General features: G+C 42.8%; 1 protein-coding gene across 2 annotated transcripts; it reads right to left on the bottom strand.

Annotated features, from left to right (window-relative positions):
* Positions 1-1,392: 1,392 nt before the first annotated feature.
* On the bottom strand, positions 1,393-123,969 carry SNTB1 (syntrophin beta 1). 2 transcript variants are annotated; one of them, XM_075743413.1, is made up of 7 exons: positions 123,254-123,969; positions 59,355-59,571; positions 43,809-44,016; positions 14,925-15,064; positions 7,239-7,435; positions 5,248-5,438; positions 1,393-4,109 (listed from the first exon to the last, which is right to left on the bottom strand). In XM_075743413.1, exons 1-7 carry the CDS (start codon positions 123,768-123,770, stop codon positions 4,017-4,019), a joined length of 1,563 nt encoding a protein of 520 aa, XP_075599528.1. In that variant the 5' UTR covers positions 123,771-123,969; the 3' UTR covers positions 1,393-4,016. The 2 variants fall into 2 exon arrangements, with proteins under 2 accessions (XP_075599528.1, XP_075599527.1); XM_075743412.1 differs by having other exon boundaries at positions 3,868-4,106; positions 123,254-123,891.
* Positions 123,970-243,793: the final 119,824 nt, after the last annotated feature.

The following is a 243,793-nucleotide window of genomic DNA, read 5'->3' as shown; positions in this document are numbered from 1 at the left end:
CACTGAATTCAAAAATGTCCATTTTAGATACTTTACTAATGTTATATATAGTAATAGTGTGTGTATATATAGTAATATATATTATATATACTCTCTATAAAGTAAATAGCCCCAGTAAACAGGTAGTTATAAACCTGGCAGTTTGACTCTTTTATGAGAAGTAAGATAAACTTACAAATCAAAGAGTATAACAATCTGGAGCACATTGTTTGTTTAGGTTCTCATTCCACTTCCACTGAAATCAAAGAAGTTCCCATTAACTTTCCAAGGTGAGTAAGAGGACCTTGAGAAGTCTCTTTGCAGATGGAAATCAGATCAACCTCTACCTCAAACCAGCTGTGCTTCCAAAGGTGAAGAGCTGGATGGAGGGGGCTCCCATGTCCTGTGGGAAGAAGGAATACTTATCTGCCACACAAAAACCCCCCTTCTTTCTTTCTTTGGCAAAGACCAATTCTCAGGATGTTCATGGCAGTGATTTACTTGACAGTGCACAAAGAGTTGTGTTCTGATTTATAAAACGCCTTGAGAGATGCTAGTTCCACTTAAAGAGCAGGACTGTTAGGAAACACCAGTATGCTTCCCTGAACACAATCAGATTGGCTTTATTTTGTTTTATTTTTTTAACAAACACCTTGTATCACATTTTTCCAGTAACATATACGTTCCAATATGTATCCAAGTCTTTCTAACGGTGAAGCTGCTATACAGACTTTCTGATCAGACCATTCAATTTACAGTCAGTATTTTGTGAAGAGAGTGGAACTCCAGAATACCCCTGTTCAGGATTTCCGTGAGGCTGATCCGCCATACCTCGGGTAAGACTGAAAGAACAGACGTAAAATCCCATGGTTAGCTTTTCTATTTGGGCCACTAAGTTAAGAATTAGAGAGGCAGAAAACCATCCTTTTTTCCATAACTGTTTATAAGAACTAAGGCTGGCACGTGTTGGCCTCACTCCTTCAATGCGGAAGCTTGAGTAAAAGTTTCTGTTCTGGGGAGGTTTTTTGACTCCTGTAACTGCCCAGTTCACTGTAAGCAACAGAGAAAGCACTGTCACTTCAGCAGGTGAGTCTGAAAGACCTTGCCCAGACCCTCCCTGTGGCCTTTCAGAAAATGCCAGCAGCAGAAAAAATGCTGCATAGTTACACCTCAACAGTGCCACTATGACCTTAACACCACGCTTACTCGACAGAAAGCACCAATGTGCCATTGACAGTACGTTAATACTTTTAAATTTTTAAAAATCATTCCGTCGATATGAATAGTTCTCTCAAGTAACTGAATTCTTAACAGAATGACTGAGGTTTAAAATGTATTTTTCCCCAGCGCAAAGCCAAAGGACAGCCTTCCAAACAGCTTGTTTGGGTACAAAGTAAGCTCACCTCGCAAAAATCCAATAAATGACTTTATTAAATATATTCTTTTCCTCTAAAATATAAATATTCACTATACTCTTATAAATGTGGAGTAGGTCCATATTTCATTTGTCTATCCATCCAAATATGAATCAGTTCAAAATCTGAAAATGAAGAAATAGCATCTGTATTTATCATTATTTTTTCTATAAATATATATATAATATGAATTTTCTTTGCAAACTGTTTAGTTATTCACTTATACTTCATATAGTACTGAGCACCTTAGATAACATATTGTGTCATTTAATTGTTGGTACTAATATAGGAATTTGTAATATTTACAATGCAGGTACATGTTAAGTATAACATTCCAGTGATTTGTAAGTGTTAAAGGAATAAGGAAATAGTGCAGTATAGTTTACATACGTATTTAACCTACCCCACAGTACGCAAGTTTTCACTTGAACCTCTGGAAGTTTTACAGGAGCCTGTGTCCAGATTTTTCGGTTATACATTAGAACAGCAATAAAAGTGTCCTGAATCACTTTTTGGGAACTTCACACAAAGTTTTACATGAGGACGCGATGTGAGTTCATACTCAGAGTCGCCCAGCGTACCGACTGCTCTCGGCTTCTCCAAAGATGTTCTAGAAGCTTCCAAGCCAAAGGGGACCCAAGCAACTGCCACAGGAGGTTATGTGAGGTGGCTAAATGAGAAATCTCTGTTTGGAAATTATGGGTAAGTTATGTAACCCGCTCCCTCCTACCTTGTGAATTTACACGAGGAATTAATTTTTAAGTGCAAGTACTGTGACAGTAAAAACGAAGTTTGCAGCTAAGTACCCCTCCCAGGCCTGTTTTTGACTGCAGGAGGTGCTGGGAGCGGGGCTGCTCTTCCAAATGGCAATTTAGCTATTGTTCTTCAATGATCATTTTCAGTATTTGCGAATTCAGCCCGTCACCTTAATTTTTTAATTAGTTTCAATGATTAAGATATCTATGGTAACCACCACAAACTAATTCTGTGAATAAACAGCATGACTTACGCTTAACGCTCAAGACTTAGCTTAAAACCAACATGGAACTCAGTGGTGTTCTTAATTTTCCTCCTTGCCAGCTAAGTCACATTAAGTTGAAACTTGTGTGCTTTGTCAAGAATAAAAGAAGTGTTGTAGTATGACAAGTAAAGTTTTACAAACTTTGGATTTATTTCTTCCTGTACAGTTCCTGTCCTCCAAAGTGTGAATTCAGGGCAAAACTCTAAAAGCAAACAAACCCCCACCCCTATATGAAGCAGTTTTGTTTACAAACAGCAACATAAATGCCATCCCTGCTCTACTTCTTTCTGTTCCCACTCACCACATTCAGCCAATTTAGTAGTTCCAGGTGCCAGCTGTGTGTACAATCTCTGACAACGAAGGTCGGCGTTCCCGCCTGCTGCCCGTTTTCTGCCCCATGTAACCACGAACAAGGTGAAACTCCGAGTGTTTTGACTTTAAACAGTAAGCTGTGGTGCAAAACAGGAACTACTAAGTTATGGGTACAGAGGTGAACCTCTTATGTTTCACCAGCAAGGAGTAAACCTGGACTTGCCAAGTCATGCTCATTAGGAGCGGTTCCTTCCACATTAAGGCTTATCTGGCGGTGCAGCTCACGTTCTTGCCCCAGTGCATTTCCTCGCTGTTTTGGAGCTGCTTGAATAACTTTTCTGATCTAATCTAGAAAACTCAAGAAAAAAATTTTAAAAAAAATCAAGTCTTCCTCCTTCCTCACATCTGCTTTTCTATCAAGACCACACAACCAGCCTCGGCAGCGCTAAGGGGGTGACACACTTGGGGTAGGACAGGAAGCGCAGCACGGCTTTCTGTAGGAAAACTGCTGTGGAAACGTGCTGGCAGAAGCTTAGGGCGTGCTTCAACGTGGACCCAGGTAACTTGAGGATGCCCCTACCTATGCCCCACTGACAGCTGACTCTCAATACATCGCTGTGGCTGGTCTGGTTTTGGGTCCATCGCTGGGAATGTACGCAAGAGGTCTTTATCATTTAATTTGAAAGGGCCCCTTGGCAGGGACCCTCCAGCTGTTCACTGGCCACAGCTGTATTGCTTTAGAGCATCCTACTCAAAGGTGCATATTTGCTCTGCTGAGTATTCAAGCAACGGGTTCTGATAGTGCCCTGAAAGAAAAATCTCCTGTAAGTGGTGCACAGGTTAGCATGGAAAAAATATTTTACTTTTGGATGGTGGGACAATCTTGTTTGGAGAACTTCTACTCAAACAACCTCGAGCTTGCATCACAACCAATACCCACTCTTGTCTGCTTAGCCCTTTACTTATTCTGTAGAAACAAGTACATTGAATTAGGCACAATTTATGATTTTGAAACATTTACATGTATCGTACTAACACACTTTTACTGCCCGATACAGGATTTTAAAATCCCATTATTTACAATGAAATCCACCGTTTTCCTTGTCATGCCACTTCTTTAGCTGATCGAAATGAAACCTGGGCCTTGGAAGACTGCAGAAATGACCAAGGCCTGGTACTGAATCCCGAGCTGGTGTACGCTGCTGGCTGGTGCGGGTTTGCTGCTGTCCACTGTACTTCAGATTAGCGTGGTCGTTCTGTCTTTCTTCGAAGAAACAGATGTATCCCACTTAGGCCACCAAGCCAAGCCTTGTAATCTTTGCCGACAGGAAGGAATGAATGATGAACACAATTGGTTTTGGACAGGAATGAAGGTCCAGCTGCTGAAAGTACAGAAAGAAATCAAGTTGAGAATCATTAGATTAGATTACAGCTCAAATAAGCAATCCTTTACGGAGTACTTGATTAACTGCTGCATGGTACTTTCAACAGACTTCTATTAATAACAACCCTTTATTACAACATATTGTGTTTTCTTTGCAGACAGCTGCAAATATTTACATTACTAAAAGTAATAAGCATCTTGAGAGCAGATGAGATCCCGGTGCCTCTGGGCTTGCGTCCACCTGGGTAAGCAGCAGAAAACTGAGTCAGATGCTGCAAGTTTCCAAGAGGTTCAACCCCTCCGTCTTTTCAGGCTCTGTTTCTGACCATGGATGGTGGTGGGACTGCTGTGTCCAATACCCAACAGACTTGTCAGTGCGGACAGCAGAATCAACACCAGGTTCACATCGAAACAAACCAGATTTGCCCTTCCACCAATCATGCATCAACTGTATTAAGAGCTAGTAACAAATTCCCTTCTGAAAGCCCGACAATAAGCAGTTTGCAGAGTATATGTTGTCAAAGGTGATGTGAAGAATTAAGCACTCCATGTGCTCAGGAACTGCTGAAAAAAATTGGCAGGAAAGAGCATGTTTACATGCATAACTTATGGTATCTAAACTGCTCGTAGGAATACGCACCTTATTTTTAGGCATTGTGACAGGTAACTTAGAGGCCTAAGCAGACAGTTTGTGCTACATCTGTAAGTCTTCAATTTTTTTTTTCAGCAACTAGATGTTCAAAAATGTCTGAGGCACAGCTTGTTGTCATAACTTCAAGTCCCTATGTGTATGTTGGAATTAATAATATCTCATTCTTAAGTTCTTCCACCCACAATCATTTAAAAAGTGAAATGGATACATATAAAAATTCTAAAATCTGGCTATGTAGAGTACCACTTGTTCTTAATTGTAAGAAATCTTTCATCCCTCTTTATGGGGTTTTACTGTTTTATCTCTCTTTTTAGTTTATCTTGTTCTAAAGCCAGATTGTCACACTGTCCTAGAAAGCATGGCGTCTAAGTAGTGGCACTGGAACCTGTGTGGCCAGCTGTTATTAGGGCTTTTCCACCCCCACAGCCTGGAAGAGCACCAAAAAGATGGTAACGTGCGTCCCTCCACCAAACACAGGACTTACAATTTCTCCATCCTTTCCTCCAAAGTCTAAATAAAGCATCCTTATCCCATCATCTGAGGACATTTTCAGTTTTTCGTAGGGATATTGTGCAATTGTCTTAGAGAAGGCACCATCTTGCGGTTCGGTTGTAAGAGAGAATCCATGTTCGTAATGGATGGTCAAACGGCACTCCTGGCTTTTATATGTGCAAGCTGAAGACAGAAAGAAAATTTAGTCTTTAACATTCTTAAAAGCAACAAATTCCATTTGGCTGCAGATATTTGCATTTTACATTCCATCTCAACGCTATCTTGTGGAAACTACCCTTTCTAAAACTGGGCTAATCATGCTCTAACTGTAAACCTGCAGATTTGGGAAAACAACAGAAGTCTCTCCGTTGTGCCAGGTCCAAGGCAGGTTTGTTAGTTACGGTGTAAACACACAGACTGAAACTGTGCTTGGCAGTAGCAGTATTGCTCTCAGTCCTTTCAGTTATTCGCTGTGTTCTTCGTGTTGCAGCGTACCTGTGCGTGCTGACCCAAAAACAATCTACTCCAGTTTAAGAAGGCTTGAGCTGGCGTTTCCTCCTTCCAAACCTTGGCGAGATCACGGCTACTCTTACGTCTGACATACATAGCCAAATAAAGGCGGTGCACAGCGCACGACAAAATTAGAAGCTGTAAATGGTTTCCCTAAAGTATTTAGACGAAGATGAAGACACTCCTGACTCCTCATTAATGTTGTGAAAATTGTGGTAATTGAAAAAGGGGTCAGATAATTGTATATAATAGCTACTGCAGCAGAAAGTCTGCATCTTCCCCTCTGCTCAGAAACATAGGCCATGATCCAAATTAAAACATTAAGAGTTTAGCTGTTCACATCCCAAATTCTCTTTTCCCCCACTTTCCTGTGAACAACTCTGCCAAGAAGGGACCTTGGCACTGGGATAAAAAGCACTGCGACAGAAGTACGGGCTGATGCCCTCCTCCTGGTTTTGGGAGGAAAGTCATCAGCATCACGGGGCTGAGATGGCCGTGCGCCCCAGGAGGTTCCCACGGAACGCCCTGGTTGGTTCCACATCGGAGGCCCTCGCAAAGCAGCCGAGCTCCCCGGGAGGCACGGGGCTGGCAGCTGACGGGCAGGGGTCCTCGTGGGTGGCAGTGCGGGGCTTCACAAAATCAGAGCTGCCCTTCATTGTGGAGTGGATTTGTGCTTTGGCTCTTGCTCTCATGTTTTTAGGCAAGGAGCGGAGATAATGTTCAACTTGAACAGCCCTGTCAAGTGGAGAGCTGGTGGGGGAAGGACTCCCAAATCCTGGGAGCACTCAAAAGTGCAGCCTCAGAGCCATCCCAGGCTAGCAGCTACCCGGCCAAACAGGGCATCGTTCCAGACCATCTCCAGCCAATTACTTTTATTTCAGATGATTGCACATGTAGAGGAGCGCTGAGAAGTGACACCCTGATGTTCAGGGAGGGAAATGACGAGCTGTCAAAATGTGGCTATTGGACTAGTTTGGATTTTTTTTTTTTTTTTTTTTTTTTAATCTTCTGAAATGTGCAGAGCTGCGTGAATAAATCACCAATTCACACTTGTGAATGTGTTGGTCCTCCTCTGCCTCTTCCCTCTGCAAGAGAAACTCCTGCAGGGCTCTTGGGGGTCTCCCAAGTCTCAGAAAAATGCTTGTTTCTCTGAGTTTCTGGAAAAACTTCTGATGATCACTCCTCCATGACACACAGCCCTATATGGCTGATTACAGACTTGTGTCTGAAACAATGTGCCAAAAAGAAGACCAAAAGTCAGAAGGACAGTGACTGTGTCCTGGTTTTATGGTACTGGCCACAGGTACCACACCAGCTAGAGCTGGCTGGGAAAGCAAAGGGGCAGTATTGTATATACATAGAACCCTAAATACGTACATTTTTTTAAACGAATCACCTCTAGCAGAAGGAGCTTGAACTACCCATGAGTGTCACAAGGAGATGTGGAGATGTGGCGCCACAGATGTTACTCACATGTGGTGATTTCCGTGATGAGCTCCGCAGAATTGTGGCAGCCCTGCACTACACTCCTCGTCCACAGTGAGAGGTCTCGGCTAGTCTCTGTCCTGAACAGATGGGTTTCGATCCCTTGCCTTGTACCAGTACGGGTTGCAAAAGACAAATCCACACCGGACTGCGGTGAGCCTTTTCCTGGGCCAGAATGGACCAACCTGCAATTGGATTTGCAAACACATCAGGGAATTATAAAGCTGACAAAGCACACCGTGCCAAAATCCTCACCTGAGCACAGCTCTGCTCTGTACGTTCCTAAATGCACGTGGTTGGGAGCATGGGAACTCACATCTCCTCTGTATTTGAGCCTAAAGTGACTCAGGCAGAAGAGTGAGGTCCAAAGCGGTGAGTACTGCAGCCGCCGGACATGCAGGTGATGATGGGGATGTCCCAGGGGGCCCTAAATTCCTAACGCATTGTAGAAAACACCCCTCTGGATGAGGAACTGAGAGAAATCGCCAAATGGTCTGTGGTGATGGGGTTTGGTGCACAGATGCGAGTGCTCACTCAGATGAGGCAGCTGAATCTGACTTTCACTGTCAGGCTGCAGTTGCCATAAAGCTTAAATATGTGCAAACTCAACGATAAATGCTGTCAGATAAAGAAAGAAGTTCTGTATAATAAGCAGATGCCAAAGTACTTTTCCCATAAGGAACCTGCAAAGCACAAAATGCTGCAGCTATTTGTAATCTGAAATTCTCTCACATTTTGCTGCAATTAACATTTCTTTTGCCTGGCATCAACAGCTGATCTCCCATGACCAGGAAAGGTTTGTTCATCTGGGCAAACACTAATTGCAGGGAGTATTTTTGAGTGAGAAAATCAACACCTCATAATATTTAATTCTTCTTGAAGACTCCTTTTGTGGATTGGTTTTGTTGTTTTTGTTTTGGTTTTTTTTCCTGCAGAAGTGTGGATAGTCAATACAGAATTCCCTCAGGGACATGACAGTGATTCAGATGAAAATAATAATTGATTGATATTTGAGACCCAGCCATCAACCCTCCGAGGGAGTCACAAAATAAAACTAAGGAAATTCTTCTGAAAAACCTGTTTCTGTCTGGTGTCTCCTGTTTCCCTTTCTATAGGCAAACAATATGCTTCCTATGAGACTATAGAGTAAGTATGTACATGGTAGTAGAATACTTGTGTTGAAGCATAAAACATTAGACTATACTAATTATCTACTGAATGCTAATTCACCCTCAAATTATTGTTTTGCATCTGGAAGAATAGTTGCCTGTTAACTGACACTGTAGAAGTATGCCATCAAAGAGAGATGTTTTAATAGGGGAAAAAAACGCAGAAAGGAAAGAAAAAGCACAACTTTAGCTTTTCCATTATTGAAACACCAACCATAGGACATCTGAAATTTCCCCCAATTCCCTGGCAGTCCGTGCTGACGTTTGGGATGTGCATTGTGCCAAAGAGACGCCCTCCTCTTTCATACCTCACTAGAAGGTTTGCAAGATTTGTTCATGCTCAGGTTCATGGTAACTTTGGATTTTGAGCATCCGCCTTGATTTGACGTTCCCGGGAGGCAAAGGGCAGAGTATTCCGGGCAGAGCTGCCCTGCCCTGTATCTGGACAGAAAAGCCTCTTCCACAGAGGCACCACCACCCTCCCCAAATGCTTTTCTGCCCCCAGAAGGGCTGTGTTAATGCCCCGCTCAGCTTTGATACTCGAGGCCTCCTAACTGCACCCTGGGCAGATTTTGGAGTTGGGGAGTCAGCGGCAAACAAACAGCCCAAAAACTTTTATTCACTTTCATTTGGTGTGAAGAGGTGCAAACTGTGAGGGGAAGCTGCATCTTGATATCAAAGACCAGGAACTGAAATCTCCGGTGAGTTCTGCTGCTGCCTGTCCCCGGCTGGTTGCCTCGGCGCAGGCAGGGCCACTGCTCTCATGCTGCCTTCTGCTGCCGGCAGGGCTGTGGGAAAGCAGCCTGGAAAATCACTGCCTGAAAACTGTCCCGTCCTCTCCTTGGGTCATCCCTTCTCCTTTATACAGTGCACATCAGCTGTGCTAAAAATTATTTTGTAATACTCGTGATACCGAATATGGGACAGACAGATGGTTCCAATTGTTTTATTTCCTTTCAAATCCACCCCCCTCTACTTCTTCATGCTTTATCCATAGCACTGGCATTTTAGATTTTTCAGCATATGGATAGAATGAAGATGTACTTTACAAATTAAAGTATTTGTACACATCCAACATGAACCTTGTTTCTTACCTGCCTTCTCAAAATTCAGTCTTGGTATTTACAAATCCTATTTAAAAATACAACTCCAGACCATGCTTTGAAAAATCATGCAGTTAAACATGAACTACACAAATATGCAGGAGAACATTTGATAATATTTATGTACCAGCTGTTGGCACTGATGCATTTGGGTACGAGTCAAAGGATTCCCAAGCTTTAATAAAGTTGCATTCATACAAACTATTTCATTTACATAAAAGATGTTTTATCCTAAAGACCACAAATATACCTTAAAAGGCAAAAGAATAGCCTTAGAAACTTCACAGAAGGCTTCCTCTCGCCTCCACCTCCCACCACTCTGACTGCAGAGGAGGTTGTGTCCATGGTGCACCCTGCACCCCAGAGCTGAAATGGCACCCCAGGGCCAGCTCTGGAATATTCACCCACAGGCCCTGAAGGTTGCTCAGCTCCGTGGAGGTTTCTGAGACACCTGTGAGGGCGCAGGAGCCCGACGCTTCCCTGGAGCAGCCAAAGCCACAAGAGGGCAGGAGAAGGTTGGCCACGATCGAGTCCGTTTGCACAGTGTGCAGACGGCAAGCAGCGGCTGCAAAATGCAACTCTTGGCATGCTTCAGAAAGCCAGGGAGACACTTCTAATCTTCTGTAATTTCTCCCTTGTCTCTCTCTATGTTTTGGGTACCTCTTTGGCATTATTCTTTGCAAAGATGTGATAGCAAGATGGGTACGGTCCAATGTGAAGTGCTGGTGCCAGACGAGATGCACTGGGACCTGCTTCTCATCCTAATGCTATGAACAGAGTTTCAACCACTTACTGCAACAGCAAAATCTAATGGCTTCTTCAAAAAGGACAGCGAAACCAGCACTGACATTCAAAGCAAGTGCTCAGCTGCTCATTTGAGCTTTATCTCACAAGAGGCCGTGATACAAATACATCAACAGTCATGCAGCTCTGCCCAGTAGAAAGCCACTCTCATCTGACCTTTCTTATGTTGAAACCACTCCTTACCCTGACTTAACATTTGAAACCTGCTCTGGAATGGCTGCACTCTTTGGAAACCTACGCACATGCTCTCAATTCATCCAAGCCGTGCCCCACAGGGAGCCACAACCACCCTCGCTGCCCTGGGATGACGAACGGAGAACTTGCACAGCTTGCACACCACCTCATACACCTTCCCTGGGGTGCTTGGGGACCCCTGTGCTCCCCGCCTGCCTCGCTCTCCGCTTGTACAGACAAATAATCGGTGCCCAAACTCCTTCACCAACTTTCCACGGCATTAACTGCCAAACTGCTTTAATACTTTCTGCTTACAGAGCTCAGCTTCACACAAAAGCTACCTACCTGATCTTTAATCAGAGGCCGACATAGGCTGCTTTATTATATTTATTTTTTTCATTTCATATTTGCCTATGATAGATAATGTGTTTTGATTGCAAACATTTAAGATGTAATTACTTAAGCCCCATTCCCATGCTAGAGGGAGGCGCTGTTATTCAGGCATAAGGAAACACCAAAACAGAGATTATGACAAAAAGGTCTTTGGAGTCAGGGCTACGAGCCAGCTGCTGTGCCTCCCAGTGCAGGGATTTAAAGGAACAACTTAAATCTCCTGATCTCAGTTTTATTTTCAGCTATTACTTATATTCCGCACAAAGCTGGGAAAGACCGACTGGAAAATATTTTTAGGTCTTAATAGCATCCATAGGTTGAAGGCAAACTTATCAACAAACAGAAAGGGTACGTTGAAATTCTGCTGTTAAAATACTGTAAGAAGACTGTAATCCTTCTACCACCTTCCAATTTTCTCTGCTCATTATGTATTGGGTAGATTAAGCATGAATCTCTACAGTATCTGGCACTGAAGTTTTCCAGTTTCAGCAGCTTTTCAAATAAGCATTAGCTAAGCAAAAATGTTTTCCCAAGGACTCATAAAAATCTGAAAGATGGGAGCAGCCAAGATTACAACATGTGGTCTGCAAACTTTCCAGGTGAAAAGTTCTAAATTGCACTGATCGATGCGCAGAAGGGATTAAAAAAAACCCATCACGAGGAGGGTAATCACTGACCGAGCATGAACACAGCAGTCAAGACCAAGAGCAAACCCTCTGTATTTTTTTGGTATAACTGTACTCAGTGTGACAGATCATAAAAGCAGAATCCTGCAGAGTTTTAATCAAAATCATCCAAAACAGTAGGTGTAATGATTTAGGGAATCTGTCAATTTATGTAATCTGCTCACCTTGGGGATTTGTGTATTTAAATGTATTTATCAGATTGTGACTCCATTCTGAATGTAAAGTCCTGTATATCTGCTGTCTTTTTACCTGAGTGTTAAATTCACAGCGATACGAGTAAGAAATCACAGAGATGGGGCTGGAATGGTTCTCAGGAGGTCACCCGGCACGTCCCCCTTCCCAGAGCAGGGCCAACTCTGCCGACACACACCTGAGGGTTACAGTGTTACCCGTCCTTCAGAGCCCCAGTGATGAGGATTGTACACCTTTCCTAAAAAACCTAACCCAGTACCTCGCCTGCACACCAAGTTTTTCCCAGGACCTACCCCGAACCTCCCCTGCCACAAACGCAGCCAGCTATGTCCTGTGGTGTCCAACAGGGACCTGGAGAACATGCTCCCCTGTCCTCCTCCTGGTTTCTCATCTTCATACTTATTATAGAATCATAGAATCACAGAATGGTTTGGGTTGGAAGGGACCTTAAAGATCATCTAGTTTCACCACCCCCCCCCGCCATGGGCAGGGACACCCTCCACTAGACCACGTTGACCAAAGCCCCATCCAACCTGGCCTTGAACACTTCCAGGGATGGGGCATCCACAATCCCTCTGGGCAACCTGTTCCAGTACCTCGCCACCCTCACAGTGAAGAGTTTCTTCCTTGTATCTAATCTAAATCTACCTTCTTTTAGTTTAAACCCATTCCCCCTTGTCCTGTCACTACAATCCCTGATAAACAGTCCCTCACCAGCTTTTCTGTAGGTCCCTTCAGGTACTGGAAGGCTGCTATAAGGTCTCCCCAGAGCCTTCTCTTCTCCAGGCTGAACAACCCCAACTCTCTCAGCCTGTCTTCATAAGAGAGGTGCTCCAGCCCTCTGATCTTCTTCGTGGCCCTCCTCTGGACTCTCTGCAACAGTTCGATGTCTCTCCTGTACTGGGGCCCCCAGAGCTGGACACAGTACTCCAGGTGGGGTCTCATGAGAGTGGAGTAGGGCAGGATCACCTCCCTTGACCTGCTGGTGACGCCTCTTTTGATGCAGCCCAGGACATGGTTGGCTTTCTGGGCTGCAAGCGCACACTGCTGGCTCATGTTGAGCTTCTCATCAATCAATACCCCCAAGTCCTTCTCGTCAGGGCTGCTACTTGAAAACTATTGACATGTTTTCCATGGATTTCTATAGATTAAAAAAGCCAAGGTTTCTTAAGTATTCCCCTACTGATAGTGTTTTCTAACTCCTACATTAGCACTGCTCTCTTCTAGACCTTCCACAGTTGACTGGCATCTTTTTGGAAGTGCAGCACCTCACATGAAGGTGGGTATCACCTGAGGCTTCACTCATGCTCTGTAGTTAGGTTAGATTATTACATGTGCCCAACACGCAACACTTCTGCTATAACCCAAGATGATTGTTTTCTCAACAATGTTACACCATAGATTTAAGCAATTTCGCCCAGGTGCTTCCTGGCAGAGTAACTATTTTGCCAGTCGTTCTCGGCCCCAAACCAGTGCAGCTGATTAGTCACTTGTCCTTTCTGAACCGCATCCCGTCTTTCTCACAGACTATTTTCCCAGTCCGTGAAGACCCTTCAGGAACCTAATGCCTGTGTCAAGCAACTTCTCATTCCCCTCCAGCTTGAAGGCTGATACTTCTCCACTCACATGGGAGTCCCATCTGACAAGGAGATGAATGACTATTCCCACCCAAGGCAAGCCAGTCTGCTATCAAATCTGAACTCCTGAGAAGAAGTAATTAAGTAACAGGTCCTCCAAGACGAGGACTTACATTGTTTGATCCGGTGAATCGGCAGTCATTGATGACGGGGACTGGTGATGCCCACCGAAGGGCTGTCTTTGCATGTGACAATGTGTGGGCAGGAAGGGGCAGGGTGTGCTGCAGGATCACCAGTCGTTGTAAGGAGGAGGACTTGGGTCCATGTACAAATGACACCCTGAAGCACCAGGGAGGAGACGCATCACCTTCTGCTGCGGTGCTCTTGCTTCACAAACTCTAAGGCCTTAGCGACACACCTGGACGCAGCCTCCAGTTCCAACATTCTACCCGGTTTTCATTGGGAATTGCCACCTGGAATCGTCAACCTTCACCGCCACGACATGCAGCAGGCTGCAAGCTGCAAAGCATGGCGCTCTCGCCTCTTGTTACGATAACAAAGGGAGAGTCAGAAGCCAGCTTCCCAGGAAGTCTGAAAGCTCCATCACGGGTAGATAGACTGGGACAAAACAACCATCAGTGTAATTCACCAAGTTCAATTTTTTTTTGTTTTTTAATATAATGTAGCAGCAAAGCCTCAGTTCATTTGGGGAGAGAACGAAGAGACCAAGAACAAAAATTAACTAATGAGAGTGCAGTAAGAGACCCACTGCTTTTGGCCATGTGCTACCAGCCCTTTTGAATGAGAACTCATTGCAAATGGTATAATAGAGGCCTGTAGCAAGGCCAAAACAATGGAACAGCAGCTCTTTCTCAAGCCCTTTGACCATACTGGCAAAGAAATGTGATTAAGATTCACATCAAGAAGCACAGACAGTTTCCACTGCATAAAGACAACCATGGGAAAGCTCTCTCTGAATTAGTGTTGATGGATATCTTCGAAATAATGCAGATGGTTATTTCCAACCTAGATTCAAGAATGTGTCTTCTAAGCTCAACATTTTAAGCTAAATAAACCAGGAATTCATTTCCTGGACCAGGAATACAAACTGTGCTGAAATTAAGTGTCTCCATCACGTGTGCAGGCCCCCAGAAGCCCCAAACCAGTGGTACAGAACTGCCACACCAGCACAGCCAACTCTGGCAAGAATTTCTTGCTCTTCAGCCTAGGCTGGAAATCTGAGTGCTTCTGCAAGCCCTCAAGTCTGCACACTGAGATAGAGATCTCAGGAGATTGAGCCCTCGGTCTTTTCAGCACTCCTGCCTCTGGATCCAGGCCAAATGGCCACGTCCATAATCCTTCTGGTGTGCGTCCGGCCATCAGACTCGGCCAGAACTTTAAACAGAGGAGAACTGAGGAGTTGAGCTGAGCACATCGGCCCATTGAAGAAGAATCTGCTTCACAAACCACAACATTTCACGTGTGATATATAGCTGTGAACCAGCTATACCTGTTCCTGGCTGACTCAGTGGTTCCCACCGCTCTTGAAGCGGTTGTAATAAAAAAGGACAGGTACCTGGTGGCTAGCAGGGGGTAGGTATGCAGAGGGCTGAACCAAGCTTCCTTCATCCGCGGCATGCTCTCATATATTAAGAGGTCTTTCTCCGTCAAGACCACTAACACTGGCTTCCAGTGCTTCTCGTTGTCTCCTGGCACCTGAAAAAGAGCAAAGGCTGAGTGACACAACAAGAGACAAAGCTACCATCATGCAAAGCCTGATGATATGAACATGTCGAGTCCTGGGCGATACAATAGACAAAAGAGAGTTTTACTTCTTTGGCTTTTTGACATCTCCCACCTGAATTTATAACCAGCTGCAGCAGAAATGCAGTAAAGTGCAATGACATCTGCTGCTCTCATTAGCATTGCCATTTCCAGCGCTCCTTGCAGCCTTCCCTTCCCTTCCTACAGGCTACTCCATAAATGCAGCAGTGGAAGAACACCAAGACAGCGCTGGCTGCTGTTTAGCTGTGGTATGCATGGAAGGACCATAAATGTGTATTTATAATGTGCACCATTCATGTGTAGCTGGCACGTTAACCTGAGTGCTGGACACTGCTGCTGCTGTTTCTATTTTCGTGACTGAAAAAAGCTGCGACATCATGACTATTAAAGAGTGTCAGGTAGTAAAAATCATGATTTGGGAGCAGATGCTTTTTTCCTCAGTAGTTCACATCTTCTTTGCTTTTCCTTCCTTCCTACCGTCCTTCCAGTTTTACAAGTGCCAATTTGTAAAGAGCTCCAACCTAAACACGGGGTTGATCTGAAGCATTGACTTTGACTCGGTGATGGATCTGCATCCAGATTTCGAACCATCTGTAGAAGATGGCTGAATACTGGGGCATCAGAGCCCTTTACTGGCTGCAGAATCCAGATGTGGAATTCTACTTTGCAGGTTAGACATGTGGTGGTCTACATGACTACACAATTACCGTCATAGGGACCAAGTATGGATCCTGGTTTTTACTTCTACTCTGGCAGCAGAGAAGTGTCTTAAAATAGACAGGAATATGAAAAGGTCTTAATTTCAAGTAAGAATGAAGCTCTTGTCTTTCACAGACAAATTCATCATTTTCCTTTTGGTGCACATAAAGAAAAAGAAACCCTGTTCTGCAGTAACATTCACAGCCATGCTTTCAAACCTAAACATCTTGGCTGGGTACTAAAGGGAATGAAACAAATTCTGACATTCAGCAGAGGATCTGGTTGTCCACATGACTCCTCCATTAAATCTTTCTCTGCGAAAGAGAAGCAGTTGCTCTGTTGTTCTATGGTTTTTACGATGCCAGCCTACTTGCCATCGGCGTGTGTCACTGGGCACATCCCGGGGTGGAGAAAACTATAAAAGGGATCGATCAAAGGTTGGCCACGCTGGGAGTGTCACAGCCTGGAATGGTGATTCAGATCCGTAAGTACAACGTGCCTTAAGTGGTGGATTCAGATTGAGAACCACATTTGAAACACTTGTATTTTATATGAAGACAGGGTCCCACAAATTTCTGCACTTTTAGGGACTTTCAAGACAGTTTTAAGATAGTTTTGCACCAGAACACCAATGCCCAAAGCAGAACTTATACTAAGGTTTTTGGCTTGCGTAATTTTTAAGAGGTATTTTTCCTTCTGATTTAAGCTTTTCCAATAATTACATTCCTGTTTACAGCATTACTTGCTCATTGGTTGTTCATGTCTGTGTGTTAATCAACTTAAAGGCATAAACGGTTCATCCTTTTAATTCCTTCAGAAGTGTCAATACTTATTTACAACTTTTTTGCGGTGACAGTTTCTTGAAATGCAACCTTTCATTTTCAAACAGGGCTGAATACAGAAGCTGCATAATTAAGACACCTATTAATACACTTCAGCAAGAAACAAAATCTGAAGTTCTCACAGCCCATGTACCATGGAAATATTCACATGAGCAAAAAGCATCCTCAGCTTCTTAATACCACAGTTACTAACTGCAGCTAACACCCCAGTTCCTAGTGTGGGAATATAGAAATAAATGTTACAGTTAATGATAACATTTAATAAATGTTACGGTTAATGTTAACATTTAATTTCTGAGCACCTGCCTGTGTTCCTTCATTCAAAGATTTTAGTACATACTTTTGAACATTTCCAGAAAAGAAGAAGGAAGATAAATATGAAGTCTATCATAAGTGTGATGTTCAGATCTGGAGGAGCACGCAGGCAGCGTACTGGGCTGTTACTTCTTATTTTTCTATTCTGTGACAATCCAAAGGCTACAGGAAGCTGCTCACAGCTTTTCGGCAGAACCATCCTGCCTGTGCAGCATTTTCAATCACACACTTTGTTATTAGGTGGCTGGTCAGTCAACTGTGACTCCAGAAACTTTGAGAAACACTGTTCCCTGTAAAGCAACCACAACAAAGGAATAAAATTCATTTTGCCAACTGGTCCCACAACTATTTGCTGGACAGCTGTAAACATCAGGAGCCAGAATTTCCAGCGTGGATCCTGCGGTTACCACCTGCACAGCGGAGCCCACGGCTTTGTCTCAGTCTTTCCCAATAGCAGGGTGGCTATGGGGAAGATGTGGCTCGATCATAAGGTACTGAAAACTTTTTCTCAAGTATAAGTGACCTTAAACTACCTCTCCTTACAGGATGTATCCCCTGTTTGTAGGGTGTATACTGGGAAGGGGAGAGAGGAGAACGACGTTTGCCTCTGTCCTGCTGGGAAGCCTGCCCCAGTAAGAAGGGCCGTGCAATACACACACTTTTAATCACATTTTTCAAACCTTGCTGGGACCAAAGCTGTGTCACTGCTAAGGAATGCTGGTGTAAGCAATCCTGCTGCTATTTCAGACCTGAAGAAGGATTTGTGTGCCTGAAAGCTTGTCTGTTTTTTTTCCAACTGTAACAGCTGATCTAATAAAAGATATTGCCTTTCCTTAAAAACCTTGAATTGCATTACTGTTGCCTGATTTCGTTGAGGTTTGGATTAGGCTTTAACAGCTGATGCCGTGCTGTTCGACAGGCAGCTGGCACTTCTGGAAGGTGTCAAAGAGAACACGCTGTCCTGCAAACAGTAATAGCAAATTTTACAAAGGAAGAAGAGAGGCTGAAAATACACCGTTAGCCTACGGGGCACATTCAGAACAAATCAGCATGGGAAATGAATCCAGATCGAGCAAGTGTCATACCAAGCATGAGAATAATAGCAAATTACAAACCAAAAGCAAAAAAAATGCTGCTTATAGGAAGCTAAGTGAAGGATTTGTTCAAGTTTTAAAGGTTTTAAAATCTGACATATTATAAAGATAACATGAAATATTTCTGTAAGAGTAAATTTAAGTATCATTTGAGCTACATTTTAGAGGCACCACTTTAGAGGATGGTTAGGGCCAGCTTCTTAGCCAGAATTTTGCAGAATTCTGGCATTTGCACTACACTTTCTTCACTCCAGTTCCCACCTGCGCACGTACAATTCAAAGTGCATTGATCTGTGTTGCAGACAAGTAAAATCACCATCCACTCTAAAAAAACTTTTCAAACTCAACCCTTTTTCAAAGTCAAAAATGTTAGCTCATATCTAGATGAACTAGAGAAAAGACAAATCAGTACTCCTCAAACCTCCCACCGCAATAAAACGAATCAGCAAATTTTTTGCTGGGCTTCTCGCACTGTTCAGGTAACTCTGAGCAACAGGTACCAGTGCCCCCCTCCATGAGCTGCTCCTCTCAGCTGAGGTCACTGCTTATATTCCCAGGTGAAATTCCACTTCAAGTCAATGAAGCTGTAAATGTTTATACCAGAAGCAAAGTTGTTTTTCTTTTCTTTTCTTTTCTTTTCTTTTCTTTTCTTTTCTTTTCTTTTCTTTTCTTTTCTTTTCTTTTCTTTTCTTTTCTTTTCTTTTCTTTTCTTTTCTTTTCTTTTCTTTTCTTTTCTTTTCTTTTCTTTTCTTTTCTTTTCTTTTCTTTTCTTTTCTTTTCTTTTTTCTTTTCTTTTCTTTTTTCTCTTTTCTTTTCTTTTTTTTTCCTTTTCTTTCCTTTTCTCTTTTTTCTTTTCTTTGCTTTTCTTTTCTTTGCTTTTCTTTTCTTTTTCTTTTCTTTTCTTTCTTTTCTTTTCTTTTCTTTTCTTTTCTTTTCTTTTCTTTTCTTTTCTTTTCTTTTCTTTTCTTTTCTTTTCTTTTCTTTTCTTTTCTTTTCTTTTCTTTTCTTTTCTTTTCTTTTCTTTTCTTTTCTTTTCTTTTCTTTTCTTTGCTTTTCTTTTCTTCTTTCCTTTTCTTTTCTCTTTTTTCTTTTCTTTTCTTTTCTCTTCTCTTCTCTTTTCTTCTCTTTTATTTTCTTTTTTTTCTTTTCTTTTCTTTTCTTTTTTCTTTTTTCTTTTCTTTCCTTTTCTCTTTTTTCTTTTCTTTGCTTTTCTTTTCTTTGCTTTTCTTTTCTTTTTCTTTGCTTTTCTTCTTTTCTTTTCTTTTTTCTTTTCTTTTCTTTTTTCTTTTTCTTTTCCTTTTCTTCTTTTCTTTTTTCTTTTCTTTTCTTTTCTTTTCTTTTCTTTTCTTTTCTTTTCTTTTCTTTTCTTTTCTTTTCTTTTCTTCTTTTCTTTTCTTCTTTTCTTTTCTTCTCTTTTCTTTTCTCTTCTCTTTTCTTCTCTTTTTTCTTCTTTTTTTTATTCTCTTTTCTTTTCTTGTCTTTTTTCTTTCCTTTTCCTTTTCTTTCCTTTTCTTTCCTTTTCTCTTTTTTCTTTTTTCTTTTCTTTGCTCTTTTCTTTCCTTTCCTTTCCTTTCCTTTCCTTTCCTTTCCTTTCCTTTCCTTTCCTTTCCTTTCCTTTCCTTTCCTTTCCTTTCCTTTCCTTTCCTTTCCTTTCCTTTCCTTTCCTTTCCTTTCCTTTCCTTTCCTTTCCTTTCCTTTCCTTTCCTTTCCTTTCCTTTCCTTTCCTTTCCTTTCCTTTCCTTTCCTTCCCTTTTCGCTTTTCTTTTTTCTTTTCTTTTCTTTTTTTCTTTTTTCTTTGACACACTATGCCTCTAGATCAAAGTCTTCAAGTACAAACCCGAAAAGGGAGAACATCTTCTAACCAAAAAAACCCCCAAGTGCAGTGAAGCATCCTTTCTGCTACTCGCAAACGTGTTTGCTCCTCATACACTCACCTCATGAAGTGCAAACCCCACTTTTGCCCATATGCATCTCTCTGTTTTGTCTTTCCAAAGTCCGACAATATTTCATGTACAGCAGGGATGAAACCCAAGCTTGTTGTGTACATAATGTGATGGCTGGGCCTGGGATCACACCAGAGGAGACCTGTGCTCACGTCTTGCTCGGCCACAGGCTTCCTCTGCGTTTCTGTATGGACCCCGTGGTCTCTGCCGGGGTGACAAGTGCTGCTGTAACGCGCACAGTACAGAGTATAGATGTAAATGTGAAAGTGGACAAAATGTGCTGATATCGGCTGCTGTATTTCAGCAGCTATGTGGAGACTTGTCCATCATCCTTTGGTTGACACAAGAGCAAAAGTGCTTCGATACGGAAAGCAGACGGCTGACGCAGCGTTAGGAGACACCAGACCCCACCACTCCGAGGATGCGCCTGAGCTCTGGCTGCTCCTGGATGCCTTTGCAGTGGTGGGGCAGCATTGCGGCGGGCTTTGCTTTAGGGATGGGTCTGTGGTCTGAAGGACTGACTCTGCAAATAACGCCGTAGCAAGCTCAACGCTACCCCTACGACTGCTCCTGCTGGTTTTCTGACAGCTGCTCGGGTGCTCAAGGCCACTGCTTGCCATGTGCCCGTAAAGAGCAACGCCTCTGATACAGAGCAAACAATATTTCAAAGAGAAGCCAGCTTATTTTTCCTGCAGGCGACGGGGACCCCTTACCCCTTTAATGGGTATCACAGTTTCCAAATCTTTAATAGTTTTCACATATAATTAGTTGCTGTAAAGACAGCGGGCATCTCAGCAGAGATAAATCCTTTTACAAATGGTTTGGCCATTTGCTCTTTCATCTGCCAGGTCTCCTTTTCATAAGGTTTTTTTCTTTGAATTTCAGTTATTCATGTACTTCAGGCTGCCAGGAATGGATGAAAGAATACTTTTAATCTATGAGGCTCACAGATAATTAAATTAGAGGCCTTGGTCTACTCTGGAAAGCTGTTTTATATTTTCATTAACTCAAAAGGGACATTTCAATTACATTCCCTGTTTAGTAAACAAATTATATATTGCCAACAGACTCCACTGCAGCAAGGACCCAAAATGTGGCCTTTCAGAGCACTGCTGTGAAGGCAGCAAGTTTACACTTGCAGTAAAAGTGGTTTAACTCCCTTTTCCATCACCCCCTCCCAAATCCCAGAGTTACGCTATCCCCTCACACAGAGCACAGGAGGAGCAACCCAAAAAGAATTTTCAGAAACTTTTTTCTTGCTATTTTCCCTCCTCTCTCACTTAAAATCTCTCCATGCTGACAAGGGCCAGCTTCCACACAGGCTAGGATATGTTCTGCTACGTAGCTCTTGCCTTTTCAGCGTCTTTTGATGAAGAGCTACATCCATGTTCAGAACAAATTTGATTCATTTACAGAAACCTACTTGTCAGTTCCTGAAAATAACAGCTGGGACTGAGAAGGATTTTTGCAAGACGAACAGCAGAAATTACATCGTGCAAACCCCAGCATATGCAGCGACGCTGGTATTCCTGTGAGCTCACTTGACAGGAGGCAATTTGCAACGCAGGAATGGGTGTAAGTGACAGCCGTGGGCAGGGGATATCAACACCTCCCACGCCACGGGTGGATGAGATGTGTTTTGCTGCTAAACTTTGTAGTTTTAAACAGGAAATAATGTGCACATTGTTTAAGAAAAAAAAAAAAGCTAATGAAAATGTGTCTGGTTTTGTTCTTTTCTCTCTTTGACTTCAGTGATGGCTCAAAGGTGGCTTGTGCCATTATCAGATCTGGATTACAGTCAGTGCACACACAGAAATCCCCCAAAGGGCACAATATTGCTTCCTGGGAGCGAGCGAGTGATGCATGTGCTTGGCCGTGGTGCCGCTGTTGTGCGGGCAGCCAGAGCCCCGCAGGTCAGGTGGGAACCACAGCAGGGACCACGCTGACCCACCTCTCATCATGTCCTCAGCGGAGCTCGGGGGCACTGGCAGTTACAGTTACAGGCACTGCTAAGTGTGGACAGGACACCCGTTCTCAAGACAGATGTGTTCAAGTCTGAACTCCTTCTAAATATCCTTTAAAATGACAAGATAGAAGCCAACTTTTGTCAAAAGTAACAGTCAACCACGTCAGCACGGCAATATGCTCAAGCCAACGGCCTGACTCTCTGGACTAACAGGATTTTCTAACAGCTCTGGCTCATATCCAAATACCTCTAAATGTCAAGAGAAGCACCTCAGTCCTCTGTACTCACCCCCGCAAGAATGGCAGGTGACCTGAGACCTTTCCTACAGCCAAACAAGAATGCCCGATCCCAGTTCTGTAGTGGAGGTTTGCTCCAGAGCTCGGTGAAGTCAACTAGAATTTTTCCAATGACTCCTTAGGTTTTGGACTAGGCCCTTGGGAAACAAGCCTGGAGGGCTGCATGTCTCCCATGCTACAGAGAAGATGGAGCCAAATTCTTCTTGGAGGCGTACAGTGAGAGGATGGGATTCAACACACACAAGCTGAAACAAGGGAAATTCTGACTGGATACTCAGAGAAACTTTTTCAGTATGTTATGGTGGTCAAACACTGGAACAGACTGTGAAATGTCCACCCATTGAGATACTCAACGCATGACTGGGCAAGGCACTAAGCAAGCTGGTCTAGTTGGCTCTGCTTAGAGCAGGGGAGTTGAACCACAAGAGCTCCCTTCCAACTTATATTACCCTGTGTGTCTGTGAAACACTGGAAAAAATGAAAGCAGTCCAGATTTGGATCAGAAAGACATCATTTAGGGTGCCCCTGAGTTGGTTGCATCATTATTTGGTACATACACAGTTTTTCATGTGTATGTATTGCATGAATGTTGCATCAATATGAATGTGGTAGTCATATAAAATGTTTATCACAGCTTAAGGGTTTGCAGGATGATTTGTAGTTACCTTCTACCTTAAATCATTTAAAGCTGCATAAAATGTGTATTCTCGATCCTTCTGGCTCGGTAGAGTCTAACACTCTGGATTTCCTTTGCAGTAGATTCCTTGCAAAAGATAAGGAATGTAAGGGAGTGGAAAACCCAGCATCACATCAACTTCATTCACTGTATGACATAACTTAAGTAAAAATTTATTGCATGAGAAAAGTTTAAAAACCTGCTATGTTCTCTTTCTTCTCCTGATTCATGGGTCCACAGAAACTGGTTAACTAAATACACAGAAATCCAACTCCAGGGCACTCAAAAAGGAAAAAAAAAAAGATAATTAATCTATTTTAGATTCCTCTGCCATGAACCAGGATCATTTTGCTATGCATGAAGTTGAGATGTGAAGGTCCGTATGTAAGAGCTCTTTTGCAGTGAGACAGGAGACTCCAACTTTCTGACAATGTCAGGAATCTTTCCAGGGCAGAGGAAACAGGCAGAGAGCACAGGAGATGGTAAATGCTCCACACCATCTGTTAAAGACGCTGACTGCTTTTCATCTTAGATAAGGTGAAAGGAAATCTACTGTGTTTTAAGAAGTATTCTGATGCTTTCTGAGTAAAACACATTTTCTCCTATAGCAGCTTCTTCAGACCGTGACAGCACTGTCTGAAATTAAGTAGTGGTAATTTATGATAGCAAGGCTTTGCAAATAGCAAAAGTCCACTCCTGAAAAGATATAGTGTTGAGCTAAATGATTTCTGTAGAAAAACTTGAACTTTGCTATCTTTCTTTTTTTTTTTTTTTTCCCCTCCAATTTTATTGCTTCTCAGAAATTGCCAAGGAAGAGCAGGGAAGGGAAGAGGACATTTCATCACTCAAGGGCTGTGGCAAGGAAGACCTGCCCAACCTGTAAGTCGCAAGGACAGAGACAGAAAGCAAGTGAGACAAGTGGGAAGGTCAGCACAGCCCAGCCGGCACTGGCAACGGAGGCTGATCAAGAGATAGTGGACAGGCCAGCTGTAGTTCAACTGACCTTCAAAGCCAGTTTGAGTGGGAACAAACCTGTGCTGGAAGAGGTCACACTTTAAGTATTGCTTATAAAAGAGGCACAAGTGAAGGAGGAAAAAAGGGAAGGAAACACCATTAACCTCGGGCTTTTCTAATCAGTTATACTGATTGAACAAATGAATGGAAAGCCTGAAGAGTGGAAGTGAGCAGAAAGCTGCTATAGAAAAGAAAAAAACCTGTGCAAAAGTGGAGGCAATCACAGCAATCTCTCTCTTCCAGCACGTTCACACATATTCAGGATAAAAGTGAAGATGCTGTTAGCAGACACCTTTGCATCTCTTGTGGGTTCATGCATTTTGAGTACACGTGGCTTATCTTTGGGATGTCTGGGCTTATGTATGGGATGTCTGGGCTCTTCAGACTGCAAGGGAGGCTGGCTGTAAACTTGCTTTCTGAAACACGTCCCATGAACACATCACAGAAGATTGGTGATAGCAACTGCCTGAAGTTTAATAAATATTTAAATAAAAATGAGACACTTAAAATGTGGCATGAACTGTACTTCTAAGACACAACTCAGTTCTGGGAGAGATGACCAGCTGTGCTCTCTCCAAAATAAACACTGGACCTCGAAGCACAATAATCCTAGTACTGAGGGAAAACACTGAACTTCCCTTTAAAATGGAGCAGTCCCCTTCCTCCAGTAAGCCAAGCTTCCCCTAGGAAACACTAAGAAGGACCATGGCATGGTGATGTGTCTTCATGGAGCCATTTTGCGCATCAGGGTGAGCCCCAGAAGAAAAGGGATCATAGCTGTGAATGGCGCTGAGTTAGAGGCAAGAAAAGAGACGGGGAACTTGAGCAGCTCTACCACATCTCCTGTGCAACTGCTCAAGAATGGATACTGTTACTTAGTGGTGGGGAAAACCAATTTCCCCCAGGTATATTCCAGGATACCAAGAGCAACCACTATTCTCTGCTATGCCCTGAAGGTTTCTGTATGTCAGAGTTCTGCTGTGAGCAGAGTTTTCTGTTCAAGCCAAGGTGAAGCATTTTCTGAGGGAGTTCATCATCGCTAGTGGAGTATACTGGTAATTGTACAGGAGCAGAATCAATGTAAAGACACCATAGTTTCAACTCACTGTCTCTAAACAGTCTATAATTTACAATTGAATCTGACTTCAGCTGATCAAGTGGGTACCAGATTAGGATAAATGAGTAATAATACCCATTACCTCAAAAGATACATGCGTCTCATCTTTCAGTTCAGTAAAAGTGCATGGATTTCTAATCATCAGCTGAAGAACACTTGTCAACAGCACCCAATCAAACACGAATGCTGGAGATGGAGTTTTGATGTGAAAGCAGTTTGCTGTTTTTAATGATGGCTCAAACATGTAAAATGCCATTTGAAATTATTACGGTGTCTGTCTGGTGAAGGACAGGTAATTGTCAATGTCTACGTTAAAACTACAGTGACTGAAATCTGCCCCAAAAGATGTTCTGTGCCTTTCTCTATCACGCTGTCTTTCCAAATATTCAGTCTCAGAAATGATGGCCCATCATGACGGGTACCTTTTCAAGACTGACAGATGTGACTACTTTACTCAAGGGTCATTATAAATCACAAGTGCTGTAAGAAAAAATAGTCAGGGACCAATACAGTGAGAACAAGATGTTTCTTTGTCATTGTTATTATGTTGTCTCAAGGACAGTCCAGAATACTGTGTCGTTTCAGTCTATTGTGTCATTGATCAATATTCAGTGATACTGAGGGACTGCAATGCAACTAATGACCTCAAGCAAATGAGTGCATTCACTACGTGCCAGACACAAAAATGTATTATCTTCAGAAAACACTGATAAAATCTATATGTTGTGCTTCATCAACTGGAATTTTGAACATGCTGAGAAATACTTGGAAGCCTTACTGAAAAAGCAAAAATTCAATAATTTGGCTTGATTTTGAAAAAATGCAGAGCAGCCACAGGTTTCTGAAAAGTTTGGTGAAAATTAGCCACAGTTTGGAATCCAAACCTATTTATTTAGATGCCTAAGTAAAGATCTATCACAAAAAGTTCATATAATTTTTCTTATTTATTTACTTACTTGGTTGTCCTTTTCATGCCATTCAATTATTTGAGACCATATCTTTTTTTAAATGGATAGAAACAGAAAGTCTGTATCTCTGCCAGCACAATGACAGACTTCCACAAGCTATCTAAGACACTCAAGGAATATACCTGCTTTCTTGCTGGGGAAAAAAGGGAACTTAAACATGTAATTAAATTCATTAGAATTTGTTTATCAAATTCAAAATTTTATGGTGGGCAAGATTTTTTTTTTTTCCCCCAGATACCCAGCTGAGCACCAAGAGACCTCTGCCCACCAAACAGGCTTCTAGTTTGCTACACCTTGGCAGCCAGTATGGAGAGCTGGAAGATCATCCAGTAGGTCATCACAGTGGATGTAGGTATTGGTGGATCCTAGGGTGCCAGTGAAGGTAGAAAATTAACAGTTATTCCATTTAATATCCAATTCACTTTCTTTCTCTCCTTAACCAGGACAAAGTTGAATTTTAACATCTTTGCCCTTTCAGAGAGCTCTGTTGGATTTGGGATTTATTAGTTTTCTAAGGAACGGGTAAAGAAGACAAATAGGATCTAATCAAAAAGTGCCACCTGCCCCACTGAAAAGCTGAGGATATCCTTTTTCTGCCTTCCCAGAAGGCTTAAGCCAGTCACTGGGTCAGAAATGGGAATGCTTATTTGTAGAAAGAGGGCTGTAGATGACTTGAAAGATCAACTCATTCAGCCTCTGTTCAGGAAAGGACAGATTTTGCCCCCAAGATTTGTCTAGCCTCTTCTGTAAAACCTTCCCTGATAGAAATCCCCACCTACTCTATCACAGTCCTTGGAGAGTTTCACCATTAGGAAATTGTTTCCCGTGCTGGAGTACGTGCCACTGTGGTCCTGGGGATACTCTGAGGTCAGGCATCAATACATGCTTGGGAGACTAATAGAAAACTCGGATTTGTTTTTTTAGCTAAATGTTCTTTTTAAATGGTCATTATTCTAACCCTGCCAAAGTAATTTCAGGAGAGTGATGGTCACAGAGGAAATGGGTAAGTGGGAAGAATGCAGAAGAATAAGTTCAGAGCTGGAGGATAACTGCAGCTTGTCACTGATCCTGTGATTTGCTGGACAGCTGTCACCACTACCTAGCTGGTACATGAAGAAACGCATCCCTAACATTGTGAAAATAACTGACAAGGCAGCTTTAATAGGAAACCAATGTTACCAACTCTGGCCAGCCAAAGGTCCCTTGGGGATGTCAAGTGGGGCTTGAAAATCAGTCTGAGTTTTGCTTGGTATTTAAAATACATTTTTAATTCTTGCTGACCCATCAAGGCTTTTGCTGACATTCCATAGTTTCAAGCTTTTCTCTGTGGCTAGGAACCTACAATAAAATAGAGAGCTCAGCTTTCATAAAACCTCTTTATTTCAGAAGACAGTAGTAGAAGAAATATCTCTAAAGTAAAAGTATTTAAGCTATGAGGTTTGGACCTGTGGTCAGGATGTGAGCTGCCACTTCTCAAGAGGCACCACTTTCCCAGACCTGATAGTGCTTATATTACAAGATCTGACAAGATCACAGCCCCAGGCTTTACGGCAACAACTCTTTTAATTAATCTTCTCTCTATGACAAAAACATAGCAAATATTGAAGGGCATGTGTTAATAGAAACTATGAATATTCAACAGAGCCATATGAGGAAGACAAACATAAAGAACCTTCTGCTTGGCAGTTATCTATGCTGAGCTTTAAATTAGCCACACAGGACAAATGGATTTAGTGCTGTGCCATGTTATTTCATCTAGATTACTAAAAGATACACAATTAGGGCCATCAATATACAGACCCAAATCCTACAAATATCAGCAAATTACATGCTATAAGCTACACAATTTTGAAAGCTAATGCTCTTTATCTGTTTCTAATTCTCAGTGTTTCATACTTTTGCAATAATCACAGCATTTAACTACTCATAGGACAATTCTCCTAAGAACTGAACATTCCTCTAGAGGAAATACTTGGGAGGAATGAAGTTAATTTCCAAAGCTAGTATAAACAGATTGCATGCTACAGGTTATCTCCTTGGGGCCAGGATGGGAAACTAAGGTTTCAAATTTAAGAATTATCCTTGAAATACGGAATTTAATAAAATAAAGAACTTCCTGGTAATGGCATTAGACTTTTACATCTCTTAACAAACACATCACATATCCAAAGATAAATGATTTTTGGCACAAGAGCTATACGATCTCACGAACCAACTGATTTCATCAATGGAAGACTCTTTCCTGCTGCAGGTTAATAAATCACCCCAGTCAGCAAGTGCCAGCCACTTACAGTAAGAACTGGCCGAGGGCAACATGAACAGTGTAGAGCTGCTATTACTGCTGCAGCTACAAGAAAGTGAAAACCCCAAGAGGACAAACATGTATGAATATTATCAAAGTCACTACACCTAATTCTACCTTTGGTGTTAGAAATGTATTTGCACTGAAGTCACTGGGAAATTTTACAAATAATTTCTTCCGGTTTAGTTCCTACTATGAAGATAAATGTTTGTCTTTTCATTGAGTCTTTTTTGTAGTTTGTACTGGCCTAAACATCTTACATACACTGGTATAAAAAAATCTGAAGTAACTCAGTTGATTAATAGTGGTATAAAACTGCAAAAAGAAAACTGGAACCCATGTACTTCATTAATCACAGAATGGTTTGGGTTGGAAGGGACCTTAAAGATCATCTAGTTCCAACCCCCCTGCCATGGGCAGGGACACCCTCCACTAGACCAGGTTGCCCAAAGCCCCATCCAACCTGGCCTTGAACACTTCCAGGGATGGGGCATCCACAGCTTCTCTGGGCAACCTGCTCCAGTGCCTCACCACCCTCACAGGGAAGAATTTCTTCCTAACATCTAGTCTAAATCTACATTCTTTTAGTTTAAACCCATTAACATGGTCATATGCTAATATTCACATAACCTATTTTAGAAATATAGCAAATGCGATGGATTGGATATCATATCAGCAGTTTCATACCAAAATTTCTGGATTTTTAAATACCATGTCCTCACTGGCTTTTTTATTTCCTTAGCCATATGGAAAACAGTCAGGCACAATTAACTATTTGTCAGAAAACAATCTATTAATTAACACCATTCTGTGTGAATGAGCTGAAAATCATGTTCTTTGCTTGCCAAAAGGCTTCCATTTCTGCCTCATGTTTGTGCTCAGAACTAAACACAGCTACAGATACTCTGCTTGACACAACTGACCAAGGGAAAAAAGAACAACTGCTGCTGAGGTTTTTCAGAACCAGCAGCCAGCGAGATTTTCTAAAGATAGGTAAGGGGTCAGCAGGGCTTCACCTCTGCATCTCCTAAAATTCTTTACTGACAGATCTTTGATTAAACAGAGCAGAAATAGACTAAATCCCAATTAAGACATTCATATTTGTGGCAGGGCTTGAAAGAGAAAAGAAAGTTGGGGGGGGGGGGGGGAGAGCAAGTTACAGCATTTTCTAGGCTTAACCTTAAAAATATAAGACCTGACTTCAATTATATTTATATCCATTCAATTCCATTGACGTCAATGGATTTACTCCTAAATTATGCCAGATGGAAATCAGGCTAGCTATTACCACATTTTCATGCATATAACCAGCACCCCTCTAAAAGCACGGTTTATTCAAAATTACATCCTCAGACAACATGCATCCTCAGATAACCCAGCTAAAATCAGAGGAAGGGGCACTACGTGATAGAGAACTGCAGAGTGATAGAAGGGGAAGGGAAACAGGAGAGCTGGAGGAAACTTCCTTTGCTGTTATCTGCACATGCACAAAACCTTCATAACCTGCTGCTGAATCCTGGGCACTAAACAGATAACCTCTGGGGCTGACACAAGACAACATGGTGGCTATTCGCTTTCCTAGTAGAAAAGCAGTGTGTGATCTATGTTACTTCTGAGATCGGTATTCCTGTATTCCATTTTTCAGCAGAGCAGCTTGCCATGCTGTTGTTTCCAAAACTTTGCACCCCTTTGCAGGTCCACGCAGGGCTACAGGTGCATAACTGTTATCAGTTAGTGGTTGGCTCCTTGTAACTGTTTGACAGAATTGTTCACTCACTTGGATGCGATCCTGTAACCACAACCCACTCCTGCTTGTGCTTGCAAATATCCAAGCAGCTGTTTCAAGTTATATGAAGGGGCTAGAAACTGAGGTTTTACTTGACAGTGTCCAGGCTAATGGAAACTGATGATGTACATGACCTTTGATGAGTGCAAACAGCCCCTCTGTCCAATCTGAAGTGAAAGAAGACAAAGAAGCTAAAATTCCTCTTTGAGGTCTTGCAGCTGTGAGGAATTAATCTTATAGGGTTATGAAAGGTACAGAGAAGGCTGGTCGTATTCTTGCCAACAGGGGATATTTCAACACCTTCCAGCCCAACAATCTGTACACCTGTCTGCGCCCAACGGTCTCTGCAGCTCATCGGTGGGCTGCTCCTTCCACTGTCACCTTCCCGTAGGCTCCCGTAGCTCAGCTTCATCTCCCAGTCTCTTCCAGCGCTGTCCCACTCTTCCCTTCTCCCAGGCTCTATTCATCTTTCTGCACTCATCCATTTGGCTTACATCATACAGGAGCAAAAATCACATCAGAGACACAACATCTGATGTGTGGTTCCATGTTTCCTCCTTCCTCTGCCTTGGCTACTCAGATGGTTAGAGTTTGGAGCAGGGTCTGCTCCTATTGGTATTGTTTATGCTGCAAACTCACACCATGGCATTCTAGATTTGACTAGTCTCTAGGTCCTCTCATACCAACATCATTATTAATATTATGTTATTAACCACAACAATCACCACCAGAATCAGTGCTGCTCTCTTCCTCATTTCAAACTCTTGCAACAACAAAGCGCGAGCCCGACAGTAAGTCATCTCGTCCTCAATAACCGGCTCTCGCAATAAATACAAACCAGGGGCCTCAAGACAAAACATCACATAAAAGGTTCCCATGCTAGCCCGTGCAGCTGTGCAATCCCTCACCACGCTGCTCCTCTTTGCAACACCTCTGCTGCCAACAGCTTCCTCCATCTCTTCCAGTTGCCTTTGCCTTGTTGACATCTGACTGCAGTTTTGGGCATGCAAATTTAAACCTCCTTTTGAAATTTTGGGAGAACTTTAATGTGTTCTTTAACGCTATGATTCAGGGATCCAAGGGATATAGCAATAACAAGCATGTTTTAAGAGGAATGAACACATGTGTGTGTTTAAACTTAAAGTTTTATTGTATCCCCCCCTGAAGGGCCCTGCAGAAAGCCTCATGGGATGAGATGAGGTCAGAGACAACACCATAAAACACTTCTTTTCATAACAATGTACAAGCTTTTTATTCCATAAACAAATAGGTAAGCTTCTATTTCCATTGCAGGCTTCTCCTCAAAGTGAACTTTTTAGAGTCGTTTCCATAAACATCACTGACATTTCCAGTATAAAGCACACAAAAGCAGCTATATCCATACTACACATCAGCAGCCTACTCTGGCCAATGTCTGCAACTATTTTCAGCACAAGATCAACAAATGAATGTTTGCACTGCAGCATCTGCTCAGCAGAAATGTATAAATAAAAAAAGCCCCAATAATAACATGATGTGTTCACACAGTTTCAGAAATCTTCACTATGGCTAATAGTCGTTAGCGTCTAGTGATTAAAACCCAGGTGCTTCCTTCCAGTGGGGCTACTGTTACCGTACGAGCACCTGAAACCCAGGGAATCTAAATAACATCTGAAAAAACCTTCGGTAAGTCCATTTGTCTTCAACAACAATGTCACTACATTGGGAGCAGCAGGTCCAAAGCCCCCAGAGAGTCTCCTCCTGATGTACACCCAACGAAACAGCCACTTTAGATCCAGAGCCCCTTTTTGTACCCTATCGAACAGGTGCACTGTACACCGCCAATACACCCTTCCAAATCCCTGTACTTAAAAAAATCTTCCAGGGTATCCATCTAGATCTCCGAGATGGTCCTCAACAGTCTTGCAGTTGGAGCTGGTAAGAATGGGTGTGTTTTTGCTGAAGTTGCTGACAAGATGGCTCACTCGTCATAACAGTGTGCCATCTAAGTGCTACCACTTCCAGCAACTTCTGACTCTTCTGATCCCTATCTCAAATAAGTTTAGCTTCTATCACTTGTTATACCTGTGACTCCATTGCAGCTGTCTGACTTTTCTGAAAAAAGACTAAGCTGTTAGAAGAGAAAATACTTAATGTCACTATTAGACCAGAAAAATATGTGACTCCATGGGACTTTTCAGCAAGAGGACCTCTAATATGGACTGCAGAATTTTCCATGGATCCTATTGTATGGTTATTACTAAGGATGGTACACCACATCACTATTGAAATAGCATTATTTCTGCATGCTGTGCTAATGCTGGAAAAAAATCCGATGTCATTCCAATGGGTTCCACCATGAGGTCAGGTGTGATACAACAGTACCTAATTTCTCTACCCCTATAGCATGTCTGACAGGATAAGTTCCCAATGCTTCATGTGAGTATGAGACCATTTCACTTCTTCCACCTCCACCCTCTCCAGGCCTTGGTAATGCTGCATGTATGGGGAACTCTACCAGGACCGATGCAAGGGTGCGGCAGTTTCTCATACATCTAGAGAACTTTGCTCTTCCACAAGATCCTGTTTTGGATTCTCCTACCTACTGACCCTGCTTCCTCCCCTGTCCCTTTCAGGCTGTTTTTCCTATCTTGCATCCAAAGTCTAATGTGAACACCAAAGATCACATCTCTATGTACTTTGGGTTTTTCCATTTGATTTCATTATATTTTCTGTTTGGAGCAGTAACGGTCCTTCAGCCTTATTGATCAGTTTTCATTGCACAAAGAGGAAGACATAAAACTGTGTGTGACCTGGAGAAATCACATTTATTCTATCTCTATTTCTTTGTCTCCTGCAGCTGGTTGTTTAGGGCTTACATTAAAACTGGAAATGTGGCATTCTTATGAGTCGTTCTGCAACTCTTCCTTCCTTTCCTAATCCTTCAAGTGAGGAAAACAGCCAGGAGAAGGATATTGTGCATCTTGGGATTTTTGTCCATGTCTCCATGGGGATGATTAGCAAAATACTGTATTTCCCTAGATTTACAACTGTAAAATGAGATCAAAATCTGGCCCTTCAAGGGAAGTGTTACTTTTGGAAGTGAACAGAGACAGCTGCTTTCAAAACCAGTGATGCTAGTTGTTTGCGGTAATTCAACAATTGGTCTTAGGAATTTTGCTTGGGAGAACAGGAGAACTTTGCTGAAGCATTGCTAAATAAGGTATCTACTAATCCAAAAAATATAGCAATGTCCCAGATTCTTTGCAATGCCATGACAATCATTAGATGGTAATCCCTGACAAGGTTAAATTTAATGTTACTCAATGGCTGTTCCCCAAAGTAGATTCCCTTTTGGTAGTAAAATCATTATCTTACTGCTTAAACATTCAGGCTTTCCTCTCTATTTCACAGTTCATAAAGCACCTTTATGGTGTTGAGATTTTTTTTTTCTGAACAGACAGAAGATAGTTTGTTTCTCCTGCTTTGATTAAATCCTACATCCCACAAACAGTCAACCTGTGATACCGCTCTACCGTTTTTAATTGTCTCCTTCTATTAAGATGCCAGCACTGTATGTCTTTCCTGCAGCCCCAGAGCGATTTTGCTACGTGCCTGGCATTAGCGCTGTTGGGTCTGAGGTTAATGTGTACACCGTACAACTCATTAGCTGTGCATTACTATCAAAGCCAAAAATCAACATGATTGATCCAACAATATGTTTGGGCTTGGGACCGAGACTCAAATGAGGTCTCACCAAAAGCAAAGGTCAGCAACTTGGCACAAATTTTGCTGTGCACAGAGAAAGCTTTTCTTCCAAACTATTCATCAGGGAAGGTACAAATGACAACTAATATGGGCTTCATTAAAAACAAGAAGAGGAAACCCCTTGGAGAGGGCAAGGAGGCTCCCTATCAATTTTTTTTTTCCCCCAGTCCTTTCCCAAAGCTTTTATTTACGTTACAATAAAGACAATGTGGAGCTCAAAGGTAGCTGTGGGGCTTGGGGTTTAGGAGACTCGTTAGACTAATTATCTTGATGTGCACTATCAATTACTGTCCAGTTAAGCAGACAGGGTAACTCTGCAGGCAGAAACAAATCTTCAGAACTACAGGATCTGGCGGAAGGGAATAAAAGGATTTTTTTAATCAATCAGCACTATTATTTCTTTTAGTTAAAACTCCAGTGACAAAACATTTTCCATCTTAAAATAACTAAAATAAAACAGACCCTAGTTTAAGAGTGGGAGAGAGGAGAGGAAGGATACATGAAACCTTTTCAACCATGGATTTGTTTCAAGTACAGTTCTTAACAAGGATTTCACTCATAACTCAAGCACTCTTACCTCAGCCAGGCCCTGAAATCAGTACTTCAAAATATGCTATTTTACATATGGTATCATCATGTTCTTTCTTCCTCAGTAACCAGGGGTGTTGAAAATGCTATTGATACAACAATTAGGCCGTATGAGAAATACTTCCCTGCAGTCTCCAGAGTTGCTGTGTTGCAATATAACTGTCTAATGGCACATTTTTGTAAGGGCTGTCATCATGGTATTATGGGTATAATTTCATTTTTACAGGATATGATAATAAGGTAAAAGGCTGGCGTTAACAGCCTTAGGAACCTATTACATAAACAGAGGTTGAGGATTAAAATTGGACTGGATTTGTAGAGTCTGCACTCAGTAAATGTCCTGCCACACTGAAAATTATAACGCATATAACTTTTCCCTCTCCACTATTTTTTTTTAAACTCTCCTATTCTTCTAAAGGTCAATCCCTCTTTCCAACAGAGAACAGAGCTTCTTCTTAAGGTATTTTTAGAAAATCTGTTTATTTTCCTCTGTTAACAGTTGTTTGGCAAAACAGGATACCAGGCACACATTGCTTCTCTGCAACACCCCTCAAACATTAACCAGCTCATCTGCCCTAAAAGCACTTCTGGGTAGAGATAATGCACATCTGATTGCAAGCTGAGTGGGCGAGCGGGATGGGGCAACACTACGGAAAAAGGGGAAAAAAACAAATGTTTTCCTCTAAATTAGGGCATTTTTACTAGGAATGGCTCCGCTTTTCTCTAAGGGGATCAGCTGAGGTTCCTGGGGCGGGGAGAAGGGCAGTATGGCAGAGGGAACAGGGGGTTTTTACGGCCTATTCTGCTGCTTTCTAATCTATTTGTTCATGCCATTAATCAAAAAGCTAAAATGGGAGTATTGTTGTGCTAGAAAAAAAAAGAAAAAACCCAGTGACTGGGGTGAGAAGAATTCATATTGGCCAGAGCCTGAAGGTCAACGCGCCCCTAATGGGCCCCTCCATTCCCCTGAAGGTGATTTTTAACTTCAGGAGACAAAACCAGCAAATGAGAACAAGGTAACTTTGAACAGAGAAAACACAGCTTGACAGGAACTTAATGCTTGCAAAAGCTGGGATTTTCTAAGATAGACAATCCCTTTCCTTTCAAACTTCTTACATGCAGCCAGTAAGCAGAAAAATGCAAACGAGCAAACAGACACAGTGCAAGGGCATAGCTCTTGCAAAACACTGTCTTTTTCGGTGCCCAACATGTCGCAGCGATGTGTAATCGTGGTAGATCAGCCCTGGGGATGTAAGAATCAATCCGTTTGTCCCATACAACTCAAGTGGGATTCTAGGGGTTGGAGGACCAGCTGGGTGTCCACAGCGGTGCTCAAGCCAGTGCGGTTCATGGGGGAGATGCTCAGGGCTTTGCTATTCCTCAGCCTGCGTTTGCCTTACTCTTTGTTTCAGCTGAGTTTGCCCCAAAGCTTTGCCTTGATAGCAGCCTGGATAACCATTCCACAGCACCTCCAAATGCCCAGGAAAAGCTCCACACCTTCCCCAGCTGACGTGCTGGTCTGCTTTCTCCCACCCTGCATCCCACAGCCAGGCAAGCACAGGCGCTTCCCTTTCCCACCCCGCCACTGCTGAAACCCTACTTGTGCCAGCAGAAGGAGGCAGAAACACATCGGGGCAGAAGGAGACCAGTTTTTTCGATGCTTAAGTGCTTAAAATAATTGGGAAGGGCACCCTCCGCTCCTCACTGACAGCAGGGCTGGATATGGGTTCAGTAGAGGTCTCTACTTCCTTATGCAAAATGTGTTTTATTAAGGAGAGGCTCATGTCGCATTTAAATCACATTTGAAAACCAAAGAGCATCACTGTCTCCAATTCTTTCACTGTTTTTCTTGCAATATTTACTGTCAAAGGCTGAGAGAAAAAAGGAGGCCTTTCACCTGCTTCTGAAGGAAGGGGATCAAAGCCTTCCTTCACATCATACTTGTATCATCTTTCCTGCGTTTTTTTCCAGCTGAACTTGACTGCAAATATGTTCAAACATGGGCTTTCAAACTCATGAAGCCCCAAAAGGTGAGCTGAGCCGGCACGTGGGTGAGGGCAGGTGAACCCTTTTGGATAGATCCAACTGCAGCTGCCAAGGCAAAAGACGGAGTGACCCAACATCTTGAAAATTTAGTAAGATCTAGGAAGAAAATCCCTCATCTACCAAAATCTAGAAAGTTCCTTGCCCAGCAAAATCCAGCCCAGCCCAGGCAAGCAGCAGTTCAGGTTTGGGTTATGTAGAAGAAAGAGTTAAGCATCCATGCCGCGGCAGCCGTGCCGTGCAAAGCGGCTGGTGCTCAGGACCACAGCGGGACGTGCTCCCACAGCCACCACGTTGGAGGAACTGAGAGAAACAGCTCCCACACCCCGGGGAAGCAGCGAACCGCCCCCCGTTTCCTTTCGGCATCCTCTCCTCCTTCCAAGCTACAGCCCATCATTTCCCCTCTCAAACCCTGCCCCAGGTTTGTCGGTGGGACATCTGCAGAGGGCCCTCTCGCAGCAGAGCCACAGGCCACCACGTGGATCCCGCCTGTGTCCGTGTTCCCCCCTGCCCGCACAGGCACAGCTGCCAGAGCACGAGTCACATCTCCGGGCTCACAATTCCTCCTGATGCAGGAAGGGAGAAGTTAAATAAAACTCCACGGCGCAATGACATTAAAAAGGCACTTTCTTGTCATTCCTGGGGTGCATAGGAACAGCGATAGCAATATGCTGTATTTTATGGAAAAAGTTAAGTTTGTTTTTAGGACATTCAGATCAAAACTGAGGCAGAGGGAGAGTGGGCAGGATGTGATTACCTCTGCTGGGATCTGGCCAGAACTAACGTAGCCCTTGTGGGAAGGGACATGCAGGGCCCCAGTTTACACTTCAGCTCAACTTCTGCAAGAATTATTTAATACCTGAAGGTTACTGCTGGCACAATGGTGCTCACTCACTATTTAACTGTGCTCCAGAATTATCTGATAGAGGGGTTTCCTTCACTACAACAACCAAACTGTACTGTAGAAATACAGACTTTCCAGCTCAGGTCATTCATGCATTTACCATCATATTTCTACATTTTTTTCATGATTTATTTACACTTATTCTTCTTTCCAATCCCCTTGCACTGAGCACTTCTGCCTAAAGTCTATCATTTGCTCGGCTGTCATTGGCATGCGAAGAAATAGCATGCGTGTTACGGATAAAGACTGGCAAAGCCTTGAAAACAGCATGGTGAATGAAATGGCTGTTTTCAGCCTGAGTTTTCCTTAACATATCCACTTACTGAAGGCACCAAAAGCAAGAAGAGAATGATGTTATATATAAAAGCGTCCTGTGGAGGAACCTCGCTGAAGCTGGGAGAGGAAATTACTCTTCATGCTATTTCAGGTTTACGTCTTTCCTAAGAACAGGCTAATCGTTATCCCAGATAATGAAGACTGTTAATGTAATTAAACGCTCTGTTGTGGTGTTTTACAAAGCAAACAAATAAGTTCCGGAATTAATAAGCTGCAAGGTTAAGTGACACAGGGCAAAAGCAGCGCTCTTCATTTGGATGTAAAAGTGCTCCACTGCAAGTAATTAGCTGGGATTTAAATTTCTAATTTAGGACACACAGAAGATTTTCTGATTTGAGGTATGTGCAATCTCCAAAAGGTCAGATCAATTTTAAGATTATGACCAGCTATATATTATCAATATGATAAATCAGGCCCTTCTCTAACCACTCAAAACAGGAGGCCAGGACCAAATTGCCTTGATCTTCTTCCTGGGCATTATAGACAGGTAGTGTTTCCCAACGTGCCTAGGTAATTAGTAAAGGACACAGAGACTGAAAAAAAAAGAACAAAAAAACCACCCTGTAGAGACTAGAAATTGCAAAGGAGACCACACGACAAGAATGTAATTTCCTTGCAAAGAAATCAGGCATTTGAGTAATAGTTTTCTTAGCAAACGCCCATGTTTCTAGAAGGTTCTTCATCTGGTTAAACCATACGCGGATTTGCACTGGGGGTTAAGACACAGCACAACCCAAAATCTGCTGCAGTTTCAGCCTAAACACACGCAGGTACTTTCCAGGGCCAGAACACAGACCTGGGGATTTCTACAACCCAAATTTTATTCCTGAACGTGCCGCTGGTTCAGTCTGTGCAGCCTGACGAGGCAGCTAGCCCAGAGCAAGAGTTACACGGGGCAGCCCTGTTTGCCAGCCCCTGCCCCTCTGCCACAGGCTCTCACTGCTTCTCTGGCACCGGGATTTGCATTTGTCATAAAATCTGCACAAAACTAATGCTACCCCACGGCAAGTAATGAGTTTTCTACCAGTGTACCTATCTGATCTGGCTCAGGGTCAGATGAGCACTGCCACCACCGCGACGGAAGAGCTGGGGGAGCTGAGGGGGATGGTGGCAGCCCCAGCCACGGCCACGGCCATGCCAGGGTTTTGAAAAAGCTGCCTAGCATTTGCTGTGCTTTGCGGGAAGGTGGTTAAAATCACAATGTTAAACAAAAGTAAAATGTTTTAACTATGTGATGGGCTGGTGGTTTTCTTGTGCAAAGACATTTTAAGCTCACTTTTACAATTTGGAAATTATAAAAAATTTTAAGACTGAAGCTTCTCTCCCGTTCTTTGAAAACTCATTTATCTGTGATGAGAATAACGATGTAGCTCTGTTACTGTCTACTTGTTTTGCTAACCAGTGAACATACTTCCAAAGGAAATGGTAAAACAGAAACATTTTCATTTCATACTGGGGAAAAAAAAACCTCAAATACACTCTCATGTCATTTGCCTAAATCTTGTTTGGACAGCTTGCAGGGCTCACAATCTTGCTGTTATCACTCCCTCCTCTGAATTAGAGCGAGAGCAGGAAGATAAATATAATACTGCAATACACGGTGCGATACCGAAGAAGATCACTCTGCTGTGACATGCCTCGCGCTTCAGCTCTAACACAATGATACGGTTATCTAAGGTTTGAGGAGACTGAACAGCCCGTAATATATTAACACACTTTTCATTTTGGAGATAGTGTCAGGAGCTGAAAAACAACTCCAATTCACCGTGCTGCTTCAGTTATTTCCCCTCCAATATGGGGCGTTTTCTCCGCTCTGATCCCCACACCAGATTTGTGGAGCAGCGACTTGCCCTGCGCAGGCAGAGCAGCGTGAGCAGGAACCAAGCGCTGGGGTTAAGATCTAACGAGAAAAGCCCAGAAAGGCACTTTTTCTGCACCTTCAAATATTAACATTATAAAAGACAACTTGCAACAACTCCTATTTTTAAGTTTCTCAAAGGAGCTTTGAGATCATTTCGAGAAGCCCACTGCCTGTAAGACATTTGACATCCAGAAAGGAGAACAGTCTCCGTCTACAGAAGCACTTTTTCTTTCTTCCAAGCCTACATCGAAAGTATGACTGGCACAGCGAGCACAGGGAGAGACGCAGAGCTCGGGGTTTCATTTAGGTTGTTGTTTTTAACTGACAGAGCTACAAGGCTGGTGCCTGGCTACAGCCTCAGCTTCCCCTGAACCCAGTCATGCTTTTGCTTGCGTGGCCGACTGCTGAATTGGCAAAAGCTACCTTTGCAAAACCACTTTTGCCAGAACACCTTCTTGTGTTTGCACTAGAGGCAAAAATGTAGATAAAGCTTTTGCCAATGATATCTTGGTCTATTGGAACGGATGTTATGAAGTGATTATGAAGTTGACGGTTGGACTTGATGATCTTAGAGGTCTTTTCCAACCTTAATGATTCTATGATTCTATGATAAAATAAACTACCATTTCTTCAGTGTTTTAGCTCTCCAGTGCAAGAGCCAAATTTGTTCCTCACAAAGGAACTCAACGGTGGGTGGATAAGCGGGAGGAAGAAAGCAGCAATGCCTGTTTCAGTTCCTCTTTAAGGAGGAACAATAAAAAACTGAGGAAAAAGAGAGGTGGAAAAGACATTCCTACAAGGATTGAAAAGATTCCTGGAAAGAAGAGGGGCAATTAACACATACATGGAAAAGTTCCTCAGTTAGGATGACATTACTAACTTCTTTTTTTGTCTTTGGTCACTAAAACTATCTTTACAGGAAGCTTTAAAAATAGGAAAGATCTGGAAAGATTAAAACCCACATGTAGCTGTTCCCTCCTGCTTACCACGCTCATTAATCCCACAGGTCTTGCTGAAGTGAAAAGACAAATACAAGAAAGAAAAGGTGATGGAGAGCACACGCACGTACTTGACATTTCTCTTAGTTACGGAAAAGTTGTAGGACGCTGGTGACTAATAAAACTCCCTAATCCTTGGCCAGCTTCAGAAACCCTTGCCATAAGGCCAAGGTCAGGACAAGGTTAGTGCCTTAATAAAAGAGGGAATATGGCATCTCTAATGATTGCTTCTGGCTGTTTTTCTCCTTACCTATAATAATGCCACAGTGATTGTTTGCTTTCTTAAAGTGATGCAGAGCAAACTTCCTTAAAGTGATGCAGAGCTCTTTGCTTTGCCTGCTGACGGACCCTCACAGCCCACCCTGGGGCACAGCCAGGGACCTGATGGTGGACCTGCCAGATGGATGATTCATGCTGAAGACCACAAATCTAGGGCTGTCTTCACAGGGTAGTTCAGTGAAAGTGGAAGAATCCTGTTAGTGTGCAATTGCATAGTACCTTAGATAACCTACTATTTATTTTAATGTTACCCACCTGAGGGAGGCTCCGCTAATGAATCTATTTTTGTAGTACCATAAAGGTTGAAGTTTAGAGCTAAGTTTAGAGCAGAGACATATAAAAAATGTCAAACCAGGAAATAGCTTAATGAAAGCAGAGAGTAATCACAGCAAATTACAGTGAAATTTCTATGGGATTACATTTTGCATTTCCCAAACAAGGAGAGGAATTCATCTCACTTAGTGTTGTTCCCTTTTGCTGAGAATTCACTGTAAGGATATGCTATGTAAGTAACATAATGCAATCCCGTTAAAGCTGTCTTAAAAGTTACAGTCTAAGATGCTTTTCAAAATAGAGTTCAGATTTCTTCCTGTTGCAGTCCATGGAAAAATAGCAAAATATACCACAAAATATCACAGAGAAAAAAAAATAATGTTGATGTTAGGAGGAATATAAGGCACGTGTTTTATTTTGTGGCTACTAATAATGAGGTCCCTTTCTAAACTCCAACGTTTAGAAACCAACCAGCAGTGGATGTGGTAGGGCAGTTCACCCCAGGAGAAGAAAGCTGGTATTCCCAGTGTGCTTCCAAAAATCACTACAGAATTTAATCTCCACACAGGCAAACACAGGTTTTGTACAAGGAGCATCTAGGAAATCCCCCGTGGTCAGCACGTCTCCTGGCTGCCTTGAACACCTCCTCTGAAACACTGTATATTCAGTTTGCATATACATGTACAGTATGTATACCTTCCTCTCCCACGCTTCAGGTTATCTTTCTTTCACCCAGGCTTTACAGCCCACAGTCCAGTTAGTTACAAAATAAAAGTGATTTCACATCACTTTTTACCATATGTAGTGATTTTCTCTACTTTTCAACTGATCTCCAACATGAGAAGCTGGGAACTTTTGACCTCACTCCGTTACTATTGCACAGCTCTGGAGGGTTAGTTTAGTGAAAAAAATATGTTGACTTTTGGGTAACAATGTCACTGCAAATGTCTCAAGGCTAATTCTTGATGACAGCCACTGTAAATACACTGCAACGTGCACAGAGCCGCAGCCTGGCCCTATTAAAGGCAACCCAAGTTTCACCACTAAGTTCAGCAGGACCTTGAACCGGTCCATAATGAGTAACATGAAATAAGATCTCAGTCCATAAGGCAAAAAAAAAAAAAAAGAGGAGAAAGGAGCTTGTGAACGGGTTTTTGTTTATTACATGTAAGGAGAAGAATTTCATAAACCAGAAGCATGCCATGTGTCCACTTAAAATGACCTGTGAATGTTTTACATATACGGTCTATATGATCTGGTACAGAGCAGTTACCCTTTCAGAGGAGAGTATTTTGTAACAGCAAAAGCCTCTATATTCAGCTTTTCGTAAGTTTACAGAAGTGGATACAAGAGGGAAAACAAGATTACAGACCCCATGGCAGTACAGTTTAATACTGTTAAAATTTACTTACCAGTTCTTTGGTGTTTTAACCCCAAATTATTCCCCCAAATTTTTACATTTTCTACAGTACTAAGCCACAGAGTTGTGTTGTCCTCCCCACTGCAAGCTTGGAGGGAGGGACAGGAAAACACACAAATCTGCCTCAAAGGTTTTTTACAATCTTCGCTTTGCTTCAGGTGGTGTGGACAGACCCAGAAATATGGCACCTGCGCCTATGGCTCCCATATTTTCATCTACAAAAGCTAAAAAGCTAAAATGTACAGTATTTTTTTTTAGGGCAATCGCAGTCAGATTTCCACACTTGTGCTGGATGGATAGGTTGAAAGGGCAGTGTGTACACAGTGGCCCTTTTTCCATGCACCGCAGCTGGAGAGGCAGAGACGCTCTGAACAGCTGCCCAGGCAATAGCTGGATGGAAGGTATTTGCAGGCACAATCCTAATGCTGTTACTGTAGCAAATCCTCATTTATCAGTTGGTACAGTGCCTGAAACAAATTCTGAGACTACTGATTTAAAAACAGATCATGTCATACTGATACCATCCCTGTATACTCATGGGTTGGCTTTCCACAGGTCAAAAGATCCCAAACTACTTTCAAACTGAACACCAGCTTTCCCCTGTGGCATAAAATATTTTGAGACTCAAACTGTGCAAGACATGGGATTGAGTTGCAATTGCAAGCCTGGCCTTCTACAAAGATCAGCTCAAACACAGGGTTACAATGAAAGAACAAGCTCCAAGCTCCCTGGCGCAGCGGGGACACCACCTCGTGCTCCAGACCATGCCCAACTCCTGAGGCCAGGCACAGCGGAGGGGTGGGCCACGGACCAAGTAACCGGTTACTTCCTAGGCTGGGAGAAGGAAGGTGACATCTCATACAGGTGAACAGGAGACGTAACAGCAGGGGAGCTCGAGGCTGGTGTCAGTTTTTGTGACTCATGTCCCATGCCTGAACTTGACAGATCAGGAGACTTTTCATCTCCCAGGAAAGTCTTTGCTAATTGGCATACAGAAGCAAAGACTCGAGGGACCTTCTAGTTTTTTGGGGTTTTTTTTAAAAGCAAAAAAAATAGGCACGTTAAGAAAAGAAAGATCTTCATGGAAAGCTAAATGAAAACCCAGAACCTCATTTAGCCTCTCCACTTCCAGACAAGGCTGAATTCAGGAACAAAGAGCAAGTGAGAAAGAGAGAGCTTAGAAATGAGAATAAGAATGTTTTCATTACCTTTTCTGCAAGCCAGCCTAGATGCCTAATCTCTCGACTTCCAGCAATCCCTGTTTTACCCAGCTGGTCTCTGACCTCTGCAATCACCCTGGGGATGAGCTCATTGACACTGGAGTGGATGGCATTGAACCAGGCCTGGGCTGTAGCCGAATCCTTACTCCTGAGCACCACGGTGTGCTTGGCATCAGGTGAATGGACTTCAATAAGTCTAGAAAAATGGGGGGGGAAAAACATTATGTTCACTCAGATACTGTTAGGCTGCTAAATTTATTACCTCACTTAGTGTTACCAATTAGTTAAAAAGAAGGGTACTAATACCAAGACCTAACACTAAAAACTTACCTTTAAAACACCTGAATAGAGTAGGATCATCTTAACCAAAGCCAGGTCTGTACTGGCATTACAGGAAAACCCCTGAGAAGGGGATTTGCCAATGCTGATGCAACCCCACACTTAGCACGTCAACAGGAGTTTCAAACAGAAAGGCAAGAGGAGCATTCACCCACGAACATCCCCAACAGGACAACTACCCAGAACTGCCCGGGAGATGACTGCGGAGAAGCCAGGGATAAGCTGCTGCCTTCTTTAGCTGGATATCACAGCACGCCCAGAGTTTCTCAATGTGCTTATTTCACACGGACAGAGCTAAATGAAAACCACCCTCATCCCAAATGGAGGAGTTTTCTTAGGATTGTGCTGTGGTTTCAGTGACACCACTAAGCATAATCAGAAGCCCACCGCAACTGGCCTTCTCCAGGAGTTACCGGTGTCCTCAGTGCTCCATTTAGATCCTGCTGACAGCGGCAGCATAGCCGTGTCATTGCTACTAGCAGGCATATTTTACAGGTTTTTTTCCCCCAAAACACGCTTACTAGACCATCCTGTGGGCTTCCCCACCACCACTGTTGTTGAAACGCACAGGTGAACACAGTTTCCAGGAAAATGAATCCTGTCCATCGTGGTTAAGGGACCTGTGCCAACACCTTTGGTAACAACAACGACAAAAATGCTTGGAGAGGCAGCTGCAGCTATTTCAGCTCTGTTCTCAGTGAAGTTATTAGTTATTAGAGGGGCTTTGTGTGCTCTTTATAGCCTTGTGGGCCACTTTTACTTGAACATTTGTTAAATAACCCACTACGTAATAGTCTGGTTTATCCTTATGTAGTGATTATAAAACCAAGCCCTGGTCATTGCCTGTCACTCAACTCTGTATCACATTTGTGTTTTTTCATTATACACATACAGTTACTGTCCCTGAACATTACCCACACAAATTTGACCTGAGATCTGAGCCTAAGCACGTACTTCTGTCCTGCATATTGCTGCCCTATCTCTGGGGCACACAACGACTCCTTTCTGTAGAAGAAAAGTAATTAGTTCAGTGGAATTTATCCAGGTTGAGGTACAAGACAGTATTGTAATGCAAATATTTGTTATGCAATTACAAAATCCTGCAGTTTGGAGCTTAACTAACAATTAAGAGGTTTTAATTAATTGGTTAAACCAGATCAGAATCCAGAACAGAGGGTGATTTGATCTGTGCAGCTCTCTGGGGCTGAGAGAGCGAGAACCGCTGGTCTCATGTTTGTCCATTTTGAGAAGGGGAGGTCTCCATGTAGACACCGCTCTAAAGATAGAAAAGGTCATGATTTTCCAAACTCAGCAGCTGGACTGTTCAGCGTCCTAAATCACTGTTTGGATAGCTTAAAAAGTGGGTTGATTTTTCAGAAAGCGCTGAGCCAACAAAATAACGCATGTTTCCTCGGTAAAGCTGCTGGAGCTCAGTACTGGCTGAAAATAAAGGTTCTTATTTAGCCGCTCCAGGATGCACCAAGGATTCAATCTCAGCTATCGAAAGGAAAATTCCTTGTCAGATGATGCAGGTCTGGTGAATAAGAAAACTATGTTTGTAGATAGGCACATTCCTAATCACACTGATTTTTTCTGAACTGTCAGAAAAAGTTAGGATTTAGACATTTGTGTCTGATGATCATTATGATCACACCCTGGTCTGTCTTTCCATCAGAAACACTGCTCTCCCACTGCTGTGTGAACCTCAGTTTCAACTTGTTTTTGTAGGCAGCTATCAATGGAAACAAACTATACAGGCTTGGATTTTCAAAGTACATTCTGTTATCAGTGAAATGTGGCTAATTACTTACAGAGCACTTTTTGGCAGGAGATCTCATAGCATTTTATGAATGAGGTCAATGACAGCATCCTTGTTTCACCACCCAAAAACTGGAAAGGTGCATAGCCCAGATGAGGCAGGGAACAAGCCAGGAGCAGCACTCAATATTTTCTGTACTCTAACTCCCATTTTTATACCTTTTTTAAAGAGAAAACAAATATTTGGACAGCACAGCAGTATTGTGCTGGTTTTGAAAAATGTTAATGCACCATATGGGTTGTGTGAAACACTGCTCTTTACAAAGCCTGTGGTTTCTGTAAGGGAACTCCCACCACCAAAGTGACTGTGTATCATGTGGTAAACAAAGCACTGAACGAGGACTATAAAGACACAGAAGAACGTGCTGCTTTTTCAACTGCAAAGGAACAGCAGCAAACTTGTGTCATTTCTTTTTAAGTTAGAGTTGTAGCAGGCTTTGGTTTAAACGTAAATTATCTAGAACTGAAAGAGTTTCCCAATGGCAACTCTTTTCCCTCCAAATTAGAATATACTTAAATTCTTACTTAAAGCAAGTGGGTTAACATACAAACAGGTATTTTGCTACTTGGGCCTTCATCAAAGTGTATTTCTCTTGACAGTGACTATTTGAGTATTTCTACAAGAGTTTTGACTCCTAAAACAATGAACATTTAGTTACCTCTTAACAATTCTGTTTAAGGGGTTCTAAACTATGTATATTCTAATACATATATATTCTACTGCGATATTAATATATATATTCTAGTATACATATGGAAACACACATACTGAGCCCTGCTTGCAAAAATACTCTTAAAATATCATGCCTCAGTGACTTCTAATGAGGCTATTTTGGGGGCTGCTTGTCAGTCATCAAAGTTTGACGGTGATGCACTAACGACTGCAGAAAGTCTACCTCGTTCCCTGAGCTGAGTGACGGGAAGATTGGACAATACTGCTACACTTCTCAAAAGTGAGTTCAAAATGGGAATAAATGCTGCACTGACAGCCCTGAAACTGAATCCTTTTATCCACCGCGCTGGCCCAGCCCAAGGAATACATCTGCAAGCGTCGTTCCTGTGCCAGCTGCTAGGTAAGGTACCTTTTTTATTCATATTATAAGGACAAAAGTCTACATCTTTAGCTGCCTGAACTCTGCTACTGGCTATCATCTGCTGTAAGATCTGGGCACTAAACTGTCTTTAAGAAGCCAGGCTTACAGATTTCTGCTGAAGATCCAGGACTTCCATCTCTGCAGTCAATCGGGATTGAGATACTAACAGAAACTTACAGTCTTCACGGAAAACCCATGGGTTCCGACCGCAATCAGATGTGGAAAGTGCTGCATCCCTATAAACTCTTCCCTTTTCTGCCTTTCCGGCTACGCTGCTTTGATTCACCAGTCCATTTGGATGATGCTTTTTGTGTAACAGCTGACTGGTGGCACTTCCATATTTTTTGAAAAGCAAAAAAATACCAGTGACCTTAGTAAACTCCAACACTAAAGCACTTAAATGTTTCCAGCAGTTCAGCCATTGTAGCTTTGATTTGTTCCTTGGTTAAACTGACCACCGCTTTACTGACTTCTGTTTATCTGCAGTTCAGTGATAAAGTTCCCTTAATTCCCCACTGAATTGAAATATTTAGGGCAATGCCACAGCTGTGTTTATTCTCACACTCCACCACAGTTATGTAAATACTGCATATGGAGCTGTTTCTGATAAAGCCCATACCAACCCAAAGGAATTATATGTTAGCTCTAGATGGCTGCCAAGATGCACGGCATCTCTCCAGCTTGGCAATGCATATGAATGATATCACATTTTCTCAGAGATCATTTGGCAAACCTTATAATAAAAGACTAATTTTCTCTCTCCTTCTCAAAGAATCCCACTGAGCCGAGGAGTATTTCCAGCATCACCTTCTCCACCCACAGAACACGGGGGTGACACAAGACCTGGAGCCTCCAAATGCCGTAACCTTGCACGTAAGAGGCCCAAGCTCCCTCCCTCGCTGCATCATCCAGAGCTTTTACTTTACAGGGGATCAGAAGAAGGTGAAAGCAAATGTTTGATAGACCATACTCATTCCACATTTGATAAGGCCTCTTTCTGTAGGGGTGTTCATTTTCTAAGAAATATCTTTTATCAAACCTCTTGAAAGCACTTCTCCCACCAGCACTGGCTCAGGCCCAGATCAGGCACTGATTTACACTTGGTGCCTTTTCGCGGGTCAGATTATGTATTCGGTGACTGATTAAAGTGTGGAGTAAATCCCTTGAAGTTAATGATAAGCTGGAGCCAGAGTTATTTGAGTCCATCATGCTACTTTGATTTTGCACCGGCATAGCCAGGAACAAAACGCTCTGCCACTGACTCCGCAAACTTAAAAGAGGGCGAGGGTGAAACTTCTCACTCCATCTCTTCCATCATTGTCTGCACATCAAACTGGTAATTTTGTTGATTCCTGAGTGTACAAATATGGGAGGCTTTACAGCATAAGGGGGGATTTAGAGGAACACAATCAGAGATGATATTTAAATAGTTTTAAGTTTTGTCATAAAATTTAAATAAAAAAAAATTCTGTTAAGGTTCTTTTTCAATTCCACATACAGTATCAGGAGATGAACCAGGAATAAAATACATTAAAATTAAGCAATGGAAACTTTGGGTCTAGTCTGCAAGGAAAATATTCTATAGAGACACCATTAGGCTTGCAACAAATTCCCCAGCATACACTGAAGAAGCATCTTCATTTGATGCACCTAAATGGAGGAGAAAGCAATTTTACCAAGCGAGCGCTATTTGGTAATCAAGTGGAATTTTTCTGTGTGAAAGTCTCTCGGTCCCCTCGCCATCACAAGGGTACCTGCTGTATTAACAGTTACTTGCTGACTTTCAACTTACAGTGGTAAAAATGATGTAGTTACTAGTTTCTTGGGAACTGGACTAGACCCATGCCCAAACAGAGGGTGTATATATCACTAATGAGCTGTCACAGTTGATTTCATTTCTATTTGCCGCCAGCTGGGCTTTAATAAAAGGGGTATCAGCGGAGTTGTGCTGCATGCAAGTAAGAAAAGGATTTGGTTCTGCAACGGACTTGCTCACACCGCTCTGTGCTGATGCTTGAGCGATCAGCAGAGCACATCACATGCTGCCTTCTCTACCCAGAACAACTACAAAAGTCATTTAATAGTTTTTAAATGTCTGTGGATGCTAAGGGGCTGAACTCTTTCCCCACATTGCCCAAAAGACCTTTTATGTTTTTCCTTCTTGATTTTTTTCTTTCATATTCTGGTTGTAATAGTGCTGAATATTGGCAATGCAGGAATACACAGTCCAGCCTCCTTCATAGTGCATTCAGCACCAAACAATGGCAAAAGTGCTGTTTCAAGAAGCAGTGGGATCAGTTACTTGGGGTGGGGGGGAAATTATTTCACAGGCATGGTAGGAATTTGATTTAACCTTTAAAAGATGCTGCCTGAAACTTTAAGACCAGAAGATTTTGTGATTGGTGTGGTCAATACATTGACCACAGCTCCCTGAAGCAACTCTTTCACAGCAACAAGAAAAGTGTATTAATGCTAGGGGAAAACAATTGTTTCAGCCACAAAACTTGCACCTCTAGCAAAGCCACAGCCAACCTCAAAGCACCTTCTGTAGCAAAGCAAACCTTCTGCAGCTGGAGCTGCGTTCAGGCCAAGGAAAGAGCAGTGGACTGTAGCTGGTAACAGTGGTAAATGACCCCTTCAGATTGAGATGAGGGTGGAGAGTCTCATGCTGCTGCATAAATAAGAGATCATGGGCTTGGAGAAGAATTAGATGTCTTCCTAGAAAGACCACTGCTGTTCCTGTTGCTGGTGGGCAGTGCTGTAGTAGGACCCAGGGAAAAGAAGGGGACATGATCCATGAGCACGGATGAAAACTAATAGGGAATGGGACAAATGAGCAGGTCTGCTGATAGATCAGCTCTGTCTTGCTGATGAATTGTCACGGGAGAGAGTCTCACTGAAGAGGCAGACAGCAGGTCCACCTCATCTAGCAGGATGTGTCTCAATGTCTCATTATTTTATACACCTACTTTTTGGCTTCCATGATCAAGAAATCCCAGGGATCACTGATTAGTTGCCAAGTGAAGCAAAACAGAAGCCAGACTGTCAACAACCATGACAACAAACCCACAAATTCCCTCTGGATCAATTATTGGCCTCTGGGCACTGGGGAGAGGGCACCACCGGGGAGCCAGCCTCCCGGAGATACTGACGGCCTCTTCGGGGACAGTGGGTATTGGTCACCTCCTGGCACTTTCACTACTGGCAGTAAACTCATCTTCCCATTGAATAGACCTGGAGATCGATGGAAAAGCTCTATGTAAGTGATGAGAAGAAATACCAACTTCAGCGTAACTCTCCCTGAGTTTCTCTCTCCTTTCCCTGCAGGAAAACAGGAATTTCCATCAGCAGAAATGCATGTGAAAGCTGGAAGTGACAACAGGGTATTAAAATAGCAATATCTGTGCATACAACTTGAGCACTAAAGCCTAGCCTCAACACCCACCAGCACTGAGCTGGGGCACCTACACTGGCAGCCCATCACCCGAGGCTCCCGCTGTGGCTGTAATTCGCAATTTGCTGCGACACGAGTGACTACAGAAGGTGCAGGAGAGAGCAGCTTCGAATACACCAGCTGAAAATCCTGCTCGTTGATTAACAGCAGGTCAGGCCAGATCAGAGCTGTAAGACTGAAATCCAATTTGCGGACCCGCTGATAAGCGAGGGAAAGCCCAGCACGGAGCCCAGCACAACAACCAGGCAGGAAAAGGAGTCTTGAGGTTGTCACTGACTCCACGCCATAACACAAAGACTGCGGGGACGAGCAGCATGGCAGGAAACTGAAACCCTTGCATATCAACTTTCTTTGTTTGGCAGATCTCAGGGGTGTTAAAATTGCTCTCCAACATTATTCAGCAGCAGCTTAGATGTCAGCAGTTACATACCTTTACATACAGACATACATAATACATGATTAACTGTTTGCCCTCCTCTGTCCTGCCCTGCGGCACTCACACTGTTCTTCCTTTCCCTTTAATCTGAAACACATTTCTTGGAGCATTTCTCTTTCTCCATCTCTTCAGTCTTTTGATTTTTATCTTTTTTGCAAAAATGCTCACTGAGTAAAGTCTGCTGCGGTTTTCACTGTCTTGGTTCATCACTTGATGTTGTTGGTTGGCTTCTTTCTCCATTACATTTTCTTAATTTGTTCTCCTCCCTTCTCTCCATGCATTTCTCAAGGCAGTTTCTTCTTTTCCAGTTCCTTTGCTCTTATTTCTATTCCTCAGCTCAATCCCCTACAGCTAAAGCTGGCTGGAAAAATCAAAACTCTTTGACTTTTTCAAAACTCCCCTAATTGAAGCAGTGGCTGACAAAACCCCCAAATACAACACAAAAACCCACCAGCATATCTTCTTTTTTTCCATTAACTCAATATTTAAATATTTTCACAGAAAAGAAACACTTTGGTTAAAAGTTTGTTCATCAAAAATCCAGCTGAAAGCATTCTGCCAGCCTCTGTCACTGCCACCTCCACACCACACACATCCTTCCTCGCCACCCACTCACCGTGACACATTTCATCACATCAGGTCAGATTCGGTCCTGTTCACACACAGACACACACGCATACACAAAAATTGATTTACACTCACATACCTGCATGCACAGACACTTTTTTTGAGTAACGCGCACAGGAGCTTTGCCCATTCCTATTTGATTTGTGCTGGAGATGGGAGGGACACCCAGAGCTGATCTGTCCAGCCCGGAAGGACAGGGAGGGGAGAAAGCCCCATGTCACTATGTCAGGGGAAAAGCTGTGACTTGTTTTTCAAGAAAATGAGACATGACTCATCCCAGATTCACCAGGACCTGCACAGATTAAAGGTCAGTCACAACATGCCATAACTATACAGTTCTATATTAGTATCTCAAACACCCCGCAGGAAAACTCAGGGGTTTCCACTGTGTCCCGAAATCCTGGCACATTCCCCCAGCAATTCACTTCTCAAACTGTTGCCCAGAGACTACAGCAGGTCCTCAGGACATTAGAAAGCTATTTTAATGTGATTTAACAGGACAAAAATTAAACCTGAAGTGAATAAATGTAAATAAGCATCCAAAGTTCAACCTAGTTTGTTATGTTTGTGTAAGTGAATTCCCTTGAGGTTGCTCAGCAGAAAATGGTCGTTGGGTTGTTTGGTGGGGCTTTTTTTTCTTCCAAAAAGCTTAGCTGGACTCAAAAGAGCCCAAAATGCTCCTCTCTACAGAAGTGACAGTCCTACAGAGGTGTCTGATGTCAGTGGTCTTCCAAGAAGGCTGAGAAGAAACTGAGACTAAGACATAAGCTCATACAACCCAGAGCAAAACCGATGACCTGGTGGGGAGTTTCACAAATGATGGAAAATAATTATTCCTAATAATAACAAAAAAAAAAAATAAAAGATTCACCCTTTCTGCCTAAAGACTTCAGAGCTCCAGCTCCTACAGATTTGGAAAACTGCCTCTTATCAAGACAGATGACTGCAGCTTCCAAAATGCACCAGCAATTGCAGAGCTGCCCAAAGAACAGATGATGTGGATGACAGAGGGCTGTTAGACAGCTCAGCCTGAACCAATTATTAATTCTAGCAGTTAATGATTTGCCCCAAAATTCTGTTATAAGAGAAGAAATGCAATCTTATGGGTTTCTCATCTGACAACCCTAGCCTTGAATGCATTGACCCTGGCTACCAAGAGGGTCCCACAGCCATGCAACTCTCAGAGAGGACACGTTAATGTATCAAGGAGGAGGAGGAGGCGGAGGTGGCCTTCCCATCGCCCAGTCATTCATCCATCCCACCACTCCACCCATCTCCCTCACACTCCAACTTCTTCCCTCTCCTACCCTCAGGCTATTGAAGGAGATGCTGCAAATGTCTTTTCAGCTAAATCACCTAACTTCTCTCAGCTTGAAAAGACAGAACAGTAGAAAAATCTCAAGTATCACCTACTTGTTCATCCCTTCCAGTAAAGAGCAGATTTTGGGGGCAGATTAGCAGTTACAGTACTATAAACAAGCAAGTACACAACAAGAAATATCCAACTTTACACAAAAGGAGGATTTGGATCCATAACAGTAAAATAGTTGGGAGCTAAGGTTAAAAACCCACGTTCACCTCGATCTTAAATTCATGACCCTTTGTGGGCAAAGATGTAAAGGGCTTCACAGTGGTAGATCATCCTTCTACATCAGACCGTGCACAACGCAATAGCATAGCACAACAGGGTGGTTTAAGGATGAGGGCAGAGTCAACCAGAGTTTCACCCTGATTATTGTAATTTTTGTTCTTTTCTGGATTTGAATTGCATCCTTTCAAGTTGCTTTACTTTAATGTTGGATTGTTGATTTCTTCCCTAGTTTAACAGTAATCTAAACAGATAATAAACACAGCCCACCAGGAAAAAAGAAACCAGTAACAAAAATTCTTGATATAAATCAGGACTTTGACTCTAGCAGGCTCAATGACTTCTTCAAAGGACTTATTGATATTCAAATAGTAAAACATGTCTGTACCAATAATGATAATTAAGTGCTATATGCCTTTCATCCAAGGATCTCAAGCTGTAGCTCACAACAACACTGCGAATTAAGTACAGTCTCTCCATTTCACAGAGATTTTTGTCTACAGCCAGAGAGCAGCTCAATAACAGCACAAGGAGCAAGGCACAAATTCCCTGGGGAGGTGTGGAGGCGGATTTTTTTATACTGGTAACGCACCCATTATAGTACCTTTACCTTTGCTCTATCCCCCATGCATACATAAGTCCTTTCTCTTTCTCTTGCCCACCTACAACACATGGTAACAGAAAAAAGACCCAAGCTTCCTAAACCAGAGGCCAGTCCTGCTAAACCTGTACTGTCAATTAGGAAGGGAAGATTTCCACCTCCCCAGGAAGCCCCACAGAACGGCTGGTGTCCACCCAGGGCTGACACAGCTCCAGCATGCTGCAGCAGTGCCAGCACGGCGATGGAAACGGTCCGTCCTTAGTCCTGGATCGGGGGTTCAGCCTTTGCCCAACACCTCACTCCATTCTTGCTTTTACCAGTAGCCAGTGTCCTTGGCTGAGCCCACTGTTATCAAACTACTTCTTCAGAGGCAAAACCCACAATAAATGGGACCTATGCTCTACAAGAGCAGCCATTCTTGGTACCATAGTCACTGTCCACGGCAGTGCCCTGCCCTCTGTTAGCCTCACACCAGGTACATGACTCGGGGGATCCGCTCCCTCGTCAGTGGGGAAAAAACCCAGGCTGCAAAGCTGCACACCTAAGCCACGCTGCTTGTCGGGGAGTATCCAGCCTTTGCTTTGTATACCAGTGGCTGCTCATGCCTGGCAACATCAAAGTACGGTCCTGTTTACCAAGCAGGAAACAGGCTGGGTGGAGGCATGAGCCAGCCCACGCTTTCATCAACAAGATGTCCAGACTCTTCTCCGCTGCCTGATACTTAACTCCCCACCCCCTCAGTCACTCTTAAATCGTACCAGCATGAGCTTGAAGAGGTGCAGGAGCTAAATGTCTGTCTTTCTTTCCTTCATAGAATAGAATAGAATAGAATAGAATAGAATAGAATAGAATAGAATAGGACTATTTCAGCTGGAAAGGACGTACAATGATCATCTACTCCAACTGCCTGACCAGAAGTTAAAGCATGTTGTTAAGGACATTGTCCAAATGCCTCTTAAACACTGACAGGCTTGGGGCATCGACCACCTCTCAAGGAAGCCTGTTCCAGTGTTTGACCACCCTCTCAGTAAAGAAATGCTTCCTCATGGCCAGTCTGAACATGTCAAGTGTTTTAGTCCTTTTAAAGAAAAATAGTTGTTCTTTGGATCAGCAGTGAAACTGGGAGTGCTGGCAGGTCCCAAACTGCACGCGGTTGCGTTTCACAGAGTTTTACTGAAAAGGCAGGGAGTTTCTACTAGTACCGACATCACCTATATAAATAATCAATCAGCCTCACAGCTGAAAATGCCTCAGGAAAACATTCAGAAAGTCAATTTTTGGACAGTGCTGTCCTGTACTAGTGTCACAGATCCCTGACTTCTACGTAAAGATGTTTGTCTTTTTATTTCATCTTCATGCCTTTCTGTTAACTTCTTAGGTTTGTTATCTGCATTCATGGCTCAAGTTTTTTGGCACAAGGACTAGTTTTTACTATGTCATATTAAATCTGGTTGAAACTCAATTTTTATTTTAAAGAAGTTTCAACTTTTGTTTCCATGCTTTATTGTCACAAAAGTAAATACATCCAAATTCAGCAGAATTTGTTTTATATTTAAGATTTTGAAATGTAATTTCAGAATCACACAGGGATATTTCATGCTTACATAAATTACATGCTTATACACCAATTACAATTCAAAATGTTAAATCTCACTGACCCTGTAACTGTGCATTACTGGCATGTTCTTAAATAATGTAAGAATTTTTTTGAAAAAATGAATATGTGCAAAAGGAACCAGTTTGGGGAGTAAGAGCTTTGCAATAAATCTTGTAAATACTTCTTCCAGTGAATCAGTACTTCCCAATGCAAATTAAAAAAAAAAAAAAATCAAAGTAATGAAGCTGCTTAAGTCCATAGCTGCCTTTGGAGTAAACAGGTCTCAGTCTGTCCTGCACCTCTCTCTTGTCCCGGGAAGCTCAGGTAATTCCCAGATGCAGCTCAGTGCGCACAGATGCAGCTCAGTGCGCAGAGCCCAGAATGAACGGATACCAGCCAGTTCCTCTGCCAACTTTAAAACGCACCTGCTTAATTTTACCTTCTGATCATAATTCTCAGTCCAACCCTGAAATGAACAGATAAGGAAAGTTCCTGATCTGTTTCTCCGTGTGTCCTCAGTGTGAATTCTACAAACTGTACCCGTACTTGCTGCGGTGCTGCCACTGCGTGCAGCTGGCAGCTGGCACCACGCTGCTGGGAATCTGTCTTGGCTCATTCTTCCTGGCTTCAAAACCAAAGCAAACTTTTCCCATCAGAAGGCCGAATCCTGCCAATGAGTAACTCGATCCTTAAGATCCTTAAGACTGGATCTCTGCTGAAGTTCCCTGTAAGGATCACACTGCTCAGGACTCCTGCCACTGGAAAAATGTGATCTGTGCGCACCAAGTGCTGGCAGGATCAGGCCCACACCTCCTGGGTTTGGCTGAATGAAGTGCAAGCAGGATTTTAGGGTGATTTCAAAAGCAGATGAGAAAACCTTATGCCTCATTCCTCCAGGGAATGTCATGTCTCCTGTGCTGTGTACAGAAGTACCTTTGTATTATGTCCCAAGACTTTAAAAGCACCCGCAGAACAAATTGCACCTCAGAGAGCTATTTCCTTTATTTCCTTTTCTTTTTTTTCCCTCCTATTCCTTAATATCATCACCAGAAATTGATGAAAAGCTTTTTGTAATGCAGTAAGATTTACTGCTTAGTGGTATCACCAGCTTTGGCCATTCCCACACATCTCTTCATTGGGAGGGGATGCTCCTCTGTGAGTGCTTACATTAACCTTTACTGCTGCCACCAAGAAGGACACTTATCAGTGAAAACACAGGCAAACAACAGATTTCAGTAGTAATTATTTTCACCTAGTTTCTTCAAGCCTAAAGTAGAACCATGGCCCCTGTGTCTAGAGGAGAATGACATAAATGCCACTAAGATGCTCGGCATCTTTTCTCCTGTTGCCATGTTGGCACTATTAAAAAAAAATTCCTAAACATTGTTTGGCATTGGTTTGTATTAAAGATCTTCTTGGTATCTTACAGCTTTTTTAACCAGGTAACGGAGATGACAATTCCCTACCTCCTTCAGAGTGAACCCACAGGCAAGTTAGGTGAAGGAGACATCTGAGAACTGCTGGCTCTGAAAGCACCAAACTTCACTCCTGCTCTGAAATGACAGGCTCACCAAACCGTCTGAGAGTAGACACAGATTTAGGAATCTCTTAACTAGGTCCAGCCTTCAAGGAGAATCAGAAATCCTATGCAGGGCTAACAGCTTCAGTGGGAAAACCATATGTGTATCTTCCTCCATGCCCATTAAACCCACATTTCACTCCAGCTTTCTAAGAACTGGAGATGATTCAGTGCCAACAAGCAGGAATTTCCTCTGGGGTCCTTTAACGTAGGTATCTTCTCATGCTGAACATCAAACCAGTTCAACCTGGTCCCACAAGCCTGCTGTGACATGATCTCCAGCCTGCACTGGAGAAACATCTGCACTGGAAAACTCATGCCTTCTACGTCCATGCTTGGTCTCAGACGAAAATTAGCTCAGCTATGGTCCAAAGGAGCCCTTTTATGGCCAGCATGTGCTTTGGCAGCCTGCCAGCACGGCTCTTCGGAGGCCATCCAGCAAAGTGACACCATCAGTTATAAGATCTATATGTGTCAGGTCACTGGGTTATGAAACAGAAGTGTCATAAGCATGTAAGGACATGGTTTGGGCTCTGCTGTGAACAAAGATCAAATTATTTTTGTGGAATCAGATGACTATCTTGGGATATCTTCCAGTGGGAAAGGGTGGCTGCATTGTAATAGCATTTCTACTGGGAAATATCAGTTCCAGTATTTAGAATTGTTAAAAGCCCCTGAAACAGGTAAAGATGCGAGTCGATGGGATGCTACTGTTACACTGCAGCTAGCACGATGGTGAGGTACTGTGTGCTTGGATGGAAAAATCCAGCTTAGACTGTACAGTGCATTGTGTTGGACTACAGTAAAAAATCAGAAGTCACTGTTTCCACAGGAAATGACAGCAACACAAAATGAAAACTATGATAATAAGCAATATCACTCTCCCACGCGTTACTTCCTAGTAACACCTAAGAACACACACACTTGTAGCACACATCGAAAAACTCAGCTCCATTGCAGAGTATCACGAACAATGAGTGTGTGTCCCTCTGAATCAGTCCTCCTGGCTTTCAGACAAAACTGAGGACCAGGAGAGTGACAGAAGCCGAGAACTACAATATGGTCAAAAAAGAAAAAAAAAAAAAAAGGAAAAAATGGTGAAAGAACAAAACCAACATGTGTAAAGCATTGTTACATTGTGCTGATTCAAACAATGCAACCTGCATGGGTATTTTTAAAATACACTCCATGGCAGAGACAACAACAAACTCTCAGGCTAGTGATACAGCTGTCAAACCTCAGCATCTTAAACTACACAGATATATATGAAAAAAAGTGGCCAATATCAATAACCATTTTGATTTAAACTTGCGAAAGTCTGCTAGGGTAATTGCTGTTTCACAATTGCACTTCTGTAGTGGTCAGCTATCACTGACCGTGGTGGTAACTGCTTGGCGAGATGAAGAGCAGAAGCAAAGTAAAGCAATACTAAACTATAAAGTTCGGGGGGGGGGGGGGGGGGAAGGTTAAAAGAAGGCCAGACAAATATAAAAAAGAAAGAAGGAAAATTACACAGATACTTTTAAAGTTTCTGAATTACAGTGCAAGAGATTACAGGGGAACTCATCCTCCCTAAAGCCCCTTCTGCTCTCCCCTCTTCTCCTTATCCTTCTCTGCAAATGAAAGTGTAACTTTTATTTATGCCTATATGTAAGTGCTAAGAATCAAAGGCATTACACGCAGCTTCTGGGCAAGCCAGCACACTGCAGGAAAACAAAAAGGCCATTATTTGGATGGAAGAATCAGTCTGTATTACTGACTTGACTGGTCCCCTTTTTTATTAGCAGCTGTTAGAGCAGGGATCAGAGAATGTGCTGGTGTGGTGCAGCTGTTCCACATATGTTATAAATAAGGGCTGGTAAAAGCTCATCCTATTTTTAACGTTAGGGGAAAAAACCCAAGTAGTCACAGAAATTCCCCATTAATGCCTTGTAAGTGGAACTTTTCTCCTATTCTTGACTTTAATGTCCAGAGCTGCATGGACAAAACAGGCCATTCTTAAAATAATATTCATTAAAAAAAGAAAAGAAAACGCAATTTAGTGGAATTAGATTAAGTCAGCCCGGAAGATGTAACCAATTAGTGTGTACAGTGTCTTTTCCTTCAAAAGCAGACATTTAATCAGGATGAAAAAAACCTCCTGTGATTCCATTTCTAATAAAAATGTGGGATTACAGCACTGAAGAGTTTCTCTCGCACAACCTAAAGCTGAACTCAGCACCACGCGGCTTGGACGCCACCACCCGCCCTTCCCAAACTGGTCCTCACTTGCCCCTCGCTGGGTTGCTGTGTGTGGCCAGAGCCCATCACCAGCTCCTGCTCACCAACTCCAATGCTGAAAAGATCAACGACGATTCAAGGCCAAGGCAAAATCCCAGCCCCACGCAAAGCCCCCGCTCACCTGTTTTCGGGGTCTGACACCGTCATGTTGCGCGTCACGTAGCACATCTTGAGCGGTATTGTCTTCTTGTCTCTGTGGATGGAGAGCGAAAGCTGCGACAGGGGGTCAGCAGAGGCGCAACCCAAGCGGGGAGATTCGGGGGGAGGTGTCTCCCACCCAATTTCTGAAACAGGAGAGCCTTTCTTCACATAGGGCGTAGCTTCTCTCATGTATTTCACTATGAAAAAGAGAAAAAAAAAAAGGGAAAGCAATAAATAAATGGATATTCAGCAGTTGCATCCCATGGGAGTTCTTTGAACTAGCACCGACCCTCAGCGCTGTTTATTACTTCTTCTTGTCCAGCACCACGGCATTGGAAGCTGTGCAAATACAGATGGACATCCGACTGCAGCCCACGTCAGTACAGCGCAATGAGTAAAAGGGGGGAAAAGAACAGAATAGGTGAAATAAGAACACAGAGCTAATGTAAGGCCAGGAGAGCAATCCCACCTCTACTCGACAGGCTGTAAGTCCTGATGCAGCAATTCCTATGTACAGAAGCCGTGGGCTGGCTGAGGTATAGGGAAGTTTTTAAGACAGACATTCAGCCAAGTGACAGTGAATCTATTATTCCCCTATCTAAAATGTTGCAGTGATACTCCCAATGCTGCAAACTCCCATCTCGCTTCTGGTTCATGCTTGTCAAGCATCCCGCCACTGATCTCAACAGCTGTTTCTGCTTGCTGGGAAGCAGTTTTAGCTGATCTACTTGTACATATATATATGGAGTAAACAAAAACCAATTCACCTCTTAGCCTTCTCTTGGGGAAATAAAATTGAGTTCAAGCTTTTCGTGAGAGTGGAGGTGTCAGATTAGATCTCTTCTCAGCCTCTTCCAATGCTTTTTTGCAGTATGGATAGAAAAAGTGAATGTAGGATTCCCAAATGATCTTAATGTATGCAAAAATCAATACCTATATTACACTCATACTTCATATTCCCCTCTTTATGCAGGCAAATGCTGCAACATTTTCCCTGGTTTTGAATTCTTTTGGCAGTTCAAGATGACTTTTGCTTTTCATGTGCTCGGCAAATCTGCCAGCCACGGTCTCCTGCTCCTTCACAAACCTGATGGAGCTCAGCCAAGAAAAGACCTCACATTTAAGCACCCTGGTTAAACGTATATATCCAATGCACACAGCTGTGGCTGCCTAACTGGCTATCACCACTTGATTGTACCCATGACTCAAAGAGTGACGAGATGAACCGAAAGGGCAGGAGCACCGTGAACTTATTTGGGGAAGTTATTAAAATGTTATGAGAGATGATTTCAAGGAAACGGTGCAGATAATCATGTCAGCTCGGCTGAAGAGGCTGGGAATGATTGAATAACAAAAAGATGGGTAAATTACAAAAGGGCATTGTGGTGAAGGAGGTTAAATTAGGGAAAGCAGACTGAAGTTTTTAAGTTCAACGTGAAAGCAAGGGAAGTATTCAGACGAGTGGAGAACAACAACAGTGTTTCTGTCAAAGCTGCAGATAAGGTGGATAATTTCAGCAGCATTATTTTCAAGGCACTTCATAACAGCTTTACCAAGAGAGATACCTGTGCAGAGCTACAGTCCAGGCTCTGTGAGCATCTATTGCCGTCTTTCCTCTAAAACACCTTAGTGCACATATTGCCATTGCTTTCTCTCCTTTTTAAAAATCTATTAACCTCAATATTAAGGACTTCTGTGTTGAGGTATTTTACAGAATATTCCTCTGTGAGAAGGGTCATTTGTGATTTATCAGAAATGCTGTCCTACTCAACACTGCTGACTTGATTTCTTTGCCTCATATATTTCTTTGCCTCATATTCTGACTAATTTTTGAAATTCATTTCTTCCCTGCTCAGGGAAGGGCTGCACGAGATTCTACCAGGCTTACAGAAACTGTTTAAGGAAAAGGGTGTTGAGACTGATTTTTTTTATTTGTTTGTAGACATCTGGTTGGAGTTCATTATCTAAAAACCTGTGTCATTTAACTCTCAAAACCAGTGCCCATCCTCGGGCACTCCTTCAAATACCTGACTTTTCAAAGGTGATGACAATGAGCAGTTTTAGCCAGTGCCATACAGACATTGGTTTTAGCAGTCAGCATCTCAGTTTGGATGTACTCATGGCCTTTGGGAAACAGAGGCTAAACACATGTTTTAGATGTGGTAAATCTATTCCTGTTTACACTGAACAAATATGAATTTGTCATTCACTTAGATGGGAGGAACAGCTGAAGGTGTAAAAAGCATACCTGACTGCAAACAAAATTCTGTTCGCTTTAAAATTAGAGATTATCAATTAATCTGTTGAAAAAAAGTATTCCAGTTGGCTTTAGAACTCCGTTACAGTAACACATCAGCAAACGTGATACTAAATAAAGTCCAGGTCTCAACAGTGTAGCTATTTCATCTGTGCTATTTTCATCCTTTTTCAGCTGCAGCTATATGCATTCGACCTGAGCATCTTTTAATTAAAGGAAAGAGAGAGGGGCAGGAGGAGGAAGGAAGTTGAAGTGAGAAATTTGGCTCTAAACCTAAGCAGGAACACAAAATGTGAATTTAATTCCCCAGAGATGGGGACAGAAGAAAAGAGCCATCCCTTCCATGTGCCAAGAAGCAGGGCTTCCATGCAAAGCACCGGTGAATTCGTGTCAGACAGCTGCACTGTTTCAGAAACGCCTGGGAAAGAGGAAGCAGGAGCAGGAGAGAGCAGAAACAGAACCCTCTTTCCACAAACTGAGTCTTAAACACAGCAAAAGTCAAGAAAATTACCTTGAGGAAAAATGTCCTATGCAAACTCCTGCCAACTTCTGAACTCCCAGACATCTAGTTTCTACTAACTCTCAACAGGAGATGGTTGCTCAGCTCATGGAGACTTACATGAATAAAGACCCATTAATATACTGGTAAACTGCTGAACACCACCTTCCTACAAAATTCTACCAAAGAATTAAAAAAAGAAAGCGAATATAGGTTTTCTGTAAAAAAAAAAAAAAAAAAAAAAAAAAAAAAGGATTTAAGTAGTTTTCCATTAATTACTTCCTACTTCCCACTAAATACAAGCACAGCTCTCTAGATTCATCGCTGAACTCTGCTGGGTTTTACAAACCAGACTTTATGGCTCTTACATATTCAAATGTGTTTCGTATTTTAAAAGCCCACAAATGGATACATATAAATGCACAAATGGAATATGGGAGTGGAACAGGTGGCAGAGCTTGATCCATTTATATAATTTTTTGTATTACTTAAATTTCAGAGCCACTGTTTTCCATTTGCACCATCAACATCCATAATTACACGTCCATAACCAAAGTCCAGTTTATGAATTTAGCTGATGTAAGGCACACGCTGTTCAGATGACACATAAGTTTTATCAGCAATTATTTCCTATTTACCTCTAAACTCTGGATGCAAATACTGCAGTACACTCTGTTTTATACCAATACACTAATAACCCTACTACACACACAGCAATTTATGGTGACCCCACACGTGTCTACATTTTGCAGTCTTAACCAGTTCTTAATCCACCTAGCAGAAAACAAGTTGATACCAGTATGTGTTATGGGCATATTCCTATTCCACACTGCACTATCTGAGAATCTTGAATGCAGCAATGTTAATGTATAACTGAAGTTATATAATTCACTTCCATCATCAAGTTTTAAGACCAGAAAAAATATGATACAGACTGTTGGACATTAAAGTAATAAAGTGGATAGTATTCTGTTCTCAGATCATTACCCTCAAGAGCTAGATTTCCCTTTGGATACAGTAGCACAAATCCAAATACTGACTGAAAAAGAAAGCAGCTGTACAGAGCACTGTTTTTTTATATTGCCAATGAAACTATCTAATGGATTAACCCCCCAAAACATTTAATAAAATCAAATAAGGCATGCCATTGTATAACAACTCTGAGTTATGTATAACTATTCTACACGCACGTATATATATGTCTTCAGAATAAATACGTGTAATATTTATATAAATATTGAATATCTATTTATATAAAAATGCTACATTCTTTAAGACCACCCAAATGTACTCTGCAAACATAGAAACCAACATGCAAGGACTGAGAAAAAATTCTAATGGTTTCATTATTATAACTCAATTTACTGATAGCCTGCAATTTCAGTTGAGAGTTGTCTAAACTCATCCATTTGATGCTATAGCTCAACCTCAGAGACCCTTATATTCAGTACTAATTAATGATACATGCCCTTTTGGTGCACCACTAATTAGAAACTGTGGTCAAGCAATTAAAATTCCAATCTCCAGAGTGCCCCTCCCCACAAAGAGGAAGGGAAGTGGCAATCAAATGAATTAATCCACTGATACACATTGAAATACTTTGCATTTATTTTTTGATCTGCAAGACAGGCAATGTAGGTTCCAAAAAAACACTTCATTCACAGGCATTTCTGCCAAGTCCCAAGTCTCCACAATTAATCGTTTGTTACTGTTCACAGATGACTTTGGGTTTTTTGGGGGGGAAAGAAGCAGGCTTTTAATGAGAGAAATACTACAGACCAACTTGGTCAGGTTCTTGGCCAGACGCAGTTCTGAGGAACTGGGACTCTTCTAACACATTCAGACTGTTTCCTAGGAGGAAAGACAAAGACCACTGAAGAGAAGCCAGCACTCCCGAGCAAAGCTCTTTGGTTACTATAGGAATGAGGACAGGATGTGTAGGTTTACAATATGAAAGCAAAAGGAACAACATGCCCGAATCTGCTCGAAGAAAGATGATCAAGGAATTCCCCTTTGCAGGGGAAAAGCACAGAGTCTCCTCTTTATGCATTGATTCTCTCCTAAGCACTCAGAGACAACTACCAAAGGTAAGTAGAAACCATCACCCAGAAACCTCTTGAGGCTGTTTTCAAAGGATGCGCTAATGTTGTTGATACCTATAGCCAAAAAAGATAGGTTTTCCAAAGTTCCCATAAATCTGCCTTCATCTGGTCTGGTTTTTGCCATGGTAAAAGATGGCCCAGAAAAGAGTAGCTAGGCAAGTCCTCCACCAATGTTAAGACATTGTAAGACTGCATGGAGGGATCAACCTTTGGAGTCACTCAAGCCCACAAATTGAACATGATGAGATGAATTGCTTTCATCAGCTTACTCAGTACGGAGGGGCTTTTTAATTCATCTATGCTGAAGCAATTACACCAGGCCATCTGCAAGGGTATTGTGGGCAGCGTGGCATACAAAAACTTTTCTTGCAAAAATTATTCTTGGTTAGTTAGAGAAGAGCTGCTAATGCAGAACTAGAGGAGGCCCAACCTGCATGTACGCAGTTCCCACCTGGAATGGAGGAAACAAATGAAGACAAACGCTTCTGAGATTGTAGACAGCACCACTACAAGCCCAAGTTAACAGCTCAGAGCTATCTAACAGCTGCTGAAGTGATACTGTCCCAAGGGAAAAAAAGTGGACGGTAGCAAAATGTGTAAGTAATCACTGCAGTAACGTGGCCTTCAGAAGGGCAGATCAGCCAAGCAAGTCAATCAGCACGGTTGTGTCGTATTGCTTGATGAAACACTAAAACACAGAATTTGCAGTCTAGCAGTTTTGGTAAGGCACAAACCAAAATACCCCAACTCGTTTCAAAGCTAGTTATAACTGAAAAGAGAAGTCATGCCATAAAATTTATAAACTGTGCCCATGCAATGCCAACATTAATGCAGAGTATTTTACACTAATGTCAATGGAACTGAGATTAACAGAGCTGGAGGTCTACTGTATTAAAATTAATTATCATGATACCAGAATTGCCTGCTAGGTTTTATGTTAGAGATCAAATTTACACTAAACTCAAGCAAACCGCATGCCCTACAGTGAAGACACGTGTATAAAAATCAGATGAGAATCTGTCCATCTGCTGGTGTCATCGTTGAAACTAAAACCCAAATACTTGAACAAAAGAATTTATGAATTAGAGCATCTATGAAGATGTGTCACATGACCCTTTCAACAGCTTTAATGTGCACATAAACCAAAACCCAGTCAACAATCCCGCTTATGAGTGTTTCCACTCCATTTCCTACAGAAACATCTGTTACTACGTTCAGACAAGTTACATCCATTAACATCATCTGCTTTGCTCCACGCTGAAAGGGATTTGAAATAGTAAACCACTTGATCTGCCAAGAGCATCAGACCTCCACCTCTGGGAAATGATGCAAATTAGTTAAAATAAACACCTTGTGAGAATACAAATCCCCTTTACGCTTTGGCCATTTCTCACACTGTAGTGAGACTAAGTTGAATTTACCATTTTCTGCTGGTTTTAAATTAATGCAGCTGAATTCAGTGTAAGTTGCATCATCCCTTAAAGAGACAAGTTTGGATATAAATTGTAAGGTTTTTAAAATTCTTTTTAAAATAAATTCAATGTATGCACTTATTATATTTTTTATTTGGAAGAGATGAGTGAGTGTTTTGAAAGAGAAACTTCAGGAGACAAACATGCCTTTAAGATAAAGTTCACCTGCAGGGAAGGCAACTGGTGCCAAAAGGCTGCTGGTAAGTAACCAGGCTTCAAGTGGGCTACAAGCTTTCAGTGAGCTACAAACAGGCTGGGTGAAAAACATCATCAATTGCATTTTAAAAATATAAAGACTAATTCACTGTGTTCCTTGAAATTAGCAGTTGCTTCTACAAAAAAGGTAGAGCAATGTTAAGCAGAGCTGTAAGCACCATCACACGCTTGCACCCAAAAAAAATGAGGGCAGTTCCTGTTCAAAGCACCTTGCAATCAGCAATTTTGCGTGGTTAAGAGAATTTATTTGTCAATGAGGTAAAGAGACTTGCGATTCAGACAGCAAACTGAGGGATCAGCGTGCCCAGGCCCCCATCAAACAGGAGAAAAAGGGCTGCTCTCAGGAAGCCATGCAAGGGTGCAGCCTGTGAAACCTCATAGTTTTGATAACCTGAACAGGGCACAGTGACCAGCCACACTGTGTTATCCATAGCAGGTCTCAAAAAACAGAACTCACTACCAAAGATGTCTTAGAAGTCAAGAAAATATATGAGAAAACTCAGCAGCAAGTCTTGGCAGGAGCCACAGACAGCCTTCTCCTTCCCACCTGCACCTGGGACCCTCCTTTTCCGCTCTGATTTCAGCACTTGTGGAGCTGGAGATTCCATTCCCAGGCCATCCCCTGCGTCTGTGTAACACCAAAAAATCTTCAAAGAGTTACTTTTCCTTGGTTTCTTTTCCTGAGACTTTGCCTATGATGTGAGCTGATGCAAACACTGATTCCCTAGGCCTGATGTTCCCCTTCAGTAACACTTTCTTAACCCTTTCTCAGTTTCCTCAATGCAAATGTGTCTAGGGAGTGAAGGCTTTAAAGGTCTGCTTATCAGCATATCAGTTTTGTCAACTGCAAAACTTAGTAAATATTAATCACAGAATCACACAGAATCACAGAGCGGTAGGGTTGGCAGGGACCTCTGGAGATCATCTAGTCCAACCCCCCCTGCTAGAGCAGGATCACCTACAGCAGGTTGCACAGGATCACATCCAGGTGGGTTTTGAATCTCTCCAGAGAAGGAGACTCCACAACCTCTCTGGGCAGCCTGTTCCAGTGCTCTGTCACCCTCAGAGTGAAGAAGTTTTTCCTCATGTTCAGATGGAACTTCCTGTGTTCCAGTTTGTGCCCGTTGCCCCTTGTCCTGTCACTGAGCACAACAGAAAAGAGTCTGGCCCCACCCTCTTGATACCTGCCCTTTAGATATTTATAAATATTGATGAGATTCATTTTCATTCCTCCACAAAACCATGGTTTTATACGCCTCATAGAGCAAGCATGAGCAAACCATGCAACCTACTCCTCCCCACTCTTTATTAGAGAGCCTGAAAGCTTCGCTTGCAGTCAGCATTCCCCCCCCCGCTTCTCCCTGCTGTCACTTGGAGCTGGTCACTACTAACCATCCCCTTTCAGCTCCTTTGTGAGTTATATTACCGACTTCTAATATTATTATTCTAATATTAGCATTAGTCCATGTTTGAGGCTAAGAGCACACGTGGTCAAGAAAGCAGGACTAATTTCAATGCTGGAGTGAAATCTTTGTGTTTCTGTTAAAAATAGCTTAACGGAAACTAAACTAACACCAACTTCTGTCACACAGAAACACAGTGAAACCTGAGGCTGGATCACTGGTCTGGTTCAGAGCTCTAAGTATGTGACACTTGCTAGCACTTGAGCTGATGGAGTGACCAAACGCAGTCACAAGTTGCTGGTAATCTGGTACAGAAAATTTCAAGATTGCAAATTAATAGCAAACTACAGACAGACTCTTAACAGTTGATGTTGCTCAATATTTTCCATTACAATTTCCATTACTCATACCTATTATACTGAATGTGCTACGGTTTCCTTCAAGTTATTTAGCTTATTTTAAGTTCCGAAGTTTCTGTTTCAATAAATCGGATATATTCGGTTCAGGTTTTTGATATGTCACTAATGATAAACACATGAATTCTAGTGGCAAGGTCCCATAAGCTATTCATCTGTCTTCCAAAAACGTTATGGACTTCCCCAAAATAAATGCAGAGATCTCTTTCTCTCCATAATCTGAAAAACAAATTTTAGCTTCTAAATACTCTGTAATCCCCAAAAGTACAATATTTGGTTAAAAAGGAGATGCTTTGGCTTGATCTAGAAGGAGACACTGACAGTAACTTGAAGAGCTTGTACTCAAAAGAAGCACTACTCAGTGGAGAAGAGGGAGCAGCTACATTGCACAAGTATCCCTTATCAAATAAACTAAAAATTGAAAAACCCGCAAGCAGTAGCTATATAAATTACTACATTTTTATGTAAAATGTGACACAGCTCATTTGCTACATTGTTATGTGACATTATGAACTCTACAATTAGAACTCTGCAAATCTTCCATAATGGAAGTGGAAGACATCTGAAACAGGCAATTTGGGAGCTGAACATGGAAATTAGCAGTCACATTTTGAGCAAAACCATTGTGGGACCTGTGAGTCACTCATCGATAACCAAGCTTGTCTCCAAGGCAGAATGTTTCATAATTTAAAAAAATAAAAAAAGAAGTTTTAGTTACATGATATTAGGACTAGGTCATCGTACTCCTTGTAACACTTCTCAAAGTACAACAGAAAAATGTGGCTTCGTGTAAAGCAGGGAAATGAAGCAAAATACATTTCTTCAGTGGACTCGCAGTACTCTGATTCCTTAAGTCCATCTCCTACCCAATACTGACATACTGTATTTTTAAATCTTTTATATAAATCTCTGGAATAAGTTGATTCAGAACTTCTCATGTGCTGCTCATGCTTGTTGTTTCCCACTCTCTGTTAGTATTTATAGATCCCTCTCCAATCACCCACACGCTCAGATGGAATTCAAGGTGTCTGGCATCGCCAGCATGCTATAATTTTTCTATTTACATGAGTAATCTCAAGTGTCAGAACAAATATTTCAACCGCTAGTGATTATGTGAAAAATACATAAGGGCATTACGGTTTTAGAGCATGCTGTTATTTCAGCAGTCACACAAATCATTAAGTAGTACAGGATAGACTGAAAATGGCACTCACTGAGGGAAATTATTATGCCGTGTATGATTGTACCTGCTTTACAGATGGCTAAACTGACACAGGCAAGTTAAAATGCCTTCCTCAAAGTCATGCAGTAAGTCAGTGACAGAGTTCTCAGCATTAAACTTAATTTCTAGCCCTTTACAACTTTTCATTTTTAAACAACCCAAAGGGATCCCAGTGCCAGTGAAAACTGGATTCACAATGCTCACAGTCTTCTCCCTAGGGGAAGACCTTGAAGACCTTCCAAGATCCCCCAGATTTATTTTGAGGAGCAAGGCTGCAATCACTTCCAAATTTTCAAAGTTCAACATTTTCATTCTTCACTGGAGAACACCAAGAGCTTTGAAAATGAACAAACTCAGGGCACTCATTCACCTAACAATTTGACGTATCTCCTGTGGCTGGGCTATCCATCAGATCACCGTAAAACTCATAGAATCATAGAATCTTTAAGGTTGGAAAAGACCTTTAAGATCATCAAGTCCAACTGTCAACACAACACCACCATGTCTACTAAACCACATCCTGAAGTGCCACGTCTACACATTTTTTGAACACCTCCAGGGATGGTGACTCCACCACCTCTCTGGGCAGCCTGTTCCAATGCCTGAGCACTCTTTCAGTGAAGAATTTTTTTCTAACATCTAATCTAAACCTCCCCTGATGCAACTTCAGACCATTTCCTCTTGTCCTTTTGCTATTTACTTGGGAGAAGAGACCAACACCCACCTCACTGTAACCTCCTTTGAGGTAGTGTAGAGAGCAATAAGGTCTCCCCTCAGCCTCCTCTTCCGCAGGCTAAACAACCCCAGTTCCCTCTGACGCTCCTCATTAAGACCTGTGCTCCAGTCCCTTGACCAGCTTTATTGCCCTTCTTTGGACACGTTCCAGCACCTCAATGTCCTTCTTGTGCTGAGGGGCCCAAAATTGAACACAGTGCTCGTGCAGCCTCACCAGAGCCAAGTACAGGGGGTCAATCACTTCCCTAGTCCTGCTGGCCACACTATTCCTGATACAAGCCAGGATGCTGTTGGCCTTCTTGGCCACCTGAGCACACCTCATGTTCAGCTCATGTTCAGCCGGCTGTCAACCAGCACCTCCAGGTACTTTTCCACCAGGCAGCTTTCCAGCCACTCTTCCCCAAGCCTGTAGCATTGCATGGGGTTGTTGTGACCCAAGTGCAGGACCCAGCACTTGGTCTTGTAGAACCTCATACAGCTGGCCTTGGCCCAACAATCCAGCCTGTCCAGATCCCTCTGTAGAGCCTTCCTACCCTTGAGTAGATCGACACTCCCGCCCAATTTTGTGTCATCTCCAAACTTACTGAGGGTGCATTCGATCCCCTCATCCAGGTCATTGATAAAGATATTAAACAAAAGTGGCCCCAAGATTGAGCCCTAGGGAACACTGCTTGTGACTGGCCACCAGCTGGATTTAACTCTGTTCACCACAACTCTCTGGGCTCAGCCTTCCAGCCAGTTTTTTACCCATCAAAGAGTGTACCTGTCTAAGCCATGAGCCACCAGCTTCTCTAGGAGAATGCTGTGGGAGACCATGTCGAAGGCTTTACTAAAGTCCAGGTAGATAACATCCACAGCCTCGCCCTCATCCACTAGGCGGGTCACCTGGTCATAGAAGGAGATCAGGTTGGTCAAGCAGGACCTGCCTTTCATGAACCCATGCTGGCTGGGCCTGAACCCCTGGTTGTCCTGCACCTGCCTGCAGTGAGGGGGTGAGCACACTCAAGATGAGCCACTCTATAATCTTCCCCGGTACCAACATCAGGCTGACAGGTCTGTAGTTCCCCGGATTGTCCTTCCGGCCCTTCTTGTAGATGGGCGTCACATTGGCAAGCCTCCAGTCGTCTGGGACCGTTCCTGTTAACCAGGACTGTTGATAAATGATGGAGAGTGGCTTGGCAAGTTCTGCCAGCTCCCTCAGTAGTCTCGGGTGGATCCCATCTGGCCCCATAGACTTGTGAGTGTCCTGGTGGCGTAGCAGGTAGTTAACTGCTTACTCCTGGATTATGGGGGGTTTATTCTGCTCTCTGTCCCTGTCTTCCAGCTCAGGAGGCTGAATGCCCCAGGGGCAGCTGGCCTGACTATTAAAGACTGAGGCAAAGAAGGCATTAAATACCTCAGCCTTTTCCCCATCCTTGTTGGCCATGTTCCCCTCCGCATCCAATAAAGGATGGAGATTCTCCTTAGTGCTCTTTTTGTTGTTAATGTATTTGTAAAAACGCATTTTGTTATCCTTTACAACAGTGGCCAGATTGAGTTCTAGCTGGGCTTTTGCCTTTCTAATTTTATCTGTGCATGACCTAACAAGATCCCTATATCTTCCTGACCCTTCTTCCAAGAGTGGTGGACTCTCCTTTTTTTCCTGAGTTCCAGCCAAAGCTCCCTGTTCAGCCAGGCCGCTCGTCTTCCCCGCCAGTTCGTCTTACGGTACATGGGGACGGCCTGCTCTTGCGCCTTTAAGACTTCCTTCTTTAAGAATGCCCAATCTTCCTGGACCCCTTTGCCCTTTGGGACTGTCTCCCAAGGGACTCTCTCAACGAGTGTCCTGAGGAGGCCAAAGTCTGCCCTGCGGAAGTCCATGGTAGCGGTTTTGCTGACCCCCTCCTTGCTTCACCATGAATCGAAAACTCTATCATTTCATGGTCACTAAGCCCAAGACAGCTTCCTACCACCACATCTCCCACCAGTCCTTAATTTTGGGAAGAGACCAATGGTCATATCCAGTACACTCAAGTGCAAGTGATTATACTTATATCTATATGTATATATGTATGTAAATACAGACAGATACATAGATATATAGATATATACAATGTGAACACTACTGAAGTTGAGTGACTTGGACTGCAAAACCCTGTGAATGCCCATGTGCCTGCCTACCTTTCCCTCCCTTTCTCACACAAGCTAGGAATAACAGAGTTAGGTACATTTGGAGAAGCATCCAGTCAGTTCTACACTGCCAGCCCACAAGAATCACTTCTCTCCATTGAACACCACCATCGCCATGCTGCCACGCCATCACAGTTCAACAGGAGAAGCACAATGGCTTCTCTAACGAGACTTGAGAAAGTCTGTATAATAGTCTTAAGACTTCTATATAACTAAGAGAAAAAAAGGAAACACAATCTAAGGAGATCCCTAAATCTATCATTGGGAGCTGGGATGTGGTTTTGATCAGAGGTGGGCATAATGTAGAAACTATATTTTTATTTATTTCAATGTGGCATAACAATAGCTCAAGACCACCATTGCCTGGTTCTGACGTCTAAGCACAGACTCAAACTGCCTCTTCTCCACCTGAAGACATTTGCAAGATGACCCAGCAGGCAAGTGGCAGACCTGGAATGAGGTCTGGCTCCACATCTATCTCCTTGCTGGTCTACAGGCTAGGAGAAAACCACCTGAAGCAGAAAGGTTGCTTGCTGAGGCACTGGAAGGGAGACGAGACCCCACATCACACCACCCCTTGTATTTCAAGAAGAAAAGGAAGCAGGACTGTATGTCTAGCAGATGATAAAAAGAATTATAGAAACATAGAATGGTTTGGGTTGGAAGGGACCTCTAGTTCCAACACCCCTGCCATGGGCAGGGACACCCTCCACTAGACCAGGAGGACCAAAAGAGGGCAATGAAACACTAAGCCACATGCTTGTGGCTCCATGCTTGGGCTTCCCTTTGAATGGAGCCGTTTTCTCCAAGGGATTACAGGTTTTCTCTAGGAATAAATTACCAAAGCCCTGACAACAAACCACAACAATTAAAGAACAAGCACACTAGTCATTTGCACTGGTTAAAGGGTATTCAGAAAGCACTCAGCACCTCCAACACAGGAAATTCTCAGAATTGCAGCACCTAAAGGGACCATGACTGAAACCCAGCTGTGCTGCCATAGGACCATGGCATCATGTGCAGCTCTTTGCAGCTCAAAATTTCTTACCAAGATGATAGCTCTTCTATTCTCATCTCTGAGAAGCTGTAGTTACTGTGTCTTAAAAAAAAGCCAATGATCCCTGATGGAATATGGTCCTCCTGGAACTCCCATGCATAATGCTTTTTGGGGTAAAAAGATTTATTTTTTTAGCAGGTTTATTGTTTTTGAATAGCATCATTTAAAACTACTCTGCAGATGAGATCTCAGGAATGAATTAGTGAACACAGGGAACAAGGGAAGCAGTGAAAATCCTCATAAAAATCCTAAAGATCATAATACAGAAACTCAAATTTTTTCTATGAAATGGTTTTGTGCTCTGAAAAAGATGCTCTCACTCAAATTAATTTCTTTGCAAACAAAATAGTACTTTGAATTGACATTTTGATTTAAAATGGCCTTTTAAGATCAAACTCCTTTTCTAATAAATATTGCATGGAGTGTCCCCCAGCATCCATTTTGTCAGATGGAAAATTCACGCAGTTATGATTCCGTTAGGTTTCTTGCAGTGGACTGGGCATTTAATCAATGGGAGCAAAGAGCATCTAAATAGGGTTAGGCTTCAAATTCCTTTCAGTGAGAAGTTAAATCCCCATTAGCTTTGAGCCATAAGCCCCAGTGGGTTTAGCATGCAGCTTAAAAGATAACGCTGTGAGGGGTCACGGCTCTTTACTGTAGTACAGAAAGCCTATTTCACAGATGGCCCTGCAATAATAATGTAAATATAATCCTGTTTCAGTGGACACTTTATCCTTCCAGAAAACAAGCAATGTTTTCTGTCCCAGAAAAAATCACATTAATCTTCAATTTAAGGGCAAAGTAATTCCCTGCTTCATTCAGGCCCTATTACAGAGAATTACTGCAACTTGCCTGGTACCACGCTGATGCTGGGGCCAGCGTGGTCCCCCCACCTCTCCGTGGGATGAGACAGGCACAGGTTGCTCTCAGCAGCTGCTGAACAGCAAGTGCAGTTGACTCGGCACATCAAAACACATTTCCTCACTATGCCAAATGCTAGTTTTGACTGTTCCAGGTTAGGTCAAAGCCAGGTTAAAATAGTACAAACTATTGTTTTTCAGAGTCTGCAAACTGCCTGCCAAGTACTTTTTGGTCAACTAGTTGGGGAGGCTGATAACAGAGGTTGGAAAAGAAACTGGCAATTCCCAGCTGAGCTTCAAAGGGCTGTAATGAAATGCAACTCTCGATCAAATCATCACAGAGAAAACTGTTTGTTTAATCAGTGAGAAGAATGCTAATTTGTTTGCATCTCAAATTTATTTGCCATTTGTACTACTGGAGCACTTACCAGGATTAACGAAGAACCAGGGCATGACAGCTTCAGATGCTGTGCAAACACAGAACAAAAAGCTGGTCCCCTCCCAAGGAGCTTAGAAATCGAGTACAAGTTAAGAGACAATAGGGACATGACAAGGAAATAAGCAGGCAGAAGAGCCTACGTTAGAAATCGCGCATGTATCTCCCAGTGTTGTTACAGCTGTATTGTATTCCTCTGTAACAGAGACAGTGGTAGCAGGTGCTGTTTGTAAAAACACTGGAAAAACATGAGGAAGAAAAGGAAATATGAGTAGGGTGATATAGTTGCTAGGATGCGTTTGCAATTAATAGTGGCAAGAATTTTCCCTGTGTTGTTACCGCTGCTGTTTCCCATGCAAGGACTCCATCAAGACTTAAACTTTCAGCAGCATCTCAGGCACAAAAGGTTTTTGCACTGGAGTTGTTGCTTGAATTCTGCTGATAGATAGATGATATAGATATAGATTAGATACAGATATAGATATAGATATAGATATAGATATAGATACAGATATAGATAAAAGTGTTTGTCTGAAGCAAGGACAGCTCAAGCAACTGGGAGCACCTAACCAGAGGAGGATGCCCACCAGAGCAGTATCAACAGGGGGACTGGACTTGAGGCGCAAGCAATGCAAAGAGAAGTCCTCAATACACATGTGGATTAACTGTGGCTCTGCTGAACCTCACACGCCCTGGCTTGGCCTCACATGTTCAGGCCAATTCCCACAAAATGGAAAAACAAACCTCCCTATATGTCTGTCCTGTAAGTCCTGAGAATAATTCTATTGCAAAAGTAAACAAGCTTGCAAGGCGAAGGCAGACTGGAAGCAAAGGATGCTGTATGTGCATGCTGCCATTAGCATAACTGGTTTTCTTTATGCTCCAGTGTGGGAGTACATTTGAAAAGAGGAGCTGAAAGCACAGCTTTCCCATCCAGATCATCTGTGCTTTTACAGAGGCTTGGGGATACACAACAGGGATAACTATCTGCTTGAGGCTTGTTTGCTTTGTTTAGTTCAAGGACAGGTCTCTCTTGCTACTTGCAGAGAGCACAATCAGATGATATCAGTGCTGCTTCTGGGTTATTTTTTCTTTTTTTTTTTTTTTTTTAAGAGCAGCACTGATCGGCACAGGAAAAAAAAAATCAAAATCAAGAACAATTTCTGCCTCAAAGAGCTTCTGACTTCAGGATCACATACACGTTCTGCCAAAGTCACTGGGTTCATCTTCAGTGGGAATTAGCTCAGGTCCAACGGTCAAAGCTGAAGATGTGAATAGTCTATAAAGAAGGAAAGAATGGGAATTGGGAGGAAAATTAACCCTGGCAGGTAGCTGCATGAGTAGCTGTCGAACTCAAGTTCACCAAGAGATACCCCAAATGGAACCACTGGAAAAAATTTTTTACTTCAGCCGTACAGGACCGTGTCTCAGCACAAATGACAAACACCAACCTGTGTCCCCACAGTCAGGGTGACTCTTCTCTCATCTTGCACACCAAAGGCCATCAGAACATTATCGACGTATCTCTGAAGATATCACTCACGTAAGTAAGCTGACCTTTGGGCTCATTGCCATAGAAGGTTTGTGCTCCAGTTTTTAAAGGACAACTTTGAAACTCTAGATTTCACCAAATGTCAGAAACTGATAAACAATTCAATATTTATACTGTGCTCTTCTCCAACCCTTTACAGACCACTTCTGCAGTTGCTCCCCTTGCAGAGGCCATAAGAGGCTGAAGTAAAGCTGGTGGCAGAGTGAGAGCCTAAAGCAAAACCTCTGAGGAGCCCTAAGACTCATCTGCCTGGTTGGTTATTGCATTTAAGAAAGAAGGATGCGGAGCTGGGAGAGGATTTTAAGCTAGCTGATGGCAGAGGTATGCCTGTGATATTTACACCTTCTACCACAGGAAGTGTCATAAACTTATTCCCTGGGTGGGTAAATAACGGCCAACTAGTTACCGGAAGTTAGGAGCTGAGAATATTGAAGTGCTGTAGACACTCTTTGTTTAACCAAGGGTTATTCGGTAACTCTTTTATTAAATGCATGATAGATTACAGAGTGTACAAGTGTATTAACTGGAAATAAGGCAGACCCGTTCAGAAGTGTATGCCAGTAAATATAGTGCTTCTAGGTCACTTCCTAGGTCAGCTTCCTCAAGACTCTTTTTCACACCATTTATATTGCACTGGCTTGTCTCAGCCCACCAAAGGGCCAGATCATTGTGTCCTTCAGAGGCAAGACTAGAAGACTCATGGGATTCTTCCAGATTGACAGCACAATCCCCGCACCTCAGTTTAGCTTACAACTAGACTTGGCTCACGCTCTGCGGCTTACAGGGTTTGTGCTTAGCAAGCAGTGACATTAATGATCAATAACCAGAAAGCCCCTTCAATGAAAATTGTAAGGAGATACTTTAGTAGCAACAGAGCAACTATATATTCACAAGCCAATATAGTAATATATAGACCTTTGCAAATATATACACATATACATGTGTCTCCTCAACATATGCCATGTCCTAGGATGCTGTTATACAGCTAGAGATTTCTGGCTCCCCATTCCTCCAGAAGCTGTTACCTGATCACAGTGGTCCTACCCCCTCAACAACTGGGACCAAATCTGGATTCGTTCCTCTGCCAGGAACTGATCAGCAGCAGTCTCCCCTTCACAACAGCATCTGTCCCAGCTCCTTCCCTGCCTCCCTCCCAGGGCACACCCTGCACATCCCTCTCTCACTCACCCCAGCGAGTGCCAATCTCTCCCCTCCCTGCCCAAAACACCTCGCCTTCACTTTTACCCTTTCCCTTCCACAGCAGCAGCCTCTAAACTCTGTCGCAAAGGAGGGGAAGGAGGGAAAAGTGGAAGTAGAGAGATAACTGCTGCTGGGGCAGGCTGCCCTCGCCCGCTCCCCCTTCGCTCCGTGCACAAGCGTGCACACAGGGAGCAGCAGCTGCCGCTGGGACCCAGCACCTCTTCCACCCAGGCAGCACCCTGTGCTGGGGCAGGTGCTGTGAGAAGCTCCCGGGCTGCGTTTTGCAGCTTGCACAGCTGTCCCCAAGGGAAAGCACTGCAGCAAGGGCAGAAGCATCCCGTGAGCTATGTGCTGAACTACAGTGAATGACGCCAACATGTTCATGCCAGAAATTCTATCTACCATTACACAGAAATATTGCCTCCCTGACAAAATCTCTTCACAGCATTCAGAGCATTCGCTACATGTCAGTATTTTCAGATCACTTGACAGCAGCACAGCACCCACCACTGTCAGATCAAGTTGTGGCAGCAGGTCTGCGCCACTCCACGACCCCTCCATGCAAAGGGTAGCCACTGATAAAACGGCAATGAGGTGCCCATGGCCATGGCCCATCATCACCCCTCTGTCATGCATGGGGAGCTAGAAGAAAGTAAAATACAAAATTAGAATGAAATTTTTAGAAAGGGATTGTGCATTTAATGGAAAAGAAAACTTTATCAAATGAAGGACACAGTATCCTGAGAAAACCGCCCACAACCAAAAAAAGCCAAACACAGAACAAAGAACGGTTATTGGGGCTGTTACTGAGATGTTTCCTAACAGGATAAGCAAACTCATTACAGCCTGGCGGCCTCCTTTATACTCTCCACTTTCTTATAGTCTATAGTGCGCTTCCAGAGCGTTAGCTGCAATGGTGAATTCCAGCTATATTCAATACAGGCAGTAATTAAATGGCTATAAAAATGTGAAACTGGAATGCTGACAAGCTCTACAAGCGGCATTATCGGCAGTGACAGTCGGGGAGTCAATCTGTCGCACTTCTCCAACGGTTTAAATAATGTTTGCCAGGATCCCCCAGTTGACGCTTTCTCCCCCCATCTCTTTGCATCATGCCGCAGTAATCGCAAAGACGCCTGCTGTGCTCAGAAGATGGAAAGCTTGAGAGGTTCTTCAGCAGAAGGAAAAAAAACAACAGAAAACCGCACGTTTCACCTTCCGGCAAGACTAACCCAACGGGCCACCATGCTCCTATTCCAGCGGTGCATCCCCCACCCCAATCAGGAGTGTCAGGAGTGTGTGGCTGACACCTGCCCATTAAGCTTAAGAGTGAGCAGGTATATTTACTGCAAAATTGTGACCAGGGTCTTAGTAGATGAGATCCTCCTGAACAACAGGGCTAACAGGAAAATGGGCTGTGCCACCGCATCAGCCCTGCACTTCTAACTTTAAAGCCTTTTCCCAAATCTCCTAAAATGTTCTTGTAGCACCAGGGCCTCTTCTTCCCCCAGAGGAGAGGTGAGGAAGGAGGGCCCAAGCACACAGGGACTAGGTGTCCCCCTTCTGCTGTCTCCTTCCCCCCTCACCTCCATGCTGGAGTAAACCTCTGCTGTAATTACAGCTGTCTGAAGTCAAGCATCTGAAAATGCACTGTGATGAAAAGCAGGTTCCTTTGGCATGGGCTGTCACATTTAGAAGCGTCATTGTTTTTATTTACACTCAACAGTTGCTCCTCAAGCGGAGGAAATGGAGTCTGCACACATGCACACCCTCCTTCGCAGGTCCGCTCAGGCTTTCCTGCTCATGACCCCGGGCATGCACTGAGAAAAGCCCCGACTACTCACACAACAGCAACATGTTCATCAATGCTGCATATTCCAGTCATCTATCAGATACAGAAATATCAGATCAGAGACACAAACATTGATTTTTTTCCTGTTTATTCTCCTATGGTGTACTATTTACTACTCTACAATCATTCAGCAGCCTCAAACAACCATTTGATTTCAATGTTCTTTTCCTATTGTCCTCTGCTTATGATGCCCTGACTATATTCCTTTTTCAGGACACGCCTTTGTGCCTGTGCTCTGCTTCTACCCCAAAACCTACAGGGCTTTCCTAGCTGGTAACTGCTAAGAGGGGGAAGAGCAGAGATTAGCTCTGTTTTACTGTCTGATTTGCTTTCTATGATCAACCAGTTAGGTAGGTGTCCTAGTTTCGGCTGAGATGATAGAATTTTCTTCCTAGTAGCTGGTATAGTGCTGTGTTTTGGATTGTGTGGTGCTTGCTTACCGTCTGGGGTTAAACCACAACAGTAGGTCAGGGCTGTGTAATTCCACAAAACTAAGTCTATATAGTTGCTTGTTCATCATCTTCCACTATTATTCTCACCTTTCATCCCTATCTTATTCCCATCAACAGTTACACACACTTGTCAGACCTCGTCTTTAAATACTGCTCTCATCAAGCAAGGTGCATTCTTCTGCATTGCGCAGCACTGCAGGGATATGATCCCGATGTTTGCTGGGATGAAAGTAAGTCTGTCTTGCTTCTGGGTTGCAAGCACTACAGCCATCCAAGCAACCCTGCCTGGAGAGGCAGGAGGACGGAAAACACACCTCAAGCCTTGGACAATATACTGTACCTCCTTGGAAACAGTGATCAGGAGTCCTGATTCAACAGCAATGCACTGCACAGCAAACTCAGCAGAGCCTCCAAACATACTCCTCAGACCATGCTTTTCCTCCAGCATAAGTGCAGTACGGTCACCTGTTGCCAGGCAATGCCAGTACGGTATGGTCTGGTCCCTAACGCAGGTGATATCAAGACTCTCACTGTTATTCTCGGCCAGTTCCCTTCATGCTCTTCCTTGAGCATTTTCATGGGATACTATGTGTATCCCAGATAGCTAAGTAAAATAAAAATAAATGAGAACAAGCAGAAACTCGAATAGCATGACATTAAATTTCCATTTCTGCATCATAAAGTCAACTGCCACATGGCCCATCACAAAATTCAGACTATTAATTTTAGGCTACCCAGTCTTCCTGTGATAAATATCAGAGGATAAAGTTTGCTCCTGGTGAAGGGGTCCAATTCCCACCACAGTGAATGAAACCTGCTAAACAGAACAAAATCCAGCCTAAATCTAATGAAAGTAAATTTGGAGGGAGGAACGGGGGAGGTGAGGGACAGGAGGAGGGGACTTTTGTGAGTTTTTTATGTTCTCAGTTTTCAGCCAGTAAGGAAAGTCCAGATGTCTGAATTGAAATTCTTCACAATATTAATGACAAAACCTGTTTCTCTTAGAAAAGGCCAATAGGCACAAAGAGGCTCCAAATATTTTACAGCTTAGATGATTTTTACAGTTTAGATGGTTTATTCCCAGTGCGTTGGAGAAAGATTGCACTACCAAATTCAGCCAGCATATTCCCACATGTGTATTTCTACTCATCATCAAAATAAATAAATCAATATATCCATAATATTTAAAGACCTTAGACAAAGTTTATAAACCTGGAATCTCAGCCTTTGAAAACATGTTTTATCCTGAGACTAACCAGATCAAAAAATTGAAAAGTCTGTATAAAAATAATACTTTCTTACAAATGCACTCCATATTAGGAATAAGCTATTTCAAACTGTATCTTCTTAAAGATGAGAAAGTAGAGAATTGCAGTATCTACATGCCAGTGTGTGTGTGGTGGGTTGACCCAGGCTGGAGGCCAGGTGCCCACCACAGCCGCTCTGTCACTGTCCATCCTCAACTGGACAGGGGAGAGAAAATATAACAAAAGGCTCATGGGTCGGGATAAGGACAGGGAGAGATCACTCACCAATTGCTGTCACGGGCAAAACAGACTCAACTCAGGAAAATTAATTAATTACCAATGAAATCAGAGTAGAGTAATATGAAATAAACCCAAAACTTAAAACACCTCCCCTCACCCCTCCCTTCTTCCTGGGCTCAACTTCACTCCCCATTTCTCTCCCTCTTCCCCCCCCAGCAGCACAGGGGGACAGGGAATGAGGGTTGGGGTCAGTTCATCACACGTTGTCTCTGCCACTCCTTCCTCCTCATGGGGAGGACTCCTCACACTCTGCCCCTCCCACAGGAGACAGTCCTCTATCAACTGCTCCAACCTGAGTCTTTCCCACAGGCTGCAGTTCTTTACAAACTGCTCCAGCGTGGGTCTCTCCCATGGGGTGCAGACCTTCAGGAACAGACTGCTCCAGCGTGGGTCCCCCACGGGGTCACAAGTCCTGCCAGCAAACCTGCTCTGGTGTGGGCTCCTCTCTCCACGGATCCACAGGTCCTGCCAGGAGCCTGGTACAGAGTAGGCTTCCCATGGGGTCACAGCCTCCTTTGGGTGCATCCACCTGCTCTGGCATGGGGTCCTCCACGGGCTGCAGGTGGACTCTCTGCTCCACCATCATCCTCCATGGGCTGCAGGGGGACAGCCTGCCTCACCATGGTCTTCTCCAGGGGCTGCAGGGGAATCTCTGCTCTGGTGCCTGGAGCACCTCCTCCCCCTCCTTCTGCACCGACCTCGGTGTCTGCAGGGCTGTTCCTCTCACATCTTCTCACTCCTCTCTCTGGCTGCTGCTGCACAGCCATTTCCCCCCTTCTTAACTATGTAACCCCAGAGGCGCTACCACCACTGCTGATGGACTTGGCCTTGGCCAGCAGCGGGTCCATCTTGGAGCTGGCTGGCATTGGCTCTGTTGGACATGGAGAAAGCTTCTAGCGGCTTCTCACAGAAGCCACCCCTGTAGCCCCCCCTGCTACCAAAACTTTGCCATGTAAACCCCATGCAGTGTGCCTCCAACACACACTGCTGCAAAGCAAACATTAAATGAAGAAAGCTGCAGAACTGTGGCACACCTTGCGATGGTGTGGACAAGACTTCTATTCCTATCTCTAAAGGTGAGACCTTTATCTCCATCTGAAAAAATCACTGTCCAATTATGAGGTTAGAAATTAAGCATATTCTATATGGGGAATACTGATATATGCAACATTTCATTGCTGTGGAAAGTTAGGAATTTCCAGGTTTAGGAAATGCCTGGAGTCCTTCCCTTCCCACCAGTTCCCTATGCTATGTGTTTTGTTACCCCTACTTATCGAGCATCTCTGCTATCTGCACAAAGTGAAGCAGGAAACTGCCACCATGCTAAGGGAAGTGTTTTAATTCTTCTCACTCTCCATGTGTATAAAGTACTACATGCAGGTCAAAGAAGTATATATGTATTATTCAGACTACTTTGTCAAGGAAACAATCTGATACTCAAAAGAGTATTGACTCTCTTCTTACAATTCAGAGAGAGGTGTAGATTTTTAGGAATGGTTTGGGATTCATTCCTAAATTGCATTTGCATTCTCCATGCAAACACTTGGATTAAACAAAACCATTAAGTAATTTTTAAAAATATTTTTAAATATTTTAAAATAATTCTAAAATAACACACACATACCACAGGTTTAAAACAGAAAACAGTCTTTTAACTCGTTTATACTAAAAATAAAGATGCACAAACTTATATGGTCACCTAAAATATGATTTGTAGTAAAGGAGAAGTCACGGCATGCAGTGCAAAATCGAGTTAGAGCATAATGCCAGGGCTTGTTTTAAGCTTCGCTTCAACATCTTTCATCCCTTGCCCCCTCGGACAGAGCTCTTACTTCACCAATGGCAGCAGCGTAAATCCTGTGGGATGGTGGGAATCACAGCATGGAAATCAAATCCAGTCCACTTCGGCCAGCTAGTAGGAACAAAATTGCATACCGTGCACAAACAAGCACTAGCTTCTGCTCAGTTATACAGCTGCCACCTGATTTTTAAGAGTTAAAAATAAGACAGTTTGATGTGTCATCTGTGACAGTGACAGCAAAAGGGATACTGAAACACTGCATTATCTAAGGAAACTCAGGCCTGGCTCTAAAATTGCCCCTGAAATCAAGTCATGTCTCAGGTACTCAGCATGCTGAAAAGTCTGAAACTGTACGATCCAAAATCCAGAGACTTAATGCAAAAAAGAGACTTCTGTCAATGTAAAAGTCAAACTTTAAAAAATGTCCAAAAGAGATGTAAGGTGCTGCTGGCAAAGATTTCCAAGCCTGGGGAAAGACAGAGAAGCTGTAGTATTTTTTATGACATACATACTCTCTTGGGAGAGTGGAAAGATTGAATAAAACCCCTAAAACCACCTGCTCTCACAAGAAATCATGAGTTTTGTCTCACACGCAGAAAGTAGTTGAGATGCTAGGGCACCAATGACAGAGAAGCTGGAAACCTTCACAACCTGGCAGAGCACAACAGGCTCTTCCCTCATCGGCCACGGAGCAGCCACACACATGGCTATGCTGCGTGATGCTGAACTTGCCAAGGTCCTCTTCTGTCCCCTTTTGATTCTGAACCATGTTGTCCATACCCAGCAGGTCTACTCCCACAGCAGAGAGCAGCGATGGGGCACCACAGGGTGCCCCACTCCTCATTGAAGACAGCAAGCACTGCAGCCCCAAGGCAAGCAAAAGCTGTTGTTGCGTGGCCAGGACGGTCTATGGCAGGAAATTTGTGTTTATTTTAGCTGGTATTGCATGGAAGAAGGGTTTGTGCATTCACACTGTACTAGTCCCTCCTAATAACAGCATTCACTGATCAGTTTTGATCAAAGATGACAGAGACTGGCAAATATACTCTCAAACACAGCAGGTTGTAGAGACTTTATTAGTGGCCTGCTAAAGGAAATAACCGGAGGCAAACCCTCCTTAGACACCAGAAGATCTGCAGAAGGGAAATGGTATGAAATATTTTCTCCCCTGTGCAGATCCTTTGGTAAAGAGATATAAAAGCTCAGCAAAACTTTCCCTGTGTAAGCACATTACAAATGTCCCTCTCACTCCTGGACTCTTCAAAGTTTACAAGGCATGAGTTCCCACCACAGTCTTGTAATATTTCTGGCTGATTAATTAGATTAAGAAGTCCATCAACCACAAAACAGGATTCACTGGAAACCAGGCTCCATTAATTCTGGGGCTGTCAAACCTCGTTTCTCTTATAAATAACCAGGAAGCCCAGTTACAAGAATAACAAAAACCCAGAACATTGGAATTCTCAAGAATTAACAGAGAGAGCCCAAGCCCCAAATAACATTTTGTCTGAGTAGGAACCTGCTCCCTCGCAGTAGAAAGTGCCTGCCTTGTGCAAGGCATGTGGCTGCTTGCAGCCTGTGTCAAGTCCTAGCCAGAAATACCCATAAACAAAGCGTCATCCCCACTTAGCAATGCTCCAGGCTGGGCCAGATGGAGCCCTTGATGGAAGCTGAGTAGGTAACTGAGGCCTGAAGAGCCATAAAACCCCTTCTGTGTAGAAGTGCCCTTCAGTTCAGAGGCATGGCAATAGCCGGCCATCACAAGCACCCAGTGCAGCAGCTGGCCCTAACACGCTACAGGATTTGAGTCACCAACGTCATCAATTCCCACGCTTAACCAAGCATGGTGACGCTGGTCTTTTAAGATGAAAAACACAAGGAAGTCTTCTTGTAGAGCAGAACTCAGGCGCTGGCTGAGCTCCCAAGACTTCAGGAGATAATGTCTCTGCTGCCTTGGCACAGTTAGCTTTTGGTAGACACATGCTGCTGCTATTCCCTTGGTGATCATGTTGGCAAAATCAAATGACTAAAAAAGAGAAGTCTGGGGGGAGGAGGAGGCCTTTAATGTAATCTAACACAACTTAAAATCTAAAATGAAGAGAACAGCCAACAATGTGACACAAAGGGAGGCTTCCACTGAGTTTAAATTACTACCTTAGAAACTGGCAATCTCTATAGTTCACAGAGATAAACAGACCTCTCAAGAGGGCAATTCATGCAGCCGTTATTGTAAAGTGGGAAGAAATCCGCGTTCAGAACTGCCGGGTTTTTTCTTTTTCTCTGTTAACAACAGGGAAGAGTAAGTATCCCATTTCAGCTAGCTGTCAAGCACTTAGCTAAAGTTCAGAGGGATGAACTGCACCCAGAAGACCAAGAGACTCCACTTGAGCAACCTGCATTTAATTTTGTATCAAATCCAGTATTTTAAATCGAAGGTCATATCATCCAATTATAATTTGTAAATGCTGAAGTGGTACTGCAAAGACTTGGGAGACAGGAAAATAAGAGTAAATTAAATGCTCTGGAGTTTCCATGAGGTTTTTTTGATTACATTACCATACCCAAATTACATGCATATACATTATTCTTTTGACTGCAAACTATAATCAGAGATGGCAAGACAGTTCATTAAGTTTTGCAAGTTCCAACTAATGGATCTTAAAAAAAGGTAGCTCGAACCCATCCATCCCTCCTTTTCCCATCCCTCCCCAAACCTATTCCAAATCCAAGGTACGGATTACCCTGTTTCCAACATGGAGCTTGAATTGGCAGAGACAGGATAGAAACATTCAGGAATTCTTCTGGGCAGGTTTATTTTCATGGCATCTTGCACAGACAATGAGAGATGGATGACAAAAAAAATATAAAATACTTTTCTCAGCAGGTGTGAAATTGAATAATCTTTTAAAATAACTGTGTGAGGCAAAAATAAATAGAAAGATACATTTAAAAGATCAGGACCATCAAAGAATAAACTATGTATTCTCCTTTTTCATACTGAGTTACACAATGCTGTATCCCTATGACCAAGCATTACACTACACCACTCAACAGGCATCTAGATGGACCAGGAAGCACCATATCACATACAACCCCTACAGCAACGCTGTCTGCTCCTTGGAATCTCTCATGGAAGCCTGAGGGGTTTCAAACCTCCTGCTTTTATTTTCACAAATCAAAGATCGTTAAGTGAGGAGCCAGCAATGTGCTATTTACACCTGATAACCCAAGAGCTGAACAGGCAAAACACAACTGCTAAGCACTCTCACCAGTCCATGGGTGGGTGTCGGGTTTTCAGCCTCTGACTGCTTCCCAACAAAATTACCAAGAATTAAAACTAAAGGCTGAGCTGTCAAAACACAGTCTAGTCAAACACAGTTCTGCAGATTTAACTAACTTCTATTATTATTGCCACCAATATTTATTGCAAAGAGCTTTACTGTTGAAACTGGTGGGCTCATGCATTTGCACTGAACAGTAAGGATCCTCTTCAGGGAAGAATTAAACTCAGAATCTAATAGTATCAAAAAGACAAAAGGAAAAAAAAGCTTACAGGAATTAGATAATGTGCTGTCTGTTTTTTAATTGACATTTTCTTCTGTTTAAAAGAATAAAGAGATTTTACTTACACAACTAAAACTTGAACTGTACTCCAAACCCCCCTCCATCACTGAATCACCTACCACCTTATTCCATTTTTCACGGTAAAATGACAATAATTAGTCTTAACTGGACAGGAGATACTCAAAGCAGAGTCAACTCACTCACTTGAAAAACTCAAATCTCCACATGGGAACCTTGTTCTGAGCAGCCACATTAGACAACTGACACCTATGACAAGGTTTTCATCACAATAATTCCCCAGGCTCACATTACTGAATGTTTTCCATGCACAATTCCAAGGTACAAGTTAAAAGTTAAAGCTGTGTGTTGAGGTCTTTCAAGACCTGTTTTCTGCAGGCAAGGCACATTTATATGGACAAACAATAGTTATTTTGGGGGTCTTCATTTCCAAATGCTAAAAAGTGTATGTAGAAGGGGAGAGCACAGAACTTTCCTTTTCAAATGTCAGAGTTACATGGGTGTTTAACAAGTAAAAAATCCAAAGTTATGGGAAAAATACACCGAAAAATTAAGTTCAATAAATCCAAAAGAAAACCAAAATTTTCCAACTGTATACCCCAAAACATATAGAAGTCTAAGCTGACCAGAGCATGAAGGAGCATATTTTAGTTTGCACAGAAAACCTTTATTTCTTGGCAATAAAAACAGGGCACTGACCTCTCTGCCATAATCTCCGTCAAGGATGGCTGGTAAAAATAACGGTCAGAAACGTAGAGCTCCAAGGAATTTATTTAGTAGCTGCAGGGGAGAGACTCAGGGGACGAAAGTTGTTCCAACAATGAAGCAAATCTGCTCTGTGCCCAGACAGCCCCTCTATTGAGACAGTCTCTTGGTCACAATAGAAACAAGATCACAGTTAATCTCCAACAGAGAGCTACATGCCTTGGCTAAATCAAAATGTGTACCCCTTCCCGGTGCGCTCTCCAAAAGCCCTGCTGACGACAGCAGAGCTGACCAAGCGTTAGCTATGAGGATGCAGTAGGGCTGCTGAGGTTGAACCAAAATGACTTCATCCTCTCCTTTTTGGTTAGCCTTTTTGCTCACAGATGCAGTGTCATTTTGTAGGGACAAGTTTATTTTTGCAGCTCTTAGGAGTTGCTTATGCAGAGCCTCTGCTCTGCTCCTGGGTTCCCTTCCACCTTGTTCCAACTCCTACAGCCACCCAGAGTTACACAGCTAATTCGTGTGGTCATTTAAGCAGTCATTGATTATTGATTTGTCATTTGCTAACTGATCAGTCAGCAGATGACTGAATCTTGTCCACTCTTCAGTTTAAGGGATTTAAGAGAGAAGGAAAGGCCAAATTCAGTCTCAGAGTTAAAGAAGAAGACTTTATCACCTTTTCTAGGTGGAAGAAAGAAGGTACTAATAAACAGTATAGGTAGCTCTATAACTTCAATATGGTCTGCTTTTGAGTCCTTCCTTTAATATTTCAGTTAAGTCACCCTGAATCTATACAAAGGCAATAATATGAAACTGGTGTACACAGAGAGGAAAAAAAAACAACAAACTAATGCCAAAGAAGGTCACAAAATAGCCATATATGTTTCTAATATGAAGAACCTTGTCATAGCCAGAGCGGAAAGGAGAACTCAGCTGAGCTGCCACCAACAAAGCCTGCAGGGAAATGCTTCTGGTTTATGCAGGAATTCTTGGCCATGCATTTGTAAGCTACTTCCAAGATTAAAGACTTTGAATATCCTCTTGATACAGGCTTTGCTAGCACATACAATGGGCAGGCTGCCGCTAGGCATGGGTTTGCTTACCAAATGGGTTTGCTTACCAAATGAGAGATGTAAAGAATGGTCTGCACATACAGAGTCTAATTACAGAAACAAGAAAAGACTGAATAAAACCAGCAAACACAAGTTCCTCTAGGAAGATAACGAGTCTTTTTTCCTGGCTTTGCACTATTTGCAGTAATATTCTGTGGTTACCAGTAAATTATCTTCTACTGGTTTCTGCCTTCTTCATGTTTCAGTCATACTTCTCTGAAAACATGTTCACTGACTGGTAGTAAGATGCTCATTTTTTTATAAAAGTAATGATAAATGAATCCAAAGAATCTACATTTACCTTCCTTATCCTGGACTCATTTCACCAGCCTTCAGAAGTTTTTAATTAATTACTGAACAAAAATTTACAATGCTGTAGGTTGGAAAGGACCTCAAGAGGTCGCCTGGTCCAGCCCCTGCTCAGAGTAAGGCCAGCTTCAAAGTCAAGAGCCAGCTGCTCAGGGCCTTGCCCAGGCAAGTTTTGAATTCCTCTGGGGACGGCGATTACACAGACTCTCCGGGCAACTTGTCCCAGTCTTTGACCTCACATTCTGAAGATTTTCTGCCTTATATTGAATTGGAATTTCCCTTGTTTCAACTTGCAAAATTAAAAACTATCAACTATGGGCAATTTGAAGCCTTAAGAACTGCAAGTGTTGGCAAATCCCAACTCCTCAGCACAGAGACGGGAAAGTAGAACTGGGGAAAAAGAGGATTGGGTGAAGTCTACATCCATCAGCTACTAAGGTAAGTAGAGGAGACACACACATGGTCATTCCAACTTTTCCCACAGTTGATCCAGGTATTTCAGCCAAGGGCGCAGGGAGCTTTTGACCCATGGCTGGAGCCTGGGTCAGTGCCGTGAGGAGCGTCTGCTTTGTTTGCATTTGTATCCAATTCTACCACTAATCTACTCTTTAGGAAATTTTTAAGTTTCACACGCTGTGGATTTTGAAGATTAAAGGCTCAAAACATGTTGCCTGGATACCATTGGTTAGATAAGATTTCTGAAGAGAAGATTATGCAAAGAATTACCAGATGCAATGAAATATCTCAGGAAATGCTTTTGCATTGCTTGTGCCATTAAATTTGTCCCTGATGTTTCTCTTTTCATCTGCAGAACTATTTCTTTTTTTAAAAAGGCAAATTTAAAAGGAAAGCAAATAAAGTCTAGTCAACAGACAGAAAAAAAATGCTTGAGTTGGTCTGAACATCTTCAAAAGTTTTGTTGAATTATGCAGGCTGCAAGCCAAGTGTTTCCTGGATATCAGAAGGTATCAGGTCTACAGCTTGCTGGTAATTTCTAATGTAATATTAACCCAAGTGAAATATGCCAGTATATTTTTATCTCAAGATAATGTCAGTTGACAATTCTATTTCTTAAAAAAATTAGAAGATTTTGTCTTCACTGTAATAAGGACAAAATAAGCCAGAAAACATTAAAAGCTGTTTCCCAAAGCTGGAAGAACGTCAGATGTATAAACTGTATATACCAATTTGTAGAAATCAGCTGTAGAAAGTTTGTTCTTTTCCTCATTTCCATCAGGAAGGTCTAGTACAAGTCTTGTTATCATACATTTAGGTTGTATGTGATAGGCTTATTCTTTTTTCTTTCAGTTGTCTCTGTTGGAGATCAGTCAGACCAGACAGTCATTTTTAGAATGAACTTTAAATAGATCAGTCAGGTCAGTCACACTATTTGTTTACTGAAGCAAAAATTACAACTACATTCACCTACAAAACAAAAAAATCAAACCCAAAACCTTTCTATCCAGTATTTATTCGATTCAGTCTGGTCAGGTTATTCTGGCAGCTCAGTGGTGGCCACAGTCTCCATTTCATAACAGCATAAGGATGTTCCCCCTTCCACAGGAAAATCATTTGCTGGTTTCTGCAAGTTTTGCCATTTCTTTTATCAGGGGACTCCAATAATACCAGCACAACTAAGTTGTCTTTGGCCTGCGAAGGTATTACTGCCTAAGTCTAGATTTCTTATTCCAGTTGTGTCTGTAAACAACTGTGATTTTAAATGTTGACAAGTCAACAAGGTCACCCTTAAGATGAAACTAAAGTACAGAGGTGTGTACTTCTGTGCACGTGTATGTGCAGATGTACTGAAGACCTTCTTTGAAACTTTTGCAGCCAAGACATGAAAGTCTTCCAGAAAACTTCTCAAGTTTTTGATATAAGGCAAATATGTACAGCAAAACACATTCCTTAGGATGAAAAACATGCCAAATCTTGGCTTTTGGTGGTTTAACTCTTGACATCTCTTGGATTATTCTTCACAATATCAAACTTCATTACAGTCATCTTAATGAATCTTCATCTCAAGACAGACGGAAAAAATGGATTAAAAGGAGGCAAACTGAATAATTTGAGGTCACAAAACAAGACTTAAAGAACAGGAACCATGAATCCAGGACTTGCTTCTAATCCTTATGAAAAAATCACCTCAGGATATCAGATTATTGAGGTATTCAAGGTACAATAATTATATAGTAGATCTAGAGCAACCATTAGGTGGTGATACGACAAAAGTGCTAAATTTTATCAGCATTAAATGGCCAGAACATGCAATTAATCTATTCAGGTAAGGTTCTTCTCTCTGAACCTCCATCTCATTATCATGACCAAAAAAGCAGGAAAGAGGGAGAAACAAGCATGCCCAAGTAATACAGACAAAACACAACCTTCATGCAACACACGACTCCTGCATTTTTTTGTCCCTCAATCACAGGGCACAGCTGTGATTTTGAAAATCTATGGCCGCCACAGACATTTTGACTTCGTGAATACTGTAGTACATCATGCCCATCTGGCCTCGTACTGCTTACAAAATGAGGCCTGTAATGCAGCCTGTAGGAATCGGGCCATTTCAACAGATAGCTTGATACTCTCTTACTATTACTAGCTCATAGGAAAACCCTTAGGAATATATATGAAATAGCGATAGAAGACCCCAAAATCCAACACAGTTTAATTTGTAGCCAAAGTGTGAATAGAATCACCTGCTACGTGAGGAAGGAAAACTGTGCATAAGAAATTAATAAAACATTAAATACTTAGCAGGTAATCAAATTACTAAAGCAGTTTTGAAGGGATTATTATTATTATTATTGTTATTATTATTATTATTATTTATTAGTGCTGGTTTTGGCTGGGATAGGGTTAATGTTCTTCATAGTAGCTGGCATGGGGCTATGGTTTGGATTTGTACTGATGATAACAGTGCTGATGATAACACAGGGATGTTTTCGTTCCTGCTGAGCAGTGCTTACACAGAGCCAAGGCCTTTTCTGCTCCTCACCCCACCCCATCAGCAAGTAGGCTGGGGGTGCACAAGAAGTTGGGAGGGGACACAGCCGGGACAGCTGACCCCAACTGATCAAAGGGATATTCCATACCGTATGATGTCATGCTCAGCATATAAAGCTGGGGGAAGAAGAAGGAAGTGGGGGAGACATTCGGAGTGATGGCATTTGTGTTCCCAAGTCACCGTTATGCGTGATGGAGCCCTGCTTTCCTGGAGATGGCTGAGCACCTGCCTGCCTATGGGAAGTGGGGAATGAATTCCTTGTTCTGCTTCGCGTGTGTGCGCGGCTTTTGATTTCCCTATTAAAGTGTCTTTATCTCAACCCACATGTTTTCTCACTTTTACTCTTCTGATTCTCTGCCATCCTGCCATGGGGGGAGTGAGGGAGTGGCTGCGTGATGTTTAGCTGCTGGCTGGGGCAAAACCATGACATTATTATTATTTTTGGCAGGTGGTACTAAAGTAGTCTATCCGTTCCTAAACTTGTATCCCTCAGTTGGAAACACAACATGAAGTTCTTGTGCCGTGAGGTTGAATTAAACTACATTTTAAATTCTATAGCCAGGTAAAAAAAATCCTACTAAACTTTATGAGCAAAATAAAAGAATACTTACATCTTATTAAACTTCATATTTCCAGTTCTGTCTCAAAAAAGAAATGCTAAAAAAGCCTATGATCTGTCAACCCTTTCTAGATCTAAGTGGTTCATGTCCATGTTATCCAGCACCTGTAATAGGACTGATCTCTGGGTTTTTTATATGAAACCCCTGATCAGTGCAGCAGAAAATGCTTGGCACTCATCTTTCAGGAAGGCAGAACATAATGTTACCAGAGGTCTTACCTTTTTGTATATAAAAGGCCCTGGCAGGAAAACCCAGCAAGCCTGTAATTTTTATTATTTTTTTTTAAACACTTGAAAGACTTTAAATGCTAGAGGGTGTACTTTCAAAACCCTTACATAACGTGTTACACTTTGACAACAGGACTTTTCTGTGCTCTGAATAATCCAGCAAGAAGTCTCGGAGCAGGGAGCTGGTGCAGGCAGCAGACAGGCTGCAAACATGACTGGAAGAGGAACCGCACATCTGGTCACCTCCTAGGTTCAAAAAGTCAGGAAAAAAGCCGCACATCTGCAACTGATAGGAAAAAGGGCATCAGAATCAAATCCTCAGTGCGGTCGTACCCAAACAAAAAAAAAAAAAAAAGAAAGAAAATCAAAGAGCCCTCTCTGTCTGCCACAGCCTCTTAGCCAGCACGGCGTATTTGACCATAACTTTAATTAAACTCTCCTTAGCCTAAGACTTGGGTTTTGGTAGTCCCACACCCTTCCTGTGCTCAGCAGGATGATATTTTTGCTTTAGCTGTCACATCTTTAATGAACACCTGCTCCTCCCTACTAACGTAACCAGCACTTCAGCAAGACCGTGCTGTGGCTCAGCGCACATAGAGAGGCCATTCCTAAAATTGGATTCAGTGATAATTTCTCTCCAGAAGCACAAAACAGGTAAAATCCCTCAGGGAAGAGAAAGAAAACCAAATCACACACCCCAGCACCCCGAGCCAGATCGAAAACGTATCATAAATGAGCAGCTCCTGCAACATAGGTATTTATCCACCGAGAACTACAAGGAGACCAAATGAGCTATTAACTTGCGAAGGTCACTGAACAACCATCAGATAACAGGATTCAGTCACTACCGACATGGACTGAATTTCAAAAACCAGTGGAAGGCTTTATTTTTGTTGTCTTAATTTCATGATCAAACCACCAAATGCTCTCAAGATTGTCGGCGTGCCAAGGACAGACCAGAGGATACATTTTGGGTTAGGGGACATGAGGTCTACAGTATACCAATGGAAAAATCTAAAGCCTGTACGATAATAACATACCTTTTCTTGGGGTAAAAGTTTTCATCTTCTAGAGCTGCTAAATTAGACTATTTGCAAGCATAGATACTCAAGAACCCTTTAGTCCACGTCCTCTGCTCAACCAGGCTTTGAATTCACCCTCATGTGTCTTCTAGAAATGAGGTTGGGGCAATGCACAATCCTCATAACACCAAAATTTCTTTTTTTGACAGACTGTCTCAAAACAGTCATGGTCACCAGCATAGTAGGATTCATGTGAAGAAAAAACCTAATTGCTTGTTGTGAGTAAAAGCAAGATTAGATGGTTTAATAGAGAGAGAAATGTAAGTGGAATAGAGTTGTGAGTTTTACCTTTTTAAGTGCCTGAGAGTGCATCTGAAGAGTATATTTACCTGCTGCAATTGCAGACAGTCCTGTTTATTTCCAAGTTTCTCTCATTAGCATTTTTACAAGGAAAAGGTCTGTTTTCAGGAGATGCAATTTTCAAACTATTACTTAGTAATCACTAAGAAGGGAAAAGGGAGGAGGAAAAAACCAACCCAGAGATCATTCCACCACCAGCATCAGCCTGCCCAGTTAATGAGCCCTTGTTCCTTGAACAGAAAAGGGAAGCATCTGGTTCTTCTGCAAAGTTCCAGGCGCTGTAAGCGGAGATGTGCTGCCTGCATCAGCCAAAAGAGAAGGAGGACTCTGCCTCCTGCTTTGCAGGCACTGCACCACCTGTGGCCTTACCTGCTCCCATAAAAGCTGCAGCTGGAGCGCCGGCTGCTACGGCGGGCTCCTGCACGCTGCTACTTCAAGGTCAAAGCCATAAAATGAGGATTAAAAAAATAAAATAAAAGTTGTGGAGATAACACAGTGTTAGCACATACTGCTTCACTTGTGCACACGCATTATTCCTTCCTTCTCTCCCTCGCTGGTCTTGTTCATTCAGCCTATGGGTGCTTTGAAGAAGGGACGCTCCTCCTCCCTATATTTGGATGCCAACACTCCAACCTTCACCAGGTTTTTGGGCACGTACCATAACCCAACCAGGACAGGCCGTGCTGCCAAACAGGGTCAGAGTTAGGCAGCAGATAAGCTAGTGAGTCTCTCCAGAGGACTTACTTGTTAATTAAGGGATGTTACTAATAAACAAAAACAAACTAGTCCAAGCCAGTGAGAGCTTGCAAATAAATAAGTTGTACAGTTTGTTTACAAGCTTAAAGATTATTACACTCAACTGGCTGAGAAGATGGAAAGAGGTTTGCATAGGCGCTGGTGCAGTGAAGGCAGTGGGAAGCCTTCATTTAAATTAACATCACATTTTTATCCTATTTTGTATTTTTTTCTTTCAAGTTATAACTTACTTTCATAGAATTATCAAAAATATATTGACATGCAGCTACATACTGTGACATCACATTTGGTACATTTCTCCTTGTAAGAAGATACACAGATATAGGATAAATATTCTGATTATTAAAATCCATTATTTGTGTCACTTTTTGCTTGGGTGGCAATGAGGATCCAATGGCAAATGGAAAAGTAGGGCTTTGTATAGTGCAGCCACCCTAAACATTACATGCTCTCAGCATCTGATTAATGTATGGTTTCTAGGCCAGCAACCGCCACCACTTCAGCAGTTTGAATTTCCTTAAAACTTCTGCAGAAAGTACAGACCGCTGATTTTGGGCATTCCTATTTTAATTCTGCATTTTCAAAAGAAGCTCAATTAAAATAAGAAAAAAATCCCACTCCAATTAAACAAAGAGCAACTTCACACAACCAGCCTCTGCACACACCCGGCCTCCACAGCAGCCATCCTGCTCCTTCCCTTCAGCTCTGTATCTCCTCCTCCTCCCTCCAGTTAGATTAAGAGATTCATTAAAATCTTAAATTATAGGAGGTTTGAAGCAAACACCCTTAAAATCATTGAATTTAGGGTTGTACGGGAAATCAGCTGGGAAGTCAAAGCAGACAGCAGCCCTCACGGCCTGGCCCCCAACTCGGAGGGTTTCCATGTGTCTTCACCTCAGCTTAGATCCCTCTAACTCCCTCCATCCTTGTCCCCCAGGAAATTCAGACACAGAGGGTGAAATTATGCCATGCAATTCAATGAATTCATGAGTAGTTTCTTCTGGGTGTAATTTAGATGCTCTAATACAGCTGAAGGACAAATGTGCACCACATCACCAGCGAATGGGTCTGTGTCAGGGTTTGAGGATCTCGTCAGGGACAGGAAGCTGAGCTAGGGAATCACAGATAGAAGTACATCACTAAAATCTCCCCATGTGCCTTACGCTGTTGCCACCGAAGTTATTCCAGGGTTGAAGTGAAACAAAATGTATTATTTCCAGCATGTCTATCAATCAGAGCTGGCAGCAGTTCTTTGCAGGACAAACTCACTCATCGACTCTTAATCCCCCCTGCTTTCCGTCTGCCGGAGTCTCTGGTGTTTCAGCTTTTCATGGAGATGCTATCTGCCTCCCGGTCCTACGCCAGACAAAAAGTCTTTCAAGGTTATTTTAAACCAATCTAGACAGTCATCAAGATGGTCCTGTAAGGGATTACTGATGAGATTAACATTAGCTATTACAACTCAGTGAAGAAATCTAGACATGATAGTGGAAAAGACTCAGAGAACATCAGCTCAATGCTCAGGGACTGCAAGAGAGAGAAATACATTGATAGTACGCTCACATCTCCAACACTGCATTCTATCATGGTCACCCCCTCTCAAGGAGGATTTGGAAAAACAAGAAAAGGCACCGAGAAGGATAAAAAGGATGCCTGTAAATGTGTGCCAGCTTCCAGACATAACAGGAGACTAAATATACCAGGACATGTTGAAAAAATGTGTTTGATGATAGAAACAACAGAGAAAACAATAAGTATTCATCATTTTTCCTACCAGAGAACTAATGAACGTGCTGTGAAATTATCAGCCAGCCAGCTTAAAAGAGAAGTATTTTTTCCACATTTATTTGCTGCAAGATATTGCAGGTGTAGTTTTGGGTATTCCTGGGCTTAAAAAAAGACTTCAAACAAATCTGTGGGGGTTAGGTCAGTGGTGGCTATGACATGCAGTGGCTGGGGTACAATGCTGGCTCCAGAAGTCCTGAGCTGCTGACTGCCTGGAAACAGAAGGAGATACAAAGGGAAGGAGCACCTCAACTTCAGGCAGATTTTTATACTTTTCCCCCTAAATACCAATTTACTGGCCAGTGTAAGAGAGAGGATCCTGGCGTGGCAGACCTCCAGCCATATCTGTACGGATGTGTATGTCCACAAACAGGAGCAAACCTCTAACATGGTTTATCTATGGGTGATCCCAGCCTGGGGGAGCTGGAGGAGGACACGTTCACCACACCTTTGGAAAGCGGCTTTCTCATCATCATCAGTCCTACACGTTGCCAATACAAGTCCTTCGGAGAGTGTCCAGCAGCTGGAGGTGTGCTCACCACCCCATCCCAGGCCATGGGTGAAGCCCTCACTCACTGATACTTTCCAGGGATGCTCCCCAGTTCCTGTCCCCTCAGAAAGACATGATGCCAACAGCCAGCAAATCTGCAGGAGGAGGTCCCCGTTCTCACAAGGACCCAGCCACCATTTTCTGGATTCACACCACGCAAGGTCCCCAACCTCCATCCTGCAGCTCCATGCAGCACAGCAGCAAAAGCAGCCTGGCACACAGCAGTCAAGTCCTCCTCCTTCCTAGCCAAGGTAGGAATAAAAAGAGTTAAAGGCAGGAGGGCATGGTGAGAGGAGGGACTCAGGAAGCCAGGCGGGAAGAAGAGCGCAGACTTGCTGTGATAACTTAGGGAAACAGGATGTCGCAAGGAGGCCAAATGCCCACGCTGTTCCCACACCCTAACGCGATGCTGACCAGGCTCCCGCACCCCCCCTGGGGTTTGTCTTTATTTTTAACAAGTGCAAAAGAATCCCCAAGGCAACACTGTACTGACAAATATAAATGACTCAGCTGGAGATAGACTGGCTGAAAAAGCCCCAAGACTAATTTTCTCTCTCGCTTTCCCCCTCTCAGAGGTAATCTCATACCTTCACAATAACGAGATCAAAACAAAATACATTTCTGGTCTGTCTGCTGGGCTGGGTCAACAAAACACTTTGCGTCTCCCAGCAGCATCAAAAACTATTGCAAGGCATGACATTTTTCTCTTAGTCCACCTACAGCCTTAAATAAGCCTTTGTTACTTCAAGTAATGAAAAAGTACTGACAAAATCAATCAAATTGGTCCTGCAATTAGTATTGTCCTAGCCACCATAAAGATGACTGAAATATCAATAGCCTTAGTAGCCCCACATAAAGATGGGCTACTTCCCAAAAAAAGCTTTTCTTGAGTAAATAGAGGAAGTTTGCAAAAGCCCAACTGTTCAAAACTTCCTTCAATTTAAGAGCTGCACAAATAAGGAAGAGTCTCATGAGGTCTTTTGATTGGAAGTTCAGAGCACTCAACCTGCCAAGGAATTGGGGTGTCACGTTCCCAACAGCCCATGAGGAGACCACAAGAAAAAAAAATGTACAAAATCCTATTCACCAGCAAAGGTACCTACCTAAAGAGTGCACATGTTTTCGCACAATTAAAATCTTACTTATTTGTCTCCTAACCATCCAAATAAAACCAAGTAAGTTTAAAAATGTATATGGATAAATCCAAAGTCCATACATTACTTGTGTTTGCATTTTTGTAACAAGAATGGAATTGTCCGAATGTTTTTTCCTTCTGAAGACTCATTCAAATAACCCTGAAATCAATGAAAAGACTCCTTTCTACTTTATCAAATTAAGAAGGCTTTGGATTAGGTTCCAATACCTGATTGAGACTCAAGAAAACACATACATCCCCTTTTATTTTTAATATCCTACAGTCCTGATGCATCCAAAGGAATCTAACTGATCATCTGCTAAAGACGCAACAAAAAAATCATTCTCAGAGCAAATAAAGTACGTTAGCACTCACCATATTTAAAGATCCCATTGAACTGAACCATAATATTTGTTCCTTTGCAATTAAGAAATAATAATTTCATTATCAAAAACCCAGTGTACACAAGGCTTCGCCAGAACAACTTCTGCAGACTTCATTTATTGCTTCCATTTTCCACCAGAGAATCCCAATGTGCTTTACTGCCATTAAAACCAACATCTTTGAAAGTGACTGCTGATTTTAAAAGGGGGTAAATTTCTGTTGCTCAGCTTCAAAGATGTTAAACTGTGCACAGAAATGCACAAACACCTGTACGTGCAACTTTGGCCTTCAATTAATACTGCCTTTGTGATATACTGTTTGATAGAGACATTCTCCCCATTTTTTCAGCAACTGAGATACTAGGGGGAAGAGTAGAAAGTACCATTGCTCTGAATACAAGGACAGTTTTCTTAGCTAGCTTGTAACGGACCCGATCCTCAAACGCAGATAGAGTCCTTAAATTGCACTTTTTGTAGGTTTGTGAAAGACAGAGATGACTACGTATTTAGTGTGAAGCAAATATAGAACAGAAATAGCGGGAAGATTCATAACTTAAAGTGTAGGGCCAAAACAATAGGTGTTTTAAGCAGTTCAACTTCTAAGTAAAAAAAAAAAAAAAACCAACCACCAAACCAAAAACCAAAAACCAACAGCTCCAATACATTTGTGCAAGCAACTTGCCCAAACTCCAGAGGCTGCTAACCCAGGTCTGAGTGACAAAGAGGCGATGAGGGCTTGCTGCGATGAGGACGCTGCACCAGGCGACACGTAGGAGAGGGAACCAGAAAAAAAAAATACAACCAACGGTGACCCGGCAGACATGAAAGCAGAGAGAAAAGGAAGACAGAGAATTGTTGGGCTCCTCTTGCATGTGGATGAAGACTCACTTCACAGAGTGTTTCACAGATGCAGACAGATCAAATAAAGAAAACGGTGTGCTACCCTGATTGCATGACCTTGCCATCAAACTCTCCGGCCATCAGCCTCATATTTTGCAAAGATGCTTTGGCTCCTTTTTTATTTTTACTACACTGTTTCCTGTTCACCCTCTCTACTGCTTTGGTTTGTGAAGCCAAAACCTCTGATCAAGCACCAGATTAAGAGAACGCACATTAGAAAAGCCTTCTTTATTCCTGCATTTGAACAAAGCTGACTTTTCACATACATTCATAATACCGATCAGCTAAAAGGGTTTACAGGGCTGATATGCTCCCCCCTCAGGCTATCTGTATCCATAATGGATTCTTTACTAAATCTATACACCAGGACAGGATGGATTGTAGATATTTAAACAGCAAAACTAATTAACTAAGCATAACTACCTCGTTTGAAGCTTTAGTAGATGGCAAAAATTTCCATTTATCTATTTTTATGTGTGACTTGGAAACATTTGTGAAACTCGGTATTCTTCTGTCATGGAAATTAAGAACTGTCTTTTCAAGCATAAATCATCAGAAATCCTGAACTGAAGTGAGGGCGACTAGCTTCACTGCTCTGCTCTGGCAGGTCCCCTAGATTAGATGTCAGATGACTCCTCATCTCTAATTTCTATTGGTTTTGGAGAGATTTTTCTTTACTTTCTCAGCGATGCTTCTCTGTATAAAGAGTACATTTACCACCTCTCCACCTGCACTTTCATTTAAGGAGGAGATTTCTAGATTTGTTCAGCAGGAGTAAACATCAGTATTTACAACAGTTTCAATATTGGACACATTTATTAGCTTGCTCACCCCAAAATTGAAAGTTTCAAATTGCTACGGCACACAAAATCATACTTTCTGAAGTCCATGCTGCTCCTCCAGGAATATTAGTGGTGTACAGAGGACTGACACTTTCGCCAAAATAGCTTAAGGCAAACTAATGCCTTAATTCCTTTCCAGATTCAGCTTGCTTAATTTCAAGATGAATTAAAAAAAAATGGTTTGCATCTCAAACTCACATTTCGCACCTCCTGCTGCCTTCATTGTGGCAAGAAACATGTCAAATCCTCCCACCACCTCTGTCCTATGCAAAACTGATAGGCTCCGAAATACCTTTATCTTCTCCGAGGAGCTGAGAAAGGTGTAGCCGAGACCTGGGTTTGCCCCCACTAAAGCTGAGCCCTGCGTTTGCTCCACCACTAAAACTGGGTGAGGAGTTTTTGTAACTAATGCACAAAGTTCACAGGCCAAGAAAGGCTTTGCCAAAGAGCCACTCCTGCAAGGCCACCGACCCCGGTCAGCCCAAGTCACTTCTCAGGGAAGGTGCAATGTCAGGAAAGCAAAGAAACAAACATTTGTTTCAAAAAGTGCTCCCTTGGCACCAAGACCAGCGCTAGTTTAAAGAAGGGGGGGAAGAAAGAAAAAAACAAAGTTTAAGGGAGAAGCAGGGATAATGAATAAATGCTTGTGCGGTCTCGAGAAACTAGCCTGCAGACCCAGGTAAAAGAGCTTGGAAAAGCAAGAACAATTACAGAAGTGCATGTAGAGAAGCAGTGTGAAAGATTTGATGCTCACGCACAAAAGAAAAGGAAAGGAAAGGAAAGGAAAAAACTCCCTTCTTATGGGTGCGTCAAGTACAATTATATAGTCTGGTTCTCTGCCTTTGCCCTGTGCCACAGTCTCCGTGCCAGTGGCACCGGTGCCACCCCCCAGCATCTCTGAACAAAAGGGACGCTGGCAGCTCACACCAGCCACTGGGGATGGGGGAGAGAAGGAGAAGGCGAGTGAGAGAGGAGGGAAAACCAAGCTGATTTTACTCTATCAAGTGTTAAGATAAACTGTGACACAGTGCCACCATTCACCTGTTCTACACCCAAAGCTCCCCAAAGGTTTTCTGACTGCTGCCACCGTGTACTTTCTCGTGGGCGCTCAGCCGAACACTGTTTAGAGATACTGAAAAGGTAACCTGATGCCCAAGAATACACGTAGACATGGTGATCTCCAGGATTGCTGTCTTCATCATTGGCTGTGCTTTCACAGAAAACCTCAGAAAATGGCCAGTTCCTCACTGAGGCTGTCTCTGAAAAGGGCTGATGCAGTTCAGTCCTCTCCCAAAGGGGAAGCTTTTGTGCGTATTTCTCAAAAACCATGATAAAACATCACGGAAAGGGACACATGAGGTGTCACAGTCCGTCTGCCCGCACTGTGAGTTTGGAGAGATGCCATCCAGGCTGTTGGCAGAGTGGGGTTTCCATGGCCTCCCCATTCTAATGCGTTTTAGTCATCTCTATTAATTCAAATAACCCACAAAAAGGAGTTAGTCACTGTTTCAGACATAATGGTTCTCATTTCTCATACTTTCCCAGAATTTGAAAGTTTCAGATAAATTGATATCATGCTAAAAATATCAGTTAAGGGGAAAGAAAAAAACCCACCTAACCAGAACAATGTATTAGTACGTGAGGGTTGCTGCCGCCGAAAGCAAGGGGTTCAGTGGCTGCTCACAAGCGATGCTTTCCAGGCTGAAACTGGTTAACGTGTAATTGTGCTTTTTCCAGCAGGCTTAAGAAGCGTCAGGCCAACTTCTCGGTCCCATCCATGAATCACTGTTTACTGCTACCTCTGCTGTGCTGAGGGCACTATATTGGGGAAGAAACTATAAAAAGGATTATATGAACCAGCCCAAGCCTAGGTGATGCAGTCAGGTGCCGTTCAGTATCTCTGACCACAAAGCAAGCAGGGCCAGGGCCAGAGCCAGCAAAGGGATCAGAAGAGATGTTGGGGTAGGGAATCTTTTTCACCCTGTTGATGAAACAACATGAAAACACACTCCTTGTGTTCAGCTGGGTGAAGCAGCTCCCTGTCTGACTGCAAAAGCCCCAGTATTCATGTAAGGGACAGCTCAGGGCTGCGTGGCCAGTACAGCAGCCCCACTTTATTGCTGGTTTAATTCTCTGAAGCTGACCCCTAGAAACTCAGGTAAATGCCTCACCCACACAAAGAAGAGTCAGGTACACACAGCTGGGGTGTGAGGAGGTCAGTACCACAGCAGCAACCATTTAGAAAAGTGTGATGGGTTTTACCCAGCACCTTCGCTGGACACCAGGTGCCCACCAAGCCGCTCTGTCACTCCCGTCCTCAGCAGAACAGGAGGGGAGAAAATAAGACGGAAAAAACTCATGGGTCAAGATAAAGGCAGTTTAATAAAGCAAAAGCAAAACCTGTGTGTGGAGGAAATGGAAAACAAAAGATTTATTCTCTACTTCCCATCAGCAGGCAGTGTTCAACCACCTCCCGGGAAGCAGGGCTTCAGTATGTGTAATGGTTGCTCTGGAAGACAAATGTTCTAAGTAACGAATGCTTCCCCTGCCCCTCCCCTCCCTTCCTCCTCCTTTCTCTCAGCTTTTATTGCTGAGCTGGAATATCCCTTTGGTCAGTTTGGGTCAGCTGTCCTGGCTGCATCCCCTCCTGGGGTCTTGCCCACCCCCAGCCTACTGCTGAGGGGGGAGTGTTGGAGAGACAACCCTGATGCTGGGCCAGCGCTGCTCAGCAGCAACCACAACACTGCTGTGTTCTCAACACCTTGCTGGCTACCAGTACATGGCACAGCACTATGAGGGCTGCTATGGGGAAAGTCACTCCATCTCAGCCAGACTCAATACCAAAAGTTTTAGGCATAATGCAACTACACTCCAAGTTCTCCAATGTGCATTAACTCACCCCAGATCAATACACTAGAGTCTCTCTAGATCATGCAAAATTGCATTTCCATGCTGCCGCACTGAATCTCCTGGAAAAGTCAGAGCAAGGACCTGGAAAACAGCCTCATACTAAGAAATAAGTCCTGAATAAGAAAATATAAAGCCGTCCTGTGAGCATGAGGCAGTCAGTCTTGCAACCAAACCTAAGGCTCACTGCCCTTTTGCGCAATCTGAAAAAGGAGTCAAGTTCCCAAGATCCTTTCAGCGCTATCAGAGCCTGATAATTCCAAATTTTTCTAGTTTTTTTATTCATATCTTTGCAACACTTCACAATTTTTGAATTTAGCTAATGTACATAAGCTTCCTACAATTCTGAATTTTTTATTTTAAATAAAATATATTTTCCAGGAAAGGAAGCCTTTAAGTATTCAAACACCTGGTATTCTGAGAAGCACTGCGAGTTTAATTAATACATTGGAAGAACATGCAACAGAGCAAAATACTGGCAGAGGTGCAAAGAACCAGCACATTTAGGTTGGAGTCACCAAGACTCGGAAGGAAGAAGGCATAAATAACAGAAGTGATAAGTAACAGGTGAAAAATATTAAATAGGTTACTAATAGGACAGGGACTGAATACATAAAGGAACAGTGTATTTAAAAAAATCCATATATTTAATAGTGTATTAAAAATTTCATTAAATAAATAAACTAGAGCATTTGGAGAGGTTGCAGAGCTCAGAAAGCAACTCAGACTACTGTAGCTCTGTGAAATGGGTAGGAAAGTCAATGTAATTAAATGGCCTCAAGGCAGAGTAAATACAGTGTGGCTGGGTTTAGCACAGAACAAGTGATCTGGATCTGAGACCCATGCAAGCATTAAAAAGTCACAGGAGTCCCACACTTAATGTGTGATCAGCTGCATGGTATGGACCAATAATAGCATGCCCAGGAATATAATGAACTTGAAGCTTTTAAGACATGTCTATGCATGGCTAGTGAGAGCATGCACTAAGGGATTATCTGTACATAAATCCACTCACGAATAAGATGGATTTATTCCCTAAGCAAGGTGTGTACAAGTAAAGCTGCTGCACTTCAGATTCCCTTCCTGCCTTAATCCAAATCAACTGTTAAACATGCAGAATTCAGCTGAGTCCATGCTTTGCTCCTGTGCACCAAAGACCAGACTATCCCTCTTCTCACCCGTTGGAGATAGTGGGGGGTGTCTAATTTTCTGGCTCTTGTTCCTCACTTCAACTGTAAGATCATCCCTGCTGCTATGAAATCAACCCAGCCTTTGTTCAGGACAGGTACTTTTAACTTGTACAGAATTTCCCACTCCCACACACAATCCCAGAGACAGCCTGTATGAAAGATTTATATCAATCCTTTATGCAGCAACACAAGGTTATATAAAAGCTGGGATATGCAGAATACAAAGCAGGTAAGAAGCACACTTTTAGTTCTAGGTGACACAATTAACACTGGAAATTCAAAATTGTCACATAGGAGTCTAGCACTTTCCAAAAAAATGGTGGCATTTGTTTCTTTTTTCAACTGTGGCACAATTTGCAACACTAAGAGAGATCCTGGCCCTGCTCCATCAGTGAGTGTTTGAAGTTGGTTTCATTGGGGCCAGATTTCATCCACTGCATGTTGACAATAACAAGACAAGCCTCAGCATGATGGATGCAGTTTCACAACAGCTTTACATGGATCTTAAACATGAGCTGTCCCCCAAAAAGGGACATCAAATGACTCAAGCTTCCCCTGACCTTGCTGTCATCCAGGCAGCCGACCTAGGGACCTGGAGCACCCCAATGTGCAGCACGGCCACAAAGAAGCAGTTGTCAGAGCTCGGGCGGAGGGGCAGGAATGAGCCGCCGAGGCCAGGAGGAGGGCAGGAAAGTCCCACTCAGCTCAGGCTGCTGTTTCATAACACGTTGGCTTCAGCTACGAAACCACCTTAGAGATGACATATTTTCTGGAGCATACCTTTAGCCCATGCCATTTTAAAAAATCTGCTTCTGGCATGGCACTGCACGTAGTTAAATCAGTGCAACCACAAAGAGGTGCAGCACAGGGATGTGCTTTTCTTATGCAAGTTTCTTGCCAAGGCCAACATACATGCTAATATTCTCAAATAGTATATATACTTTTTTAATACTACTTGCAACAAAGCTATATGGCACTTTCTGCTCTTGGGATTGTATTCTGTTCTGCACAAATTCTCTGTTTCCCTCAAAATCCCAGTTGTGAAGAACCATGCAATTGAGTAAGAACTGGGAAATAAAGAACTGTCCTTCAGGTTGCAAAGAAAAAGCTGGAAAAACATTATGAGGAAGGGATCCATGTCACATAACTTTGATCAACTAAGAGATGCAACTGGAAGCCAAGCTAGTATCCCTGTAGTAAGTGAGGAAGGAGAGTAGCATCTCCCAAGGACCACTCAGCTCATTTCTCTCTCTGCCTGTCCTGAGAGAAGGGGTGCTCAGCCTAGCATAAATGCCTAACGTAAGAGAAATCCTCTCTAAATGTCTGAGTACCCCCAACAAAGGGGAAAACAAAAGCAAAATCACAAGAACTTTTCCTTCTAACTTTTCTCTACCTTCTAACACTCAGAATTAGAAATTAAGATTTTGGTACACAATCATTAAAAAAAGCACAGTATAAAACCGGAAAAGGAAGCACTTAAAGATACAAACAAGTCAATTTTATAAATAAATAAATATATATTTTTTTCTTTTTTAAAAAAAAGGCGGAAAAGGGAGAATGATTTATTCCTTCAACCAAAAGTCCAAACTACTTATATGATGTATCTTTAAGAGCAAAGACTGTATCCCACACATCACTCCTCAAAACCAAGCCAAATGCCTTTTACAGTTTGATGGAACCCTAGATAAAAATTTCACTCCATGTGACCTCTAGCTCTGAGTCCTTGTTAAAACACATTCTCTGTTAGCATATCTCACAATTACTCAAGAACATCAAAAATTTAGGAAGGGCTATTTTCTGCACTCTCTGAGTGCTAAACAAACGATATCCCCTTCATAACTCCCTAAAAAATAAAAAAAAACCCAAAACATTAATATGATAGTTCTTGATAGCAAATTAAAGTCTACCTAGAAGCCTGGGCTACAGTCTGGCTGCAGGATGCTCCTGGGAGCCCAAAAAGGTCTGAAACTACTGAGGAGACAGATTTCTCTGGCAGTTGGGGATGGTATCAGTGGGCATTTTCCCTCCTGCCCCACGGGATATAGCCTTCCAGTACCTAAATGTGGCCTAGAAGAAATCTGGAGAGGGACTGTTTACAAGGGCATGGAGTGACAGGACAAGGGGTAAGGGGCTTAAGCTGAAGGAGGATAGATTTAGACTAGATATTAGGAAGAAGTTCTTCCCTGTGAGGGTGGTGAGGCACTGGAACAGGTTGCTCAGAGAAGTTGTGGCTGCCCCCTCCCTGGAAGTGTTGAAGGCCAGGTTGGATGGGGCTTTGGGCAATGTGGTCTAGTGGAGGGTGTCCCTGCCCGTGGCAGGGGGGTTGGAACTAGATGATCTTTGAGGTCCCTTCCAACCCAAACCATTCTATGATTCTATGATACAATAAACATTAGTGGGTGATGATAGCATCCCAGCCACCATCCAGTCTCACGGTGTGCTGGCTCAATGCTCCCCCACCCCGGAGGGAAGACCATGTCGGGATCCTACACGCCAAGGCATTATGAGTGCATTTCCCCTCTGTTGTTACCTCTACATCACGAACATCAAAAACCATGACCCTGAAGCGAACGTGCCAGCTAACCAGGCCTGAAAAGACATGTTTCATTTGGCTTTATTTGCTGAAGCCGAGCCTAGCCCACAACCACACAGAAGCAGAGAAGGATCAGTCTTTAACAAGTGAGCTAGAGGAACAAAGAATGGACTTTGCCTCCAGCACAAAGCTTCTCATTGCTTGATTTCTAGACATCAACAATACTGCCTTTCCTGGCAGCCAGCCACTGGGCCCACCTCTCCCAGCCCATCACTGCTGCTGCAAATAAAAAGACTGAGACCATGTGGAGGTGATGTACACATGTCCTGCAGGCTCCAGCTTCATGGCTGCTCATGTCCCAAGCCCAGCTCCATGTCATTAACTGAGGTAGAAGGACCTGGAGCACAACTAGCAAACACAGAAATCAGACCACACTCCCTTCGTGGTGGGTAGGCTGTGAAAAGCATTGACCCTGGTGATGGAAACACTCCATGCTTTCCTACAGATAGGTTCAGTCCAATTTACCTCAGCAACCTGGTCTAGTGGAGGGTGTCCCTGCCCATGGCAGGGGGGTTGGAACTAGATGACCTTTGAGGTCCTTTCCAACCCAAACCATTCTAGGATTCTATGATTCTATGAACCTACAACATGCCAGGCTGAGCAGCCATGACATGCAGTGGGGATCCCAGCTGATGCAGCAGTTAAGCAGTGCCCTGGATAGCAACAGCTTTTAAGTGTCTTCCTCCTCCTCCTCGGAAGCATAATTGAGATAAAGCCGAAGGAGCCACATCAACAACAGTGACAAAGCCTGAAATTAGTCCCAGACATCTCACCTCTCTGCTGCTGAAGGTAAGAGGTGCTGCAAGCTACACCATGCTCTTAGGTCCTGGGAAGTAACATCAGTTGAACAGAGTTTACTTAGGACTAGTAAAAATACCAAGCACTTGAATAGTATCAGTGTAAGGCACGATACTCACGAAAAGAGCAGGATTAGACTCTTTACATCAACTCCAGCTCTCCTCCTAACTTTCACAAGGGCACACCTTCGGAAGTAACAAATAATGGCAGAGGTTATTACGGCTTTTGTCAGTGCTGACTTGTTCCCACAAGAGGTATTCCCACTAAACACTTGAAGACTTACGCTGCCAAAAAAAGAAACAACCAGCAGCGGCTTTGCTGGGCACCGCTGCACCTCTGCTCGCTCGCTGCTCCAAAGCCGCGAAGCAGCTCTGAGCCTCCGACCAGAGGAGAAAACCTCTGCACAGCAACTTGGGCAGTCTTGTGACACAGCTGAAATACCTTATGGCTGATGTTAAACTTTGGCTTATAAAGATTCAAACTGTTTAAGTGCTTGTTCGAGGGTTCGCTCTGCAGCAGCGTTTTAACGGGGACACAGAGGAGGCACTTGTCTCTCTCCTGCTGACGGACAAGCCGCAAACAGCCAGTCATACTGGGTCAGAACCCGTTTTGCCCATTCCCTCGGAAAGAAGAGGGACGTTTGTGCTGGGGACACAAAGGCCGATCTGTTCAGAGCTGGCTGCAGTCCTCCCGCCTGGCTCCCATCGCTGGCCCGACACAGGCTGGCGTCGAGGGGGGAAGGGTAAAAACCCAAGCGCTGTCCCATTTCCCCAAAGACTGTTCCTAGCAAATGTCATGATTTCAAAATGTTGCGCTTTGAGAATACTTGTGTGAAGTGCTCAAGAAAATCTCAACTGTGAAAATTGGAGTTTAATTTGTATATTCAACATTGCCACTCTAAAAAGAAGTTAAACATGGCTACATTTTTTCCAGCAGAAAAAGCTATGAGCTGCAAAGGGGTTCTTCTCTCCTTGGCAATCGCTACCATTTGCTTGTTTCTTTTGGTGCAGCATAGGTCGGGAGGGAGGAATGATAATAAAAACATGAACGCTTTTTCTTCTCACCTTGAACGGTGACAGACTCAACAGCAAGCAGCTTTATATAGTGCAAACAGCACGTATGCCCACAGGAGAGGAAAAAACAAAATCATGGGTCTTTGTCTTGCACAGCCTTACCCGAACTTCACTTCAATTAAATAGATTAAGACATCTGATGTATGCAGAGGACATCTGGATCTATACAGTTACAGGATCGGGGCATAGAGAGAGGAGCCTACACACACTAAACTTCAGCTTGTACACACACTGCAGGGAACTGGATAGAGCGTTCTGCCTGTCCTTGCTCCCTGGCCTACCCCACTTCAGCTTGCAAAGCAGGATATTTCCATATATTGTTATTTCCATATATTGTTATTATACAATATTTATTTAAAGGCTGAAGAGACGACGTGACCTAGTTTCGCTCTGCGAGCACTCTCAGGGAGTACCTGTGCATAGGAGCCGTGGATCCAGCCGTGAGGAAGGCTGTGCCCAGGGGGGCTGCCAGTGCCCCCCGCGACTCAGTCCCCTCTGCCACCTCCCATACTTAACAGGGACATGGTAGGAGGTGGTTCTGGGACACAAGCAAACCTCCCCCCAGAGCAAGCTGAGAATGCCAGGCCCTCTTCAGCCTCCTTGGCCACTGCAGCTCACACAAATCCTCAGCAGGACTATTCAGAGGGCTCAGGCTGCACCACGGGGACCTTCAGCCAGACCTGAACCCCAGAGGAGCCGATGCCAGGGGCACCGCAGCTGAATGGACTGTTGAATCAGACCCCCCCTTACTTTTTTTCCTAGCATTTATCAATGAAATATTGTTCAAAAAGCATGGAGTATCATTGCAGAGCTGTCTCACTTGACTTTTCTGAATGACTTACTATACTTTACCTGGTTACTCTTCGTGTAATACTGTAAGAGCTTTCTTTTCAACACTCTTCCAAAGCTATGAATACAGGTTTAAAATTAGGGGTTAGTTTCAACTCACTGTATTTTCTAATGATGCCTATTTTTAAAAGGAGAAAAACTAACAAGATAATTGGGTTGCATTCCAGGCGTGGAGACCTCAGGGCTCCTGAGCTAATCCAAATTCTCCCAAGACCTCAGACATAAAATACAGTACACGTGCAGTTTATGTACCATCTTATGATGATACCAATTCTGTTACTTTTCAATCACTCTTAAACTGTGGTTGCAACTTTGCACCTAGAGATAAAGAAAACCAGCGGGTTTGGCTGTTAGCCAGGTGGCCATCAGCAGCTGATGGAGCTTGCCCAGACACGGCGTTCATCCCCAGCAGGGATCTGCCAGTGTTCAGATACATGAAGCGGCCAGCCGGGATAAAGTCAGCAAGCTAACGTTTTGATTATGCAATTACTTGTTAAGCTACCACTGCCGGTTTTCCTGTATAATCAGCCTGATGATAAACATCAAACTGTTCCTGATGCTGCCTCTCATCCTAAATGATGCAGTTGGAAGCTAGAAAGGAGGCAAATGATATCCAGAAAAATCAGGGGGGAGAAGGCCATTGCGTTGTCAGGTCAGGGGAAGGCAGGCAGAGGCTTTGGGCTTGGTGTACTCTGCACAGCCAGAATATTTCTGATGACTGTCACAATGTGGCATTATACGGTGCAATGGCACCAAGGTAGCCACAAACTCCAATATCTCCTGGAGAACCATCTATGCATTGACAGTGCTACAAAGAGGGTGGGAGGACATTGCAACCCTCCTGTTCATCAGGACAGATGTCAAATTTCTGCTGGGCACAGCTTTTTGGACAAAAACATAACTCTACAAACCAGCCTTCACCTGAAACTACGTTTTTGTCGTCTCCAAAAACAATGACTGCTTCCTGCTCCCAGTTAAACATTATTTTCAGTGTGTGTCTGCTGTTGCAGAGGTCAGAGCTTCTAGCTCTGAACAAGAAAGAAAACCTGAAACATGCTTTGTAAAGCTGTTGATTCAGTATCTGTCACCCTGGAACTTAAGAGAAACCTTGGAAGTTTGCAGAAGTAACATTTTGATGTTTTTCTAATCTAAGACAAGACACAGATCCGACTGCGCTGAATTATTCAACCTTTGTGATTAGCGCTGAACAGTAGATTAAGAAATAATGATTGTTATTGCCCAAAAAGACTGAACTCAGAAACTGAAGGGCTGCCACATCTATTTTACAACACTTTTGCTCATCGGGCTTTGGGAGAGCGGGAAGAGAGGAGGGACAAGCCGAAAAGGTTGCAGAAGGGAATATGGAGTCAGGTTTGCTAAGCACAGTAAAGCAGCATGTTAACATGGAGCCTCAACTGAAAAGCTTGCGAGCATGTCTTTTTAGCCACCAGAAAGCCAATGAAGTGAGTCAACATCCAGTAAGGACCAAAGATCTGTCCATATTATTTTAAAGGAGGATTAATGCAGTAAGTATCAGAGACAGGATAAAGCTGCTTCAGCATTTTTTTTCCCCATCGGTGATTTATGTCAATGTTGCCTTATAAAAAATATCCTAATCCCACTGAAATCAATGGGAAAATTCATGCCAACTTGAACAGGAGGTGCCTTTCACTCTCCCACCTTCTCACTCCCCTTTCTCAGCACGCTCTAGCAGACAGCAATTCATCCCCCCAGCCTGGCCATCACCCGCTTGCTGCTGGCGCCTTGGCTGAAGACAGCTGAGCATGGACAGTGGGGTCCGGATGAAGAACACAGACCCTGAGAAAAACCAAAATTGCAGGTGCAGCCTCCTGTGAAGCAGTCCAGCAAATGAATCAACCCAGAGACTCATTCAGTGCAGGTATAATCAAGACTATTTATTTTCATTTTCATAGAACAATTAACTTAAACTACATAGCACCGACAACAAATTCTGTGCTGGATATGAGCAAATGCATGTACAACACACAAGCAAGCTGATGGTGTATGCTATATGTGTGTACCCACTGCACCTTGTGCCCATGTAATATTGCTGATAGACATTTATAGCTGCACCCTCTCTAGGGCTAGGCCAGCTGTGGTCGGCCTGGAGAAGAGAAGGCCCTGGGAAGACCTTCTAGCAGCCTTTCAGTACCTGAAGGGGCCTACAGGAAAGCTGGAGAGGGACTGTTTACAAGGGCATGGAGTGATAGGACAAAGGGTAATGGGTTTAAGCTGAAGGAGGGCAGATTTAGATTAGATGTTAGGAAGAAATTCTTCCCTGTGAGGGTGGTGAGGTGCTGGCACAGGTTGCCCAGAGAAGCTGTGGCTGCCCCCTCCCTGGAAGTGTTCAAGGCCAGGTTGGATGGGGCTTTGGGCAACGTGGTCTAGTGGAGGGTGTCCCTGCCCATGGCAGGGGGTTTGGGACTAGATGAGCTTTAAGGTCCTTTCCAACCCAAAACATTTTGTGATTCTATGAATTAAACAGCCACATTTAAAGGCATTCCTAAACCAACATCAGCCAACACAATAATGAACACAAAGAAAGCAAAGGGAAAATAAAGAAACAAAATAATGCATTGCATATTCCCCCATAGAAATAAGTTTCCACCCTTTATTGTTTCATGAACACTTCCTGATTCCTTCATATACATACAGTTCTACACCAAGTCTTTAATAGAGCAAAAGCTAAAAAGGGAGTGGGCCAATTTAATTTACAGCTGCATTGAGGAGATACTAAAATTACACCTAGAAAAGCTATTTTAGGCAAGTTTTAGAGACTTAAGAAGTTTCTTCCTCATTTCCTTCTGTATTCAGGCTTCTACTGTGAGTTTTACAGAAACAAGGAAGCATACCCCCAAAACTATGAGTAGCTGAAAAGATCAAACATAAATGCCTTACAGGAATTCATGTAATATATCACTTGTGACTTCTCCACTGGAAGTGTATCTGTCTTGGCTTGTAGTAAATATACATCCTTATCCACTTAATGCTATGTGCGTATTGATAGAAAAGTAACAGAACAAAGTAATTAAGGGGAACAGCATGTCTAAATTTTCCAAAGATCAGAATAAATATCTGCACTTACAGAAATGAACTACGTATTTTAACAAGATGGGAAAAAACTACTGCATTGAGTTGGTCAAAACTTTTTGGCCATGAAAATTTCCTGTTGATAAATGTGACATGATTGCAAAGATTTTCCATGAGGAGAAGGTACGTTGGGCAATTCTGATATTCCACACAGAAAATTCTACTTAGAAAAGTTTTTAAATGCAAGTTCAAATCAGCCTTTTGAAAGCAAACTGCTTTCTTTTTAAATATAAAATGCCATTTCAAATTAAAACATCATAAAGATTCCCATAGAAACTTGTGTGTTTTCAATTCAACTGTTCCCTTCCTCCCTCCAAAACCAAAAGGTATTTGTTCCTCAATATTTTGTTAAAAGAGTGAACCTTGAAACCTTTCTAAGGTCTTAATACTATTTATGCACACAGAAAGCAAGCTCTGGCAGTACTTTAATGAAAACTCAAGCATTAAATACTAACATTTCAAGGTACGCCTAGCAGAAAAGTTCAATATATATATAAAACAAGATCAACACAGAATGGCCCTAGCATAGAAGTCCATACACACGCAAAGCTCAGAATCAATTTAAGTTTATTTTTATTGGGTGAAATTTATAATATGCCCAGACTCACTACTTGTTTCCTCAAGGTTTCACAGACAAAATGCTGCTCTTATGATAGTCTACCCCATATGTTTATTAAAATAGATATAACACAGTGAAAGGAAAACATAAAACTGACAGAGGATCATTCTTAGTTTCAGGGATATTTTATACGCCATCTCTTAGAACTTCAATTTATGGCTTTCCTTAATGGCGTCTTTCAGGGTTGATTTTAATGTGTTAAGTGGAAATTCCACTAGTTTGTTACTGCAATGTTTTCTTTATGACCTGCCCTCATACATCACTTAGGTCTGCCTTATTTATACAGACAGCAGTTCACTGAATGGAGTGGGAACTTCTTAAAACTAGTTTCTTTCACTTGCATTCTTCCTGAATTTTCCTTTATTGCCTTTTTGGCCAGATACTTCTCCGGCGTTCCACAAACATGAAGAAGACTGAGGTTACTATGAGCTTGCTTTACCTTTTTTAAGGCACGAATACAGATTTCCTCCCCAGGACTAGACGAGAGCTGTGTCTTTAAGCATCTCAGCATCAGCCTGCAACCCAACCAGTACCCCTGCAAAGATGAGGGCAGCAAAAACATGAGAGCAACAGCAGCTTCAAGCAGATAAGCTGTAGCACGTGTAGCACCTTGAGGTTTGACGGCAAGTTTAAGTGTTGCTTGTGTCTCTCCCCGCCAGTTTACTCAGGACTTCCTCAGCTGTTTGAAGAATTTGAGTTATGTTAACAATTTGGCCTGCCATTTACCTGAGCATCTAAAATCTAGATGGGTTCAATTTAGGCAAAGCACAGTAATAACAACTGGAGGTCTAGACAAAGCATCTGCTGTCATCATCCAAGTCATTCCAGCTTGAGGCTCGCTCCCCTTCTCTAGCAGTAAGCACATCTTGACTTTATTTGACAGAGCTCACAACCAGGTCCATCCACTGCTCTGGAAGAAGCTTTCCAGGGGTGCAATACGTACAGCCTCTCCATGCAGCGCTGAGCCAGGAGAACCCACCATGCTGTGGGCTAGCACAGGCATCAGCTCAGCCTCTCCACACCTGGCAAAGCCCCAGCAGACTAAAGTTAGTACAACCACGTTGGCCTCAAGCACATTTGAAGGTCAAGCCCTAAACAAGGAATGCCTGTTGATGGGGCTGTTCATTACAGAAGTATGTATATAAATACATCTTACGGTGTGTGTCTCTGTGCCTAGGTACGTATTTATATGGTAGGTAATCCTACAGGAATCCTGCTGGTTCTCTGGAGACACCCCTCCATCCCAGCCACACAGTGCTGATGAAGAAGACTACGTACCAGGAGAGTGCCACTGCATGAGACAGGACAAGTAAATCAAAAGGGGCAGATAGTTACCAAGGATAATGTGTTCTTTGGGAAACAATGGTAATTTGGAAGCCTTTTTTCCTATACACAGTATCCGCAACAAGAAAAAACAAACACATACCCTCCCCAAAAAAATCCCACCAAAAAAAAAAAAAAACCAACCAACAAAATCAACCAGAAAAAAAAAAATACAAAGAATTCAAGCAGCAAGTTCTGAACGCAAATCCTGCTCATTTCATTCCTGGAAAATACTCCTGAACATCCACTACTTAAATCCCTCCTTTGGCTTCACATCAGCAAGAGAAGGATCCCGCTGGCTCCTGCCCGGCAAGAGTAAGACCAACAGGAAGCTGCCTGCTATGAGGGAAATCATGTCTGCCACTGCCGTCCTGCCAGCCCCACTACTGGCTCAGTCCTTCCAGGCTGCTTTGCACTGACTAAAGCACAAACTCCAGGATAAACAGATAAACTCTCGCTGTCTGAGTTAAAACTATTAGCTTAAAGCAGCCTCATAAGCTACATGCTGGATAACACTAAACCTCTCCAGCATCTTTACCTGCACACAGCTGCCTCTTTCTCCCCTTGCAGAATCAGAGCCTACGGCTGTTAAATCACACATTAGTATAGTAGATCATCCTGGCAACAGCTATTATTGAAATAACTCAGATAAGAGTGGAGATACATTATTTGCATGGTATAGCTTTCAATACTCTCTCATAACTACTTGATTATGTTAAAAGCCAAAACAGGTATTGCACCAGCAGAATATGCCTATGGCAAATGGAACATAAAGCTTAATTAATGGTCCTATTTCCCTGAAAGGGCACATGAGGCTGATATACCTCCCATGAGATCATGTTATCTGTTGGAGCAAATCAGTTATGTTGTGCCTCCTTTGCTAGAAGAGAATTTATATTCTGATACTGTCCTTTTTAAAAAAAAAAAGTTTTTAAATTTTATTTTTATGTTATGAGTTGTCTCTAACTTTCAGATACTGGGAAAAAGGATCCTGTTTCTCAGATACTTACACCATACCAGGAATTCACCATTTTTTAGCATGCTGTTAAAGTGAACAGAAGCTATTCACACAGATGCACACATACACACACAATTTACTCACCTGTGTGCTGCCTGAAGCAGACTCACTCCTCGAATACACGTCATCTTTAGATGGAAACATCCCTGAGCAGTGAGGAATAAACATAGCCACAGCCTTAGTTTCAATGACTTTTAGAGCTGTGCCAACAAGCACAACTTCCAACAGTTCAGCAAAAGCTGCACAACATTTTTAGGAGTGTGCTGTATGTTAATCATTTCTAATCAGAGACAGTTTCTTCACATCTACTGTTCTGGCTCATTTCCTTACAATTAAGAACTCCACTTTACCCAACTGCTACAATACAGATGTGCTGCTTTGGCAGTGACCTACTCTGTCATGCCCTTACTATATGAGCAGCGAAAGCCGTAACCAGTTCAGTAGTTCAAGTTCTAGACAGACAAAATTAAAGCCAGACCATAACAGAAGCATACAGTAGCACCAGTCAGAAATTCAAGTCTGCCAAAGAGTCATGCAGAAATTATGTTCCTTAATTTAATTTATGTGAAGGAGCAAACCTAACCCAACAGCGAGGCAGTATCTAGCAGTGAAGCAATCTGAAGGACTATTCACAGCTGATGAAGCTTTTTGTAAGCAAATTTGTTAACTTATGTTTTGGAGAAAAGTATGTTTTGATAGCTAAATGGATGATGGACAAACCAAATTTGTATTTTCCCAACTTCTCCGCAAGCAGATTAGGTAAAAAACTTTTGTGTCCTAGTTCATTACTCAGTGTTGCTGGACTCTGAGATGTTGCAAGATTTCAACGAATCCTGTCTCTTCCAGAAGTGCAAGGCATGTAGGGTAGGGCCATTAGCCATCTTTCAAAGCATGGAGACCAAGCCTCACAGAGCAGCTTTCTTGGGCCTGCAAAAGAGCAGCTGACAGCTGTTTATTTAAGAGCATGAAGGAGTCTCATAACACACCTTGCAACACGTAGCATGAGTGACAAGCAGCACTCCACACTTTTAACATACCTTGTAGTTTCTTGCAAACTGCTATAGCCCAAATCAGCCATGCCTCACCTCAAACATCCTCTAACTCCCATTTGCAGTGATTCTCCTTAAGGCATGTCCTGAATGCTGCCACTCGCCTGTCGTCCCTCCCCATCTCTACCTGTTGCCCCTGCCAAAACAGACTATTTATTCCTACTATTCAGAGTCCGCGCTCTTTCCCAATCCGCCACAACAGTACGATGCTCTCCCTGATTGCTCTAAGTACAGATGTCCTGGCAAAGGCCCTAAGCCCAGACACAGCTTATGCTGACAGTGGTATTTTTCTCTGCTCTCTGCATAGTTTAAGTTTTGGAGAGGTAGTGACATCAGTGGGGGGTCAGGAGGGGGTAAGAGAGATGAATCTCGCTCACCTCCACTCACCATGTCAAGGCCAGAAAAACTGTTATGTAGGCTACTTGCAAACCCTATATGATATATAGTTAAAAGATTTTTTGCATGTTCTAGATACTCACTGCTACCATCCTTTCTTCACCCACTATTTTTCTGAGATGCTTGAAGAATTTTTTCAGACTTGGAAAGCCAGTCTCCCATGCAGTACTGGGACAGCTTTCTTCCCATCATATTTTGCTCATTTACATATGCTATTGCTCTCTTGAACCACTGTTTCCTTCGATCTCCCTTCTCCTGAAGTAGCTGTACCAATTCTAACAAGTAGCCATGGCAACATAATCTTGCAGAATAAAGTACAAAATAATCCTATGATCAGAAATCTAAATTAGAAAAATGGAATGGAAATAACCTGTTCTTAAAGCCTGCAAGTAAGTGACCACTGGAACAGATTACAAATAGATATGGTAAACTCTCCAACACTTATGAGCTCTGAATGCACACAAATGGATGCTATACTTAAGTCAAACTTACAGACAAACTACCGCCAGAGAAGCTCCACAGCATGTGTTACGAAAACAGTGAGATTAAGAAAGTAAAAAACCAAACAGAAAAATCCTTCCCAATCTACACCTGAAACCATCAACCCAGTGGGATCAGCGGGTGTTACCAGGCTGCAAAGCACACTACGTGAACTTCTCAGGAGGAGCCTTGACTGGGCTGTCCTAAATCCAGACCCTGCTTTGAATTACGGAGACTCCTCACCAGCTCCCTCAGGATGGAAGCACAGCAAGTGTTTCAGACCCAAAGCCAGCGCGCAGCAGGGATAGGGATGGGACAGGGACATCCCAGTGCCATTTGTGATCACCCGTGTGAAAATGCCTTCCTGGGAGGGTGGTAAAAATGCTGAAATTTTGCTGCTGTGGCAAAATTAAGATACAAATACTGTTTTGTTAACTATAGCAAAAGCCTTCAGCTTTCAATTCCGCTCTAGTTGTTTAAAGATTCTTCAAAGAGTTATACCAAGTTTTCAATTTAATTTTCCACAAAGGAATTACTGCTGGGATTTTAAAAGATGGTGTTTTTTTCCTAATGATACTGAACATGTAGATTTTCTATATGCAATTGAATCCCAGATCCTTAAGACATATTTAATCTTCTAAGCACCCTTAAGGAGCTGGTAGTGATTCCTGTAGAAGAATGATTTCCAAGGTGGGGGGGATTGACGGGGAACCCTGCCCTTGATCCAAACAAATCCAGGAATGTGTTGCCCACAACTGCCTTATTTTCTTTACAGCAACTGAGAAAGAGGACTTGTACCAGATTTCCTGCAAAGAGGATACACTGATTCTTATCTGTGAAAGGTGATACAGACTGTCTGGACTTCTAAATTACCCTGTAATCTAATCTAATCAATGAAAGACACATCAAGTGTTCCCACTCAAGCTTCCTCATCAGCCACAGGCAGCTGAAACAATCAAAACAGAGATTCTTGGGGACTGCTTGGACCTGGTGTTCTTGAGAACAAGATTACCTGCTCCTTTCCCTTTCAATTTCACTTTCAAACTGATGTGTGCAAAGGCAGCTACACAGGCTGTGAAATGCGGTATAGCCCCTAAGCACAAAGCATTTCTCTGACTGCATATTTGCTGGCACCGAAAAAAAAAAAAAGGTAAAGTGTTTTCTCCATACATTTACTGCAAGTGTAAAGAATAAGTATGCATACAATTTGCAATCACTGAGATTTACAGCCCTGACTGTAGTAAGTAATTATGTCACGTAGGCACTTAAGTGCCCTGTGTCTCATTTTTTCCCTATACTTGAAAGGGACACAATTTCTTGGATAAATAATGTATTTTGTTAGCCCCCAGAAATCTCCTGTTGTTGGTACTTACTGAAAGAAACACATAGCATGAAAGAAAACATAGATAAGATAGAAAAATACAGCCAACAAGTAGCTCATTCCTATTTTCCACTATTAGCACGTGTAAGTCACACAGGCAGAATCATTTTACGTCATCCAAAGAAAATTTAAAAAAGGTAGGAAGGGGAAAATCCTTACATTTCTTACAGAAATATTGTTTGGAAAATAATACATGTTATTATGGTACAGACTGCACCATGCTTACTCTTACATTGCTTTAAAGCTGTGGATTAGTCCCAAGAGGGCTACAGAAGATGACTGTAGTCTACTGTCCATATGCTAAAATTCACGATGCAGGGGGTTGCCTCTCTGTGGGAAATTTCTGCAAACCCAGAGAGGCTGCAAGAGCCACTTCTCAAGGGAGCTGTAACCCTTACCTTGCAATTGTGTTAGCTTGAGAATCACTCAAACCCAGTAAGAAACTAGCAACACTAAGAAGGAGCTCCTTTTCCCGCTGCGCACATGTCACTGTCATCATGAAAAGCTCGTCTGCACACATTTAACAAGTTAGGAAGTGATGCAATCTAAAGAAAAATCCTGCACCCAGCTAGCAAAAAAGCCACACTATTGTGTTTTTTTTCCTCCACATTCAAATACAGCATCATGCAGAGGGGTCCTGTCTGACATGAGTGCAGGCTACTTCAATTTTTCATTTTTTCACCAAACACATAGAGAATGTGAGTAAAGCACAACCAGCTCCACTACAGAGCATGCCAAGGGACTGCTCTAGTCTAGGATGCTTCGATAAAAACAAACACCTTTTGTGTCTTGAGAGTCACTTGAATGCAATGTGCTTCACACAGCACAAGAGGGGCTGCTTGATTTTCCAAAGTGCTTATTTAAGAAGATCCAATTTAACAGAACTGCAGGGAAATTGTATGTACCAACAATAGCTGTCATGATAATTTTAGCTGCCTTCCATGCACTGTACAAGGAGGCTATCCCATCTCTCACAGATGGAAATTCTTTGCGCTCCTGAACGCTGGTGAGAAGCTCCATCCTGAGGTACTGAACACCTGAGAAGCCATCCAGGGCCGACAAGCCCAACTCTAGCGCTTCCCCTGCCCCTGCTCACTGGCTGCTTTGCTCCCATGTACCCATAGCCAAGCTGTGATGGAAGCTCACAGGAAATTAAACTCTGCAGGCAGAAGAGGTCCATCCCTGCAGAGGAGGAGACAGCAGGATTTCTTAGGGCTCAAGTCCTCCCTCACCATCACCTCCCTCTCGTCTTGAACCTTCTGCCTTACAGATCCTCCTATGGCAGTGTCGTCCATTGCCTTATTTCCCTTCCCTTTATCAAATCCTACCTGATTTCAAGGCACTCTGGCCAACCCCACAGATCAGACTTGTAAGAAGGAACTGATCTATACAACTTTAGCTTAGTAGCTGGACTATACAAGTGAGGACTGTGACAGAACAATGTCCTTCACGGATGGAAAATGAGAGGACAGAACAACCCAGCATGGCTATTAAACTTGTTAGAGTAGGACGTCTCCCACTGGGCTTTACAGCTGCGTGCCCTCACGCCAGCACAGCTACTGCAGCTACACCACCCCTAACCCTGCAGCAAATAATCTCTATTTCCACCAGCTCAGAGACAGCGATCAATGCAGCAAAAAGGGCAAGTGTAAAAACGACGTGTTGCCCCATCCCTTCCCCTCTTCACAGACCTTCCTCCTCCCGCCGCCCACCCCGGTGCCAGCCCTGCTACCCACATACGGTGCAGAGGGCTGGGGAGGGATTTTCCACTCCCTTCCTCCCCACATAGGAATGCAGGAGAGACTACAGTTTAGTGCTGAGCTGGTAAATGCCTCATTTCACTGAGCAAGCAGTTTTAGGAAGGACACTATATAACAGATGGGCTCCAGCACTCTGATGTTGGGTGTATTGAGCCATACTGACCACATCTTCGCTGCTGATAACCTCCAGGAAATACTCAACCATAAAACCCTTTCCAGGAACGCACAATGCATTGGGCAATACCCAGAGCCCTGTTGCACCATGAAATATGCCCCTCGTGCTTCACACCTTGCCGTGCCTTTGCAAATTTGGCTTTCCTGGTCTGGAAGTCACAAGTAAATCTCAGAATCTCCTTGAAAAATGTAAATGACCCTGGAAACACACGCTGGCATTGCTCTGTTAATTGGAGAAGGATCCTAGAGAAGAGCTGCGCTGGGGTCTTGCCCTGCCCCAGTGCAGAGTGCTTTTTGTAATACATAACTCTCTAAGAAGTCAGGAAATGGCAAATTCCTACTGTCTGGAAGGAAAGGAAAATCAAGGCTCTCCCTCCTATACTTTGAAGGGAAAAAAAAACTTTTGGATTTCCCTTCCTTTAATAATAAAAAGATTGTTTTAGACTGTGCTACTGAAGAAAGAGCTTCAAAGTGGGAAATTGAATCTCAGAGAATTGTTTCAAACCGCCTGTTTACACAAGCCATTCACGTAGAGAGGATCCCTGCTGAAGGGAGCAGCGCCTCCCGGGGCAATGCTGCGGCCAACTCTCATTTTGGTTTCTCTGCAGAAATAGCAAGAGAAAGGCAGGACAAAATACTGAGTTCAGTGTCAGAATATTTTAACTCTACATAGAGATGACTACTGAAGTATGCTCTCGATTTACAAATTACAAATTCAATCACAGAAACAAACCACTGAGACACATCAGCCTTCACAGAGCAAAGAAACACAAGAAAATAGTTGGGACGGCAAAAGGAGTGGAGAGAAGGAGGGTGCTAGGAGTCCACGTTGAAACAGCTTTATCTTCACTCCTACCAGGAAGAAAACTGAGGGGGTTTTTTAAAAGACTTGCACAGCAGCAGCGTGTTCAGGTGCTGCAACTGCAGGAGCTACAGAGGGAGGGAGGCTTTTGCAAGCGCTATATACATTACTCATTAGATCACACCAAAGGTCAGCCATTGCCTGGCCTGCACCCCAGGAAGCCCTTAAACTGCATAAACAAACCATTGACAGAATTTAGATGCAACAGCCTCAATTCAGACCTCAGGGAGAAGTTTATATTAAGACTTCACAGGTATGTCCATAAGTGGGACACAACACACTTCAGTCCCACAAGTAGCACGGGGCACGCAAGGAGGGGAAGCACAACTGCCCTCAGCTCCTTAAATCCTCACAGGCCACTAACTCCTTCGCAGTTTTCACTGTCAATGTGGACACCACCAAATAGTTTCTCGGTATGCACTGCTGCGGATGACATTTTCTCACCTGCCCTCCCCTCCAAGCTTTTCCCCTAACTTTATGCCATATTTGGTTGTTCATGGCTGATCCTCAGCTGCACCTCCTAACCAGCGGCAGCACCTCCCTCCGCTCATCGGAATAAGCATTGAAAAGACACACGTGAAAAAACGTGCGGTACCAAAAGGGCTACAGGAATGGCGAGGTGGGAGCGCCTGTGGCTCAGAGGAAGGTGATGGATGGCACAGGGGAAGAAGGCATAGCAGCATGCCTCAAATGCCACTGACCTCCGGTTAAATGAACTTCTGGGCAAATACGTAATCACTTTATCAAACACGCGCCAAGGGCATTTCTGAAGCTGTTCATTCTCTCAAGTGGAGCAAGTAAATTAATCCTTGTGAGAAGACAAGGATTGAATGCCTGTGAATGCCTCTCTCCTCATGAACTCGCTGTCCTGGAGAACCTGGGTCTGCATCTGCTCGCACGCTCCCCAACACCCGACCTGTTCTGGGGGGACACCGTCCCTCCACGCCTCCTCCATGCACACCACAGCTGCTCCTTACTCCGGGCTCGGTTTATAATGCTACTTCTTACAAAACTGTTTCAGTCACCCTCGAGAAAGGAAACGAAACCCAGTGCTTTGCAGGGATGGTTAGTGTTTCAGTGAGGCACCGCCAGCTTCATTCAAGCCTCATCCCTAGTCGGGAGTGGGGTGGTAGAAGGAGACAGGGAAGAACTGGACAGCGGGAGGTTTCGGGCATTTCGAGCTGGCTCAGGAGAAGTCCCCCAAGCCCTTTCCTCACGCCCCCAGGGGGCTCCTTTACTCCTTTAACCCCTCCTCTCCCGGCATCCAACATACACCCCCCCCCCCCTTTCTTGGGCTGAAAAGCCGCGAAAATTTCCAGGCGGCAGACCCTGAAGATCCGTCGCCCCGGCGGGGGTCGGCCAGGCTCCCACCGTGACCCCTCAGCCCGGGAGCCGACCCGCCGCCCAGACGAGACGGGGCTGCGGGGCTCCGGCGGCTGACGGCAGGACGGGAAGTTCAAGCCCAGCTCCCCGGCAGCCCCGCTCGTCCCTTCCCGAGGGGCTGCGTCCTCAACGCATGCCGTCGGGGGTGCCGCCGCGGCTCTGGGTGTGGGGGGGAATAAACTCTCCCCGCTGGAAAGACGCCCGGAGGAGCGGTACGGGAAGCACGGGGGCACCTCTGCACTCCCCGGCTCGGCTCCGTCGCCCCTTTGGCAGCCCAGCCGACTTGGCCCCAAAGCTTCCCGCACCGCACCGGCCCACCGTGCGGCCGGGCTGTCCCCAGTGCCCCGCTCCATCCCCCGGCCCCTACCTTCCAGCAGCACCTCCTTGCCGGCCCGCTTGAGCGCCTGCACCGCCTCGTCGTGGGTGGCATCCCGCAGGTCAGTGCCGTTGACGGCCAGGATGGCATCGCCCACGTAGAGGGCCTGGGTCTGGTCGGCCGCCAGCCCCTTGAAGATCTTGCTGATGAGGATGGGCATCTTGTTCTCCTTGCCCCCCTTGATGCTGATGCCCAGCCCGCCCAGCTCCTGCTTCAGCACCTTCACGCACCGCTTCTTGTTGGAGACGGCCTCGGGCACCTGCTCGGGGGGGTCGGTGAAGGCGGTGCGCCCCGCCGCCGCCCCCCCGCCGCCCTCGGCCCCGCGGCACGCCGCCCCATCGCCGCCCAGGCCGTTGTGGGCCGCGCCGTCGGGGCGCTCCTCGCCGCTCAGCACCAGCGCCTCGCCGCTCAAGTTGGCCAGCACTTTGTGCCAGCGCTCCCGCACCAAAACTTCCAGCCAGCCGCTGCGCTGCGCCCGGCCGCCCCCGCCCGCCGCCGCTACCGCCATCTTAGGAGCATGCTGGAAGCGCCGAGTGACAGCACCCCCGGCACGGCGCGGTACGGCGCGCCGGCACCGGACTTCAGCCGGGGGGCGGCGAGCTCCCGGCGCGGCGGGGTGGGGCGAGGAGCCGCGGCCGCCCCCCCGGGGCCGCGCCGGGGCGGGCGCACCTGGCGGCACCGCCCGCTGCTGCCGCCGCGCCTGTGTGCGAGTGTGTGCGCGCGTGTGTGTGAGTGTGTGCGTGTGCGTGCCCGGGGGTGTCCCGCCCCTCCCACGGCCACTTCGCGGGGACACGTCTCCTCGCTGAGCCGCGGCTGCCTTCGAGCCGTGGGTGTGATGGCATTTAGCGGTGAAGGGACCCGCGGGTGGCGGGGAGGTGAGGGAAATCAACGGCAGAGGAGCGTTAAGGAAAATGCAACTTTGTTCTCCCCGGACACTTTTTTATTAAGTAAGTGGGTTAAAACTAATTGGTGGCATAAAGGTAGATACATTTCAGCTGTATGAAAGTAGACTCCAAGTTGTTTCGTGGCTTTGTGGGATTAAGGTGGTAAGTGATTGTCATGGATACTTTTGCACATTTTGAAACTGTGTTCTTTGCCCTTTGCTTACAAATTTTTAAGGCCCATTTTGCAGTTCTTCCCATGCTTACTTTCCTCCTAGGAAGCAATTCCGTGCCTGATGTGGGGCTCGAGGCTCCAACTCAGGCACCCGAGAGGACAAAGCTTCCACATTGCCGGTTTGGAGATGCCACTAGCCAGCCTGGAGGTGCTGCCCCACAGCAAGGTGACTCTACAGACACCAAACACCTCCTGGACTGCCTTTGTTTCTGCCCCTTGCAGAGCAGCTCTGGCTCCTTCCTAAGCTGGGCTGAAAACTCCAGCAGTTCTGGACAGTTTGGTGCATGTGGGAACAATACTCTGGGGAGGTTGGGGTGGCCAGTGAGGTTATTAGTCCTATTCATTTTGGCTGTGTGAGTCATGTGGTTCCCTAAATGCGGCATCTTGCTCCTCTCTGAAGTGATGCCATTCATTTCTGACACCAGGGCTTTGCTCCCAGGTACGTGCAAGTGCCCCAGGTTAACTTGGGCTTGGCAACTTGGGACTCATCTCCCCAGCATGGGTGGGACCTACATAAGGGATCGTCCCTGGACAAGCCTGCCTTGGTTCAGCAGGGTCTCTCAGACCATGCCCCTTGCACTGGGCTGCAGAAAACACATCCCCTTCCCTCCAAAAAACTGCAGAAGGAGGCCTCAACCCTCCTTCATCTGCAGCCTTGCCCAGGCTGCGCATGTGTCCCTCCTCTTCGATAGGAATACAGCCCTGCGCCTAGGGAGAGCGGGAACACACAGGCAATGGGTTATTCAAGGATAATGGGTGGGTGGAGAAAAAGCAAACTGAAGAGAGGTCTCTTCATTTCTCATGTTAATTAATGCAAGGTGAAAAGCTATAATTAAGTTTTCAGGGCTGTGAATCCAGAGTGAAAAGCAGCATGTCCCGCTAAACCTGAACAAGGCACCTAAGCCCTAGAGAGGACTAGGCTGTAACACCCTTTTCTCCAGCATTTCTCACTGGCTAATTTAGGTAGCTCATGTACAACACTCTGAGTGTTTGGGTTGGTGGTTTGTTTTTTTTTAAATCCTATTCCTAGGTGCCAGTCAGAGTGAGTAAGTGTGCTTGTTTGGTTCCAGCTGGCTTCAGGTAGGTGAGAAGGATGCGAAGGAAAGGACAGGCATACAAAAATCAGGTGTTGCAATGCCGGCTGTGTAGCACTCACGTTCCTGTGTAGCTCTGAGCCCAAGTGACCAGGCCGAGCTGTAAAATCAGGCATCCCTGTTTCCCTAGGGTTCAACTGTTACCAATTATTTCATAGTTTTTCTTCATGAATTAGTAAAGAATCAGTGCTGCTACTAATGGAAATGTGTCTCTAAGTATGTTTTTAAAGTCATTTCAGAAAATTTACAAGGAAAAAACACTCAGATGGTTTCTGTCCTGTTGTGAAAAGGTAATAGAGAAGGGAAAGGAAACGCTTAATGCCTCACACTTCTCCTTCATCACACTGTGCACTCGGCCGTGTTTGCTGAGTGTGTCTGGTTCTCCGGTGGGGTTCCCATGGAACTGCCTTGTATAGACAATTGCACTGCGTGTATCTCAGAGCTGTGCTTGTTCCAGCTATTTTCCTTTCCCATTCCAGCAGAGGTAAATAATAAAGTTTCCCAGGGCCAGCATCCGATATATTAGTCCCTGGTATGAAAAAGTTTTTATAGTCATCTTCTTTGCCTCCTCCTCCCCCCTTCTCCCCTCCTTGGAGTGGTAAGAAAACAGAGGTGACATTTTAATATTGAAAATAAAAGTAAAAAGAAGATAGTGTAAGAGATGCTAAGGCACAGGCCCAAGGCAAATAGTCTCCCAGATTGTCTCCCCATCTGGAGACGACGTGATGGATACCTGATGTCTGTGCTTCCCTGTCCTAGGAGCGCAGGCTAGTAATTGTATTTGTGTACCCTGAGTCTTTGTGTACCCTGAGTCTTTGTGTACCCCACGAGCAACTTCTGGCTGCTGACCTACCCTTAGGTGAGAAAGAGAAGGTGCCTTGAGACTTCTCTGGTGGTACCCCTGCCAACATTACCGTCCTCGGCCCTGCCTCAGTTCTGCTAATCACACCTGCAAGGGAAGTTTCTGAAATATAGGTTCATGCAGCAGGAGCAGACACAAAAGATAAAAACAGATGTTAACTGGGTGTGCAGCTATTCAGTGCTCAGGTTTGCAAGAGAGAAAACTGTTACTCCAAAGTCAGGTGCTGGTCCCTAGTGGTTTCCAGGGCATGGCAGACTGCAGACTCCTAATTTCAGCTACAAGCTTCTCCTGACAGTGATGTTTCTGACATAATCTGTAAATACCCTGCAATATCCTGTCTTGTTACCCTGCAATTGCAGTGTTCAGTGTGAGTATTTGCGAGGAAGCTGGGATGTGCGGTGGGATGGGCAGAGCCGGTGGTAATTCCAAGCTCCGGTCTCTAAAGGCTTCCAGCACAGGCAAAGCTTAGCAAAAGTTTCTCTCCATCACTTGCCCTTCTGAAAGGGTCTGCTGTGAAAAGTGGACCCTTTCAAACAAGCCAAGTAATCATCTTTTATCATTTGTATTTTAGCAGCATGTAAAAGCCTGAACTAGATTAGGGCCCCTTTCACTCTCCTGTATAAACAAATTGTTAGGCAAGATAATGCTAATAGCTGCTGTTGAATCGGTCTTTGAACTGCAGGGGACTGTAGGCTCAGCTAAAGTCAAAGGGCTAAATGGAAAAAGCAATTCAGTGAACTGGAAGAAGTGAGGGGGTTGGAAAAGACAGAAACTGCCTCCCTGACAAGGAGCACCAAAGTACATCCAGGTCAGAAGCGCGGCAGTGATGTCTGAGAAATCATCTGTGTGCCCAGGCAAAGGGAACGGGCTTGTGGTCTGTACATGCACACGACAAAACACAGGAAAAGCAATGCAAAAAGGGTTGTGAGGGTGACGCTGAGGGGGTTCTTCAGGCTCAGCTTTACGAGAGGGGCTACTGGAGACAGAGTCCGGACACTGCCTGCTCTTGGTTTTTTTCCTCCTGTTTTCAGGCAAAGGGGCCAGCGTTCACGTCTTACGTAAATAAACTGGGCTTCTGACAGTAAAACCATTGCAAGGCCACATATGCAAGCTCGCCACTCAGACAGCAGTGCAGGGAACACAGATCCCACCCCACTTCCAGGTGGAGAAGGTAAGGACTCGAGAGACCCTTTCTATAGCTGTGGCTTCTTTACGACTGTGCTGTTCTATAGTAGAGATGTAATTTTTGAAGGACTTTTGGGAGACACTCAAACTCGTCTAGTGCTTGTTTTCTTCTCTTTTGCGTTATCAGCGTAGCAACGATAGCTCAAAGCCAGCTCATCTGAAATTCCTCTAAATTGGAAACAGGGTTGTGATCCTTGAACATGTTTCACAAGACGGAAGTTAGACAAAATCAGATCTGGATAATGACGTTCCTGTCTTGTTACCCTGACACCGACCAGCTCAGCAGACGGATCTAGACAGGAAGGAACTCCAGTTTTGGAAGCCCAGTGCTGGAAACGCAACAAGTAATGACAGAGCTGGAAGGGAGTCCAGTTCCTCCAGTGATCCCAAACACTGCAGCAGCCAAGTTTAAGTAAGTCTTTCTGAGGAACGTGCCTGAACTAACCCTACTTGTTCCCCCATGGCAGCCCCTCCTATGTCTATGCATGCTGGGATGCAGCAGGGCAGGCTCCAGCCCTGACGCAGATGTCCCTGTTACGCGGTGGTGGGATCTCTCACTTGACCAGCGTCACGCCTTGCAAAAGGCCTTGCTGGTGAGGAGCTGGCAACCAGCCGAATCCCCCCGAGCAATCCACCCCTTCCTCAGTGTTGAGGCAGCCTCTTGGCTTTAAAGTCAGCATTCAGCAATCATTACTCATTGGTGCTGGTGGGGTTATGAAGATGTCAAGAACGCCTGAAGATCTTCATAATCTGGAGGTTGCATTATGGCTTATTTTCAAAACTATGAAAACATTGTTTTTCTTTTCCTAGTTTGAAGCTATCCAGGTTTTTATACACAACACGGCATTTAAAAATAAAATTAATGCACAGTTGTTTGCCAGCAAACGCTTTATGCATTCAGTTTTTCAAAGCAGGAACCTACTTGTGTGTACACGAAAGAAGTATGTGTGTGAAATCTGTATGTGCACCTACCCGAGTCACACGTTAGCTAGGCAAACTGAGAAAATGTTCCCACAGCCGGGGAGTTATGGGCCAGGCTGCAAACGAACATTTCCCTTCTGCAAATACAACTCTGGCACAAGTGATGCAGAAGTGGGTGCCAGGAAACATTCAGGTTTCTTGTGTGCACAGATCTAAGGCTAGCTCCTGCTACTGTTAAAATCACTTTAAAATAGAGAGGATCCAGCTCAGAACCCTAGAAACTTTTGCCTAGGCTTCAAGCAATTTTATGAAAGAACTAAACCAAATAAACTCTGAACATAAAGGTTCATAATTACGGTGTTGACACTATAGCAAAGTAGAGTTTTTCCTGTCTTGGTGTCCTGAACACTGCTGCAGATCCCTTTCAGTGCTTTAGTTTCTTAACTTTTTCCTGTCGCTTTGCAGTTTCTTGAACTAATTTTTTCTCTCTTGCATACCTATTTCCCCCCACTCCCTAAGCTAAGCCCGAGATGTTTTAAATGCCAAGATCAGAGATTTGCGTTGCAGTTAATTCTCAAACATATAAGAAATAATGAGGAAAAAGGGTAGACCTCCAGATTTCATCCAACATATTTCAGTCCTGGTTTTCCTCTTCATCAGAAACAGGTTAATCTGGTTAGGTGTCAAAGCAACCAAAGCATTTTTACCGTCTTGTTCTTTTCTGGTCTTTTAACCTACTTTTTTAAAGGGGTGTGGTATGTCATGTGTTACAACCACGTGGTTCTGACCCCACAGCCCAGAGACTTCAGGCCCGTGTCCTCAACCTGTCAAATCCTGTGCATTACTGCAAGACTCGCTTGGAGGTGCCCTGCCTCTCGCCCCGCTCATGCTATGGCGCCTGTGAAGAAGCACAGGGTCCATGAGGTCTTTGGACTTTTCCTGCCCTGGGATCTCCTGCCGTATTCGCTGCTCATCTGTGCCCAGACATCTCTGCCAGCAACCTGCTGCCCCACACAGAGAGAGGCTGTGCTTCAGGTGCCAGAAGTGTTTGCTTGCCTTGTGCAAAGCAGTTTGGCTAGAAAAGCTAGTTTGCTCCGTCTGTAGCTTTGAGCTCCTGCTCTACCCTGGCACAGGTGAACTAAGGTCATCTTCCCCCTTTCCATGCCACTCCCAGGGCCATAAATCAACCTGTTAGAGTGGTGGGAAACAGGGATGGCCTGCTAGGACAGAAGGGAAATGAAGAGAGGAATTTATAATTTGGAAATGGGCACTTCTCCAAGATTGCTCCTGCAAAGATGATGCTGAGTTCATGCTATGACTTCAGCACAAGTTTGTCTCCCATGAGTAGCCCTCAGCCCAAGAGAAAGAAGAGAGGACCCAAGAGAGGTCCTGCTGCTCACCGGAGGAGAAGGAGTCCCTAGGAGTCCTCCAGGGCTCCTTTACCTGCCCATCCACATGGGAGTAGCAACTCCAAGCAGGAGGGATGTCCTGATTCTCTGTGCTTCAGAAGCACCTTGCTCCCTCATCGCCATCGCAAGAGAGGGCAAAGAGGTCAGGCAGCTCCTCTGAGCTCTGCACCATAGCCATGAACATGAGCCCCAAACCAGCAATTGGGATCTTACTCCCACTCATCACGTGGCAGAACTGCTTCAGAGGGGAAGTTGTGGATTTCCCAGGAAGCGTCTTGTGCTGCACAGGCGATGCGTGGACAGACAGAAAGCCTGCTCTACTGAGGAACGGGAGAGTACAAGGCTATCACTGAAACACTGGGGAAAATAATGTTCACCTTCAGGTCCTCTGAAATATTATTGTATTTTTTTCCATGTGTATGTGGCACTGTCATGTTCTCTTTGTTTCACTTTTGAGCTCTGCAAAGGCTCAGTCCCTCTTCTTGCTTCAGATGATATCTGCGCTAGTTCTCTTCTCACAGCATTGTAAATCAGCTGTAAGTCCAGGGAGGGCAATGGAAGACTGATCTCAGTGAAAAGAGCATCAGCTTCAGTATATTTGTTTCTCAGATGTTTCTCCTGTGCTCCAGAACTAAAAGACACAAAGTGCCTACAGTTAATTAAGATGGGAACTATCACATTTGGGGGAATTACGAGAATGTGCTTGTTTGCCCAGATCAAGTGATAAGGCAATTCTAGGAGGGAAACATTGAAAACATGTTTTTATTTTAGTGTAATTGGTCTGAGTTAGCTTTCTGTGGGCAGGAATCACTTGAAAGAAAAGTAGGGCCAGACCGAAGCAAGCCAGGGAAGGTACGTGAGGCAGGGCAGGAGCAGATCCTGTACACACAACAGGTCCGTTCACTGCTAAGATTGTGAAATGGACCCACAGTTCTTTGTTAAATCAGGTTTTATTGGAAGTAAAAACATCATATTTACAAATCACAGACAAAGGGGTTTTAAATGCCATTTTGAAAAACTGAAGGTATTTGACACTGAAATCTAAGTGACATTGGTTATGTGACTGAAGCATCCTTTGTAATCCCACCTGTTACATCATGGGTCCTGGGAGAGATGTTTTAGCACTTTTCCCATCTGCCTGAAAGATTCCTCAAGAAAATTTGCAAAATGGAATAGCTGTTGCTAGAGGTTTTTTTGGCCTTTTTTTGTTGTGGTTTGGGTTTTTTATGTTGGATTTTCTTCATGTCAGTGGTTTCTTGTGTATAAGCCCTGGCCTGCAGGCTCTGAAAGCCATCGTCCAACTGGGTGGCCATGGATAAATCCTCATTTTGTGTCTGAGTTCCCTATCCATTAATGGGCACAGCAACACTGACTTCATAAAGTACTTGGACTTTCTTTAATGGAAACTTTCACATGAGCTGGACAATGACATTGCACAATATTCAGAGTGGAATTAAAAAGTGAGAAAGTCGCAGACTGCAGGAACCTCTAGATATAATCTCTTCCTCACCACCTATCCTATCCTATCCTATCCTATCCTATCCTATCCTATCCTATCCTATCCATCCTAAGTATCCCTCGCTGCTGCCACTGTCACTGCTTCTGCCCAAAGGGTCTACCTAGATTTGAAGCTCTTGGTGGTAGGAGCTTCCTTGTACATGACTAATATATGTAACATACTAACCAGATGTATTTTTATATATTTAATCCCACCCCTCCCTCCCCCAAATTAAAAAAATATATTTAGCATAGAAGATATTGAATAATTTTCTGGGAAAACATTGTTTCAAAGGTTGGGTGGTTTCTAAAGTATTGGGGTTTTATTTAGTATTTATATAGTATAAATCAAAATTTGGTTGTTAAAATGGGAGTAGTATTAGAAACTGCACAATGTGTTAAACAACTGGTGGGATAGTCACCACAGTTATTTAGCCAAGTACACTTCCTCTGGGAATCTGGTTCTACCACATGTAATGAGACAAAACACATGGGGGAGAAGGGAGCAATTTTAGCAGAATGTGCTCCTTCATGCTAATGCAAATACAGAATAACTTTCGTACTAGATTTGAACTGAAACAAATAAGCATGAGCCTCTGAAATCCAGCACCACGAACACACAGGAGGGGAGCTCTGGACCACTTCCCAGTTGCCTACAGCAGTGTTTCTCATTTTTTTCTGGGTGGCAATCCATTATTAAAACATAAACAATAAAAGCACATTTTCTGTACATTTACTGTAATAGTAAAAACGCACTCATGATAGCAGTGATAAGCTTGTATAATTGGAGGGTATGCTTGGCCAGAGAATACAAATTCCTAAAGACAGTGCTGTTCTGAGCCTATGGGAATGAGGGGTTTTAGATCCAGACTCTTAAATGTTGTTTTAAGGCTGGGATAGAATGAAAGTAGGGAAGTGCAACCGGCAGAGCTGGGAGCAGTCCAGCAGCACAGCTCCGGCCCCATGGAGGGCCCCACATGGTGATTGGTACCACTGGTCCAAGGCAGTGGAGGGTGAGTCCTGGAGCAGTCTGAAGACCTGGAGAAGGTCTTGCATGGGCACATGCACTACACGCTGCCGAATGAAGATCCACTTGTTAGATAGCAGTCAAAAGTCTGACTCCTTCTAGTCTTTCACAGCTTTCCTCTGCCCTATCTGAGGGTACCAGCTACAGCTTACTGAAAAACAACATTATTTGGTGGCAGGATCTTTTTTTTTTTCTTTTTAGCATTTTGTTCATACAATACTGTATTGAAATTCCGTTCGCTGCCAGGAAGCTCTCTGGACGCACTGCTGGCAACAGTAGTGAAATCAGTGTGAACATTTATAGATCTGAACAGCTGTAAATGTTCACCAGGGTTTGTAACAATGAGACAACCCCAGTCCCAAAAGACCCAAGACTTGCAGACATCTGTATGCCCTTCTGCAGACAGTCTAGCGGCTCTGAGGGTTCATGCCCCACTGACATTTGCAGGGCTTCCATGATCCTTGGAGCAGTGCTGGACAAGGAGGTCTAGATGGAGATAACTGTAGAGTTCTAAGGCTTCAAGTCTTGCACATCTGCACAACAAATGTGCAACATCTGTTGTCTCATGGAGAGAGTTTGTTTCTTTAAGAAAATCCCTAATATCTTGGGGTCTTGGCATAGGATTATGTTTGCCTGGGAAATCACATCTCTTGGATGGGATGTTTGGCTCAGTATCCACATGGCAAATAGAGTCACTATTGTGAAGGTCCCTGCAACAGTGTCTTCCGCTGGATTGGGTGAAACTCCCTGAACCACCATCCTGCTCAGTTCCTGTACTCCAGCTGGGTCAGAGTCCTACACGACCTGCTATAGATTATTTTAAACTATGAGCAAAACATTACCTAACTATCTTTACTATGTGCAGAAGGCTGTGCTACATGACCATTTCTGTATCTGCAGGAACAATTTCTACTGAGCATTTAGAAGTAGCTCATCAATGTATAAGTTTGCCAGTTCTGCAGCCGGTACTGCCTGGGGCAGTCCCCAGCATGGCCAGATTCTCCATCCTAGACACCTACACATTGACACACCAAATAGTATCTATAAAATGATCTAAGCACAGCAGTAGCTGCCTGGGAGAATCTCTGGGACTGCCCAAAATTCCCATGTGGCCTACTGACTAATTCCTCCTGCAGGAATTAGGGAAAGGCTTTGTTGGAGGGTGTCTGGGAGCTCGGGCAATCTCTTGCTCAGATCAGTCCCTTTGTGTCACCTCTGCAGAGACTAGCTGGGAGCTCTGGGACCACCCCAGGAACTAATGCCTAAATACACAGGGAGTGCACCCAGGCACAGCCCTGATACCAGCTGCACCGTACCTGTAGCTACAGGACAAACTTGAATATCTATAACTTAAATTCCACAGCTCTTGCTACACAAAGTTTCTGGCTCCATTGCAGGAGGCCTGGAAGTCCTGGCATGGTAAACTATTTCAGAGTCCCAAATGAAGCCCTGGGATAAGACCCAAAGACCCTGGAAGCAAGACACCACCTCTGCGCTCTCTTTTAGATCAGTTTTAGTGGCAAACTTGAGACAAAATTTTCTGTTTACATCGTTTTGCTGCGGGAGTTCCTTGGGGATTGTTTTTAAGACAACCCATTCAGTGTGTTCAAAGGATGAGTTAGGGAAGGGAGGAAGACTATACATGCATCTGTTAATCTCACCTTTCTTCAGTGGGATAAGCCCTGCCTAGTTGTGCCTAGCAGGCCTATTTCCAGGTGCTTATCTGCCCTTGCAGCAATACTGTGAGGCAAGATGGCACAAGGACCTTCCTAGGAGGGCTCAAGTGTTGCCTGTCACAGACAGTAGACTTTTGTAGGTGTTCTGAGTTCAGGTTTCAAGCTTGTCTCAAGGCTGCAAAAATAATCCGTGTCCTGGTCACTGTATCACTTCTGATTCTGTTTGAAACCCAGCTTTGGATGTGGTGAACTGCCATTGCGTTTGGGCTCAGCGCATTGACATGTTTGGATAAAATGTGTCAGCTTTTGTTGAGACTCATTGATTGAGAAACACAGAGGATTCGTGCTTCTCTTCTGATCCTTGGACTTATTCTCAGAAGCTTTTCCCCAGTAGAAAAAGTAAAGTCAAGGTTCATACTAATTTTCTGGAAATACTATTCTGGCTTCCTAGGAAGCTTTGAAGGGAGCGTCACTGTCCAACAGATTGGTGTAGCAGAAGGGAATACAAGATCATAAATAAAGCAAATTTCCTTTCTGTGCTTCCCTAGACCATAACACTCATTGTCTTATCCCATATATATCTTTGCAGACAGCACGTTTCCCTGTGTTGCCCATGATCACCTTGTCACTAAAATCATCCATGTAGGGAGATACGGGCTGGATGAGTGGGTGACAAAGGGGGTGGGAAATTAGACTGTTAGTGATCCATGACCTGAAGTAACTGGTAGCCAGTTACTAGTGGTATATCTCAGGGATTGATATTGGGGGCCAATATTGCTTAATGTCTTTATTAATGGGATGATGGGATAAAGTACACTCTCAATGAATTTGTAGGTAAGCAGTTGATACCCTGGAGAGCAAGGGAGAAGCTTTGCAGAAAAGACTTGGGGGTGGAGTTGAACAGTGTGTCCTTGCAGCAATGAGCAGTCGTATTACCAAAAATGTAGCTCTCGAGGGAAGTAATTCTTCCCCCTTTGTTTAGTACCTCTAAGACTGCATTTGCAGCAGTGTGACTGGTTTTGGGCTCCCCAGTGTTAAGACATTAACAAATCAAAGCAAGTCCCATGGATGGTCACTGAGATGGTCGGGGGCTGGAGCACATGTTGTAGGAGGAGAGGCTGAGAAAGCCGAACTTCTTCAGCCTGGAGTAGGCTTAGGGGGATCTTAATGCTGTTTACAGCTACCTAATAGGAGGATGTAGAGAGGACAGAGCCAGGCTCTTCTCAAGGTGCTCAGAAAAGCAATGAACGCAATTTGAAACATAGGAAATTGACATAAGGATGCAAGAATTCCTTGATATAAAGGGGAAAAAATCCCACAAGGGTGGTCAAATATTAAAACAGGGGCCCAGAAAGGTTGTGGATCTCCATCTTTGTAGATACTGCAATATCAAGTGGACACAGCCTTGAGTAAGCTGTGCTAGCACTAACTCTGCTCTGAGAAGGAGATTGGACTAGAGATGTCCAGAGGTTCTGAGTTAGCCAAAGGGAAGATAGGGTCAGGAAAGATCTGTGCTTTCCTAGCCACATCCGTCAGCTTGTTCTTCGCAGACAGCAGGCCAGCAGAGCACACTCCACTGCACATACCAGTTGTGCCTTCCCTATTTTTAGCAAATGCTGGAAAATGAGTGGTAGATACAACCATGTTGACTGTCCATCACCACCATTTAGTAACCTGGATCTAATCCACCTCCCACTGAAGCCCGTTGTAAGATTCTCGTCCATATAATGGGATTTGATGCAGGTCCCATGAAAACAGGAGGATTAAAAGAAGCTGCAGCATTAGAGACAGAAGTCGTAGTAGCTCAGTACAGAATTATCCCCTGCTCTCTCCCAGCTCTCCATTACATACACATCCTCACACACATGCAACCTCCTTTGTGGTATCTGCAGTTCTGTACTGTAAATCTTACAGCATTACAATTAATTAAAAAGGAGATGCATGTTTACTGTCAATAAGAGAATGATACTCTGTTCGTTACAGATAAAACTGCTTTAAATCTGCAAGAACGCCATGGGAAAGCAGGAAGGTTGAGGCTATAAAAAAATTGAAGTGATCAAAGAATATTGGCTTCAGCAACTTATGTTGTTTCATGATACTCATAATTCAGGACACAGTGTAGCTAGTCAAGTGTGATTAACTTCTTCTGGGATCTGACATCTTATTCTCTTTTGTAGCAAGAACCGGAGTACACAATGTTCACAGGAGAAAACCGATCAATGGATGCGTGCCATTACCTGAAAGAATATGTTCTTTTGATTCTCCTCTGCTGCCGAACAAGTGTCTTTTGTTCCTTAAGTAGAAGAGCAATATAAAGGGCTTTGCACGGAATAACATAAAGAAGAAATAGGCCTTATATAACGTTCTCGGCAGGAAAACGACAATTCAGGGAGGGGTTTCGTTAATGCCCAAATCCCTGCTAGAACTCAGCGGGGAGGAGGGGAAGAGCAGTGAATTCAGACAATCAGACATTTGTTAGGTGATACGGGACCTATGAGCATATGAGAGGCTGCGCTTTCATTCAGTAAAATAAACAGAGTGTGACAGTGAAAGATGAATGGGAAGTTAATTCTATTCACATTTACAATATTTCAATGGCAATATTTTCTGAACAATGGTCCCTATTGATGCTACAAGTGCTTGCACATTGTGCCCGCTTCTTGATGAACAGACATGAGACTATTCGAGCAGCTGTATTCCCTAATTGAAAAAGTGAAGTTTCCAAAAATTATGAAAGGCTATATCTCATCTGTGTCGAAACTGTTTGGAACCTAACTCATTTTGGTGCCTGATTCCTCCCTGCCCCTTCCCTTTTTTTCTCCTTCCTAATTGGGATCTCTGGGAAGATTTGCTGTCTCAAGTGGCAGACCAACTAGAGGCTAAACCTTAATAGCTTCAAGTCTAATACTTCAGTATTTTATCACAGGCTAGTGCTTATCAGAATAACAAAATAAACAGTAGTTTTGTCTACATTAGAAGGAGTTTGCTATTATGAGCAGGCCATTTAGATATACATCTCCTTTGCCTTTATAAACTGTGTCTCTACTAAGAGGATTTGCATGTCTACATGGTTTAACTCCACTGGCAAACTTCCCCTGATGCATACGAGGTTCCTGTACACTTTCTTATTCTAAGGAAGCAATTGTCCATGATAAAATACTTGGGAATTAAGAGAGGGAGAAAAAGGAAAGAAAAAAAATCCAATTTCTAGTGAAATAAGTTATTGATCCCGTCATTAAAGCACTTTCTATACACAGATGTGCTGTTTAAGGGTACGAATTCTTCATACTCTCAAACGACGTAGCTCTGCCAGCAAAAACTTTAACCGTAGACAAGACAAACCTCTGTCCTGGACTCTGAGCCAAGTTTAACACCATCTGTCTGGCTTAAAGGCCAATTTTTACACCATTTGGCTACAAAACCAAATTTACATTAATGCTGCAGATCCTGCACGTTTTCTTGCTAGCTGTCTGTACACCAAGCTGCCTGTTTTTCTCAACATCTTGTGCTAAAACTGGTCCCCTCCCTGGCTGCAGGGACAGCTGGCTGCCTTAAGCAGGCCCAGGTGCCAGCTGACATCTGGAGAAAGTCTAGGTCATTTCTACTTTGGGATCTAAAAGTCACCGATCAGAGCTCCAACCTCTCCCCTCATCCCTTCCTTTCCATGCAGACCAGCCCTCCTTGATTTTGAAACCCTTGCCTCTAATTTCTCAGGTCCCCAGGGGCTTACACAAGCTCCCTGGAATTCGGTCCCATGGCAGGAGAGCTGAGCTGGCGGTTTAACCCTTGAGGGACACAGCAGGGAAGGGCAGGGAAGCTTAGAAAGGATTTTCTTAACTTGGAAACATTCCTCTTGAATTATGTCAAAGCAATAGAAATCCTCCCACCATCCCTTCCACTTGATCATTATTGCACTGTAGCAATAACAGAATGGGGGTAAGGCTCCAGGAGGCATGTCATGTTGCTACAGATGAAAACCTGAAAATTAAGAGGAATAACTGTCATTTCCAACCTTCACTGTGACTTTGTCATCATCTTTAATCAGTAATACATTTTATACTCCTTTGGATTTTCAACACAATGAACGGCAGATTCCCACAACAACCATAGGGATTAGTTACAGAGATCTTATTATCTCTGAGCTTGATGGAAAGAAATGATTTTGTAGCGAGCGGACACCTCTACAAAACAAAAAGATATTGCTTTGATTCAGAGAGGTCTGGACTGTGGGCTAGTAATTTAAATTCCATGCTTCAATTTCTCCATCTTATTGAAATAGGAACACCGATATTCATCTGCTGTGGAAGGGCATTCTGATGAGGGTGACCAGGATAGCGTAGGACTTTTCCAGCAGGAAGTGCAAGCACAAAATAAAATTAAAATTTAAGAGATGAAGAAAAATGGCAGGTGCAGAAAGGCTGAGCAGCCTCACTGAGGTCTGTGCAGGGAACCATCTGTGGAGGCAGGATCAGAAAGCAAGAGCTGCCAGCTGCCGCTCCTATGGCAAGCAATTTCTGGATGAAAACACGGGCTTCACAGAGCCTCCAGAGAATAAAAGTACAGGTTTTCTTCTCTGAGTTTGTTATTTTCTGGTTATTATTACAGATCGTGCCCTACCTAGGAGCACAATGCTGAGCCGTGTGGCTGGTGACATTTTGCAGTGGTGGATGCCACGGTTAGCAAAATGCCTTTTAGTGAAGTGAAAGGAATATCGCTGTTTGACCTTTTGGTTGAGACATCTGTCCCAGACTACTGCATACGTTAGTCAAGACAGTCACATGCTTCTTTTCCCCTTTTTCATACTTTTATAGGCTAGAAAATCGTGCAACCTCTGAGCGATTAAAAACATTTAATTAAATACTTTGAAAGTGTTATTTCTTGCATTATTAAACTAAAACCAGGAAAGGCTTTAACTTTCACAAGGAGTTGAAGAGAGGGGAAAGACAAACTGAAAGACGGGACAGAGCAGGTTATTAGTGGCCTCCCACAAGCAGATGTCCCAAGGGATTACAGAGGCGCTGGGCTGGAGTCAGCTGCTGTGCCTCCACAAACTCCACTTGCAACCCTAGCACTTGGGCTTGGTTTTGCAGCTGGTGCTCTGGGTTCAGTGTTAAGTCTGGTCAGGGCCAACCATGTCCACTGATCCCGAAAGCAGCAGCTTCTGCTTCTGCTGCTAGCAATAGATGAAACCTTTTGGTGAAAGTTCTCTTTTCTTTCTTTTTTTTTCTCTTTCCTTTGTTTTGGCTCCCATTTCAGATCAGCATTCACCCTTTGATTCAGCCATGCATCCTTTTCTCTCTCTTTAAAAAAATAAAGGCATTGGGCATATATATTTTCTATAATCACAGAATTATTGGTAGGGGTTGGAAGGGACCTCTGGAGACGATCTAGTCCAACCCCCCTGCTAGAGCAGGATCACCTACAGCAGGTTGCACAGGATCACATCCAGGTGGGTTTTGAATATCTCCAGAGAAGGAGACTCCACAACCTCTCTGGGCAGCCTGTTCCAGTGCTCAGTCACTCTCAAAGTAAAGAAGTTTTTCCTCATATTCAGGTGGAACTTTCTGTGTTCCAGTTTGCTTGTCCTGTCACTGGGCACCATGGAGAAGAGTCTGGCCCCTTCCTCTAGACATCCACCCTTTAGATATTTATAAGCATTGATGAGATCCGCTCTCAACCTTCTCTTCTCCAGGCTAAACAGCCCCAGCTCTCTCAGCCTTTCCTCATACGAGAGATGCTCCAGTCCCCTCATCATCCTTGTAGCCCTCCGTTGGACTGTCTGTAGTAGTTCCCTGTCTTTCTTGAACTGGGGAGCCCAGAACTGGACACAGTACTCCAGATGTGTCCTCACCAGTGGGTTGAAAGATATTGGCTCATCTGAAGTTTTGTTTAGAGTTTTGTACTGCAGTTTGTGCTGTGACAACCTCAAACTGCTCCAGTGTCTGCATTTGGTATATTCTCATTTTTTGCTCAGAAATCCAAGTCAGCACTGAGATGAACCCATGCGTGTAAAAGGCAGGTACGTAAGTGTCATCCTGATTTCACGTCCGAGTTGTCTGTAGAGGGATACAAGTTTAATCACTGGCATTTCGGTCACTTCTAAGTAGGCTTTTGGAAGCCTGTCTTAGGCCAGGGTTAATTGGGAGGTTCCAGGTGGCTGCTATCGCTCCGACTGTGCACTTTTCATGGCTGTTTCTGAAAAGAGACTTTGTGTGTGGACATGTTCGTGAGAAAGACTGCAGCCTGAGCTCACAGGCAGGACTTGTTTAATCATGGCTCTAACTCACATTGGTGACAAAATCAAATTTGATTGAATAGAAATAGTAAAACTTTGCTGACGTTAAGTTTTCCAACTGGGAAGGAATCAATATCAGGTATCTCAGGTGACGAAGGGCAGCACTTGAATACCAGAAATAAATGTTAAGTCTGCAAGCAGCTCATAGGCTTGAATGTGCTCAAACAAATTTTCTGACACAAGATATTTAAATAGCCTTTGGTAGACAACAAATATAAACACTGATGCCTGTTTGCGGAAAAGAAATGTGTCTAAACTTCCTTGCTTATTTTTTTACTGTGAGATGTTCACCAGGAGATATTCTTCGTTTGTTTTTTTAATGAAAAATATATGCTCTGTGTGGTCACTTCAAATGTTCATCAGACCAGAGATCATTCAAATGATCTTTTAATGCTTTTAGATGATACTCTGAAGGTATAATAGAACAGCTAAGGAAGCTCATGTGTTCTGTGAAATATGGGAAAGAAATTCATTTTTCTCCCAAAGGCCTCCACACAACTGATACCGATTTTTCAAAGGTTTGCTCTGAACTTGTTTGAACTGGGTTTTTTTTTCAGACTGAAGAGTAGAAAGACAGTAATAGGAATGAAGTGACACTAATAATGCAACGTCAGTTCTTTTCTTCTTTCTCCTTCCCCTCAATATGCAAAATCTGATAGTTGCTGAAATGTATTCAGTCCTGAAGGACAAAATGGGGAGCTGGAAAAAAACTGGGCTGCCGAGTGGCTGAATAGGAATATTGACAGTGGTTGTGAATTTTCTGAACTGTTTCACATCTCAGAGTTTTCACTTCCAAAGTGAAGACAAATTATTCACTGCTCCACAGGTATTTCAATAGATCACTTCATTGATGAATGGATATGCAATTAAGCTCATGCTAAAGCACTCATTAGCCATAACACCTATAGCTCTTTAATTACGGGGATGGAAGACGGCAATCAACTATATGAGTTAATCATTGAAAACTGCCTGTCATTAATTCCTCACTGTTCGGGAGCTAAAGCTTGCGGGGTGAGTCTTTGCTCAGCCAAAACCCTTAGTGAGGACAACGTGGACTGTGCCAGACAGGGTCAAGTGGAAGTGAACGGGTGCTTTGCCTGAGTTAAGAAATAAATGCATTTTGTTGTGGTTCAAACTTTTAATTTCCCCTCAACACTGTACAAAATCCCATCAGTCAGACCTTGCTGCTGCGGCAAGTTTTTGCAGTGTGGCCATTGAAATTATCTGAACGAGCGCTAGATTGCAAGCCTACAGTGTGCAGCAATTTCCACGGGCAACGTGTCCCTTCTCTCATACAGCCAGCAGCATGCCTTCCTGCTTTTTCCCCCTCCTTGGTGAAGATCCCCTCTGCACAGGAGACCCCAGCTTTGGAAAAGGGGGGTGCCTTTCAGCTGCCCCGTTCTGTTCTGAGGTTGGGGAAGTCGTCTGCTTCCAGCGAAGATGTTGCTGCTGCTGCTTAACTGCTCCTGGCTCTTATGAAGAGAATGGCCACTTGCTGCCCAGATGCTTGATTAATAAATATGTATGAATTTAGTAAAAATTCAAGGTTTTGTTTCTGAAATGGCTAAGCATAGCATCAGTCAGTATTTAAACGGCTTTTCTTTACCACATGCTCCTCACACTTTCTTTTTTCCACATGCAGTCCTGCCTGACAGCTTTGTCAAAATGTGAGCTGGTTTTGTGCCATGGGCAAATGTTCATGAAGAACAGGACTGGCAATTGAAATTATTTTTTTGCATTTATCTAAACTAGTTTTTGAATCTTACATTGCCAGGAATACAAAGAAGCTTGTGCAAACAAAGAAAAACAAAAACCAGGATAAAACTAGTAGATTAAAACAGCAATTATTACCCTACAGTACTAAAAAAAAAACCAAACCACCCCCCCCACACACTATAAAAACCCTTTAAGCTTGGATGTTTTTTCATTAGCATTACTCACCAATGCTTTATTCATTGCTGACATTATTTGAATTTGTATTCCGTAATGCAAGCAGATTTTGTGTAGTTTTGTTTCTTTCTTGGTGCCGTCTCAGCAGAACTGAACATTTCTAAAAGCAAACCTGGGGATAAACGATATCCCAACACACAGCCACAGCCTGCTAAGAAGAAGGGAACAGCTTTCTCTGAAAAAAGCCCAAAGAAGCAAGTTCCTGAGGTGAAAAGCAAAGTGGTGGTGTACATGAGAGAGCTCACAATTGTGAGATGATGACTGAACTGGCCCTGGCCCAGCAAAAGAGTCCAGCACGTGTTGGGCTGTCAGCACTGGAGGAGCTCTGACGCCACTTGGGTTGGTTGTCTGCTGCAGGCTGAACTGAGCTTGGATACGTATTGTGGCGGAGTGGACAAAGGCAGGAAACTGGACCTGTCAACTGAGTCACTGCATCACTTGCAGTTTTTATATTTTAGGACTTTGTTGTCATGCCTCCTTTCACATAAAATCAGCCCCACCACTGTCCTGTCCAGCCTGTTGGGCTGGAGCTGGAACATCCCATCCTAGGGAAAATGAGACCTTTTCTCCTCCTCTGATACCACATGGGCTTGTTATTTTGCATGTTGGACTTGCTCAGGAGGTTAGGGTAATTCCAGCTGAGCTACTGCACATGCCAAACCGCAGGTTTAGGAGTTAAAATGATTGCCTGACTTGACATGGCTCTGGGTCAAAGCTGCAAGGGCTGCAATTAAAGCACAAGTGGACATTCAGCTTCAGCCTCATGCTTCCTTCATTTGGTCCCCACCAGTCATGCGTCATCTTCATCAGTGGGGCTGTCTGGTTATTATCTCCACACCATGAATATGTAACAGCACCAGCAGCCAAAGTGGGGTTCCCTAAGGTGAGGGTGGTAAACCAAGACAGAACGCCAAGGAAGAAAGAGCGGAGGCAGGGCTGGAGCTGGTGCAGAGCAAGGGACCTGGACAAGGGCTGGAGCAGCAGCATGGAGCTGACCTACAAGAAGGTCTGGAGAAGAGGACAGAAATGGAAGCCAAGCTAGAGCTGATGGCTGCTCTGGCTCAGAAGGATGAATCCTGAACAGGCACCTTACTGTGGTCAGGGCTGTGCATAGCAAGCCTGCAACCCAGCCTGGTTCCTGACCGTGCCTGACCATGGACCATCCTTGGTGGCCTTGGTGACAACACGATTGTCACCAGCTGAGAGGGTGGAGGGTGGTGGAGAGAGCTGGTAGGGCTGCTTCCACAGTTCAGCCACCTTGAAAAGACTACCCAAATTAATAGTAGGTTTTTCATAATTTCAGCAGGAGTGTAGTAAGACTAATATTTTCTAGCTCCTCAGAAGGCAGGGAAGCTGCTGAGAAAACATGACGTGGGGACACACAGTAGTATTGCTGTCGGATAAGGGTAGTGTGGTTATTCATTCCTTTCTCACTAACACAGGACAAGGCCACAATTATCTATTTTAAGGCAATGGCAGATGCTGTTATTATCATATCAGCAGATTGTTTGGTTATTATTGTTTGCATTGCAGGAGTGCCCAGAGGCCCAAAGTCTGTTGAAACACCTATTTGCTATGCACAGGACATATTTTTGGGAGACTGTCCCTGCCTGGAAGAGCTTCTTCTGCACCCACAAAGCTGATCATACTGCAGTGGAACAAAGAGAAAATGCATGGTTTACCCAAAGTTGTAACTCGGGAAGGTCTTGATGGACCTGTGAATTGCTCTACGGACAGACTTGTTACTCAAGCAAGGTCGAGACACAACAGATCTGACCAGCTGATGTTTTGGTTTTGAGTCTAGGAAGAAAATGTGGTATATACTCAGAAAAATCTATGTTAAATGGGGTGGTGCAAGTGTCAATTCCACTTGTTAAGAAAGCAGACTGATCATGGGAGGCTTAAGGATTTTTGAATACTTCTTTGCTAATGATCCCTTTAATTACTCTCTGTAAGTCATCTGGAATGAAAATATCAGCATACTCATTTAAAGAAGAAAGGTTTTGTAATGCTGTGTAATATGTATGGATTTAGGGCTCTATGGATTAAATTTGGCAATTTCAAGCATGCAAAGTTACTAATCCACACTTTGTCTACAAAAAATGAAGAGAAAAAGTGAGGCAGGCTGATGCCCTGAGGACGGCTGGGGAATTCCACACATGCCTGTCTTCTGCAACTCCCATCCAGGGAGCAAACATTAACATCGGTGTTGCAATAGTTACAGGCACACCAAAGGGACACACTTGCAGCAAAGCATAGGTGGTTTCATCAGGTAGTTCTCTATGTTTTCACCTCACGGTTATTTTTTTGACATTTTTGTTCTTCCAGTTTCCTGGTGTTTTAAAGTATGTATTTGTCACATTTAATTCTATTTTCCTGTAATAGCTTCATCCACAGAGACTTCTCTTGGAGAACCGCCCAGAGATTTTTCTGTTTCTTCTTATGCCTATATTTTCCCTGCATCTGCTATTACATCATTTATATGGTTACATCCATATAATTTTAGCTTTTGTGTCAGACTTATAATGCCATAGTCAGGCTGTCAAAATGGCTAAGTCCTGAGGATTTTATTCAGGCAGAATTTGCACTGAATTATCTGTGATTGCTTCAATAAGTTGAATGTTGTAATATTTCTAGTAGGCAGGACAAAATAATGTAGCTATAAGAATAGGGCATCAGTAAAAAAGCATTTTAGAGGCCGGTAAAGTGAATCACATTCTGCAGCTTTCACAAGATGAATGATGAACTAGTAGAACTTAAGGAATCTTGATTTTGGGTTCAATTTTAAACCCTTGACCACACTTTTTGATCTATAATTATAATGTTTATTGTTAAATTTCATTTAATACTGAATTTAATAATTTCTGTAATTTTTTCCTGCATGTCGATGATAGATCCTAGAATCTTGTATCAAATATTTAATGGCTTTAAGTTTCCTGTTCATACTCCAGTTGCCTTTTAAAGATCACTGGTCTCCACCCATCTGTACCTTTTCTGTCTTTCTGTCCCCATCCATCTATCCATCTACCTGTGGCTTAGATAGCCCTAAATCTCACCTGGGACTCAGTGCTTGAAATCTGGTAAGTTTGTGTAGCATAACACAAGAAAGAGGCAGGAGGATCATCCTCGATTTACAGGACCCTTGTAACAACTGTTGCATATTTGAAGATCCCACCACTGAGTAGGAGCTGCTTGAGGGCAAGATCCTGCAGTGCCTACAGGTAACAAGTCACAGTTTCTGAAAACTGTGGGTTTCTTTTCTCTACCCTTCCCCTGTCTTTCTCCCCCTCCTTCCTCTTTCCGAATCTCTCTCTGGGTGGGCATTATTTGTTTAACTTAATTCAGCAAGTTGAGCAAAGATTATACTCATACCCCTACACCCCAAAAGTAATTAAGCAGAATAAAGGCAATTACAGATTTAATTTTTCTTGCTCAATCTCTGCCCATCTTCCTGTTTTCATGTGTGATTAACCTATCAAACATTTCAATTTCTTTCTCAGCCTCCTCTCCACTGACTTAACTGGAGTTATTAGTAGCAAAGCGTGATAGTTTGTCAGAGGATGAGTTACATCGGCCTCACTGCCAGACTGTTCACAGGACCTTTATTCAGAAGTCACACTTCATAAAATAAGTGAGGTATGTATCTGAAAAGCGAGCCATGGGTAGGTTTTATGGGTAACATGACTGTTGTGTGACATCCTGTTTATCTGGTGAGTCCTCTGACCACACAGGGGACACCATCTCCTCCGATGTCTGTCTTCTTTTAAAGGAGAGTGGTGACTGTCATGCTATATGCGTGCAGCCTGAGATATTGGAGAGCAACACCCAGTGGAGCTTTTTAGGACAAATGCCTGGTTGATGGACGAGGCTGTGAGCAGGCTCTGGTCTGCCCAAGATGTGGAGGATCCTACCCATGTGCAGACTTAGGAGGATGTATCAGCTGGGCCTTTGGGATTAGTGCTGTGGATCCCACCTCTGAATTTCTCCCCACGTGTCATTCCTGTAGCCTCAGTCAGTTATTGAACTTGGTCCTAGCAGGTTCCTGAGAAGATGGGTTATTTGTAAAAGCAGTTGCAAATTACAAGAGATTAGAAAAGCTTTACGAACTCTGCTGGGCAGGTGCATCACACAAATGGTGTTTGGACTGATGAAGAAATGAACACAGGCCCTCTGCGTTGACTGGTTCCTTTTTAATATCACTACACAAGTAGGTGTTAGTGACAACATTAAAAGAGCCTGACTGGGTCACAGATTTGATGGTATAGCAAAACCTTTAAGATTTAAGGTCAAATGCAGTTCAGATGATTGGTACACCAGTTGATTCCACTCCATGTCAATGATATGAAATAATAGCTGGATTTCATCCTTAATGTATCTCAGCATTGTTTGCTGCTGAGGTATATGTCCTGTGAAATAACTTCTGGGAGGCACTCATCCTCTCAGAGAGAGGATCTGAGGAGGGCTCCAAATTACAGATTTGCCCACCACTAGCAATATCTCTTTAAACACGTATCCCACCGTAAGCAAATCTCCCGCCGCTGGGGTGTGCAGTTCTAGTGGCTCCTTGGATAGAGCAAAGAAAAGGAACAGAAAAGGAGAAAGAAGAATAACACAAAAAGGCAGAAGTGATACACCTTTCCCTGTCCTTTTTGGAGAGGAGTTGTGAGCTGATTGATAGACAAGATTCGAAAGGAAAAGATGGCTGTTGCCAGCAGCGTCACTGCTCTTGGGACATAGGCGTGTGATCCCTTGCAGCTAGATACCACTTCCCCGCTGGGCAGGGAAGTTGCAGAAGTGCTGCAAAGAGCTTGTCTGTCTGGCACTGCAATTAGTTGTGTAATTTGTGGCTGTTTGCACAGGCACACTCTACCCACTGCTCTCTGCAGGCTCATTTGTTAATAGGGGTCATCGGGCAGGGTTATTTCCCATTACGTGTCATCTTTGCTATCTCTCTGACTCATATTTCTTCTGCTGTGTCTGCATCCCCTGTATGACACTACAACACCAAGGGTAGTTGCTTCCTTTGGTACAAGAGGAATCCATTCCAGCCAGCAGCCAGGCTGAGTTATCAGTCTGAAGGGCTTCAAACGTATCATAATCAAGTCTTCAAAGTCCAGGGGCCTCATTTCTCAGACAGTTAGACTATTTTGATGCTCATTCAGATGGTCATTTCAGAGGGACACCTCTGACCATTTGAGTGAGAACAAGATTGTTACGTCCATTTTACGCCAGTATATAAAGTCCTCCATCAGTAGGTGGTATCAGAAGGATACGATTAAATGTATGCCATTCACATCTATATATGAAATGGAGACTTTGATGTTTAAAATTATGACCCATTTAAATACTTTGGTGATTTGAGGTCTAGGCTTTTGGGGTATATTATTTGGCAGGGTGTGAGGCAAAATGGGGGCCAGGGTACTGTAAGTAGGGATAGGGCCTGTCAGGGGCTTGGGTTTAAATGCTGCTCCATGCTAACATACACAAAACCCTGATTCTGTGCTTCTTAAAGGTTTGTGCTTATGATTCCTGCCACATTCATTGGTGATAAGTTATAACAAAAATAGCCTATGAGTTTATATTTAGGTGCTTCCATAAGGATCTGCTAGGCTGCATTTCTCTGTGGCAAGTAACTTTATTTGGCCATGGCAGTCCCCGTGAGGCACATCCCTCATGTTTTGCCAGCAACTATATTTTCTTGGTTCTTACAGGAAAGGAAAGAGTTCAAATCTCCTCCGTATAGAACAGGACATAAAGGGAAGTAATTTGAATATTGGCCTCAGTTTTCCTGGAAAGGAACAGAAAAGAGTAACAAGTTCTCTTTTAGCTGTAAGTGGTTTGTTGCCCTTGCTAATACTTTCAGGCAAGATATCTTAAAGGCGCTTTGTAACCAGGAACAGAAAGTGCTGCCAGTGGATACGGAACTTTTTTGCACCCAGGCAAACTGAAGCAGAGCTGGGACAGGAGAAGAGGACCAGCACCAAGGTTTCTGACTCCTTCCTCATTAGCATTTTTATTGTGAAAACTGAATATATTCTCCATTTAAGGCACATTTGAGGATAAAGAATTCTATAGTTGTAAAGGGTCATCTAGGTGAAAAATGAAAGGACATTTAAAAATGCAGATTGATATTAAGTAATATTAAAAAAAAAAATCCATACAAGTTCTTTCTCATTTTGAAGATTTGATATCTTTGCGCACATTACTAGAATGTTCACAAAAGCAAGTTTGAAATTAGTGGGCACAGGCTCCTTGAAAAAGTCTTCTACTCCTGAAGTTTAGGAGGAAAAACGTCCTGCAGTATCCCTGCTGAGTGTAACAGTTGCCTGCTGCACAGCTGAGAAGAGATCGGTGCTGACAGCACAGAAGCAACAGCATGTGAGTACCTGCTCCAGATGCTCTTCCTTCATCATTCAACCCCCCGAGTCTTAGGTACAGTGTCATACTCATTGGAGTCGTCCTAAAACAGAGCGAACAACTGACATAACCAGCTGGATAAGCGCAGTAAAGACACTGGTGCACTCAAAGTTAAATTTGTGATGTTTAAGTTGAATGTTGGTCTTAGACCCGTGTTTCAAATAGGTTGAGCTGCTCTTCCTCCTGTGGAAGTCGGTTGTGGAAGTGACTCTTGATGGGCTGGGTAAATTTATGGCAAGGAGCGTCCTCAAGGTGCTTTGGGAAGGTCAGCTCTCATGGCTTGGGTATGCTGGGCTAGTTTTTCATCCCTGTAAATCAATGGGCTGGCACTGCCCACTGTGGTTATAGAGAAGGAGCATTGGATCCTGATTTGATTTCCTTTGCTGTCAGAGCCTTTCCTGGCTGCCTCAGCAAATGCCTATGATACAGCCAACAAGTGGGGCTTTACAGCGAAAGGGTGCTGCTTCCCTGTCTCTGAGATCACCGAGATTCAAATGGCTGATTGCCCCTAGCAGATCATTTGTCCCTGCAAGAGGTTTAATTTATTGGAATTAATTTCATACAGCTGCTGGAATACATCAAAGTTCAGTGAGAGCGAGTTGAGGAACCTCAGCCCCCACGGTGCCTGTCAGGAGGGAAGCTGCCATCTGTCTCCCTGATGAGCTGCGTTAAGTTTTTTTTCCTGAGAAATCTGTGCATTTTGTTTCGGTCTCAGACACTGTTCCTCAAAGATGGTCACTTTAAGCAGCTGATGTCCGATGACAGTGGGCCCTGGGGTAATCACTGCGGGTAAAAATACAGTAAAGCTGCAGCTCAGATTTAAAGCTCACCTCTGTAGTAAGGTGGGAGGAAACCTGCTGATGGCAGATAGCAGGTGGGATTATGTGGCTGCTTTAAAGGCTTCATGCATGCTCTCCTGCACCATATCATTTTGGGGTCAGATCTCTGCTGAACCTTATGCAGTCATTTTCTCCAGGGCAAAGTGGTATATAACAGTGCCTGATGGGAGAAACACATCCTCCACCTGAGGCACTCTGTGGGATACAAGGCAAAAGAGAATCTTACTTCCAGTGGTACCTTTACCCTGTTCTCTCAGCATTTGAGTATTTGTGGATGATTTTATCTTTTTTTGATCTAACCAGAAATTAAAGTTGTGCTAGTTCAGCTCAAATCAGTGCAAACATATGTAATTGCAGAGGTGGGAGCCCTGTGTGTGCACTGAGCTCCCAGGTACATGGTGCCTTAGCTCAGGAAGCTCAAAGAAGGCTCAAGACTCTTCCCACATTGCTCAGATGGTGAGATTTGGAAACGTGGTGGTCCTGCCTCCAAGCTGTGCTCCACTGACAACGTGACATTGCTAAGCCACTGCAGGACAAAGCGTCTTTGCTTCAGCTCTGCTGAAGGCTTTGCTCGGAACCAGCAGCTTCGAGGGTGGGAAACACGAGTTGTTCAGCACTTTACCGTAGAAGCAGAAGTGACTGCTTGGCCATACCGCAATGAAATAGAAATATATATATTTCTGGTTTTAAATCTGTAGAGTTGTTTGCATGGATTGGGCTTTAACTGGTACTATGTTATGGATGGAAAATCCTATAGGCTTTAGACATTTTGGGAGGAGAGGGAAAGAATTGTCACTCATGCATTTGTGTAGAGCTCAGCACATGGAGTCTTGACATAATGGGGACAGCTAGATATCACTGCAATACAAATGGTAAGTAATAGAAATGCAATGTCCTACTAAGATTAATAGTAATGAGGTAGAAGGAAAATGACTGCTTCAATGATATGATAATAGTATTTCATGGCATACATACAGGCATTATAATTCAACAAATAGGTAGTCAGTTGTAAAACAGAGTCATCAGGAATCATAGTGCTCATTTTAGGATGCTTTTACAGATGTCTCTGATAACTACAATGTGCACTGTGCTCCAGCCAGTGGGAGCAAGAGGTCCAGCACATCCTTAGACTTTAACAGCACTTCTCTATGTTTCTCCCCTTTCCCTGTTGAGAGGTAAGTCCCTGTTTGTGTGTTTGAGGGCATATGGTTAGCACTGAGATAAGAAAGAAGTTAGGAGCATATGTGTTTAGTTTTTCCCTTCAAACTGGCATCAAGACCATAGGAGCATAGGAAGAGGAGGGACCTTGTGTGCTTCTGGGTCCAGTCCTCTCCAGCTGCAGGCTATCATTTTAGGTAATCCCCTTCTAAATGCATCAAGTCCTGCCTTGGGATTTTTATGTCTGTCATCCCTTTTCGGGGTTGTTTTGGATCCCCACTTCCTTAATGAGCAGAATCCTTCATCTAATTTCCAGCCTAACTTAATTCATGGACAGATAGTTCATAACCATTTGCTCTTCTGCCAACATATTTTTTTCATTAAATAGCTCTTTCCCTCCACTGGTGATTAACCTCCTGATGTATTTATACAGAGCAATCATGTAACCTCTGTCTCTATTTGGCCAAGCTTTACTAGGTCCCATAGTACTGTTAACCTTCAGTACCAAATATGTGAAATAGCTGAAGGTCCTACAGGGAAGACGTCACCCAGATCTCTGAGAGCCATGGGGACACCTGATGAGCTGGGACATGGGAAGGAATATACAGCTCACAAACTCTTCTACTGAGCCTGCATGGGGACACAAAAATGAGCCCCAACCTTGGGATATGGGTTTGGAGACCAAAATCCATATTTATCTGATATCAGTGACTGAAAAGAAACTTCCACCCACCAGAGAAACAAGCACTTTGCAAAGCTCTCCCAGAGAGGGTAAATTTCCAGTAGGATTATGGAATCACAGAATGGTTTGGGTTGGAAGGGACCTTGAAGATCATCTAGTTCCAACCCCCCCTGCCATGGGCAGGGACACCCTCCACTAGACCACGTTGCCCAAAGCCCCATCCAACCTGGCCTTGAACACTTCCAGGGATGGGGCGGCCACAACTTCTCTGAGCAACCTGTTCCAGTGCCTCACCACCCTCACAGGGAAGGATTTCTTCCTTGTATCTAATCTAAATATATTCTCTTTTAGTTTAAAGTCATTACTCCTTGTCCTACCACTACTTGCCCTCGTAAGTAAGATGTTCCCTTCCTGGAAATTTTGTTTACCTCCTATTTGCAGGTTTGTATTTGTCACTGTGGAGCCTGTCTGAAGGAGGATATTCTTGCACAGCATCCTGCCTGCACATGGGTCTGCATTCAATATGCCAGGACTTATTAAATGGGTATTTCTTGGATGGTGTCTTTTCCTGGATTGTGTGGTTGGCTGGTATGCATAGATAAGGTAATCGCTGCTGCCGTTGCAAGGAAAAACAAAACTGCTACAAAGCAGGAAGCCTGGAAATCTACTTTCTATTCTCGGTCATTTTTGTTGGTGTAGCAGCTGATTCACTTTCTGCTGGCTGCCTTTGGGAGACAGCTCAGTGCTGGAACCGCTCGCTCCAAATCCCTTGAAGTTACTGGACTGACCATATGATGGGCCCAAATGCTGTAGCCAAACTAAACTCTGGCAAAAAAAAGAGCAAAAATAATACTCAGCTGAGCAGCTTTTGCACAAGTAAATCCATCCACCTTTCCTTTTTCACAATCCTTTCCCTACCCATAATCCATTATTTTTCAGAAATGAAACTGGTTGGTTGCTTGCTGCGGACAGTGCTTTGTGGAGGAAGGTCAGCTGAGCTGAGAAGGTGGTGCTACATGCTGAATTTTGCACTTGGAAGTGTGCAGAACATGTCCCACTGTCCTGAAACACAGGCACAAAATTTTCCTGGTGCCACAGGGGGTTCCCAGTTGCACAGATGGGAAAGTAATGAGCATTGCAGGACAGTGAAGCAATAAGAAGGTGCCTCTCTTCTGAAGTTTTCTCTGTCCTTAAGGCTGCAGCTTCAAACAAATCAGCGTATTTTGGTCATGATGTTTGTCTCTGTTGCTCTGCTGAGTCACAGCAACCCTTCGGTTTCCTTCCCAAAGGCTCCCATATACAAAGTCCTTCTGTGCCTCACCCACAAGGCATGACTTTTTCTGGCTAAGATGAGCTGTTGCTTTCTTACACTAAATGCTTTGTACAGTCATCTGTGAAAAGAAATGTTGAAAACTCTGTGACCCTCGTGAATTTCCATTTGTAGCTGGCTCTCTTTGAACCTTTTCTTTTGTGCCTCACCATTGCACGTGAAGCATCTGAGAAAATAGCGGGAGCACTGGAGAGTTGTTCAGCAGCCTTGATACCAGTACCCAGTGCTTCTGGCTGTGGAGGAGGAGGCAGATGGTTTGCATGTGGTGTTTACAGCTTTCCTTTGGGAATGCATCCACTGCACACTGCGGAAGATGTGTTTTGGGATGCTCCGTAAGAAAGCCAGGCATGGCAATGAGCACACCGAGGCATCATTTAGTCAAAATACAGGCCATATCCTCATGTGAGCAGGTATTGCCACATTATTGCTAAATTCTCCTTTGAAATACTTTGCTTGGCTGCTAGTGGGATTGCACCCAGGACCAGTTCAGTCTTCAGCAAAGGACGCCCTGCCAAGAGGGACGCTGGCAGGCATGCCACAATGAATGTGGGAAGGAGCGGCCGTGCCACCACCCCCCCGCTACGCAGCAGCAGCAAAGGAGGCCAGGTTTGCTGGGAGCCATGTGGGCAGTGGGGGTCGGCTCCTGATGGAGGGGCTGGATCCAGGAAGAGCTGGTTGGGGAGCGGGGAAGGATGGACTCATCCCAGTGGGCACCCGAAACATCCCCAGCTCTGCAATACCCAGCAGATCTACCTTCTCCACAGCCTCCCTTTCCCTTCACAGTCTGGGAAGCAGCTCTGCTGTCACTAATAAAATAAATTTGGGGGCTCTCTTGAGGATAAGGACTGCATATATTTATTGTTATGGCTGGGAAAAATCAACTATTACTACATGGCTGGAAAGTCTTTAGACAGCCCTGATTGTCCCAGCACAGCCAGCAGAAGGATTTTTCATGGGATCTTCTTTGAGAAAGGGTAAGACCCCTGGGAGAGAAGGTAAAATGACATACCTTTGCAATGAATGTGACATGGCTTTTCTGTTCTTTCACTTTTGTGAGCCAAATCATCCAAATATCAACATTCGCACGGCCTGATTGTCCAAAGAGCAGCAGAACTAACAGCAAATCATTTTCTAAGGGTTTGTGTTTTGAGGCTGAACTTCTGTGGGAATTGCTCAGTTTCTGAAAGGAGCTGAGGTCACAGTATTGTCCATCTCTCGATGGGGGTACTAATGAGGTCTCTCCCCTCTCCCTGATTACTTAGTGCTTCTACAGAACTTGCCAGAAGCTTAATAATGTTGAGACCTTTATCCCTCTATTAAATTTGGCTGCTGTGAGCCAAAAGATTAAAAAAATATTTGGGAGGAGCTGACTGTTCAACAAACACAAATTAATGACATAATTCAGCTGGAAATTGGGCCAAAAAAGCACTGAGGAATGATGAGGGGTTTAGCCAACTCACTAATGATGTTCATGATCACAGTTGGTCCCAGGTGGGAAAACACAGGTGGGATCTTTTACATGCAAATTGTCCCAACAAGGCAGAAAAATCTTGAAAACCCTTTCCCTAAGTGTAAAAATGGTGCTTTCTGTTCAAGCACGGTTCCTGCCTCTGCTGCAGAACAAACTTCTTTCCCTCCCTGTGCCAATTTGCCTTTCCCAGCATGTGCCTGTTTTTTCCGCTCAGATCAGGAGCTCTCTGGGCAGGAGCTGTCTGTTGCTGTATGCTCGTACAACACCTCTGATAATGAGAACTCCTTCTTGGTTCAAGCTGTTAAGCATTCCTATAACCCCAGTAAAATATACTAATAAATAATGAAAGCAGGAGCAGAGAAACTATCAAGAAAGCTGAAGCTTGTTTAGCTGGATAAATGGCATTTGACTGCACTTCTAAACACGTTTTGAAAGCGAACTAAAATTTTCATTACTTGTCAAGATCTGTGTCGTGCCCATCACTAACACCTGAAGCAGTGCAGAGCTCTCTTCCAGAGCCTGCGTAGCTACCTCAGCCACTCTAACGAAGATATCATCTACTCCCATAGATAGCCTTAGGTCCGATCTCTGATCATGACAGATAAGCAAAGGAAGAAGTGATCTAAAATAAGTTATTTTAAAAATATATTTATTCCTGCTGGGGTTTACTAGTCTCTGCATGCCGTGTAGGATCAGAGAAGTTAGCCTGACTTCTCCTTGCTTGTGAAGATGACTTCCTCAATTTTCCTTCACCTTTTTTTTTTGACTACTTTAGCTCCATTACCTCAGGTTACAAATGGTCCCACCACTCCTTTGTGGAAAATACTTTTCCATGCAGCCATCTGCCTGTCTCTGTTTTGTGTGCGTGTGTTCACTGTTGTAAGCTTTCCCTTTTTTTCTGAGCACAAGCTCTGTAGGCTCCTGCCGTTAACGGAAGTTCTGTAACGCAAGAGGGGTAAGGACTGCATGTATGTGCGTATGGTGGGAGGAATATATGGCATGGCACAAAGCCAGGTTCCTTGGACTGAAGCACGTAAGTGCTATAGGAAGGGCAGGGAGTGTTTGTGCTACGCTGAACTTCACGTCCCTGATGGCAGCAACAGGAGCTCGAACTGCTTCGCCTCTCAGCTGGTCCGTGGCACAAACTGGCCCCTGACGTGGGCTCTCTCTGGCAAAAGGGGTTAAACTGCAAGTGCTGCAAAGAAGCATTATTAACAGTGTTTGGAAAAAACCCCACTCATCTAAGGAGGGGCCCACGCTCCAAGGCTGGGCAACGCTGGGTCAGCAGCTCACTCCGACGGGGAACAGCTCTGAGGCTTGAATAATTACAGCAGAAACTGGGCAGCTTTGAGATGTCATTTTATCTCTCTACAGATTTTCTGTGCCTGGTAACATCTGATGTCCTGTGTTTTTGCATGGGTACTTGAAATAACTGTATGGACTATTTAATAAACAACCTTTAAATATACCATATAATAAAGTAAAATGTCTTTATTTTTTTCCTTAGTAGCTTTAAACATTTTCTTGCCGCTATAAAATCGCCTATTTTTAAAATAGCTGCAACTTTGTAAATCTTTTTCTCATGCAAAGATTCGATTTTATTACATATATTTTAGTGGGGTTTTTTACTTTCATTTAATATCCCATTGGTCTATTTAAAAACATTTCCTAAGCCTGAACACAAAGGCTAATACTTTACAATGCTCCTTCGCTATTCCCAGTGAATGAACACCTTGCCAAGCCAGCAACAGCTTCACAGGGACGCTCGGTGTCGTCAGGTCCTTGCTGAAGCCTGGCAGAGGCTGGCTGTAACCTGTGCGTGTCTGGTGGACACTCAGCTACCCCATGCTGGCATCTCCTGCCAAACCTTCTGGGGAGACGAGCTCCACCCTCACCTTCTCATTCTGTAGCATTTTGAGCAGGAACAGCTGAAGACATGGCAGGTCAATCTGGGGAGAACGAGCTTTAGGGCTGGTGATGAAGTATTGGTTTGTTGTCATTTAATGTTCTTCCTGTGAGAGTGACTCTGCATGAGCTGTCCCCAACATGCCGGCTTGTCAGCATGACCCCATGACACTTCATATAAAGTAGAGATATTAATATGTATCATTTGCATCTGGATATCCAAATACAGATTAGTTCTTCTCCATAGTTTAAAACCTGTGTCCTCATGATGGACTATGCTGTTTAATGCCGCTGCCTTAATAATGGGATAGTTAATTTTACTCTATACACGCATCATTCATTTTCTATGCATACAGCTATATAGCTACATGCCAGTTTATTTTATGAGGAAGATGATAGTCCCAGAAGACATGTACACACAGTTTACTACAGAGTTTTAAAGTTTGCCAGTTGATTTCAAAATTCCCTTTGTGGCATCCATCTAAACAGCGTGAACCCTTGGGACGAGGACGCTCCTCTCAACCCCACCAGTTGTTCTCAGCACTGGGCACCTCCATCCCTGGGTACGTCACACAGAAAGAGGGACATGATGTGTGGGCGTGAGTCTTTGTTTTCATGGGAAATGCTGCATTTTCTGTTTCTTGGTTTTGTTTCTCCGAATGCTGCTTGCCCATGAGTACAGTGGGCAATGTGACACTCGCTTGTATTTCTCAGCCATGCCAGGAGACCGGATAAATATTTGCACAAGTGCTTTTGGGATCTGTGGTTCAAGTGTCCTCTCTACGGGCTGAAGCCTTCAGTGGCTCTCTGAGGGCAGGGTATGGATCAGGCGGGGCTGCAGGAGGACACGGAGGCCCATATGGACCTCCCTGAACACCAAGCTCCATGCCAGAACAGAGCTGCTTTGTCTTCTCTTTCCGAACCGCTATTAGGACTGTTGATTTCATATCTTTTTTATATATATATATTTTTTTTTTCTTTAAAATGTTTGTCACACAGGCTTGTCTTCAGAAGTGAATTTCTCTTGGTATGACATATTCCAGAGTGTTGTCTGATAATCAGTACAGGAACGTAATTGCCACATTTCTGCTTCAGGTGGGGCAATTAAGAAAATTTGGTGTTGAGAGCAGACATTGTTTTGACAGAGAAGAGTTGCTAAGACTCTGCAAGACTGGAGAAAAAAAAGAGACAATATTGTTAAATTATGTAACTTCTGAAGACAAAAAAGAAGTCTTTTGTTTGCCTAGTTGTTGCTCTAGTCTTAAAGTCAATAGAGCTGAAGCACTGTAATGAAAAAGATCATCTTGAAAATACCTTGTCTCATTCAATTCTCTTACCTTGTCTTTCCAACCTGCACTGAATAAAACTGTTCTTCGCTTCTGGACAGATTATCAAATTTAAAATGTATTAGCAGGCACCAGCTGTGTGCTGTAATTATTTGGCTGAATCTTCTGACGTTAGAAGAGAAAATGTGAGTTAATGGCTCAGATGCTCTCCTGCCTGGTTCCCTCATATCCCCCACCTTGCACCTGGTGCATCTGCACAGAGCGGGGATAAAGCAGCAGGAGGGCAGAAGGGGACTGTCGGGGACATACAGCACAGAGGGACAGATGACTACTCATGCTGCAAGAGCTTTGTAGCAAAATATCAACCATTCTCTGTTAATAGACCCAAGTGAGGAAGGAACAACTCAGTTGTATTTCTTTTCAGATGACTATAATGTGGTCACAGTAGTCAGGCAGGGCTGGATTCAGCTGTCTAAAGAGAGATGTCTAAAGTCTTTGGAGATGCCCAGAAGGAGTGATGAATTTGTGTGTCTCGGGTGGTTTTCAAGGAGATGCCCCCAATGCAGCTCCAACCCCAAGGCTGGAGCAGGCGGGCAAGGGAACAAGCTTGGCTGGCATCAGCATGGTTTTGTGAGTTTATTAGCTACCTTCTTTGCTGCCTTTTAGTTACATGGACAATGGCAAAATATGTTGCACATGTAAATCAGTAATTCTTAGTGGTGGAGGATAATTCAGAGTAGGGGAGGATCAATAGACAAAGCAGTGGGTGCTGAGGCTTTTAATCTGCACTTTGTGTGGTTTTGGGCTTTTGCTTGGGAGTAGACTTGGTCTTACCATCTGGCCTGATTGTCCCCAGGTGCGGGAATTGATGCTGTCTGCAGAGCCAGTCACACCTCATACCTCCACGAGGGGCTGCAGTGCTCTGGTGTGCACCTCATTTAATTTCTCCTGAAAGGAGTTCATGTGCACTGAAACTACTCTGCAAACTGAGACAGCATGCAGTAAATTGGGTGACTGGAAAATTTGCTTTCCAACTGCGTGACAGCCGTGAACCAAAATCCTAAGCTGAGAGGCATGGGATATCTGGAGGAAATTCCTTATCCATCTCCAGTAAATTTTAACCAAAAGATGATTTAGATAATTAACCAATTTTTAACCAAAGTTGCATGATAATTTAGATGATCTGTTTATCTCCCTGTAAATATAAGGACAGATGTTCATTGCTGAAGAGGACCACATGGACACCTCTGGATGGTTCACATTTTGAGGTGCACAGATGCTAAGTGGGCTCTGCAAGCATGCATGGGCAAACCCAGCCTGGCAGAATCAAGCAATTGTTTTATAATAGCATATTCTGAACTCTGTTTAGTTGCCAATCTGTCCCCATGCCTTGGTGGCACGTGTTTTTCATCTTAAAGCTTTTTTCTCTAGCCATGGGAGATGGGAACTTACCCTAGAAATGAAAGTGGAAGGTTTGAGGAAGATATTTGTTCCACCAGTGGGCCCTTCGGGCAGGAAACTACAGAATAGGGTGAGACTGGAGATAGAATTGCAAAAGTTGGCAGCCTTTGCATGTATATATTACAGAAATACCAGAGCGGTGTTTGCTAGTATTGAAAAAGCCAAAAGGTTTTGACATAGCAGCTCTTGACCTTCAAATGTAAGCCTTTAGGAGCAGGGTACAGCATGTACGCAGGCAGTGCTATTTTAATAATAATTTCCTTTTTTGTGCTGGTGTCCACCTTTGCCTCACTTGTCTTGGTGAGCAGGGCTTTCAGTAGTAATAATTAGAAATGTAATAGCTCCTCTGGTGCTCTGAACAGTAAGAAAATATTCAAAACCATATGGAGTACTATGTGGATCAAGTTATTGCATGTGAAATCTTGCGCAAGTGCTACTTGCAGTCAGTTATTCCTGGCAAAAATATTTCAACAGTTAAAAATGTAAACAGTGGGCAAAATGGAAATCTGATATGAAATTTATTTGTTCTGCTATACCATTTGGAGAAGGGCCAGTATGTTAAATTGGAAATGCTGGTACAATTTACCATGATACATCCATTTTGACTACATGTTGTAAATACCCAGTGGCTGATTAAAAGAATGGAGTACTTGGCAGATCACCTGGAGCTTTCTGTCGCAAAAGAGAGGGAATCTGGAAATTCCAAGGTAAATTGCATATGAAGAAAGTCAAAGCAGATTTTATAAATGGCTCATTGATGTCAAATTGAGAAGTACCCAATAAAAAACATACAGTCAGAGCTACTTCTTGTTCCACATGCTCTGCATCGTTACCAAAGATTGTGCAAAGAGAATGCAAAATATCCTTGTCCAGCAAATACAGAATTCTTGTTATAAGCTTTTTACATCAAACACACGTAGGAATACATTTCTGAATAGGTTACGAGACAGGTTAATAAGAACCCTTCTTGCACTGAGATTAGAATCAGAGCTGCTAGTCCATATTCACATTCATTAATTCATAGGGAGTCTCGCATTTTGTCCCAGACTTTACAGATTCAGTACGTATCCACCCTTGTTTTGTCTGCGGAAAAAAACAGCTCAGACCCTCTCAGTCAGAAAGCATCTTTGCTGGCAGTGTTAACTATATGCCAGGATAGCACTGTAGGTAAACTTTGGTCAGCCTGATTTAAAAATGTCAGTTAGGTATTAGGAAAGAAAGTGATTCCTAGATGGGGACTTACTTCATTAAGACTATCTTATGCACATGGAATTAAAGTAATTTTTTTTTTTTTTTTCTGCACAGTTATCAAGAGCCACAGTCATAATGAAAATCAGGAAGGGTTAATAAGAAAATGTCTTGTAAAGCAAGGACGCACTTAAAGGCTTTCCATTTTTCTTCAATCTGGCAGTGTAATAAATTGGGAAAGAAAATGCAACCTAATGTCTGGTGCAAGGTGCTGAATGGTAGGATGTCTTTATTTACTCCTGGCTCTGACACTGACTCCTGTGCTCTTGGGTGAGTCATTGCTTCACCTGTGAATAAGATGGCAATAATAAAAATCACTTTTATCTATATCCAAAAGATGCAGTGATTTCACAAGCTTTAATTCGGCTTTTAAAACATGTTTTGAAATATTCTGATAAAATATTGCAATGAGATATTGTGTGTTTCCAAAAAAAGCCCTACAAGAGTCATAGTTTAAAAACTGTACTTTAATCCACAAAGTGATTTAGCCCTTGTGAAAAATCAACATTTCAGCTACAAATCACCGGTCTGTTTCTAAGAAACTTTAAAATATAACTTACTATAGAATAGTATGTAAATTTTATGATGTTTTGAAATTACTTTGAGGTACTAGAGGAATGAAGGTGACACCAAGTTTTTTTTAAAGGGTCTAAGGCAATCTGCAGAGGTTACAGAGCACTAAATCTAATCTCTACTCACAAATTGGTGGAGGTATAACATGAACAACTGGAATTACTAGACATACATAACTGTTATAAACTGAGGAAGAGCCAAATTGAACTTTTATAAAGGAAAATTGTATCGCATACATTTACTACATTTCTTTGAAGAACTCCCTGTGTATGAGATTGGTACCGTTGAACTGGTTTTCCAAAAAGCCTTTGGCCAAGTCTTTTACTAAAGACTTGTAGAGAAACTAAATCATCTTGGGGCAAGATGAAACATAATTTCATGGATTGTTAATATCTGGTTAAAATCTAGTGGGAATTACTTATCACTTTTGTGATGTGGAGGATTACCAGTGGTCACCCCCAAGAAAACGTGCTGAGACTGCTGTCATTCACAACTCTTACATGATCAACAATAAAAGGAGTGAAGGTGAAAGGCAGAAAAGCTTAAGAAAAATAGGAAGTGGTTTAGGGTAGTCAAAAAAGTCTTTGAAGTCATGAAATCCTTCTGATTTCATGATACAGAGTGTTTTGGCAGTAAAACTGCAGATGAAATTTAATGTCAGTAAATGCAAAGTGATACACGTAGGTGGGGAAAAAAAGAAACAACTGTAGCTAAAATGCACAGTGATGAGCTCTGTCTTACCTGTCTTGGAATCATGGTATGCAAAAATGTTGCCTTAAGCTTAACAACGATCAAAAAAGCAGATTAAGTTTAGAAACGAATAGCAAAGGAACAGAGAGCAAAAAAGAGTATATCTTCATGTCACTGCCTAACTCCAGGGTATGCCCATTTCTTGGCGAGTACATGCAATAGGTACTACATCAGAAAAAGGAAAAAAAACATAGCTGGGTTGGAAATGTAAGACATGAAGGTGGAGAAGGATGATTAGAAGCATGAGCTGTCACAGAATCCCTAAGGTTGGAAGGCACCTCTGAAGATCTAGTCCAATCCCTGCTCAAAGCTGGAGCAACCAGAGCAGGTTGCTTAGGAACATGTCCAGTTGAGTTTTGAATATCTGCAAAATGGAGATGTTTAAATGTTCCCTAACTTGATCCTTATCCACCAAGGATAAGTCTTACTTGCTGCAGACTTTACTGCTGGTCTCAGGGGCTTGCAGTTCCTGAAGGCTGGGCTTGCCAATGAAGACTGAGGCAAAGAAGGCATTGAGTACCTTGGCCTTTTCCATGCCCTTTGTCACTGGGTCCCTGGCTCCATTCAGCAGTGGGCCCATTTTTCCCCAGTCTTCCTTTTGCTCTTTTGCTATCTATGTACCTGTCTTGCTGCCCTTCACATCCCTCATCAGATTCAAATCCAGGCAGGCTTTGGTTTCCTAATCCCATCGCTACACGTTGAGAGTGTCTCAATACTCCTCCTGAGTTACCTAGTCCTGCTTCCACCTCTTGTAGACTTAGTTTTCTGTTTGAGCTTTGTCAGGAGCTCCTTATTTGTCCATACAGGCCTCCTGTCCCCCTTTGCTTGACTTCCTGCACATCCATATGGATCAATATTGAACTTGGAGGTGGCGATGCTTGAAAATCAACCAGCTCTCCTGAACCCCTCTACTCCCCAGGATACCCTGGGAATTCTTCCTAGCGAGTCCTTGAACAGGACAAAGTCTGCTCTCCTGAAGTCCAGGTCATGGTCCTGCTGTTTGACTTGTTCCCTTCTCTTGAGATCCTGAAGTCCCCCATGTAATGGTCACTGCAGTCAAGTCTGGCCCCTGACCTTCACCTCCCCCACCAGTTCTTCCTTGTTTGTATCTCTCAGGTCCAGGGAGTGCCTCGTTATCATCAGTGCACTCCAGAAACCTACTGGATTGCTTGTGTTGCCCTTCCAGCAGATATTGCATTGGTTCAAATCCCCCATGAGGACCAGGGGATGTAAGGCCTCTTCCTGTTGTTTGAAGAAGGCCTCATCCTCTTCTTGCTGATCAGACAGTCTGCAGCAGACACCCACTGCAATGTGACACACATTGGTCTGCCATCTAATCCTGACCCTGACTAAGTTGGCACATCTTCCATGTTCCAAAAAACTAAATAGATTTCCGCAATTCAGCTTGGAAGAAATGACTAAGGGAAAGGGAGGAATATAACATATTTTTATAATTTGGGTGGTGCAAAGAAGATGAATGGAAAAAGAAGCTTTGCTGTTAGCTGTTTCTCACAGGACAAGAACTAGAAGGCAATCTGCACCTTAAAAACATCAAGAGGGCTATACTTTCATCCAATGCATGGTCAAATTATGAGCTCCTTTGCAACATGCATTTCTATAGGTCAGATGTATAAGCTGAAGATGGGAAAAGACAAATTTAAGGAGGATTAAACACTGTTACTAAACACTAGTCCTTAGTTACTAAAAATAATGGTTTGGATACAACCCTTCTGAATGCTAGAAGCTGTAATGCAGAGCAGGCAGTAATCACTTTATATTTGTCCTGGTTTCTAACGTGCTTTCTGCTTCTGGTCACTGCTGGCTGCTGCACGAGGTGGATCTGTTGTCTGAGTACAGGGGGTCTCTCCCTAGTACATGTTTATATCCATGTGCTGGACAAAGCTCATTCTAATGCAGTTCATCTATTGCTCTCTTTGGATTGTGTAGTCTTTGCAGCCAAGGTAGGATATTTTTTGCAGGCAAGGTAGCAACTTGGTTACAAGAGGTAAGATAATTGAAAAGCAGTGTTTATACTGTTTCTCTTCATTTGAAGAGACTGTGGGATAGAATACACACATGCAAATGTTCTGACTACCACCTCAGGCATTCAATTTTTGGACATTTCAATCCATTAGCTCTAACTGGGAGCCAGTGGTTGAAACCAAGTAGCAGTTGCTAGGACTTGGCTAGAAAACATTCGGATGCAAAGACAGAAAGGGCCTAAATTAAATTAAAAAATCAACAACAACAACAAAAGACTATAGTACTGTTATGGCAGTTTTTTTCAGAAGCTATTAGTTCGTAATGCCATTCTGGACACAGCCAGGGAGGGACTACCTCGAAGCTCTCCATTGCACAATAGTTTCCATATGATGTATATGACTCTGGAATGGGAAGGACTCATAAATCTTTAGCAAATTGAATCCTGCGCAGGATTCACAGGATGCTTGAGAGAAGCATGGAATGAGACTAGCTTATAAACCTGACCTAAATAACCAACAGTGAATCTTAAAGCAGACAGAAAGTGTCTAGAGGTAATAAAATAGAAGCGCTTGCAAACTTATTTTAAATACCAATTGATTCCACTTCTTCTAATAGCTTTCTGAATCCATCAGTACAGACTAGGGAAATCTCTCTTCATAACATATTTATTCCAGGAGGCTTCTGAACCTTAGTCAAAGTAGTAGGAGTGGAAGACAAAATTGATAAAATAGAGGAATAAAATTCCAAATTAAAATTGTGGCCCCAAAAAGTGACCTGTTACATTTTCTGTTCAGTATTGGTAAGTGCCGTATAATTCATACCATGTCCTTTCTATAAAAAGCTAATAAAGGAGAGCTGGAAGAGGCCGTGGAAGGCAGCCTGCCTACGTGGGAATGACCCCATGCCCACATACCAGAGGATACTGAGAGTGGCACAACTTAGCTTAGCTATCCCTCTGACATTTTCACTGAACAAGCTGCTACTTCTGTTATTATTTTAATGTGGCTCCTCTGTTTTTTAACAGAAAGAATGTCTTGCGCAGAATGTAACCATGTACAGCCAGTAGGCAGAGACATGTCCAATTGTGAGTGACGTGATGATGTAATGATTAGGTGGACTTGGTAGAGATGCCCATCATAGTTCTGGAGCTTTTATATCATCCAGCTCCATTTGCTTGTTATGAACCTACACTTGATTTGATGCCTCACTAGTGTTATACTGCCTCAGCATGACATCTGTCATGCAAAGCAGAAAGGATTTTGTGCAGATATTGAGGAAAGACACTAACTGAAGATGGTATGAGGATGAAGGGACCTCTGACTCTAAAGGTGCTTTCTGCTGCGAAGCAGATTCTGCAAAGCAGTACTTTATTTGAGAGAAAATGTGTCGCACTCATAAGTGCACTGGATTGTATGTCATGAAGTCTTTTCCTGTACTTTAGAAGGATGGATTCTTTAACAGATCCACCCTTTCTAAAGGAAGTCTCAAATAAACCAGACCAATTGCCCCCAGCAGCAGCTGTGTCTCTTGAGGGGCCCCCAGGTGATGCTCAGGAATACCCCTGCACTGGAGACAGCAGCTGGGAGAGGTGAAAGCCCGGGTTGCCTGTCCCTCTGCCACCCCAGGGACAGGCAGGCACGTCCAGGGAGCCCTCAGCCTGCCTGACACAGGGCTCTGCTCGGGCCGGATGAGTGGTCAAGGGCACTGACTTATGTCTCTCTCCTCATGGCTGGGGGAATCTCTAATCTAAATTAGACAGTTATATTTTAAATGGCCAAATCCCACTGTAGCCATATAGACGATTCACTTCAGTGCATAAGCATATGTTTTACTGTTATTTCAGTGGGACATTACCAAGTGTTTAGAGTCAAATACTGTCTTAAATTCTTTGCTGGCTAGAGGTAGTTGAGACATGACTTCCTAAATTTGGACCACAATGTAAAGAGGGAACTGCCACTTTGTGTATTTTTTTTTAATTTGCCTTTAAAAAGCACTTGTGAGTTTAGCTGGTATAAAAGAAGCTACATAGAAACAGGGACCTGAGTCTGAAGCAAATGGTGTATTAAAGTAATATCACTGTGAGCTGCTGTTAGCCCACTTCTTTCCAGAATTGGTCTCCACAATAACATTGCAATCATTGATAAACAGAGCAATAATATTTTTTAGAAACAAAATAAATAATTGATATGCAGCAATGCAGCAGAAAAGGGTTGGCAAATGCACTGTACCACTAGCCTGGCAACAGTATTACTTCTGCAAGCTTTGAACAAGCTATTAATTGTGACCATTTTCAACCATGCCTAAGTTGTTTTGAGTTACCTAGACGTTCGTCCTTGCACCTTGAAGTGAACCCCTGTGAAAAATGTTTGGAATTAGTCAATATATGAAACACATGATGTAAAAACCTCTAGGTGACCACACTGGTTGTGCAGCTTTGTACAAACATTTATTTTTCCTGGGATTGATGTGTATTGAGCGTAGCTGGCTGTTCCGCTCGCTTGCTTGTTTTACTCTTCAAGAGTCTATTGTTCATCTGTTCTGCAAACACTGTGAGGATCTGTTCTGATCTGTAATCCTAAGAGTTCCTGCAAGTCTCCTTTTATATCTTTCTCATAACTGTTAGGACAACAAGAGGAATTTTATACTGTGATTGAGGTTGTGCCATCCCCTTGGTTTGCTGAAAGGGTGTTACTGAGGTTCAAGAGGGCATAGGGAGTTAGTGGTGTACCTGAGGTTGGTGTTTTATGTCAGGTGATTGCATATCACTCCAATTTTGTTACCTATCCTTAAAAATATTTTTAATGGTTGATTGAAGTTAAGGGAAAAAATGTAGTTAAGAATTGTACATATAAAGTATGAAATGTGGTTTTGACATTAGGTTTCCCTCCAGCACTGATAAAAGTAAATGTAGGAGAATGTCTTGGTTGGTATTAAAAGAAGTAGAAATAGTGCACTTGGGGAGGAAAAAATAAGTTAATTTGCATGGTCTGGAACTTTATTTTTTAAGTTAGATCCTGCTTCATTTTAGATAAAGCAAAACGAGCACACACCAACAAGAAGAAATGACAGGGAGAAAATGTGACTTGTGCTGGATTTCACTTATAACTCACTGTGGGAAGGCATGGACCCAGCTCCTGGTTTGAACAAACACTTGGGGAAATGGAAAGCTTTTACCAGCATTGCACTGCTTAAGACATTGTTCCTATCTGGCCTCTCTAGGATCTGCAGTAGGAGTCAAGTTTTGTGTCTGTATATTGCAAGAAGCTGGGATTGAGTTTTCCTAGGAGATGGATGTCCTTTGGGTGCTCTTTACAAACTTGGGCAGGACCCCTCAGTGTCCTCAGTGAAGGACTCCCTGATGGAGCCCAAGAGAAGGTGAGGGAGGGATCAGCCAGGGTTACACTGTGCTGCTTCTAGTCGTTTTTCATTTAGTGACCACATGTCAGCACTACCAGCCCGTACTACACATGCCTGTGAGCTTGGCTGCCATCATCTGACTCACATCTCTAACATTTCTGCTTGTTTTCCCGCCAGTGGATAGCATTACTGCAAAACGCCTTGTTGAAATCAATCCTACTTATACCACGCATATTATCTCCAGCTTGTGGTTACTTTTGTTTGCAACTCTACATAACAGGCTGAGACAGGTCCCTCCTACATCGCAGGACTTAGAAAATCTGTCCCATGTAATCACACCTTTCAAATCTAACTGGGGGTCCCTGAAAACAATTTATTTCTTTTTAATAAAGGCTTATGTTCCTGCTATGGCTCAAATCCTACTCCTCTGGCTCAGAAGGAGTCACAGGGATGACTTACACGTTCATAGCTGGCAGGACTGTTTTCTTGCCGAGTATGTGACAATACATACCCCACGGTGGCCTCTTACAGGCAACGTGGGACTGCAGTTACTGACAAGCCCTACTCAAGTATCAGAGATTCCTTAGTCTGGAGAGTGAAGCTGTAGGGCCCTCTTGTGGGAAGAAAACAGCAGTCCTGCTGCTTGTGAAGTGTATATACTCGGGTGAAAACCTGCAGTGAACGTGTGCTGTCATCTGTCAAAGCGTTGTACTGTGATGCGCGTTGTGTGACAGCCCAGGCATCTTCCATTGGTGCTCAGATCTGATTCTTATCTGCAACCTTGGAAAAGAGGAAGGGTTGTATTTCTAAACCTTAGCGCTACATATGGCTGTTGACCTCTCCACCTCTACCCCGACTTTCCAGAGTGTATTTTTCTCTACCCTAGTCATGGCTGTTAACTCCTAAACCCAACATCTGTGCTCCATTTAGCTAGGCCCAGTGATGGTGGCACCTCATTCATATGTGGATGAGTTGAGTATACGCCACGGTCATGCCATGACCTGGGGACCTGCCAAATCCCCTTCTCTCCTCCAGTTGCTGACCACAGTTCCTCATGCCACAGCCCAACTGCGCTCCCACCAAGGAGGAGTGTGGCTCTACAACCTCACCTCCTAGAAACGTGTTCTTTCCTCTCCACCTCTTGCCTCCTGGCCTGCAAAGACCCTGGCATGGCTTCCTGGAGGCTTCAGACACCTTTTGCATCTTTGCACCTGCTTCAAGGCACTGGAGGCTTCATCTTATCCTGGGGTGTTATCCATGTCTTTGGAGGATCTGTGAGCTGACTGCAAGTTGTGGAGAATGCCAGAGCTGAGGCCCAGAGGCAGGCAGAATTAGGGCAGGCACCTGCTTTATGTCAGATCAGTGGACGGAAGACATCAGGTTTTAGCTCATGAGTATGCCTAAAAAGTTAGTGAGAGAAGCTGTGTCTGGTTTCACTCCGGGCGGGCAATGGCAGGACTTGGATGTTGGATCTTTTGTACTGAACCACGCTGAGGTGGCTGATGGAGTGGGGACAGGCAAGGCATGGCAGCAATTCAGAGATCTTCGACCCAAGCCTTGCATAGCTCCCCAACACAAAACTTTTCACTCTGAGCATCCCAAGCGCATTTGAGTATCTAACTCTCTCTTAGTCACATCCAGAAACTCTGGATCTTTTCCTATAGATCAAGACCCATTTCTGACATCAAACACTCTGAGGGAGGATGATGTCTGTTTGCTACTCAGTACACTGATAGCTCTATGGTGCAAGAACAAAGCAAAACAACAACAAACCCCTATGAAGCTCAATTTAGCAGAAAGATCATTGTCATTATTATATCATTTTTTATTACTATATTGATAGGTGTTTGCATATTTTCACCTTCTGTTCTGATCTCAGTCCATATCTGTCTCTGCTGTGACAGCCTCGTGTCCCCAGGCATCCCATCTATTTAGCTGCAGCAAATAAATAATATCTCCCAAATTACAACCCAATTACATTCTTTCTTTAATATGTACAGTTAAAATTTTCTGCTACTGTTATCTCAAATATTGAACTTAATATATAAACCAATCAAGGAAATTCTTGTGAATATTTACATTATTGTAAATTCTAAGAAATAAAAATACCAGAAGTGAGATACTGTGAGTATACTTGGAAAGTATAGCATATACTTAAAACCTGATTTCAGAATAATTGATACAATATAAACTTTTGTCTTTCTAAGACTGTTTTCTGGAGTTTCATTTTCAATTTTTTCTGATGCAAAAATGACTAATTTACATTAATTTTTCATGAAGTAATAGTCAAACTCACAAATGAGTGTGGGCCAGTGTTGTAGCTACATCTTCTATTGGTTTATTAAAAAAATCTTATTAATGGGTTCTAAAATCTACTGGATCCTGACATGGACAGTTTGCTGATTTTTCTAGTTAAAGGATCCCCCTGATAATCCCTCCTTGCCACTGTTTTGGGAGGATGTAGAAGTTAAAGAGATGTCTATTGAAAATGTTGATAAAAATCGACAAGCCATTGATGAGTTGAGGAGGAATGCTTCAAAAGAGGAGGTTCTTTATCTTTTCTTATCTGGTGTTTTTGTATGGCTGCACAAGGCTTTTAGGAGCAGAACTTGTGTTTTGGCAGGATGCCTTACCCTTGTCATGGAATCCATTGAAAGCAGAAACAGTAAGCACGAGTTTTTATAGTTCAGAGTAAGTAATGCTGGGTAGGAGTATGCTGAGGGTTTCGAAGGAAATGTTGCTGGTTTTGGAGCAAAAACTATTGATGAGATGTTGAAGCCTATTGAACCCAAAGCACCGAACTGTACTGTGTGTGCTGCTGACATGGGACTCTGAACCTGGAATAAGAAGATAAAAAATAGAGCAAACCCTTCATCACCCCCAGCAACAAAGGAATACAGATCACAAGATCCGGAGCTAGCACAGGACCTCAGTAAACACCTAACAATATTACACCACAACCTGTTGCACACCTAGATGCATCTCCAAATTGTCTTGTTCACGGGATTACCACAAACTAAATTAGAAAATGGATCTTTAGTTTCTTATGTGTTTTGTTAAACATGAGAGCTTGGATTCTAGGAAAAACAGCATGACTCAGGAGACTGGTGTTATTTGAATTAGCTGCAAATCTTAGGAAGAAGATTCCAGCAGCTTATTGTTCTGCCATGGGGGCAATCATTTATAATACTGTAAAGTTCCAAATCTTTCTAGCTTTGCTAGAGCTTTAAATGTATTTTGTGCGGTGTGTAAGGTGTTAGAAGAAACTCAATTCAGCTTAATGCACTTCTCTCCCTCCAGGATAAAGGATACTTCGAAAATGAAATTCCATTTGATTTCCATAGTGTGCTCTGACTAAAATGCTATGTGAAATCTATAAACCAGCACAGGAATTGTACTTACAGAGCTGATACAACATTTTGTTATTTCTTTCTGCAATAGTGCTTCGCTGGGCCTACATTATATCTAACAGTCGGTGGCACAGCTTTAAGAGTCCTGTTGGTCTTATTCCACCTTACACCTTGCTGGCAAAGTCCCCAGTTTTCCAGGCTGCAGGGAGTCATTCCCTTTCTGTGCCCTTTTCAGCCATCCCAAGTGTTTAGAGCTGCTTCCAAATCCGTGGTAGTAATGGAGATCCAGGTTATGGAGCTATTCCACAAGTATATATTTAGACCCAGTTCAGTAAAGGTCTAAATATGTGTCTAAATCAAAATATGGCAAGGCAGCAACCAGCCAGAGATACCTGAGATGTCTTGGAACAAGCTAATGCTGTGCTGGAAGCAGTACAGCCATGGTGGTACAATGGTCTCCTGGGGATGTTTTAGCCCTGTTGGGGCATGTTAGCCTTGGTACAGTGTTCTTGGACATTTGGCACCCTCCCTGAGCACTCCCACTAATTTGTTCAGAGCTAGGCTAGGTAGTGCTATATAGCATTGTAGGTATGATTTCTGTGGATGTATTCCCCTTCCTACACCCCAAAGCTAAATCCTGTGTTATTGGTTTGAGTTGGGATATTACTGTCTGATTTACAGCATTGCTGTTCAAAACATGCACCTATTTTAGTGGGAAATGTGGTGCTGAAAACAGTGCCCATTGGGCACAATCCTGCACCACTGAAGTCATTTGGGGTTTCACCATTGATTTCCGCTGGGGAAAAATGAGGGTTCCCAGCAGCTGTCACTGCAATATTACTCTAAGATAGTGGTAGGTTGCTGCAGGCAATGTGATTTGGAAGAACAAATTTGAGCAGACAGGGGTTAGATCAATATATGAAGGATGATTATCTTGGTCAGCACAGTATTTTCCATAGCCTAATCCAATCTAAACAATCTCTAAATATATCACAGACTGTGAAATTTAAATCCCTGTCCTGTCAGCCTGTTCATGTGAAGACAGATGACATGCCTGATGAAGTCAAAGGGCCTGATCCTGCTACTGCTGAAGTAACAAATAAATCTCCCATTAACTTCAGAGAAGCCCTGAAAGAGTCACTTTGTCAAATTATTCAATTAAACAGAGGCAGAAGATCCTTTCCAGGTGTAATGGGTTCACAGCAGTTGCACGTACACAGGCCTTCTCCTCAAAGGAAAGCATCATCTCTGTAAGCTTTTGGAAATAAAAAAGACAAACAGAAATGGAGATGATGTTCAGAATGGGAGGCTGCTATTTTAGGCAGCCCTTGACCTGGAAAGATCACACAGGGACTCAGTGAAAGTCACTTTGTATAATAATTTTGTTTGGAGGCCAGATGCTCCCAGCTGTGTACAGATGTGCTCATGTGTTCCACTGCAATCCCTCGCCTACGACCAGGTATATGCTTGGAGGAGGGAGGCACTGCTGGACAGCAAAATCTTCATCTGGGATGACATGAATTTAAAGAAATGAGAAAACTGGGCAAAATTTGGCTTTCAGATTGAGAAGAAATTTGCCTGGGCTTTTTGCAGAAAAGGTGGCCATCAGGACTGACAGCTTGGACAGCCAGACAGCCCCCAAAATGCAGCAGCAGCCCAAGGAGGGTGCAGATTGGGGGCAGGCTTTGGGATGGTGTCCCTGGGCTGCCTGTAGCAATCTGCCCAGGCAACCTAATGGGCTGATTAAGAAAGGGGTGAGGTGTGTGTTTGCAGACTCATTACAGATCTAAGACCAGATATGATGAATTACTGTTGCAGTAATGAGCTTGTAGATAAGCTTACAGCGGCACTCATTAAGTATCTCTCTTCATCCAGGTGGAATCCCCCATCCAGTGTTACAAGAAGTTTCCACTGTCATGATGGGAAGAATATGGGGGAAAAAAAAAAAAGAGAGTGGAAATTCACTCAGCAGATCTGCCCAGCAAGCTACAGGCTGGAACTGAAATTCCACCTTTGCCTTGCCCTTGATGCAATCACATACATACACACATGAGCCTCTTCCTGTTTATTGCAGTAAATAAATATTTTGCCAAACTGAAAAAAAAAAAACCCCAAAATTTATATGATAATGAGGTTAAAATTTCAACTATAAATATAGCCTTCTTTTAGAACGAGGCTTTAAACACCTTTCATATTGCTCACAGGAATTAATTCTGACTGCTATTAAAACCCCAGTGCCTTAATTATATTAATCATTTAAATCTTTACTTTAACTGCTGCATGTTATTTAAAACTTAAAAGAGCTACAAACAACTTTGGATGCCTCTAAGGCATGATATTTGAAAATAATCCTGTCGGCAGTGATGCCTGGAAGCTCACCTGGGTTATGGATTAACCATGCCACGGAGGCAGAAACACACAAACACTTTTTTTCTCTGTGCAGTCAGCTTGGATCCAGGAGCACACAAATCAGCTGCACCTTTTCCAAGGCAGCTCAGAGCTGGGGCCAGTCCACCTGCTGGTGCTCAGCGTGGAGACGAAATTCGTATCTGCTGAGGAATCCAAGCTATGCTCCTCAGGATTTTTTCAGGCGTAGTAATAACAACTAATTCTCGATAGCTATAGCACATGTAAGTAAAGCACACCAGAGAGGTTGGCCAACTCATTAATTAAAATAGGAAAAAAAAATGCATTTGAAGAGAAATGCAGGGTAATAACCGCATCATTCCTTTGTAATTTACAGCACAGAGCACGGGTCAGGTCCTGCATTTGAAAATTCAGTAGCAACTTTGCTGTTGTTTCAGCACAAATAGGAGGAAACCTGCTCAGGCTACTCTGAAATCCCATGATAAAGTTAATGTCAAAAAAAACCCCTTTTATTTCCAGTTAGGATTTAGCAATGCATGAAGCATTTTCCAATACTAATCATTCAAACAGGTATAGTTGCAGGGTGGTTAGCTGTCTTAGGCATCCAGTGCTCAGCAGAACATGCTGGGCTCAGCCTGCTATTCAGGAAAAGTGGATGTGTCCAGTGATTACGCGGTGGAGGCAAAATATAAAGAGCAGCTTGAGGTTGGTAGTAGAGGGGGTTAGTGGTGGCCCCGTGACTTCCAAACAGGAGCATTTTCCTTTGCTCCTAGTCAGAAGGCTGAAGCAGTGCTGCCCGGGGAAAATCAGGTTGCTAGATCAACTAACACTTGTGTGACCTGCTCTGGGCAAGATCAGCATCCTGGTTTGAAATCAACTGGTTTTATCTGGAAAATTGAAACTTACTTTTAAGAGAAGGAATTTTGATCTGTGCCATTGTTTAAGTATGGAGTTGATGCACTGGCTGATGAGTTGGCTGTTTAGCTACAGTTTACATTAATTTTACTTTGGTTTCAGAAAAAGATTAAATCAATTTGTCTATATCTGCCCCACATGTTGGATTATGCTACATGCATGCTGTTATTTCTGCAATGACATTTCGGTGATGTCATGTCTACTTTGTTCTTTGGGCATTCTTCCCCACATCTGGTATTTTGGGAAGAACTTAACATTCACTAAACCAGCAACAGATTAACATCTAATTCTTCTCGTACAAATTAAGGCTCTGATCCTACGAAGTTTTATTCATACGCTTGCTTTCATGTACAATGGGTTGTCCCATTGAACTTGCAAAATGAGTAACAGTATGCTTATGCATAAGTGCTAGAAGGATTCGTGCCTAAATAATGAGTGAACACTGACAGTATATAATTATCCATAACCTTCAGCTATAAACAGAGCAGAATCCACCTCCAAAATAAATGTAGGAAATGGAATGAAATGGAGAAGTCTGTGAGAGTGTTTTTACTTTGCATCATTCACGGCAAGTTTGCACTGTTAGTAATAACCAAACTGGTAATCTAAATTGCCTGCTGCCTGTGCTATATATGAACTCTGGCACATGATTTGGTTTCTGTATCCATTTAGACACTTACTATTGCCAAGAGATGTTAAAAGTGAAAGACGGGTGGAAAGAAAGGTCTCTAAATACTTTCAGTGCACTTTGGAGACCCAAATTTGTTGCTAACAGCCATCCATTACTTTAAGAAAATTAATAGACATGATTCTCACCATACACACTGTCCATTGCCTTCAGAATGACTAACATTGCTGGTCTAGATATATTTTGTGAGTTACATGTCCTTAGTCCTCAGGTTTTAAATCAATTCAGGTTTATTCAGCGTTGGCTGAAATACAGGATTTCAAGTTGGCTGACAGTAATAATTGTTGCTCAAAAAATATCTAATGAACTGGAACTTTGAATACAAAAATTGCTCACAGAGGGCCCATGGTGTGAAAGAAAATGGCATTGCCGTTTCTTTCACTACTGCCAAGAGAGGAGTTTGTTGAATGCACAAGCTCCAGATGTCTCCAGGTTTACTGTCCACCATGTTTCCTGGGCTGGGTACCACACTCCCAGGCTGCTGGGCCATCATCTTGTGATTTGAAGGCTGATGTGGTAAGCTGTGAAGTTTTATAGATCAAGGAATTGATTTTCTTTCCAGGAACAGACCAGGAGAACTTGTGCAGCTACCTTCAGCTTCAGCATCCTGGTTCTGCGATTGGAATGTGGGAGCCTGGAGACCTGCGTCTAGAGCTCGGACCCCACATCCCTCAAGCAGCCGGCTTCACAGCACTGTCACCTTTCTCATCCAAGATGCACTGCTCAAGGGAGCTGTGCATGCAAGGGACTCCAACCTACCGCTGTGAAGCCACAGCCCTGAGAGCCCCGAGGTCTCCAAGGGCAAACAGGCCCAGGTCTTGGAGGGCACGGATGGGAAGACCTAGGTGCCTGGATCTCTCCTGCTTCTTGTAGAAGCATTAAGTCCTCATCATTACTCTCTGAAGCCAGGCAAGTTTCTGTGGGAGAGACCCCTGTCGTCTACCAAGAGCTCAAGAAACTTGAGGTGTTTCAGTTGAAGGATTTCAGTTCAAACTCCAGCTTTTTCAATTAATTTCATCAAAACTTCTCTGACCTTCTCTAGCTAGGATATGTGATACAAGGCTAGCCTGGAGTCAGAAAATGTATTCTGAAAAAAAATCGATTGTTTTTAAAAAAATATATTAAATGAATATCAGTGAAGTGTTTTGTTGTTTTTTTTTTGTTTTGTTTGGTTTGGTTTTGTTTTGTTCTTTTTTTAAATTAGGAACCGGGGACAGGTAGCCAAATGTTCCCTGTTTAAGGAGAACATCAACAAAGACCAAGCATTTCTAAACAGTAAACAATATACACATTGATGATTAATGCAAATGTCTTGAGGACAGCTGTTCTTGAATGTACATGATGGAGTAAATAGTTTATTAGCTTTCTAGAGATGAAAGATGTTTAAAGATACTTTGGATTTCTTTTACTCACAGGTTACTGAGACCAAAGAGAACAGGGAGCTGGAACACTATTAAAATATCCTTTACAAAAGACAGGTCTTTGTAAGTGCGTCTTTAAAACATTTTAATTTCTCTTTTTTCAGGAAGTCCTCTGGGAGTGATATGGAGTTAGAATTACCAACAAATGGTGCCAGAAGATTCCTTGGCCCATTCATTAGCCCATCAGTCTGCCCCAGAGCAAACAACGATGGTCTCTGGGACCACCAGCAGACAATCTTTACACCACCACAGAAACTGTTTTGCATGTAAAGGCTGTGGTTAAACAATCTGTGCAGAACTGTGAAGGGTGAAGGAGAAAGGAAAGCAGCTCTAAAGCACCGCTACGTCCCTGCTCCATGGTGCAGTTCAGCACAGTTTTTCTCCTCAAGATGTAAGCTCTAGCTTTCCAAAGACTGAAAATCTTTGTAAATGAACCTTGATGTCTGGTAATGTAAATCTCTGTCTTTTGCAAAAAGATCAAAGTTAGTACAGACTGTTGTGGCATGCCTCCCCAGCAGTCCTGTGTGACAAGGATGGAAAAAGAAAGGGGTTTTGTCTGCAGCATGGTTCTTGCAGAAATAGCCAGCTCAATTCAGAAAATTACTGCATTTAATTAGTTTAAGTAACATGGATTCTCCCTTGGGTCCCCATCCTATTCTGTGCAATACTCCCAGGTCCCACACCCTTTCCCATTTCTCTCACAGGTGCAGAACAACCTTCCTTTCTCCTTACCCTGGCAAGGGTTGAAGATTGGCAGCATACTGATGAAAAAAGAAATTACGTGAATGGCAGAAAAGACATGGAGTAGCAAGAGTGATCCTAGCATGGGTGGCTAGGAACAGAGAGATGATATAAAACAACTTCATTTAATTTTCTCTCCTGCTAAAGGGATGCAATAGGATGGGGAGAGGAGGTTTTCATTTCAACATACGCGTTAATTGCCACTCCGCTCTCAGGAAAACATCACATGAAGAAAATGCAGCCTTCCTTGAAGACCAGGGAAGACTGTAAAATGCTGTTCTGAATTCCTGAGCTTCATGGTTTGAAGTTTTGAATTTTTACTTTAACTTCCTTTTGAAATTGTAAAAATGAAGATGATTTTATTATTTTTGAGTAATTTCGGGAACTTCACACGTACTGGTATGAACCTTTAATATTATAAGTACGAGCATGAACCTTTATCAGGAGAGGGGAAAAAAATCAAATATGGTCAAATTAGTCTCCTTTCCCTTTGTATAAAATGCCCTAACACCTCAGATATTAAACAATGATACTAACTCCATTTTGTTTTAACATTCTATACTGATTTGCTTTATTTTATATAATATTTGGAAAAATTCTGAATGTCATATTTTGTCTTCCCATCAAGATTCTGGGGATAATTTGTTATTCTTTTAACCTTAATGGAACTTTTGTACTTGGAAAATGTTTTGTGGCTACATGTTTCTTCACACTCCCACTTCAAGGTGAAATCTTTGTTTCATGTTTTCCAAAAAGAACGTGTCTCGAGATTTCATAGATATCACAATTCTGAAATTCTAAATGATGTATTCATTGCAACTTTAAAGATATCAGTCTTATGCTTTCATTCTGGATTATTTCTAATTCTAGTGAAGGATTCTTTGTGCATTACAGAATTCTTTTGCTTTGTTGACTGGATCTTTCCAGCTATGTCTACACCATATTGAACTATTAATATAACCCACACGGGGCATTACATGAGCCAGAAGTCCTGCAGCTTGGATAGTAGGCAGTTATGTAATTAAAGATTGTATCATATCAGCACAGGAAGGCCAATTTAATATGACAAGGGCAATCTGAAGTCTGGCACTTTCTTGGTTTAGGACTTATTATCAAATAAGACTAATTCATTTAAAATTTTCTTTACAAATTACCTACTCTTTTTTTTTTTAAGGAATACTCAGAGGATATGTTTCTAGAATAAATGAATTGTTACATCTTTATAAACAAAAAAAGAGCTCAAATTTTAGTTCATCAGTTTTCCTAAATTATTTCTTCAGCTTAGTATTTACCCTTCATACCTACTGGTGCGGAAAGCAGGATTTGGTAGACTGGGTGATTTTATTTGGCAGAGGAAAAAGTTTGTTGTTTCCATCTGCTCTGCTGGGAAAAGGGCGCTCTCATGTTTCTGCCACGCAAACAGCTACCCCAATATTGTTAAAATAAGACTTTATTATATGAAATGCACCTATTAAGTGAATCAATAGTTTAAAAAAAGCTTTTTCTATATTCAGCATAAGCTGATGCTACCTGAAAACTGCTCTTCATCTCCAATACAATAAATACTCAAATTAGATAAATACCCCCATTCTTAGCTTCTCCAGCACTCTGGCTGTGACCTGTGCCGTACTCTGCTTGCTGACAGCTTATATTGGGTCAGGAGAGTTTCTGGGCAGCTGAGGGGAAGGCTTTCAGCACAGCAGAGCTTTCTAAAGCAAGGTTACCTGAACAGGTACTGAAGCTTAGTGGCAGTTTCACAATGTTGAACAAAATAAGGAAATTATCATCTATTTATGCTGTCTTTGTCTGGGGTTTCTAAGCACTACCTGTCTGAATTTTTGATATAAGGTAAACCTAACCAGAACTGCTGTATTTACACTTTACCTCTTGGGCATTTGATAAGAAGCAGCAGGAGGGCTGGTATGTTTTCCAAGCTGAGGTGGTTGGTTTTGGGCTCATACCAAGCTACTCAACCCACATTGCCTCTGAGACTGCAGGTGCCGGTGCCGGGCCAGCTCAGAGCACAGATGAAGCAGATGTGTGCTCCTCCCTAATCACTCACAACTTATGTGGACCTAATTTATCTAAGTAATCCTTGACTATGCGAGTAATCTCTGCTTTGCTCTTTCCTTAATCTGCCACTAGATCGGCTGCAGTGGTTGACTCTGGGTGTGCTGTCTGGTGACAGACAGCTGTTCTGGTCAAGCCATACAGATATTAAGTGTTTCTTGACATCTTCTGTTTGTGGCTTTCCCTCTTTACTGAGAGTAGCAAGACCATTTCCATGATCCTCCTCTGACTATCTACTAGATATATTAAATGTTTTCTTTTTACATTACTTGCTAATTGCATCTTGTGTTGATTTTCATGACTTCGTATGCTTCCGCTTTGCTTTAATTCTTGTCCTTAGCTGTTTGAGCTGTGTTTTGCTGTCTGTTTCCTCTTCATCTTTCAGGTTATTGAAGACCTCTGATTCTGCTGGGTGCCTCTTTTGTTTCCTTTGCTTTTTTCTGCTTTTTTCTTTGCCTCAGGATACTTTATTCCAATGCTTCTAATTTTCTTTATTTTTTAAATGGAATTGCCAGTTTGCCTCATCCCTTTCCTTTACATGTATTTCTACAGGATATTAACTGCCAGCTGCCTGAATTTGTTCTGCTTAGCTTTCTTGAAGGCTTTTATTCTATATTTCTTCTTTGTTACAAGAAGACCCTTTAACCCTCCCTAGTCACTCTAAACCCCTGGCTGCCACTTCTGTGATTTCACTGCTGGTGAAAAGCAGATCCAGAAAAGCCTGTCTTCCAGATGTGTTTTCTAAAATTTACCCAGAACACCTGCTGGGAAGTCTAAGTGAGATTCCTCAAACCCAACAGAGATGTACGTGAGTAAATGAATGTAAGCACAGCCTGAGATCACTGTCTGATTTTCTTTATGGATAGTATTAAATAGCAACTTGTAGTAAGCAGTAGTAGTAAACAGTACATTTTTTTGAGTGTCATTAATTTCATTCTAAATTGGTATCTGAATCAATGAACAATGCCCTAAAAGTACCCGATTCTCACTACTCAGTATGAGGAGACCCTTGGGTTGCTAGTTCGTATATAGAATTCAGTGCAGCAGTTCTCCCAGGTCCCACTTTGTGCCATCTGCTGCAGCCCCTTAGTAGCTGATGCCTGGGGAAAGTGTCCCATTAACACCCTGCCTTGTGCTTTGCATGGATCTGTTAGCTGTAGAGAAAGAAAAAAATCATCCATTCAGTGCCAGGTTTGGTGCACAATAATGTGCAGAGGTCCACTCATCTCCCTGTGTGTTAGTTCAGTGGTTGCGGTCCATTTCTTATGGGTAAGATGTTGGTCACAGAGGTCTCCCCGATGTTTTCATAGTCATGTTGCAATATAAAATGTCAGGGAGACGAAAGCATGGTGGTTACCTGCAGTTACCACCTTCTCAGCATTGTTGTCCATCAGATAGAGAAGGTTAAGACCTCGTCAGATCCGTTATCATATACTACTCTGATTTCTTGATTAGTGTCTGATTAATTTCAAAGGCTGTTTAAGGTACTGGTTGTCTGGTGTTCAACAGGTTCTCTGAGCTTACACAAGCCACATTCAAGGGAGGTGAGAGGTGAGAGCCAAAAGCCATTACAGCATTGATCCCAAGGCCATTGTCAGCGTTGGAACAAGTCCCAGTTGAATGTAATTTCTTCTTAGCACGAGGACTCACATCTTGGGAATAAAACCAAATGCTGTCAGACTGTAAGACAATTGACTTTTCTGGTTACAATGTAATTAATGCTATTTAAATCTCAGAAAAGAAAGCAAAGAAACCTCAAAAGGTTCAAGTTTAGGACTATGCACCTTTCTTTCACTACCTGTCTCAAGGGAAGTGAATCCGTTAGAAATAGGGTTCCAGATGCCAAAAACAATAAAAATGCAGACTTTAAGGTCTAGCCAAATTGTGGTTGAAGTTATTTCTCTGTGGCTCACTCACTCATTAATTTTAAGGCTGGACATTCTCCAAACTCTGCGGTTGCTTTGCAACAAGGGGTAAGATCCCAGTGATTAACTGACTTACATTTCAATATTTTTTCTAATATATCCAGTTGAATGAAAATTAGAATTTCAGAACTCTGTTGCTTTCTGAAGGAAAAGCAAAGGAGTAATGTAAACCTGTTGAAAAAGGACACAAGCATTCAAAATAGAGGAAAGCAGTTTAGATTATATAAATCAATAAGGCTCGATGGTTTGGGCCACATATACGTGACGTAGTCTCCTATGATTTCATTTTAATAGGTAGAAAAGTGCTGTGGTCAAATGCTTTCAACATAATTAAATTCATAGGAAATCATTTCAATATGGATTGTCAGGAAAAAAGGATTCTTTTGGAGAACATACAAAAAGAAGCACATGAAAGACTTGCACTTTCCTATAAAACATTGTGAAGTGCCCTATTCTTCAGAGGCATTTACATAAAGAAATCAGTAAGCAAACCAGTGGAACAGTGTGCTTCCAAAGCAAAAACAATCCTTTATGAAAGACAGTCCATAAAATTAAACTCTTACATTAAAAGAAGCTACTGAAAAGTACAAGGAAGGCTTGTAGTTACTTTGAAAATTGATTGTTGTTTTTTTTGTTGTTGTTGTTTTTGTTTTTTTTTAAAAATAGTGATCCAGTAGAAGCAATGTATTTTTTAAACTTCAAAAGACTACAGTGAATAGAAGTATAGATCTCTCTGCTGAGAAGCATAGTAATTTTATGGCAAACTTATTTTACAGATTATTGCTTGTTTTGGAAAGACCAAAATTATATTACGCTTATGTTTAAAAGCCTGAGATACCTTGCTCAGGATTTTTTCTATAATATTCCTTGACTTCTGCTTTCAATCTTTGTATTGTATGAGAAAATGGCCTTTCAGGTAATCTAAAGATATTCGGTCACATTAAAGTATCACAATCTTAAGCTAAAACTTCTTACAGAAGATTAAGGTTTTGCTCAGAAAATTGATCACTGCAATTCAGGGAGTATCTTTATAACTAACCTTCTTCTTATACTCCTAAACTCTTATATCTTTAAATACTTCTTAACGTCTCCTGATGGCCACTATGGTGGAAAGGACACTAGGTAAAATAGGTCTTGATCTGACCGGTGTGGATTTCTGCACAAGAGACCTCCTGGCCCTGCTGAGGCCAGCGTTAAAATCCCCACACAAAGTAGGTGAACTCTCAGGTAATCCTGGGATGATTTTTGGGGTGTCTGTGCATTCAGCATACGATACCAGCTGAATGCTACTGGCACCACAAGCAAGCAGCAGCATAGCCCTTAGACAACTGTAGGATTGCCCTCTCCTCTCCCATTTGAAAGAAAGTTCAGACGTGTCTCCTTTCCTTGCAAAATCACTTATGAGCTCACTCCACAGGTTGCTGTAAATCCCCCAGATGCCACTGGGCTACAACTGGTATGACTCCACTACCGACCTCTCCTGACCCCCCACGCCTGCCTGCGCTGCCGTCACCCTCCCTTGTGCTGGGTCCGGTGCCTGGCCAGCAGCTCCATGACATTTCCATGTTGCAGATGCTCCATAGCTGTGCCACTAGCTCCAATGGAGGTTAGCCCAGATGCCTTTCTCACGTACCCCATCCCTTCTGCTGCTGTAAAAATGACATTAACTCGAACAGGGTGAGTTAAATGTGTGTTTTCATGCTCAGCTTTGAACAGTCAGACTTTAGTCAGTTTAAGGAAGACCTTTCATGTTGCTTTCCTGTATCTCTGGTGATATTATTTCCTTTGCCTTCTGTTTTTTTAGCCCTGCAAGTATTTAAAAAAGGAAAAAAATATCTTAACTATCATTACATGTCAAATAATACGCAAAGTATCCTCCACAAAGTTGTGCAAATAATTCTGTATATGTGTCAAATACTTGATTGCCTCTTAGGAACTGTTACAGCCTGTGAAATAATGGCTGGGTATTTAAAAATCTTTTATTCACTTGATAGTCTAAGAAGTATTTTTTATGTAAATCAACTGTACAGAGTTATTTTACTATCAATATAGACTATAAAATACATTAAAATTAAATTGAACTAAATTATTTTTGGGCATAAAAATAGGCAGTGGGCTTTAATTTCCAGAGGGGGGCATTGTAATCCCAAACTGGATCCTGTCAATGTACAGATGGTTGTTGAGGTTACAGGACCATATGAAGCTCCCTATAAGGCTAGGTTAAGGTGCTTCGACTTCTTTTTTTTTTTTTTAATTTAATTTTATTTTTTTTTAAATGGCCATTTTCCAGGTGGGTGAACCACAGGGCTTTTATGAAAAAGCAAAGTCTTAAACAGCTAATTAGACCAAGGCTTTCCAAAGAAACCAATCCTTTAGCTAAACCATTTAGGAAAGAGTTGCTCACTAAGGTTTCAAGTGCTGCAGGTTTTGAGTTCCCCTCTTGCAGGAGTTGCCTTGCAGATATACATGTGAATATCCAGCTTTGTGGCACGTCAGAAAGGACAGCCAAATCCAGAAGTGGTTAGGATCACCAGCCTTTTCTGAAAGGCTTCGCTAGAAGTTGTCATTGCAAATGGTAGGTAGCAGTAGTCCATGCTGCTGGGGCAAGAAGCACTCGCAGTGATTTCCATTAGTGTGCAGCACGGGCTGTAGGGAATACGTGGGGGTCCAAAAGCCTGCATGGCAATACATATTGTCCCAGATGTGTTTAGAGCACTGGTTTAAGTTTCGGTCCTACAGACCTTGTGTATGTGCTTAATTTTAAGTATACATGCAAATTCTATTGATGTCAATACACAAAGCATCCTTTTAGAAACTTTTTTTGGTTTTGGTTTTAAGTTTGTATATCTCTGTTACTGAGCAGATTGTAAGACCCAGTTGACATTGAATTATTTTTTCCAACACTTATTCTTATTTTGTTAGTTGGAACAGCATGACTACAGGATGGAAAGTTGAACATCTCTGTACTACAGACTCAAGCTGGATGATTTATGAGCGATGTGTGGGGTAAGATTTTAGAGAAATATAAATTATACCTGTTCATCATGTTGACTTCTTTTAATGTTTCCCACATGTTACTATGACAACATTCATGGGATATATATTTTAATTTCTGTTGCACAGAGGAAGTGTGTCAGGTCTGCACATTTCACTTGATTTTATGGCTGAGTGCTGTGTCTAATGTAGGTTGTAAATCTTCTTGGAAAAATATATAAGAGGGTTTTCATCACAGTGGCTCTCCTGGCAATTCTGAAGTTTTTAATAAGCATAATTTAAATTTGAAAAGAACTTTTACACCCCTGGTGATGTGGAAACTTCTAAAGTGGGGGCAGCAAATGCTGCACAGAAAAGCAGAAGCTTCATGGTAACAGTTGCTGAATGCATCACACAGTTAAACACATTGTTAAAACCTTAACATCAATAAACCTTGGAAAAATATCTTGTAGCCAATGTTTAATTTCCTGTTTTCCTTATAGTGGGTACAGGATAGTTTTTAAACTTCCAGGTTTTTGGGGGGTTTTTTTGGTGGGTTTTTTTTTGTTTTTTTTTTGGGGGGGGGGGGGCTTAAAAACTTCTTTATAGTTCCCTAAACCTGTTTTCCCTGGGATCTGAAGGGTTTGCATGACAGTGATATTTTTGTTTGAAAAAATATATGTAAAAAATAGATGGATCTTTCTGAATTGGGTTAGACAGTCTCAGTTTCTGCACTGTAAGCTGTTGTTCTACATGGCAATTAGTTTGCATATGCATCTGAAACCAATGCAGAGAAAAGTGACAGCGAGCTGTGCTGATAAGTTGCTGAATGGAATTATTCAGCAGGCCAAAACCCATTAATCACAGGGAACATTCTCCCTGTGATACTTCTGCGTGTAGTTAAACAAGACTCCACTTATTTATTTACTTTTCAGTGTAATTTTTTTAATCAGAGTAAGAACATTAACTGCAGAGATTCCGCCCAAAATAAAATCTCCTCCAAATCACGAAGTTAGAACTGAAACATAATTACCCATAAAGAATGAAGAGTTTTAGTAATTTCCTGTCATTTCCCACCAAATTAAATTTTTGCCTCGCAATACTGCCATGCAAAACCAGCGGTCCCATCTCATGTATAATAAGTGCAGCACCCTATACAAAGGCTCTATTCTCTCTTCTTTTCCTGTTCTAACACACCTATGTCCATAAAGGAAAGGAGAAAATCCACATCCCATGAGTCACCTTCTTCCAGGCTATTTTCTGATATCACTCTCATCTTGTCCTTATAGCTGCTTTTGCACTTGGACACCTAAGAAGTCAGTGGAATATCAGTTTGTTTAGGACAAATGGCTGCAGCTGTTTATTTATATTCACATATACTATTGATTACATTGGTATGATGTACATAAAATCCTGTGTTGGTTGCCTGCAGCCCACGCTGCGCTGTACCTCTGGGCATACCATTGCTGCTCAGTTCTGTTCTCCTATAATTTTGTTACTTCTTGTAAAGCTGTGGCGTTTTTAAAAAGTGCATCTCTAGGGGAATTTATGCTCTAGAAACACCTGCAGTTAGCAAAGGGTTTTCTGAAACCCCCAAAACAGTCCTCACCTGACCTTCCACCAGTGGGAACTACGCAGCTTGAAGATTAGCTGATGCTTTATCACTGCGGCAGAAACAGCTCTGAGGGCCACCTGGGGAGACATGAGTGACCTCCCACACGCCACCCACCGCTGCTTTGAGAACGGCTACTATTGGCAGGATAACAAATCTGGAGTCCAGCTAACTCACTGCCCAGCTCTGGCAGAGCTTTTACAAAAGACTGTGCCTTTATTGCGATTCCTGAAAGTGCAGGCGTGCTGCTAAGCTTTCAGCAGAGGCTCTGCGACCTGCCTGGGATCTCCTGTTTGACATGGACTGTTAGGGAAGTCCCTTCCCAGAGCCCACCAGAGTGTGAGCAGAGATCTGTGATCTCCTTCCCTCACAAGACCAGCTGCTGGGACGTGCTTTCTTTGTCCTCTGCAGCAACAGTGTAGTAGTATAAATCGTTCCCTGGCTTTCTTTTCAGTTTATGCCTGGCCTGTTTGTATTGGTGTAGATGTTTCAAATCCATCCTGTGCTTTGACTGATTTATTTTTTTTTCTTCATTTGGAAAACTATACAAGCTTCTTTTTGCAGAAGAGGCTTGCTTCATTTGGTAACATCAGACAAACTGACAGAACAGGAGGAAAAAAAAGCTTTGCCCACAGCTTCACATTTTCTTCATAAGAATATAGATGCTAATTTTCCATGTGATTTTCAGTCTCCCATACCAGGCTCACATAAAGGGTTAGAATACGTACAACCCTTTCATCTGGCAGACCTAGACCCAAACTGCCAAAGCACAAAGGGCAGATTTATGTGGGGAAACTTGAGTCTGTTCTGTCTGTAGAGAACTTTTATAGACATCAGCTGGAAAGCAAACACCATTTTGACAGGGTCAAGTTTCACCACCTGTGTTAGGAGGAAACACTGGTGCTAAGTTTGTATGTATTCTACTGAGATGCTGCCGAAAACAATGGTGCTTTTACCTGTGTTAAATGGTGTAGGAAGAAAAGGAGTGGAATGAATAAACATACTGATGTGTATTTTCTCTGAAGAATATGCTGAAAATTATAAAGGAGTATAGTGTAACATACATTTCTGTTTTTTCCAAGGGATCGTGCCAATGTATGCTAATATTACTAGGCATTTCTCAGATGGCCTTAGAGCATATCACACAGCTTAAATTTGGCAGAGGAATAGGAACAGGGAGAAGTGAACTTCAGCCAGTTTGTCCTATTGTCCATGGTGGAAAGAGCATTTCCAAAGCATGTAAAGGATTTAGAGACTGGAAATCCTGTTAAAAATCCCCCGTTCCCCATTCATCATGGAGGTACAAGGAGAGACTTATAAACTTTCATTGCTGGCATTTCAAAAGGTTTATATTCCTTTACAGCAACATGGTAGGAAAACAAAGGCACAGTTTTAGCAAAGGTAATTGCTTTGACGAGGAGCCAGGTATTAGTGTAGACCTTTGGCAGCTATCTTAAATAGCTTGTTTAGGTGTCATACTCAGCACTGCAGCCACACCAGGCTAAATGTATGTTGACCTTCCCGGATCCTGCAGCCCCAGCAGCCCTGGGTGTCTCTGGTATTTGGATAGGAAGCCAGCTGGAAATGCCAGGCACAAAACTCTCTAAGGCACAAAATGAGAATTCTTGTTCAGACCATGCTTCAGCTCACAGAAGCTGAACAAGCACTATATGCATTTGTTTCTGACGCTAGAGCTGGGCTGAAAGATGGGAAAATGAGAAGGATCTGATTCTGGGATCAAAAGCAAATGAATTAGGCATTGTACAGAAATAAAAAAAAAAATACAAAATAGAAAGACAATCCCTAACCAGACAGTTCCTCAGCTTTGTAGGTAGTGTACAGATAACAGTGGGAGCTGATAGGTAAGTGCCTCACAGAGAGTGAAGGAAAATAGGAAATAATGAACTGACTGCAGCAAAATACTCTGTCATAAGCCCACCACTCCTGGCTTGTGATCAGGTATGCAGTTGTAAATGAGAAATAGCACAAAAGTCTGAAGACTGAGTCTGTAACAAAGGATTGGCATCTTACAGAAGTCCCATGCAAGATACAAAATGTATTTATCATTTTTAAAAATCACTTTGTGACTAAAAACATTTTAAAAGTGCATAGGAAATCTATGTCCCTCTCAAGGATGCATTTGACAGTAGTGCTTTTAGGTTTGGTGCTATAATGGTTCAACTCCATGAGTGAAGCAAAGTGATTTGTAATGTGATAGAGACACCAGAGCCATCAACACATTTACAACACATGACTTTTCCTCAGCTGATAATGCTGTAGTTTATAGTGGATTTTGGCTGAACTCAAAGTAGAAAAGAAGACAAATGTTGGAAAGCAAATGGAAGAGAGTCCAACATAATGAAAGCACAGTTGCATCCAAGTTTGGAAGCTGAGCAGAAGTATGGGGAGGATAAAAAAGGCCACATGTATCTTGACAGTCTTGGTAGATTTGAAAGGTATGTTCCAGGGACCCAGGCTTGACTCCTGGCTGAAGCATTAAGGTCCACGTAGAAGTGGCCAAACACGCTTTCATCTTTTCTGCTAATGTTTGTTGGCATAACAAACATCTCCCTGAATTGTATCTGTCCTGCTTTCAGAGCAGAATTGTCCAGTGCCAGCTAGACATCTATGTTGCTGCCTCAACTGGAAAAGTTAATTGTCGGAAGAAGTCTCAGTAGACAGCCCAGTCAGTGGGTAGATATCTAAACTGACCAATAGACTGGAGAGAGGTTGTCTGTTCATCCCCTGGATTATCAATTAGGTGTCTGTATGAGACTGTCATTGCTAGGCCCAATGCATTTCCTGCACTTTGAGGTCTAAATCATGGTTTTGGATATAGATGAATGACGCACTGTTTTAAAATGCTGGGTTATGTCTAACACTGATATGCTGACCTAGAAGTTAGAGTATGCACCCCAGAGGAAGAAGACTTGCTTCTATTCTTTCTTCAGCCTTATGAAGTTTAAATATGCAGATACCATATCAATTCAAATGAGCATCTTAGATATTCACAGCCTTGTTGAAGCTAGACTGAAATGCTGTCAGCAGCATGAGATTCATGTGGTCAAAGAGACATCTTAGTTCCAGTCTCTGCTCCTCAGACTGTTTTGTGCACTTAGCATTAAAAACAAATTAGAAGCTACTAAATAAAATTTCTAAAGTAAGTATTTTGGGAAAATTTGAGACCAAGTCTAGCTCAGTGTCCTCATTACTAGACTCACAGACTTGTGTTCACCTGAAAGAAATAGAAAGTGGTCTATCTTTATTATCTTCTTTATCATTTCATAAATAGGATTGTTCTAGTGGTTTCTATAGTGGTCAGAGATCCTAATATCCTGTGGACATCCTTTTTTCCTTAAGGGACAGTGGAAGTAAGTCTTTCACTGTGTGGACATTATTATCAGTTCCTTTGTTTAAGAAATCTGTTAAAATAGACACGGATTCATAATGAGACTGTGGTGGGTTGACCCTGGCTGGAGGCCAGGTGCCCACCAAAGCAGCTCCAGCACTCCCCTCCTCAGCTGGACAGGGGAGAGAAAATATAACAAAAGGCTCGTGGGTCGGGATAAGGACAGGGAGAGATCACTCAACAATTACTGTCACGGGCAAAAGAGACTCAACTCAGGAAAACTAATTTAATTTATTACCAATCAAATCAGAGATGAGTAATACGAAATAAACCCAAATCTTAAAACACCTCCCCTCACCATTCCCTTATTTCTGGGCTCAACTTCACTCCCCATTTCTCTCCCTCTTCCCCCCCCAGCAGCACAGCGGGACGGGGAATGGGGGTTGGGGTCAGTTCATCACACGTTGTCTCTGCCGCTCCTTCCTCCTCATGGGGAGGACTCCTCGCACTCTGCCCCTGCTCCAGCGTGGGGTCCGTCCCACAGGAGACAGTCCTCCATCAACTGCTCCAACATGAGTCTTACCCACAGGCTGCAGTTCTTTACAAACTGCTCCAGCGTGGGTCCCTTCCATGGGGTGCAGACCTTCAGGAGCAAACTGCTCCAGCGTGGGTCCCCCACGGGGTCACAAGTCCTCCCAGCAAACCTGCTCTGGCGTGGGCTCCTCTCTCCATGGATCCACAGGTCCTGCCAGGAGCTTGCTCCAGCATGGGCTTCCCATGGGGTCACAGCCTCCTTTGGGTGCATCCACCTGCTCTGGCATGGGGTCCTCCACGGGCTGCAGGTGGAATCTCTGCTCACCATCATCCTCCACGGGCTGCAGGGGGACAGCCTGCCTCATCGTGGTCTTCTCCAGGGGCTGCAGGGGAATCTCTGCTCTGGTGCCTGGAGCACCTCCTCCCCCTCCTTCTGCACTGACCTTGGTGTCTGCAGGGCTGTTCCTCTCACATCTTCTCATGCCTCTCTCTAGCTGAAATTGCTCTTGGTGCTTTTTTTCCCCCTCTTAACTACACTACCCAGAGGTGCTACCACCGTCACTGATGGGCTCAGCATTGCCCAGCAGTGGGTCCATCTTGGAGCCGGCTGGCATTGGCTCTGTCAGACACAGGGGAAGCTTCTAGCAGCTTCTCACAGAAGCCACCCCTGTAGCCCCCCACTACCAAAAGCTTGCCTTGCAAACCCAATACAGAGACATAAATTCATCCTATTGAATTACTGCATGGTCAGGTCATTTTCCTAGAGAAACTCCAAATGGCAGGATGGAGACTTTGAAATGTTTCTACTAATCTTGGTCAAGACTGGTTAGGTGATAATATTAAATGTCTCATTTCTGATGGTGCTGGTACTGCCTATGAGAAGGCATTAATCAGCAGTTCGTGAGATGATTTTAGTTTAGTTCATTGCTATGCTATAATTTCTAGGTTATGCTGAGACACTGTGGTGACAGATACTTTAAAAACTCCCATGAAAGTTTTATTTCATAGGTTGAATCTTTGAGAAAATGAGAAATTTATTCTTCTGTCCTGTACACAACAATTTTGTTGACATCGTGTATTAAAATTGCCCAAATAACTGAAAAGATGTATTACCACAAGTCATAATTTCTATTCAAAGGTACCCTGTTGCCTATCCGAAACAGTGAAATAGAAATGTAACTGAGAATGTCAGCTAAATCAGATATGACACATATTATTGTCTAGGCAAGTGACTGGGGCAGCTGTGATACAGAGAATTGATAGGTCCTGCCTCGGGCAGAGGGGAAATGTTGACACACCTGGATAGTCACAAATTATGAAGGAGACAAACCTGCAGGTTCATGCTCTGGTAGAAAGTGGCATTTCTCATCTGAAAAATATTTGATTCTTCAAAAGACTAGGACCTGAGCTAGAGCTAGTTATGTCTGAGATTTAGTATGTGCTTCTTTATATTCAATACCCTTTAAAAAGACAGCCTACTGGGTATTCAAAGATTTTTTTTTTACTTTTGTATTGACAAAAGCTACCACAGGATAGTAAGTAATAAAGTTGTTGCTATCAAGTACCAACATTTTTGAAACCAAATCCCACAAAATAGCTCCATCTCTGTCCCTGGTGGCTATCAATAGTGAAGATGCAATTGCATTTTGTCATACAGCTAAGATATGATTATCACCAAACAGTTTATCCAGTCTTTGTTTAAATTTGCCGCAGATGAAAAGACATAAATTGGCTTTGTGCAGAGTCGGGTGTGGTCTGGAGGACGTATGTACTCAGGTGCAGTGCCATGAAATGCAGGTGATCTGTCCAATAATACTTTATATCCTGGCACAAAGCCAGAGCAGGAAAAGCCCACAAGGGAATGTCTTCAAGAGACTTCCAGATGGTTCTGTACAGGCAGCTTGGGCCCAGCTTGATTTATTTGCTTTGGCTAAGTGTGGATATAGCATTCAACTGAACTAACGAGCCAGTCAAAAGCCTGGAGCACTGGGGAGCACAGTATAGAAACAAACACGGCTCTGCAATATGATTCCCAGTGCATGCTTTTGTAACTACGATACTCTTGGCTATTCGATGACTTGGGCATCACAGATCCCTTTTATATATAAAGAAAGAGATAAGCATATATGTAAACACATCAAATGCATAAAGAAATATCTTCTTATTTCCTACTCCTGGTGATGTATTAAGTATTGTCTGCATTGTTTCTGTGTATCAAATTCAAGGTTGTGAATACTTCTCTTTTTCTTTCAATTACATTTGTTCCCCTGTATTTCATCACATGGTTTTATTTGTATTTTGTCAAGGGTATCCAGAAACCCCTGCTCCAAGGTCCTGTTAAGTTAAAAGAAATAACTGAAATATTTCAACTTCAGAAGTAAGCTCTTGATGCATTGTGACTGAAATTCCAGATCGCCTGTGGCACAATAGCTGGGGAAGTAGGAGCCCACATCTGGACTTTTGCATGAGCGTGGTTCTACAGCTTTGAAATAGCCAGTTGACAGTGACATTGGAGAGGCACTACGGAGAGCCACTGACTGGCACCCCGCTTCAGGAGCATGAAGCTGTTGACACACAGATGTGGGCACTGCTCTTCACTGTCTACTAAGAACAAGTAGAAAACTGTTATTTCGGTTTCTCTGAGTTTGCAATAGGAGTAATTAACATCTACCAGGAAACCCATCAAATTCGCAGGTCATGCTTGGCCAGAACAGGATTTGTGCAGTGTTCCTTCACGGTTTCCGTTCTTCTTGATCCTTTGTATCTAACACTAAGCAAAGAAGAGCAATTAGAAAGGAAATGCAGCCTGGGAGCCTAGAAAGCAGATTCCACTATGATGAGGCAGAATTAAAGCAGCTGGCCCAGAGATTTAGCCAGTGATAGGAAGACTTCAACGATGAGACTGTAGCTGCATGACTGAACGTGCCCTTTATCAGTTCAGAATGACATCAGCTTTGGTGAGATTTTGCGGGTCCTAGGTGGAAAGTGCTAGGCCTCAAGAAATACTTTCCCACAAAGTATTTTCTCAGTTAAGTGATGGACTTGAAAGTAGATTTGAAAGGGATATTTTCTTTCTATGATGTGTGATATGTCATTTTTCTCACAAAATGAAATTAATGGGCCAAATGTCCAAACCTGTTTCCTGGTGTGCAACCAGGCCCCATTACTGGAGGGAACACTTCAGAAAAGTGTATTCACTGTGACTGATAAAATATTTCACGCTACTTCTCATTGCAACACTATATTCATTGGAATGGTTTCAATTGTATATAGTGAGTCAGAACTTGTCTATGAGGAGAATGAAGCTGGCTTCAGACTTCTGAATTTTACAAGGAGAGGGTGCTGGGCCTCAGCCACTCCTGCCAGGGAAGCGTGAGTGTCTAAGAGCTGTTGCTGTTCCTGCTGCTCTTGGGTGGGTGACAGAAACGATGGCAGTCCCTCTGGAGCACCACCTGCCTCTGCCTGCAGAAGCAGCCACCGTCCGGTACAGCCCACCTCTCACTGGGTAGTAGAAGCAAGCATGGCTTACGAGGGCTGCTCTTGTCCTTGTCTGGCCAAGCCTAATGAGTGATGGCTTTAGGTGTGTCTAGAATGGGTGCTAATGAGGAAGCTAGTGGGAAATCAAATCTCTGAATTTAAAGATAATTAGCAGTCTTATTACTCTCTGAGAGGACATTGTCAGTATGCCTTTGGACAAAGAGGCTTGCACGGGAAATGGATTAAAATGCCCGTGCATTGAGAATGCCTATCATCTCCATCTACTTAGTGCAGTACCCAATGTGCTAAGCCATGACGTACTGTATGGCAAACTAGTCAGTTCAGCATACAACCCTGAAGGAAAAAATGGGATCACAGTTACACATTGAGATTAATACATCTCCATGCAAACAAGTGTTGTGCAACCCTTGCTGTTCATAGGTGGTCAGGACTGTGGTTTCCAGACATCCAAATTTCCATCACATCTGAATGAGATCTGACAGCACTTTGAGGAATCAGTTCAGCTTGCTGCTCTCCATCCTGTGCAATACTAAATATCCTTCTTGGCCATTGAAAGCAATAGGATCTCTGGTATTAAGGATTTTTCCAGGGTTGACTCCAAAATACCTGACAAGTCCTTCAGAACATGAGTTTTCATTGTATGCTCCCACAGAGAAGAAGCGAAAAGAGTTTGACTATTCAGAACCAGGAGTTCTGAACAATGTTGCAGTCCAGTATAATGGTTTTATCAAAATTACATACATACTGTCCCATAGACTACATAATATTTAAAAATATCCTGTCACTTATAAAGTCTTGAAAAACAAGGTTATTCCATTTACAGACCTGTTAAGAATTACAAGCCAATACGGTCAATGCATTAATTCACTCTGAGGCCTTGCTACTGTTATCCATCATTATCAGGCCCAAAAGTGGAAAGCCAGCATGACATTTAATGGCATATAGAGACATAAAATCTGGAAACTGCTGCAACTTCTTACAAGCCAAACAGAATAAAACATTAATCAAAAAGGTCATAAAGTGCAAATGATAAATGGCTATGCACCACATGTGTCACTACTATTTCCCTTACACTTCTATTCCTCTAGCAAAAAAACCCCAAACCAACAATCACTGTAGTTAGCAAAACTGCTGTCAGGACTGTTACAACTGAACAGATCTAAAAAGACTGAAATCCTAAGAAGAGGAATAAGAAGTGAGCTGTATCCGGGACCTTTATTTTTCTTTATTGATTGGTAAGTAACAGCAACAGGAATGGGCCAGGAAGGATTGTGCAAAAGCTATTGGGGTGCTCTACAATAGCAGGAAAAAGATCACTGCAGAACGATAAATCTTGGCTTTGGGAAAGGTTGGAGGCGTGCTAAAGTGGAAGGCAAGATGCTCTAGGTAGTAGGTAGTGCTCTCTTTGTCCTGTAGGATAAATATATTGCTTGTGACCACAAAGAACTGTCCCTTACTGTCTGTCTGACTAAACCATGGCACATGCTCAAGCAATAAAGGAATATCCATGAAGACCAAATGTATTTGGGAAGCCAGCAGTCAACCTGTGCGTGGTCGGGCCTGTAAAATTTGGCAGAATCCAAGCCTGATGCTCCAACTCTCTCATGGACTCATTAACAAGTGCCATATCGCTTAGCCAGGTGTTGTACTGGCCTTGCACTTCCTCATCCTGCCTTGCGCTCTGCCAGGTCATGAAGTCAAGCTCATGAAAAATGGAAAGGGGAGAGTTACAGTACAATTGCCCTGCTGGATGGCCTCAGGTCTGCCCACTCTTGGAATCAGTCATTTGGGTTTTTCCCACAATAAAGTATATATAAACCTACTAGGTACTCAGTGCATCAAAGATAGATGTACCTTGCTCTTGGTGTGAAAAAGATATTAATTACATCAAAAAAAAGCTGCAAAAAAAATGGATGGGGAGGAGGGGTCAAAAGAATTTACTGTCATTCACAGAAGGAGGAGTCTTTCTCGCTTCATGTTCTACATGATGGAGACTGCAAGGGAAACTAGTCCTTTTGATGGCATCAGCAACAAAGAGAGGAAGAAGGACTAGGACTGGATCCTGAGATACCCCACTCCTGCTCCCTACCTCTGTCTCAGGCTTTCTCTTTCCTTTCTAAGTTTTTTGCTTTCCAGGAGGACTCTGAGGGAGACTGATGGGGAAAGAAGAGCTAAGGCATACTGAAGGAGATATTTCTTGGTGCTTGCTCATTCCAGCCACTGTGCTCAAAGGATAGTCCCTCCTGAGTTTGGTTTCCTCCCTCCCAAGCTGCTCCCATTGGTCTTCTCTCTAGAAACACTTCAGGGCCACAGCCTGCTGTACCGACAGGCTGAATGCATGCTGTAGGCTCCTGGATATATACATCCTTCTCTGCATACCTCCACCGCTGCACCTGGACAGAGGGTGGATTTGTTGTTTTCAGGAACTTGGCTCCCATTCAGACTCATGATGTAGCTAAATAACACCCTGGAGACAAAGCTAGCTTTAAAAGTTCCTGCATACTGGCTACACATTTCTTTACACTCTCCCTCTCCCTGTTGCAATTAACTGCCCTCTCAGCTGTGCTGGTACAGATGTTCCTGAGGCCGTAAACATGGAAACAGTCCTTGCTAAAATAACCTCTAATTTCAAAACCAGTAAGTGGAACTTGTGGAGTCTCCATCCTTGGGTATACTCAAAAGCCATCTAGACATGGTCCTGGGCAACCTGCTATTGGTGGCCCTCCTTGAGCAGAGAGTTGGACTAGATGAGCTCCAGAGGTGTCTCCAACCTCAACCATTCTGTCATTCTTGGGTTCTGTAAAATGAGGTTAAATCCCCATTGCCTGTTCAGTAATGGCAGAAAGGTAATGGTATCAGTGGGACCAAGACCTTCTTAAAAGGGTTGTGTGTCTCATCTGTGTTCCCCAGCATGGCCTGGCTATGCTGAAGCTTGCTCTTGCATATAGGGCTGGAAGAAATGTTTTTTTCAGGAGTCTGGGACACAACTAGGCAGTAGGGTCTAGCCTGAATCCCTTGCTTGGGTGTATCAGCTTGGCTGTATCCAGGAGCAGAATTTCTAAGGATGCTGATACAGGCAGAGTAGGAATCGCACTATAAGTACATGGATATCACACACACCTTGAAACCAGTCTGCTCACAAGCTGTCTTGGTTCTGTCATGTCAATTTGTGTCAAGAGGTACTGGAAAGTCATCTTCTGCAACCAATAACATTTAAGACTTTTTAAATATCTCTTTTGCTGAGTGGCAGAGAGTGACAAGATCAAAGCTTAGTGGGTGATTAAACTGGAGACATTTGAGCCATAAGTAGGCAACTGATATCCAGTGCACTGAGAGGATAATGTGTCTTGGAAACTCATTGAAAAAATGGTAACAAATCAAGGCTGTGAAGTCTAATTGGAGCTTTGATCAGGTACAGAAAATTTCAAAGCAATCTGAGAGCTCACATGCATTTGAAAGCACTTGGAAAAATAAGCTGTTACTTAAGAAATTCCCACTATAATACTGTGAACTCACTGCAGTGTCATAGGTTAAACATCTAGAATCCATATTCACTCAGGTGTCATGAGTGGTATGGATAGCACTGCATTAGTCTTACCATGTTTTTACTTAATCATTGGCTTTAGGGAATGCTTTTTGAGGCAAAGGAATAGTATTACCTGGCAATAAAAATAAATACTAAAATCAGCCTAAATCTCAAAGAAAGATGCAAGAGCTTTTTGTCTACAGCTGTTCCTGCCACTGCATTTCATGTACTTTTGTTTCTGGACTGATAGCAAAAGCTGAGATTCATCACACTTTGAATTAGATGTTTAACCGAAGTATCTTAATGCAAAAAGAGGGTTCCCAGGATACATCCCTGGTGAAGGTGAGGTGGTGTCGGTGGAGGCTGATTTAACACACTGATGCACTTGCAGAGACAAGTTAGTACATAGATAGGCTGAATCGCCTCTCTGTCTCCCTTGCCTACAATGATAGCCTGAATTTTGAAGGTCCTTAAGAGCAGCAGCTCAATTCTGTATCTAAAACTGGTGGGCGGAATCTGGGTGCAAGTCCTTGATATTCACAACTGATCAGCGATGACTGTCCGTTCGTTGTCCATCTGTCTTTGGCTGCTCATTTTTTCCCATGTAAATCTCTGGAAATGCTGTGGTAGTTGCCACACACAGCTGTATAACTTCTCACTGCTGCTCCTGGGTTGTCTGCAGACCCAACGTTAATATTGCCTCATATTCTGCAGTAATGCTGGCCATGAGACAAGGCAATTCAGACAGGGCATGGACCTAGGGTTTCCTTTCAAGGATCCATACATGATCCTTGGGGAAGTCAGTCACAGAAGCAGCCATTTGTTCATTGTGCAAAGGAAAGTCTACCGGTTCTGTTTCCCTTATATTCCTCTAAGAGGAATTGCTGATAAACTTAGAAAGTTTATTTTATTTTTTATCTTAACATAACACCAGGAAACAAAATATCTAGTGAAAACTGGATAAGGCATAACAACCCTATCTCTGTATCAAATGTGTGATTTAGCTTCTGTGTCACTGAGAATTTATCCAGGAAATTCATTGCAAGGAACAAAAATATACTATAAAGATGTAATACATTGGTTGTTCTTCTGAAAGAGCAATAGCAGGAACTTCACACTCAGGCAATCTGATACTTCTTAGGGAACCACCTAGATAACACTTCACATATCACCTTTGGAATTGCTACTAATACAAAACATAGTAATGGATTTCCTACTTATTTTCTGCATCTCATGGAACTGGTAAGGTACCGGAATGATGAGAAGAAATGCCTTTCTTTATAGTATGGCATAATAAATTTTGTTCTGAATGAAAGAAGAAACCAACTAACCTCTAAGTAATAGCAATACGATGTGGCTGGTAATCTAAGAAGTTACAGAGCCATAAGAAGATTTTGAAGTTTTAGTGGTGAAATGAGTTTTTTAAAAGAAAGGTCTAGGAAAAAGCACAGCTTAATTCCCTGTCTTATTGCTGGGCACTAGGGCTATGCTCCTAAAACTCATTTCCCTTTTCTTTCAAGACACATTGTTATTTTCCCCTTGATATTAATGACATGGTACTTTTAAATTCATTTGCAATAATAAAATATGGAACCAGGAGAACTCCTCTTATCTAGCAAACAGCTATATTGCAGATAATTGTAACTTTCTTCACGTGTTATTAAGCGTACGGAAGAGCAAAGAGCAAATTTACAGTTTGTCCAGGAGATGTCTCTCTCTTCCTAAAATATGTCAAAGCCATTTGTGTTTCAAAGGCTCTATCTATCATTACAGATGTTGGCTCCCTCAGCCTGTAGTTATGACCTCGCAAGAAAGCAATATGCAGTCTGACCGCTACGTATGCTGTGTTCTGTTGTGGGGTTTGGCTGTCGTTTCCAGTGCAAACGCCTCATTTTTAGGTCAATGTTTTTAAAAACCATGGGAGCTGAACAAACATTTGTGCTGCAGCCTTGTTTTTTCTCATGCACTTCAAACTTATGCGGTAGGCTAACTTGCTTGATTTCTGCAACCAAGTAATTTATTGTGCAGTTCTGTCACTGTGACCAAAGGAAACACAGTGATATAAATGGATTTTAGGGACAGATATAGCTCATGGGAGCCTGAATATGTGCTATTATTCTGCTAACAACCTAATGAATATAGTGTGAACAGTAAATAATTCAATATTCTCATTGAAATACATCACAAAGGAATTTAATCCAGAGACACGTATTTTGAAATACTTTCAGTTCTACTACACAGAACATGCAGAATAGCAGATAGTCTTATGACAGTCAATAAATTTTAGTTTTGCTAATGACACAATAAAAGCATTTATGCTTTAAGAAATTGTTTTGGTTTTAGCAATACACAAGACAGTCAAAACACTTGCAGTCCTAAGTTCTTTGGATCTACTGGGTTTTATTCTTGTCATCGCTGTGGCTTTACTCTGTACTTTATGATATTAACTCAGGTGAACCAAACTTCTTTTGTGAGAAGATAGACCCAGAAATCTCTTTTTTTTTCTCTGGACAGAGCAAGCCAACAGCCTGGCTAGCCCAATGATTTTATTAATATGTATTTATTCCTGAGTTTCACTGACTTACTGATGATCTTCATTGGGAATTCCAGGAATTATGACAACCATAACAGTAATTTTTTTCTCATGGGAGAAATAATGAAATGAAATTTTAGTCTAGTGAATAGGTCCTGGGGCTTTCAGATGCTTTAGAGGAAAAATAAATGGATTTATATGAGCATTTACTGACTGCTGTCATTGGAGAATGAAGTACTGGTCCGTGCAGTGGTCCCAGGTGAATCTGTGTACTCGGGCATGGGCTGCCTGGCCAGCTTCGTGGAGATCAAGAAGGAGGCAGGGCAGGAGGAAGCCTTAGCGGAGTTACTCTGATTCCGGAAAGAAACAGATAGCTGAGCATACACATTTCCCCCCAAAATTCCTCAAGAAAAGAAAAAGGGCAGTTAGATGCCCCCCAGCAAGAAGTGGGGACAAGGAAGCAAGGTTGGGCCTTTGTCCAAAAAATCAGGCTATTCACACTGCAGTATTGATTTAGGTCAGAGGGATTTTTAGGTTTGATTTGAAGTCACCGGGGGCAGAAGCTGTCCCGTGGCAAGTCTGATTCTCTTGGCAATAATATTTTTGCTGGCAAGCTAAGTGGCAGTACTTGGGGGTAAGAAAAGCAAAATTTGATCTAAGTTTTATCTGTTCAAGGCATGAAGACCAAATGCTGTTCACTTTTGTCTATCTTCACAATGTGATTCCCCTCAAGGACCATAAAGTTCAATAAAGTCATGGAGGTATCTGAGTGAAGTTTAACTGAGAGAAAAGGAGCTGCTTATACCTTTCAAAGGTTGGCTTTCAGGGTATCTGTGAAATCATAAGAAAAGATACAATATTCCCACATTGTTAAGGACCTCTTTTTAATTCTAACAGCAAAAACCTACTCATTTGTCTTTAAAACAACACTGAGCAGCAAAGGTATTGCATGGTAGTTAAGGAGACCTGTTGAATATTGCATTTCTTGGACACTCTAAATGAGGGCAGAGTGTCCTGTGTGCTGTGGAAATGTTCCTATTACTCAGCTGGCTGACATGGAAGCTCTTATTGTTGGTGTTTTTGTTTTTGTGTTCTGCTTTGCAGCTGCACTCCCCCCCAGGAAGAAACGCGTGTGCTTCTGCTGACTCAGTCCTAGCCAGAGTCCCCCGAACGCGCTGGAGCCACCTGATTCTTGGAGAGCCTGGAAGTCATTTCCAGCCTAGTGTGTTTCATTTTGAAGTTTAGTCAAACGGTGCAGCCAGATGGAGCAGTAGATTGTCCTGGAGAAAACAAAATCTCAGAGTGGGACTTTAAATAAAAAAGAGAAAGAAAAAACTAGGAAGGGAGGGGAGAAGGCTAACTTTGTGATATCCCTAGAAAAGCAAAAAATTTATCTCAAATACCAAAATGATTTGAGCAGCTGGAAGGACTGGATTAAAGAGTTGAACTTATGGGTGGAGATTTGGGAGTCAAAGGAATATTTCTGCAAGCCACTCCACCTGTCAGCAGCCAGCCTGAACCCACCCACTACTGGGAGTGCCTTGAAAACTTCACATTAGCCTTTTCTAGATGGCACTTCTGCTCTTCTGACACCACACTCAAGCCACAATCTTGGAGCTTCTGCCATTACCACATTAAGCAGCTTCCTGGTTTGATGGCCAGGAGGGCCCACAAGGACCAGCCGGGGTAGCAGGGCCACTCTGACTGAATTCTCCTTTGAATTCTTGCCTGCACATTACAAAAACCTAGACATTAAAAATTACCACGTGGGGAGGATTCACCAGTGACTTTGGTATATTGTACCAGGTATTAGTTATCCTCGCTGTTAAAATATATCTGGTCTATTTGATAACTTGTCTGTAAGTAGTTTCCAACCTGCCATAAGTAGATGTTTGCGCTTTTGCTTCAGAGCTGAAGAAAGGAGTCAACCTGAAAGGTGGCCACATTTTTCTACCTCCATGTCAACTTGTCTGCTTGGACTTTAGTACCTTCGTTCAGTCTCGTTCAGAGAGAAAGCTCCTTGGAGATAGGGATGGAGCTGCATCCTTTGGTGTGCTGTGGTACCTGAGTGACATGGCCTGGTATATTGTCACACAATTACTCAAAAAAATTCTGAAATATCCTTAATTTAGTAAAGCCTTTGACACTGTTTCCAACAGCAATCTTGTATTGGGTTTGCATGGCAGGGTTTTGGTAGCAGGGGGGCTACAGGGGTGGCTTCTGTGAGAAGCTGCTAGAAGCTTTCCCTGTGTCTGATAGAGCCAATGCCAGCCAGCTCCAAGATGGACCCACTGCTGGGCAATGCTGAGCCCATCAGTGACGGTGGTAGCACCTCTGGGTAATGTCGTTAAGAGGGGGGAAAAAAAGCACCAAGAGCAATTTCAGCCAGAGAGAGGCATGAGAAGATGTGAGAGGAACAGCCCTGCAGACACCGAGGTCAGTGCAGAAGGAGGGGGAGGAGGTGCTCCAGGCACCAGAGCAGAGATTCCCCTGCAGCCCCTGGAGAAGACCATGGTGAGGCAGGCTGTCCCCCTGCAGCCCATGGAGGATGATGGTGAGCAGAGATTCCACCTGCAGCCTGTGGAGGATCCCACACCAGAGCAGGGGAAGATTGTGAGGAGTCCTCCCCTGAGGAGGGAGAGACAACATGTGATGAACTGACCACAACCCCCATTCCCCGTCCCCCCTTTCCACTGTGAGGGGAGGAGGTAGAGAATTTGCGAGTGAAGTCGAACCCAGGAAGAAGGGGGAAGTGGAGGAAGGTGTTTTTTAAGATTTGGTTGTATTTCTCATTACTCTGATTTACTGGTAATAAATTAATTTTCCTGAGTTGAGTCTCTTTTGCCCATGACGGTAATTGGTGAGTGATCTCTTCCTGTCTCCACCCATAAACCTTTCGTTATATTTTCTGTCCCCTGTCCAGCTGAGGAGGGGGAGTGATGGAGCTGCTCTGGTGGGTACTTGGCATCCAGCCAGGGTCAACCCACTACAATTTTCCTGGAGAAACTGGCTGCTCACAGCTTGGATGGGTGTAGTCTTTGCTGGGTAAAAAACTAGCTGGATGGCCAGGCCCAAAGAGTTGTGGTGAGTGGAGTTAAGTCCAGTTGGCAGCTGGTCAGAAGTGGTGTTCCCCAGGGCTCAGTACTGGGGCCAGTTCTCTTTAATATCTTTATCAATGATCTGGACGAGGGGATCAAGTAAGTTTGCAGACCACACCAAGTTGGGTGGGAGTGTTGATCTGCTTGATGGTGGCAACACTCTATAGAGGGATCTGGACAGGCTGGATTGATGGGCCAAGGCCAACTATATGAGACTCAACAAGGCTCAGTTGGGGCTCAGTCTCTTCTCCCAAGTAACAAGTGACAGGATAAGAGGAAACTGACTCAAGTTGCACCAGAGAAGGTTTAGGTTGGATATTAGGAAAAATTTCTGCACTGAAAGGGTTGTCACGCATTACAACAGGCTGCCCAGGGAAGTGGTTGAGTCACCATCCCTGGACATATTTAAAAGACGTGTAGATGTTGTTCTTAGGGACATGGTTTAGTGGTGGACTTGGCAGTGTTAGGTTAATGGTGGGACTTGATGATCCTAAAGGTCTTTTCCAACCTAAACAATTCTATGATTCTATGATTCTACTTACCAGCTTACTTATCAGGAGCAATATTATTCTACTAACACAGTGCTGCCTCCACCTAAGCCACCTGTCTGTAACATTTCCTATAAGCTGAGCTTAGAGCCCTCTGGCCCATCTAGCTGGGTCATCAGGATGAGCTGGGTGGGAGGCAGAGTGAGAGGGGCTACCAGGGGTGGTGCTCACCAACGGTGCATATGAGATGAAGTGCAGATAGCAAATGCTGCCTTGGAGCATGCCAGAAGGAGCAGTCAGGGGAACATCTGGAATGCACTAGGAACTGAGGAGCAATGGGATATGTTCTAGGACAGGGCACACTGCTTACACGGACAGCATTCAGATAGCCTCCAAAATGGGCATCTTTTCAGCTCTGCAGAGCCCAGTTGAGTGAATAGTAGTGGTTTTTTTCTATTTGCTTTTATCGTGTGTAACTGGATTTTTAACTAGTTGTAACTGTTTACTTAAGTCTGACTTCTAAAAGAATACTTTATCTGTATTAAACTTCCTCCAGCACTTAGCCAATGGGTCTAATTTGGCTACATATATTTGCAGACACTCTCAATGTTTATTTTACAGAGCTATATGTTTGCAGATCCTATTTTACTGTCTAATAGCACTGGATCTTATCCATCTCTCTCGTCATCTCATTTTTTCCCCGAGAAACTCACTGTACGATTTCCAAACTCCTAATTTCATCCTGATGTAGTCATTGCAAGGCTCCTGCTTGGGGAACAATGGGAGAGTGAGTAAAATTTCAGTATGTCTTCTGAATGTTTGTACTAGTGACTTCTGTAGTTTTTCCTCACATTTATACCAGCAAGGATTATAAGCCTTTGCATACTTCTCATACTGTGTAAAGACCTAGATGTGTGATCAAGTTACCACAATCTAAACAAGTTACTACAGCTCACCTGTGAAGTAGTAATTATCTCTGTACATAGCAGAAACTACTATGAAATTACGTGACTTAGGTAATTCTCTTTCCTTAAATGCAAGCTTTAATCAAATTAGTTTGTATCTGACAAGCCTGAACATGCACATCTAAGTGGTGTCCATTGGTCCCTAGTGACTTCTAAATCACTGCAAATGGGCAACATATCTGAGTCTTTATCATCATGCAAAATTATCTCAATTTCTGTACTGAACCCAGAGTAAGTAGTCCTTCAGTTACCAGTGAAGTAGCTGGCTACCATCTTTTATAATGATGTGAAGTTGGTATTAAAAAGAAGATATTACCAGGTTTGCTGTAGCTGTTTCCTGTGCTGTTTTGCAGCCCACTCTGCAGGTACCATGTTCTGATGAAGATGGTTCCACCTGCAGTGGTGGGATTTCCTATTTCCAGTTTGCCTTAATCTGGCTGGAGTAGGGGAAAGCCTTCAGGAGAAGGGACAATCTTTTGGGCCAAATGAACTCCTGAAGGTTTATATTTTGGCTCCTGCTCATTTTGCAGTTTGCACACAGAGAACGAAGTGTGATAGCTGAGAAATGCACTGCAAGGATGCACACTCAAGCATGGCTGAGTGAGAGCACTTTCCTGGCCAACACTTCTGAGCCTTCACTTGCAATAAATAGTGATGGAACATGAAGGTGTGGAAAGCACCTTTAAAGAGGAGATGCATGCTCTTTGGCTGGAGAAATAGAAAGATGAGGACCATGCAGGGACATTTGGCCACCAGGGCCTGAGATACTTTGAACTGCACCATAAGCAAGGTTGTCTGTGTTTCAAACTCATTACTGCACTGCCATCCTCTGTTATGATGGCCAGAATGATGATGACCACACTCTGGCCTGGAAGTGACCATTGGTGATGAGAAGACATTGTTTCCTACACTGAGTAGTGAGCAAAACAAAAGAGGATCTCCTTTCCCTTCTTCTACCTCTATATCCCTAATAAAATCTGACTCTAGTAAATAGTCATATGATTTCTGGTCGGAAACCAGTAACGAGGTGAAGGTAGAGCCTACACCAGCTCCCTTACCTGCTGAGCGTCACTGTTTACCTTGCTGATTTATTATTAGCAGATGTATAATTTTCTCCATACTTACTGGCCTCCTTTCCATCAGGTCATTCCTTATTTGAGTATACTGGTTTGATGCCACTGTCAGCTAGCTGAAATAAACAGTTACACCAGTATGAAACTGTTGCAAAGTCACAGAAAGTCACATCATATGTCTTAATATGTAGAAAAAAATACTTTTCCCTTGTTTCTCTAGTAGTACTAAATTGCTGTTTCTTCAGAGCAATAGCTAGTTTCTATGATCAGCTGTAAACAATTACTAAGCTGCCTGTCTTGATGATTTATAGCTTAGTTATAAAAGGGTGTACTTTCTTCCAGGCTGCTTGCTAAGCCCAGAGGAAGACCCTGAGTTAATGGTGATGATGCTATTTTATCACTTGCTGTGAACTTATTCTAGGAACTAGTCAGATTTTTCTGAGGAAATTGCTTTGCAATGTGAAATCAATAAAGTCAATACTTTTTTCCTTTTTTTTCCCCCTCTGTGTGTGGGAATAGACCAATACAAAGAAATTATTTTGGGTGAAAAGGTGCTTATTTTCAGGATGAAATTTCTGATCCAAACCAGAGATGACAATAGCATAAGGACAATAGAACAAAGCATGGTGCTGTGGAGATAGCACCCATGGGGAAAATAGGAGAATTTGAACAGAGTTCATGTTTTGAATCTGCTGCTAATTTAAATCCATTGTGAATTCCTTTCTAACCTGCTCTTTGGGCAGATATTTACTTTTTCATGAAACACTGTGAAAGATCCTGTTCTTATTACACTGTAGAATGCATAATGTCTTAGTTACAATTTTGAGAAGTTCTTCAAGGTAGGAAAATTACTTCCCACAGAGATGCAATAAGAAAAATACAGTGACTATTTTCTTTGATTTTATTTTGGCTTAGTACTTGATATTTTTTAAGGGTTAAAAAATTCAGTGGTGAGCAAATTGTGGCAGGCTAGTAGTTATTCTAAGGCTTCTTTTTAAGCTACATGTATTAAACACCCTGGAGTTTTTGTTTGTTTGCGATAGTTGTTTTGTGTGATCATCTGTTATTAATTACAGTATTGTTGGTCCACTGGCTGTTCCAGTGATTAGTGGTATTGTTATAAAAGTATGTACACTCCCTTAGTAAGTGGGTGGTGGTGGCAGCAGTTGTGTTAATATTGTCTTTTTCATGGGACAGAGCTTTAGGTGTTGTTTGGTTGCTTCATATCTACCAGATCTCAGTTCTTTTTACTTTCCTTTTTGGAATGTTTGCAACTTTACACTAAATGATACAGGAATGGATGTTCTGAGGGTATATGAATTTTCACCTCCTATAATAGATGCACAGGGAGATAAGGTACATATGCTTTCTAGAGATACCAGAAAAACATTAGGTAGTATGTCATTAATTGTCAGGTTTATTTTTGTGAGATTACCCTCTAAAATGCAAAATAAAACAATGAGAAATGAGTTTTAAATTAAATAGTGGCTTCTAAGAGAAAAATCAAACCAGTCATTTTAATGTCAGATGGTAAATAAAGGTTATGTGAACCTCATTTCGGAAGGAATTCAGCCATCAATGTATTTCTGTGCTATTTATGTCATGTTCATGAACTGTGTTTTCATATACTTGTGCTGTAAATCTAAGCATTAGAGAAACTTGTTGGGGTTTTGTTGTTGTTGTTCTTGTTGTGGTTGTTGTTTTTTTTAGTGATACTAGTACTTAAAAGGTTGGTGACTTCCTATGCTGGACAGTGTAACACATAACTGGAACCACTGAGCTAGTGATGAGAACTGCCATGGCAGTAGACGTACAGCTATTAACTGTGAAGCTACTGCCGTAGTTAACAAGTGTGATGGCAAAAAGACATTTCTGGGAAAGCTTTATGTTCTGCAGATTGAGGGCTAGTGAGAGCTCTGGAGAAGCATAGATCTTTGAAACAGGGAGCCTTTAACACTGCTGCAGAGACTAGTGCAGTGAACCTAATCCTCCCATGGAAAGACAACTTCACAAAAGAATTCCTCTTACTCTGTTCTTTTACAAGCAAATCCCACAAGCAAACTGGCCCTGACTGCATTAGTTTAGCTAAAATAATGCTTTGGGAAGCCATGCCCTATACAACACAGTCAATGAATTGCTTCTCTGTCTAACTTTAATAATAATCCATAATGATCCTAATGTTTACAACAAACACCTTTAGTGTGTTCCAGATAAAGCTGGAAATTCAGAATTACTCATTAATTTTAAACTTGATGCATTATCCTTTGACTAATAGAAGAATATAGTGATGTAAATCAGCATAATGTTAATTGGACTTTGGCCAAGAAATTCTATATCGGACTTTTCATTGAATCATTGTGATGGAACTGGGTGAAACTTGTTTAATAGTACTGAACATTTTAATTCAGGATGAATACAGAAAGTAGATAAACACCCTCACTGAATATCAGTAAAAGCAATAACCATCTTTGTCCAAAACTCAGACCAGATACAGAAAGTTCAGTTGCATGGTATGTATGTCTTTCTATGGTAATCTTTGTGAGTTTAGGGGCAGTGAGTGTGTACATAAAATATTGTAGAAGCAAGAGAAGAAATTCCTAAGGATGTGGCAAAAGAAAGACATCTGATAACTTTTCCCCTTAAGTGGACCTTTTTTTGGCCATGTCTTGTAGAGCCTGGCTGTGCAAAGTAGGCGGCCAGGGAAAGCAGTCCTTCCTGTGAATCACTGGAGCTGCCAGGGGGAGAGTGGACACAGCCAGAATGACTGTAAGCCATGGATGAAGCATTTGCTGAACTCAGGTAACACTCACCTGAGAAATCAAATCAGTTGAACAGGATGGCCAGTCACTGGCTGGAAGGTGACAGGAGTCTGTGCTGTGAGTGTTCTTGCAATGTCATCTCCAGCTGGATAGAGTGATTCCCTGAACTGCTCTTCTGCTCAGCTCATGTAATCCTGCTGGGCTGTGGTCCTACATGACCGCTCCATTACAGGCAGGATCCAACACTGCATACGATAATGAGGTACTTACAAGTTCTCTCTTGGCTGTGTGCAAAAGACTGCCCTACATGGCCCTTTTGGCATCTACAGCAATGGTTACTGTTGACTATAAATATCTGTGTACAGTTTGGTTAATTCTACAGCAGGAGCTGCCTGGCCTGGCCAGATTCTCCATCCTAGATGCTAACGCATTGAAGCACACAAGTAGTGCCTGTCAAATGGTCTAGGCACAGCGGGAAGTGTCTGATGAAATCCCTGGGACTGCCCAAAATTCCCACCTGGACACCTCCCGCAGGAATTAGGCAATGGCTTTGCTGTGAGGCTGGCTAAGAGCTCAGACAATCACCTCGTCTCTGTCAGTCCCTTGTGCCACCTCTGCAGAGACTAGCTGGGAGTTCTGGGACCACCCAGGGAACTAATGCCTAAGCGCACAGGGTGTGCACCCAGGCACAGCCCTGATACCAGCTACACTGCAGCGGTAACTACAGGACAAATTGAATTTCATCCTTATCTCATAAATTAACTCAATAGTTCTTGCCACAAAGTGCAAAACAAAATGATAAACCTGATTTGATTGGGCTGATGATCTATTCGTGCAGATTTCAAAGATGGATCGTATATATTGTCTGGTTTCAAAATGGGGAATGATGTTACTTCCTTTTGGCAGCTGTCTGGCCATTTGAAAAATGTTTCCTGTACTGAATGTGCAGAGGATAATATGGTTCTTCATTGACATGCACTGAAAGTAAGAAATTCTCTACCAAGTAAAGTGCTTTGCACTTACAGTCCTGATTCCTGTTTGCACTAAGGCTCTTTTGTGTGAGTCTGGAAGTATACTGAGCACTTGAAGCAAGTGCTCATTTTGCTGAAGATCTCCTTAGGTCAGAGTGAAGAGCTGTGAGTTTAAGGGAGACTCAGTCACTAGAAGAAACCCAAGCTAGCTCAGTGTCATCAGAGTTCTTGTTTTCCCTTGCTCATAGACCAGGGCGTGCTCCTATTCTGGGCAAGAGAAGACAGCTCCCCAGTGTCCTCACTTATGTGTGCTGTGTTGAAAGCAGGAAAAGTAAATGCAACAGCTGGTACATTAAGTTCATGCCTTCTAAATCACTTCACTGTGGTGATAACAGCCCTATCAATATCCTCTTTCACTTGTCTGCTACATAGTCTTTTTTGTTTTAGTATTTACAGGTCCCTTTTTGTTGCAAGACTTCTCCAGCTGAAAGCACCACTGTCCATGTATTTCAAGTGAAAATGGATATTTCTATTTTTATTTTAAGATTATGCTTCCGCTGTTGACATGGAATATGTGTGGTAATGGAAGTGTTAAAGGGGGTGTTTGCATCTCTGAAGTGATTGTGGATAGAGGAAGGAATTGTTATTACATGCTGAAGGTTTGTGCCTTTTACCCTTAGTTCAGGTCACACAGAACTAGCATACCATTTTGGGTACAGTGTTGGGTGGTTTTTTTTTAGCTTTGGGCCATTCATATCCATCTGGACTATTGCTACAAAAAGCATTTTCCTAAGCCAGAGTATCACCTCTCTTTCTGTCCTCTCTGCTGCTACTTCTCTGGCACATCAAACGCAATTTTGTCTTTGTTCTCAAAGTTTTTCTTGGCCCAATCTCCCCCAACTATCTGTATTCCAGTACTGAGAAGGTGACTTCTGTCTCTGATCAGCCCAGTTTGACTCATGTTGTCACACTGTCACTTCACAGTCAGTGGTCTATCTATCTCCATCTAATCCCATGTCTCCTGTTTAGCTTGTTAGAAGCTCTCTGGGGAGAAAGCTCTTGTTTTGTGATGGCAGCTAATGCAGTTAAGCCCTGGGACCCTACTGGGGATCCTAGGCTCTTTGAAAATATAAATTAATAAAATATGAATTAGTAAAAACAGTGTCATGCAGAGGGATGGGAAAATGAGAGGAACTAAAGGAACACCCTGGGGGTCTCTACATTAGCCAGTAGTGGTGCCTAGTAGGAGCTGATAAGCAGAGAAATGGTGCTGAGGGTCTGCTGTAGGAGGTGTGTACATTGTGCTGGGGGTTTGTGTTGGGTTTGTGTGGCAAGGTTTTGGTAGTGGGTGGGGGCTATAGGGGTGGCTTCTGTAAGAAGCTTCTAGAAGCTTCCACTGTGTCTGATAGAGACAATGCCAGCCGGCTCCAAGACAGGCCTGCCCCTGGCCAAGGCCAGGCCAATCAGCGCCTCTGTGATAACATATTTAAGAAAGAGAAAAACAGTTAGAGGGAGCTTTTGCAGCCAGAGAGAGGAGTGAGAAGATGTAAGAAACTCTGCAGACACCAAGGTCAGTGCAGAAGGAGGGGAGGAGGTGCTCCAGGCGCCGGAGCAGAGATCCCCCTGCAGCCCCTGGAGAAGACCATGGTGAAGCAGGCTGTCCCCCTGCAGCCCATGGAGGGAGGATGAGGGGGTGTAGAGATTCCACCTGCAGCCCGTGGAGGATCCCACGCCGGAGCAGGTGGAGGCACCTGAAGGAGGCTGTGGCCCGTGGGAAGCCCGGGCTGAAGCAAGTCCCTGGCTGGACCGGTAGACCCGTGGAGAGGGGAGCCGACACCAGGGCAGGTTTGCTGGCAGGACTTGTGACCCTGTGGGGGACCCACGCTAGAGCAGTTTTCTCCTGAAGGTCTGCACCCCATGGAAGAGACCACGCTGGGGCAGTTTGTGAAGGACTGTAGCCCGTGGGAGAGACTCCATGTTGGAGCAGGGGAACGTTGAGAGGAGTCCTCCCCCGAGGATGAAGAAGCAGCAGAAACAACGTGTGATGAACTGACCATAACCCCCATTCCCCATCCCCCTGTACCGCTGAGGGGGGCGGAGGTTGAAGCCAGGAGTGAAGTTGAGCCCAGGAAGATGGGAGGGGTGGGGGGAGGTGTTTTAAGACTTGATGTTATTTTCTCATTGCTCTACTCTGTTTTGTTTAGTAATAAATTAGATGAATCTCCTTTCTAAGTTCAGTCTGTTTTGCTCGTGACGATAATTAGTGAGTGATCTCTCCCTGTCCTTATCTTGACCCAAGCCTTTTGTTATACTTCTCCTCCCCATCATGCTGGGGAAGGGGTGAGCGAGCAGCCACGTGGTACGCTGCTGCTGGCTGGGCCTAAACCACGACAGGGTTGTTTCCAGCTAGTTCCAGCCTGGTCCCACTGGCTGGAAGCTCATTAACAGCTGGAGCACACCTTCTGGTTTTGTTTCATCTAAGGGGAATACAATGTGTGCTATCTGAGATGGCTCTGTGATGTGAAACACTGCAATTATTGTTGCTGGGGGGTGTTGGGATGTTCACTTCAGAAGTATCCTCCTGAGCCAAACTATAGTGCTAATGTAGGCACACCCTCATTATCTGTGTGTCTTCAGTACAATTTGTCATTATGACATCAAATTATCAAAATGAATAAATATTACTCCAAGGTAATTTTATTTTTCTGACTGAGATCTGAATTATAAATTTACGTTCTTCAGCCTAGAGCGATTTGTCAGAAGAAACAAATTATTTCCTTCTATATACGTGTTTCCACTGACAGCAGTAGCTTCATGGAGCCCAGTGGATGGAGTATTATGAAAAAACCACTGGAGCTGGAGGTTCAGTTTAAACCTACAGTAGAAGACACTAAAGTGTGCCAACCAAGATCACCTTGAATGTAACAGATTTCAAAGATCTGCCTAGCCTTCTTGAATCATAGGGTACTTTGTCGCAATCCAGAACTGCAATATCTTGCTCTTATTTTAGAATTTCACCATACTTTTCACCTAGCTAAATTGTGTCACTTAGATAGCCAGCAGTGAATGGTGATGATACTGGAGAGAACAGAGGAATAAAAGAGATATCTATGTAGGTGTCATCAAGAACTGTTACATATTTCTTATTTCATCATTTGACTTGTGATGACATATGGATTAATAATTATCCGCGCTGCCATTTATTTTTTTACTATGACATGATAAGCAAAATGCAACACTTGTGTTGGTACTACCAGACTTGCAGCTTGATATAACACAATGGAAGGATGAAATAAGATACACAAGCATTACTTCCCAATGTCTGTAAGACTGTAGTGAGCTGCAGATTTAGCTTGGTACCTGTATAGTTTTAAACTTGATTTAACATGAAAAATCCTCTATTTTTCAGTATGGTGCTCTCATTCTTGGCGTTTTGTTGTTTTTTGGGTTTTTTTTTTAAAGTGATTTGATTTCTTTGTTCTGCTCAGAAAGTTTAATAAAATCTGCAAAGTAACTTAAGCCTTAAATAGCTGCTTGGTATGTTTCTTCTGCTAGTTAAAACATCGATTTTCATTTCTTACAGATACTAATTGCACAGAAGGTTGTGGGGATACACATGTGCATCTGTGTGTGTATGTAATATCTTGCTTCCTCTTTTCAAAGCATTGTCCAAACACCAGCTAATTGATTTGACATGCTAAAGGAGAAATTCAGTGCAACCAAGTCATTTTGGTATGAAAGACATTTCCAGTCATCTCCGTTCAATAATTGCAACCACAACTTCAAAGATGATACAGATGCAAATTGAAATGTGTGATCTTGTTCTATCTGGATTTGATTTCTTTCCCCTTTTGCTCTGAAATACTCATCCTCTACTTCCTGCTGGGATCAATGATGGCTGGGACTGCCACGTACAATGAAGCTATACAAGTCCAAAGCGATTGAATTTTACTCCAGGGATATAACTCCAGTTCCTTCTTCCTCTTCTTCAGTGGGACTGGCCCTAATTTTATGCATATTCTGTGAGTTATATCCAAAATGTAGGCCTGAATAAAATCTCCTGGGAGGAGGATGGGGAATCATGATCCTTATCTTCTTATAGGCCCTATTCTGAGATCATCCTTCTCTTATCTCTTTCCAAATTCTATTCTTCCATATGGGAGTACAATAAATTGTTGTTGACTAGTGAATACCCCCACAACCCTTGCAGAAGATAAATCACACCACACATCTTGAAATTCCTAAGCCTATTCCACCAGTGAAAGATAGTGAGCATCAAGTCTGTACAGATGGAAGGTTTTTAATACCTTAGCTGGTCCAAACATTTTGCTGACTATGTGAAGTCCACCAGGTACTTTGAAACGACTGCTGATTTTACATGAAAGACTCTCAGATGCTATTGAAAAAAAAGAAGACCCTTGTGACCCTGTCTCCTCATTGTGGTACACATTAGTACGTATCGTGCTAGAAAGTTTCAGCAATATTTTCTCCTGTGCTTGTGGAACACAACGTCATGGCAGTTAACCATCATCTGCACAGAAGATGATGACTCTGCAGCAACTGTAAGCATCATTTTGCCTAATTGCCTCACGCATTTTCTGTCCATGTGGCTGACTCAGGAGCCAGCAGCAGACGTCTCTGAGTATGACCATGCATGGCAGTATGTGACATCACAGCTCTACCTCAGTGCATAACACCAGGGTAGAAGGTACTCGTTAGCACATGGATGTTGCAGGAAGAGCACAGTATGGGGGAGACAGGAAGAGTCTAATCTCTGAGTGGACTTCAAGCATAACAAATAGGGAAGATGTAACCAAAATGTGCAAGAAAAGAGTTTGTAAAGTGCTCACAAATTCTGATGTTTCTCCAGAGCTCACAGGATATAAGCTTCCTAGGAACAGATTTTCTGGCACTTCTTTCTTCCAGCTAGATCAAATTCAGAACTGCCATTAAAATGTCACTTTTTTTGCATTTTTCTGGTGCTCATAATTAACAACATGTCAAATTTTAACACCTCATGGAAATTCAAACTCCATTTGAATCTCTGTAAGTAAAGGTGCCAGGGCTCTGCAGGAAGAGACAGCACAGTTGTGGCTGACGGGAGCTGCCCAGTTGACGTGGCTGCTTCAGCAAGGTTAGCAGAAGAAACACTGAGGTCATAATCATGTTTTTCCAGTAAGACATCTTTGCATCATTGCATTCAAAAGGCCACAAGCAGACAAGGCTATTCCATAAGAGCAGAAAAGTCACGAAGTCAATACTTTCATGCTTGTGTCATTTTCCCATAGACACGTACTATTTTTTTAATGCTTCAATATTTCAATCAGATTAAAGTGCTCAGTAGGAAACAGCTGTTGAATAACGTCCTGTAGTTTTTTACATGCATGTGCTGATTTTGGCTGGGATAGAGTTAATTTTCTCCATAGTAGCAAATACAGGGCTGTGTTTTGGATTTGTGCTGGAAACAGTGCTGATAACACAGGGATGTTTTCGTTCCTGCTGAGCAGTGCTTACACAGAGCCAAGGCCTTTTCTGCTCCTCACCCCACCCCACCAGCGAGTAGGCTGGGGGTGCACAAGGAGTTGGGAGGGGACACAGCCGGGACAGCTGACCCCAACTGACCAAAGGGATATCCCATACCATATGACATCATGCTCAGCATATAAAGCTGGGGGAAGAAGAAAGAAGAGGGGGATGTTCAGAGTGATGACGTTTCCTCTTCCCAAGTCACCGTTAGGCATGATGGAGCCCTGCTTTCCTGGAGATGGCTGAACACCTGCCTGCCCATGGGAAGTGGGGAATGAATTCCTTGTTCTGCTTTGCTTGCATGTGTGACTTTTGCTTTACCCATTGAACCGTATTTGTCTCAACCCACGTGTTTTCTCACTTTCGCTTTTCTGATTCTCTCCCTCATCCCACTGGGGCGGTGGTGGGGTGGAAGTGAGCGACCAGCTGTGTGGTGCTTAGTTGCTGGCTGGGGTTAAACCATGAAAATGCAGGCTTTTTTTTTTTTTCTTTTCCCTTTAGATTCTAATTCGTAAAAAAAAAAAAAAAAAAAAAAAAAAAAAAGAAACTATGAGTTTTCTTTGAATTCCAAGGTATGGGTTTCCTGTGCCATGGTCTCTGATGGTCAAAGTCACCTTGGGCTCTCCTGGAGCACTTGGGTCTAACACAACCACTACTACATCAAGCCTCACTGACAGAGCTCTACAGGTCTTTGGGGTGTGAATGTGGGTACTGGAAGAGATAAGTGTGATTCTGTGGCCCAGGAACTATGAGGGGACAATGTTGTCTGAAAACTGTCGTGCAAAGTTTAGTTTATGTTTTGCCCATTTTTTCCATTGTACTTTGAAAATAAAGACAAACCTTAGATTTTGGCCAGTATAATAGCATTAAAAGGCTAAAGAAAAGAGGTCTTTACGTCTGTCTGCTCACATAGGTATAAAGCTGCAAGAGGGAGAAACAAATCCACTTGATACAACTGGTGTATGAATCATATTGGAGGGTGAAAGGGCTGTGAGTTCATAACCATCACCTTACCCACTCACAATTGCACTAATGATTGTTGTGGCATTTAAAATTTTGGCAAACTGCCTCAAATGGCGTGTTCAAAGCTAGCTTCACACTGCAGACAGTGCCCTGTTAGACAGCCTGATGAAAATAGAGCAACAATGACTTTGACGGGCTTGCACAAAACAAAAGCTTTGGGGCCTTGGTGGCAATTTTCTTGTTTTTTCTTTCTTCCTTTTTCTGTTTTAAATTGACTTAATCTACAGGTAATTTCATTTAAAGGCATTCCAAAGCGCCTTATCCAGGCCCTATGTCTGATTGACCGGCTAGTGCTGTGAGAAAAGTCTTCCGAAAAGAAACTGGTTACATACATGAATATATAGCGGAATAGTATCCACTGTTGCATATGACAGGCTATTTCACATTAAGCAAGTTCATCACTGCAACAGGTATTTGGGGTGCAATTGGCAATGAAACCCATTTCTGGCATTTCTATGTCTTCCAAAACTATTTTGAAATCCGGACAGTTGGCAGCAATAAGACCTTAGCGAGAGTCTTCTCTTGGTAACTTATTCTGAGGATTCACTGAAAATGTTTTTCAAGCTATAGATATCAGACATGAATCTTCAGTTTGTTTTGAACATCACTGATTAGTGCCACCTTCTGTTTAATTTGTTTTCATTATTTTGGGGTAAATATTATCTATTCATTCTCCTTAAGGTAGGGGAAATCTCCTGATTAAGAGAAGCCTCAAAATATCGAAATTATAACACAAAGATGCAGCAGAAGAAGAAAGAGGCAGCAGACTTCTCCTCACTGCTTTCTGGTGACAGAAAACCAGCATCTATGTCAATGTCTGTGTCATAGCTAAAAGTACTAGTCAGTTGGGATAGGTCTAGGGAAAACCAATTTTTACTCCCTGGAGATTTTTAGCTTTGTCAAACCCTAAACACAGTATGTGAAGAATTATATTTTCAAATTGAGATTGCCCCAAGGAACTGATTTCTGTCAGCTGCTCTTCTGGGTTCATCAGTAGCTGTGGTACTGGTGGCCTGGATTTCTGGCCCTGCATTCATCATCTGGGGTTTGGGCCTGTGAAGGGTTCCCAGACCTCTGGCTGGGCTGCAGCAATGGACCAGAGAGGTGTCAAACCCTGAGAAATTGCAGACCAAAGTTGGTGTTATTCTGCTTAGTTTCACCACTGCCTAGCTCTGGCCAGCTCTGAATGACCTGTATAGGATTTTGCAAAGAGATTGCTTTTTCCTACTAAACAAAAAGAGAAATGAAGTACCTGAAAAGAAAACAAAAAGTTATTTAACTCAAAGAAAATAAGCCTTTCCTTTCCTTTTCCATGCAATCTTTGAAATGAGTTTTTATTTGAAAATCACTGCTAGCCATGTGTCTCCTTTGTACAAAAGAAGATCTAGTTATCTGTCAAAATTTTATTTCATGGTTCTTTTCTTTGTTAAAAAGAAGTCCTTTCCTTTGTTAAGGAAAAAGACAACATAATTAATGTTGTTAAGACAAATATGAAGAAAATAAAGCAGAGGAAGCAAAAGATTATAAAGGGGGAAAAAAGCTGCTTTTCCCCAACTCTGAGTTACAACAGATAAACTTCCAAACAAGTTTTCTTTCAAATTCCTCCTCATATTGCAAGTGTATTTGTGTGCTGTATTTCACAGGCAACAGCTTGCTGCTGGTTTTTAGCTTCATCCCACCTCAGTAAGCGCTGAAGATGGGGATGAAGATGGCCCTGGCCTCATCATGCTATGGCACAGCAGCAGTAGGTCAGTGTCTGCACATCAGTTTGGGTCAGGAGTGCAGGTTTGAAGGGTATCTCCTGCTTCTCCCAGCAAACCAAGCACTGCTTTACATTACAGAGTGGTCTCAGGTTGCAATGTGATGGAGAGTGCACCCAGTGTGCTTCAGCTGTTACAGGCAACCTGGGGCTGGTCAGAAGGAAAATCTATGAAATATATTCAGCTCTGATGTCCTCATTTTCAGCCACTCATCATTCCTAGGAACACCCTCTGTCCTTTCCAAAATCACCTGTCACAGAATTACAGAATCACAGAGTGCTTGTAGTGTTATAATTTGATCTGTATTTAAATCTGAAAGGCTAACAAGCAACTTTACAGTGCTGCTCCCTGGCTAGCTGGAAAGTCCACTGCAGGGGTACTTCCCATTGTTTGCTGTTAGTTGTCTTTTTTTTTTCCACCCTTCCTGAGGTAAAGATTATATTGGAAGGGATTTGCTTTTGCTGTTTCAGCAAGCTGAGCCAACTGGCAGCCAGTTTGGTGTTTATATCGCAGTTGTTTCTTCTCCAGGGCGCAGATTTTAGCATTGCGCAAAATGATACTGTGTTCAGATCAGGAAAAATGCTTTCCTCTCCATTGCAGATATAAAAATGACAGCCTGTGGGAGGTGAAATCTGTCTCAGGTGTGTGTTGCTCTAGGAAACACCTGGATGTTGTAGATATAGTTTAATGTTGCTGATGGTTTAGGAATGGGAAAAATTATGCAGAGAGTCATTATTCCTTGTGTAGCACATATGCAGAATTTTGCAGCTTCATTGATGATGTTCCAAAGGAAATGTACAAAATAAAAACTGAAAAAGAAAACCCCAACAAAAATATTCTGAGCAACTTCACCTTCTCTATAATAAAACTAATTTGGGAAACTTGTAGCCAGTTTCAACTTCTTTACTGCATGAGTGGCTTAGGATAGGACTTAAAGACTTAAAGTCCTAGGATAGGACTTAAAGACTACCTGCAGCTCAGTGCATCTTCCAAGATTTATTCTGCAACCACGGACCAGCTCCCAAGAAATGTCCATGCCTGTGTGGATAAACTTGCCATAAAGTAAAAAGTCTGGTGTAATGGTATTGATTATGGTGTAGAACATAGCCCTTTAAATCACACTACAAAAAGTACCAAAGTACCAGGGGAGTAGTTTATGGGGAACTGGTAAGTGCTAAGATCTTAAAGTTGAGGTGATATTCTAAAAAAAGACAGTATAGAGAGGGGAGTATATATTAATGTGGTTGTGGTTCCTTGTGATGCTGATGCAGCACTCTGAAATATCCATTTTAGTTACATTTTTCAAGAGTTTCTGGCTTCAAGCCCAAGTGTTCACAGTAATTAATCTTTCTAATAAGAAAATAATCAAGACTTTAAGCTGATTTGAAGAAATAGAATAAAATCTGTCACCGTGGCGATCTCAGTGGGGCCAGAACATGGTGGCTGTAAATTGGCACAGGTCCATGAAGCCTCACCCAACTTTTCTGCAGTGTAACAACAAGCAGAATGATGCTTTCAGTTTGTTAACTGACTGGCGTAGATCGTGTATCCATCCAGGGAACATGATGTGCAGAAGTTGCAGCTTGGCTCTGGATGAATACCAGTGCTCTGTGAATCATTGCTGAATCCCACGTACTCATGAGCCAAGTGGGCCTGGGAAAAGCCAGGTCAGTTTTGCTTAGTCCAGGTTTCCAAGGTGTTTTTGGAATGTGTAAGTTTCTGTCCTTTTTGGACTCCACAACCGTAAAGCCAGTGCTAAGTTGGGTACCTGTCTACTCTTGATTAGCATTTTCAGCTGTTGTGTGCCCAATAGACGAGGTAGACAGTACTATCAGAAGAGTTTCTCAAACACATTCACTTTTATTAATAACAAAAAAAAAAAAGAAAAGGTGCTAGAGAAGTTACAGACCCCTTTTCTAGACTCCCCACTCCCCGCTCCAATTCTGACCTCATTCTTCCTGTGAGTCTTTCCTTGGAGAGTGTCCTAGGCTTGGCGGGTTCGCTTCTCTTTTTTCTTCCTCCAGGTTGGTCTTCTGGCATGTGGTCTGGATGCTCTCTTTTGTCAGTCAGATTTCCTTCTTGAATTTAACTCTCTTTTGCTGATCTTTTTGCCAAGCTTTTACACAGCTGAATTTCAGCCACCAGATGGACCCATCCCAACCAATCACTCCTCAGAAATGGCTGGGTTTCTGAGTTATTCAAGGTGGCCTTGATAGGACTTGTGTTGATGATCCTCTATCAGGTGTCTCCCTGCCTTCGGTTTCCCCATGGTGGAATAGAAAATATTGTTGTTATTTTTACAGTCAAGAAATTGCCACACAAAATGGGGTTCACAATGCAAGGGGGCATGTACAATTTTGTGCGGAGATGCTGCTCTCTACTGCATGCTCTTTTTAACGACAAATGAGTAACAGATACATACGTATTCATGTGCAAAAAAGCAGAGCCTCATTCTTTTAAACTTAGACAGCTTTTCAAATCATGTGCACTTAAGTGCAGAGAATATCAAAATGAACCAGCGAACTTATAGTCCCTAGCATAACACAGGGCTGTCCCAACTGAATGAGGTTTTTCATAAGACAAAAAAAAAGACACTATTTCCAGGAAAATACAAAAAAGTATGCCTAAATGATGTCCCCTTATAGTGAAATTTTATCACTTCAGGCAAAATATACCAGTTCAGATTTATCCATAAATATGAAGAATTAAAACTAATTTGTTCTTAAAAATAATTTTTAAAAGGACACTTTGGAATGTGACGCATTAGCTGTTACCTTACTAATTTATGATGTGATCTTGCTCTCTCTTTTAACTGAGTAGTAAAACTCTTACAGACTCTGGTGATCGTAACATAGTACTTTAGCTGGTAATGAACGAACTGTAATCTTACAGTATTCTACACTTCAGTCAGGAATAGAAAAGCTCTAGTGTAATATTCATTCTATCACCTTCCATAGTAGGTAAAGATGTGTTTTGGCACAAGGTGTCTCTAGTCACTAAATACCTGGACCCTAGCCCAGAGAAGTTAAATTTCTGACCAAATATGTTATACACTGTTGTCTGTGGCTCTATCATGAGGATAATTGCTTGAAATTACTTCTGCCTCTGCTCAAGCAGCTTGGAGCTACGAGTAGAAGCTTAATCATACCTAGGGACCCCAACCACTGGGCCATTGGCAGAGTCATTGAAAATATTCCCATTTGCCTCACTAGGCTTTGCATCTTGTCTTGGGTTACCATGGTAAATTCTCACAGCATATCTTCTTGTATCAGTAATGGGAGAGTATACCAGGGGTCGATACTGAGGGATATGTTGTTCAGTATCACTGGAGAGTGAGTGCACCCTCAGCGAATTTGTGATGACACTGAACTAGGTGGAATGACTGACATGACCCCTCAGTCCAGTGACCTCAGTAAAGTTGGCTGCACCAGCAAAAACCCCATGAGGGTCAGTAAGCGCATCTAGAGGAATAACCCCCCTGGTCTGCTGTAGTTTGGGAAGTGACCGTCTCAATGACATGTCCTGGTGGTGGATGCCAGGTTGAACATGAGCCACTGCTGCACTCTTATTGCAAACAAAGCAAACTTCAAACTGAGATAAATTATGAGGTCAGCAGATCAAGGGAAGCTACTCTCATGCTGGGAGGATGCAGAAGTGGAACAGGTTATCCAGGGAGGTTATGAAGTTTGTCCTAGGGTGTTTTCAATGCCATGTCAAGCAAAGCTACAGCTGACCTCATCTATTTGATAATACTCTTGCTGTGGGTGGAAGGTCAGACCACAGACTTCGTAGGTCTCTTCCAAACAATGCTTCTATAATTCTGTAATTTTAACTATGATACCTATAATTATACATCACAAAGCACTGGATAATAAGACCAAACTGAAAACATACTAAAAAAGAAACAAACAGGCCCAATACACAGCAGTACAGAGCTAAATAAAGCTAACACTGGAAATTCATTCATACTAAAACCAAATCTACCCTCTGGCTGCTGAAGGGAAATCTTGAAAAATACAGGCAAAAGGAGATAAAACACAAGGCAGAGGGAGATAAAGTTACATGAAACAAGAGGAAGGATTCCAGTAAGTCAAAGTTAATTAAGAACATCAATACCATTGCAACAAACATTTCTCTCATGAAGGTCCCCGTGCTGGCTTGAACAGCAGCTCTGGAAGTGAAAGGTAGAATCTCTCTGTTCTTTTTCATGCCTTTGTGTATAAAACTCAGTGTGTTAATTTGGCATTCAGTACATTTGTCTTCACATAAATCTGCATAATGGGGTGAAAGACTTACTCCCTTTGAGGCCTAATCTCTCAACCTTATCTCTGTTTGAAATAGGCAGGAAACTGCACTGATGGCAAAGATCCCTGTAAAGTAGTATGTGGTAAGATAATGGAGGCAGAAAGCAGAGGTTTCTTGCTGAAGCCAGCCTGGCATGGCAATCTTCACACACTTTAAGTCACTTGGGTGAACATGAGCACCTTTGTCCTGGCACACTGTGCTTGGGGATTGGTCTACAGAGTGAAAAGGTTCATGGATAACATGTTCAAAAATGTCCCACAGCCAGATCCTGAAAGAATCTGAGTGAAAATGCAAATGATGCAAATGAAATGCAAAGTGAAAATGCAAAAGACTGCCTAGTCAGGTTTCCAAAAGCAGCTAAGAAAATTATGTATTAAGATTGAAACATCATTTTCAAAAGTGCACTGGAATGGAGGCCTAGATACATGAAAGGGCATAGACTTTGGAGAATCTAGCTCACAGGCACTTCCTACCCAGCTGAAGTCAAGAGTCCTAGCTTAAAGCTGCACAGATTTAATGTCATGGCAAAGCATGATATATCTATTGCGCTAGAGAAGGAACAGGAGTGTGAGAAGTGGTTCAGAACCTCACGGCTCTTGGGCATGATGGCCCCTGGAGTGGGGAGCTGTGCTGGTGCCTCGATGGGAGAGGCTGAGGTCAGCCGTGGGAGTATTTCCTATGCTCTGATGCCCTGCAGTTACTTGGAGTTCGTGCGCTGTACAGGATTAAGAATTCACATTGCACCATTGAGTCAGATGTAGGCTACGTGAATGGGGGTGGCTATTCAGCTATTAACAGCGTCACATATTACGGAAGCAAGTATGCTAGTATGCTGTACTGGGTGGTGCTAACACTACAGGGATTTCTTTGTAGAGTAGGACAAATTACAGTTCCTTTAGTCCTGCTGATAAATCTTCCCAAGTCTTAGCTGAGTGACCTGACTGGTGGGGTCAAGCAGAAGAAGGGGCGTAGCACCTTCTTATCTCTCTGCTTTGTGTGAGGCACTGTCTGGCAGTGTGCACTCGGTACTGTGGTGCTAGACATGGGGGAAAAGCTTAGATTATAAACTCTGACAAAATTCAGCCATGAATTCAGTGCCTGGCTTCTCAGCACTGTCAAGAATTAAGCAATTCTGGGTGTGACCAGCAATAGACAGTTTGGTATCTGGGGAATTTTACTGGGAGAAGCATCTGAAATTTCAGGCAATTCCAGAATTGGGGAGCTGATGAGGAAGGGGAGTGGAAGGCTGAGGATCTAAGTTTTGCACAACTGTGTGTTAAATAATAGAATACAGAGGTCTTCTTGTGAATTTACCTCTTCAGAGACTTGAAAAGTCCTGAGGAGCTCATCAGTTCTTCCGTTAGGAAATGTTCCTCTCCTGTTGTCAGATATGTCCTGCCAGAAGACCATGAATCTGTCCCAAGGAGGAGCCAGGGAGCAGGAGGCATGGCTAGGGACAGTGTGGGGACAAGGCAGTGGTGGGGCTCTGCAATGCTGCAGGACCCTGGGCAAGAGCAAGGGTAAGGACCAACTAGGAGCAAGAGGGGGGCAGGAGAGGAAGAGGAGCCTTCCTCTGAGCTGAACCCAGCAATGCAGCTCCTTGGAGAGAGGACAGAGAGATGCAGCTCGCTGCCTTGCTTTATAGCAATCGGTTCAGCAACTGGGTTGACTTCAGCAGTTAGTTTTTTGGGAGACTGAACACCTGCCTCACAAGCTTGTCTTCGTCACGATTGTCCCAGATATGAAGAAGGCACAGTTGAGGCTCCAACTCCACCAGTTTGTGTTCTTTGTAGGTTCTGAACTTTTTTTAAAGCCTGTTTTGTAAATACTGAATGATTTGGGCACATATGTTTATATCTTCTTTTTTTTTCCCCCTAAATTAACATTTCCAAAAATCAGTTAAAAAAAAAAAAGACAAAAACAATTGACAAAAAAAGCTTTTTCTGGCAGCTTTTCTTTGTGCTGAACAGTTGTGCACCAATTATAGTCTCTTGCTATGAAGTAAGTATTCCAGCCAGTATAATACACAGAGTATTTTCTCCAATTAAACTTATATATTTTCCCTGTCAACTTGCTGTACCTGATTGTTATTTTTTAAAAAGGAAGTTTGATTAAAGTCCATTTGTTCACTACAAATCATTTAAAACTGCCAGCCTTAAATAGGTGGTAACTGAGAAATATCACCAAAACAAATTACATCACCTCCTCTGAGTTGCTAACTGAGCTTTGAAATTCTTCCTTTCTCCAAGTGGGGTTCAAGGAAAGTGCATGCCAGCCCACGTTCATTGTGAAGCAAACTCTATGTGCTGGATATTCCCTCCTGATCTTGTATGGATACGATCTGCACGAAACAAAAATTTCAGCCTGTTCTAGATCCTTCAGCAATGTCCCTCTGGAGGGAGCAGTGTTGTGGTGAACCAGTATAGAAAAGGCAGGTAAACTGGGAAATCTCTCTAGTCTTGCAGAAGCTAAGCATAGTGGATTATACCAGCTTCTCCCATTGACTCTCAAACTGCAGTTCTCAGAAAGTCTTTATCAATGGAATAAATTGGAGATGCAATGCTGGAGAGACAAAGATGGACTTCACTGGTCATGGGTAGAAGATGCCCCATACTTAGCTCATGTCATCTGTTCCTTAGAATGAGAAAAATGTGTAAATACACAAACTTCAAGAGAGCCTCTGATGCTTTATGACAAGCAGGGCCGGTCTGTGCTGTTACAGCAGTTGCTTTTCTGAGCTTCACAGTAGGAGAAATTCTGGCCCAAGATGGTCACCAAAATAATGGGCCAATATTTAACATACCGTACTTACCTGTGTGTAATTTGGCATTGGATATCCACCGAACTGTGTTTATATGAAAATATTCTCAGGGTAATATAATGCCCCATGTGCATAAACATCATCTGACTGGAACGTTAGGCTATATGGGTAAAGTTATGATCTGTTACATGTGAGGAAGATATATCATTTTTATTTTACCTTCTTGAATGTAAAATTCATTACTATTTTTTTTTTTACACTATTAGTCCTGAAGAACAGTTACAATTAAATAGTTAATAGAAAATTACTTTCATAATAACATAACACCTGTTCATCAATTAATAAAACAAAAAGCAGTCAAAATAATTAACTGAACGAGAAACGAAAAACAATTATATAAAATAAGCAAATGATGAAACATCAGGTATAGCGTAATAGAATTAAATAATAGCTATTATGCAGCAATTTGAGTTGAAGGTCTGATTTTTAGGCTACTTCTACATCTCAGTTGTGCTTATTTTTTCTGAATGACAAGTCTCAAGCAGTGTGGCAGCTCTTTCCATTAATTTTCAGTTTTACGATTACACAAAAGTTTTAGGAAGTGGGTTAGGACAGTTGAACCTAGAGCTAAGTGTAAAAAGCTGCAGAATGCCCTTACAATTGTACGTGTCTGCAAGCAGAGGGAATGTCAAAGCAAAATAACCCACATTTAGAAAAATACACTGACTTTGAAAGATGAGATCAAATATTACTTGGCAAAGAGATTGATAAGGCATTGTTGATAATTTTTTGAAAGCATAAGCAATTACAAAAGGAAATGGACTTCAAAACGTATATAAGAATGGATGGCAAAAGTACTGAAATTGTTGTGCCATTCTGCAAGTGTATAATTGATCGGGATTTTGGATTCAGTGCATGATTCTAGCTTCAGATCTATTAGAGTACAAACACATAGTGAAAAACATTAGTTACCAGAGGACACCCTCCGTCTGGCTGCTGAAAAGTGGGAAGCCAGCATCAGAGCAAGTGGTGATGATTCGACTGATGTAGTTGAACAGTCACATGTAAAAATAACAGAATTTGCTGGAGAGAAAATCCTGAAAAGTTGAAAAGATCAATACTGGTGACAATATCCAGGTAATATAGCTTTACACGTCTGAGAAAAATCATCCTTGTTATTTGCTTAAGAGATCTAAAAGACAGATTGTTTTTCTATTTGAGGAGCAAGCTGATTTATAGAAAGACAGAGATGCTGCTGAAGATACTCTGCAGATGTCACCAAGTCACAGAAGTTGAGAAAAACATTTACATTTTGTTGTCAACTTCTGAGGGGGACTCACTTCCTACTGAAATATTTGATGTTTTATTGTACAAAGTTGAAAACCCCATGCAAATGTTTTAAATATAGATTTTAATTTCACTGATAAAATGTGTTGTCTCAAGTTGTTTGATATCCGTAGGAATTTCCTTGTTAATAAAAGATAAGCATTAAGTAAGCACTGTGTGTATCTAAATATCCATATCCACTTACTTTTTTTGGAGTGCACTTTTCACTTTTTTGGAGTGCTCTGAAGTCCCTTATCGTCTGAGTGCTCAAGGGTTCCTTCGCTTCCTTCTCTGGAACTGACCTTTCAAGGTCCTTGTTCAAGATCACTCCCTCTGCCAGTGTTTACAACCCTCTTTGTCTCATCGGTCAAGTAGGATGTCCTTCACTGAAGTGTTCCCAGGAAGGATGTCTCTACCAGACACATTCCTTATGCTGCGCAGCAAACAGGAAAGCTCTCGTGTATATACGGAAACATGCTCACAGGCCACAGTGTTAGAAGAGGGGGACGTAAATTCCTCTAATGTCCCTTTTTGGGTCAGAGACCTGTGTGATGCACTTTTGGGTCAGAGACTCAACCGATGCGCTTGGGTAAAAGGACTCACTGTAGCGAGGTGTTCAACCATATCTGGATGGTTTCAGGTAGCATTCTACCTGGCTGCCTGTCTGCTTGCTTTGGCAAGGGTGTCCTGTGATAGGGAAAAAAAAAGCTGAAAAATTAAAAAAGATTTCCCACAAAGGTCCAATAGTGCAGCTAAGAGTTTATGTGTTCTGCCACGCTGTAGCAGCTTTACTAACAGCACTAGAGCAGTGCCAGTAGGGCTGCCTGACCTGGCTCACTGCTGTGCCCCACGGCTGCAACTTCAAAGCTCATACTTATCCATCTGGGTGCAAAGGCAGAGTAAATTCCCGTGTAGATAAACCTGCTCAGAGAAGCATCAAACTACCTTACACAAGACAGATACTAAGATTAAGAGCAGCAACAAGTCTGCTTTCATGCAGTTGTTGCCCTCTGGCAGAGCAGACCTTGACAGGAACCTTTGTAGCTCCACCATGTAGCTGTGAAGTTGAAGTTGCAGACACTGTGTATGGGCAGGTACCTACCTGTGTTGCTCCGTAAGATCAGCTGCAGCCTCCACCCTCTCAGTGGAGTATTGCTGGCGTGGCCTGGGATGCACGAGGAGCGCAGGCAGGGAATGCCTCCACATCGTCAGCCCTCTGCAGAGGTGCCAGAGATGGCTGGGTCAATGCCCAGTGGCTTTTTAAGTGCTGCACCTTCAAAGTTATCTAGCATGGTTTTGTTTTTGCTCTTCACAGCAGGAGGTATAGCTGGGAAATTGTAACTATCTATGGCACATTAGCATCTCCTCCAGAACATAAACACTTAATTGCTTGCTGGCAGATTTCCCTCCATTTGGCATCCATCCTGCTGTATCACTCTGGGATGAACAACATAGAAGATTTGTTTATTATAGTTGGGACTGGGAGAGTGCAAGGGGGAACCCAATGACATTAAAGATAGCAGGTTTGATTCTATTATCTTTGATGCTGAAGGATGTTTTATTCCAATTGACTTATTTCTTCCTAAAATAATTCAATATAATTTGGGGGAGACAGGCACTATAGTCCTATTGTAAACAATTAAAACTCCATTCAAGTCAATGCCAGCTTGAGCTGCATCTGAATGAGCTCTTCTGCCTGGAATTCAGGACAGAAGTTGTTTGCCTAAACACATGAACGTTCTATTATTTATCCAAGAAGATTTTGTTTTAATAAATACAAGATCTGAATTCAGAACGGACCACTCCTATGCTCACTGGCACATGTCAGAGTAAAAATTTTATTTCTTTTCAAGCTGGAAACTCTTCTGGTTTGTATGTGTTCATATGTGGTTTTTTTAAATCAGAGAATAGTGATACCACATAACCTTTTCTGATTTGGGCTATTGCCAAGTCAACTTTTAATTTCCATCACGTTCTTTTGGTGCCTGCATCAGGGAGAACCATTAAAAAGACAGTCTTAATTTCCTTCTATTTGAATTTAAAAAAAAGAAAAAAACCCAAACTCAAAACTTTTATCTATTTTAATTGCTATTTTTAACTAATAGCAGCCCTTGTTTGACAAGCCTGACTTATCAGTCCTGTCAAATTGCAGTTGCTTTGGAGGGGAGACTGCTCTGCACTTAAAGATATTTCCAAGAGAAGCCCATGAGACTGGCTATGTACGAAGTGACTGTTGTTTCTTCTCTTTACTCTTCTCCTTTCTTTTGACGGTACTCCTGTTGGCAAGCACAGAGACCCAGGACTGGGATGGACCTCTGGGCTGTCGCTTCCAGGCCACTGCAGCACTGTGTCATATAAACACTGAGATAAATGTGTTGTGTGTCACAGGTGAGAGGTGAAATCTATAGGAGGAATGGGAACCTTCAGAAAAGGTTTGGAACAGCACTTTTGGTTGGCAGCTGGCCTGGTTCTGACTTGTCCTGGTATAAATCAATAATAATTTTGTGGAGTCAGGTGGAGTTGCTCCAATATGACACCAGTTTAAGTGAGAAGAGCAGATTTTGAAAGGAAACTTTGCTTCCCTCTTTCTCTGCAGACTTACATGTTTTAACCATTAAAGATGATGAAAACAAGAGAGAAAACTCCCTCCATCACAGTCAGGGAGCGCTCCAAATTGAAACAAACCACTCGGAGCCAGGTATCATGAAATAAGACAGCCACGAGTTCAGCAGGACACTTCCCTCGCACTCCCACAGCCTGCCTCCGGCCAAGGCGCTCCCTGCTCACAGCCACTCTCAGCAGCTTTTGCAGTTATTCAAGTCAGCTGCTTTTTCGTTGTTCTCCCAGCGTGTGAGGCATCCCTCCAGGGAGCACATAAAATCCCTAAACAAATGCTGCATGGAGAGTGTGATGAGCGGGAGGGGAGCGCTCCTGCTGCTCCTGGTACCCACTGGGGAATACCCCAAGGTGATGGATACAATGTCTGGTGACCAACTTCCACGTGTGTTCTCATCTTTGCTGATTACTGTAGTGTCCGTGTATAAATAGCAGCTCTCCCTTTTTATATCCTTCTCCTGCCTGATTCACTCGATGATGCAGCATCAGTGACGTTTGACTCGCTGCCATGGCAATTGCAAAACGAGGGTTTCATAAACATTGGATTGTGACATCTGAATAAATCAGGAGGGAGGAGGAGGATGGGCAGGCCCTGTGAGAGAGCTGCACCTGAGCCAGCCTTGGCCACTGTCCCCAGACGAAGGAAAGGAGCACAGGGATGATGTGACGTTCATAAGGAGCAAGAAAAGAGCAAACCCATTGGGAACAATAGGAGAGCAGCGTGTGTGTGGGGCAAGCCTGCTACGGAAAAAAACTTCTGCGTCAGGGGTGTGAGTCAAAGATAAGGTTGGGAGGTCTGCTAATAAACACTGAGAAAACATTCTAAACATGACTTTTAATTTCTATTGTGGAGAAAATGAAATGGAAGCTGCAGCAGAACCAGGAGCCAGATTAATCATAAGTAAAATCTTATTTCAAGACACAAACACAGGGAACCAGAGAAGTCAAAAATGAAAAGGAGAATGTGAAAGGCTGGCTTCCAGGATGAAAATGTTTTTGGTTGCTGTGTTGTGAACATACTTCTGCTCCAAGTCCAATTACACTATTTTTTAGCCATCTAGTTGCAATGGGAAAATCTGGAACTGTGTCTGAGGAGTATAGGGGTATGCGTGGGGGAGCTCAGAGTGTGACCCACAAAACATGGTGCAGCCAGTAGAAAGACTGCTCCTTCTTGCTGGATTTGGAGCACTTTGAATACACCCCAGCTCATGGCTTGTCTTTCCAAACTTTGTATGGAGATATGGAGAGGCCTCACTTTTAACAAAAGATAAAAAAAGTCTGGTGGTAGTGTGCTGACATTCAATGGTTAGGATGTTCGACCATGATGTGGGACACCTTTTTTCAGTCCTTCCTTCAGTGAGGACACACTGACTGCCGTTTCCCTCCTCCTGGCAAGGCTGAGCTGGAGAGGGAGGGGGTTATCCACCCAGTCTGCTGCACTTTTATGCACAACTGTGCTGGGTATGAGACAAATATTCCCAGAGTCTTACCACATTTGAAGGCTACTTGCATATTTTACAGGAAGCAACCTTTGAGTTTGTGTTGGGTTTGCGTGGCAAGGTTTTGGTAGTGGGGGGGCTACTGGGGTGGGTTCTGTGAGAAGCTGCTGGAAGCTTCCCGTGTGTCTGACAGAGCCAATGCCAGCCGGCTCCAAGACAGACCCGCCGCTGGCCAAGGCCAAGCCAATCAGCGCCTCTGTGATAACATATTTAAGAAAGACAAAAACAGTTAGAGGGAGCTTTTGCAGCCGGAGAGAGGAGTGAGAAGATGTAAGAAACTCTGCAGACACCAAGGTCAGTGCAGAAGGAGGGGGAGGAGGTGCTCCAGGCGCCGGAGCAGAGATCCCCCTGCAGCCCGTGGAGAAGACCATGGTGAAGCAGGCTGTCCCCCTGCAGCCCATGGAGGAAGGATGAGGGGGTGTAGAGATTCCACCTGCAGCCCGTGGAGGATCCCACGCCAGAGCAGGTGGAGGCACCTGAAGGAGGCTGTGACCCTGTGGGAAGCCCGCGCTGGAGCAAGCTCCTGGCGGGACCTGTGGACCCGTGGAGAGAGGAGCCCACACCAGAGCAGGTTTGCTGGCAGGACTTGTGACCCCGTGGGGGAACCCACGCTTGGAACAGTTTGCTCCTGAAGGTCTGCACCCCATGGAAGAGACCCACACTGGAGCAGTTTGTGAAGGACTGTAGCCCATGGGAGAGACTCACGTTGGAGAAGTTCATGAAGGACTGTCTCCCGTGAGAGGGACCCCACGCTGGAGCAGGGGAACGATGAGAGGAGTCCTCCCCCTGAGGATGAAGAAGCGGCAGAAACACCGTGTGATGAACTGACCGTAACCCCCACTCCCCGTCCCCCTGTGCCACTGAGGGGGGAGGAGGTTGAAGCCGGGAGTGAAGTTGAGCCCGGGAAGATGGGAGGGGTGGGGGGAGGTGTTTTAAGATTTGATTTTATTTCTCATTCCTCTACTCTGTTTTGCTTAGTAATAAATTAGATGAATTCCCTCTCTAAGTTCAGTCTATTTTGCTCGTGACGATAATTAGTGAGTGATCTCTCCCTGTCCTTATCTCAACCCACAAGCTTTTCGTTATACTTTTTCTCCCCTGTCTGGTGAATGAGGGCAGTGATAGAGCGGCTCTGGTGGGCACCTGGTCCCCAGCCAGGGTTAACCCACCACAGAATTAAAAAACAGACCAGGCCTTAAAGCAGGAATTTCCCCATTTTTAGGGGAGGAATGTCCCACATCACTAGCATAGACTAAATTATTCTTTGTTTTCTTTCTGGCTGGGTAAACTAATTCTTTTTATATGAAGTTGAGAGATTCCCAAGGAAGACTCACACCTGCCAGACCTGCCTCAGAAGGGTTTGAGTCCAGTGGCTGGGGCTCTGCAGCAGACTGGGGCACACTGGCTCACCTGCTTTTAGGCAAAGGAGAGAAATGACTTGAAGGAAGCACGTCCTGGCTTCTGAGCTATGCCATGAGGGCAGAGGTCTCTTGCTGTGACATTTTCAAAGAAACTCATAGACACAGGTTGTAAGTACCTGGGCTGCTTTTCACCCTAGTTCAGAGATGGAGGGGAGAACGGTCAGAATAGAGAGGAGTCAGAAAATAGCCCAAGTTACACAGAAGTAGTGTTCAGAGGGCTCGTGTCCAGTTTGTAATGAGTATGTGGATTCACACACAGTCTTAGTACAAGCCTCCAGGCTGAATTTTGCTCTTGCTACACAGCGTACTCAAAAAATAGTCTGAAGCAGTCTCTGCACCATTGTTGGCCACCTTTAAGAACTTGTGATACCTGGGGAAGGAACCAGAAGCCTGGGAAAAAACATCAACTTTTTTTAAAAGGAACTTAAAAACAAGAAGAAAAAGCAAGAGGGAACCTCTCAGTCTAACTTCATTTCTTGGAGAAAGAATTTCATAAATATTCAAACAAGCTGAGAATCCTTGGAAAAGCTGAAAAACTGACAAATGCTCAGAGATGACTATTAGCCAGCGTATCTTTGTCAATAAGGTTTCATGTCAGAACAGTCACATTTTTGTGTGATGTGAAACAGACTTTGTGAACAGGGGAAAACCAGTAAGTGTCATAAAAGCAGTAAGAGAGTTTTGACTGTTTCAAATGCCACTTTCATTAGTAGCTAAGAGGATGTGATTTTTAGGGCACTTGCATGAGACATAAAGAACTGTTTGAAAAATGTCCTCACAGAGCTATCATCAATGGTTGACTGTTAAAAAAAGATGGTTATTTTGAATATTCAGCAGGTTTTCCCCCTAGGTCTGATTCTGTTCAATATTTTTCATGCCCATCTCTGTGATTAAATATCAAGTGTGCTTATTAATTTGCAGATGATATGAAGTTGGGGAGGAACAACAGGTATCCTGGAGGACAGGGTTGAAATTCAAAATTATCTTGATAAGCTGCAGAAATAATCAGGAAAATGATAGGATAAAACTCGAAGGAGCAATAACAATGTATTTCTCTTTGGCAGGATCATTCATCTATACAAGCAGAGGAAAGTAAACAATGACAAAGTAATAATTTGGGGAAGGATCTGCATTTTTTATGTGCATCACAAGCTGAGCATTTGAAGCTGTTGCCAAAAAAAGTGGCTGAAATATGAAGGTAGAAGTAAAATGATGAGCTGATCTTTCCATTTCACTTTGCAATGATGAAATATTGTTGTCCCTAGTCGTGGCACCATATTTCCAGAATGATGCAGGTCAGCTGGCAGAAAACACCAACAGGGATCAAAGGACCAGATAGCATAACCAATGAGAAAGCATAAACAGAACCAAGGTTATCAAGCTGAAGAAGAGAAGCTTGGTGGTAGGAGGGACAAGAAGGCACAGTAGTCTTAAAAGCTTGTTTCCAAGAGAAAGGGACTTATTCTTTGTGACTGTGCAGGATGCAACAAGATACAAAAGGTTTAAAATACAGTACAGAAGATTGTGGTTACATCTTAGGAGACATTTTCTAATGGTAAGAAAAGTCTAACAGTAAAGGCTTGTCTAGGAAGGTTGTTGAGTCTTCATCATTAGAGGTTTTAATAACTGGTGAGATGACAGTGTAACTAACATAAATACAGTTGGTTCTCCCTTGGGTAGATGGCTACTAGAAGATTTCCATCCCCTATGATCCTATGTTAATTATGATGCAGAGTTTTTGGCCTGCTTTTCTTCATTACTAAGCCACTTCAAAAAAGAGGAGATAAAGATTTTCTTAGGAGAATGCTGAGTGAATGTAAAGCTATTTTAGGCAACTTTTCATTAGTTTCTTTGCTTCCAGCATGCAAGGGTATGTCCAGCTTTTTAGATAGTGCAAAGGCTGGGGAGGCGTTCCAGGAGCTAGAGAAGGTGGGACTTTCTGACAACCTTAATTTGAGTTAAGATCAAGATATAACCCTTGTCAAATTATCTGTGTGCAGAGTAAATATACAACCACACTACACAGGCACAGGAGTGGCTGGAATTGCAGTAGTGAGTGCAAGACAACTGTCTGTGAAACCACCTGGAAGTGGGAGGCTTGAAAATCAAAATATAGGTTCTGCCACCTTGTAAGCTTATTTTCACGTCCTAACCTTGTAAGCTTATTTTCATGTCCTATAAGATAAATTAGACATAAAGTGTTGCCAGAAACATGGAACTTCTGTTCTTCTGGGTCTTCTTCAATACTTACTAGACTTGTCATATGTACCCATTTAACTCTTGTAGGGAATATGCATGTTATCCTAAAGCAAAAGAGAGAGGTCCTGCTCTTTCACCCCTCTGAACATGAGAGCAGAGTCCAGCTCTCTGTATGTGATATCCTCTTGTAAACAAGAGCTTGGGCATGGCCAAAACCAAAGATTTGGATTTCTCTGTTATTTATGAATGTTTGAATTTTGCAAATGGTCCCTTAACTCATGATAAATAAACTATGAATATACACTCACTTCTCTACCATCCCACTGATATTCACAATCAATTTATAATCTATAAAAAGCTACAGTTGGCCAAACAAGAAGTCCGTGCTAGAACAACCCCCAAAATAAAATCTGTTAGAGTAAACACAGCAGTCAGTGAGGAGATTGCCACTGACTAAAAAGGGCTTTCATTCAGACCCTCAGAATTTTTGAAAAAGAAGTCCTGTTTCATATACTCCATATTTCATATGTTTAGTCTGTTTCTATTCGAAGGAGAAATTTCTTATGTAAGAAGTAGTTTTTGAAAACATAATCTATGCATATTTATCTTGTTCATGTTTTCTTAGTTAGCATTGTGGAAGAAATTGTTGAACTGTCGATACAATTGCCATCTGCTTTCTCCTTCTAGATTTTTGCTAGTACAAATGCAACAAGAACACAGTGTAGTTTTTCTCCTTTGGAGCTGGTGTTACATGGCCTTTAGTATATCATGCAGTACACCAATTGTGCTACAGCACGCTTGCAGAAATTGTAGCCATACTACAATTGTAGGCTATGGGAAAGCATTTGACGTTACATGTCATGCTGTAATAGCAATCACACAATCCCACCCAAGATACTCATCTTTCTTGTTGGACTATAAGAGGAGGCTTTCCCGGATCTTCTATTACGTTAGGTCTACTGAGTGTCAGGCTAGCTTCCTAAAAATAGGGCAGTACTTCCTTCAAGACAGTGTTTGCTCAGTGTGGTCCATGAAAAGTAACTCAGAAACCCACTGCTTTAAGGGATAAGGTCTGTGCTTTGCTGCTCAAAAGCTATGGCTTAGTTTTTCAGAACATTGGGAGTTAGCACAGCTAGTGCTGGGAATTCCCATCAGTCTCTTACAGTCACCCATGAACACATGTATTAATTTTTTCCTTTAATTCAAAGAAAAGTTAAGCATTGTGGTCACCATATGCTCTCCTTCAACATGGGATTAAAGGATTTTATGATCGCTAACATTGCATTAAGGTCCTCATGCTTCTTTTCAGTGGACTAAGGTTGATTTAGTCCCCAGACTGAATATACTTGCTCCCCTACAAGCACTGCTGAGATTAATTAGTCATTACTAAGACTATCTGGGCACAAAATTGGGAAATAAGCAAATAGACAAATTGGAAACAGTCCTTAGGGTGAAGTGCTTTACAGTGTAGCATGTGTCACCATGGCAAATGATGACAGAAGTAAACACCCACAGGAATGGTCATAAGGAGAACAAACAAATGCTTTGTTAGCCAGACTCAATTCCCTGAAATATAGTTATGACCACTGCTTTTCTTACGTGTTGGTAACTAAGTGAGAAATTAATTTGCAGTGAGTTTAGGTGTACATGCATAGGCTGGTGTTTGGTGCTATTGGTCTTGTGTACAGTGTACCAAATGGGGCTGGGACTCTGACCCAGACTAGCTGGGATAGCCAGGCACAGCACAGCCCTTCACAGGTCACCTTCCGTCTCTGTCCTGTGACATTACCCGTGGAAAGAGAACTGTGTCATCTTGTAGCCTCTCTGAATGTGATGAAGGCAGCAGAAAGTGGTCCTCAAACATAACAGGAAAAAGCTGAGTTGAAGTGATTGAGATAGCCTAGCAGAAGTCACACAGCTTTATTTGAAAGACTTAGAGCACTCCTTCCTGGAAAAACAGAGATTATTTAAGAACACTAACAAGCGTCTTGCTTTGCTGTGGCGGCCTATGGATTCAAATGAAGATTTGTACAAAGAGCTAGTGTCTTTCGTCATAGCATTGGATATAGCTGGAAAAATAGATAAGCTTTTGTATATGCGGGCCCTTCTTCAGATCTAAAATACAAGCCAGATAGAGCATATAAATCTTCTGTATTTGCCTGGTTGTGCAGAGGGTTAATGTAAGCCTTATCAATTAGAGCTATGAGCCTGGAGTTGGTTTTAGTTCATACAAATTTTAGCTTCAAGGAAATATTCTGCTTTCTTAAGAGAAGCAGGCAGTGCTATGTATGTGCAGTTAATGTTTGAGATTGGAAGATTCAATTTTTATATCCATTAGGAGAGATGGGGAAAAAAAAGCAGCTTTTGAACAAGCAATTATTGTAAAGGCTGTTGCATAAGACAGCATGCAGCAATTTGGTTTGGAAGCATTTCACAAATGTGGGTAAAGCTTTGCTGTACCTTATAGACTAGCTTTTATAATAGTCTTTCTTAATAATTTTGTTGTGTGATACAGCTTGATTCCAGTACTTCCTGAAGACTAACCGGATGAGGAGAAATGTATACATTAAATAAGTTTTTCAGATCACTTCTGATTTCTTGTGAGGGAGATGAAGACCAGTCCAAGGATTACAGCACCACACTGTTTCTGACCACCCCCACACCTGGTCCTGAGCCCTACCTCTCTGGTCACCAGCCGAACACCAGCTTCACCAATGAATTTCTGCGATACTCGACACCCCTTTAGAGGCTGTCCTTCCCCCAGCTGGATGCTTGTGCCCTCGTTTGAGCACATCTGGATTACAGCAACTGGATAATAACCAGGAAGATTCAGTCTCCAGATTATTTCTGGGTGTCAGCCAAAACTTCAAAAGATATAGATATTTGGCCAGATTCTCACTTGCATTCACGTCCCTTTATTCTGCTGTCATTTCACATTATACTGTTGGGTGATGTAAATGAGAATCAGGCCCTTGGCCATTATAAATCTACGGTATACATCAAAACATGGAGAATGGTAACCGGAGGCCTTGGCAATTAGCGTTGTGAGTCTGTAATCTGTTTCTTTGTTCATACATCACAGTGTGTGATTCTTCAGATCCTGTCCAACCAACACCTCAGCCAAGCATTTAACTTGACACAAGTTTGTGTTTGGGATCCAAAATCTGTAAGGAAGCTGCTGAGTTTCAGTGTGATTCTTCTGCAGACACTCTTTAATCTCAATTCTAGTCTTTCTCCTTCCAAAAATATATAAACCTGGAATATATCCACATAAGGGATTGCATTTATATATATAGTGCTTAACTCCCTACTCTTCTCTCCCAAAGCCCTGAATACGCAGATCTGACTTAACACCTGGCATGCTTAAAAATTCTTGCTTTAATTACCCTAACCTTGTGCACATGCAGTGTGGCATCTTTCCACTCTCTTTTTAATATGATATCTTTGTATTTTCAATACTTTCAAAGACACTAGAGTCCATGGGATAGTACCAGAAATACAACACAATTGGAAAAAGTAGTATTTTTCATCCTAGAGAAAAATTTGTCTTTAGGACAAAATGTCATCAAATCCAAAGTGAGTAAAATGTAATTTAAATGAAAGCTGTTCTGGCCTGTAAACCATAGACCAGAAAAACAGCTGACATGTCTTAGCATTGTATTTCAATCCAGTATCACCTTGACTGTGTACTTGTGCGCATCTTACAAACTATTAAGTTATGCTGAAAATTAAAAGCCGTATTCTTTGCCATCTTTAACACCTCTCCAGGGTCAGCAAAGGAGACTATGGCTGGCTTTTCTAGTGATATTTGTGCCCAAGCACAATTCAGAGCAGCTGGCAGGCTGTTGCAGATGTTCTCATATAGCCCCTGACACGGCCATGGGCAGTTTGCTGGTGCCTGCGGTGATCTGGCAGCTCACCCTGCTCGCTCTCTTTACCGCTGCAATGACTCCATGGCATAAGCAAGGAAAAAACAATGTAAGAATGAGCTAAGACAATTTTATATTTTTTGAGGCCTTTTAACAATGGGGAGTATAACCTTTGGCTTTCTGTATATCTTGGAAAGGGGCAGGAGATCTTCTAAAGTAGGAAGATTTTGGCACTTCAGAGTTGAGGCCACGGATACGTAGGTAAGCAGCTGTCTGCAGCTCCCTCTGCGACCTGTCCCAGTGCTGCAATGTTCAGATCATCTGGGATGTGCTGGTTCAGTGAAATCCTCTTCCTTATGCAACTGGCATTTTTGGAGTCCTAAACTGTGGATTCTTCCCTATCCAAATGGGAGGACTGCATGTTGGCAACCATGACTTGTACACTGTGCCATCTCGTGCTTAAACCTCCTACCTCCTTTTAGGGCACTGTCCTGACCAGCCAAAAGCAGTTGCACTTCATGCCTATTCCCGCTGTGAATATACCATTCATGGGCAGGGCATAGTGTAATCCAAATGGCACGGGATAGCATATATCCTTCAGGTTCTCCCTAACCACATGTTTCCTAGCACACAGCTCTCCCACATCAGTGGGAGTTTAGGTCTTGGAAGGCTTCATACCTGGTGCTGGTGAATATCTGATTATAAGTCAAACTGTTACGGCTCCTGAAGGTGCGTTTGTGCGCTATGAGGAGGCAGGAACCTGTTACAGGCAGGACAGAGCGGTGGAAGAACATTTTGGGGAGCTCACACCTTCAGCACACATGAATGAAGCCTTTGCTGGGGTTCGGGCAGGAGCGCCAAGCCCTGGGTGAGTGGAGTTTGAAAGAATTAGGATGCTGCTGGGCTGAACCCCATTGCAATCACTGGTAATCTTTGCTGTATTTTGGTTTTTTAAGCATTTGGATCACTTCTCTTTGTTAACACTTATCCAGGAGCAACCTTCCCATCTTCTCACAGAAGGAAGGTTTTCTTTTTTTGCAGCTCCTCTTTGTTGCCAGATGAAAACAAGTTGGATTTATGGCTCTCTCTAAAGGTGGCAGAGAAGCTAAGTGATTTGAAAGGGAAAAGCAGAATAACTTGCACAAAGAGATGCTTTTAATTAAAAAAATGTTTTGAAGTATTGCATAAAGAACCATTAATTGTTGCCCCAGCAATTATGTAACATTATATCCGTATGGAAGTTATTTACCATCACTTTAAGTTATGGTAGATTATTTGCTCTAGGCTCTTTCTTTTTCTCTTTTTTCCCCCTCATTTTTTAGAAGGACTAAATTAAACTACCTCAAGAAGAGGAATTTTTCTATTTCCTGTTAATTTTCTTCTTCCTTTTTTTTTTCCTTTTTTTTTTTTCTTTTATGAGGGAGGTTTCTAATGGCCACGCTTGGCCCCATACATCCTCCCACCTGTTGTCTTACAAAGCTCCTGCCAAAATAACTGTTTCGTAAACCCTAGTAGTAACTCATCATGAATTAAGTCAGAAGTTGCAGTGTCTCTACCTTCCCTGATCTGGACCATGTTTTCCGAAGTATAACACTTTTTCTCCCAGGGGATGCAGCAGAAGCTCACGCTGCTCTAGCGAGAGCAGGTTGCTCTACACTGCAGCTGCAAGGAAGTGCAAAATGGTGATATATGGCAAAACCTTCTTGATTCTTCCTCTCTGTCCAGGGGCTAAAGCAGAAAAATGTCTCATCTTCTATAGGCCCTGCTTGTCCCAGGAGAAAAATTCCTAAGGTAATTTACAGCCTCTTGCGCCCTACATTCTATGCGAAGGGCTAATCACATGGGTTTTTTAACCTTACCAGACAAAAAAAAGCAAGGTGGGAATCCCAAGGGCAGTAACACCTAATGGAAGGAATGGATGGGTTTGCTGGTATGTAGATTGACCTTTAAACTTTGAAATGTCCTCCAAAACCACATTTATTTTTGACCTACAGGTGTATTCACATATGGAGAATGCTATAAGGGGACATGGGGAGCAGATACTTGAGGAAAGGGTCCAGTTGATTTAAACACTTTTAAAATTGAAAATTGACTGAATGGTCCCAAAGCATTTTAGAAATCAGCCAACTGGTTGCTTTTATATTTCTTCCTCCACCTGGCTCAATGCAAGCAATACTGGTTTTATTTTTCACTGGGAACTTGTAATCCCTGTAAGATGTATATGTATTCTTTCATTAGAGATACCTGCACAATATTGACAAGGGGCATAACCTGCCTGAGGTCTCCAGCTACTTATTTGGGTTTGTGCCTGTCTGAAGGGCTGATTAACTCCCAAGAATTCTGCGTAGTCATTACCTGAGAGTGGGGATGCCTAACGTGTCCCTGGCAGAGCCCCTTCAATGGCAGCAACCTTGTAAGACCATTTCCCCTTTTCATCTGGCACAGATCAGCTTCTCCAGAGAAGAAGGAAGATTTAGAAAATTGGAGGGGGTTGCTTTTCTTTTGCTATTGCTGGAAGTGAACCTGAGTTTTACCCAGTTCAAATCTTCCTGCATTTCTGCACTGTAGTTTTCTGGGTTATAATTATCTGGGAAATTTGTCATCAATTTTATTCATTGGGCTGGGTTAAAAATTTATCTCAAGTGCAAAGGTGATTTCTGTTCCCAACAGCCTCCTTTGCATCAAACAGTTGGGTCATTGTGAAGATGAAGGTGGGTGTAAGGCACTCGTCACAAAACAGCCCCACCAGAACCTAAACCAGAGTGTGTTCAGCACCAGTCAGTAGTGCAAATCTTTCTGAGTACTATGTACGTGTCTGATCCAAGCTGCCTGAAATAAGTAAACACGGTGCTTATCTGAAAGAAGGAGGGAAGGGATACTTACTTTCAGTATGGATTTGTCAAACTGTCCTAAATGAAATAAGATTGGTTTGATAGCAGGCTTTATAGGAAACAAATAAGCAGTGATTATTAAACATCTTGCTTTTTTAATAAAGCTCTCCTTTACTTCTGAGCAAACTGGAGAAACTTGGCCTGGGCAAAACCAGTGTATGTCTTTAGATAAAAATCTGTACTCAGAAAATGATTGGCAGCAGCTTGCTGTCAATGCGCACTCGGTGAGGCTCCAAACTTCTGTCTGTCCTGGATCTGGGACTATTCAGCGTTTTCATAGACTATTGTGCTCTGTGTGGAAGTCACCTACTGAATTTGTAATTTATTAATAATAACCATATTGTTGCACAGACAGCTGTTAACCAGCAAACAGCTGTGTTGCTGGCTGGGGAAGCAAATCTGCTGTGTCGAAGGGTCTGTCCCGCATGTGCTGGCATAAGCTCAGAGGAGTCCCTGAGGTGCAAACTCTCTCTGGGACAGTGTGGCAGCAGACAGCTTCATGAAAATGGCTTGAAAATTCAGTGCTCCTGGAACATTTTCAATCCTACTCTCTCTCATTGCTCCCATTTTATTTTTCTCTTCCAAAGATGCTTTCTCCTGTTGGCAGGAACAATGGCAATTGCCCAGCACTCCGGCGCCCTGCAACTTTGTGTCCTGCAACCTTTTGTCCTTCCAAAGAGACCCTCCCTTGGCCCTTTGCTCCCATCGTGTATTATTCCCTTCCCTCAGAATATCAATTTTCTTCCACTTTGTCACTCCCTGTCTTAAGGAGTATCTAAATTACATAGTTATTTTGGCTTGGTTTTTCTTTTTTCTCCCCCCTCCCCTTTTTGCTATTATGTGTTGCTCTTTGTTCAGACCTCTGAAATAGCTGACAAAAAACTTCTCCCTGTGGGCTTTTCATATTGGCATAAGGCAGAAAAATCCAGTTAGAACCAGTCTGCCTTATGAGAGGTGCAGTTTTGTGCTATATTTCTTTACTGCTTGGTAGCAGAAGTCTTAAAGAGATAGGACTAGACTCTGAAGAGGATTTAGGCATTGCAGTTCAATAACATTTAATTTTAGGTAAGTTACATTTGAAGTGAGTAATACACAGTAAACGCAGCTTCAGTGATTTCTACATATGCATGGGGAAATTTTCGAGACCAAAAATGAGAGTACAGGAGCCTAATTGATTTTGGAGAGATATTGTTGGAAAAGCTGACGTGGAACATGTTCAGCCAATTGCAAGAGTTCATCCTTGCTTGCTCTCTGCTGTCATCTCAGTCCAGTCCTCTGGCCTCTCACTTACAGGGAGTACAATACAAGCAGCTAAGTCCTGCCATAAACCCTCATCTCAAATTAGGTGCCTAAATCCTTTCTTCCAAGGATCAAAAATATGATCTCCACTCATAGCTGGAAGTAGACTACTTGACTTACTAAGGTTATTTCCATTTCTGTAAGCATGTAGACCACTGAGAAGAGAGTATGCTTTCCTAAATAATCATTAGATGCAGAAATGTCCCCTCCCCTCTTCTTTTGTCCAGCCTCCTCATTTCAGGAAACTTTCTCCTAACTTCCTGCAATACTCCGTAAATATGAGGTTACAGACACTCAAATCATTCTGGTAAAGTTGTTCCAAGTTTTTATGAGAAGCTTAGCACTTTGGGAACCAGAAAGTGAGGTATTGTGATTGTGTATCAGTTCTAACAAATTCAGCTAAATTTTTTTCTGAATAGTCACCAGGAAGGGGACAGAGGGCCTGTTCATGCACGAACCTTACAATATTAAGGTCATTGGAGTAGGGACTAGACTAGATTTCCACAGCACCTGGTAAATGAGCCAAGTGCAACACTACCCGATCATACTTACTCCCAGCTGTATAATTAGTCCTTAGGTGATGAATGTCTATGTGGAATAGCCTGTGCAGAGGAAAGTCCAACATCAAGCTCCTCCAGCCATTCACATCATGGTATGTCAATTTTAAATTTTTTTTGGCTAGGGAAAAGTTTTTCATTCCCGACACCCATATTCTTGATGAGTGCGCTAACTGCTGAGCAAGGAGGGTTAGAGGTAGCTTGAATGCACTGATCTGATTTGACTCCACTCTGAGACTGGTCAAAAGAATTCTTCTACTGGTGTTATTGGGTCTTACATGCAAGAAAAATGCCAATAAGTCTGTAGCTATCAAACAGAAGCATAACCTCAGGCATGTCCGATATGTTAGCAAGCACTGAGAGAATACAGGCCTCAATAGGGCTATGCTGGGATGTCTTGAGTATGAGTGACCTCCAGGGACAAACAGCCACTTATAAGCCTTCCCATGTGTAACCAATGCTGTATATGAAAAAAAAAAAAAAAGAGCTGATTCTGAAATCATTAACACTTATTCCCCCTTATTTCCCTCCAAATAATTCCTTGGGCTACACTGAAATTATGCAAATGAGGCATTTGGCATACTTAAATGAAATACAAACAAAACAGTAAAATTTGTGGTGGCGGGGGTGGATGGTGTTACTGGCCATTTGCATAATTAAGGGGAATGCTGGGGTCTCAGTTCTTTGGTCCTCTTACAAGCACACAGGCAAAGCAGTGCTAAGTGTTAATTAAAGAACTCTACTGGCTGGGATGGGAGAGGAAGGAGGTGGAAAAAAGGCTTTTTCCGCTGTTAGTTTCTATGATGACACTTACTTTACAGTAAAACTTCACGAAGTGAACCACTATAAGTGATGTTCTCTTACTGGGGTGATCTGTCTGTCCTGTCCTTGATTGCTTTAAGTTAGAGTTCAACCGGTGTCTCATAGCTATAGGATGAAAACCAGACATGTTGCCCGGCACTGTGTCCTTCCCATGCTGGCAGATGAGGTATAAGCCAAGAGTGATGACTCTCACCCCATCTCTCTGCCTAGATGCCTTTTCCTTCTTTCTCGTAACCCAGGGAACAGGGGCTGTGTTTTACACTTCTACTTCTGGCTAATTTTTACTCCTCTGAGCAGAGATTTGTAGCTTTCCTCCCTGTGTTCAACTAAAGGAATAGTAGAATCTAGTAGTGGTAAAGCTCATCACAAATTTTATATGTATTTCACAGTTTATTTCATTGGAGTCTTCAGTTCGGCCTGGGGGAACTTAGCTTTGAAGCCTCTCACTTTCTATTAAATTTATTTGGAATTGGCAATGGGTTCAAAACTGAGGAGACACAGATGGGGACTGTGATAGTATCAGCCTTTTTCTCTTAGAAAACTGCAGTTAGAAACAGTAAAGCCAATGGAAATAGGGAGAAGCCATCTAATTTGTTTTTTCCTAGTACTTGTTCTGTTGCAGACAGCTGGCAATGGCTGCGTATTGTTTGAAAAGTCTCTTATTTTATAAAGTACATATCATTTATAGGCAAACAAGATTATGTGTTAAAATACTTGTGTGTCATTTTCTGTTCTCTTTTTTAAAATCACAAAAAATAGCATGTATTTAAAATTCTTGAATTAAAAAAGTAACCATGAGAGAGCAGATAAAAACCAACATAAAGAAACTTTAATGAAAAGTTTCTTATAATTTTTATAGGATTTTCTAATAACTAGGAAGGCAGGAAATAACTTGAGAGCTTTCTCCTTCTGTGTCTGACTCCTCCCAGGGTTCGAATCCCTCATAACATCTCTGGAGCTCACCCATATGAGAAACAGCTGCAGTTTAACTGTGCAAATGCTGCATTCTCTCTAGCTGGGAAGTGGGTTTTGATTAACTGCTGGGGGAAAAGGAAAGAGAAAATTCGCCATTTTAACTACTGTTATTAAAAGCCAATATGGGGAAATATTATAGCAAAATAGCCTAGCTCATGGAAATAGGAGGAATTATGTCAAATTTCATATTTAAATGCTTTCTGTGCTGATTATAGGCAAGGTACGCTCTAACAGTTCTTTAAATGTTCAGTATACAGAATATTAATGGGCAAGTATGAGCAGGCTGTTCCTTGGTTAAGACACTTAGGAATGCAGAAGATGGCAATGAAAACCTAAGTCACAAATTTTATGGTTTCACAGCTTGCCTTGTAAGTAACACTTAAGTAAAGTAAGAGGCGCTTTAACAATGCTTGACCAGAAAAGGCTTTATTATTCAGGAAACAGAGTTCTACAACATTGCTGGTAATAATGCACGGCAAGGAACACCGAAAAAAAAGTACATGGAGTCTAAAAATTTATATCATCTTAAAAGCAGAGATATCCTATCTACAATATTTTTAGTGATACAAAAGTGTGGGTTACCTGCCTGCGAGCTCTGTAAAACACGTTGGGGGTTGTACAACAGTAGTTCTTTGTGGAGATTCAAACAATTCTAGCTACACATAGGTAGGGAGTTAGAGGGCTAGGTGCTTAGATAGGATTTAGTTGGGGTCCTTCAACAGTTTTAAAAACATATCCCTTTAATATTTCATCTTAAGGAAGTTGTCTGAAACAAGATATTATTGAAATGCTGAGAGGTTCCCCTAAAGTATGTTGTTCTGATATATTGACCAAGGAATAACTGCTACCAGTGAGCTCATGTGCAATGACTATACCAATGATATGTGGGAGAGCCCTGAAACAGGCAGCTGAAGACTGTGGGAATTTGTCCACTGTTTAAAAACTATGGAAGCATATAAAAGAGGAAGGTTGGACATTTTATGTACTTGGTGCCCTTTCAGCTACACAATGGTCCTATTTTTTTCTTGAATCCAACTGAAATGTACTGTCAGTTCCACTGTTTTGTTTTTTTTTTTTTTTCACAAATAAGAAATCTTTCAAGTTTCCATATTTATTTCTACACTAACAGTTTTAACAAAACCAATATACAGTCTATAGCTAGAAATACATCTACAAATGCATAACAAGCCCTGTAGGTTTTCTCTTTTATAATGTGTTGGTGACTCACAGAATTTGCTAATACAATTTTATATCCTCATCTATTTGATATGTTTTTTCTCCATACTTTCTAGATCTTGATCTTGCACCCACTTCTGCACCCGTTTCAAGAGTGA

This window comes from Balearica regulorum, chromosome 2 (genome assembly GCF_011004875.1).
Source record: "Balearica regulorum gibbericeps isolate bBalReg1 chromosome 2, bBalReg1.pri, whole genome shotgun sequence".
NCBI lineage: Eukaryota > Metazoa > Chordata > Aves > Gruiformes > Gruidae > Balearica > Balearica regulorum.
This window is presented reverse-complemented; position numbering and strand designations above follow the sequence as displayed.

Excerpts from the sequence above, each read along its gene's own strand:
- SNTB1 (XM_075743413.1), bottom strand. The coding sequence starts at position 123,770 with ATGGCGGTAGCGGCGGCGGGCGGGGGCGGCCGGGCGCAGCGCAGCGGC. Across the intron at positions 15,065-43,808 it reads TAGGCTGGCTTGCAGAAAAG|GTGCCAGGAGACAACGAGAA; the intron begins GTAATGAAAACA and ends GCTCTTTTTCAG. Across the intron at positions 4,110-5,247 it reads GAGGAAAGGATGGAGAAATT|CAGCTGGACCTTCATTCCTG; the intron begins GTAAGTCCTGTG and ends CTGTACTTTCAG.